The 230,609-nt window shown below is 37.7% G+C and overlaps 4 protein-coding genes, 1 non-coding gene and 1 pseudogene across 12 annotated transcripts; 2 read left to right on the top strand and 4 right to left on the bottom strand.

The window, feature by feature from the left end:
* Positions 1 to 9,988: 9,988 nt before the first annotated feature.
* LOC118617699 lies at positions 9,989 to 10,720 on the bottom strand (annotated as a pseudogene).
* Positions 10,721 to 34,105: 23,385 nt separating this feature from the next.
* On the top strand, positions 34,106 to 48,310 carry TRIM59 (tripartite motif containing 59). Its single transcript, XM_036242314.1, has 5 exons — positions 34,106 to 34,265; positions 35,098 to 35,175; positions 41,987 to 43,290; positions 47,465 to 47,558; positions 48,205 to 48,310. The coding sequence occupies exon 3, from the start codon at positions 41,990 to 41,992 to the stop codon at positions 43,193 to 43,195; it is 1,206 nt and encodes a 401-aa protein (XP_036098207.1). The 5' UTR covers positions 34,106 to 34,265; positions 35,098 to 35,175; positions 41,987 to 41,989; the 3' UTR covers positions 43,196 to 43,290; positions 47,465 to 47,558; positions 48,205 to 48,310.
* SMC4 (structural maintenance of chromosomes 4) lies at positions 46,128 to 81,131 on the bottom strand. The gene is made up of 24 exons (XM_036242313.1): positions 81,025 to 81,131; positions 79,759 to 79,902; positions 78,857 to 79,035; positions 78,205 to 78,396; positions 76,524 to 76,700; positions 69,303 to 69,467; positions 68,957 to 69,084; positions 68,354 to 68,494; positions 67,461 to 67,611; positions 65,848 to 66,012; positions 63,682 to 63,915; positions 61,706 to 61,891; positions 60,340 to 60,501; positions 57,687 to 57,912; positions 57,517 to 57,593; positions 56,425 to 56,577; positions 55,262 to 55,388; positions 51,275 to 51,464; positions 49,747 to 49,891; positions 49,287 to 49,460; positions 48,657 to 48,839; positions 48,273 to 48,505; positions 47,585 to 47,768; positions 46,128 to 47,112 (listed from the first exon to the last, which is right to left on the bottom strand). Exons 2-24 carry the CDS (start codon positions 79,895 to 79,897, stop codon positions 46,960 to 46,962), a joined length of 3,864 nt encoding a protein of 1,287 aa, XP_036098206.1. The 5' UTR covers positions 79,898 to 79,902; positions 81,025 to 81,131; the 3' UTR covers positions 46,128 to 46,959.
* Positions 81,132 to 81,538: 407 nt separating this feature from the next.
* Positions 81,539 to 206,285, top strand: IFT80 (intraflagellar transport 80). Of its 8 annotated transcripts, none has more exons than XM_036242778.1 (20): positions 81,539 to 81,652; positions 95,006 to 95,089; positions 97,941 to 98,162; positions 110,907 to 111,017; positions 112,459 to 112,527; positions 123,484 to 123,593; positions 128,746 to 128,835; positions 130,632 to 130,769; positions 159,592 to 159,771; positions 169,108 to 169,226; positions 171,118 to 171,192; positions 174,335 to 174,498; positions 178,801 to 178,865; positions 182,520 to 182,655; positions 183,069 to 183,216; positions 184,524 to 184,695; positions 185,871 to 185,960; positions 186,064 to 186,236; positions 194,603 to 194,726; positions 205,851 to 206,285. In XM_036242778.1, the coding sequence occupies exons 2-20, from the start codon at positions 95,053 to 95,055 to the stop codon at positions 205,959 to 205,961; spliced, it is 2,334 nt and encodes a 777-aa protein (XP_036098671.1). In that variant the 5' UTR covers positions 81,539 to 81,652; positions 95,006 to 95,052; the 3' UTR covers positions 205,962 to 206,285. The 8 variants fall into 8 exon arrangements, with proteins under 8 accessions (XP_036098671.1, XP_036098670.1, XP_036098673.1 ...); XM_036242777.1 differs by lacking the exon at positions 81,539 to 81,652 and adding an exon at positions 93,719 to 93,809; XM_036242780.1 differs by lacking the exons at positions 81,539 to 81,652; positions 194,603 to 194,726; positions 205,851 to 206,285 and adding exons at positions 93,719 to 93,809; positions 191,367 to 191,425.
* LOC118618060 lies at positions 180,291 to 180,406 on the bottom strand. The gene has a single exon (XR_004956982.1). It is a non-coding gene; the product is annotated as a U5 spliceosomal RNA (small nuclear RNA).
* Positions 206,286 to 220,340: 14,055 nt separating the features above from the next.
* CUNH3orf80 (chromosome unknown C3orf80 homolog) lies at positions 220,341 to 221,084 on the bottom strand. Its single transcript, XM_036242315.1, has one exon. It carries the CDS (start codon positions 221,082 to 221,084, stop codon positions 220,341 to 220,343), a length of 744 nt encoding a protein of 247 aa, XP_036098208.1.
* Positions 221,085 to 230,609: the final 9,525 nt, after the last annotated feature.

Here is a 230,609-nt window from a genome sequence, read left to right as displayed (position 1 = left end):
CTCTAAAATTAAGTTAATTTAAATTTGTGAACCAATGCAAAAGATGTCCACAGCTTTGTCTGTATTTTGAGGAATGGCTAACACTAATTGTTATAGAAATGTGTAAGAGTTTTGCTATTACAGGCATACCTCAAATATGTCAGGGTTTGGCTCCAGGCCACCGCAGTATAAAGCGAGTCACTAATTTTTTTGGTTTCCCAGTGCATATAAAAGTTTTTGTAGTTTTTTACATTTTCACCAGAGAATATTTTTCTATTTATCTTCAGATAGTGTGGGAGGGAGGGAGAGAGAAACATGGACATAAGAGGGACACATTGACAGGTTGCCTCCTGCATGACCCTAACCAGAGCCAGGGATGAACCGCAACCGAGGTACATGCCCTTGGCCAGAATTGAACCTGTGACTCTGATCAATGGGCCAACACTAACCGCTGAGCCAAACAGACCAGGGCTAAAAGTTATTTTTTACACGATACTGTAATGTGCAGTAGCATTGTCCCCCCCCCCCCCAAAAAAAATGGATGTATCTTAATTTTTAAATATTTTATTGCACCCTGGCTGGTTTGGCTCAGAAGTTAGAGCATCGGCCAGCGGACCAAAGTCGTGGGTTTGATTACTGTAAAGGGCACATACCTTGGTTGCAGTTCGATCTTCGGCCCTGGTCAGGGTTGTGCAGGAGGCAACCAATCAATGTGTCTCTCACATCAGTGTTTCCATCCCACTCTATCTGAAAATCAATGGAAAAAATATCCTCGGGTCATGATTTTTAAAAGATATAATACACACACAGGTGTGTGTGTGTGTGTGTGTGTGTCATTATAAATATATATATATGAGATATATATATATATTTATTTTTTTTTTTTACATTGCGAGGAAATGCTAAATCCTCTGAACCTTCAGTGAGTCATAATCTTTTTGCTGGTGGAGGGTCTTACCTTTCATTTGTAAAACTGCAACATCTTTAATGTGCAGTAAAGCTAAGCACAATAAATCAAGGTATGCCTGTATTTTATCTCTGAGTTTTCAAAATTGAATCTTCCATCATAATAGTAAGAAGGTGAACAATAAACAAGCCATCTTAGCTTGAATCAAAAGCAGTTACCAATTGTTAATTTCTTAGGTTTGGTGGATTATTTACCTCATAAGTATAAAAATTCAGTTAGAATCCATTGTTGACTATTTTTAAGGTCAAGGTATCTAATGTGTTACTGTATTTTCTTGATTATTTTACTCATTGGCAAAATTCATTAAATATCAGCCAATAATTTAATATAACTAGGAGAAATTTTCCCAGACACTTTTCCAAACACCGTACTAGCAAATCCATGCCTAACAACTTGATATTTTGAACATTTAAAGCAAAAGTCATTTTCTTGTTAATAAGCACAGTAATAAAGTATATGCTTTTTTAAAAACATAATAAAAATAAGTAATATAAGGTAGGCATAGATGCTTTCAAATCAAGGTGCACATTGGTATTCTTATCTAAATTTCTAAGTTAAAGGAAGATGAAAATGTGTAAAGCCTATATTCCAGTGTGATCAGAAGCAACTGTGGACTGTAGTGTCATACTGTGTTGAACTAGCATGTCAGTGATGTACAGGGAAAGTAGATTAAATATTGTTCCCTAAGACAACCTACTAGTTTCATTAATTTGGAATACTCTTTTAAATCCGGGCCCTTTAGGTGACAGAGTTGGGTCAGGATGTCCATCTCACGCTCTGCTGTTTATAAAATTGGCTGGGCAGCTGCTACTTTGTGTATAGAGCAGCTGAGTGAGAAGAATAGTCAACATCGCACTATATTCTTCTTGATCTACCTCTTACCAGAAGACTGCACTACCTTATTGCTTATATTTTGCCCCGATTTCTCCACAAATTTGCTATCTTCTATTCTTTACTCCAGGTTACTTAGCTTTTGCAGACTATCAGTTCTTCCACTTTACTTTTTGTGAAGATATTTATTTTATTTTTTTAAATCACCATTTATCCCCCGTTTACCCTCCTTTACCTGCACCCACCCTCTCCCCTGTGAAGAAAATTTTCATAACCTTTTCCACTTACATTTTTCTATTTTTCTTGAAGCATGAATCCTGCTTTCCCTGACCATATCTTACCTCTGACTTGTATTGCTGATGGGTTTCTTGCTACTTAATTTTTTTTTTTTTGAGAAGGGAGAGAAAAACATTGATCGGCTGCCTCCTGCACGCCCCCTACTGGGGATTGAGCCCAAAACTCAGGCATGTGCCCTGACGGAGAATGGAACTTGGACATCCCAGTCCATGGGACGATGCTCAATCCACTGAGCCACACCAGCCAGGCATGCATACTTTACTCTTTTAGGTACTATCAGTGCTGGTGTCCCAACTCCTGGACTTGGCTTAGGAGATCATTTCTCTTTTTTTAAAAAAAATACCTCCATATTTTGGTTAATTGTGGGGCTGGGCAGAAATGGACATAACCGTATTCTCCTGCCATATTACCATACTTTTTGTTTCTTAGGGGTTGTCTTCCTGTTCAACTCATTAGTGCAAAGTATTTCCTATTAGGGTGTTTCTTACCTCCAATCACCCTTTGAGTTTGCCAATGTACTGCCTCTGTAGTTACTTTCTGCTTCAAATGTGGTAGCTCCAATGCAGTCTTCAAGGTGCCCCACCTATGTAACTATGTAATTACTTTAAAGAAACTGGTTTTTACCTCATTGAACCCATTTAGGGTGGTTATAGGATAACTATTAAAAGTACCTAAGTACAGCCCTGGCCGGTTTTGCTCAGCGGTTAGAGCTTTGGCCTGCGGTCCAGAGAGACCTGGGTTTGGCTCGTACCTCAGTTGCAGTTTGTCCCCGGCCCTGGTTGGGTCGTGCGGGTGGCAACCACTCGATGTGTCCCTTTCACGTCGATGTTTCTCTCTCTCTCCCTCACACTCTATCTGAACAAAAAAATGAAAAAATGTCCTCAGGTGAGGATTAAAAAAAAAAAAGTACCTAAGTACAAACTGTTCCAGTGTGATGATCAGAAGTGCTAAAGAGTACTGAAAAGTTTGTTTCCCTGTTATGCTATCCCCATTCCTCGTTCTGCAATTTTCTCCAGCTGCAGAGTAAGCAGAGAGAGGCAGCAGGTAGGAAGTCTTGTTTGCATCCTGATTTTCTCAGCTGCACTCTTTCCCTGAATATTCCAGATGTCTGTCTCTTTCAGGAAGCTGAATATATCCAGTACTGTCTACTACCCTTGCCATCCCCATTAACTCGCATTTTGCAGTATATGTTTTACATTTATGGTAAATTTTCAATCTCTGGAATCTGTTCAGTCATTGCTCTATCACATCTTTATTTCTCCATCTTTCCGCTAAATTGTAAACTCCTTAAGGACAAGGTCAGCATATAAGCAAAGCTTTGTAAAACCCCGTGAAGGTGCCGCAGGTTCTATAGGCAGGCCCTCAGTAAAGGTTTGCACTAATGCAACTTCCAGATGAGCTGATTGTAGCAACTGTTTCTAAAAAGTCTTCCTTCGATTTAGGATTTTTATACAGTGATACCTCGGTTCTCGAACATAATTCGTTCCAGGAGGACGGTCGAGAACCGAAGCAATGAAACCCAATAGGAAATAATGGAAACTGGATTAATTCGTTCCAAGCCCCAGAAAATGCCTATTTACTGGCCTAATTTGTATAAAATATGTAGAAAAACATAAGTCTCAACAAGAAATAAAAGTGTACAGTATGTCTAAGGGTTAAATTCAGTGTAAAGCGTGACTCTCTCCACAAAGCGTGACTCTCTCTCTCTGCACTCACACTGTGACGCAAGCAAGGCGTGCTGGGCCGAATGAACGCCATTCGGCTCAACTCGGCTCATCTCGGAAGTTCGAGTTCCAAATATTTGTTCGGATTCCAAGACAAAAGTTCCTCGAATCTCCTGGTCGAATACCGATTTGGTCGAAATCCGAGGCGTTCGAGAACCGAGGTATCACTGTATTTGCCCCATTGGTTTAGAATGTTTTCTCTAGGAAGGAAAGACGCTTCATCCCTTGCCAGATGAATGCTCATTTCTTTATTTCCTTTTCTTCATTTTTGCTATTTTGATACCCATAAGATATTGAAATGGATCCTCGTGTGTTTTTCAGATATCAGTTTTAAACCCTATGAAGCAGAGGTAACATAATACTGTTGATGTAATTAATTTTTGAAACATCATTTTTTGAAGTAACTGCATCATAATAGTAGGTGTTTACAAAGAAAGTTTCCAACCTTTAAAAGTAAATGATTGCTGTTATAGTCAGCCTGACTATAGTATGAAATTAGAATGCTTTTTTGGTTATTAATGTTGCAGTGTTCATTAATTTACATAACTAAGCTTTCTTCTGCCTAAATAGCCATTATACAAATTCCTAGTGCTAGAAATAATTAGGAGCAAGCACAGGAACTCTCAGTTTTATCTAGTCCCAATCTGATAATCACCATGGTGTTTACTCATTCTTTTGCTTCTGTTGCAGAGGTGTTGGGTACAGATTCATACAGTGGGCACTGATAAATTATCAGGCTTCAAATTCCAGCTCTGCCTCTTAATTGCTGTGGGACCTTTTAAAGTTACCTCCGTGTTTCTGTTCACCTGGAGAGTGATCTACCTCAGTGGGTTATTTTATGGCTTAAATGAGCTAATTTATGGAAAGCACTCAGACTAATCCTAGGTAAACAATAAGTACTTGCAGCAGCTAAGGGAATTTCCCCTTACTTTTGCTAAAAATAAAGGCTTTATTCATTTAACATGTGACAAATACCTGAGAACGCATGTCGGGCGAGGCATTGAGGCGCAGGTTCTATTCTGGTCAAGGACACATACCTGGGTTGCGGTTCGTCCCCAGCCCTAGTCATGGTCGTACAGGAGGCAGCCAGTCACTGTGTCCCTCTCATGTTGATGTTTCTCCCTCCCACTCTGTCTGAAGATAAACAGGAAAATATCCTCAGGTGAGGATTAAAAATATATATATTTGGAGCTAGCAAAAGAAAGCCAGGTAAAATGTGGCACTTGCTGCCCATTTAGTTTACTGGACGAGGCACAGTCATAAATGGATAAATAAAAAGCAATAAATAAGTACAATCATAAATGTAGGTGGTACCTTTGGTAGAACCCAGGGTTTGGTCAGCATCTGACGAAGCACACAAAAATTTAGACTTTACCTCTAAATTCATTATCTCCAACTTCAGGCTTTGTTATTCAAACTTGAATTTTCCCCAACTCCCGTCTGCCCCCTCATTCATAGATTCTAATTTCAGAGGGGGGAGGTGACAGAGAAACTCACTCATGGTCTAGAAACCATTTGGCCCCGCCTGGCCAGGTGGCTAGGTTGGAGCACCATCTTGTACACCAAAAGGTCGTGGGTTCGATTCCTAGTCAGGAATAGGTTTGGGGTTCAATCTCTGGTCAGGGTGAGTATGGGAGGCAACTGATTGGTGTTTTTCACATTAATGTCTCCCTCTCTCAAATCAATAAAAATATCCTTGGGTGAGGGTTAAAAAAAATCAATTTAGATGTTATTTGTCTACTCCTTCCTGCTCAGAGGAGGTATCTTCTCTCATAACTAGGACAGTCCCATTGTCTTGAATCCTATCTTCTATTTCTCTGTTCTCTACTTTGTATTCAACTATTCCCCTTAATGTGATCCTTCCCTTTAACGTGTGAACATGCTCAGATATTTCCCATCTTAAAAACAAAAGCGCAACCCTCCTTCCCCTTCCAGCCACTGCCCCATCCTCCCCTGACCATCACAGCCAATGTTCTCATAAGAAACGTGCTTTCTCCAGTTGCTCAAATCTCACTCACTTCTCAACCATTACAGTCTCATTGCCCCATCACACGATAAAGCCCTTGAGAAATCACCTATATGTCACTAAATGGACAATTTTTGTCTTTACCCTGATTCTCAGAAACACTAGACACTTGATTCCCCCCTAGATTTTCATAACATCACATTGTCTTCTCCACACATTTCTGACCATTGATATACCTCCTTCCCACCCCCCACCACATGCACACGCACCTGCCCAACACTTTGGCTCTTTTGTAGCACATCCTTCTCCCTGGTCATAAAATACTTAAGGGGTTAATTCTCAACCAAAAGTTCTCTTCTCACACTAACTCCCTTTAGTCTATGCAGAGATTACAGTGATCACATTTCCATGATCTATGACATGCCATTGGTCCCCAATTTAGTATCAGCTTTCTCTAAAATCTTCATATTGCCTCCTTGAAATTTCCATTTAGATGTCTGAAAGGCAACCATAACCCAACTTGTCCAAGACTAAGCATTCCTCTCCTACCCCAAACATATCCTCTTGCATTGGACCCTATCTCTGTGAATGTCAGCTCTCCTCACTCTCAAGTTCTCCAAAATGGTTCTTGCATCGTTTCCAATATTTTCATTTCTGTTCCTTAGTCAAACCATCATCTCTTTTCTTGAACCATTGCAAAAGTACGAAAATGTTCTCCCTCAGCCACTCTGCCTCCCTCCAGTCAGATCTCTGCGTTGAAGCCAGAATGAGGTTTGTAAAACTCAAATCTGAGTGTGCCATCATTGTTACTCGGAACACTTCATATCTTCTCACTGGTCTTAGAATAAAAACCAACATTTAAAAAAAATCCTCACCCAAGGACATGCTTAAATAGAGGAAAGGAGGGGCGGGGGGAGAGAGAAAAACATCGATTGGTTGCTTTCCATACATGCCCCTACTGGGGATCGAATCCATAACCCAGATATGTGCCCTGACCAGGAATAAAACTGGCAACTCTTCTTCAATGCACAGGATGACACTCAACCAACTGAGCCACTCCAGGTAGGCAAAACCAACATCTTTTTTTTCTCAAGTTACTAGAAATTCCAAACATGTGCAAAATTAGAATAAAATAATGAATTCTTATGTGCTAATCACCCATTTTCAGCCATCATCAACACATGGTCAATCTTGTTTTATCTCTGGCCCACTCACCTTTCCTACTTCCTTGGGATAATTTAGAAGCAAGTCCTAGACATTTTATTATGTAGCTCTTAAAAAATGACTTTTTTTTTTTAGCATAACCAAAATTCTATTATCACCTCTTTAAAAACTTGTCAATTATCCCTGGTTAGTTTGGCTCAGCAGTTAGAGTGTGGGCCTGTGGATGGAAGGGTTCAATTCCAGGCAAGGGCATGTACCTGGGTTGTAGGTTCTATCCCCGGCCCTGGTCAGGGTCATGTGGGAGGCGACCAAGTGATGTGTCTCTCTCACATTGGTGTTTCTCTCCCCACCCCCTGCCCCCATTCTGTCTGAAAATAAATGGAAAAAAATATCCTCATGTGAAGATTTAAAAAAAAAGAAAGTGATACCCACAGCCCAGCCAGTGTTGAGCGTTGACCCATGCACCAAGAGGTCACAGGTTTGATTCCCGGTCAGGGCACATGCCCAGTTTGTGGGCCCAGGCTGGGGGCATGCAGGAGGTGGCTGATCAATGTCCTTTCTCATCGATGTTTCTAAATTGCTCTCCCTCTCCCTTCCTCTCTCTCTAAAAATCAATAAAGAAAAAAGTTGAAAAAAGAAAGTGATACCCACAACAACATGGATGAAATTCAAATGCACTGTGCCTAGTGAAAGCTAGAATCAAATACTTTATACCATCTGATTTCTATTACATGACAATCTAGAGGGGACAAAACTATGAGGATGGAGTCTCGAGTCAAAACAGTAAGCAGACCTGCTGTTGCAGCATCAAACCAATGGCTGGAGGGTATTCGAAATGGTATCACAGTGCTGTGAGATTCAATTAATGAAGTAAAAGAGGCCATAGGAAGACTTCCTGAGAACTCATTTAATGACTGTTTCAAATTAAAAGAGCACTGGACTTGTCTGTGAGGCAGCAGGTCTTGCCTAAAGAGCGGTGGCTAAAATATGGGAAGGATGAATTCTACCTTAAACTGTATCTGAAAGAGGTTATTTGGGGAAAGAAAAGAAAGAGAAGAATGAGCAAAAAAATAACCATGCACTCGAAATCTGTGGATGCGGCTATCCTCACTATTTTAATGATGTTGGTTAAACCTGAAATGTACAATTTAGAACCATCTAGGCTGCAAATATATTACTGTAAATAAATGTCTATTATAACTTAAAAAATATATAAGGATAAAACATTGATCAGTGGTTGCCCAGGACTAGGGAGGGGAGAGACTGACTATAAAGGGGCACAAGAGAAATTTTAAGAATGATGGAGAAGTGCTGTATATCATGATTGTAGTGGTGGTTACATAGGACTCTGTTCATGTGTCAAAATTCATGGAACTGTCCACTAAAAAGGATGAAACTCACTTTATGTAAAATATACCTCAACTTAAAATACAACAACAACCATGCCACTGTTGAACATATATTGAGATTTAAATTAAAAGTTATATGAATTTTTTAAATTAGATATCATAATGGTCAGTTCTCCCAAGTTAACCCTTTAATAAAAGATATAAATGAAATATGAAAATTCTAAAAAGGAGTACTAGCTCTTCCATATTTCAAAATATAAATTCTTAATTAAAGCAGTGTAGAGTAGATTCATTAACAATAGTTCACTGGAGTCAAATTTTTTGAAAATTCAGAAATAAACAAATATAGGATACAGTATATTTTAGAAACAGTATCTCAAATAACTAGGGAAAGATTTAATTATTCAATAAATAGTAATGGGAAAAGGTTTAGCTATCCAGAAAGAAAGTTGGCTTCATGCTTCATACCTCATGACAGGGAAAATCCAAACGAATACAGTAAAAACCAAGAAATCACTAATACTATAAAAGTACTAGTGGAAAACCATGGGAGAACTATAACTGAGGAATATCTTTCTGGGTACAATACAAAAACTCAGAAGCACCATAAACAAGAAATTGATTAATTTACTTACATGAAAAGTAAAAATTATCTGTGCAGAAAAATCAAAGAAAACTTAAAAAGAAAAACAACATAAAGTATTTCTAATCATCCTAGAGAAAGGAGCAATTTTTCTAACAAATGAAAAGTTCCTGCAAATCAATTTTAAGAGCTCAACAGGAAAATGCATAAAATATATGAACAGACAGGTTAAGAAAATATAAATGGCTCGGTTATGAATTGAAGTGTGTCCTCCTTTTTTTTAAATCCTCACTCAAGGACAATTTTGCATTCATCTTGAGACAGAGTGGGAGGGAGGGAGGGAGGGAGGGAGGGAGAGAGAGAGAGAGAGAAACATTGACATGAGAGAGACATATCGAGTGGTTGCCATCCACACGACCCCAACCGGGGCCTGGGACAAACTGCAACCGAGGTACATGCCCTTAGTAGGAACCGAACCCGGGTCTCTCTGGTCCGTGGGCCGACGCTCTAACCGCTGAGCCAAACTGGCCAGGGCTGAAGTGTGTCCTCTTAAAGAGTCATATGTTGAAGTCCTAGCTCTTAGTACCTCAGAATGTGACCTTATTTGGACAGAGGGTCTTTAAAGAGGTAATCAAATTAAAGTAAGATCATTAGGGTGAGCCCTACCCAATATGACTAGTGTCCTTATAAAAAGGACACAGACATGCACACTGAGAGGCTACCCCAGGAAACTAAAGATGTCAATAAGCTTCTTCAAGCTAAGGAACACCAAGGATTGCCAGCAACCCACCAGAAGCTAGGAGAGGCATGAAACAGATCCTCACAGCCCTGGGAAGGAACAAACCCTGCCAACAGCTAGATCTCAGACTTCCAGCCTCCAGATCTGGGACAATACAGTTCTGTTGTTTAAGCCACCCACTCTGTGGTACTTGGCTACAGCAAACTAATACAGGCTCCTAAACATGAAAATATACTCAGCTTCCCCCATAATAGGTGATATTAAAATTAAAACTGCAAGAAACTATTTGTCATCTAGATTGGGTTTTTGTTTGTTTTGTTTTTAACTTAAAGGCAGTCATTATTTATTAACTGACCAGATTACAAAAATAACCATGGTAGATACCTTACTTAGTTCCTCCTTCTAATAAGCCTGTTGATCTTATTCCATTTCACCAGCATCTCCTCCTACAAAATGGATGGTCTTTCTCTCCATTCCACCTCATGGAGAAGAAAAATTGAAGGGCCACAGGAAGTCGTTTGCTTCTTTGAAGCGTTTTCCGGCAGTATAGATCTCATGAATCAGATCCTCCACTCAAATGATGCCATATTTACCAAGAGATCAAGCAATCAATGTTGTCTGTCAGGGCACCTCATTTTTTGTTGATTTTGCCATAACCACGCTTACAGATCAATGCATTTACTGACTGCAGGTTTGGGTATGCCCATGCAGTATATGGTTCCACAGTCCTCAGCATGTTAATCAAAGACTTGTTGAGTTTAACAAAGGTGTTATTGAAGATCTGGCAAAGGCGAAAGAGCTGTAGCACCTTTCAGACCTTTGCGCTCACATCTTTAATACCTCTGATCCTGGTGACAAATGCCAATTTGAGGTTCGCAGGTATAGAAGTCACCAGCTTTTCCTGCCATTTGAATCTCAGCTCCATACTTCTACCTATATTTCTTGTGATGGTGCTTAACTTTTTCATGGATACGCTTTCTCCTTGCCTTTTGGAGCATCTTTTGGGTAAACTTTTTTCTCCGGCACTTTGTCTTCAGCTCTGAGAAATTCCTTCACTTTTCCTTAAGGGTTTTTGGCACAATAGAAACCTTCTTCTTTTCCTCTTTGGCACCTTCCATGGTTCTAGCCACTAAAGAGCTGTTGTCTAGATTGTTAAAGATCTGAAGAGTCTGGATAATACAATGTCATTGGTGTAGGAAAATAGTACGTTCATGTCTTGCTGTTGGAGTACAAACTCAGTGGAGAGGAATTTGATAAAATCTCTCAAAATTATAAACACAGGTACCCTTCCCAAAATGTGAGAAACAGCATACATACAGATTTATTCATTGCAGCAGCATCTGAAAAATCAAAAGACAAATTAACTATCAATAAGGGGCTGGTTAAATAAATAAATCAACATTCATATAATGGAATGTTTTACACTTACTAATAAAATTAAGAAGACTCTTGGTGTACTGATATAAGAAATCTCCAAAATATTAAAAGAATGAAAATCAAAGTATATAACTGCATACAGTATTCTATTATTTATACACACACACACACACACACACACACACACACATTTGATTCAGTATGCTTAAATATTTTTGGAAGAGTGTACACAAGAAACAACACTGGATTCTATGGAGAGAAACTGGGTTTGTGAAGTACAGGATTGGAGAGATACTTTTGTCACGTTTTTTTTAAAATGTTTAATTTTGGCCCAGCCGGTGTAGCTCCGTGGTTGAGCATTGACCCTGCACCAAGAGGTCACCTGTTCAATTCCTGGTCAGGGCACACGCCCATGTTGTGGGCCCAATCCCCAGTGGGAGGCATGTAGGAGGCAGCCAATCAATGTTCTCTCTCATCGATGTTTCTGTCTCTCTCTCCCTCTCCTTTCCTCTTGCTCAGAAAAAGAAAAAAAAATCAATACAGAAAAAAAGTTTTTAAACATTTTTTAAAAGTTTGAACTACATGAATTATATAAATAAATATATAATTTTTACATAAATAAATAAAGTTGCCTTTTTATGCCACAAGGTGGCAGTGTTAAAGGCTTTATGGCAGAATGCAGTATTTGGAAGTTGGTCTCATTTCAGAAATTTTAATTTGGCCTGTAACTGTCCAGTTGGGAATTGAAAATATGTATTTTTATACAAGATGGCATATTTTGAAAGCCATGTAAATATTTTCCCTTTCTTTTCCAATTTTATGACCACAGTCTATTTTTTTCTTTTTGCTTTAATCAAAACACTACAGGCCCATGGTAAAACAAAACCAAAGAGAGTACTAAAGCACTTTTTAAAAAAATATATGTTTTTATTGATTTTAGAGAGAGAAGAAAGGAAAGAGAGAGAGAGAGAGAAACATAGATGTGAGAGAGAAACATCAATTTGCTGCCTCCGTTATACACCCCTACTGGGAATCAAACCTGCAAATCTGCAACCCTGGCATGTGACCTGATGGGGAATCAAACATCGACATTTTGGTGCAATGCTCAGCCAACTGAGCCACTGCAGCCAGGGCCTAAAACACTTTAAAACAAACAAACAAAACAAACAAAAAAACACATTTTTTTTCTTTATTGATTTTCTAGAGAGAGATAGAAACATCGATGAGAGAGAACATCGATTGGCCACCTCCTGCATGCCCCCCACTGGGGACTGGGCCCACAACCTGGGCATGTGCCCTGACCAGGAATCAAACTGGCAACCTCTTGGTGCATGGGTTGATGCTCAACCACTGAGCCATACCAGCCAGGCAAAGCACTTTTAATGAAATATCTAGTCTTCCTCTCCAACCCACTGTCATTCCCCAGAGACAGCTACCTTTTATTATAATTGGGGTTACATCCAAAACTTTAATATGTATATATCTCTAGTTTTTATTTTACCAAATTTGGGTAGTATATGATACTTGTAATATGAAGATAGAAACTTGGCTCACACCTCCCACTTCCATCTTCTCCTCTTCCCAATTTTTAATCTGTCATGTTTAAATTCTTCTATTGGTTACCTTTTATACTTTAAATCACTCATTTAAACCTCCATCTTTTATTTTGACAGCTTTTCATCATAATCTCTTATCCACCTGATAAGTAAGATAAGGGTACTATCACTTCAAGTCTTTTCTTCACTCCCTTTCCTCTTCACCTCCCAACTTTTGTCAGTTTTACTTGAAAAAAAAAAAGCTTCACTGAGGTATAATTTACATACCATAAAGTTCACCTATTTAAAGTGTACAATCCAGAGTTTCTAGTATATTTACAGTTATGCAACCATCACCATAATACAGCTTTGGAATGTTTTTATTACCCCAAAAAGAAACCCCATTCCTATTATCAGTCACTCAACATTTCCCCACAGTTCCCCTAGCCTTACACAACCACTAATCTGCTTTCTGTCTTTATAGGTTTACCTGTTCTAGACACTTTATATGAATGGAACCATACAATATGTGGTTCTTCAGGACTAGGTTCTTTCACTTAGCATATGTTTTTGGGATTCATCTATGCTTTGGTATATATCAGTATTTCATTTCTTTTTATTGCTGAATAATATCCCAGTGTATGGATATACCACATTTTGTTTCTGCATGTCAATTGATACATATTTTGGTTGTTTTCACTTTGTTTTTGCTATTATGAATAATGTTATTATAAACTGTTAGATTTATTTTTCATTTTAGTCTGTAACTATAATGGTCCTGTCTGTGTTGACTATGGTTTGGTTCTAAAAATTGAAAGATAACTAATAGAATTACATTATTGTGTATATATTGCTCACTGCAGAGCAAAATAGTGTGCCAGGATTATATCTACTTCACAAAGAGAGAGAGGAAGGGAGAGGGAGAGAGAGAGAGAAACATCAATGAGAGGGAACATCGATTGGCCGCCTCCTACGTGCCCTCCATTGGGGATTTGGCCTACAACCTGGGCATGTGTCCTTACTGGGAATTGAACCGGCGACCTCTTGGAGAATGATATTACAATCTCCTTTTCTCCCTGAGGCATATCTTCCACAGCCTCCACTCTCTGCTCCAGTGTGGACTCATTGTAAGAGGTCATCCAGGGGGTGATACTGCTTTGTGGGTCCCATGTCTTTCTCATTCTTGTTTATTCCTTTTATTTTATAGTCATTTATCCTCAAGTAACTTTCTCAGAAATAGTTCATGAAGGTAGTACATTTTTTAATCTTTGTGTGAAAATACCTTTATTTTCCCTTCACATTAATTTAACCAGATATAGAATTCTGTGTTTGAACCTAGAATTCTCAGAGCCTTGAAGAAATGATTTCATTGTCTTCTGGCACCTAAATTACTGATGCTAATTCTTGTGACAATTGGGTCCTTATTCCTATATTGGTGGTCTGTTTATCACCCTTTCCTGCTGGTTCTGAAACGTTATGACATATCTAGACTGAATCCTGTTTAATTTATCATGTTTGGAAGACTTGTGACTTTCTTCAGATCTTGAAAATGTTTTGTAATTTTTTAAAAATAATTTCTTCCCCAGTTCCTCTTTTCTCTCCTTCTGGAACATAAATGCTGAGGCTGAGATGCTACTTTTCATCCCTTTGTCCTTTTTTTTTTTTTATCCTCACCGGAGGAGGACAATTTTTTTCATTTATCTTCAGATAGAGCGGGGGAGGGGGAGGAGAGAGAGAGAGAGAGAGAGAGAGAGAGAGAGAGAGAGAGAGAGAGAGAGAGAGAGATGGACTAGGGACAAACCGCAACAGAGGTTTGCGTCCTTATTGGTGTTGCGCCCTTAGCGGAACCGAACCGGAACTCTCTGGTCCATGGTCCCACGCTCCAACCACTGAGCCAAACTGGCCAAAGCCATTCCTTTGTCTTTTTTTTGTTTAAACTCTGGGAGGTTTTTTTCACTTTATCCACCAGTCCTTTTATTAATTTCTTTCTTTTTTTTTACTTTGCCATTTTTTTTCATATTCAAGAACTTCATTTGTATTCCTGATTGTTCCTTCTTCATTGCATTCTACCCTTGTTTTATGTGTTATTGGCTTCATAAATCTCGCTAAATATTAATTAAAAGGTTATTCTTCCTTGTATTCCCAGAATTCTATTTGTTTTTTCTGTGATCAGGTAGGTTTTGCTTATCACGATCCTTATCTTTTTCTGCCAGCAGTCTTCATATGTGCGGTGAACCCTGGTTTTCTGTTCCTGTTTAAAGGTGAAGAACTCTTGGTTATTCCGGGGAGCTAGCATAAATTCGCTGCTAGTTCGCTGCAGGGTTTTCCCTTACAGGCCTCTCCTTGCACTGACAAGATAGAAGTCTGCAGGCTTTGTGCAGTTCTTGTTGGCCGAAACTTTGCTTTAAAGTGTTTAGACAGAGATGCTGGTTGGACAGGCTGAGCACTTCACCATTTCAGAAAAGGAGGGAGGAAGCTTCGTTTGCCCTAATTTCCCCAGATAAGATCCCACTTGTTTTTCTTTTCAGTTTTTTTGTCCCGAAGTTAAAGGTCCATTGTTTTGCATACACATACAGGTAGAAAGTTTAAGGGGTCAAATGTCGATGCTTGTTTTTCTACCTCCTGATCCATCTGCCAGCCCTCTCCTGGCTTAGAGCTTCTTCAACTTTGGGTCTCTGCACTCAGTCTCCACTTGTGCTGCGGCCTCCTCCGCCCTGCTGGGCTTGCCCCTGCTGCTTCTCGTCTTGATACCTCCTCTGACTCACCCTCTTTCACTTTCTCTCCTGCTTTTAAGGGTTTCTTTCTTTTTGCTCTTCTAGAGTCATCATCATTTCAATGTTTCAGCAGGTTTTCACAGGGAATGCAGAAAGCACCTGTGTTCCAGCACCATATTGAAATGGAACCCTCTGGCAACAACTCCGAGTTCTGCTTTTTTTCCTTTTCTCTGGATGGTGTGTGTATTGTTTTTTGTTTTCCAGTTTTTGTTCAGGTAGAGTGGGAGGGAGAGAGAGGAACAGAGAGAGAGAGAAAAACATCGACGTGAAAGGGACACATCGAGTGGCTGCCACCCGCACAACCAACCAGGGCCGGGGACAAACTGCAACTGAGGTACGTGCCCTTAGCGAGAACTGAACCCAGGTCTCTCCGGACCACAGGCAGATGCTCTAACTGCTGAGCCAAACCAGCCAGGGCTGGATGGTATGTGTTTTTAACAGTTGTTTATTACTATAGTACATGTTTATCAAATAACATTTGCAAATTTCAAGGTTTTCAATATGCACATGGTATATATATATATATTGGGGGGGGGGGTACATACCCCTAGAGGGAACTGAACCCAGGACTCTCTGGTCCGCAGGCCGATGCTCCAATTGCTGAGCCAAATCGGCCAGGGCCATACGGTCTATTTTTTAAAACAAACTTGATATTATACCATGTGCATTTTTTTTTTCTGAGTGGCAAGTTATTTATTTATTTTATATTTATTGTTGTATTACTGATGTCCCCCATTTCTCCCCCATTGACTCCTTCCTCCCGGTTCCCACTCCGGCCCAGGCCTTCGCCACCTATTGTCTGTGTCCAATATACCACGTGCAATTTTATGTCCTGCTTTTTTCACTTATATCATGAATAATTTCTCAAGTCACAAAATGATCTTCTATGACATGATTTTTTAATGGCTACATAGTATTTCATTATATGAATAGACTGCAATTTACTTAATAATTCTGTTGTTGGTCATTCAGTTTGGTCCCAGTTTTGTTTGTTTCTTAATTTATTATTATAGAACATATCTGTCATCCCTGGCCCCTGGCATTTCTCGAGTGCTTATCACACCAGTCTTAATTGCAATTCAGAAATGTACTGTTTGATTTAAGCAGCAAGGAGTCCATTGAAAGAAAAGCAAAGAGGCCACAAAATCACAATAAATCGTATGAAACTTATGATTTATGGACTTGAGTGTACACAGGTTCAGGTAAGGGCTTCTCATTTCTTATTCACTGAAAAGGAGAACACACCCTCTATCACCTTCCCGAGCACCATGAGAGCTCACTTCATAACCTCTCTCCTAGAAGTCCATTCTCATTCCATAAAGTCCTTCCCTTCCACCTACCTAAAAAGTAAAAAAAAAAATAACCTATAGAAATAAAATTAATCATTAGTGTATGGGTTTAGATTACATACCAGAAGAGTTAGTGATGTATATGTACGTGTATTCATACATATGTGGTAATTATGTGATGTATATGTACGTGTATTCATACATATGTGGTAATTATGTGATGTATATGTACGTGTATTCATACATATGTGGTAATTATAGCTATTGTTTCTTTCAAACTAAAGAACAAGTATATAATATATAAATGAATAAGAATATCATATTATAAGCTTCATTTTGCCCATAATCATTACAACAACTCAATAGGTTAGCATTTGATGGCCAGCATTATTACGATCTCAGTTATTAGCAAGGCCTTTGAACTGTAAATTTACTACTTGGCAGAAACTCTGAGAGACGCAATGACTTTGGTTTGACACTTGGTTTCAGTGTTAAACAAACCAACAGAATTTCAGGATGAAAGGCCCTTAACAGCGGCTGAGTTCCTTAGGTTCTTTTTCTTGGGAGGAGTGACATTTTTCTTTCTTCTTGGTTGGGTCATTTATTGGCTTCACTTTCAATTAGAGTCGCTACCCAATGTAACATGTAGCATTAATGTAACTCATTTTCCTTATGATGACTGAAGCTTTTTGTTTGGTGACTGGTCTGGGAAGATCAGGACAACCTTGAAAGGACTTACTGAAGAGCCCGCCCTAGACCTCGTGTTACCTACACTCTCTGCTTCCTTCACTTAGACTTTATTTCTTGGTCAGCCTTGAAACAGTGTGTCTGTTGTTTCTTGGAACCAAGAGAAGGGAATGGAGGCAGGAAGGGAGGAGGCACAGGAACCATGGAACCTTTACCTCCACCATCACCTGCCTTATCTCCTCATGCCAAGCATTAAACACCAAACACTAGGGGCAGAGGAGGGGGTGAGGGCAATATCCAGGTTTGCTTGTCTTCACCAAACTGGGAGTTTTCAAGATGTGTTATTAAAAGGGTACTGTTTACATAGAGTTACTTTCTGATGTCCACTAGTACCGAAATCTATAGTAATTGTTACCAATTTAAACCTTCATTTATTTGCGAAGGTAAAGAATTGCACGGCTTTGAAGAACTACTGGGATCCAAAGAGCCCTGGGGAGCAGGGCCTTTAGAGCTGGAAGGGAATTCAGAGATCAGTCTCCTCTTTTGGTGCATGAGAAAACTGAAACTCAGGGATCTCCAGAGTGGTTTACAGGTTGGTGTTTCAGCAGGGACCCAAGTTTCTCCTCCCTGGTTTAGTGCTCTATCACAAAAGCTTACTCCTGCACTCACTCTTCAAGATATATCTGGGTTCTTACTATGGATCAGACCTAATTCTGGGCACAGTCCCTGCCCTTGGTTAATGTACTTGTGAGATGATAGTAAGTGCCAGATTTAGGGGAGGTGGGAGGGGTGAGGAAGTCTACAGGCAAGAGCTCATAGGCCTCTCTAGGTAATAAAGGCAAGTCATTTTGGTGAGACTGGAACATGAGGAAGAGGATGTGAGGAGAAGGCAAAAGGAAGTGAGGGGCTAGAGGAGGAGGGCGGGTCAGACGAAGAGCAGTGCAAGCTGCTGGGCAGCCACAGAGGGATTCCAAGCAGGACCACGGCCTGGAAAGGGCTGTGCTTTAGAAAGACCACTCTGGCTGCAGAAGGATGAAAAAATGAGCTTCTCAGCATGGCGTGAACAGCTTTGACATGAGCCAACATTACAAACGCCTTAGTCTCGGAGGCAATAGGCACAGCCTGATCGCTTCACCCCGCAGGCTTAAATGGTCACCACAGTGTGCCAGGAGCAGGCTGTGCAGGCTATGATGAGAAGCAGATTGGAAAGCACTGCCTTGGGGGAGAGCACACTCGAGCTGGGGAGTCCCATTAGATCACATATCCAAGAGGAATCATGTTGACCTGAGTCACGAAGTCAGGACCTGACTAGATTTGTAATTTACTGATTGTAGGGAGTGAAGGTGAAATAGGAGTTCCCCGGTCTTGGGCAATGAAAAGAGTAACGGTACCATTCACGGAGATGGGAACACAGGCAAAGAGCTAGTTCATGAGGAAGGACTATGACTTAGGACATGGTGATGATAAGGTACCTGGATGACATCCAAGAAGAGATGTCCAGCGAGCAGGAAATAAGTGGCTCTGGAGTGGAGAAGGAAGTCTAAGCTAAAGCTGTAACTCCGGGACTCCTCGTCCTATCTATGGTAACTGAAGCTATGACAGAGAACTTTGGCCAAGAGGAATGTGTGGAGCGGAAGGAAAATGGAGCCCGAGAAAGGAACATCAATCAACATGTGGGCTTAGGTATAAAAAAGGACGTTCAAAGGAGAAGACCTGGCCAGAGAGAAGGAGGAAGATCAAAGGATGTGCTGTCCTGAAAACCAAAAATGGGAGTCTTTCTAGAAGACAGAGGTAGCTAAGGATATAAAATGCTGCTGAAGCTTGTTGGGTGAAGCTGATAACCCCAACCACTAGGATCCATTTGTATTCTCAACATGCATGAGTAGTGTTGCCTGAAAAAGGACAAAGATAAGAAAAAGGTACCACGTGAGGTGATCTATGTGTCAACTAGCTTTTTTGTGGTAATCATTTCACAACATATACGCATATATCCAATTACCGCGCTGTAGACCTTAAATTTACACAATGTTATTTGTCAATTATATCTTAATAAAGCTGTGGGGGGGGGTGGGGAAGAAAGAGGAAAAGACATTGCTGCATGGTATGTGGAAGACATGGCGAAAGGTGAAGGAAATGGAGACCCTGAGCAGCTCAGGTAGAAGCTATAGGGACTGGACGATGAGGGCCCCTGTGAGACTTGGTGTCTGGGGGGTACAAGATTGGAGACAGGGTCTTCACTTCTATGCAATACCAATGACCCCTGTCTGGCTGGGCCCATAGAGCAGCTAGGGGAGGGGGCAGCCAGCATAAGGGCCTCTAATTGCTTGAAGAGGCTGTGATCTTAATTTAAGATCTTAGGGAGAAGAGCAAAAAGTACATGTGAGTCACCCTTCAGGGTCGCAACACATCACGTGGGAAACTTTGGGGGCTGAGGTTTTGCTGGTTGTGGGGAATGAAAGACAAACACAAACTGCGTTCTTGTCTGTGTCCACAGCTGATGAGACTGGGTCATTCATGTACCTGAGTGTGGGAGGAGGAGCAGCATTCCTGGAGGGAGCTGCAGGAGACAGGGTGCCTCGGGGAAAAACAGCTTTCAGAATTGGAGGGAACTTGGACTGAAAGTGGAATCTGTGGGGGAGTTTGTTTTCCAGGAAACAGAAGTTCCAGAGGTCTCAGTGGAAAGAAAATTCAGGAGGAAGTGGAATGGTAGAAAACTAGGCCAGGGAAAGAAAGACTAGAAAAATAAGGGGTTGACTATGCATAAGAGAGATGACCAGAGATGGCAGTGACCAAAGGTAATCAGGATTTGAGAGATGGAAAAAATAGATCGGGAGATGGGGTTGGGGAAGGAAATTCAGATCTCACAAAGAATTGGTTGTACTGGCTCTGGCAGAGTAGCACAGTTGGTTAGAGCATGTCCTGATACACAAAGATTGTGGGTTTAATCCCTGGTCAGGGTACATATAAGAAGCAACTGATGGCCCTGGCCGGTTTGCTCAGCAGTTAGAGCACCGGCCCGCAGTCCAGAGAGACTCCGGTTTGGTTCCTGCTAAGGGCATGTACCTTGGTTGCAGTTTGTCCCCAGCCCTGGCTGGGCCGTGTGGGTGGCAACCACTCGATATGTCCCTTTCAGGTCGATGTTTCTCTGTCTCTGTCTCTCACTCTCTCTCCCTCCCTCCCTCCCACTCTATCTGAACAAAAAATGGAAAAATGTCCTCAGGTGATATGCTTCTAAGAGGTCTTCTGTCCAGTGAAGTTTCAGGTCTCTTTCCATTGTTCGGAAAGAGTGTCCGTCTCTGGGGAATGGGGTATCCCCTACTTCTTGGGAGAACTGACTCACGACATGGTCTGTAAACTTCTGGGGCATGGCGGGGGTTGGGATTGGAGTTACTGTCCTGTCTCTAACCTTCCCGTATCTTCTCTATTCCTCCAAAGTAACTCAGAGCCTTTAAGTTAATTACCTGTTGCCGCAGTGGGAGTGCCCTAATTTATGTTAGCCTTTCAACCTCTGTGTTGCTAGTTAATTCCATGCACACCTATCCTCACAAGCTCTTACACTTAAGTGTCTTATCCTGAATACATTATCCATCAAATACTCACCGTCTGGACCCACCCAGGTTACTCTGGAGTGGCTTACCAACTCAGTAAATCAGACTGTGGTCAAAAGAATGGCCAGGGCCCTTGTCCCACCTCTGTGTTTTGTAACAAGGGAAGCTGTTTGATGAGAGCGGAAGAGGGAAAAAAAAGCAAAATGCAAATGTATTATAATGAAATAGAATAGAGTTTGATAGAGATATATATGTGTATTCTCTCAGTAGCTGGTGTGAGGACTCTCTTGGCAAGGTGGGGGGTGCTCCTTTGTTCACAAAATAACTTCAGAGGCTGATGTGGGGTAGAGTTTAAACCCCAGATGAGAGTGCAGAAGTTTTTTTCTTTTTTAAATCCTCCTCACCCAAGGATACTTCTTCCCATTTTTATATTCAGATAGAGTGGGGGGGGGGGAGGGAGAGAGAGAGAGAGAGAGAGAGAGAGATAGAGAGAGAGAGATTGGTTACCTCCTGCATGACCCGACCAGGGCTGGAACCTCAACCAAGGTACATGCCCTTGACTGGAATTGAACCTGGGACTCTTCCCTCCACGAACCTATGCTCTACCGCTGAGCCAAACCAGCCAGGGCGGCAGTGCAGAAGTTCTCAAACTTGAACAGCACCCTGCCCCAGGAGCTTCGGATTTGGGAGATCTAGGGCTGAGCTGAGATTTCATATTTCTGACACGTTCCTGGTGCTGCTGATGCTGCTGGTTTGGAGACTAAATTGTAGGGATTGCAGGTTTACAAGAAACAGGAAGCTGAATGAATAACTAAGCAGGAAGAATTGGGGGCTGGGGGAAGGGGGACCCAGGAGAAAAGGAGAGAAGGAGGCAGAGGACGTTTTGGAATGCTGGGTGCTATGCTGTGCAACCTTCTAAACTCTAGTCAAGACTTTTCACATATAACACGCTTGGGCTGAAGAGATTTCTTGTGGAAACTGGGAACGGGGTTGAGCTGTGTATTCTGGGATGACATACAGGTGAAATAGAGGCATCACTCATGGACTAAGGGGACTTCAAACTAAAACCATAAAAGTTTTCAGAAATCTTAGGGGAAGCCTTGAGACTTTCCTCAGGTGTTGGAGATTGAGGGTAGGCAGTGCTTTAAAGGAATTGCACTTTAAAACTCAAGGTATAAATTAATTGATTCAAGGGACAGGGTGGGGTGGGTTTTTCGTTCCCCCACCCCCCTACCCCCAGCTGACCTCCTCACTGCATGTGTTCTAGGAAGAAGCACTTGCTGGGGAGAAAGAAAGGCTCTGGGAGAAGAGAACATTATATATTTTTTAGGAAGAGATGATAAAACCTCATGTTCACAATTCATCATGTGTTTGCAAATCATTGGGAAACCTGGAGAACACAGAAGCTGCTCAACTTATGAATAGGAAACGATTCAAAAGACTTTTAATAAGGCCATGTTTTCATTAAGTCCAAGGTGACATCATTATGCCTGTATCCAGTAACTTTATTCTTTAGTGACAGGGAAAGACAGTGAGGTTTTTCTGATTTAAGTTCACAAGTCAAGGCAATTCCTATACACACCACGTTGTGAACAGTGGCTACTCGAAGGCTGGGATTGTTATAGTTTCCATTTTCTTCATTTCTTGTACCAATGATGATTAAACATTTTTTTCATTATTTTTTTGTCACCAGAAAATAGTTTTAAAAAGTAGATTTTATTTCATACTTGAGTCTTTAACTGCTTCATGAATCTAGCGTTATTTTTCTCACTTGAAAAAGGAAAAAAAGATAAAACAGCTTTATTATAAAAATGAAATTGAAATAAAGTTTAACTTCGCGGTGTTGATACTCAACAGGTATAGATGATCTTCTTGCAAGTGTGTATTTGAAAATGAACTAAACCAACCTGTCTCGTAACAAGTTTATTTTAACAAGCTTCTGGCAGAGACTGGTGACGAAGGCGCCCTGTGGGTTCACAGACTGCCCTTCTTGATGGTGGTTTCACTCCACGGCCCACGTGTGGACTTCAGCTCATTAGTGCACAGGTCAGAGCGGAATGCTAACAAAGACCAGGAGCTGTTAGTCACAGTCACCACCATGAGCTGGTTCTAACATCAGATAGCGTATACAAACCCAGTGCAAGCAGGGACTAATGCTGAATTTGCTCTTTGTATTGAGAATGCCTTCAAGTTCTCAAAGTTGTCTTATAAGTAACAAAATTGGTTTAATTATTTTGTTTCTTCTTCAGAAGTCCGGAGAGCATCTGGCTCACAGACTAAATAGCTTTCTTTCAAGAATCAGTCATTTCTGTTGCATTTGTGAGGTACATTTTATGTATATGTATATGTATTTAAAAAAAATGAAATTTGGCAGGGCATTTGGGCCCATCCCAGCCCCCTTGACATAATTCTGGCTAAAAAGACATGTATACAAGAATGCTGAGAAGTTTCTGGAAAAGCTTTTTTTCCCCTGATAAAAGGGACAGCCATGGCTGACACCTTCCCTTCTTCCTTTTCTGAACAGCACGAGGACCTTATGCTGACGCTGCGGCTCCTTCCTGCCACCTCAAGGGAGCGGCTAAAAGAACCAGAGGTGCTGAGCTGCTGAACTAGCACAGGCCACCACTTGCCTCCAGATTTCTTGTTACATGAAAAAACGGAACCCTTGCTTGTCTAACTCTACTTGTGAGCTGGTTTTATGTTACTTACAACCAAAATAATTCTGAATTTGTTGAGGGTCACCTATGGGGTCGTCATGGCAGAGAGGCAAGTAACGTGAGACTAGAAATGGGCAATAAATGCAGATCCATGCAGGCAGGGAGTTGGCACCAGGATGTCTAGTAGCAGAGTGTCGGTCACAGGATAAAAGCTCAAGGGGTGTCAGCACCCACTTCTCTGCGGAAGTATAACACTGCTGTGTTATACAGCCAGCTTTCAGTCATGATTAAAAAGCCTTTCCCCAGTCAATGTTCTCTCTCATCCATGTTTCTGTCTCTCTCTCTCCCTTCCCCCCTCTCTCTAACATCAATAAAGGAAAAACAACCAAAAAAAGCCCAGCTGGTGTGGCTCACTGGTTGAGCATCTACCCATGCACCAAGAGGTCGCCAGTTTGATTCTCAGTCAGGGCACAAATCCCCAGTGGGGAGCATGCAGGAGGTGGCCAATTGATGTTCTCTCTTATCGATGTTTCTCTCTCTCTCCCTCTCCCTTCTTCTCACTCTAAAATCAATAAAGAAAAAAAGAATAGGTTCCAAGTACACTACTTCTGGTCACATTGTCCTCGTTTGAAAGACGTTTGCTCATGACAATGAACAAACTCATCCAAGACTTCTTCAATTATTTGGTCGTCGGCTGTGATCTCTAATTCTGATACTTGGGCAGGCGTTCCTGCTCACAAGGCCGCTCATCTCCCATTCCCGTCTTCTGCCTTGGCTCCTAGTCACTTCCCACTTTTGACGTCCTTATTTAGAGAAAATCCTAGGAGTCTCCTCTTCAGCAGAGTAGTTGAAATAGCAGAAAGCTTCCTAGTTTTATGAAATCCAGACCCTTGTCCTGTTGGAAATGTCATCAACTTATTGTGGGCAGCCTGGCCACTAATCTGCCACTATCCACTTTTGTCAATCCTATGGCTGGGCTGAGTGGACTCTATGAACAGGAATTCAGAAGTTGTAAGTGAATATGAAGCTAATAACTCCCTAATAACTACTAGAACTTGGAAATATCGAACGGTAGTCAAGCAAAGTCTCACCACACATGGGAGTTTCATGATTTTTGACAGCTATGTAATTTTTACTGAAAAGGAAAAATGTTCTCTATAAATGCACAATATGAGGTATCTTATAAATGCACAGCTCTGTTGTGGTTGCTATCAAGGGAGTGCAGGATGAAACACAGCATTTCTTCAGTTGATATCAGAATTGCTATTAGAGAAGGAATGTTTTATTGTTTGTTTTAGGAAAAATAACTTGACCCTGTGAGTATGGAAGTCAGAAGCTTATATGATAAGAAATGGTTAAGCTACTCTATGTGGAAAAGTGAGTGGATTACAAAGTGTGTTTCGCTCCTAAGAGAAGGCAGCTGGAGGGCAGGTCCGGGGAAGTGTGGGAGGCCACGGCATGGGGTGCATAGTGGCCGGCTGCTGAAGCCATCACAAGCTGGGACACATTTCTGCCAACATTGTCCCACTATAACAAACATCTTTTTGTTTAAGGGTGATCAATCTCCAATTGTTCATCAACAGGTGCTGGAGACTGTGACTTTTGTTTTTCAACACAATGTAACTGGTAATGTGAACAAGAACGTATAAACTAAATAGTAACTTTAATTGTGTTCTTGAAGGTCCCTTTAAATATTTTTTTTATCCTTACCCGAGGATATTTTTTGCATTTATCTTCAGATAGAGTGGGAGGGAGAGAGGGAGGAAGAGAGAGAGAGAAACATCAATGTGAGAGAGACACATCAAGTTGTTGCCACCCACACAACCCCAGCCGGGGCTGAGGACAAACTGCAACCGAGGTACATGCCCTTAGCGGAAACCGAACCCGGGTCTCTCTGGTCCACGGGTCGACACTCTAACCACTGAGCCAGACCGGCCAGGGCTTTAAGGTCCTTTAAAATGAACATCAAATGACCTTGGATGAAAATACCAGCAGGCCCAACCTTTCTGGTCACTGGTAACACAAAGTCTTGAGGCCCCTCAAAATTGCAGAACACAGTCTCATTTCAGAAATTAGCCCCAATGTCTAAGCTTCTAATTTCATTTGAAACCATAGCTACTCCCTTTCATGCAGATACGGCCTGCTTCAGGAGGGTTGCTGACTCCTGGAGAACAGACAGGGTTGGCTTCTTTCTAAGTTAACGTCCTCTCCATCCTCCCCCACCTCCAGCTATATGCCCTTTTTATCCCTCCTGCATCGTGCAGAAGGTGGAGAACAGGAAAAGTTCTCACCCAACCAGGCTGGTTTTCTGTCTCTGGGCCTGGGTGATGTTTGAAGCAGGTTCTTTTCTTGTGAGGGGTGGGCGCTCTTTTGCAGTTCTTTGGAGACTTTCGGAGTTCTTTGATGTATTCTTCAGTCTACCCCTGGGACTTCTCACCTGCAGTGTGCTTGTTTACTCTTTCTGCAGCCGCCAGGAGTACTAGGATACTCTAAGGGTTTCTCTGCTGAGGCCTGTTTGACCCTCTAGTTGGCACACTTGGGCAACCCCACAGTGACTCATCTGCTCCTTGGGACACTCATGTTTCCTCAGTGCCCACCAACTCTGGAAAGCAGGTAAGTCCAACGCAGAAGCAATTCTCCTTCATTGTGGGTATCACGTCTTAGATTTCCTGAGGATTTGATACATGCCAGTTCACTCAATCCCTGCAATGCAGGGAAGACATAGCTGAGTCTGTCTCAGTAGGCTCAATGTGGGGGGCAGACAGTGGAGACAGGCAGGACTGAACACCCCCCAAAAAACCTTTCCAAAGGGAGTCCTCCTCATGAATCCTCTCCCCAACCCTGCACACCTATGAAGGTAAGAGGTTAAAACTCCCCTTGCCAGTTCTCAAAGCCCCCCTATTCCATCCATTCCTCAGAGTGGTCTACCTCAGAGTTCATTTCTGTATTTGATATCTTTTTTTTTTTTTTATCCTCACCCAAGGACATTTTTCCATTTTTTGTTCAGATAGAGTGGGAGGGAGAGAGAGAAACAGAGAAACATCCACGTGAAAGGGACACATCAAGTGGTTGCCACCCACACGACCCAACCAGGGCTGGGGACAAACTACAACTGAGGTACGTGCCCTTAGCGGGAACCGAACCCGGGTATCTATGGACCGCAGGTCAATGTTCCAACCACTGAGCCAAACCGGCCAGGACTGTATTTAATATCTTGTGCTTTGAAGCTGCAACTAAAATTTCTAATACAAACGGAAAGGTTATTTATTTGGCCTAGAGAGGAGAAAATCAGTCAGATTCTAAGATTCAGAATGAAGACCTTAGCAGGCAGCCACAAAAAAATATAATAATATGGCTTTTACAGCTATGTGAAGCTTAGTCTAACTGTGAAAAACTTTTTTCTTGGGCCAGAGATCTGAGAGAAATGTGTCACAGAGATGTGTTGATAATCGTTTTTATCATGATTCTTTGACAGATGAAAAACAAGGTGAGATGAAAATCATTCTTAATCACACAGTGACTCATATTAATCATTCTCAGATCAGTGACCATTACCTGCCTTTGGATGGGACACCAGGACGTTTAAGTGTAGATTTGAATCTGCTTTGAACTTGTGGTGTTACCTTGAAGGCACCTCTCCTTCGGGCCTAAGTTTATTCTGCTGAAAATGAGATGATTCTGGGATTCACTCTCTATCTAATTTTCTGATGTGGGTGGGTCAGTTAAACCCTCACCACTGTGTATGTGACAACTCCAACCCTCAGGGATCTTATTAGGGAGGTATAGTGAGTTACCATGGTGTCTCTCATGGTAGCCCTTGAACCTGCGAATGTAACCTTATTTGGAAAAAGGGTCTTTGCAGGTGTAATTAAGGATTTTGAGACAAGATTATTTTGGGTTACTGTAGGTTAGCTCTAAATCCAATGACAAGTGTCCTTATGTGAGACAGAAAAGGAGAGGATAGACACAGAGGAGAAGGCCATGTGAAGACCAAGGGCGGAGATTGGAGTTACAGAGCCACAAGCCAAGAAACGCCATGATCCACCAGCAGCTGAAAGAGGCCAGGACAGATTCTTTCCTGGAAACCTCAGAGGAAGTACAGCTCTGCTAACACCTTGATTTTGGACTTTGGCCTCCAAAGCTGTGAGAGGATAAATTCCTATTGTTTCAAGTCACCAAATTTATGGTAATTTGTTACTGCAACACTAGGAAACAGAAGGTGAGGAAAAAAATGAAGGCACACAGCCCAGCAGTGAAGAGCATCTGCTTTGGAATCGCAGAGACAGTGGGAAGTCTTGAGGGAGTTATTTGACCTTGCTAAGGGTCAGTTCCCTCTTAAAATAAGGATAAAAAGAGACATTGTTTTTCGTAGTTCATTTAAAAGTTTAAAAGATAGTAACTACTTTATAGGGTGGTTGTGTGAGATAGTGAATGTCAGCATAGTGCCTGGTTCATTGTAAGTGTTCAATAGATGTTAGCCATTTAATTAAAGTTATTATATATGTAAGATGGCAATATCGTCCTTTTTTGAATGCTGCCTCTAAAACTTATTTGGGGTTTACTCATATATTGCTAAGATAATCTCAAAAATGAGGCGGGGGACAGGACAGATCATGTTATATGCTCTGTCTCAAAATTTGCCTAAACTGCCCTGCTAGTTTGGCTCAGCGGTTGGAGCGTCAGCCTGCAGTCCATAGATACCCGGGTTCGGTTCCCTCTAAGGGCACGTGCCTCAGTTGCGGTTTGTCCCCGGCCCTGGTTGGATCGTGCGGGTGGCAACCGTTCGATGTGTCCCTTTCACGTCGATGTTTCTCTCTCTCTCTCTCTCCCTCCCACTCTATCTGAACAAAAAATGGAAAAAATGTCCTTGGATGAGGATAAAAAAAAATTTTTTTTTGCCTAAACTTACAAAAAGAAAAAAAGGTGAATTCTGGTTGTTATGAACATTAAGGGGATCCTGAAAGGGAAAAAGGGAACCATATGTTATCATCCACGTGAACTATTTCAAGGCCTTGGCACACATATGTTTGGCATTTGTCACTCTGAATGTAGAGGGTGATGTGTGCTCTGCCATGTGATGAGTAACAGGGCTTTGCAACTACAAAAGTCCTAATCCTTCTCCTTTAAAAGAGAATGGAACAATGTCTCAAAAGAGAATTTACATAACAGAGATTTTTTTCCCTGTCTCCAAATCTTAAAAGATGAATGTTTCTTGATTTTGTTGTTGTTGTGATGCTAGCCAGGGCTGGGAAGGCATTAGCCAACCCCAGACTTATCTTGCTTGCTGCAAATCCAAACATTCTGAGTAGAGAAGACAGAGACCATACCTGAAAAGGTGATGTAGTACAGCTATGACTAATAGAGATCTAACTATGAGGTAGGAAGCCACTCTGAGTTGTACCTATGTGTAATTCCAACTACCTGGTCACCAGTCACCAGCAATCTGGGGCATTCCATGCCTTCAGATCTGGGCTACTTGTTCTAGTTTTCTGTATACTCACTCTAGACTACAGTTTTTCTGATATCAGCATTAGCTATACTGTATCTCTGTGTCAACTCACTTAGATAAGAGCTTGAGCACAGGATTTATGCTTTATCTTTCATGCTGTGCATTTATTTTCATTTTTTTAATCCTCACCCGAGGATATTTTTTCATTTATCTTCAGATAGAGTGGGAGGGAAGGAGAGAGAGAGAGAGAGAGAGAGAGAGAGAGAGAGAGAGAGAGAGAGAAATACTGATGTGAGAGAGACACATCGATTGGCTGCCCCATGCATGACCCTGACCTCAGGGCTGGGGACCGAACTGCAACCGAGGTACGTGCCCTTGACCAAAATCTGACCGGAGACCGTTTTGGTCCACAGGCTGGCACTCTAACCGCTGAGCCAAACTAGCCAGGGCAGTGAATTTATTATACAAATAACGAATATTGGTTTGGTGAAATGGATTAGAGAATCATGCAAAACTGTATCAAAATTAAGTCTATGAAAGATTTAAAAGAAAAAATTATTGAAGTTCAAAATGAATAATTAAAATAAATGTGATGATGGCATAACAATTACAAACAGAATGTTCTAGAAAATTGGATAAGTGCCTAAATTAAGAGATACCCACATTTATTTATTTAAGGTTACAGCCACCCATAAAACTTAGTATTCAAAAAAATCTAGTGGCGCCCAGTTGGTGTGGCTCAGTGGTTGAGCATTGACCCATGCACCAAGAGGTTGCTGGTTTGATTCCCGGTCAGGGCACATGCCCAGGTTGTGGGCCAAATCCCCAGTGGAAGGCATGCAGGAGACAGCCAATCAATGTTCTCTCTCATCGATGTTTCTAAATTGATCTCCTCCATTCCTCTCTCTCTCTAAAAATCATAAAGAAAACATTTTTAAAAAATCTAATGGCATATGATATAGCAATTCCACTTCTGGATATTTATCCAAAGGAAATAAAAACACTAACTTGAAAAGATATCTGCACCCTCATGTTCATTGCAGCATTATTTACAATAGCTAAGACATGGAAACAGCCTAAGTGTCCATTGATGGATGAATAGAAAAAAAAGTTGTGGTATGTATGTCTCTGTGTGTGTACATGTATATTCAGCCATAAAGAATAAGGAAATCTCCCCATTTGTGACATCATGGATGGACCTTGAGGGCATTTTGCTGAGTGAAATAAGTCAGGTAGAGAAAGACAAATGCTGTATGATCTCATTTATATGTGGAATCTAAAACACACACACACACACACACACACACACTATACTGAACTCATAGATACAGAGACTAGATTGGTGGTTTCCAGAGGTGGGGGATGGGCAAAATGGGTGAAGGTGGTCAAAGGTACAAACTTCCAGTTATTAAAAAATAAGTCATGGGGATGAAATGTACAGCATGGTGACTATCACTAATAATACTGTATTGTATATTTGAAAATTGCTAAAAGTGAGATCTTAAAATTTCTCATCACAAGAAATAAAATGTATATGTGTGGTAATAAATCATGTACATCTGAAACTAATATAATGCTATATATCAATTATATTTCAATTTTTTTCAAAAAAGTTAGTGGCCAAAAAGAAATGGTAGTGGCATTTGAAATAAAATAATTCTTAATGATGGACAGTAAGTGAAAGGAAAACTAGTTAGAAGGTAAACTATTATTGAACAGAATATATCCTTTTAGTGTTCTAAGTCACATTCAGAGATACAGCTGAAAAGGGCTGTGTGCAAATAAATTTTATATAATATGTTATAGTGCTTAAAGTTTTGTAGTTTATATATTTTTAGGTACTAATGTCAAATTTGGGCTCAAATTCAGTTTAAGGCAACAGCAATATACTTAGTTGGGAGGTTTTTCTCCTCTGAAAATGAGGCTTGCCTCTAAAATTTCTTAAAGTTCTGTGATCTCTACTGCATTATATAGCTAGGTGCTTTTATTTTTTTCCAGATAAAATGATATTCTAAAAACTGTTAGGTAAATTCTCCTAGTTCATTGTCCTTGATTCACTGCCACCGTAATCATGGCTCTAGTTGTGGCTGTGTTTTCTTTGAAGTTCTAGAAATGAACCACAGACACCTTCAAACTTTGGAAATCAGGTGTGTTTATTTTTTAAAGAAATTTTCTTTTTTAAAGATTTTTTTCTTGATTTTTAGAGAAACATCCATCAGTTGCCTCCTGTGTGCCCCCTACTGGGGATCATGCCTGAAATCAGAGCATGTGCACCGACCGGAGTCAAACCAGCAACGACGCCCCCCTTGGTTCTCAGGATGATGGGAATCCCCCTTGGTTAAATGGGCCACACTGGCCAGGGAGGGAGAGAGGGAGGAAGAGAACATTAACGTGAGAGAGACACATCGACTGGTTGCCACCCACATGACCCCAACCAGGGCCAGGGACAAACTGCAACCCAGGTACGTGCCCTTAGCGGGAACAGAACCCGGGATTCTGTGCTGGCTGACGCTCTAACCGCTGAGCAAAACCGGCCAGGGCAAAGGATTTTAAACTCTTGTGGCTATTACAAGTCCAAATCAGTGTTTTAGCTTGTCTACAGGCACTTCTCTGTCACTGAGGCCTACTATTTTGGTGCTTGAGACAAAGAATGTCTAGGAAGTCTGACCTGAGCACCAGAGTTTGTCATAAAATTCATGTTTTATTGCTTCTTCATATCAATCTGTTAATAACTGCAAAAGTTTATAATCTTTTATCTTTTGCCTATAATCTATTGAAAGACGGTTGGTGCAAGTATGTAGGGAGACCCACCACCATTTTTTGGCTAGCTGAGCACCTGAGCACCTCAGATTTTTTTTTTTATCCTCACCCGAGGACATTTTTTGTTCAGATAGAGTGAGAGAGAGAGAGAAACATCGACGTGAAAGGGACACATCGAGTGGCTGCCACCCGCACGACCAACCCGGGCCGGGGACAAACTGCAACTGAGGTACGCGCCCTTAGCGGGAACCGAACCCGGGTCTCTCTGGACTGCAGGCCGATGCTCTAACCACTGAGCTACCGGCCAGGGCAGCACCTCAGATTTTTAAGCTTGCGAATTTTAAGCATGTACTTCTGCATCTGAATGTTCCTTCTGTCTAACCTTTCCAGGCCAGCATTGTCTTCAGTAGAGTGCATGGATCACAGTTCACAAACCTAAATATGTCAAGTTGACCGTCACTGTTGAGGCTGTTTTTGTAGACTCCTATAGCTAGCTCTCTGGCACTTCTGGGTCATGCTGGGTTACAGAAATCTTTGACAAAGTTGGGAACCCATGGGTCTCTAAATCAGTCTTCCTGTACGAACAGATGTAGCTCTTCCTTTTAGGTGTCATAGCTCCCTCCATTAGGACCTGAGTAGTCTCTGTTTTGGAGCTTCAGACTTCTGCTTCCCCTTAACATCCAGTCTCTTCCTTTAAATGTTATTTTCCTCAGTGTGCTGAGGCTTTTTGGAAAACAAAAGCCAGTTAAGTCCAGTGAAAGCTATTTCTGCTTTCTTGCTTACATAACTCTTTTTAAGAAAGGAAGCACAGAGGGGAAAAGCACAGGTGAGGTGGAAAAAATTAGCATTCAAAGCATTATTCAGCATTTTAATTCATTCTAGAGGGGATTACACTTAAAATTTAAAAAATTTTATTAAGAATTTATTTTTTACAGCAGCTGTAGATTCATAGCAAAATCGAGGGGAGGGTACAGAGATTTCCCATGTATTTCCTGCTCCTTCCAAATGCATAGCCTTCCTCATTATCAATATTCTCCACCAGAGTTATAGATGTTACACATGAACCTACGCTGACATCATAATCATCCCACGTGCATAGTTAACATTCACAGTTATGCTTTAAAAAAAGGGAGAGAATAATTTTATAGAGGTATACTACATTTATTGGTATGGAAAGATAGTCACAATGTATTGTTTTGACAGAAGTTAAAAAGCTGTCTCTCTAGAAGATTTTAATGTTTACATAGAAAATGTATGTGCATAATATATACCACCATGTAACAGTGACATCTCTAGATGTCACCGGAATCCACACATCATAAAGTGACCTTTTCAATAATTGAATTGGGGAAGACATCTGAGATTGACTCAGGATTCACTGATACTATCTTGTTTTATATTGCATTTAACGTTTTCTGGTAATTTACTGTACACTAACTTTAGACCTGAACGTACTGGCAGTACACAGTATACCAATACTCGTAACTTTATTTAGCGCAGTGGTAAGTGACTTTTAAGTATCGCTGAGAGACGGAAGCTGTATCTTGAGATACGGCTGAATGTTCTCAAGAAAAGAGGGAAAAGGACCACTGCCGTGCACGGCTTCTGATTCTAGGGGGTTGGGAAGTTGATAATAGTAACTTGGTGGGTAAAAATGAATTGGAAGTCACAAATTCTGTGCAACAGCCGTCACCTGCAGGCTGTCATTTCACAAAGTGGAAAAACGCGGTGGGCGGGGAGTCGGGAGACGCAGGGAGATCGTCCTCGAGTCCTCCGGTCCCACTAGCTCTCACAGGGTTAGTTCTCTTTAAGCACAAGTTAACTAAGTAGTCAGAGCCCCCTCTTCCCACGCTGCGCCCAGGGCGCGGGCAGGCCGCGGGTCCAGGTTCCGTAAACAGGAGCCCGGCTCCGGGCCCGGCCCCGGCCCGCTGGGGTGCGTATGCCCTCAGGGCGGTGGAGTCTTCTTCAGCAGGGAACCTGGGAAGTAACAATGGGAGTCCAAGGCGCCATGTGAAAAACAATCCTGTGAATCGTTCTTGTACGAATCGTTGGCAGAAGCTTAACCCCACTTCTCCCGGGGCAACTTGCGCCACCCAGGTTCCGGACCAGGCACCGAGCACACCTCCACAGCCACCGGAAGCGCCCCCCACACCCTGAAGCGCCAACAGCAGCGCGCCGCCGAAGCTCGGGAGAGCGGCCCACACCAAGTGCGCAGGTGCGGAAAGTTTTCCGCCCCCCCCCCGGGCCTCGAGCCAATCCCTGGCGACCACGCCCAGGCGCCGTCGGCCGTTTGCTTTCGAACGGCGGCCCCGCGCTCTTTCCCATTGGCCGATGCTACGCGATTGAATGTTACCGGGAGACGGCACCTGCGTCAGGAGGCTCCGCGGAGGCCCCGCCTCGTCTCGGCCTCAGAACGGAGGAGGGCGGGGAGGCTGAGCAGTCCCCTGCGTGCCCGTGGAAGCGGGCGGGCTGTGTTCTGGCCTGTGAAGTTGCCCTCCCCGCGGCGAGTCTGAGAAGCTTCTCTTCGGGTTCTAGAAAGCGGCGGCGCTGGGATCCTCTTCGCTCCCTGTAGCGGAGGCTGGCGCATTGGGTGTGTTCGGAGAAGAGTCGAGGGGCTTGATGGAGAGGTTGGGCTTGGGTCCTGCATCTGTTCCCTCGGGTCCCATCGGGGGAGCTCGGGGACCCTCGCTTACCTCTCCCCGTAAGGGGCTGCATTTTGTGAGGGAGAGGATGAGGGTGAGCGGAGCGCGGCTCCGACCGCTGAGCCGGCGCCTCGCGGGGTCGGCGCTCCCGAGCGGAGGGCGCCGCGCGGGGCCACTTGAGGAGGGAGGCCCGGGAGGATTTCTCGGAAACCTCCGGGAAAGGGAAGGGCAAGGGCACTGCTGTTAGGAGCCCTTTCTCTGTGAGAGGTTCTTTTGGAACTTAACCGGGGGTAGGTGTATTTGTGCCCATTTTACAGACGGGGGTCCCCAGGGCTGAGATGCATTGAGGGAAACTGACGCAGGGTCTCAGTGTTTTAGTGGCAGGGCTGGAAGATGACCAGACGTACGGACGGGAGTAGCCCAAGTCCGTACTTACAGTTTTCAGCTGGCAAAATCTTTTCAGTACCGTGAATGTTTGCCCCGGCATCACCATTTTTGGCTAATATTTTAAGAGCTTATAAGATACTTGGCGTTATAAAAGAGGTCTTTCGTGACAATTTATTTGGTCTCAGAATTGTTGGGACTTTCAAGGTACAAATGATACCTCGCCGGCTACTGCAACAACTATTGCCGTTGGTCACTCCTTTCCAAAAAGCACCACGAGGCATAGGGAAGGTAAACATCAGAGACGGTGAAATAGCAACCATTCGTGTGGTATTCTATTTAATATGTTTTTTTGAGACTGTAACTTCTCCAACATTAAAGTCATTTTACTTTTAGGATAAGAATAAAAGAATCTGAGCAAGTTGGAGAAGATAAAGTGTATTCAATCTTCAAACTAGAAGACCAACAAAGCAGGTAAGCTCTGGGAGATCAGTCATGTGAATACAAAAGAAATTTTCAGAAAAATTTCAGTCCCTGGTTAAATGGCACTGTTTCTTTTTTAGTTTGGGTACATAGGTTGATGCCAAAATGCAGGAAAACAGTTAAATTCAGATCTGACCATGGGATTTTTTTTTTTTTTTTAATTTGAAAGAGATACGGTGATCCTGTACTGTTTTGTGCAATTTGTATGTACAAAAGTATTTTTAAAGCTTACCCTATGTGTATAGAATGCACAGAAGTGTGCTTTTTTTTTTTTTTTTTTTTTTATCAGTTAGGGCCACAAAGATGTGAGCCCCAGTCAGGGAGGTGGCACTTGAATTTTCCCAGACTTATAGCTGACTCACACTCTTGAGTCCTAGAGCAAGTCATTTCACTTTATAATGTGGTAAATATAATTTCTCTCTAGTAGTTCTAAAATGTAAGGAATGTTCTGTAACCATTCATGTTTAGAGATGAAAGGCAATAACATATTAGTGAATTAAAACTTAAAAAATTGCCCTGGCTGGTGGGTGACTCAGTGGCATATATCTGGGTTGCAGGTTGATCCTCAGCCTTGGTCTGGGCACCTGCAGGAGGCAACCTATCGATGTGTCTCTCTCACATGGATGTTTCTCTCTCTCTCTCTTTCCCCCTTTCTCCCTCCCTTCCACTCTCTCTAAAAATCAATGGGAAAAAATATACCAGGGTGAGGATTAACAAACAAACAAAAAATTTAAAAAATTGTTTACACAGGATAATGGGCAATGCTATTTTTGGTATTGCTTAATTCTCCATCATTTGTTATCAGTGCTGACCCATCCATAATAGGCTGGTTAGACACCGTGGAGACTCAAAATGAAATCAGCCCTCTGGAGAAAGACTGCATAAAAAGTTTAGAAATTCAGAAATGTGTTTTTGATATTTAAATACAAGAAATTTGTGAAATAACTTATAAATAAATGATTTAGACTCAGGTTATTTTCTGAAAAGATTTTTTATATTCATATTTCTCAGTGACTTAAAAGATAAGCAAGAAATCTTGTACCGATTATTAATTTTTACTTGGGCTTTTAGTACTCATTGGAGGAAAATAGCATTTTGTACTGGATTAATGAACATATATGACTTTGGTAATGAAAGTTTATGGCTTCAGCTTTGCTCTCTAGAGTTTTTTTTAACCCTTTAAATTTTCCTAATAGTATTTTTTGTTGTTGTTTCACATCAGTAAATTACATCTTGGCTGGGTACAGAATTCTTAGGTCATGTTTTCCAGACTCTGGATATTGCTGCATTGTCTTTTAACATTCCTTGGAGATGTTCTGGTTATCTCCTGCTATGGAACAAACATCTGAAGACTTGGCTGGCTGCATGTCCAAGATGGCTTTTTCACTTACATGTTTGGTACCTCATTGCTTCTCCAGTTGGCCTCTCAGCAGAGTAGCCTAAACTTTTTACTTAGTGGTTTGTGACTCTAAGAGGCAGCAACCTACCAGGCTAGTTAAGTGTCATACCCAGAACTATCATAGTATCACTTGTACTGTATCCTGTTGGTCATAGCACTCACATATCCTGTCCCAGATTTGGGGGGGGGGCTTTGGAAATTTCAGCTTCCCAGAGACCATTATGTTTTTCTTTTTTTTCAGGCATCTTTTCTGCCAGGATGTTTGTACGATTTTCTTTCTTTCTTTCTTTAAAATTTTATTTTACACACACACACACACACACATATATATATATATATATATATATATATATATATATTTAAATATTTTTTCTTTATTGATTTTAGAGAGAGAGAAGAAGGGAGAGGTAGAGAGAGAACATCAATTGGCCGCCTCCTGCATGCCCCCCATGGGATTTGGCCCACAACCTGGGCATGTGCCCTGACTGGGAATAGAACTGGCAACCTCCTGGTGCATAGATTGATGCTCAGCCACTGAGCCACACTGGCCGGGCTTGCTTCTGTATTTTATGTGATTTCTTGATTTTTTTCTCTCTTTTAGGTATGTATTAACTTCTTATATGGGAAGGTTTAGTTCTTAAAAACAGTTTCCTTCCCATATTCCATGCCCCTAAAATAATTATATCATCTTCCTGGTTTGGGTTGTTACCTTAAACAACAAACATATCTCACAGTTCTGGAGGCAAGGAAGTTTAAGGTAAAAGTGTCAGTGTAGTTGGGTTCTCGTGAGAACGCTCTTCCTGGTTTGCAGATGGCCATTTTCTTTCTTTTTTTTTTTTTAAATATAGTTTTCCTTTATTGATTTTTAGAGAGAGAGGAAAGGGGAGAGAGAGAGAGATAGAAACATTGATGAGAGAGAACATCAGTTGACCGCCTCCTGCATGCCCCCACTGGGAATCGGGCCCACAACCTGGGCATGTGCCCTGACCAGGAATCGATTTGGCAACCTCCTGGTGCATGGGTCAACGCTCAATCGCCGAACCACACTGGCTGGGCCAGATGGCCATTTTCTTGCTGGGTCCTCAGATGGGGGACTGCAGAGAGGAAACTTGCATAAGCTTGGTGTCTCTTCTTTTTTTTTTAATATTCACTAGATGATATTTTTTCATTTATCTTCAGATAGAGTGCGAGGGAGGTAGGGAGAGAGAGAGAGAGAGGAAGTGAGGGAGGGAGAGAGAGAGAGAGAAGCACTGATGTGAGAGGGACACATCAACAGGTTGCCTCCCACATGATCCCAACCAGGGCCGGGGATGAACTGCAACCCAGGTACATGCCCTTGGTGGAAATCAACCCGTGACTCATTGGTTCATGGGCCGACGCTCTAACCTCTAAGCCAAACTGGCCAGGGCTTCGTGTCTTTTCTTATAAGGATGCTAATCCTTTCATGATGTAATGATCTCCCAAAGGCTCCATCATCACAAAGAGTTAGGATTTCAACATTTGAATTTTGGGGGGATTCATACATGATATTCTGTAACAGTCATGTTTTTTATTAAAATCAATATTTAATATAATGTTGTGACTAATATGACAATTGAGCCATATAATGTACTACACGTATTTCCTCTCTTTTCATGATTCTATCACTTTTCCTTAAATTTAGTTTTCTCATTACCTTTCAGTATGTTCAAACACATGAAATATTCTGTAAGTCTCATTTATTTACTTAAAGACATTCCTTCTGTATCTCTGTCTTCTTCCTCCAGACTACTTGTTCTCTAGGCTACTGCACGGTTTTTCTGGACTTCATTTCACTATTATCTTGGTGAGAATTCTTGTATTTCTTTTCACACTGCAGTTGCTTTTTTAGAAAATGGGAAGGGGGTATGTATTTATTTTTGAGAACTCTTATGTCAAACTCTCTTAGTCTACCCTGAAAAGTTATTTTTCTTTGTACAGAATTTTAGGTTGGAAACCATTTTTTTCCTGAGAATATAGGGTGGGGCAAAAGTAAGTTTACATTTGTGAGTACACAAAACACATTTATTCTTGTATTATTATTAGTTATTCATTAATCCTTTAATAATTTTTTTATTATTATTAATCTACTTTTGCCCACCCCAATGAAGCATTGCTTCATTGTCTTATAGGGTCCAGTGTTGTTACATACATACAGCATAACTAAATCTAACATATTCATCCTAGAAAATATATATAGCTAAAATATTTTGCTCCTTTTCTCTCCAAGAGTTTAGGCTGGTTATGGAAAATTTTTGGAGTATAAAATTTCATACTAGTTCCTGGAAGAACTACCTCCTAAACATGATAACCAACTATATCTTCTGTTTCTCAGGCAGCAACCAGAGTCAGAAAGTTCCTGGCCTTATAGTTATTGTCAACCAGGCTTGCTTCTAAGTATCTGAGTTCTCATGATGAATTTGTTGCCTAAAATTAGTTTTTAATAAATCAGCAAGAAGTGGGTAGTCCACGAGTACAATTTGATTTCTGTATCTTCAAGTTATTCACAAATTTCTGATGAAATTTTATTTAAAAATTTACCTACTATGGAAGTAACTTTTGAGACCATAATATTTGCTTCCATTTTTATAGGAGCTCAGGAGATATTTTCTTTACAATATTGTTGTGAATATCTTCATTTTAAAGAAAGTTGAGCTTTTGGGGTTCCTAAGTGGGTTCATAGGAAAATGTTTTGTAGATTTTGACAAATATAGGACTTTAGAAGCAAGCTTTGGAAGGAAAGGTTGGATTCTGTTTCAGGGGTGATTTTTGTACTTAAACATTAGCTCTAATATTAAATCCAAAATGAATATATGTCCACTGCTCAAATTTTATTCCTTGTTAAGTGCTATTCTTTTCCTTCATGACATTACTGAAATACTCTGAGAAACATGTTTGTTTTTCTTGGGTGGTTTTGTATTATTTCAGAGCTCAGTGTAGATACAGGGTAAAGTCATAAAGTCTTCCAACATGCATTCACTTGAATTTGTGTGCAGTGAATGTCATCTTCTGTACTGTTGTCAGTTAACGTTAGTTTTCTGGAATGTTTCACTGTTGAAGCTTAGTCTCTATGTCACGCATCCTGGCTTATTAGGGTTCTGAATATTGGTCAGTCTGAATGGAGTGTATTTTCTGATGGACTCAACTGTTATAGCTTTTCCTAAGAAAGTATGGATTTTGTTCTTTTAAAAAAACCAGAAAACTAAAATCTGATATTAACATTCCTCTTTTAAGAGGCAGTGTTTACTAGTGGTGAGTGAGTGCCTACTGTGTCACATTTTGTGTTTAGACACAATTCCTGCCCTTACTGCAGGTTTACACTTTAATGGGTAGAAAAGTGTTATAAAATTCTTCTAGATAAAATCCAGTTAAGTGCTATAAAGTGGAAGTGCAGTGTTCAGTTGAAATTAACAGGGCACCTAATCTGGGGATGAGGAAGGGTATAAGTTGAGATTTGAAGCATGAAGAAGAGTTCAGTTTTGAAAATGTTGAAGGTAAGGAGAATAGAGTTACAAAGTCTAAATAGATTTTTATGTTTATTAAAAGTATAATTTGTTTTCTCAAGCTTTTATTAATTGGTAATTACATGGATGACGAATTTTTTGTTTTGTTTTACAACAAAAACAGTGGTGTGACTTGATTTTTCTCTGTATCAGGGTTAAGTAAGACCTGAGCATTGTGGCTTGCATGATAGGTACAAAGGAATATTATAAGGAGATGATAAGGTGCAAAACTGTCAGGCTTGTTGGAAATGTCAGTAATAGCTTGCCAAGAAGTCAATTTACTTGTGTCAGAGAGGGTCTCTGAACTATTGCTGGGCTTCTTTATTAAGGAGAGATGACTAATGGTGTTCTTTACTAATCAGTAATTCTTGTACTACGATCAACTCTTTATTTTTGAAACTGCTTTTTATTGCAAAGACCAATTCAGAAATGTTTTTCCCTTCTAAATCTTCAAATTAAAATTACTTTAACATTTCTAGAGAACCAAGCCCTACCTAGGCTTTCTCCTGTTGCTATCCTAAGCCCTTCCTTGTTTCATTTTCGCCAGCTTAATAAATGTACTCTCAAAATTTAAATAAATAAAAATAAAATTACTTTTAGAGTATTACATTATACTGATCCTGGGTTTTAAGCATACTAGTAGTCCAGTTCAAGAGGCTAAGCCCTGGCCAGTTTGGCTCAGCGGTTAGAGTGTCGGCTTGTGGTCCAGAGAGACTGGGTTCGGTTCCGCTAAGGGCACGTACCTTGGTTGCAGTTTGTCCCCGGCCCTGGTTGGGTTGTGTGGGTGGCAGCCACTTGATGTGTCCCTTTCACGTCAATATTTCTCTCTCTCTCTCTTCCTCTCTCTCCCTCCTACTCTATCTGAACAAAAAATGGAAAAATGTCCTTGGGTGAGGATAAAAAAAAGAAGCTAAGAAATTTATAATAGTTACTAGAGAGATTTTAGTAACTCACTTTAGAAACTATGGTTGAGGCAACTGGGAGCATGAATTCTTCTTTGGAATTAAATAATATAATTTTGCTAAGCCTAACTTATTTTAGCATTTTAGAATGTAAAAAGTTTCACAGATAGTTATAATCATTAAGTAGACAAACAGAATACCAAATTTAAATCTTCATTACATAGGAACAAACTTAAATAAATTCAATTTGAAGCATTACAAATTAATTAGAATTGTTTTGTTTAGCACGATTTTTGTCCCAAATAAAGCTCTTAAAGATGATCAACTAATCAATATTATTTATTAAGAAGTGCATTACATTAAAAAAAAATCTTAGTAAGCCCAGACGGTGTGGCTCAGTGGTTGAGCATTGACCCATGGCACCAAGAGGTCGCGGTTTGATTACTGGTCAGGACACATGCTCAGGTTGTGGGCCGAATCCCCAGTGGGATGCGGGGGGCATGCTGGAGGTGGCCAGTTGATGTTCTCTCTCATCACTGTTTCTCTCTCTCCCTCTCCCTTCCTCTCTCACTAAAAATCAATTAAAAAAATTATTAAAAAAAAAATCTTAGGCTCGGCCGGTGTGGCTTGGTGTTTTAGCGTGGACCCATGCGCCAAGAGGTCGCCAGTTCAATTCCCAGTCAGGGCACATGCCCAGGTTGTAGTCCCGATCCTCAGTGGGGGGCTTGCAGGAAGCGGCCAATCGATGTTTTCTCTCTCTCTCTCCCTTTTTCTCTCTCCCCCTCCCTCCCTTCCTCCCTCCCTTCCTCCCTCCCTTTCTGTAAAATCAATAAAGAAAAAAAAAATCTTAGTAAATACCTCAGTTATTCTTTTAAATGACAAGTATAGTATATTACGTTTGGAGGTTAATAGCTAAACTTTACATATATGTGCAGTTATTTTGTTATATGTAGACTTAAAATACTTTTTTCTCTTGACAGAAAATGTACAATTTTGAGGACGAGTTAACATGTCCTATTTGTTACAGTATTTTTGAAGATCCTCGTGTACTACCATGCTCTCATACATTTTGTAGAAACTGCTTGGAAAATGTTCTTCAGGCATCTGGTAACTTTTATATTTGGAGACCTTTACGAATTCCACTAAAGTGCCCTAACTGTAGAAGTATTATTGAAATTGCTCCAACTGGTATTGAATCTTTACCCGTTAATTTTGCATTAAGGGCTATTATTGAAAAGTACCAGCAAGAAGATCATCCAGATATTGTCACTTGCCCTGAACATTACAGGCAGCCATTAAATGTTTACTGTTTACTAGATAAAAAATTAGTTTGTGGTCATTGCCTTACCATAGGCCAACATAATGGTCATCCTATAGATGATCTTCAAAGTGCCTATCTGAAAGAAAAAGACACGCCTCAAAAACTGCTTGAACAGTTAACTGACACACACTGGACAGATCTTACTTGTCTTATTGAAAAGCTGGAAGAACAAAAATCTCATTCGGAGAAAATGGTCCAAGGTGATAAAGAAGTTGTTCTCCAGTATTTTAAGGAGCTTAGTGATACATTAGAACAGAAAAAAAAATTTTTCCTAACTGCTCTCTGTGATGTTGGCAATCTGATTAATCAAGAATATACTCCACATATTGAAAGAATAAGAGAAATGAGAAAGCAGCAACTTGAATTAATGACATTGACAACATCTTTACAAGAAGAGTCTCCACTTAAATTTCTTGAAAAAGTTGATGATATCCGCCAGCGTGTGCAGATCTTGAAACAAAGTCCACTTCCAGAGGTCCAGTGTATTGAAATTTATCCTCGAGTAAGCCAAGTATTGAAAGAAGATTGGAGCAGAACAGAAATTGGACAAATTAAGAAACTTATTATTCCTGAAATGAAAATATCTTCAAGTATGCCATGTTCCTGGCCTGGTGATGAAAAGGAAGTTGAATTTTTTAAGATTCTAAACATTATTATAGTTACACTAATTTCAGTGATACTGATGTTGATCCTCTTTTTTAACCAACACATAATAACCTTTCTAAATGAAATCACTTCAATATGTTTTTCTGAAGTCTCTCTGTCTGTTTACCAAACTTTATCTAACAATCTGTATGATTTAAAGAATGTACTATGTCACATTTTATATTTGCTGAAGGAATTCACGTGGAAAATAGTTTTTCATTGAAAATGCAAATCTATGTTGTTTAAATAGGCTTATTCTGTACAGAAACAACCATTGCTAAATGGAGAAATATAGGGGTTGCATGGATAAATAAAATAGTAAGTTAAACTTTATTAGAGTTGCAACATATATATAGAAATATTAAAAACCTTTCATGCTTCTGTTAGAAATGTGTCAGAAACATGTCAATGTCTCTAGTTTTCAGTCTGAAAACTAGAACAAAATCTGGTAATGATTTGAATGTTATTATCCTTTTGTATGGGTTTGAGAGGTTGACTTAATATTGCTATGGCATGTAAACATTCTTATACAGTACTTTCAGCATTAATACACTGTAATGATTGGCTTTGCAGTTCTTCATACATAGTAGTGTTTAAATTAAAAGATGTTAAAATCCCAAAAGTGCCTATGCATTTATTTCTGATGTGGCTCAAAGCTTTTGAATGGGCAAATAAGGATGGTGAGGTTTTAAAATCAAGCAGTAAAGTCTAAAGTGATAAGGGATTGCTTAAAAATGGTTTTGATCAAACAAACCTGATCCACACATTGTTTTAGATAGATTTAAAAGCCTTAAAATATTTATCAACATTCACTTTTTAAAAAATCGTTATCCAAGAACATTTTTCCATATTTTGTTCAGATAGAGTGGGAGGGAGGGAGAGAGAAACATCGACGTGAAAGGGACACATCAAGTGGTTGCCACCTGCACGAGGACAAACTGCAATTGAGGTACATGCCCTTAGTGGGAACCGAACCCAGGTCTCTCCAGACTGTAGGCCGACACTCCAACTGCTGAGCCAAACTGGCCAGGGCTCAACATTCACTTCTAATAAAGCTATTGCTTTTGGAAATCTAAATATTAGGGAACAAATACCAAATTTCTAATACTTCTGTTAATTTATTTTAGAATTTAACTTTTGTGTAGTGTTTTACTTAGTTGTCAGATCAGTTCTTGGATAAAAAGTCTGAGACATGTTAGAACGGAGTATGTATTCCATTCTCATCACTTAGACGGCAACATGTTAGCTGTATCTTAAAAGTTCTTAAAATTTTTGCCAAACATCCCTTATGATAACATCAAAGTACCAATAATTTAATCTTATTTTCTTGGAAGTTTGCTTAAAAGAGAGCCTTAACATTAAGATGGCTGGCTGCATTAGGTCCTTTTATGACCAGCATAATATACCCAGCACAATTAACTATTGTGTGGGCAAAGAACATTTGAAGAGTATAATAGAAGCGGGGGAGATTTAACTTTCAAGTAGCATTTTTTTTCAGTCCTCACCAAGGATATTTTTTCCATGGACTTTTAGAGTGTAGAAGGTTGTTGGGGAGAGAAACAATGTGAGAGAGACACACTGATTGGTTGCTTCCTGCATGCAGCAGGACCTGGTCCCGGGATTGAACCTGCAACCAGGACCTGGTCCCGGGATTGAATCTGCAACCCAGGTATGAGCCTTTGACTGGGTGTGTGTGTGTGTGTGTCTTGGGCTGACGCTCTAGCCACTGAACCACACAGGCCAGGGCTAAAGTTGTATTGATTTTAAAGTATTAGTCACAACACAAAAACATGTAGTTTTAAATACATGTAAATATTAGTAAGTACTGAAATGTATGTTATGTGTCAAACACTTAATCTCACATTTCTGAAGTAGGTATGAAACTCCCACTTTGTAGATGAAAAAACATAAAAGTAATTTGTCCAAGGCCACGTAGTTAGTATATGGGAGACTCTTGCCAGTTTTTAGTAGCTAAAACTTTTTGATTAATGTGCATGAATATAGTCAAATACAGGCATACCTTGTTTTATCATGCTTTTGCAGAATGCTGTTTTTAGAAATTGGTTAGTGGCAACTGTCGAGCATGTCTGTCAAAAAAATTGTAACTCGCTGAAAGCTCATATGGTTAGCATTTTTTTTTTTTTGCAATAAAGCATTTTAAAAATTAGGTATGTACTTTTTATAATGCTGTTGCAGACAGCTATATGTGTAGCATAAAACCTAAGTGCACTAGGAAACCAAAAAATGTGTGACTTGCTTTATTGCGGTGGGTGGTCTGGAACAGAACACACAGTATCTCCAGAGTTATGCCTGTATATAATTGCTTCTTAAACATACTGTTCTCTTGTATTTTTACTGAGGATGAGATTGCAAAATTTAAAGTATATACTGAAATATTTCTAAGTTTTATGTATAACGAGTATGTATTTTAATAAACTCTTGATACTTTACATTGAATGGCTTAATAAGGCACTTAAGCTCAGGAGTGGTATCTTTGGAGTTTTCATATGGGTTCTGGGTATCATGCACTTTTAACTTTTTACTAAGCTTTATTACTCTATTAGTTATTAAAATTAAATAATTTAATTCCATTCCATTACTGGTGAGAGTAACTACTCTCACCAGTAAAAAAAAAAAGCATTTGATTATTATAGCCTTTTCTAGTTACTTTTCCTTTATATAATCATGATTGAAAACAAATTACCAGGATGTGAGGGGATCTGGCTATGACATCTGTCACCCCGTTGATTTCCAGAGTTGATTTTGCTGATCTGGCTGGCTAGGTGGCTGTCCCCATCCTCCCTCACTGCCCCATGTGCATCCCTCTTGAAGCTGTGTGTGCTTGGTCTAAAAGGACTGTTTTTGGTCAACTACTTTCCCCTCCTAGGACCTCCAAAGCAAGCTCTCAAGGTCCATTTGTAGGACATAGGGTATCAAGCTTCCAAGATTCCAGACGTCCAAATGAGGCACTGCACATGGCACAATGTAGTTAAAATTAAAAAGCCAAACGAATGACCATACTTCAGTTTCACATCTTTATTTAACTCTACACTAATGTATTTACATTTTGAATGGTGATGTTATCATACAAACCTTTCTTGGATTTTTAGTACCTATTTACTGAATAATGAGCTAATTAACTCTTATTTTTAAGCCTTCAGGATCAATATCTAGAAATTAAATAGTAAGGGCAAAGACTTTTGATTCAACACCAAAAGCTAATAAAGGTATGTCAGAAAACAAAACAAAAAAACCCTGACAATTTGGTAGACAAACCAGCCCCCCATTTTACTTTCCATTCACACTAAGGAAGTTAACCCCTATATACTTCATTCTTTTTATGAAACAACTATAGCGGGTATTTCTTCTTTTCACTGCATATAATACCCTAGTCATGTTAAGACATTCTCATTTTGCTGGCCCTCTTAAGTGTTTTAAACACCAAGTTTTTGAAAAGCATATAAACTATTTCAATTCTCATCCTTATAATCCAGAATAACTGATTAAAAAAAATGTTCCCAGTATTTGGGTAATCAATACAGTGATTGTCCAAATGAGTAAATTAAGTGAAATACCTTAGGAATTTATAAACTACTAGTGAGGTTTTTCCACTGTAGGTCAAAGGTCCACGAGAGTATGCTGAATTTTGAAAACATGAACTAGTTTAGAACTTGAATGTTAACTAACATACTTTTAACTGCTGGTAGCAATGTGGGGGAAAAAAAAGCAGTAACCAGACCCTACAGGCATCTTATTTTCTCCATAGTCTGCTGCTTACAGAGTTATCAGATTCTTACAATCTCGTAGAGGCAGGTAGAGAGAATATTTTATTAGACACTTAACAGCATAAACTAGAAGCCAGTTTACATGATCAAGTCCAGGAATATGAATTTTATAGTTTATAATCCTTTACAACTAGAAAAAGCAGTAATACAATACACTGAGTCTATGCAGATTCAAATGGACAAATCTTCAGTATAAACAAGTTTAACAAAGTCCTTTAGATGCAATTTCTTTTGGGTTTACTGCAACACTTTTTGTTATATTGTATGTCTTGTAAATTCCAATAAGTCTATCTGAAATTTCAAACATATTATTTCGAAGAGAAATTATTATGAACTGGGCATTTTTTGTTTGTTCCTAAAGAGAAAGAAATAATATGTTAGAAACATTAAGTATTGACAGGTACATCATATAATAAGCATTTAAGCTTTACTTCCCTGCAATCTATTTTATGCAATAAATTTAACATTACATTGATTATTAACATGAACAGGAATGATGGGATGGATAATTTATGAAACAGTATTTTGGTTTAAGAGGAATTTGAGTATTTCTGGAAGCATGGTTGCTTAGTGAAAAAAAAAAAATCTAGGCAGAGACAGAAGATTCTAGTTGTGTTTCTGCTACTAATATTATCAATTATATTTTACTTTCCCAAAATGGAAATATTTGGTTCAAGTAAAGGACTTTGTATCCTTTGATACACCAGGACATGGAATTAGAGAACAGTTTGGGAAAAGCTCAACAGTACGAAAGTCAAAGAATCCATGTGCAATATTTGAAGAAACCATAAAATTTTTAAGGTAAAAACTTCTAAATGATTACTTACATATATATAAAATGCAACAATGGACACATTTTTAAAATCAAGGGCTGCATCAATCTCATCCATGAAGTACAGGGGAGTGGGTTTGTAGTGATGAAGAGCAAAAACCAAAGCCAATGAACTAAGTGTTTTCTCTCCTCCAGAAAGGTTGAAGATCTTCTTCCAACTTTTCTTAGGTGGTCGAACACTGATATAAGAAAATATCATTAGTCAAATTACTTGTAAAGCTTAAATAGTTTTCCATAACCACTTTCCTCAGGAGTTTCTAACTTAATTTTCGCAATTCTAAATATTTTGGGGGCAATTTTATAAAAACATTATTGGAAGATGAACACACAGGAACATCTACCAAATTTTAAAGATTTAAACCACCAGGCTACTAAGTACTTCTTGCTATTCTTCCCCCATTTCCAATGCATTTTTTACTCTGCAATTTTTAAATCCAGATGTTAAACTGAAATGACTTTAAATTTTAAGAAAAAGACATGTAAAATTAAATATTTGCTGTTTGTCTAAAATTTATGCTCCAAACTGCCAATATGCAAATAATTCAGTATTTACCATGGAATAAAATAAGTTGTCTATCTTCTAATCTTCACATACCTCCCTTAAAAAACATCAAGAATTTGGAGAAAGTACAGAGATATGTGACATAACAGGAGGATCTAGAACTCCGTACTTAATTACAAACCTGAACATGATTCCTTCAGAGAAAGGATCCAAGCTGTCTACAAGCTCCAGTTCAGCATCACCTCCCAAAGTAAGCATCTGGTAATTTTCCTTTAATTTATTTGTTATTATATAAAAACCTGCCATGAATTCATTAAGCCTTTGTTTCCGAAGATCTTCATATGCCTGTCTAAAATTATCTCTTTCATGAGTAATTTTGTCCAATTCTGCTACCCGTTGTAAATATAATTCTTCCTATGAAAAGAATATTATCGTCAGAATAAACACCTAGTCACTTACAAATCTGAGATGACAACCACCGTTAATTATATAAAATTAAAGGCCACAGTTTAGGCTGAGGACTAAAAAAGAATTTCTGATTGATACATTAACAGTTTACGCATACCTTTTTTTTATACTCTGCAATGGCACCAAGGTTTGGTTTCATTTCATGACACTGGGCTTCCAAAAGTGCAATTTGATTTGTTATAGAATCTGGATTCTTGATTGCTTCAAGATCCTCTGGGTTTAGAACTGGAATATCTTCTACAGGATTATCTTCTATGGGATGCAGTGATATTTTTGAAATCTAAAAGTTCAATTAAATAAAGCTATTTAGGGAGGGCATGGTACAACCATTTATTATTTAAAAAGAATCAAAGAAACAATATGACAATTTACCTATCTACTGAAACAACATGTACCAAGAATTTGTGACTAATTTGTGTATCAACTACTTTTCAAAGGACTTTGTCATAGTGTTTCAAAGTGTTCATGTAGCCTTCTGTTAAATCTCCAGATCAACATGTGGATGAAAATGATGACTGCTTCTAAAAATCACCCTGATTTTTCTATATATAAACATTACATGTTGTTCCTTACGTTCCCTATAAACCTGGGAAGTGATTATATCGTGGAATTAAAAATCACAACATATCTCAAACACATATACATACAAAAACAAACAAAAAAAACCAACCATTTTTTCATAAAGGATATTTTGAAGTCACATTTAACTAAATAGTAACAATCTCACCTCTTTTTGCCAATATCTTATTTTAGAATTATGTTCTGCAATGTGACCATCTATTTGTTCAAGTTTCAATTTAATACTAAGTGCATCTTTTTGAAGAGCATGTTCATTTTCCTGAATTACTTTTAGTTCTTGAAGTAGATTACGATGTTCTTTCTGGATCTCTGGTAAGGACTCCTAAAAACCAAGAAAAATTGCTACATATATGACCTTCCCAAATGAAGAACAGGTATTTTTTTACATCACAAAGTTGAAGTTGACAGTCTCTCCCCAAACTCCTTCCATTTTAAACTAAAACTTACTCAAAAGTTACAATATAGTACTCATATTTTTATTGTACAAATAAGAGACTATACAGTTACAAGTTTTAACCCATTGAGCATTTATTATACAAGGTACTGGTGTCACATATCCAACTCCTTAAACTGCTTCACATGCCCTTCTCTCCCCTTCTGAGTCTTACCTCTGCAGCATTTGTACCATTTATGACCTCTGTCGCTTTTTCCTCAAGACTTTTCATCTCTGCTGTTAAGTCACCTACTTCTTTTGCAGTATCTTTTATTTCTTTTTCTGTGCGAAAGACAGAGTCTTGCGCCTTTTTAAGATTTCTAAACAAGTAAAATAATATTTAAAAAATGTGGTAACATGTGACTTGTTAATCTGCTTCTGAAAACCTACCAAACAATTTTTCATGACATATTAATGTGACACTTTTTCTCTTACAAATTTTAATATTTATGATTTAGAAAACCATCCTTGAACTGGTTTTTAAGTTTACACACACACACACACACACACACACACACACACACGTTGGATGTTGTACATTTTATTTAACTCTCAGTACAAATTAATGAAAGATCCTTATATAAGCTTTTAGTATCATCCAATCTTACACTATAAAGCAAAGTTAGAGTATTGTATTCTTTTGATACTTTCTTGCCAGATTGGAGATTCTTAAGTCTCTACACCCATGAACCTATACATTCAAATAAAAATTACCTCCCAGTTTGCCCTGGCCAGGTTGCTCAAATGGTAGGAGTGTCATCCTGAACATCAAAAGGTTGTGAATTCAATTCCTGGTCAGGGCACATACCAAGGTTGCAGGTTTGATCCCCATTCGGGGTGCATATGGGAAGCAACCCATTGATGTTTCTCTCTCCCTCTCTCTAAAACTAATTAAAACCCACATATCCTCGTGTGAGGATTTAAAATAAATTACCTCCCAGTTCAAGTCAAGGCAAGAATACTTCCAAAGGGTTTAGGGGTGGAGGTTGGGGGTCACACTGGGAGGAACAACAGTTTCTCCCTTAATAAAGTTATTTCTACTTTGACAAATGTGTTTAGGCAAACTTCTGCTCTTAACAAAATGATTAATGCCTTATATTTGAGTAAAGGCACTGGAATGACTTAATAACCAGATAAACAATATGCAATCAATTTTTTCTATTTTTAAGATAAGTGATAGCTGTTTACATTTCAACACTTTCATATACATACTTAGCTTTAATTTAGAAACCAGTAAGTAATCTAAAATTTAATTTTAAAACAAGACCTATGAATGGATAAACTTTCTGTGATCTGAGACAATGGAATCTAGTTAATTAAGAATTTAAGTTGCTACAGCAATTTTGCCAAGAAATCTCATTTTTATCTCTTATTCTTCTGAGACCTTGATCTAATCACCAACAGAAAAACAAAGCTTATTTCTATGTCCTCACAACATCTGGGGAGTCACAGAACTACACTTTGCCGAGGTATACCTGTTTTTCAGTGAGTATATGTGTTTAATAAACTGCTCATATGATAAATGTTTAGTATAGCTTTCCCTTTACTCAAGACCTATTAGGTAACAACATGTCAGACAGGCTAAATAAGTAATAGAAACAGTAACAGTAATAGAAACAATTAATGGATATTAAACATTAACCCCCTTTTCAATGTTGAGGTAGGGAAGAGGAAGACAGGTTAGGGTAGTATGCATACTCTACCTGTCAGCTGTCTTGATTGCTACTTGGGCTTTAGTAATAGCAGAAGCACATTCATCTAACTGCTTATTTATTTTATCAAGTTTGTCTTGTTGGGCCTTGAGTTTATGGTTATTAATCTCTACGATGATATTGTGTAACCTTTTAACCTCAGCTTCTATTTTACCAGCTCTTTCAGCCACAGTGTCATATTCTGAAATAAAAAAAACCAATAACCAGATAACACTATGTATATGTCAATGCAAACAGTGTTATATACATGGTAATTCTCTGGCTCAGCTCTGAACATAACCTATTTCTTAATGACTTCATGCTCTCAAGCTCTTTTCAAAGACCTTTTTAACTTTTCTTAGGGTACTTCCTTGCCTACTACTGGTCTCAAAATGATTTTTACCCTTAGACTATGTGCTCAAATTGTGATTATTTTATTGTGCTAACCTAACTTAGAGTTCTCCACGTTTTATAATAAGAAAGTGGGGGAGATGGATAAAATTGGTACTCTTTTATGTGGCATAGAAAGCTAACTCACATTTCCTAAATTCCTTTGTATCTAGGGTCAGACATCATTTAGGTCCATTTAAAAGAAACTGCATAATTTGGGAGGCAAAAGTGATGAATCAAACATGTTTCTGCAAGGATGCAGTCACAGAGAAGTTCTTGGTGGAGTTAGAGAGATTCTGGTGTCCAGTCCAAAGCTTTGTGAATAGAGGCAGTGGCATTAACTTTGATGTCATAGATTATAGTGTTTCTGATGTTGTAATTGTAGCATTATCTTCCTAATTTGAGATTTGACTTTCCAATTGTAGAAGAGGCTAGTATAGCTCCTTTGATGGTTCTACAGAGTAGCTTTGGAAATTATTCTTGAATATTCAACCTAGAATTTCTTTCTGTAGCCATCCTAATGGTTCTGTAAATAATCTACTACTCTCTTAAACACACACACACAGGTCTATACAAATCTTATTTACACTAGCCAGAGTGGATTTGGTTTCCCTATTTGAATCTTAATCATTATACAATATCAGAAGGATAAAAAATGACAAAAAGGTGAGGAGTTCAAGCTATCAAGAATAACTATGTCTAGAAAGGTCAACAAAAAACTGAGCTAACTTATGGAAAGAGATTCCCATAAAGCTATTATAGGAGTTGTACGTACGGGCATTTGGCATAGGTGGAGGCAGGTAGGAGTTGCTGAGATAAAAGGACTGGTTAAGGAATTAACTATTGCTTCCTTTATGTCTCTTCTCTGTTAGGTAGGTTGGAATTTCAACCTTCTCTAAATTTTATAAACTACCATTTCTTTCTTTTAGTTCTACATTACCAGAGAATTTTTTTAGCTTGATCTTTCAGCCTATATAATCAGTTAATTCAAACAAATCTGTTTTTTACATTTCTGAGATCACCACATGGCTCTTAAAAAACAAAACCAACTTGTTTTGATGTTCTTTTGGACCCCCTCCCCCCCCTTTCCCTCTAAGGATATTAAATATTCACATTTAAAAGCTCTATACTGCCAACACTAGTCATTTTGTTTTCAGGTCTAAGATGGCTGAAATTCCATCAGGTGCCTGTGTGCTCAGCTCACCCGTAGGACAGAGCACTGGCTATAGTGAGGGCTGGCACTACAACTTACACTGGGTATTCGGCCAGGTAAACAGCTGGAAAGAGTTCTAAACCTTTAGAATATTTTCCTTATTTTCAGGTATATACAATACATTTCTTTTTAAATATTATAGTAACATGTCTATTAGAAATAGGAGGAAAAACTGTGGCACAAAATCTGTTAATTTTGAAGTCACTATTCTATACCACCTTACACCCTGCCACCTTACTCTATTCTCTACATATTAGCCAGAGATATTTTTAAAACTAAACTAATATAAAATGAAATACTTAATCTTAAAGATATTCTTGCAGAAATGGGTCCTCCATATTAGGCATTAACAGTCTACTGATAATAGCCAGCATTTCCATGAGAGGAGAAATATACAGAGCTCCTAATAAAGTCAAGGTTACCTTTTCAAACAAAAATAAAATACAGATTCCTGCCATCTCTCTGTGGAAATGTTGCTATAAATGACTATACTATCAAAATGGTCACAACAAATATTGTGGATATATGTAAGGAAAAAGGAGTGTGGATGAAGTCAATGTGTCTGCAAGAGCAACACAGATCCAAAGTTAAATGCAAGGGGAAAAAAACCCTGTCAAGATTACTCACTCTCCAATGGCTTTTTATTTCACTTGGAGATATGGCGCTACATTATCTGGACTCTTCCATCCTTTACTCTAGTCACTCTGACTTCCCTGTATTCCTAGAAACTTCTAGCACAACCTGCCTCAGGGCCTTTGTACTTTTCTACATTCTTCTTGGAATGCTCTTCTCCCAAATATCCACATGGTTAGCACTCTTTTTCTTTTGGAAGAAAACTTTCTCATTTTTGGAGCATTTGCATAATTGCTCCACCTTCACTCCAATTACTTCTTTAGGATGGACAATCAGTATCTGCCTGCCTTGGCTCACGAACCAAACTGAAATGGATTATCTTGAAAATGTGATGAAGGTACACTGTGTTTTCCTGGGACCACTAGCTAAGATACTGTAAGCCAGGAAAGGACTTGTTATCATAACCCAACACTCCCCCTCCTGCAGTAAGATGCACATCTATCCATGTTTGCTTGAAGTCAGCATGGGAAGAGAAGCAGGGTTATTCTAGTGCACAATCAGGGGATTCCAATATCAAAGCCAAATCTGACCAAGCCTATGAATTCCCTTTCTTGCTTAAAGAACACTAACATGTTGTACACAAGAAAAAAAGTTCTGAAAGAAAAAAGTATTTTCTAAGTTTTCAAGCAAATATTTTTCTTCACTTGTATACCATTTATTTCCAGTGTGTTTTTAAGTGATTTAGTTTCTACAAATCCTGTTTTCTTAACCCAGCAATTTTCAACTGGTGTGCCGAAAGAATTTTGAAAAGATACAACACCTGACTATTTAGTCAGGGGCACTGATCTCTTTTCTCTTAGTCAAATAAAAAAATGACAACAGCTAATACCAACACCAACACCAGTTGTCTGGTGTTAATGAATCAAAATTATACCTATTTTTTTATTTGCCTTGGTCGGTGTGGCTCAGTTGGCTGAGTGTCATTCCATGCACCTAGTTGTAGATGGTTTAATTCTCATTCGGGGTACATACCCAGGTTGTGGGATCGATAATCAGTTGGGGGCGTGTGGGAGGCAGCTGATCGATGTTTCTCTTTTATTGACATTTCTCTCTAAAATCAATAAAAATATATTACAAAATACATATTTTTTGGTGTGCCGCAGAATTTTAGTAGTTTATGTGTGCCATGAGATAAAAAAAAAGATGGAAAATCGCTGACTTCATCTATAACTACTATTTTGAAAGGTTTCCAGGGAACAGTGGGACAAAGTATACAACATATAAAATTAAGAGCATGGGCTCTGGCCCCGCAGGTGTGGCTCAGTGGTTGAGCACTGACCCATGCACCAAGAGGTCACTGGTCTAATTCCCGGTCTGGGCACATGCCCAAGTTGTGGGCCAAATCCCCAGTGGAGGGCATGCAGGAGGTGGCCAGTCAATGTTCTTTTATTGATGTTTCCATCTCTCCCTCTCCCTTCCTCTCTCTCTAAAAATCAATAGAAAAAAAAAAAAAGAAAATTAAAAAGAGCATGGGCTCTGGAATCAGAGTGCCTTGAATTCTTGTACCATATGTTATATGACTTTGGGCAAGTTATATAAACCATTCTATGCTTTGTTTTTTTTTATCTGTCAAATAAATGCTCAATTTAATAGTACTTATGCAACCTTAATAGTACTTACTTTATAATCTTTTGAGAATGAAACAATAGAAACCATAAAACAAAGCAGTGACTGCTTTTAGCCTAAAAACTGCTCTTAAACATTCAAACATTAAAAACCATTTCTAACAATCTCAAAAAAGGGGTCTGTATCTGTAAACATACCTGTTTTGAAAGCACTAACATTTTGTTCTAGCAATTTCTGCTTTTTTTTGTCAGGGGCTGTAGAAAGTACATTAGCTTCAAGTTCCTTAACTTGGACATTCAAATATTCTTCTTGCTCTGATAAAGGCTACAGAACAGTTTTAACATTCAAGGTCAATATTTTAACTTAGTAACAACATTTCCTTTAAACATTTTTGAATTAAAAAAAAAAAGCATTTAAAATCTTTAAGGACAAATATGAATAGAAAAACAGCAGAAAAGAGGAACAATTTATATAAAAAATAAAAATGGCAACAAACAAAATGACGGGTAAACTCATTACAAAGACTAGTCAAAATGTCATTTTATTGTACATTAGAGTAGCAAATTTGCAACATACTGAAGATTACCTACTGTTTTAACACTTGGAAAAATAATTAAAACCCATCTTTTTTAGGTCACTGGCCTTAAGCAACAAGTGCCTCAAACACTGTACACATATTAAGTAGTAATTTTAATTTTAGGAATCTAACCTAAGGAAATAATTGGATGAGTATATAAAGGTATACCTAATGGGTATTTTAAACATAGAAGCATACATAAAAATATTTATTAAATTGTATAAACAAAAAGCTCCAATGAAATTGCAAACAAAGTAAATTTTATTTGGCTAGGAAAAAACCATACTTTAAGTGAAGTTAGTATGACTCATTAAAATTCTATAAGTATACTCAATATGCATATCCATAAACATGTATACTAACTAGGTATTTATATTAAAAAGTTGAAAGATATACATAAAAATTAAGGGTGTTATCTTTCCAGTATTTTCTGAAAAAACAAAACAAAACAACTTTTTTAAGCAGACATTGAGCATGCACTGCTTTTTATAATTAAGAAAACATTACACTTTCAAAAGAGAATGAAAATAAAGGGTAACAAAGTTGTTAACGAAGACACATTTCTATGAAGTACAAATGGAAACCAGGAATAGTTGTGGCTAGAGCAACACAACGACAGGGCATTTATCCATTAGTACTCAGGGAAACAAATAGTCAGGCCTTCCACCTAGAGGCCCATCCCCTTCCTCCCTTGTATTTTAAAATTGTAAGCAAACAGCAAAATGCTTCTGTTAAATTACTAGTGAATTCCAGTAGTTTCAGCCAGTACTGATAAAAAAGTACCTGGATGCTTGCAGTAAACTTTTCTAGTGTATTCCTCATTTCTCGTTGACAATGCTTTAACTTAACTACTGCTTCTTCCAGTTGTACTTTCTGTTCCTGGATTTGTACTGCTTTTTGAGAATCTCTCTGCAATTGTGATTCCATTTTATTTACCTACAAAGAAGAGTACCAGTGATGTAAGTTTTCTATAAGAGTCGTTTCAGATTAAAGGCAAAGTCAACTGAAGGCATCCTATGCAAATATTTCAGTGAAAGGATATATAAACTATTTGAAAATATGGGAGAAAAAAAAAGAGAGAGAAGGCATAATTCTTTAGATAAAGTCTGGTATCCAGGACATCCAAGTATATGTTTTTAAGGAAGAAAAAAGTACGTCTAGTGTTCTGAGGGTGATACTAGAATAGTTTTCCCCAGATACTTTGACGTTCTCATATACTTATGGGAATATAAAATATTTTGAAATAAAATTCGGAAACATGATTAGAAGTCTCTACTATACTTACACTTTAAAGAATTATTCTGAAATAGAAAAAACTTATTAGGTAATGCCATAATTATGTTTTTTGTTTTTTTTTTTTTTAAAACAAGTTAAATGCTAAACAGTAAGTGAATGGTTAAATAAATTATGAAATAGCCATATGATCTGAATGTAATAAAAAATTATATGTTGAGCATATATTTTCTAATTAACATTTTATTTTTAGATTTTTAAAGGGTTTTACATAAAAATTCCACATCTTACATATTAGTAATTTATAGAAAATCTAATCTGTTAAAATATGAGTACTAGTTAAATAGGCTGAACTTTCTGGTATGTATGTTATACATCAGTAAAGCTGTTTTTAAAAAAAGAGTGTGACTAGCCCAGCCAGTGTGGCTCAAAGGTTGAGTGTTGACCCATGCACCAAGAGGTCACCAGTTCAATTCCCAGTCAGGGCACATGCCCAGGTTGTAGGCCCGATCCCCAGTGGGGGGCATGCAGGAGGCGGCCGATTGATGTTCTCTCTCTCTCTCTTTCCTTTCCCCCATCTCTAAAATCAATCAAGAAAAAAAAAAAAAAAAAGAGTGTGACTATAATTTAAAATGTGCTGACCTCTTCTTCAGAGATTTCAACAACTGATGAACCCATTCTTCCTTTCATTACTTTGCTTCCACCACCAGTCATTGTACCTGGAGAACAGAGAACAGAGAACAGACTTAGATGTCTCCCGCAACAAGATTAAATAAAAATAAACCCAGTAACAGGAATAAAACTACTATTACCTGACTGTTCTATGATTTGTCCCTGTAATGTTACCACTCTCCATCTTCTGTCTTTCTGATATGCTACTCTTGTGGCTTGATCTAAGTTGTCAGCTACTAAGGTATCCCGTAAAGCAAAGTAAAAAGCTTGGCGAATTTCCTCATCTTTTACTTTTACTAAATCAAATAACCGAGGAGTATGTTCAGGAGTTTGAATTTTGTTCATTTTCTTTGCCCATACTGCCATCTAAAAGTAAAATAATAAAGGTATATATATTAAAATAGAGTATATAATTTTAAGTAAAACACATGTATAAAATGTAAGGACATGTACACAAGGTTGAGTATCTGTATAATTAAATACATTAGTTCCTCCTTATCTGCACAGGATATGGCCTAAGACCCCCAGTGGATGCCTGAAACTGAGGATAGTATGAACCCTATATGTACTATGTTTTTCCCTCTATATACATACCTCTGATAAAGTTTAATTTATAAATTAGGAACAGTAACAGATTAACGATTACTAATAAAATAGAAGGATTATAGTTACACAATAATAAAAGTTATGTGAATGTGATCTCTCTCTGATAACAGATCTGGCTACTAAGTGTCTAACAGGCAAGTAGCATACAGCGTGGGCACTTTGGACAAAGGGAAAAATCTATGTCTACTCAGAACAGTGTAAAATTCAAAATTTATAAAGTGTTTATTTCTGGAATTTTCCATTTAATATTTTCTGGCAGCTGAAATCACAGAAAGTGAAACTGCAGATAAGGGGGGACTACTGTATTACCTGTTATTTTTAAAATGAGTTAATAGTATTAAAAATAAAATTAGGAAAACTCCATTTATATTAAAAGAAAACCCCCAAATCTTAGGAGTAAGTTTAACAGAAGAAACACAAGACCTGTTTACTGATGGCTATGAAACATTTTTATTTATTTTTTTTATCCTCACCCGAGGACATTTCCCCATTTTTATTCAGATAGAGTGGGAAGGAGAGAGAGAGAGAGACATCGACATGAAAGGGACACATAGAGTGGCTGCCACCCACACGACCCAACCGGGGCCAGGGACAAACTGCAACCGAGGTACATGCCCTTAGCGGGAACCGACCCGGGTCTCTCTGGACCGCAGGCCAACGCTCTAACTTCTGAGCCAAACAGGCCAGGGCTATGAAACATTTCAGTATGAAATTAGACCTAACTAAATGGAAGACATTCTAGGTTCATGGATTGTAAGATTTAACATTGTTAAGATGGGAATACTATCCAAATTGATCTACAGACTCAATGCAATCTGTATCAAAATTCCAGTTGCTTATCAAGGTCTGTAAGTCATATAAATCACTCTGTGTAAGTTATATAAATGTCTTATCATTATGTTGTACACCTGAAACAAATGATACTGTATTTAAACTGTAATTTAAAAATAAAAAAATAAAAAATAATAAAATTCCAATTGCCTGTGAAATTTGGGGGGCAGGAACTGACCAGCTAATCTTAATATTAACAAAATTATAGAAATTTAGAACAGCCAAAAACAATCCCGTTATCAAAGAAACAATTAGCCCTGGATAGTGTGACTCAGTGATTAGAATGTCAGCCTACGGCATAAAAGGTCTTGGGTTCAATCCCTGGCCCTGGTCAGGGCAAGTGCAGAAGGCAACCAATTGATGTGTCTCTTTCACATCAGTGTTTCTCTTTCTCCTCCTCCCCTCCTTTCCACTCTCTCTAAACATCAATGGAAAAAATATCCTTGGGTGAGGATAAAAAAAACAAAAAAATAAATAAATTAGAACCCTTGCTGGGTAGCTCAGTTGGTTAGAGCAGTGTCCTGATATGCCAAGGTTTCGAGTTCGATCTGCAGTCGGGGCACGTATAAGAAGCAACCACTTTGTGCACAGATGAGTGGAACAACAAATCAATGTCTGTCTCTCTGTCTCTCCCTCTGTCTCAAATCAGTAAGTAAAAAGTAAACTAAACTAAAATTTTAAAAAAAGAACAAAATTAGAGAGCTCCTGATTTCAAAACTTACTACAAAGCAATAGTAATCAAGACAGTGTGGTACTAGTGGCAAGGATAGATAGATAAATGTGGAGTTCAGAAATAAACTTTTACATTTCTGATCAGCTGATTCTTAACAAAGGTGCCAGTCTTTCCAAGACACAGTGCTAGAACAATTGGATATCCACATGCAAAGCAGAGTAGAGGTGGATCCTTTCTTTTCACTATATTGTAACATTAACTGCACCTGGATTTAAAACCTAAATGTAAAATTATACTAAAGCTATAAAACTCTTAGGGAAAAAACCAGAATAAATTACCCTGGATTATGCAGTAGTTTCTTAGATTATGAACTTAAACACAACCAACCAAATTAAAAAAAAAAAAAGACTTTATTATTTTTTTAAAGTAGTTATTGATGATGGAAGTTAGAAATGCAAACTAGCAGTCACTCTGACAATTGAATGTATAATCCTTTAAGTGGGCAGGCATTACAAGATGTTTTTTTCACAACCTCATAACCTTAGAACCTAAAATAATCCTCAAAACCTGTCAGGTGCTCACTGAATAACCATGAAGAAAACGCTAGGATTCAAAATTAAAAAACAAGAAAATCACACACTACTCAGCATTTAAATCACACATAGCCTTTTATGAGTACCTACCTTATCCAAACCTATAAATGTCGCAACTCCAATATTTTGTCTTTTAAGGAAGTTGACACATTCTTGGGCTGTATCAATAGAATCAACAACAATGTAGTCTAATGCTCGACAACAGGATGAAATAGCAACATCGTATTTTTCATCAATTGCTCCTAAGTCCCCCTAACATAATAGGGGGAAGGGGGAATCAATGTATAATCAGCAAGGAATTAAGCATAGGATCATCTCATAACTATTAACAGATTTTGCAAGCTACTTTTAATTGAAAAACTATATTTACACATGGTTTTAAAAGGTACAAAAAGGATACATGATGAAAATGGTTCCTGTCATTCAATTAGTTTTTAATCTACCTTTTAAAAGGTTACGAATATGCAGTTTACATTTTTAATGAAAGCATAAAGTGAAAGTATTGCTTTCACTGCATAAAAATGAAAATGTTGAGAATTTGAAACCTAAAATTACAAGCAAAATAACTTATAAAATAATAAAACTCTTAATTATTCAAATCCATCTAAGATTATGTACATTCTAATTAAACACCTTGCCTGTTTAGCAATCTATAATAAATCAGCTATTAAGCAGCATTCACGGACTAGTATCATTTTTTGCCGAGAGCAAAGGATAGGATCAAACTGTGTATCTTTGAGAAAATAAGGTGGAAGTCACAACCTTTAGACAGGAAGCAACTATGCTGGGTAATTTTCATTTGCCCTTTTGAATCACTCTTTGCTTCCTTCCCTAGAATGCTGACTCAGGGACTGCATGGACTGGCTCCTTTGGCTCTCTAGCTTCAGCTGGTGTGAGGCACCAGCTAGAGTAATGAGCAGGGTAGGAGATGAATGGGGTTGAAGTATATACTTTCCCCATTTCCTCTTGGACGCCCTCTAGCCATGGTCATAGCTTTCTTCCCTCTTTAGACTTAGGAGTGGGAATGGTCCCCACTATTGCTAGCCTTGAGTTTCTAAATATCCCTAAATTCTAGCCACATCCTTTGGTATAATGGTATAAAACCCAGAATATAATGTTCAAATTCTTAAAAAAAAAAAAAAAAAAAAAAAAAAGTGAAGTTTGTTACCACTGAAGTTTTTTTCTTTTTTTCTTGGAATTACAATGACTATAATTATCCAGATCAAAAAACAAAATAACCTCTATTTTTAATGAGAGAATCTCCATACCACAAAGAATTTTACCATGTTTGAGTATAAGGGCAAAATGTTTAAAAATGAATGTTCTTTAAAATAGACAAGTGAATGTTATTTTATTATAGTGACACTCAATATACACTTAAGTCAAGGCAAGAAAGTCATTTACAATGTTTTTCTTGAGAAAAATGTGTAGTCATTTCCAAATAAATATACTTTACCAATCTTCCATATATCCCTGGAATCCTGCCAGATTTCTTTTCTTGAATTATTGCATCAAGGACTTTCCCCCTACTTTGATTCATTGCTAAGGAACTCTTTGCCTCTTCAACTTTTTGGAAAAGATCACGAACCAAACTTTTGCAATTTATTTCTTCTTGTATAAGTTTTTGAAGTTCTTTTTCTTTCTAAAGGTGCAAAGTTAAAAAAAAAAGAATCCCATAATTCTATGCCTAATCATAGCACAGAAGTAGTTGTAATGCCTCAAAAAAGAAAGAAAAGACCAACAATAAATACTTGAACCAGAACTAAGTGACCATACTACAATTGCTGGTTTGGTTTTAAAAAATGTGAATGAATTTTCTATTTTCAAAAGGGCATAAATTATTTGGGTAAATAATAAAGAACATAAATGCAGTATGGGTCTAGGAGGAGCAATACACTGATTGATAGAGCAAGTAGTGCTAGGGCTGTGGAAATCCCAGCATAAGTGTGTCCTAATTCTTAAATTCTGCACTAATTAAAAAACAAGACTTTGGTATAGGATCCTAGACGGGTGACCATGCAGGACTATGATTATATAGTGCTATGCTTTCTAAATAATAAACAAAATTTATTATATTATGTTTAATAAAGAAAAATAAATAAAGTCTCCTTCATCTCCTGGCTTTAAATTATCACCTCTATTACCAGTCACAATGGTATAAAGTAACAGTTATAGTTATAGTTACAACTTATCCAAAAATAACTGAATTACTAGGGAGACAGAAGTAGTCACTAGATATAACTTAAGTTTACATTTAAATTCTACATGATAAAGAAATTCCCAGATGACCAAATAATGTATGTATTAAAATGAGGGGTGGGGGAGGGGAAACAACTATTTCCAAAATTATAATTTCTCTTCAGACAGCATTTTCTATTGCCATCTTGCCTAATGAGCTGTGGGAGACTGAAGTCATGAAATTCCTTAGATATATAATTCACTCAAGGATACGAGGGGCGCCAATGAAGTAAATTAGGTATCTTGATTAGTATAAAACAGTTTGTAGTCCCAACCAAGAAACTATATCCATAAATTAAAAACAATACAATAAGCCCGGTCAGTGTGGCTCAGTGGATTGAGCACTGCCCCATGGACTGAGAGTTTCCTGTTTGATTCCTGGTCAGGGCACATCCCCAGGTTGCGAACTCCATCCCCAGTAGTGGATGTGCAGGAGGCAGCCAATCGATGTTACTATCTCTCTCTCTCCCTTTCTCTCTCTAAAAAAAATTATTTAAAAAATAAAAACAATACATTAAGATAGTTTGCATATTCAATCATAAATATATTTATGGTTTTAGTTTATTCTTGCATAAACTATCTACACTTAGATTTAGGGAAACACAAACTTTCTTTTGTTTAATTTAATTCCATGGGAAATAATGGTGGTGGCAACAGTGTTATTTGCTGTTCCATGCTGCTGGGGAGAATAACAGCTAGTTTCTTGATAATCTCAGTTCCTATCAGTTGGATTACTGAAATACTAACCCCATTCTTTTGGGGAAGATTAACGCTAAATGAAAAAAAAAAATCTATACAGATGCTCCTTGACTTAGGATAGGATTATATACCAATAACACCATTGTGAGCTGAAAATACCATTAACTCAAAAGTGCATTTAATACACCAAATGTACTGAACACCATAGCTAGTCTACTTAAATGTGCTCAGAACATTTACATTAGCCTATGGTTTGGCAAAATCATCTAACATGATGCCTATTTTATTATAGTGTTGAATACCTCATGTAACTTATGTGTTATCACTTTCACACCATTATAAAGTTCAAAAAAACCCAAGTTGGGGACCATCTGTAACCTGTCACTTTAGATGTTGAGATTAAAGAAATAATTTAAAAAGATATATATATGTATATATACACAAAACATGGGTTTATAAACAACGTTCAGATAAAATACAGAAGCAAAAATTTACCTCCTTTAATTCGCGTTCAGTCTGAGGGAGTTTTGCTTCTATATCTCCAATTGCAGCTTTCCTTTCTTTGAGAGTTTCAGAAGCTGCACTTAGAGCTTCCTTGGCCTTACTTAATTGAGACACTGCAGTGTTATGCCGACTGAGATAGATGTCAAGTTCTGATTGGGCTACATCCATCTTTGAACGTGCTTCGTTTACCAATTTGCTGAAACTCATAAGTTCTTTCTCTCGACTCTGTTAAAATATGATAGATGCCATTATATCTGAAATATTGTTTTCAAACCTAAACTGAAATAGAAATCATATATTTTGAACTCAATTTAAGAGATTCTACAAGTATAATATATAGAAGTAAATAATTCTTACAAGTGGAATGGACTAAATTTTTGCCTAGTTGCCAATGTTCACTGTATATATAGCCTTTCCCCAACTGATTTCATAAGAGCTTAATGAGGTATATTTAGTATGCTCATTTTAGAAATTAAAACAACAAAAAAGTAGTGGTTAAGAGAACAAAAATTTTGGTCTAAACTCTGAATTCCATGTTCTTTATACACTACTTTACCTTAAATGGTAAGGGTTAGGGTCTATTTAGCACAAAGTTCCCTCCAGTAGAATTGTGTTAAACATCATTATAAGTTTTAGAGGTAAAGCCAAGTAATCACCACACTAAGTCATTTATTTAATGAGTAGAAATTTTGGGCTACTATAAAGGACGGTGTAGAAAGAATCTATTTATTAGAATAATGGCTTAAGAAAGGCCCTTAAAAAAGCCTAACCCCTTCATTTCACACAAAAAGGAATAGGCCCAGGAACATGAGGTTCTGCCCAAGGTCACCAGATAATCAGCTTAAATGTTTGATGGCGAAAATCATGAACATAAACACACACAACTCACTCACTATATTCTAGACACTATTATTATGAATGCTTTGTATGTGTTAATTCCTTAACATAACAATCCCATGAGGTAAACACCATCATTATGTCCATTTTGAAGAAACTGAGATCAGAGTTTAAATAACTTGCTCAAATATATAACTCATAAGTGGCAGAGACTCTTTCTTTTAGCTGATACTTTATGCTGAGGAACAAAGACATCTGGATGTGAGTCTTGGCTTTTGCACTAACAAAGGGTGCAAAGGCACATAGGAATATTAAATATACTTTAGATGAGCAAATGTAAAAATTTATATCCATAAAGTATTCCATTAAGAAAGCTACTATATTATCCATCGCCACTTTACCATATGGGCACCCTACTTATAAGGTTTAGCAGTATAATATTAGAATACATTCATATTCCAAAACAGAATCTATTTTGTCTGTCATTAAAAACAAAAAAAACCCCACTTTATTGAGGTATAATTAATACAAAGTTTGTACATAAGCCTGTAACTTATGTACATTAAGTCAATTGAACTCAATTACTATTATTTATTAAAATATATATTTAACATACTCAGTGTTGTCAAGGCTGTGGTGAATATAAACAGACAGTTAAATTTTGCACTTATAAATATTTGTTACTTTAATCAAATACTAAAATAATGTAATAGCTAACTAACATTTATTAATTTGAAGGCACTTATATGAGTATATATACATTTTATTTACACAAAGATTCATAAGATAGGTATTATTATTATAATTTGTTTTTTTTGCTACTTTGAGAAATATGACTTGGAGACATACCTGCACAAAATCAGAGATAATAAATTACTGACCTAGGACTTGAACCAAGAACTGATACAAGGGCTGTAGTTTTAAACTGTTACTTAAGAGCTACAGAAGCAGAGAAAGATGTCACCCTGGGTTAGTGTGGTCACAGGTTTTTATAAGGTGGTTACCAATTAAGTTACCAAGAAAATAAGTTGAGAAAATGAAAAAGAAAATCTGATGATGAAATCAACAGGCTCAACAAAGAATGGAACATATAACAAAGCATTTGACGTGTTACACATTCTGCAACAACTATAAATTCTGATGCAATTAATTTTTTAAAAATGAGAAAGCAGAAAAGAGCATAGGCTATTTTTAGGAATGTTATATTAGATATTAAAAGTCTAAACTTTTTCTTCTAACAGGTCAGTTTTTACTATTACTACAACAACTGAATTAAAAAAAAGCCACCAAAATAAACACCAAGTGATGCAGAAATCTTACTTCTTTTTCTTTCTGAAGCCCTTGTGTTTCCTGTTTAAGGCTATCCATAACTTCCTTTAATTTTTCTTCTTCTTCCTCTTTTTCCTTTTCAAGGGCATTCTTTCTAGTTGTCGTCTCAGTTATGATATTCTCACTCTTGGCAGGTATACTTTCAAATTCTTCTACCTAAGATTATAAAAAAATTCAAGTTGTAGGAGCTTGTGCCTGAGGCTGCCTAACACTATCAACATTTGATTTATTTAAAAAGCATTTCTCAGGGTCTCTAGGTCTTTGTGGTTTTCTTTATAATTAGATTTGAATTACTTGGTTTCAACAAGTATATTTTTCTTTCTGTGACAGAATTTATTTGTAAAAGGATATCAGCAAGTACTTTCTTAACCATTTACTGAAATTTCTATATTCTCTCAGTCTAATGGTAAAGCTAATTCTATGAATTCCTGATTACTTATGAAGAAAACTTTCCCCACCTAAGAACTAGGTCTTTCTTCCTTTTGTTCTAATTTCAGGTGATAATTATCCTTTCACCTATTAAAATGCTCAGACTACATGAGACTTCTTAAACTATCTATCATGGTATATTACAACTTACCACTAATTACCTTTATACCCCGCAGCTTCCCTCAAAATCCTAAGATCTTGCACAACTTTACCCTTCCAGAATCACCATGTAGGAATAATATTTTATTCCATTACTGTTATTTAGTAATAACCACTTACCCACATTTGATGCCTAAAGGCCAATCCCTCTTAACAGTTACTTTTGGTTATCTGTTCAATTTAGGGGTTACTCTCAAATCCCATATGGTATTTTGTTTATTCTGATGATCTAGTACTAGAGAAGTTCAACATTTCTGTAAATGGTGTTCCTCAAACATTGATTCACATAAACTTTGTTATTGTACCAACCAGAAAGTATTTTGTGAACAAATGCATTTAAAAAATGCTAAGGTAAAGCAAAGCCAATATTGTAATTGTTCTGTAATTAAATGGTAAAAAGCTTTTTTGGGGAAGGTAGTTTAGGTATCACATCTATTAGTATCTGATAGAGTTATGAACATAGTTTGAAAGACTCCAAAATAACTGATTATCTCCCGCATGACCCTGACCAGGGCTGGGATAAACTGCAACCGAGACAGGTGCCCTTGACCAGAATTGAACCGGTGACTCAATGGTCTGTGGGCTGATGCTCTAACCACTGACCAAAAACGGCCAGGGCTCTCTTCCCCGCTTTTAAAGGAGGAACTCAATTTAATTTTTGTAGGGAGGTAGGTAATATTTTTAAGTCTGTAACACTTAACAAAAAATATCTTTTTAAACCACTATTCTAGGAAAAAGAAATTATTTGCCACCAAAATAGGATTATCATTTTGATAAATGTTTTCCCAACAATGTATATCATAGAAACATATATGCTCTAAAAATCAAAAATCAATGAATGTAAGATTTCTTTCTGGGGAAAAACATCAGGTTCAGGGATAAATCTTAACCACTTAATGTTCACAATCCCAATACATTCTCTTAGGTAATAAGGGGCAAGCACATCTATGAAAAATCAAAAACTAGATCTGACATGCAGACATTAAATTTTAAGATTTTTTTTCTCTAAAACATACCTTTTCTTTATCTTTTTGAAGTTGTTTCTCCAGTTTTTTTGCCTTACTTGAAGCATGTTTTAATTTTTCCCTAACTCGAACATCTTCCAAATCTAGCTGTGTAAATTTTTCTTTGTTTTCTTCAATATATTTTGTAATTTTATTCAGTTTCCTAGCAAAGCAAAGAAAGTATCACTATTTTTGATATTCAGGTATGTAAAGCCATATTATATACCCCTACTGGGTCATTTCCTCTGTAAATATATCCAAACTCTCAAAGGTAGAATTCTGAAATGACCTATTTTCAAGTTGATCCTACCTCCCCCCATATTTAAGAAAGCCAGTAAGTGATTATGAGTTACTCTGTCCTCCTAAGCTGGATGGGAAATATTATATTCCCCAGGGACTATATCTGGGTATAAAAATTTTTTATCCTAAAAGTAACTTATTTTAAAGAATAAAACATAAAAATCACATAGGTAAGACATTTTGGTTTCATTAAATATTGGCACAGAAATAAAGTCGTGAATAAAACTTAAAAAAGAAAAAATCTATCTAAAATAACCCCAATTCTACCTCCATTAGATAGATCTGTGGACTATTCTTAAAACAATGTCAGATTAAATACTTATTTTTATTGTGAGGTTTTGTGTTATGGAGTTCAGCCACAAGGGGGTAGCCTCCTCCATTATTTTAAGACTTCAGCATCAAGCACTCAAATCCGTAATAATGATGTACTGGATGCATGCAGGTCAATTAAAATTTTCATTTTTGTATGCATAAGACCATATTATATGCTGGCAAATGTATTATACTCGTGCTGCCAGCAAGTTTATATATAGACACACACAAACATACAGGTAATAAAATTAACTGAATTTAAATACTTCTAGTACTTTCCAAAAAATTATTACTTCTCTACATCTTTTACAGCTTTGTTCTTAGCTTTCATTTCATTTGACAGTATACTGCTCTTCTCATTAATTTCTTTGGTATCTTCATTAATTTTTTCCTTTTGAGTTTCCATTTCAGCAACTCGTTTCTGCAGATCATGACTAGAGGGAGGGGAAAAAAAAAAGATACTAAAATGCCATTTCTAAAATTATGCACCTATTTTAGTAAAGCCAGCTGTTTCTAAAATATTCTTAACTACAGTCTATTAACAATTACCTGGGGTTATTGGGGGATGTGTGTGGAGTAAATGGGGGAGCATAGTAGGGAACCAACCCAGGTTCAAAACTAGAATTAGGAACAAAATAGGTTCCATATAAACAAAATTAGATCTGCCACATGAATTAATAAGTATATGTAAAACTATTAGGTATAGTAATAAATACTTGTGAACCCACCCCCCAACTTAAAGTAGTATACTTCAAAAGTCAACTTCAGTACTATGGGAAACAACCCCAATTTAATGACTTCATCACATAAAACAATCTCTCTAATACAGGAAAAGAGAAGGGGATTTGACTTAATGTCAGAAACTAATATAAAAATTGGCAAATTAAGGTACTTACATGTAATATTGACAAACATGATTCTTTTTTCTAAATATTTCATTTTCCAAGGTAAGAAATTCAATTGCTATGTTTTTCTCTCCTTCTAAGGCATCTTTTTCCTTTTCTACCATCTTAACTCTGTTTAGCTATAAAAATTAACAGTGTATAAATAAAGTATGCCAAAATAAAATAAAATAAAACATATAAACTGCATTAATAAACAATGTTAATAAAAATATAAAATTCAATCTAAAATAGTAAACATTTTTCAATAATTATAATCTATTTTAACTTGAATATTTGTTTCAGTAAAATTTGTTAATGAAACATTCTGACTTACAACAAAAGTCTACAAAAGATTCACCTTCTCTCCTCTGTGTTCATTTAATATTTCAACTCTCCGACACAAGACTTTAATAGGTTCATTTAGCCGTCCACAACCAATTATATCTTCTAAATATTCAAGCATACCCTCATCATGTTCAGTCTGGCCTTTTGGTTTCATCATAGCAATTTGTTCAACTTCACCCTTTAAAAAAAAGTCATATTTCATACTCATTGTATATGTTTAGCTACATCAATCTTAAACTGAAAATTAGGAACATTGAACAAATCCAATAGTAATAAACAAATAAATGTTGCAAATTAATAGTTCAGAGATTTAATAAGATATAAATAAAAAATGTTCTCTCCACTGTTGTTCTTAAAAGAGTTTTAATTTTACATAACGGGGTAAAAAATGTACATTTATACTCCCTTACATAAACTCCTATAGTATATACACACAGAGGCAAAGACCCTGCCATCTACAATGTTCATTCAATATAAATAAAACTATTAACTTTTTTATTAAGCAAGATTCAGCAAGTTTATTCATATACTCTACAATTCAATTATTGTGGCAACACTACCAAATGTTAATCATAATTGCAGCTCTTGTTTTAAAACCAAAAATTTTCAAAAAGACCCTTTATGGTTATTCTGTGGTAAAAATCCTGTCTCAAGGTGGCTAGAATTATTAAACTTTCTTTATAAATCTGGTGTTATTAGTTTCTCAACAAGTGCTGGGCTTCAAAAGGATGTCTCAAACCTAATGTAACTTTCTAAGAGCAAGACTATTAATTGGAAAAGAAAATGGCCGATTTCTCATGGTAATAAGAAATCCAACTCACTGAAAACTAAAGGTCCTGATACATGACATCAAAAACTTTTTTTTTTGCAATCATTGATATAAAAAGTTGAACTGTAATTAAAATCTTAGATTAACATTATGTATTAGTATTTATGCAGTTTAATTACAAAGAGAAAAGAAGAAAGAAATCCACAACCAGTAACCTTCAAGGATGACTGCCAGGCAGCCATTTAGTTTGATGGTGGAGAAAATTTTGTCTAAACATGCTCAGACAAAACACTGCTACCTGACTTCACAGAAGTAGCCTGCTTGTACTCTATACTATTACAAAAGAATGGGCAGGCAAACAGAAAACAAAAGAAAAAAAACCTTTATTTCAGAAAAATAGCCAAAAAAAAAGTACATAAATATTCTCAATTTAATATTTAAAAATTTATTAATGAACCCTAAAAATTTGGGGTAAAGTTTGCTCATGACAAAGCATCATGTTTACCAAAAGCCTCAACATAATTACTGATCAATTTGTCTCCCTCCCTTCCATTCTATCTAAAAGTCAATGGAAAAATATCCTTGAGTGAGTAACAAAACTAAAGATAAAACACCTCATTTAAAAATCTATTCATTGAAAGGCATAATTTTTAATAGTTATACATCATCATCACATTTTCTACTTTGACAACACAGCAGATTATCAAGTACAAAGGGAAATGAGGCTCCAAAGAGCCTTTAGATTTTTCTGTAATCTTCAGTATATATGAATTAGTGTTTAAAACAAGTTAGTGTTTAAAATGTGTAGATACGTATTTATATTAAGTATTTATTTTATTCTGTTTCCAATGATCAGTTCTTTCCAAATATTTGCAGCAACAGTTTAAATTTTAGATAAGATTTAAGCCTGGAAAAATGTCCAAAGCTCTGGATTACACTAGGGTGAATTCCAGCCATTGAAGAAGCTGTCCTATTCAAAATTTTTATCTAGGCAGGGTTTATCAACAGTGACAGCACTAACAATTGTGGGGAGCTATGCTGGGCATCGTAGGATGTTCAATAGAATCTCTGACCTCAAGCCACAAGATGACAGTAGCATCTCCCCTCCTCCAGCTGTAATAACCTAAATAGTCTCCAAGCAAAACTACCTTCAGCCCTGGCCAGTTTGGCTCAGCGGTTAGAGCATCGGCCTGCGGTCTGGAGAGACCAGGGTTCGGTTCCCGCTAAGGGCATGTACCTCAGTTGCAGTTTGCCCCCGGTCCTGGTTGGGTTGTGCGGGTGGCAGTCACTCAATGTGTCCCTTTCACATCGATGTTTCTCACTCTCTCTCTCTTCCTGTCTCCCCCTCCCACTCTAGCTGAACAAAAACAAAAAAAACAAAACTACCTTCAGCTGAGAACCATGGATCTACCTGTTTAAATCTTTTGGGTTAGTTTTTTTGTTTGTTTGTTTTTTTATCCTTACCCGAGGACATTTTTCCATTTTTTGTTCCGATAGAGCGGGAGGAAGAGAGAGGAACAGAGAGAGAGAGAGAAACATCAATGTGAAGGGACACATTGAGTGGCTGCCACCCGCACGACCAACCAGGGCCGGGGACAAACTGCAACCCAAGTACGTGCCCTTAGCGGGAACTGAACCCAGGTCTCTCTGTACCGCAGGCCGACGCTCCAACCGCTGAGCCAAACCGGCCAGGGCATAAATCTTTTGGGTTAGTTTTACAAACACGGTAGCTGATGCCTGAGATAAAAAATATGGCAACAGGACTTACATATCTGAGTCAAATGGTCACATCATTTAAGCACAGTATACATTTTTCAGATGACCATAAGTTGGGATTCAGTATACTCGTTCACACTATTAACAAAAATATTCCTGAAGATATCACACTTTTCCTGGCCAAATTACTCATTGAAGAGATGGAATAATGCCCCGTGTGGGTCAGAGGTCACCAGTTTGATTCCCTGTCAGGGCACATACCCAGGTTATGGGCCCAAACTCCAGTGGGGGGCATGCAGGAGGCGGCCAATCTAGGTTCTCTCTCATCAATGTTTCTATCTCTCTCTCTTTCTCTCTCTCTCTCCCTTCCCCTCTTTCTAAAATCAACAAAGAAAAAAAAAAAAAAAGGAGATGAGGAATACCACTATTAGGAGACTGCTTGGCTTTGGGTATAGCCATTACTTGTTTATGGTTTTTTGTTCTTCCTCCCTCTACACTCAATTAAAATGAAAGATATACAGTTGTAATTTTTTTCATCCTAACAAGGTTGCTCAGTGGAAAACAAATAAAAGTGAATAACAAGGACATTTGTGAAGCAAAAGTGTTATATCTCACATCCCATATAAAATTTAGTTTCTGACTTTTATTATATGGCATTTGATTTTTTAAAAACCAGTTACTATCAGATTAACACTATTAAATGGAAAAGCTTTTAGACCATTTAGGCCTCCATATGTCACTTGACTGTTAGGACTGCTGTGCTATTCCAATGACAACCTTGGACCTTTCTTATGGCTCTATTCCTTGATGTCCTTTGCCTGCCTTTACCAACTGCTACTATCTGCTTTCTTGCTTCCTTTTCCATTTTGTGCCATTTCATATATAACCTGTGAGTTGATAGTCTGTGCCCAGAGGACCACATCTTTATTTTTCAGAAATCTTACCTATCCCATAGGAAATTATAAAATACATTTTTAATTTAGGGAAATAAGCTCAATTCATTTCAGAGATCACTTTAAAGCATCAACCTGAATTTAAAGTCATCCTTCCATATCAAGAATCACAAATAGTGGTAACATGATGACAAAAAAAAAAAAAGTTTCAGGTTGCTATAATTCTAGCATCTGAAACTGGCAAAGTTTTATAGGCCTCTACACTATTATCACTAGTTTCTAAAGCTTCTGTACACTAAAGAAGTTTTTAAACAATTTTTTTTCACTGTTATTTACTACAGACTGTTTTTAATTATACTCAAACTATATCAGAGACATTAAACAACTGTGGAAATTATCAACTATGGTTTTTAAGAGTAACACAGAAATAGCAAACATATTTCAAGAGAATATTTATAACACAAAGGCTTAAACCTTAACTTATTGAAGTGGGTGGCAAAACAGGATATTGTGATTTAGCTATACCATTCTTTGATAACATAATTTACAGGAATACAATGTAAAAATCTAAGACGAATGAGGAATAAATAGGTATGATGCTCTTTATTTTTATTCAATAAAATTCAAATTTTAGCAAAAGCATAAACCACAGGAACTCAAGTATATAGTTATAATAAAACATTTTCCCCCCTGATAAGGCCTAAAAAATTCTTAAGATAAACATGGGTGTTTGCACCAAAATTAAATGGCCCATAATTCCTGAACTTTGAATTTTTATTTTGTCTTAATCTTTTTATTTTCTCTATTTTCACTGTAAATTATTGTTCTTTAGCTTATTCTAACAAGTTTTACTCTAATTTTCTCTTTGTGTGCTACCAAAAGCTCCCCCCACCCCAATGAAAATCACCAAGGTTAATAACTAATATCTGTCAAAAATAAGTACATAAATAGAAAGGTTAATGCTTTGTGGGTAGACTGCTTGATATCTCTTCTGGTTGTTTATGGGTACCCTATTTTCCTTCACATTGAGGCTTTTAGATAACTGAGGAATTACTGATAAAGTTAAAAATTTCTTTGATTCAGCACATATTTATTTCTACAGGCTAAAAGACTAGAACCCAATAGTCTGTATGTGATGCCATACTTAGAAGAACCATCCTGGAAAGGAGATAGGTAACAACTCAGACATAAATTAATCTAATCTCCAAATTATTAAACAATAAGAAAAAAATCTTGGTTCTTGTTTTAAATTTCAGATTTTATAATATAAATACAAAAGCACATGAAGTTGAAAACTTTGACAAACTAAAATTATGCTAATTGTTGCAGCTTTTCAGGTGTTTACAAAACAACTTCTGAAATATCAAACATCAATGTAACTTTGAACTATAATAAAAGCATTAAGGGTTATCATTCTTCTAATCTTGAATGGAGCAAATGCATACAAATCAACTAAACCTAATTTTTAAGTCCCAGTCACCATGAAATGCTTTACAGAGCTAATAAAACTCCACTTGTTTGCACCAATAGTTATTAAAATGGGACAAAAGCTCCCAGATCAGGTATATATAAATGAATAAATGTATAATCACAGAAAGTACAGTGGTCAATTATAATCTAACACTTTTTGAAGGCATGTATAAGTGCCCGTAAGGACATAAACACTAAAAAAAATTTACCCATATGGACTCCTGTTGATCACAACCACTGGCCAGTCTATACATTTTATTCAAAGTAATCATTTATATCTTGGGTGGTGATGTTATGATGTATCCACAGTTCCAGCCTCCCAAACCACAGCCAGTTTTTAAGATAAATGTTATTCAGTGGACGGAAGGTAATAAAAAAACACATTCTTACTTACCTTCGAATGCTTTAAATCTCTAGTATAAGAGTCTAAGATTTTGATAAGAAACTAAATAAAAATCCAAAGAAACCACTGCAACGTTCTCTCAAACTTTTAAATGGGGCATCATTAGTTCTACCTAGTCCAATCCCCTTTTCTTCTTCTTGACAGTGAGTTCCTAAAGTTCTTATCTCTAAATTTAATCAAATGGAATTTAATCTGTTAACTTGGAAAGTTTATCTTGGTATTAAAAATGTTTAAAACAATTTAATTGTTAAGATGACATAAAAAGATTGAGATTATCACGAGGACAAATGGCTTAAGCATCTTAGGTACTTCAGAAGCACATTAATATAAAGTTGACAATTTAAAATTTATTCTTATTTACTTTTTTGGGAAGCTGTTACTTTACTTAGTTTCCTTTATTATTGAACTACGGAGAGAGAAGCTGTATCAAGAGAAAAAAAATTACCCTTACAAGGGTTAAAATGCAACCCACTTTATTTTGATGTCTGCATGTGTGTAAAACTTTGATTATACCAGGATTACAGTAAATAGCAAATTATAAACAAAAGAAAAACACAAGTATAGGTTCTTGCAAAGTGGCATCATTATCAAATTTAGTATTATAAAAGGACATAACTTTTTATCCATAATTAACCAAACCAAATCTCAGAACATAAAAGTCCATAAAACAGTTAAATTTGATATTTTTTAACCCACAAAAAATTCCAGATTTGTGTTAACTTAATCTTGTTTAAAACTGTATCTACAACTGATTTCTCAACATTCTTTTAAAAATAAGTTTAGGTTATATGAGTATTATAAATGTACTGCGCCTGGTAACAAAGGTATTAATATAAGGCATTTCAGAGTGACACTGATTTACCTTGTACATACACTATGCATTACTAAAAGTAATATTTTTCTTTAAAAAAAAAAGAACAAAAAACAGTTGAGGAACAAAGACAAAATGGAAAAAGGGGTTAACATTTTATGTTTGTTACTGGGAACACTCAGTCATCCTAACAAAACTTATAGTATCAAATAAAAATTTCCAACTTGGTGTAAAATCGGTAGGACAAGATACAAAAGAATATTAGTGACTATTTCTACATCACAATATAGTTTTGCTTTAATTATGGTATGCTCTGTGACTCTGGACAGGACACAGGAAAAGATAGCATCAAATAAAAAAGAAAATTTAATACATCTGACAAAGCTATTCTTTACACTAATAACTTAAAAGTATTCTTAATCAAATAAAGAATACAGGGTTTCTAATAAAAATCAACTTAACACCAGGTACTTAATTTTATATCCCTTTAAAAAAACTTTAAGAGTTGTGATACTTAAGAATGAAAAATCAGTTACTCTCTGATCTTCCAACAGTGGTTCAAGTAGGCCATTCTAAACCAAAAACCAACTTGAGTAAGCTTTTAGCTAACCATTCTAAATGTTAAAAAAAGAGATTAAATTAAATTAGCTAGGTGCCCAGGTAAATCCAGCAAACCCCAAGTGTACAGTCTTATCTTTTTTTGCTATATAATAGTAGTAGAAAAAGACTAAGAACAAAAGTAAAGGAACATAACTTTCAGGAAATAATGAATCTCATTAAAAATGTTATCTTGAAGGGAAAAACAAACAAAAATAAATAGTTGCTATATCCCTGTCACGCTAAAGCAGCACAATAATATTGGTGTTTAATATTTATTTCACTACGCCAATATTTACGTGCTGCTAGAGCGGAACAAGTATGTCAGTCCATCCAAACATGAGCATCTGATGATGAAAAATATAGTTTTGAATGAATTTCCTTAAATTTCTAGAGCAGCAAATAATGATTCGCATCTTGACTATAGTATGTAAACCATGATGTGCTGCTACAGTACTTTAAGGCCTCAAAAATACAGGATTCATCCAACAGGGGGAATCCCCCTAAACTTTATTGGGGGGTGGAAGGGAAGATAACAGGAATAAGAGAACCTCTGAAGTCTTTAATAAACTTACCTGCAAGATTAAAAATCTATTATGGTCCAAGTCAATTCCATGGCTTCGAAGAAGATTTCCAACATCCTTAAATGTCTTCTTCTTTCCACTTATGTGATACACAGAAGTATTATCTCTGTAGGCCGTTCTGGATACATAGAAGTTACTGTCAGGAATGACTTCATAATCATTCCCTTCCTGTTTTGAGGAAAAACAAAACCAGAAAACAATTGTTGGTATTAAGACCAATTACTGGTCTGCTCCAAATTTTACTCACTTCATATTTTAACTAATTCTATGGATTAAAAATTTCAAAGAACAAGCACCTAAACTGGCAGTAGTTCTCAGAAATAAACCTCTTAGCCAAGAATAAATACTTTTCAAAGTTGTTCGATTCCTTCCTCATAGATCACAAAAACAAAAAAGCCAAACCAAATAAAAACAAAAAGAACTCCACCTCCAAACAAGCCTAAAAACATTTGACCGAGAAAAGAGTTGATGAAGGGGGATAAGAATCTGACTATATTCAAAACAAACTCACACAAATTATTAAATCATGTTGACAGATTAAATTACTAGTGTATTAAAAAAAGCTGCAAAGGATGATTCAAGGAAAAAAGAAGGAAGGCAGTAACGAGGTGATACAGCTTTTGTTTGGAGGGGGAGGAAAAAAATATCATTAATTGAAGGTAAAAAATGGACAACTATATTCCCCACATTAAAAAAAATCAGAGTTAAAAATATAAGTGAAGTTCAAAATCTACTTTATTAAAACTCACTTCTCCTTAAAAGCTGTCATTTGGAAATCATGACTTAAAATTTACTAAAAATGATTCAAATGTAATAGGCAATGAAATAAAATTTGATTTGTTAGCAATCTATATGTTCCAATTTGAATTGTACAATAAAAACTTAAGAAACAAGATTAAAGTTAATGTCACTGTGTAGCCCCTTGTATTTAAAAAAATTTAAACAAAACCTACAAGTCAAGTCTCATCCCTTTTCATTGTATAATTACTTTTCTAAATTTTTAGGTGCCGGCAATTCATCTCTGAACCATGAATTTCCAAAGTTATTTATTAATCAGAAGAGAAAAAACCCTATACCAACAAAACCATGTAAATAATCTAAATAGACATTTTACCTATAATTGTTCTCCTTTTCTAGAAAACAAACATGTTAGCTTGACCCTTCCCTTGTTTCAAATGAAGCATAGCTCTTTCATATCAGATACACAGGACTACCAATAACATTAAATTTAATGTGAACTGAAATAACAGAGATGTTAAAATTAGCCAGCTGTTACATTTTCAAGTTTAGGTAATTTACCTGAAGGCAATAAAAATATAACTTTAAAAACAAACCAAAAATTTATAGTAAAAGAAGGCCTATTTGGCACTCAGAATACTAAAACTGCTTGATGTTTTATTCCAAAAGGTAAGTACTAACTACTATGAGCTCCTTAAAATTAATTTCCCTGACTAAAACATTTAATATTTTAAGTTTAACAGCTACCACCACCACTCCTCAAAAAGAAAATATAGTCATGGAGGTAATGAAGTCAATAATCTGTTCTGCTTTAATCATACACTAACGTTTAAAAGACAAATTTAAGCCCCCCAAAATAAATAAAATGTGCAATGTATTAAAATTCTTTGTATTCCTTAATTGAAGTTGCAAGTAACTAGTGAAAGTCCCTTACCTTATCAATTATCTTTTGAAAATGAACTTCTACAGTACAACTCTGAATATCTTTGTGTTCATCAGAATTGTGTATTAGTACCGAGAGTTTTTTAGATCTTATTTTTTGTGCTCGATAGCCAAACACAAAAAGCATAGAATCAATAACATTGGATTTCCCACTGCCATTTGGCCCAATAATACAGGAAAAGCGCTGCAAAAAACAACAGAAAAAAAATCAAAGTGAAATTTAAAAGGTCATACTACTGATTTTAAACGGCTTGATTTTTTTTTTTTAACTTGCAGCAAATCTACAAGTATTCAGAAGTTTTCATTGCTACAAGATAATACAATTTACATTCTCTTACTCCTGTCACAAGGTTCAACAACCTTTAAAAAGATCATATTCTAATTCTAACTTTTTACAAAATTAATGCTAATAGTAAACATACTCCCTTCAAATGAAAAACTCACCAATTCTATTCAGTGAGAACAACTTTATAATAGGTAAAGATGTACCAAAAATAATCAGATAAAACAAAAGCTAATTTGTTGTCAAAAGCAAAAACATACCAGGTGTGTATCAGTCAGGATAAATATAATAGTTACGAAATTGAAACATCTTGTAATAAAGACTCATTATCTTTCAACACTTATTTAAAGTAGTCAAATACCTTATGAAAAGGTCCCAGAATTTTTTCCCCAGCATAGGATTTGAAGTTCTGGTTTACAATATGAGTTATCATAAGTCGAGGAGCTCCAGCTTCATTGGTCATTGCTGGAGGCGGGGGAGGAGGGATGCTATTCAAAATCTCTTCTAAACTTCTATTATCAATTTCCTCACTTGGTGTTTCTAAGTCAGTCAAAGGAAAGGCAAGACAAGGCAAGGGGGAAAAAGCCTGCATTAGTGCAATTCATTCTGAGGACTAGGGCCTGCTAATCTCTGGAGAGAGATAACTTAAGAAACCTAACCAATCTCTATTTTCCACTTAAATTCCCTGCTCCCCGCCTAAACAGGTGGTTAAATCCTAAAGCTCTAGAATCCAACTCTCCGTGTCTTTGAGCACCTGGAAACTTAACTTTGGATACTACCGAGCTCCACCGAAACTGTCAGAGGGGTTTCATAATGTCATCCAATTACTGGACTCAGAAAAGCTATGGTGGTTTTGAGTAAGTCATTTCTTTAATCTTACTTTAAGACCACGGAAGTGAGGTTAGGGTCAAGCAACTCATACGGTCATGTTGATTCTGCCTGAAGAAAAAGTCCACTGGCTATTGGCTGACCGTGCCGATTTCCGCGGAAATAACAAGGCCACAAACAGAAATTCACAACTGCAGCCCTTTACTCGCCCCTATCCCATCCCCTCCAGTACTGGGACACCGAAACTGCAGTCTAATCTATGAAAATAGCCAAATCGATTTCTTAAACTGACCTACCCGACCCACACGCGACCTTCAGGCGTCAACCCGGCAGCCCCTCTCGCCCACGTCAAATAAAACCGGGCAGTCCGGGTTGGCCGCGGACCCATGGGGTCCCCCAGCGCGTTCTCCTGCCGAAGTCTCGGCTGGTACTCACCTGCGGTAGCAGGGGCAGGGCTGCCGGCACGGCCGGGCGGCGGCTCGGGCTCCGCGTCGCTGTTGGTGCCGTCCGGAGACTGCGGCGGCCCTTCCTCTCTGCGCCGGGCGGTGGACGGCTGGGTGCCTTTGCGGGGCATGGTCGCTGGGGCCGGGTGAGAGCCAGGAGTAAGACAGCCCACCCGCCGCAGAGCCCAGCGCGTACCTACGTTCCCCGCAGGAGCCCGCGGCGGGACCGTTCTGTCTCCCCCCGCCCCACTCCGGGAAAACACTCCGTCCACCCGTTTCCAAGAGCTTGTTTTTAAAACCCGCTCAAAGCCAGCAGGTCCTCGAGAAACAAGGCACAAAAAACCCAAGTGCTAAGGAAGCGGGATTCTTGTTAAGTCCTCAGCAAATGGGGAAACCTAGACGTGCCTGGGAATCAGACAACGACACAGCCAACAACTGCTTAGGTTCTTTATTTTTTAATGCCCAACCCCCGTCGCCCATGGCATAAGTGCACAGGCACATTTGAATGCATCTTCTAAACAAAGTAATTTCCATACGCTGCATTTACTAACATTCCCACGCTCTCGGGCTAGATGCAAGTGCACAGCCAAGTCAGAGGAGTTTGCATTAGCTTTAGGTTTGAGGGGCTATTAACTCGTCCTAAAGCAGAAGAGTAACGAGCGACTCGCCGCCCACTGTCCTCTCCCCGCCATTTAGCTGTTCGCGCCTTGACGGCTGGGGGGGCTTCGAGGTCTCCCTTCCACCGCCCGACTGCGAGGCTGGGGTCGACAACTCCCGACTTCCAAATCGGATGCCGGGGGCGCCTGCTCCCGCTCAATCATCTTGGAGTGGCTGGGGTTTGTCCCTCCGGGGCCCGCGGCGGAGTCCCGCTGGATAATAAACTACGAAAGGTCACCAGTAAGGGCCAAGACCGGTAATGAGTCCCTTGGGAGAAGAGAGAGAGGGGCAGGGGGCTGGGGGAGACGCCCTTTCCCTGTCAGACACCAGGATTTCTGCGATCTGCGAGGCTCAGAACCCCTACGTCCCACCCTGAGCGACGCTTAAGACGCTCAGAGAAGTGGCGCCCGGGAGAAGCGCGCGGAAGCCCCGGCTGCTGGGGAGCGGCCGAGGGGGGAGGGGTGACAGCGAGAGAAATCTCCCGGCAACAGCTTCAGCGCAGACTTCGCTGCTCCAGCTTAAGGCCTCGACTTTCCGGGCGCGCGCGGACGGGGTAGGAGGTGAGAGTATGACAGCCTGATCAGGAAAAGATGTACTTTACCTGCGGGACAGTCCACTCAGACCAAGGCTGGAAACGGCTGTATAAACCCCCCGCTCCTACCGGTGTTTCGGCTCCGGGTCCTTCACTCGAAAATGGCGCCTAAAATACAAACTCGAACGGAAATTCGTTACAAATGTGCGCAATGCTTTCTGGGAACCACTAATTTGAAAAAAAGTGCGGCGATTATCATCGCCATTTTCTGGTCGCTTACACACATGCGCGAACTACTAGAGGGGGGACCCAAGGCGACTTGGGACGTTTTTACTAACTGAAAAGGAAGAGCGAAACAGTGTTTTCCCTGGGACCTACGGAAACAACACTCTTATAAAAATATTACCAAAAAAACCCGACCTGGCGAGTTTTGAAAGAGGAAAAAATAAAAGTACGGTTCCACCCACAGCTAAAGGCGGGGCTCAGCCGTCCAATAACGCCCCTTAAAGAGAGGGCGGGCTCTCTGGGGGCGGGGTCTCTAGCCCGCTCGGGTGACGCGCTGCGGGGAAGTATCGCGGGAAGAGGTTGTGAGCGTAGCTCTTCGGAAGTCACTATGGTGATTGGGAGGTCGGCAAGCTTCTTGGTAACCAGTCCCCCCTCTGTGAGAGCAGCCGCTACCGCTTTCCTGGAACTTAAGGTAAATTTCTTCACTTTTGGACGTGGTGAAGAATGGGTTTGGAAATTGTGGCCCTCACTGGATCCCACTTTTCCCGCTATGAGGGTGTGTGCGGCGCGGAGCATCAGTGATTTCCCGTCTCCCTGGTGGCTGTGGTGCTGTGGACGTAGCTTCTGGGATGCAACGGAGGACGCCCTGAATTTGGAGGGAGTCGAGGGGCAACAAGAAGGGAAGATCTGGATTGGTGAATGATCGTGTAGTCCACATGTGAATAGCAAGATAATGACTTCGAGTTATTGATGTTAGGTCGTTAATGTCACTAGTGAAGGAGGGGTGTTGGTGGTGGGCTTCTGAAACTCCGTCAGGGAAGAAACGATTTGCCGATGTCATCTGGTTATCTTTAAGAGAAAATGATTGATCAGCAAATATTTCTAAAGTCGCTTTTGCATACATCGCCCTGTGCAAGTGTAATCAGGATTATTAAGCAAGTATTCCTGTTCGCAGAGAATTTAGTTATGTTAGTGAGTTTTTAAGCTGGAGTCTGTAGGTCCGGTGGTTGGTGAATGGGCTTCAGAGGGGTTCATAGCCGACCCCCACTTTCCCCCTTCCCAAATTGCATACAAAATTCTGTGTTTGTGCATTTTCCTACGGAGTTAATTTTTCCAGAATTTTGATCAGATTCTCAAATATGATCTTAATTCCCCAGTAAGTATTTATTCAGCAACTCTTACTACGCTCTTGACATTAAGAACTAAGAACCTCTTTTTTCTTTTCTTTAAATTTTGCACACTTAGGGCCTGGCGTATTAAAGCACCAATAACTCTGCTTTATGAAAGAATTTATATTGTCGTATGTCTCTTGCCCTGAGGAGCATAAAATCAGGTTCAGTAATTCTCAAAGAGGGGTGTGGACACTCACCACAAGTGTATGAATCTGATGAACTTGGGAGACTGGTGTGGTTTGAATAAGCACTGACTAGATATTATAATATATCTTTATTGCTTTTGTAAGGCAAACTACAGACAATAAAGCTGAAGGGAAAAAAATGGGCTGGTAGGCATACTAGAAGATACGAGGATTGTCTTTTAGAGTTTCTGAAGTCTTTTGGGGTTTTGAAATTTGTAAAACTGCAAAACCTGAGCTGGAGAGATATCAACCATGAAAAAGCAGAGGCTAGAACAAATTGAATGGTGTACATAGGGGGCAGCCCAGTGTAGTAGAAAGATGTAACAGATAACAGAATCCCAAATCTCATCCTTTTTTTTAGTCATGGACAGTTTACTCAATTTATCAATCCCTCTGAGAGTATGTATTCATAAAACCAGCATATAATACCTATCTCCTAGGGTTCTTTATGATTGTTCATCTGGCACACATGCTATAAGCATTTGATATTATGCTAAGGATGTATAATGGAATGTCAAGTTAGAAGAAGGTTAGTTTAATGAAGGGTCTTGAAAGCCATGTCAAGGATTTTATTTTTTTTTATTTTTTTTTATCCTCACCCGAGGACATTTTTCGATATTTTGTTCAGATAGAGTGAGAGGGAGAGAGAGAGAGAGAAACATCGACGTGAAAGTGACACATCGAGTGGCTGCCACCCACACGACCCAACCAGGGCTGGGGACAAACTGCAACCAAGGTACGTGCCCCTAGCGGGAACCGAACCCGGGTCTCTCCGGACCGCAGGCCGATGCTCTAACCGCTGAGCCAAACCGGCCAGGGCAAGGATTTTAAATATTGTATGGAGGAAGCATCTATTAGAAAAATTTTGCGCTAAGGAATGAATTGGTAAAAAAATCCCCAAACAAACTAATTATGTGGGATGTGTTGATGGCAAAAGAGACTGAGATGAGGCATGGCTTAGTTAGATTATTACTATACAGTTCTCCATGTGGAGGTAAGAAGTCTTTACATAGTAGAATGGAAAAAATCCTGATACATTTTGGAAGAAATAAAATCTATTGCTTTTATAGATTTTAATGTACAAACTTAAGAGTATAAACCCTTAAAGTCAGATACTATTCCTTATTTGAATCTTTGAATTAATAATGGAGGTACAGGAAGAAAGATAAACCACTGATAAATCCTAGCTTTACTGCCTTTGATAATTGTGAATTATGGTCTTAATGACTAATAAGAAAGAAATGCAATTTTAATAAATCAATAAAGTGACTGATGGTTTTATATTTAGCTGTACCTAACCATGCCCCACTCAGAACAAATGTTTCAAAACAGGCTTAAACCTGTTGTATAATGAAGAAAATACACTGATAACAAACAGCTACAGAGTAGACTAAATCGAGTGAAAATAAGAAACTAAGAATAAGAAGTGATTTGAGAAGAGATTAAGGCTACAAGAAATAAAGACTTGATTGATCCCTGCCAATACTTTGAGTGGTTCTCATGAAATTAACATTTTCTAATTATAAAAAGAGGCTGATCCAGTTGAAATGGGCTAGGTTATAATCATTTTGGAAAGTACAAATAAGTCTTATATTTCTGGTTCAAAATCATCTACTAATAACCATTATCTATAATTTCAGGCATACCTGGAAAAGAACCCTTACTTTTTATATTTTAAAAGTAAAATTGTATAAAGATTAAAAAAATAATTTAAAAAATAAACATAAAATTGTACCCCACAGGTACAATACGTTTAGAAATAAGTTTAGAAAAAAGAAAGTCCATATTTGCAATTCCTTAAGTGCATGTTTTTGTCATTATAATATGTTTTGTCTGCCTTCTAATGTGGTCACAGCATTTCGTAAAGTGAAATTAGATTTGTAGGTAAATGTTTAAAAATATTAATTGAGCCCTGGCCACTTTTGCTCAGCGGTTAGAGCCTCGGTCTGTGGACCAAGGAGTCCTGGGTTCGATTACGGCCAAGGGCACGTACCTCGCTTGCGGTTCATCCCTGACTGGGGATCTTGCTGGTGGCAACCAGTTGATGTGTCTCTCGCATCTATGTCTCTCTTTCTCTCCCCCCCCCCCCCACTCAGTCTGAAGATAAATGTAGAAATGTCCTCGGGTAAGGATTAAAAACAATCAAAACAAAACAAAAAATAATAATCAGTTTATAATTGTAAATATTTGAGTTAATTAGATATTAACTAATAAATCAAAATGAATAGGTAAACATGAACTTATATAAGTGATGTATAAGTACTTAGAACATATTGTTCAAGATAAATAAGTTGGATATAGACACAGGACAGATAGTAATGAATATCCCTTTTGATAATATAAGTCCCCAAGTACATTAACCTTGTTGAAAGGCTCACCTAACCTTGTTGACACTCTCACCTATTTGCAGAAAAAATAGGTAGTGAAGATGTGGAATAGTTTTGGGAAGGACCATTTTGAAAGATAAGCTTGTTTTTATTCATGTTTGTTGGAAAGGTATATCAAATGGGCAGTAGCAGTAGAGAATGTAGCTCAAGAGAGAAAATAGGATGAGGTAATGTTATAAGGATAGTTGGAACACTAAAAATAGAATAATAGGTTTTTAAGGTTGTGAGTAAAGAGGGGGGATAGCATCAGAAAATGTTCATTCTCAGAATCTAGGAAAAAGAAATAATTATAATAATGTCTCTGGTAGGACTCTAGATTACATGTGATAGAAAACCCAATCCAATTTGTCTTAAGAAAAAAAAATTGGATCCCATAACCAAAAAATCAGATGAGTATAACTGGATTCAGTGTTCAAACAAAGATAGCAGATTTGGTTTCTTTCTTTGTTCTGCTTTGCTTACCATTGTCTTGGCAGTCTTCTCAGGCTCTACATAGTGGCTTTTGGCACCTCCAGGCTTGTCTCCCTGCTGTGGTAAGATAGCTACAGTAACTTTAGCCTCAAATCTTCTAAAATTAAAGACAGGGGGTAAGGAGAGTTTTTCTTCTCCACCATTTATTTGAATAAAAATTCTGGGCCATCTGTGAAACAGTCTCTGGGCAAAGGGAATGGAATTCTCTAATTGGCTTAAGTCTGGGTCTCATGCTGGCCCCATTCAAGCCACATGAGCTAAGAGTGAGAAAGTATGTGTTTCAAGGAGAAATTTTTTGTGGTTAGGACAAGACTGAATATATGCAGGGTGACAAAGCCACCAATTTGTACTACAAATAGGTAACAATTATTTATTTTATTTATTTATATATTTTTTATCCTCACCCGAGGACATTTTTCCATTTTTTGTTCAGATAGAGTGTGAGGGAAAGAGAGGAAGAGAGAGAAACATCGACGTGAAAGGGACACATCGAGTGGCTGCCTCCGCACAACCCCAACTGGGCCGGGGACAAACCGCAACGAGGTACGTGCCCCTAGCGGGAACCGAACCCGGTACTCTCTGGACCGCCGGCCGACGCTCTAACTGTTGAGCCAAACTGGTCAGGGCTACATTTTTGTCATTTAATGTATTATGGACAACATTCTATATCCATACATACAGAGTCATCTCATTTTTTAAATAGTTGCGTAGTACTCTAGTACATCAGTTGAGTGTGATTCTTTTATGCTAGTTGATGAATTAAAAGGAATCATTAAAGCCTGGCTAGTGCAGCTCAGTTGGTTGAGCATTGTCCCATGTATCAGAAAGTCACAGTTAGATCCTTGGTCAGGGCACATCCCCAGGTTTCAGGCTTGATCCCCAGTAGTGGGCATATAGGAGGTGGCTGATTGATGCGTCTCTCTCATCTATGTTTCTCTTTCTCTTTCTCTCCCTTCCTCCCTTTGAAATCAATAAAAACATATTTTTAAAAAAGGATGCATTAAGGATGACTTTTTAAATTTGTGAATCACATGGTTTATTGGCTAGAATAGTAATGAACACCCTGCATTGTTTAGAACACCTTGCAAAAGGATTATAGATATAGCCAATAAAAAAAATATTAAAGCCTAGCTGGTGTGGCTCAATGGACTGAGCATGGTCCCATGGACTGAGGTCCAGATTCAGTTTCGGGTCAGGGCACATTGCCCAGGTTGCAGGCTCAGTTAACAGCAGGGGCCATGCAGGAGGCAGCCAATCAATGTTTCTCTCTCACATTGATGTTTCTCTCTAAAAAAAATCAATAAAAACATATTTAAAAAATAATATTAAAATATAGTTGGCAAGATCTAGCTATAATGATAGCTAAAATTGCAAGGAAATGTAAATATCATAGCATATACCTACACTTTAGCAAATTCATATGGGAAGTAGAGTAGGGTGGGGATTGGAGGGAGGTCTTTTGTAATTAAACTATACTGCCATTTGAAAACCTATTTCCTTTCCTTGTTGTGTCTTTGAATCAGTCCCTGGAAATGATGAGCCTGTCATAACAGGAGAGCTCTTGAATAGCTCTATGATGGTACCAATCTGAATAAAAGATCTGCCTCTCTTCTTTCTCTTCTGGGGAGGAGACACAAGAGTCTGACCAGACCAATCAGTTTAGAAGACTGTTGATAAAAATTGCACTTTCATGTAATTTTATTTTCTTGTTAGTCTTCACCCAAGGAAATATTTTTTATTGATTTTTTTTTTTTTTAGACAGAGTGGAAAGGAGGAAGAAAGAAGAGTGAGGGAGAGAGAGAAACATCGATGTGAGAGAAATTGATTGATTGCCTCCTGTATGCACCTCGGGGATTGAACCTTGACTGGAAATTGAACTCACAACCCTTGGGTTTGTGGGCTGATGCTCTAACCACTGAGCAACACCAGCCAGGGCTAAAAGTTGCACTTTTAAAAATGGGACCTTGGGTAATCAATCAGTCATAAGCAAACCTCAACTATTAATATCAATATCCAAGGGGTGGCCAATATGCAAGTGAACCAAAAAGAATTTGGTGTTCGGTTGCAGTTTGTCCCCGGCCCTGGTCGGTTGTGCGGGTGGCAGCCACTCGATGTGTTCCTTTCACATCGATGTTTCTCTCTCTCTCTCTGTTCCTCTCTCTCCCTCCCACTCTACGTGAACAAAAAAATGGAAAAATGTCCTCGGGTGAGGATTAAAAAAAAAAATTTGGTGTTAATGTGCTTATGATCTAATTTTTACATTTCTTTTTTCTTTTAATGTGCTTTTATTATTTTATTTTTAGAGAGATAGATAGAAACATTGATGAGAGAGAGAAACATCAATCGACTGCCTCCTGCACGTGCCCTACTTGGGATCGAACCTGCAAGTTGGGCATGTGCCCTGACTGGGAATGGAACTGGGACCTCTCAGTCCACGGGACAATGCTCAGTCCACTGAGCCACACCAGCTGGGCTACTTCTTACATTTCTTATCCTTCACATTCTTGTTCATTACTGAGGCTTTTCTGCTACTTATCTATAGGTACATTCTAGTTGACAAATCATGCCTTCCCTCTTTCCGGGCTGAAATTTTTCTGCTTTTGTTAGTGCTTCTATGCCTGTTTTATTTTTTAAATGTAATTTTTTTCTTTTTTTTTGTAAACCATCTTAATCATTTTTAAGTGTACAGTTCAGTGACATTAAGTATATTCATATTGTACTACTAATACCTCCATCCATCCATAGAACTCTTTTCATCTTGCAGAACTGACATTCTGTACCGATTAAACAATAACTTCCCAATCCTCCTTCCTCTACAACCACCATTTTAATTTCTGTTTGTATGAATTTGACTATTCTACATACTTCATACAAGTGGAATCATAGAGTAGCTGTTCTTTTGTGATTGGCTTATTTCAATTAGCATCATGTTAAGTTTAATTCTTTTTTTGGTACGTGCCCCTAGCGGGAACCGAACCCAGGACTTTCTGGTCTGCAGGCCGACGCTCCAACCACTGAGCCAAACCGGCCAGGGCAAGTTTAATTCTTAACATTAATGCCTAATTCTCTTTTCTTAGTTCTAACCCTGTTCCACATTATAAACACATATATTCACAGCATGAGCCCTAATAGGGCTCTCCAGTGAAAAACTTCATGTTGAAGTTTTGAGTTCCAAGGCTGAAAACAGGCAAAATTTTTGTTTCAGTTTGGAAGCAGAATTCTTTCTTCTTTGGGAAACCTTGATCTTTGCTCTTCATCAACACCTCACTATCTAAGAAACCAGTTCCAGGAAGAAGGCTGCAATATAAATTGACTATCCACCTTCCTTTAAGAAGGCTATTCCATCATATCTTACTCCCTGTTTACCTCAGTCTCCATGTTCAAGACTCTTTTTTTAAAAAATTTCTCACATGAGGATATTTTTCCATTGATATATATATATATTTTTAGATAGAGTGGGAGTGAGAGAGGGGAGAGAGAAAGAGAGAAACATCAATGTAAGAGAGACACATTGATTGGTTGCTTCCCACATGACCCCAACCAGGACAGGGATTGAACCTGCCAACTGAGGTATGTGCCCTTGACTGGGAATCAAACTTGAGACTCTTCGGTCTGAGGGCCGATGCTTTCACCCCTGAGCCAAACTGGTCAGGGCATTCACGTCTATGACTCTTAATTCCCTTCATTAGTTCATTGGTAGGTTTAGCTATTGATGGCAATAACTTAAACATGATAAAACTTTATTCTCTATCACTTAAAATTCTGAATAGGTGATACAGGACTGATATGACTCTCCACAAGACCAAGAGTCTTGGTTCCTTCTTTCTTTTGATTATGTTATATATACATGGTCTTGATGGTACCCATGGAGAGTGTTACTCTTATTTTCTAAATTTTTATTTGCCAATTATGCTGTGATTTATATAACTTTTATAAGAGGTAATAAAATGGCTTCCTTAAAAGTAAATGAGTTACTTCTGTGGGCCCATTACTTTTGGGCATTGTTAACTACCCCCACAGAATGTAAATTCTAGATTGGGCCACTAGGTTGATGATGTAATCCCATGTGTGTTTCACAACTGTTAATGCCCTGTGTGCCCATACCTAGTTTCTAGGGCAGCTGGGGAAAAACAGTCTTTGTTCTAGGTGGCCAGATGTGTAGCAAAAATTCAGATTCTTCCACCACATAGTAGGGATGAATGAATATTGGAGAACAATCAGCTGTTTTGACCATTTCCCACTATCCCAAACTTTTAGCTCTTTCCTATCTAAATCCTACCACTCTACCTTTTGGAACTCACAATGTGTTATTGGCCAGATCTATGTCCTCAACCTTTACTCTGAATGATTTATTTCTTTACCTTCATAGTCTAACTTAAATCTGGTTGTTTCCTCAGGAAACTGCTTTCCCCATAGACCTCTCAAGTGGAGACTGTTTTGCCTCCCAGACTCCCGTGTGTCAAAGGGCCTTGTTTCTCACTAGTGTATCTGAACAATTGCATCTCTTTCCTCTTCCTTTCTAAAATATTCTACTCTTTTTGAAATAAGTCCTACCAGGTTAAACCATTCTCTACCCTGTCTTTCTTCAGTCATTTGCATATCTCTGCTATTTTCCTTATTCATTGAATATTCTAGCACCTGGCTAACTGTCTCTATCTCCACCATCATTTCTCTCATTATTCTCAGTGATTAAATATCCACAAATCAATCCACCCCATTCCCTGGCCTCTTCCACCCTCTTTTCATAGACTTAACCTACCTATCATTGGTATCATTACCAATACCTACATTCTCCCCAAATCTGTTTTAAGCATCTGATTGTCTCCATTTGTTTTTCTCTAGTTTACTTCATGTAGAATCTTTTTTTTTTTTTAAATTTTTTTATCCTTTATTGATTTTAGAGAGAGAGGAAAAGAGAGGGAGAGAGAGATAGAAACATTGATGAGAGAGAACATCAATTGGCCGTCTCCTGCATGCTCCCCACTGGCGATTTGGCCCACAACCTAGGCATGTGTCCTGACTGGGAATCGAACCGGCGACCTCTTGGTGCATGGGCCAGTGCTCAACCACTGAGCCATACCAGCTGGACTTCATGTAGAATCTTTTTTTTTTTTCCTCACCTGAGGACATTTTTTTGCATTTATTTTCTGATAGAGCGGAAGGGAAAGAGGGATGAAGAGAGAGAGACTAACATTGATGTGAGAAACACACATCAACTGGCTGCCACCCACACGACCCCAACACAGGGGCGGGGGACAAACTGCAACTGAGGTACTGCCCTTAGCAGCAACCAAACCCGGGACTCTCTGGTCCACAGGCTGACACTCTAACCACTGAGCCAAACTAGCCAGGACTTCATGCAGACAGTAAGCAATGGTAATGGCTTTGAACATTGTCTCTGGGCTGACAATCCTCAAACTTGATATCTCCAGTTCTGTCCTATTCTTTGACTCCAGACTTGTATATCCAATTTATCCTTGAATTCTCTGTTTGGATGTCCAATAGGCACCTTAAACTTAACATATCCAAAACAATTTGGATATCATTCCCCTCCTGCAGTCTTCCTCATCTCAGTAAATGGCAACTCATTCTACCTGTTGAAGCTTTAGAGTCATGTTTTCTCCCTCCCTCCCTCCCTCCCTCCCTCCCTCCCTCCCTTCCTTCCTTCCTTCCTTCCTTCCTTCCTTCCCTCTCTTTCTTTTATCACCCAAGGACATTTTTGCATTTATCTTCAGATAGAGTGGGAGGGAGAGAGGGAGGAAGACAGAGAAACATCGATGTGAGAGAGACACTTTGAGTGGTTGCCACCCACACGACCCCAACCAGGGCAGGGACCAACTGCAACCAGGGTACGTGCCCTTAGCGGGAACCAAACCCAGGACTCTCCGGTCCGTGTGCTGACGCTCTGACTGTTGAGCCAAACTGGCCAGGGCTATTACTCTTTTTCTTAAACCCAACTCATCAACAAATCCCATGGAATCTTATTTCAAAATATATTCAGAATGTGATCACTTCATATCAGTTGTACCACTACTGCCTTCTCATCCAAGCCACTTTCATCTCTCAGATTATTGAAATCCTAACTGGCTTCCCTGCCTCCAGTCTTGTTCGTTATTCCTTTATTTAGCCTCACATCCATACTAACACTTTAAAAACATAGGTCAGATCATATCATTTCATTGCTCATAACCCTCTGTTCATTCAGAAGGAAATGTGAAGCTTTTTTTAAACTTATCTTTATTGTTGAATGTATTGCAGATGACCTCCCTAGCACCCCCATCGACTCCCTCCTCCCCTATTCTTTCCCCTCCTGCCTTCCCCAAACTATTGTTTGTGTTCATTGGTTATGCATATATGCATAGAAGTTTTTTGGTTTATCTCTTCCTGCCCTCCCTTCCCCCTTCCCTTTGAGGTTCAAAAATGTGAAGCTTTTATTGTGATTTTTCAAGTCCCTACATGATCTGCATTCCCCCTATTCTCCCCCAATGTCCTGCCACTCCCTTCACTCTGTATTAGCCATTTTGGCCCTCATGATCTGACTTAGCCTCACAAGCATTGCTGGCTGCTGTATTTAGAAGGATTTGAAGGGGGTAAGAATAGGAGCTGAAAGATCATTTCTGGGGTTACAGTAATAATCAAGGCAGGGGATGATGGTGGCATTGGACCATGCTGGACATGCTGAGAAGAGGCCAGATTTGGAGTATATGTTGGTAAATGGACTATCAGGGTTTGCTGAGCACATTTTTTTCCTCTTAAGCTCTGTGAATGTTGAGCTACACTAGACCAAAGACAACTTATAAATAATTTTTGGTAGCAAAGGTATTTTTGCTCCCATGTGCTCCCTTTACAAAGTTGTGAAATAGGTCAAGTCATCTATACTGAAGAAACTTTCTTTTTCTTTTTCAATCCTCATCTGAGGATTTTTTTCTATTTATCATCAGATAGAGTGGGACGGAGAGGGAGGGAGGGAGGGAGAGAGAGAGAGAGGGAGGGAGAGAGAGAGAGAGAGAGAGAGAGAGAGGGAGAGAGAAAGAAACATGGATGTGAGAGAGACACATCTACTGGTTGCCTCCCATTACCTGAACAGGGTGGGGGAGAACTGCATTCCGAGGCACATGTGCTTAACCTGAATCGAACTGCTACTCATTGGTCCTCGGGTGGACACTAACTGCTGAGCCAAACCGGCCAGGGCTCAAGAAACTTTCTTTTATCTCCCCCCACCCTCACCCCAACCCCAATACCACTGACTAGTCAGATCCTTGGTAACCAATGCCTTTGGACAGATAAAAACACCTCACTGCATCCCTCAGGCAGCTCTGTGCTTCCCTGAATTAGCTATGTTGTAATACTATTTTTTCGCTGTTCCTCTGTTTAGCCTCACATCAGAATGCACATACCCTTCATGCAAGTGATCTCAGCTGAATAGGATGTATGGGGCCCTGACAGGGTGGCTAGGTTGGTTGGAGCATTGTACCATGAACCAAAAGGTTGTGGGTTCAATCCTGGTCAGGGCAAATACCTGGGTTGTAGGTTCCATCCCCAGATGGGGCAAGTGCAGGAGGCATCCAGTTGGTGTTTGTCTCCCACATTTTGGTATTTCTCTCTTTCTCTAAAAAAAAATCAATAAAAACATATCCTCAGGTGAAGATTTAAAAAAAGGTGCCCAGCTGTAGTGGCTCAGTGATTGAGCATTGACCCATGCACCAAGAAGTTGCCAGTTGGATTCCAGGTCAGGGCACATGTCCAGGTTGTGGGCCTGATCCCCAGTGAGGGGCTGTGCAGGAGGTGGCCAGTTGATGTTCTCTTTCATTAATGTTTCTCTCTTTCTCCCTCTCCCTTACTCTTTCTATAAAAGTCAATAAAGAAAAAATATTTAAAAAAAAGAATATATGGGGAAGATCTCTCTGAGCAAGGGAGAATCTTCCCAGTGTCAGAATGGCACCTTCCTCTTTCTGTAATTCCTTGTCACCTTGTTTCCGAATGGTTGCTTTCTCAAAAAGATTCCTTTCTCATAAAAAACATACTGCTTTTATTATTTATATGAGATTATGATTGCTTTTGGTGAGAAATTATTCCTAATTATTATGGATTTCATGTTTGAGGTATTTTGATCTATGTTAGATCATGTCTTTGTCAAAGATCTTTTAAGTTTCTGATTGTAATTGTATATTCAGATTATATATATTTTCTTGACTTTTGTGTTGTCATTTCCAGAAGCAAAAATTATCTGCTTTTATTCTTTAAAAATCCTTATAAGCTGGGTGGATTTGACTTATTGTGAAAAAGAGAATTTTATAAATGTGTTTACTCTTTTCCCCTGTCTAATTGGAAGGGGTCTGAAGGAAGAGAAGAAGGAGTTTTGAGAAAAATGTTGTAACTTCTAAGGACCAAAAGTGAGCTTGTGAAGTGTGCGGGTGAGAGATTGTGTTCTTTCTCTGGCTGCTATACATAGTTTCATACTTTTGATGTTGAACAGAAATCTTCCCGAGTGAACTGGAAGAGAGAGAAGGCTTCTTACCCTAGTTGCATATTGGCTGACCATAAAACTTCAGATTTTTTTCTGTGGTTTTAACAACTTTTCTTCCCAGGCTAACAAATTTATGAGTAGAATAAGTGAAAAAGGTGCTTTAAAATACAGCTGTGTTTAGAACCTTGCTGATCTAAAAGTCTTCCTGAATTAGAGGGAAAGAGAAGTTATTTAAGGGAGGTCTACTGAGTTCTTATCTATACTCAGCATATCCTTTGATGTAGTTAGCAGTAATTTTCTACTTGGTGAAGAGGATTCTGTTCCTTTTATTACACTTTAATTTAATTTATTTATTTTCTTTTTAGGTTAGTGATATTACTTAGAAAGAATCCTGTAACTATAAACTGAACTCAGATAATTAAGCATTTTCTTGATTTGTATCATTTGATGACTGGTTTTTGGAGAAGTGTTACTCTTTTTTTCCCAGATTTTTATTTGTCAATTATGTTGTGATTTTTATGTAACTTTTATAAGGAATTTATTACCTCTGCCTAAATAACTCACTTACTTTTCACATTGTCACTATGGCAACCATAACTGTTGGGACAATTTATCTACCTCCAATAGAATGTAAACCTCAGATTGGACCACTAGGTTGATGGTGTCATAATACTCCCATGTGAGTTCCAGAATTAAGGTCCTTAATATCTTAGCCCTGGATCGCGTCTTGAGAACTCTAATGTGTTCAACAGGACCAGCATTGATTTGCCATTGAGGAGTTCCCAATTTACAGAATCTTTTGATTTGACTTTAGGATAGTTTTGGGAAATTATTTACCTGACTGGATTTACCTGACCAGATTTAGTGGTGTTCTGTACTTGTAGGACTGTTTCATGCAGGGTGTAGAGGACCTCTGGAGACCAACCCAAGGTTTCTAATTAATCACCCCTTGGCAGGATTAGCACACTGACTAGTTTTCTTCCTCTTTCCATCTCTTTGATACTAGCGGAATTGAAGGTGTGTTTTTGTGCCCTTGGGGTGCTGAGATGTTTTGCTTGCTTTTATTTTTGTGTGTGTGTGTGCGCACATGTGTTTGTTTTTAATGCAGATTTTATGTTTTCCCCCTAACTTTTATTTTTACAGTGAATACAATCAAGTAGCATTTTAAAAGTTTGCTGGGAAGTGGAAACATGAGACTGAAGATATCGCTTTTAAAAGAACCAAAGCATATCCTTTTAACACTTACAGACCTTATTGTGATCATCTTACTAGAGTATTGTTAAAAGTTTTGTTCTATTTTGTATTCTACTTGGATAATGGTTTTTTTTTTCATTCCTTTAATGGTAGTTTAGTTAAATTGTTTTCGAAGTATTTGATATCATGTGTTGCAGGTAATTCTCCAAAGCAAACTATTTGCTCTAAATCTTACTTTCAAATTCTTATTGACATTTTTCTTTACTTAAGTACACACACACACACACACACACACACACACACCAGTTTTTGTTTAGTCTAGTAGGATCTTAAAGAGAAACTTAAAAAGAACCCAAAACAAATAATTTTTTTGCTAGTGTGATCTAGTATGTTTTTAAATGAGTTCTGCTCTATTTTTTTCATTTTCGTGATAAAACAGAACAAGCTGGGGAAATCTGACCAGTCAGACCTTTATTATTTCGTGTAGGAAGATGGCAGTTGTAAATATTTTCTCAAATGCATGACCCTGTATTTTGTCAGCAAGAATTCCAGTTATGTGTCAGGAAGATAATGATAGGTCTCTCTACCTTCATTCTTATTATACCAGTGCTTCTCAAAGTATTATCTGTAGACTTTATTATAAGTCTATAAAGGAATAAGTACAGAGATTGAAAGTAAGAGGTAAAAAAAAAAATTTTTTTTAATCCTCACCCAAGAATATTTTTCTGTTTTCTCTTCAGATAGAGTGGGAGGGAGAGAGAGAGAGAAACATTGACGTGAGAGGGACACATCTACTGGTTGCCTCCTGCATGACCCCAACCAGGACTGGGGATGAACCACAACCAAGGTACGTGCCCTTGGCCGGAATCAAACCCAAGTCTCTGTGGTCCACAGACTGACACTTTAACTGCTGAGCCAAACTGGCTAGGGCAAGGTAAAAACATTTTTATAGCAATTTGACATTGGGAAACCACCCAAATATGAGATCATTTTTCTAGTAATTCATTTTTATTTTATCTTACAAAATGTTGATCTGTGACAGATTTGAAATCAAGAAAACTGTGTTCCTTCATCAGAGATAGAAAAGCACTGAATTAGACATTTGATCAAATGTTTGAATTTATATTATCTTGTCTGCTTGTTTTACCGTTTGAGTGAAGATATACTTCCTCTTATTTCTACTTAAATCACTTTTACTCTTTTCAAAGTGTGCCCTCAGGTGTCCATGCCATATGCAATCATACTAGATACAAGATTCATGACATTGTCAGGATTTTGACTATGTCCACTATCTGCTTTTGCCTTTCTTTTCAAGCTTGAAGAATAATAGTCTAATAGCAGTCTTTTTAGACTTTCTTAGTCTGTCAGTATTATCATTTCTCTCATAATTTTAGTTGACATTAGTTTGAAGATACTACAGCAATGTGTATATTTACAGCAATTTATATAAGGATAAGCTTAATGTTTTATGTTTTGTGTGTATGTGTTTTCTTCCTTTCTAGGTTTTACCTAATATTGTTTAGGTTATAGAAATTACATTGGAATAATTTTTTCAGTAATAGTCCTTTTGTTTAGATTATATTTTGAGTTCTGAGTATTCCAGTGCCACTTTATTACCTATTTATCTTAAGACTCTTATCATCTTTCTATAGTTTCTTTTTGCGTTTTTGGTTATTTGCTTAATCTGTCATATTTTTAAATAGTATTTAAAAAATCTTAGACCATCCCAGAGTAATTATGGCACGTTGTCTCGTCTCTTTTCTTGAAATTTATTGAATGTTCAGATAAGCCAATAAAAAGCACTGATGAGAAGAGGAGGAAGTAAAAGGATTATACAATAACAGCAAGAGAACAACCCATCTAGGAATGATCTGGTAATATAGAAGTCCAGAAATAAATAAGAGAAAACATCCCTGGTAAATGACAAACTGAAATGCCTTCTCTAGATATGCAAGTCTCCTAGGGTAAGCAGTCTGTTCTGATAGAGGAAGTGAGGACTACTTGAGCACTTCAATTTATAGAAATCCTCCTGATAAATCAGAGATTAAAAAAAAATGGGTTAAAGTAAGAATTTTAGGGTTCATATCTCATCCAGCACTATGTACTTTATGGGCACAGCAAATTGTAAGTGAACTATTTTCTGAATTTGATGTCAACAAATTTGGTAAGATTTTAGTTTCAGCTGTTAAGCTGTAGGTTTTTTCCAAGGTAAATTATTATTATTACGTGTAATTTAAGCAGATATTTTGCTGTTAGATTTCAGTCTTCTTTTAAAACTTGATTTTTAAAACTCATCAAAATAACACATGCTTATTCTAACTTCAATGATACAGATATATATATATATATATATATATATATATATATATATATAAAAGGTATACTTCCCTTTTCTCCCCACTTATCCTCCAATAGTTTAGTGTATATCCTTTCATATCTTTTGATATGTTAGTTGCTTTGTGTATCTTTTGGCCTTGTTTATGGAATGTTTTCTAACACAAAAATTTTTTGGGGTGGAATCAGGAGGGAGGGTGTCAATGGGGGAAAAAGGAGAAACATCTGTAACAAAAATAAATTAATAAAAATAAAATAAAATAATGATTAAAAGTATGGTATAGTAAAACATTTTCATGTAGTCAAATCTTACTTTTTTTCCTCTTTTGGCATCCAGATTTTTTATCTTGCTTTTCATTCTTACACCTATATTGATTAGATAGATGCTTATTTTCCTTTAAACAGAAAATATATGAAAGTCATAAAATGAAAACTGCATTTAGAAGTTTGAAATGTTTGATCCTATTTTATAGTTGTCTTATAACCTGCTTCTGAACATATTTAAAATTTAAGACTTTTATGTGTTTATGTCTCCTTAACATGGTGACACATCAAGAATTAGTAAGCTGTGTGGGCTGGACTACTGCTGAAGAACTGTATTCGTGCAGTGATGATCACCAAATAGTGAAATGGAACTTGTTAACCAGTGAAACAAGTCAAATAGTAAAGCTTCCTGATGATATTTACCCAATAGATCTTCACTGGTTTCCAAAAAGTTTAGGCACAAAGAAACAAACTCAAGCAGAAAGCTTTGTCCTCACAAGTTCTGATGGTAAGTTTTTAATGTTATATGCTCATCTATGTATATATATAAAAGACATAATATATTAATATTACTTATGCTTTGAGTTGTTTTATAAAACTGATATTTGTGGGTCTGGATGCCTCCATCTACATGTTTTGCTCATTTTCTATGTAGTCAGTTGGTTTACGTATATACGCTTTGAACTTATTGTCATGAAAGAAAGTGAATTAAACTGGTGTATAGTGAGATCGAATCTGAACCTTTGGCTTTACTTTTTCTGTCCTCTTTTACTAGTTAAGCTGTTACCAATTTTGGTTTCTAATTTTATAAATTTAACTTTATGACATAACTACACAAAAAATATGGACACAACACATATTTAGTAAGCTATCTTATTTTCTAGTACATGTTAATTTCTACTTATAGAGTTAGAGATTTATTTATTTGGCCATAGCTTTATTATTGGTGAGGAAAAAGCATGATTTGATACTTTTTAAGGGAATGTTTTAATTTTCTTAGTAATAATTTGAACTGTTTTTTCTGTATAACACTTTACCTACTATGTCAATTAAGAGTACATTCATGAGCCCTGGCCAGTTTGGCTCAGCGGTTAGAGCGTCGGCCTGCGGTCCGGAGAGACCAAGGTTCGGTTCCCGCTAAGGGCACGTACTTCGGTTGCAGTTTGTCCCCGGCCCTGGTTGGTCGTGCGGGTAGCAGCCACTCGATGTGTCCCTTCACATCGATGTTTCTCTCTCTCTCTCTCCCTTCCTCTCTCTCCCTCCCACTCTATCTGTACAAAAAATGGAAAAATATCCTTGGGTGAGGATAAAAAAAAAAAAAAGAGTACATTCATGAAAAGTAACAGAAACTTAGCTAACACTTTGCACAGATGGAATTTTTTGTTCACTTAGCTCCGGGGGTAGCTCTTTAAGCACAGCTACATCAGGCCCCTATTCTCATCATCTCTTGGATAGGTTCTCCCTGCAAGGTGAGCATGATGGCAGCCTGCAGCCTAAGTCTTATCTTACTAGAAAAGAAATATCAGCATAGAGAGTGCTTGTTTCTCAATATCTCTTGCAGGCAAGTAGCAGAGAGGGTTCTGGGACATCATGAATCATTTGCCTATCACTGAGTAAATTACTTTAGTCAAGGGAATGGGACATTGATTGAGCACAGAAGAGCTCAGGCCACTGTGGAAAGGGAAACGAAGAGGAAGAGGGCTTTGTAACCAGAATGGGGAAGGGATGTTATTGCAAATGAGCACATCAGATGCCATGACTTTTACAAACAGAACTTAGGGTAATTTATTTTTTAACCTCGTGTTTCTTGATTAAATGAGATATTGTGTGAAAGTGCTTGTTATAGTGCCTGGTGCTTAGAAGATTGATCCTGAACCACAGCTAGAATTTAGTTCATCTCAGATGATAAAATGAAGCACTGACTTAAAAAAATACAGCTTTTGCCCTGGCCAGTTTGGCTCAGCGGTTAGAGCGTTGGCCTGCGGACCCGAGGATCCCGGGTTTGTTCCTGCTAAGGGAATGTACCTCCGTTGCAGTTTGTCCCTGGCCCTGGTTGGTGTCATGTGGGTGGCAGCCACTCGGTGTGTCTCTCTCACATCGATGTTTCTCTCTCTCTCTCCCCGCTCCACTCTCCCTCTCACTCTATCTGAAGATAAATGCAAAAATGTCCTCGGGTGTGGATAAAAAAAATACAGCTTTTAATTTTGATTTAATTTCACATTTACAGAAAAGGTTCAAGAATTGTACAAGTAACTCTTGCATATCCTTTATCTCAGTTCAGTAATTGTTAACATTTTGTTCCATATTCTTTATCAATGACTTTCTCTGCTCTCTCTCTCTCCCCGTCTCCCACCAAGCACACTTTTTTCCTGAAACATTTGAGAGTGATTTACAGACATGCCCTTTAACCATAAATACTGCAATGTATTTCCTAAGAATAAGGATTTTCTGTTACATAACCACAATACATTGATCAAAATCAGAAAATTTAACATTGATGCGATACTATTGCCTAATCTACAGTTCATATTAAAATTTTAACAATTGTCTTAATGTCTTTTATAGAAATTTGTTTTCTCTGTTACTAAATAGCTCATTGCTTTTATTGTATCTCTCTAGCTTCCTTTAATCTGGAGCAACCCTTCAGTCTTTCTTTTGTAATCTTGACAGTTTTGAAGAATACAGGCCTGTTATTTTTATGGAAAGTCCCTCAATTTGTGTTTGTTTTCTCATGGTTAGATTTAGTTTACACTTTTTTTTTCTTTATTGATTTGAGAGAGAGAGGAAGGTAGAGGGGGAGAGAGATAGAAACATTGATGAGAGAAAACATCGATTGGCGCCTCCTGCATGACCCCACTGGGGATCAGGGCCCACAACCTGGGCATGTGCGCTAACTTGGAATCGAACTGGCGACCTCTCGGTACATGGGTCAACGCTCATCCACTGAGCCACACCAGCTGGGCAGTTTAAACTTTTTTAGTATAAATGCTTAGGGAATCAGATTGAGAGATTCATGATGCTGGTTTAACCCATTATTAGTGATGTTAACTATGATTAACTTAAATGTGTGTTGACTAAATTAATCTACTATAAAGTTACTACTTTATTTATTTATTTATTTATTTATTTATTTATTTATTTCCTCACTCGAGGATATTTTTCCATTTATCCTCAAATAGAGTGGAAGGGAGGGAAGAGGGAAAGAGAAAGAGAAACGTCGATGTGAAAGAAACACATCGACTGTTTGCCTCCTGCACGACCCCAACCAGGGTCAGGGATGAACCGCAACCTAGGTAGGTGCCCTTAACTGGAATCAAACCTGTGACTTTGGTCCAAGGGCCAGCACTCTAACCTCTGAGCCGAACGGGCCAGAGGACTTTTCTCTTTTAATAAATAATTTGTAAACTAATACTTTCAGACTATGTAAAAATATTTTCTTCTTCCTCAAACTTCCTCCCACTATCTTAGCATCTATTGATGATTCTTGGCTGAATCATTTATTACTAAGATGGTTGCCAAATGGTAATTTTTTAAAACTCCTTAATTCTTTCCATATTGATTAGTTGGTATTCTAATATGAGGAAGAGCCTCCTATTTTCTGCCCATTTATTTATTTGTTTGCTTATGTCAGATTCATCGATTCTTATTTTATTTCTTGAGTATCCTGTTACCATTATTTTTATTGATTTATTGATTGATTTTAGAGAGGGAGGAAGAGAGAAAGAGAAAGAGAGAGTCATCATCGATGTGAGAAAGATACATCGATCAATTGCCTCCCATATGTGGCACAACTAGGGATTGAATCTACAGTCTTTCGGTGCACAGGAGGACATGTCAACACACTGAGCCACACCAGCCAGGGCCTGTTACTATTATTTTTAAATTTTGATGTTAAAATTGTCCCAGATTTAGCCAGTGGGAGCTCCATTAAGCCAGCTCAAATGATATTTGTTTTTTGGGGGTGGGGTGGGTGGTAGTATGTGTCTTCATAATTTTTTGAGCACTTCTTTGTTGGCACAAGATGTTCTAGGCTCATCTTGTACTTTGCCCATCCCAGCCCCCAAATCAGCTATTTCTCCTGTTCTTTTTTTTTTTTTTTTTTTTTTTACGTTTAATGGTATTTAAAAACTAAGATGAGAGTGCTAGATGTGCTCGTTTCAAAGGGGTGTATGTACTTGAAGTCCCTTTCAGAGGACTGAGCTAAGAATTATGAATATAAATGTATATTTAAAAGTGTACATATCTATAGCTGTTTTTTTCTTCCTTTCTCTCTTCCTTCCTCTCTTCTTCCCTCCTTCCCTCCCTCCCTTTTATTTCTGTCTTTTCATACTAAAAATCATGAGTTAATTCTGATACCACCAGTTTTAATACAACACCACAGGGTTAATTCTAGTGTCTTTTTCTTCATACTTGAAAACAGTGAGAAAGCCTGGCTTTCATTACTTTCAATATATTTACTCATTTCTCAGTTTCTAACCCATACTACTGCAAAAAACTAATTAGAGTTCAATATTTGTTTACCGTTGTTATCTTTATACTGACGCTATAGAGTCAACGTCCTGTGTTCAAAAGTTACTTGCATTTCCCCCCTGCTTAAGTGTTGTTATGTTATTCATTTGAAATACAGTTAAACAATGAGGAATCAACTCACACCTGTCAGAATGGCCACCATCAACAAATCATCAAACAACAAGTGTTGGCGAGGGTGTGGAGAAAAGGGGACTCTAGTACACTGCTGGTGGGAATGCAGACTGGTGCAGCCACTATGGAAAACACTATGGTGTTACCTCAAAAAAATTAAAAATTGCCCGGCCGGTGTGGCTTAGTGGTTGAGCATCGATCCATGCACCAAGAGGTCACCGGTTTGATTCCCGGTCAGGGCACATGCCCAGGTTGTGGGCCCGATCACCAGTGGGGGGCATGTAGGAAGCAGCCAGTCGATATTCCCTCTCATCAATATTTCTATCTCTCCCTTCCTCTCTCTCTAAAAATCAATAAAGAAAAAAAAAAAATTAAAAATTAAATTGCCATTTGACCCAGTGATCCCACTTCTATGAATATATCCTAAGAAGCCTGAAACACCAATCAGAAAGAATAAAGAATATATGTACCTCCATTTTTATAGCAGTGCTATTTACAACAGCTAAGATCTGGAAACAACCCAAGTGTCCATCAGTAGACGAATGGATAAAAAAAGCTGTGGTACATACACACAATGGAGTATTATGCAGCTGTAAGAAAGATCTCTTAACCTTTCAGATGACATGGAGATACCTGGAAAATATTATCCTCAGTGAAACAAGCCAAGCAGAGAAAGACAAATATCATATGATCTCACTTATTTGTGGAATATAATGGACATAACAATCTGAGGAATAGGGTAGACCCAGAGACGTGGAAGTAGGATACAGATTGACAACCCTCAGAAGAGGGGGTGGTGGGGGGAGGGAAGAGATAAACCACAGAACTTATATGCATGTACGCATAACTGATGGACACAGACAGCAAAGCCGGGTATGGGGTGGGGGGGATGGGGAGGAGGGTGTCTGGGGAAAAAAAGGAGAAACATCTGTTACAAAAATAAATTAAAAAAAAAATGTTAAACATATTTATTTTGATTTTTTTTCTTGAGGCTTTAGATAATACACTTTCTGATGGAAAAAAATGTCTAAAGTAAAACAAATGAAATTTAAAAGGTACATTTGCAAGATTAAATAAGGGAAAATATATTATGACTCGAAAATAGAATGTTTAATTTTATTTTGGGATTTACTATATTAAATGTATGTGTGTGTGTGTGTGTGTGTGTGTGTGTGTATATATATATATATATAAATAACATGGCACAACTAGATGTGGGAAGAAGAGGGAACCAAAGTAGAGTAGTTGAGTATTTTCTCCTAGGCTAGGCTAAGGAATATCCAGATCTTGTGAAAGAGAGGGAACAGGATATAGATCACAGGAAAGAAGTGGAAGGGTAAGACAGAAAACAGCATCCAGAAATGAAAAAGAAATGTTTAAAAAAAGAAGAAAGTGCATGCCAGCAGGTGGTCAAGGAGTTTCCTGTCAGATAAAGTTCAGAGATCATTTTATATATTAGTGCTATATTCTTTGTTAACCCAATACTTAAAAAAACACACCATATAACATGAGATTTACCCTCTTAAACTTTTAATTGTACTGTGCAGTATAGTTAACTGTAAGCACAATGTTGTATAGCAGATCTCTAGGGCTTTTTCCTTTGGTGTGAATGTTAACCCCATACTTTAAAAAAAAAAAAACAAAAAAAAAACTTTCTTCAAATTTAATTGTTCAAAAGATTTTCTTTTCTAGTTGCCATCAACTTTTTCCTCTTAATTTTTCTCCCTCAACCCTGGTAGAAAAGATGATAGTCTTTGAGTTTGTTCATCACTCTTCCAGTGTTTCCATTGTCTGACCCCCTCCCTCTTTTGTAAAACATTATGCAGTTTTATCTCACTTTTTAGAGATATTTCTTTAACAATGTGTTAAAAGATTTACATTATAAATAGAATTGAATTAACTGCCGGTTTGGCAGTTCAGCTCAGCGGTTGGAACTTTGGTCCATGGACCAGAGAGTTCTGGGTTCAGTTCCTGCTAAGGGATCATACCTCGGTTGCAGTTTGCCCCCGACCCTGGTTGGAGTCGTATGGGTGGCAACCAGTCAATGTGTCTCTCTCACATTGATGTTTTTCTCTCTCTCTTCCTCCCTTTCTCACTCCCGCTGTATCTGAAGATAACTGCAAAAATGTCCTCAGGTGAGAATAAAAAAATAAAGAGAATTGAATTATTTAAAATGTACTAGGGACTTCCGGTCAAGATGGCAGCGTAGGTAAACGCAGTATCGCGTCCTCCCACAACCACATCCAAGTTACAACTAAACTACAGAAAAACCATCATTCAAAACCGCCTGAAATCAAGCTGAATGGAAGTCCTACAACTACGGATTAAAGAAGCTGCATCGAGATTGGTAGGAGGGGTGGAGGGGCAGAGGGGCGGAGGCAGACGGGCTGGTCCCACACCCACGTGTGGCGGATAAAAATCAGGAGGACACCTCGGCTGGGAAGGTCCTTCCTGAGGACTGAGGGGTCTCCGTCCCACCCCAGGTGCCCCGCTCACGGTTCCAGTGCCAGGAAGAGAATCCCCATAACTTCTGGCTGGAAAAACCAGCAGGAACTGAGGCTCAGGGAAGCTGAAGCGGCTGGAGCCCCAGGCAGCTCCTTAAAGGGCCCACGCACAGACTTGTCGGACTTTCTCCCTCTAAGCTTGGAGGGAAGGCAGCTGGAGGGGCACCAGAGACATACAGGGAAGAACTGAGCTGTTTGGCACTGGAGCGAGGGCTGGAGAGGGGGCTTTCTCCGGGTCAAATGTGCTGTCAGAGGCCTTTGTTCCTTTGGTGAGCCCTGCCCTGGGGCGACAGACAGAAGCCATATCTGGGACTCCAGCAACCTGGCTCACACTGGTAGCCCCGCCCTGGTGACTCCCTGAGGCCCTGCCCCACCCAACTTTTAGGCCCGCCCAAGCTGTTGCCACTTGCTTAACCATAGGATTGGCCTGTCTTGCATCCTGCTTCAGGTTTTTCCTAAATTCTTTCAAACGAGCGGCATCTGGTCTCAGCTAGCCCCATACTCCTCGCTAAGTAATACACAGAAACAAACACAGGGAGGCAGCCAAATGAGGAGGCAAAGAAACAGGTCCCAAATGAAAGAACAGAACAAAACCCCAAGGAAAGAACTAAGGGAAATGGAGATAAGTAACCTAACAGATGCTGAGTTCAAAATACTGCTTATAAGGATGCTCAGTGAACTCAGTGAGGGCCTCAAGAGCATAAAAAAGGGGCCCTGGCCGGTTTGGCTCAGCGGTTAGAGCATCGGCCTGCGGTCCTGAGAGACCTGGGTTCGGTTCCCGCTAAGGGCGCGTACCTCGGTTGCAGTTTGTCCCCGGCCCTGGTTGGTTGTGCGGGTGGCAGCCACTCGATGTGTCCCTTCACATCGATGTTTCTCTCTCTCTCTCTGTTCCTCTCTCTCCCTCCCACTCTACCTGAACAAAAAATGGAAAAATGTCCTCAGGTGAGGAGGAAAAAAAAAAAAAGAGCAGAAAAAAGGACCTGTCAGAAATGATTGAAGCACATTTAGAAACGAAGGAGGCTTTAACTGAAATAAAGAATAATTTACAAAGATTCAATAGTAGAGTATGCAAATCCAAGAAGCAAACCATCGATTTGGAATATAAGGAAGCCCAAAACGCCCAATTAGAACAGCATAAAGAAAAAAGAATCCAAAAAAATGAGGATAGTGTAAGGAGCCTCTGGGACAACTTCAAGCGTGCCAACATTCGCATCTTGGTGCCAGAAGGAGGAGAGAGAGAACAAGAAATTGAAAACTTGTTTGAAACAATAATGGCAGAAAACTTTCCTAACTTGGTGAAGGAAACAGACATACAAGTCCAGGAAGCACAGAGAGTCCCAAACAAGATGAACCCCAAGTGGCCCACACCAAGACACATCATCATCAAAATGCAAAAGGTTCAAGACAGAGAGAATCTTAAAAGCAGCAAGAGAAAGGCAGCCAGTTACCTACAAGGGAGTCCCCATAAGGCTGTCAGCTGATTTCTCAAAAGAAACTTTGCAGGCCAGAAGGGAGTGGCAAGAAATATTCAGAGTGATGAAAAGCAAGTACCTACAACCAAGATTACTCTATCCTGCAAAGCTGTCATTTAGAATCGATGGCCATATAAAGACTTTCCCAGACAAGAAAAAGTTAAAGGAGTTCATCACCACCAAACCGTTATTATATGAAATGATGAAGGGTCTTTTTGAAGAAAAAGATAAAATATATGAACAAACAAAATGGCAATGAATACATATCTATCAACAATGGAATCTACAAACCAAATGAACAGGTAGAACAGAAACATTCTCATAGGTTTAGAGAATATTTTGTTGGTTGCCAGTTGGGAAGGGGGTTGGGGGAATGTGAAAAAGGTGAAGGGATTAAGAAGTACAAATTCATTGCTAGACTGACAAACCTCAAAGGGAAAGGGGTTGGGGGGTGGGAAGAAATAAACCAAAGAACTTATATGCATCACCAATGGACACAGACAATAGTGTGGGAAAAGGCAGGAGGGGGGCGGGAGTGGGGAGGAGGGGGTCAATGGGGAAAAAATGTGGAACATCTGTAATACATTCTACATTCAACAATAAAGATGAAAAATAAATAAATAAGTAAAATGTACTAGGGAAGCTTCTATGTAAGGAATTCTGTTATAAAATCTTTTGTAAAGCCATTAAATACTCCTTAAATTATATTTAGTGAAAGTTGATAGTTTCATACATTGTATTAGATATCTTAATCACTATATTCTCTTATTAGTTAATATGTCTATTTTAAAAATCCCACTTTAAAAAGAATTGTGTGTTCATGTCTTTTTATCAGAAGTTAGCAGTTACTGATCTCTCTGTGGCTTTTTGCAACCATCTGCCAAAACATTTCTGCTATTAAGCAGTCTGCAAAAGTGCTCATGTGCCCTTTTGTCCTAACACCCTATCCAAGCCTTCTCATGTTTCCATGGACATTTCTTAAGGCATTTCTAACTTCATTTTTATTTTTTGTTTTTATCCTCACTCGAGGACATTTTTGTGTTCATCTTCAGATAGAGCGGAGGGGAGAGAGGGAGGAAGAGAGAGAGAGAGAAGCATCGATGTGAGAGGGACACATCGAGTGGTTGTCACCCACAGAACCCCAACCTGGGCCAGGGACAAACTGTAACTGAGGTATGTGCCCTTAGTGGGAACCGAACTGGGGCCTCTCTGGTCCACAGGCAGACGCTCTAACTGCTGAGCCAAACAGTCCAGGGCAGGCATTTCTAACTTTAAAAAATGTGTTTCATAAAACTTTAATCTACTTCTTCTATTCTTTTATATATGTATATATACATATATATATAATATTTTTCTCTTTTTAGTTTATCTTTAACAACAAGTGATTAATTGTATATCCCAGGATTTACATATCCATGTTTTTTATTCAAATTATACATTGTTTAAGAAATCAGTAAATGAATCTTAGTGATTATAGTCTCTTCCCAACCTCATTTCTAGCAAATAATTGGAAATAAATTAATTGCTCTCTAGTTTTGGTCCTGTACTTTATTTTTTATTTTTTTGTCCTTTTGCATTTATCTTCAGATAGAGCAGGGGGAGAAAGGGAGGAAGAGAGAGAGAGAGAGAGAAACATCAATGCAAGAGAGACACATCGACTGGTTGCCACCCACACGACCCTAACTAGGGCCGGAGACAAACTGCAACCGAGGTACATGCCTTTAATGGTAACCGAACCCAAGTCTTTCTGGTCTGTGGGCCAATGCTCTAACCACTGAGCAAACTTGCCAGGGCTAGTCATGTACTTTTAAAACGTTATAGAAAACCTGGAGAGAAGAAGAACTGAAAGAGTTAAATGAATAATTATCGGTTTTTAAATATTTGTTGTATGTAATTTTATATTTATGCTTTATTCTGGGTGTGCTATTCAAGCGATTTGTAATAATCAGCCAATATACAAAGGCCACAGATTTACTGTGTGCCAAATCTATGCAAAGAGCTGACATCAGTTGTCCCAGTATATGTCTTCTATGAGGGCATAGGAAGCAAGAATATTTTAGCACTCATTAGAAAGTCAGTATTTGTTATTTTATGATAAGAAATGTCATTGACCAAAATACATAAAATTTATAAAATATGGAACAGTTTGAAAGACACTTTTTGGATTCTTTATTTCTAGTTCAGGAGTTTGGTTCATCTCTTTGGTGTCGAATTTATTCATTGTATCCAATAATTGTTTAGTGTGTGAATATTCTGTGCTAGGTAATATGCTAACATTTAGTGAAACAGACCTGGATAAAGTAAATAATGGCCAAAGGATTAACTTTCCACTTACTATGTCATCTTTACAGTTTCCTCACTTCAGATTTCTCCCCCCTTATATTTTCCCTGTAATTTTAAGTTAGCCTCATAAAGAGAATAATAGCACAGTTGAATTGAAAGTAATTGTTACATTGAAAAATGATCCAGAGGTAATTATAAAATTAAAAGGAAGGTATGGGGAAAAGTAGATGGTGCTAGCGGTGTTGGATGAAGGAAAAGGGTAGATTATTGTTGAAGTGCTGGAAAATGAATGGGAAAGATAAGAATGTCGAAGTCCATTTTATTTATTTATTTATTCATTTATACTTACTGGGTATGGTTACTGAATTGATTAAATTTAACAAATGCTGATTATGTAAAACCATACTGCAAATAAAAATATGACAAATTTTTAAAAATGTGACTAAATACATGGCCCTCTGCCCTGAATCACAGCCCCCAAAAAAATGCTGCAACAGAGCTACAAATAATATACACTATGTGTAAAAAAGAGGGAGGGACTTTTGTTGGTAGGAATGGGTAGGTGGTCAGTGAAAGAACCGCGGGGTGGTAGGTGTTTAATGTTTTAAAGCCATGGTAAGCATCTGACTTAAATATATTTTTAATGAATTATTAATATTAGTCCAAATCTTGAAAGCCTTAAGTTAAAAGTGAATTGAAACAAAATCAATCCTCTGAGGCAAAATTTGGTTAGGCAGCCATATTATTCTTTTACAGCAAATAAAAAAAAATTATATATACACACAAATTTATATATAAATTTATTTGGAGAAAGTTCCTAATTTCACTGTACTTAATTACTTTATGACAGTCTATATATTACTAAATTTCATGATTATTCAAAACCACAGTGATCTTTTCTCAGATTCCTGTGGTATTTACTTCCTCTTTGTATGGTTGATTTGTTCCCTTGACATTGCTTTTATACTTTGTTTATGTACTTTAAAGTTGTAGTTTTTTAAAATTCTCACCTGAGGATATTTTTCCATTGATTTTCAGACAAGAGTAGGCGGGAGGGAGGGACAGAGAAAGAGAGAGGAGAGAAACATTGACGTGAGAGAGGCACATGGATTGGCTGCCTCCCGCATAACCCAGATCAGGACCTGGGACCGTACTGAAACCGAGGTACGTGCCCTTGACCAGTGATCAAACCTACGACTCTTTGGTCCTCAGGCCAATGCTCAAACTGCTGAGCCAAATTAGCCAGGGCTAAAGTTGTAGTTGTGAGTACGTGAAACACAGAGTTTATTCTTGTATTATTTATTATTGTATTATTTTCCATATGAACAACTGTAAACCTACTTTTGCCCCACCCTGTATGTGTGAACTATTTGAGGTCAGCAACTAAATAGCCTGCTTTTTTGTCTACCTGGTGCCTGGCACAGTGTAAAAACATATGAGGCAAATGTTTTAAAAGTTGGGATTATCAATTGTTACATTAACTAAACAAGGAGGCCATTAGACTGAGGTGACCGATGCCATTGGTTCATGTATGCAAACAAAAATCTAAGCCTATAAGTGCTTCAAGTTTATGTAATTGAAACCTAAGAAAAGCCAATCACAAACAGCCAACTAGGCTTTAAGCTGTAGTCAATAGTTTCCTTACTTTACTTCTGCCTTTTCTCTATAAAAGCCTCTTTCTGAGATCCGAGTGGAGTGCTCCTAACCACTTCTGGTTTGGCGCTGTCTGATTGGAATAGATTTTTGCTCAAATAAACTTTTTTCTCTCTCTTGATTTTAGAGAGAGAGAGAGGAAAGGAGAGTGAGAGGGAGATAAAAACATCAATGAGAGAGAACATCGATTGGCTGCCTCCTACATGGCCCCCACTGGGGATCGGGCCCACAACCTGGGCATTCAACCACTGAGCCGCACTATCCGGGCTCAAATAAACTCTTAAAGTTTTAAAATATGCCTCAGTTTATCTTTTAAAACCATTTCAGTATCTTGGTTCCTTTCCTCTGCACCTTTTCCATGAAAAAAATGGAAGACTATAAAACTGAATAGAAGGCTTTTTTGACATTTCATTTGGTCCCCTTTGGCCATATCCCAGCAGGATTTTATTGTTCCTCTGAATTACCATAGCATCATATTAGTATTTTCTATTGCATCTTTGTTTCAAGGTTTTGTAATTTTGTTTGTGTCTGTTTTCCAGTAGATTTGTGCGTTCCTTGAGAGTAAGAATAATTATATTATTTGCCCTTTGGTCTTCAGTGCCTAGCATTATGCTAACTAGTAGTAGGTAGTCAACAGATGTTCATTGATTGTATAAATTATTTTAATAAAAAAGATTTCTCAAGTATAATTTCTTTTAGGTAAGTTTCATCTGATTTCTAAGTTAGGAAGAGTGGAAAAAAGTGTAGAAGCTCACTGTGGAGCAGTCCTTGCAGGAAGATGGAATTATGAAGGAACAGCGTTAGTTACAGGTAAGCCGTCTGCAAAAATAATATTTTAAGTGAATTTTTTAAAGAAAACGTTCCAAAGGAACAGAATATTTTCTTAGCAATAGTCTTTCAGTATCTAATAGTAAATAATTGGCACAGTTTTGACCTAGACTACTATATAATGTTAAAATTCAAAATGTATTAATTACTAGTTTTTTATACGACCTATAGAGAATATTCTGTCAAAAAATGCTTTTGGAATGTTCAAATAGAGAGTAAGTAAAAGTTGTAATTATTTAAAATTTTAAAATTTAACATATTCTCATTTAACCGACCTTAACTCTCTTCCATCTCCTGTCCTACTGTAAGGATTCTCCTCTTTATGTATTGTATTAGTTGTCTATTGATTCATAACAAATTACCCCAAAGATAGTGACTTAAGATAATAAACATGTATTATCTCACAGTTTCTGTGGGACAGGGAACAGTTTAACTGGGTGGTTCTATCCCAGACTCAAGATGTTGGATGGGGCTGCAATCATGAAAGCTGGATTGGAGCTGAAGGATCTGCTTCCAGGATAGATTCCTTACTTGGATGTTGGCAGTGGCCTTAGTTCCTCACCACATGGCCTTTTCATAGGGTTGCTTTCATGTTCTAACATGACAGCTGGCTTTTCCCCAAGTGAGTGATCCATGAGAGAACAAGATAGAAGTCACAATGTATTTTATGACCCACCCCCAGATGTTGTACTCCATCATTTCTCCCACATTCTATTAGAAACAAGTCATTAAGTGTTTATTGCCCACACTGAAGGAGACAGAAATTAAGTTTCACCTCTTAAAAGGAAGAACAAATAATTTGTGGATATATTTTAAAACCACCACATCTATACCCTGGGCCTTCTGTAGAACTTTCCTCAGTGAGTTGTCCTTTCTCTTGCTTTTATTTTCAACTCCTTTTCCAGTGGTTTCTTTTTCAGCACTTAAAATATCATCCATCTTGAAAATTGAGAAGAAGTAAAAATGCTTCTGTTAACCAATAACTCTCTCTAGCTAGAACTTCCTCTTTCTTTTTAACCCTTTAAGGCAAACAGTTCATAAAAGTAGTCTACGGCTTTATCCATTCAGACCCCAGCTCATTGGAATTTGGCTGCAACTCTTAGTATTACACTGAAAGCAATGTTTTTTAGAATTCTAGGATGGAGATTTCAGTGAAAATGAAAGTATTATTTGAACAATATGCTCATAAGTCTAATGTTAAAGGAAAAAAATAAAAAATTTTGTCATGGAAGTTAGGCTACTTGGAGAAAGTTTTTTGCAGAATAATTTCAATTAAATCATACAGTTATGAAGCACTGTCATTTAGAGGAAATTTTGTCTAAATTTTAAATATGCATTAGTATAGATACTGCTGATTTTTATATGTAAATTTGTTTACATTTATTTTTTATAGCTAAAAATATCAATTATTTTTTCTTTACAGTTGGAGAAGATGGACAAATAAAAATCTGGTCAAAGGCTGGAATGCTAAGATCAACTTTAGCTCAGCAAGGTATCTATTATAATCAATAAAAATATCTTAACATTTTCCTTTTAAAACAGTCTAATATTGGTTAGAGCGTTGGCCTGTGGTCCAGAGAGACCTGGGTTTGGTTCCCGCTAAGCGCAGGTACCTCAGTTGCAGTTTGTCCCCTGCCCCGTAGGGTTTGTGTGGGTGGCAACCAGTCATGTGTCTCTCTCGCATTGATGTTTCTCTCTGTCTCTGTCTTCCTCCTGCTCTATCTGAAATGCAAAAATATCCTTGGGTGAGGATTAAAAAAAACAACAAAAAACAGTCTAATATAGTTTCTAAGACTGATTTTGGTCAGGTTCAAAACTTGAAATGTCTTATTCTTATTTACACTTTATCTCTTACATTCCATATTGCCTGGTGGACCATGGTTACCTGTGTTATTCAAGCCAAAAAAATATACGAAATACTCAAGGGCTTTTTCTTTATTAGTGAATCTATACAAATGCAGTTACAGGATTATGATTTTTTTTCCCAATCTTCTGATTTGGTTAATGATTCTTTTTAAATAATTCTGAAGCATTATGAACATATCTTATTGGAGTAGGATTTGGTAACTAATAGAAATAGAAAACACTGAGTATCTCCTGACTTAAAAAGTCCTAATAACTTCATAATATTAGCACCCTTCCTAAATTATGTTGTACATTTGATTTCTATACTAATGGAAGGGAGCAGACACCCTGATGATCCAAAACTTGATAAGCTACATCTATTTAGAGCAGCATCTCAGTGTTCTATATTAATTGGGAAGAAGTACCTATAAAGTCCGTCTATAAAGTGGTCATTCTTGTTGGGATTTAGATTACATAAGATTTTTTTCTGTGTAGCAGATTTATTTTCTTTTTTTTTTTTTTTTTTTTTTTTATCCTCACCCGAGGATATTTTTCCATTTTTTGTACAGGTAGAGTGGGAGGGAGAGAGAGGAACAGAGAGAGAGTGAGAAACATCGATGTGAAGGGACACATCGAGTGGCTGCCACCCACACGACCAACCAGGGCCGGGGACAAACTGCAACCGAAGTACGTGCCCTTAGCGGGAACCGAACCCGGGTCTCTCCGGACCGCAGGCCGACACTCTAACCGCTGAGCCAAACTGGCCAGGGCAGATTTATTTTCTTGATCATACTTACCTAGGAAGAATAAAGCAGTTTGAATGTTGACCTGAGAATTTATCCACTGATCTTCAGCAGAAGGTTGCCAAAGAACTGCTTGCAGAGTATTCCTCAGATTATATGATAAAGTCATATTGTGAAGCATCTCCAATAATTGACTTCCACAAATTTCCAGATTTCATTTTTTAAGTTATTTGTTCTTAGGATAGTGTTAAAATAGTTACGTTTCTTTAGCTACATATTAACCGAATGTTAGCAAAGGAATCAGAAGTATTGGTGAGCATTTATTTCCTGAGGTTAAATCTTTGCTATAGATAATCTCCAAGTAGTATATTTATCCATAAGTAGAAAATTTAGAGTTTATAGAAGCTTATGGGTGTATTTTAGTTTTAAAAAATGGTCAATTTATTGTTACTTTAGTAATAAAATTTACCGTTAGAAAATAAATTTTATTTTAATCTGCTGGTGGACCTGGGGATTTACTTTTGGCTTTATAGTTTTTGTTAGGGCTAATTATTTGACATTCTCACTCTATGATGTCTGACTTATGAGCATCTGACAGAATTCTTTTAGAGATCACTGCCTTCTTGGAGCTGGGGCTGCAGTTCTTTTTAACTGTTGCTGCTGCTGAGACATGTCCTTTTTTCCTTTCTCTTTTACTATATTTATTGTCTACAGAAGACACAGATCTTCAGAGAAATTCTGAAAGCTTATATCATTACTCACTATGTCTGAATTCTTGCCTAAGAGCCTTCATCAGTGCCCAACTAATGCTCCTACTGTTCCTTTGATTCTTCCCGACACCCATGGATCCATCATTTTGAACTTTCCAAAGTCTAAAGTTGAAAGACAGAATAAGTTGTTTAATACCAACATTGTTAATCATAAAGGGTAGTTGACAATGCTATAGTTTACCTGTATAATGGGTCTGGAAACCAAATTGCTACTTATTTTACTCTTACTGAGAAAATGCATTTAATGTTCCCAAAATTGCAAGGGCAGTTGAAAGCACAGTATGTTCATAATGACTTTATAAATCAGAGGTCACAAACAGGTAGACTTTGGGCTGAATCTTGCCCACTAGCATGGTACAGACCCACTATTAAATACCAAGACATGCCCTGGCCAGTTTGGCTCAGTGATTAGAGCGTCAGCCTGCAGTCCAGAGAGATCTGGGTTCGGTTCCCGCTAGGGGTGCGTACCTCGGTTGCAGTTTGTCCCTTGCCCTGGTTGGGTCTTGTGGGAGGCAGCCACTCGATGTGTCCCTTTCACGTCGATGTTTCTCTCTATCTCTCTATCTCTCTTCCTCTCTCTCCCTCCCATTCTTTCTGAACAAAATATGGAAAAATGTCCTTGGGTGAGGATAAAAATAAATAAATAAATACCAAGACATTTCATATACAAATATGGATTTCTGGTGTCCTGAAAATGGGAAGATCTGGATACATTAGGCCTGCTTTTCAGAATGAATGTAGTCAGCTGGAGTTCAATAGTGGCTGCTCCATTTTTAGTTGGATTTTAAACTTCTCTTCTTATTTTTCTACACTCTACTCACTTCACTCATTTATGTTACATGGGAGAAAACATAAATCTGAAAGTATTTGAGTTTGCAACATCTGCTTTCAATAATAGTGATCATAAAATTTTAATTGTTAGTATGTACTTAAATCTTTATATTTTATTTTTAAATATTATTTAAAAATAGAAAATACATTCACAGGCTTCAGAATTTAAAGCATATAAAAAGGTATGAAGTTACCTTTTATTTATTTTATTTTTATTTTTTAAAATATGTTTTTATTGATTTTTTTTTAGAGAGAGAGGAAGGGAGCCCTGGCCGGTTTGGCTCAGCGGTTAGAGCGTCAGCCTGTGGACTAGAGAGTCCTGGGTTCAGTTCCTGCTAAGGGCATGTACCTTGGTTGCAGTTTGTCCCCGACCCCAACTGGGGCCGTGTGGGTGGCAACCACTTGATGTGTCTCTCTTATGTCTATGTTTCTCTCTCTCTCTTCCTCCTTCTCTCCCTCCCACTCTAACTGAAGATAAATGCAAAAATGTCCTCGGGTAAGGAGGAAAATAAAAAAGAGAGAGAGAGAGAGGAAGGGAGAGAGAGATAGAAACATCGATGTGAGAGAAACATCCATCGGCTGCCCCCTGCATGTCCTCCACTGAGGATCGAGCCTGAAACCAGGCGTGTGCCCTGACTGGGAATTGAACCAGGACCTCTTAGTCAACTGAGCCACACCAACCAGGCTGAAGTTACCTTTTTAAATTAGATTTCTGTTTCTTATATAATCCCTGTTGTCCAGCCACCCAGCAAACATTCCCAGAAGCAATTAGTGTAACTTTTTTGTGAGTAGCAAATGTGTTTTTAAATATATTCCTTTATTTTTCTTTTATAAACAAGTGGTTGTATACTATATCTACTACAATATGTCCTGCTATTTTTACTTGAGTCATGAACTATCTTGGAGATAGTTCTATATAGTTCTATATCAGTAAATAAAAATCTTCAAGCTTTTTCCCAAGTGAATGTATTGTTTTATATTCCTGCTAGAAATATATGAATGTTCCAATTTCTCCACGTTCTCAACACTTGTTATTGGTTGTCTTTTTGATCATAATGGTCCTAGTGAGTGTAAAGTGGTATCTCATTATAGTTTTAATTTGCATTTCCCTAATAATGATGCTAAGCATCTTTTCTTTCTTTCTTTGCAATTTGTAGATCTTCAAATATCTATTGAAATCTTTTGCACACTTTTTAATTGGGTTGCCATTTTATTGTTGAGTTGTAAGAGTTCTTTATATATTCTGGTTAATAGAGTTATTGGATATATGATTTGCAACTATGTTTTTATACATTCTGTGAGTTTCCTTTTCACTGTCTTGGCATCTTTTAAAACAAAAGTTTTGATGAAGTTTGATTTATCTATTTTTTTAAAATTACTTCTGCTTTGGTGTTATATCTAAGAAACCATTGCCTAAAACAAAATCATAAAGATTTATACCTATATTTTCTTCTAAGAGTTTTATAGTTGTTGTGCTTGCATTTAGATCTATGATACATTTTGAGTTAGTGTTTGTGTATGGTGTTTATTTTAGAGAGAGATGAGTGGTTCTTTTTATTCTCTTAAAAGCTAAAATACAGATTATGTCATATAATATAGGTAATTTTATTATATATTCATATCACATAATCATATTTTCCATCAACATTCCAAATAGCTGTAATTTCCTTAACATCAAATGCTGATTATTTTTATCCTATTTGAATTCCGTTTTTTTTTTTCAACTTCACGGTTTATGTTAATTATAAGGTTAATGTGCAAAATTAAATTAGATTTTCATATTTTATTTAGCGAATTGGTATTTTAACTGAGTAATCTGATACATTTTTCTAGATTAATGATTATACTAATTTACTATAGAACTATTCATCTAATATTTTAGTTTTTGATCATTGCTATTACCCACACTTTTATAATAAGGCACAGGCTTTTCCTGTATTATTTCTGGGGAAAATTATTAGAAAAGTTAAGTTATAATGACATTAACCTCAAAGGAAAAATTTCTGGTTACTACAACATTTGTTTGATTTATTAAAAACTGCATGTTTTGAGGGTGATTATAAATCTGAATACTGCAAGCTGGATACTGAAGGCTCAAGTAAGAAGGTCAAGTTAAGTGAGGATTGGGGACTCCTACTTCCTTTGAGGAGAGAAAATATAAATTTTGGCACAAAAATGAAATAAAATAAGCCTGAATTATTGTAAAACTTGGAATTCAATTAACAATGTTGAAAATATCCTTATGATTTTTACAACATGTTTATGTTAATTGTACTTATTCCTTTATAAACAGAAATTAGTCCCTGGATTCCTTTCCTTTTTTGTTTTAATTTTTTTTCTTTATTGATTTTAGAGAGAGAGGAAAGGAGAAGGAGAGAGAGACAGAAACATCACATCGATGAGAGAGAACATTGAATGCCTCCTACATGCCCTCCCCCCTGCCACTGGGGATTTGGCCCACAACCTGGGCATGTGTCCTGACCGGGAATCGAACTGGTGACTTCTTGGAGCATGGGTCGATGTTCAACCACTGTGCCACGCTGGCTGGGCCTGAATTCATTTTTTCATGATTGGAACCAGATATACGAATAGAAAAAGTTATAGTTGTTACCTTCTCTGATGTAAAGAAGGATTAATCCCAAGTTTTGGGAAGAAAATTTGACTGAATTCAAAAATTATTCTTACTGGTACCCTTGAGGCATTTTTTTTATTAGAGAAAAATAATATATAGGCCAGGGATAATTGTAATTAAGCCCTAGCTTGTGTTAAATATTTTAATTATAGTTTAAAATTGGAATAGAATACTGCAAACCTTTTTCACACTATATTCAAATGGAAGAATAGAATGACAAAACATGGAACCTATCCATAATGAATTTAATACAGTTGGTAAACTGGAATTATAGATAACTATAATACAAGGCAGAATGTGCTCATTGCTATAAGGTGCTATGGGAGGACAAGGAAGGCAGAGATTAATACTTGTGGGGGAGGAAGTATCAGAAAACAGTCCTGACAAATATTGCAGCATCTTTTGACTAAGCTTTGAAGGATGAAGAAATTAGGTAAGGAAACAGGCTTGTTGGCAATGGATTGTTTCTGTGGAGGAAGTTAGGTGATCAGAGGCAAAGAGGTGGACAGGCATAAGACATGGAAGTTCGGTGAATAAGAGCATAAGCTTTGAGCCAAGGTATAGGCTGTGTGAGGCACTGCCAGAGGGAAAAAGACTCCGATGGTCTCAGATGCTAAATAGAGGGGTTTGGAGTTTATTTCATAAGACTTTTATTCTAAAACCTTACCAAAAATTGAGCAGGAGAGTAAGAGATAAGGAATGTCTTTTAGGAAAATTACCTTTGTGGTAATATGTAGGATAAATCAGAGGAGATAAAGGTTAAATGGGGGTGGCCAGTAAGGATGTTACTGAAATGTTCCATGCTAGTGCGAATTAAGGTTTGAACAAAGGCAGTAGTGATAGTAATTGAAAAAAATAAATAATTCTCCATGGCTGAGAGGAATGGCTACCCTATAAGGTAAAGAATTCAGAGGAAGAATAAATGAAGGGATATGTGTGGAGGGATGATAGCTTTGAATTATGTCGAGTTTGAAGTTCTGACATGCCTTTGGGCAAGTGGAAATATTGTTAGAGCTCAGAGGTAAAGGTGAGATTCAGTTACAGAAAGGTGAAAGGTGAAGCTATGGGGGAAGTTGAGGTCCTCAAGGGAGAGGTGGCTGATGGAAACTAAAGAAACAAGTACCTTCAATTTATACTTTTTCTCTGTACTGATTCAGTGACATACATAACCCAAAAGTTCCTTTTTAATGTAATAAATCTTACTTGATTACCTATTGTTAGTATATGTCCCTAAAAACAGAATTAAGGGAAATAATTCTCGGTTTTTAAATTTTTAATGTTTTGGTAACAAAAATAGTTGAGTACCTGCCACTATGAACAACACAATAAACAAATGGTTGCTTATTGCGTTACAAAGTAATTTCTAGCAGTAGTCACTAACAGTGTTTATATAGTGCCAGACTCTGCTCTAAGCACTTTGCTCATATTCATCCAATGTAGACTTATACTGCATTCAAGACAAAGATAGCCAATGCTTTATTATAATAGTGAAGCACATTTGTTTCAAAAGCATTCTTAAAAACATTCAAAATCAACATTTTTAGGGGATACCTTTTAGTATGAATGTGAAAAACATGGTGTATTTGACCATGTACTTCCTTAAAACAATTGAAATACATTTTTGTCTCCTCTTCTGTGGTTTAAAATGCCTTCAACAGGTTGAAAGAATTTAGATAATTTGTTTTACAGAGAGATAAGGGTCTGACATTTAACACAACCCCAGGTGCATGTGGTTTCTTAAAAAATGTCAAAAAGGTCACATGATCATATTGTACAAAGTCAGAAAAACAAGAACTTTTTGAGTCTTAACTGAAATGGAACATAAATAAAAATTCCCAATATAAAAAGCAATAAATTACTTATAAAACTATTTTTTTTTGGTCTATTTTCTGTTAATGGTGAAATTAAAAATCTGTTACACAATTTGCTAAACTTTTAGTTTTAAAGTTATTCATTCTGAAAGGCTAAATTTGTTATTTCCATAGTGACTTTGCACAGTGAAGTGTAGCACTAGGAATAATTCAGTGCTTTAATTAGTATGTTTTTAAAGCATTTGAAATATAGATTTGTTTTAAATGCTAATGGGATAGATTTCATCATAATAAAAATCTTCTTTTTTTTTTTTCTGAAGCTCATTCATCCACGTTCATTAATGATCTTTATCAGAATCACCAAATTGGAAATTGTATAGCAATGTGTAGTACACCTCCTTTTGGAAAAGAAAATATTTACACACACACACACACACACAGACACACACACAGTAGTTTCACATTTAACGTTTTATTATAAATACAAAGGGTGAATATACTGAAGACTGCTCTTAGTTCTTGATGTTTCATCCGTTTTGAATATTGTTGGTTAGGAAGATTGAACTAAGGAGATGTAGCTATTAATCTTATTTAAGCTTATTTATCATAAATAGCTCCATATTTGTTTTTTAATTGAAGGAATGTGGTTAAAAATCACGTTATAACAAAGGAAATTACTTAACTTTTCTCCATAAACTTATTTTGTTTTAAACCATAGTAGTTATTATACCTGCTTCTTTAACATTATTATTATTTAAAATAATTGTCTTATAAACAGGAAATGAATAATCTTTGTGTCCCAAAAGGGAAAATAAGTATTCTGAAGATCTGTAAGGTTTATAAACAAGGAAATGGTGACACTGCTGACTTAATGGGGCCACAAATTTAGTGTTAAAGAGGATAAAAGCGTCCCTAGCTCCTCATCCTATACCCCAACCGTGCCTTTTACCACAACTAAAGGACTAGAGTCACATCCTGTATAACTCAATGGGAGTTGTATTTACTGAATTATTTCCTTGGGGGTAGATGTTTGTCATTGTTTATTATACACCCCAGGAAGGTGTAATTTTATTGAACGTATTCATGAAGATTTGTTAATTTGCCCTGGCATTTGTGGCTCAGTGGATAGAGCATTGGCCTGCGGACCAAAGGGTTGTGGGTTCGATTCCCTGTTAAGGGCACGTACTTCGTTTGCAGGTTTGATCCCTGGCCCCAGTCAGGTCATGCGGGAGGCAACCAATTGATGTGTCTCTCTCACATCATTGTTTCTCTCTCTTTCTCCCCCACCCCTCCTTTCCACTCTCTCTAAAAATCAATGGAAAAAATATCCTTGGGTGAGGATTAACAACAACAAATATATGTAAATTTATTTTTTACACAATAACTACAACTATGATAAATAAAGAAGGCACCTATAATTCTATCACCTTATCAAAGAAACTTTCCTCCCATGTTCCCTTCCAGTCCTCACCCAAGAACGGCATTTGAGATATGTGAAAATTTTATTTACTTTTTGGGGGGTGTTTATTAGAGTTGAACTCTGTGCATCTGGAGATTTACTTTTGAAACTCAGGTCAGCTTCTGGCTACTCCCAGAGAATATTCTAAGAAAATGTACTTACCAAATATAGGAAAAGGAGGAGTGCCTTCAGGTTGGCCATCTCATTGGCCATCTGTAGGTTTCTTTGATACAGAACAATCTTAGATGCCATTGATTAAACAGGATATTTAGACCCAATATGATGTCTAACCTAAACCATGGAAGGCATGCTTTAGGATTTGTTTGGACTAGAATAGACTTTCTAAGTCTTGTATACCACTGAGACTTGATCACAGTTGTGTTCTGGCTGGGAAGAAAATGGCACAAAAAGAATAGGGTGCCACTTGAACATAAGCTCTTATCTTACTGAAATTCTACTCCCTGTTGATTACTGATTACTTCCTGTTGATTAGCATGAGTTCGATTTACCGTTTAAATAAATAATTAAATCATATTGGTTGACCACAATCCTCAGATTCACATTTCATTTTTACTGATAATATAAATTCTTAAAAGATTTATTCATTGATTTTCAGAAAGTCAGCTGCTGTAATAATCTGAGTTAGGTGTCCTAGACAACTTTTAAAAGCTTGGTTATATATATATCTGAGGTAATACTTCATAAATTAATTTTATAACCTGATTCACTTTTCTAATTAATAGGTAACTGAGTCAGACAGTGGAGTATAGATAGTTAATACTTCCAATAGATACGAATTTTTAAAAAAATTAGAGTCATATAAAGTATTGCCTTCCAGAAGATATTAGGTAATCTAGAAAGTAATTGAGTTATAAAATACCATCCCTAAATTCCTGTTCAGTATGAAATTTAGTATAATTTATAGTATTGTTATTGGTGGAAGTGGAGTTATTGAGGTGCCACAAGGAAAAGAATTTCCTGAGGCTCCCACAGGAGGATGGGGTTTTGTGGAAAGCTTTACTGATTATGTAAAATTAAGGGGGTTTTCCTCTGAGGTCCTATCTTCATTCATCCCATCTTGGAAAAAGTCTAATCTTGTTTTCAGCAGGGCATTGCCCAGAGTTTCTGTTCCATATTAAAGTACAGTCTAGTCCAGCATCTGGCTAACTTAGCTGCAGTCCATTGTATGTGGGGTGCACATGGCCATGGACTATGCTGCTGCTTAAGGCCACATGGATATGGAGAGAGAACAGGTGAACACATGGGTAAGTGTGGGTCACCAAGCAAGAGAGTGAGAGGAAACAAGGAGAGAGGGAACTCTGGCGATTTTAACCTTCTAAGATTTTATGTGCTTGCAGTGGCTCCACTCTCCTAGCCAATGATTTTTATCCCAAGCTAGACTAATAGGCAAGTACCTTCCCTACCTCACCCAAGTTCACTGTGCATGTCCCTATCTCCCCCTTTATTCAATCCCTTCCCCCAGTGATTTGCAGAGAGTGGACAGGTGGTCCCTTGGGGAGCATGAAGCTATAGCTTGCTGAAGAAGCTGCCCAGATGACCATGCTTATAATGTCTGGCCTCCCCTTTGCTTTCTTCCTTTATTGATATTAAGAAACCAGTTAATTATGACGATAACAATATGATAGGTAACTCAAACTTGTACTTTTCTCCTGAAAGTGGAGTTAACTTTGTCCTAGTTATAGGATATTGGAGTCTTTCTTAGCCTAGCTTTTAGGCTAAAGCCACACTTAATTGATAGCAAGACTTTTCCTAATCTGATATTTAACTTGCCATTTGTGAATTTATAGATGGGAGAGATAGGTCATTTTGGAGTTGGGCAATTTCTATTCATTAGACTACATCTTAAGCAGCAGATGAGCAGAAGTTCTGTTGCCTGTAGCAGAATCAATAATGGGAATTATCTGTAAGGTGAGTATACCATGTATATTTTTGTGTGGAAAATTTAAGTCCATTTATGCTTTGAGTCAGTTTAAACTGATGGTTATTGATGATGGGAAATGATGCCTCTTTATATACCTCTTTATATCTTTAAATAATGTAGTGTATTTAATTTATGTATTTCAATGCACAGTATCTTAAATTCTTAAAAACTTCATCTTTTCTCAGCAAGATTGAAAGTAGTTAAAGATATAGTTTGTCAGTTGTTAAAGTAGATTTTCAGTGGTCAATATTAACCCAGTCTGAATTTTAATATGAGGCTATACTCCAGTTTGAAAGGGCTTTTGAATTAGAAGGAAACTAAATGACACCCAAATTACTTTTTTGATTCTCTTAACAATCTCCCTTTTTATAAGACATGATAATTAAAGTTCATCACTTGTTTTTTCTTTTTACAGGAACACCAGTGTATTCAGTAGCATGGGGCCCTGATTCAGAAAAGGTTCTTTACACAGCAGGCAAGCAGCTGATCATTAAACCTCTTCAACCAAATGCTAAAGTTTTACAGGTACTTCTCAGGCATTTGTAAGTTGTTATCAGGATCTGCCAGACTGCTAAATGAGAGGTCACTTTTTTAGGAGTCCCTTTCTTCTGGGTGGTCTTTTTACAGTCTGAGGCTTTTGAGCGTGTGGTTTTATCAGCCTTTATTATAGAACAGGGAATATCTGGTTATGTTTCCAACAAGGTTCACTTCCTCCTCATTCCAACTCACATTATACCAGTAAATCATAAATGTGTTTTGAGTTACTAAATAGCCACATGATTTGGCACTATTGGCATCTTTGACATCAGCCTCAAATGTATAGATTTGAGACAAAACAGGATGAAATCATAAAACTTTAAAAGCTTGTTTAGACTGTGTTTTTATTATCATTACTATCATCTTTCTCCTCTCCTCATCTATTCAATACACTTGAGGTTTCTCTAAGACTCCAGCATTCTTTTAGTACTTTTGGAATGGAGGGGGAATCAATGTAGAACAATTTAGAACAAATTAGGTATATGTAATTTTACCAGTTATGTAGAAGTAGAACAATAGTGGCAGTTAAAGCAGGTCACTATAGGACAAATTAATGGAAAACCTTTAATGTCCAGGGTTTTGAGGTTTGATTCCAGTGCTAAAAAGAAGAATCATTTTCTTCATGTGTTGATAATGATATCATTTAGTATGTCATAGGCTTTGGAGTTAGTCACCTGGGTTCAAGTGCAAGTTATAAAATATCTTTGAGGGACTTCCGGTCAAGATGGCGAGTAGGTAAACGCGTCCTCCCACAACCACATCAAAGTTACATCTAAACTACAGAACAACCATCACTCAAAACCGCCTGAAATCAAGCTGAATGGAAGTCCTACAACTACGGGATTAAAGCAGCAGCCGCATCCAGACTGGTAGGAGGGGCGGAGGGGACGGGCTGGTCCCACACCCACGTGTGGCGGATAAAAATCAGGAGGCTCCCGCGGCTGAGAAGGTCCTTCCTGAGGACTGAGGGGTCCCTGTCCCACACCAGGTGCCCCGCTCAGGGTTCCAGTGCCAGGAAGAGAATCCCCATAACTTCTGGCTGGAAAAACCAGCAGGAACTGAGGCTCAGGGAAGCTGAAGCGGCTGGAGCCCCAGGGAGCTCCTTAAAGGGCCCGCACACGGACTTGTCGGACTCTCTCCCTCTAAGCTTGGAGGGGAGGCAGCTCCAGGGGCACCAGAGACATACAGGGAAGAACTGAGCTGTTTGGACTGGAGCAGGGCTGGAGAGGGGGCTTTCTCCGGGTCAAATGTGCTGTCAGAGGCCTTTGTTCCTTTGGTGAGCCCTTCCCTGGGGCGACAGACAGAAGCCATATCTGGGACTCCAGCAACCTGGTTCACACTGGAAGCCCCGCCCTGGTGGCTCCCTGAGGCCCCGCCCCGCTCTGCCCCGCCCCACCCAACTTTCAGGCCCACCCAAGCTGTTGCCACTTGCTTAACCATGGATTGGCCTGTCTTGGATCCTGCTTCAGGTTTTTCCTAAATTCATTCAAACAAGCAGCATCTGGTCTCAGCTAGCCCCATACCTCTTGTTAAGTATTACACAGAAACAAACACAGGGAGGCAGCCAAAATGAGGAGACAAAGAAACAGGTCCCAAATTAAAGAACAGAACAAAACCCCAAGAAAAGAACTAAGTGAAATGGAGATAAGCAACCTAACAGATACTGAGTTCAAAATACTGCTTATAAGGATGCTCAGTGAACTCAGTGAGGGCCTCAAGAGCATAAAAAAGGACCTGTCAGAAATGATGGATGCACAGTCAGAATTGAAGGAGGCATTAACAGAAATAAAGAATAATTCACACAGATTCAATAGTAGAGTTCGCAAATCCAAGAAGCAAACCATCGATTTGGAATATAAGGAAGCCCAAAACGCCCAATTAGAACAGCATAAAGAAAAAAGAATCCAAAAAAATGAGGATAGTGTAAGGAGCCTCTGGGACAACCAACATTCGCATCTTGGGGGTGCCGGAAGGAGAAGAGAGAGAACAAGAAATCGAAAACCTGTTTGAAACAATAATGGCAGAAAACTTTCCTAACTTGGTGAAGGAAACAGACATACAAGTCCAGGAAGCACAGAGAGTCCCAAACAAGATGAACCCCAAGAGGCCCACACCAAGACACATCATCATCAAAATGCAAAAGGTTCAAGACAGAGAGAATCTTAAAAGCAGCAAGAGAAAGGCAGCCAGTTACCTACAAGGGAGTCCCCATAAGGCTGTCAGCTGATTTCTCAAAAGAAACTTTGCAGGCCAGAAGGGAGTGGCAAGAAATATTCAGAGTGATGAAAAGCAAGTACCTACAACCAAGATTACTCTATCCTGCAAAGCTGTCATTTAGAATCGATGGCCATATAAAGACTTTCCCAGACAAGAAAAAGTTAAAGGAGTTCATCACCACCAAACTGTTATTATATGAAATGATGAAGGGTCTTTTTGAAGAAAAAGATAAAATATATGAACAAACAAAATGGCAATGAATACATATCTATCAACAATGGAATCTACAAACCAAATGAACAGGTAGAACAGAAACATTCTCATAGGTTTAGAGAATATTTTGTTGGTTGCCAGATGGGAGGGGGTTTGGGGGAATGAGTGAAAAAGGTGAAGGGATTAAGAAGTACAAATTCATTGCTAGACTGACAAACCTCAAAGGGAAAGGGGTTGGGGGGTGGGAAGAAATAAACCAAATAACTTATATGCATCACCAATGGACACAGACAATAGTGTGGGAAAAGGCAGGAGAGGGGCGGGAGGGGGTCGGGAGTGGGGAGGATGGGATCAATGGGGCAAAATGTGGAACATCTGTAATACATTTTACATTCAACAATAAAGATTAAAAAAAATATATCTTTGAGCCTCAGCTCTCTTTTCTCTTAGTTGTGATGCTCATACTTATTTGATAGGATTATTGTGAGGATTAAATGAGTTAAATTACAAAGTACATAGGACAGGACACCTAATAAGCATATTGAGTGCATGCAATAAACTTTCAATATAGAGGAGTTGTTATTGATGTTATTATATATTATTAAGTTATTTCTACCTTTTAATCGGTCTCTAATAAAATAGAGCCAAGGAGGTAAAAAAAAAAAAATGTGGAATAACAAAGTTGGGTTAAGGCATTTGGTTCTGGACAGTGATCTGCTACATCAGGTACAAAGGTGTAGTAAGAAGAAGCATCAGATGTCACAGCTGAGTAGATATAAATTTGGGGGCATAAAGAGATAGATATGAGCCCTGGCCGGTTTGGTTCAGTGGTTAGAGTATCGGCCTGAGGCCCGGAGAGTCCCGGGTTCAGTTTCCGCTAAGCCAGGGCACATACCTTGGTTGCAGTTTTGTCCCTGGCCCTGGTTGAGTCTTGTGGGTGGCAACCACTCGATGTGTCTCTCTTGCGTCGATGTTTCGCTCTCTCTCTTCCTTCCTCTTTCCCTCCCGGTCTATCTGAAGATAAATGCAAAAATGTCCTTGAGTGAGGATTTAAAAAAAAGAGAGATAGAAATGAATTTGAGGTTTCATATTAGTAACTTGTATATAGATTATGCTACATATGTCATATAGTCAGCATGCATTCACATTTTTATTGCATGCAAACACTCTGCTAAGAACTATGGGACAAAAAAGGAATAGAAGGTACAAGGTCTTGCTGTTAGGCAACTAAGGAAAAGAATTTGGGCAAAAGGAAGAAACTGGAAAACAATACTAGTTCTGACTGCCTTTAGTCAGAGTTCTTCCCTACTACTTACACTCAGAAAAGCTGCTAGGAAATTATAAAACAAAAATAAGCAGGATGAATCTTTTAGTTTATAATTATGTGATTTCTTTATATACATATAATTAGGCTTATATGAATGAAACTCAGGAAGATGCTCATCATTGATTAATTATAATTTAGTAGTTCTGTAGAAGTGACTAACATTAAGAAATAAGTGAAAACTGTGCACTATATATAAAAGTAAATATATGTAATATATAAATTGATATCCTAGAGCATAGTACTGTTAATTCTTGAACGATACAGGAGTTAGGGGCACAGACCCTCACACAGTTGAAAATTCAACTATAACTTTAGATGCCCCAAAACTTAACTACTGATAGCCTACTGTTGACCAGAAGCCTTACCAATAACATAAACAATCAACACATATTTTGTATGTTATATGTATTATATACTTTATTCTTACAATAAAATAGGTAGAATAGCATAGGAAGAGAAAATACAATTATAGTATTTATTGAAGAAAATCCACATATAAGTGGACCTATGCAGTTCAAACTTATGGGTCAACTGTATAAGGGAACTTTAAATCATATTTTGTTCCTAACTTAAATATGCATAATTAAATTTTGTAGCTTTAAGGATTTCTATGTGTATATTTAGCTATATATATATCTATGTCTATATATTGTTATTTTTGTCCTTGTAGTTTATTTTAGGACATTGGGTTAATTTGGCAGTAAATTGTGAGAATTATTGCTATTTAACATATTATCAAAATACTTGTTTTTGAGATTGTATATTTTTATATACCTTGAATAAAACAAGCTATGAATTATTCTTATTTGACACTAATTTAATATTTTATTCTGTATACATTAAAAGTAGTAAATTGAGAAGAGTCTAAAGAGAGAGCCCTTTAAATTGGTCACTCTTTGATATGAAGTTAATTGGCTCAGACATTAATATGTACCTTATAGGCTTCAAGAAAAATTAATTCTTTTTCAGTTATATTATTCTGCTTAAGTATGGTGAAAGATAGCTTTTAATTACATGTGTGGTAATTGCTAACTGTCACATGAGTTGTATTTAAGGACAAAAAGACATCCATGCTTACTTTCTGGCTTGCCAATTGCTGGGTCACTTATATATGCTCATATATATGTATAGAATATATAAGTATCTGTGGAACATATTTTTTTGTTCTATAGTAAATGCAGCAGAAGATTCTCATAGGTGCTTTCATTAGTGTAAATTAGAAATGAAATAAGCAAATGAGATTATACATAATGGCTATGAAAGGAAGATGGGAATCTCTAAGGAGAGGACAAGAGAATCATTAGAAAGAGGCAAAATGTCGTTTTCTATTAAAAAAACTTTTCAGTGCTCTTGAAGTTATAATTAACACTTTTTTTTTCACAGTGGAAAGCTCATGATGGCATTATTTTAAAAGTAGATTGGAACTCAGTCAATGATTTAATTTTATCTGCTGGTGAAGACTGTAAATATAAGGTATGTATGTTTGAATTTATATATCAGTTGGCTGCCTCCTGCATGCCCCCTACTGGGGATCTAGCCAGCAACCTGGTCATGTGCCCTGGCGGGGAATCCAACCGGGACCTGTAAGTCCATGGACAACTGAACCACACTGGGTGGGCTCAATTTAAGTTTTTAAAAATCAAGCTTAGCCCTGGCCAGTTTGGCTTAGTGGTTGGAGCGTCAGCCCATGGATTGAAGGGTGTTGTGTTTGATTCCCAGTGGAGGGCATGCACCTGGTTTTCAGGATCCATCCCAGCCCAGGTTGGGGTCCTGCAGGAGGCAACCAACTGATGTCTCTCTCTCCGGCTCCCTCTCTCCATCCCCCTACTGCCTCTCCCTCTCTCCATCCCCCTACTGCCTCTCCCTCTCTCCTCCTTCTACTCCCTTTCCCTCTCCCACTCCTTCCCCCTCTCCCTCCCCCTCTCCCTCCTCCCTTCCACTCTATCCAAAAAGCAATGGAAAAATATCCTTGGGTGAGGATTAACTTAAAAAAAACAAGCTTATTGGTTCATTAAACATTTATTAGCTTTAGACCAAAATAATTTGGGGGGAAGAATAAGATTCAACGTAACTATAATAAGAGGAAATTTAATTGAAATAAATGCTTTGAGAGGAAGTTGATAGAATACTTTTTGCACAAAAAGAATTTAAACAAAAAACGCATCATCTCAAAGTTTTTATTATTATTATTATTATTATTATTTTTAATCCTCACCCAAGGATATTTTTCCATTTATCTTCAGATAGAGTGGAAGGGAGGGAGGGAGGAGGGGGGAGAGAGAGAGAGAGAGAGCGAAAGAGAGACATAGATTTGAAAGACACATCGATTGGCTGTCTCCCTTATGACCCTGACCAGGGCCAGGGACTGAACCGCAACCGAGGTACGCGTGACCTTGACCAGAATCAAACCCTCGACTCTCTATGCTCCAACTGCTGAGCCAAACCAGCCAGGGCTCAAAGTTTTATTGTTTATTTGTTTTTTTAATTAAAATAAATTTAAAATTTTTTAATTGATTTTAGAGAGAGAGGAAGGGAGAGGGAGAAAGAAACATCACATCGATGAGAGAGAGCATCGATTGGCCGCCTCCTGCACCCCCCCCACTAGGGATCAGGCCCACAACTTGGGCATGGGGGAATTGAACTCTTGGTGTATGAGTTGATGCTCAGCCAGTGAGCCACACCAGCCGGGCTCAAAGTTTTATTACTTAAAAGGATTTAAAATGGGTAGGTTTTTTTGATTAGTCAGAGATTAAGTAACCTTTGAAAATTATCACAATGTTATCATAACATATATACATATATATATATATATTTTTTAGATATTTTGGTTTCAAGGAATACAGCTTTTCCCCTCCTTGCATGATAGTTAAAGACATTTAATTGTTAATATTGTAAAGCAGTGATTTCTGAATCTTTACTTGATATCTCACTGTAGGACAAATTTGTTTCTAATAACGTGGTGGTGACTATTATAAAAGATTTTTTAAAATTTGTTTTTGTAGCCCTGGCCAGTTTGGCTCAGCGGTTAGAGCGTCGGCTTGCGGTCCAGAGAGACCCGGGTTCGGTTCCCGCTAAGGGCATGTACTTCGGTTGCAGTTTGTCCCCGGTCCTGGTTGGTTGTGCGGGTTGCAGCCACTTGATGTGTCCCTTCACGTCGATGTTTCTCTCTCTCTCTCTCCCTTCCTCTCTCTCCCTCCCACTCTATCTGTACAAAAAATGGAAAAATGTCCTCGGGTGAGGATAAAAAAAAAAAAAATTTGTTTTTGTAGGTATGGGATAGTTATGGCCGCCTTCTGTACAATTCACAACCTCATGAGCATCCTATTACCTCAGTTGCCTGGGCTCCAGATGGAGAATTATTTGCAGTTGGATCGTTTCATACTTTACGCTTGTGTGATAAAACTGGGGTAAGTTAAGTAAGTAAATCATTTATCACAGATGTGCTATCATAAATGTAATGCACAACACACCTGGTTCTCAATCTTTAAAAAACATTTTCAATGATTGCATTTGATTGAATCTTTCTGATTTGTCCTCTTGATATACTGATTCAATCAATTCCAGATTTATGGGACCAAACTTCAAGTTTGAAGAATTGGTATGTTCTCTACTATTTGCTTTCTAGAAATACTTATTTTAAGCATGCTTGTAAAATATAGTTGAAGTAGTTAAGTATTAAAATTAATGGTCAGTCAATGTGGAGAGTTCAGTTTTAAACCTTTATAAAATAGTCAAATATGTTTCATACAAAAATTTTGGTTGCATATTTTGGTAAGAAATTGATAGTAAATTTTAAAAATGGTCATTTTAAAACCAAAGGACTTTGGTTCTTTGTCAAGAATTCCGTGTTTGAATATGTGTGAGACTTTTACCTTACAAGAGAATATACCTTCCATCACACAAATTCTGTGTAGAACTTAAGCAAACAGCCAAGCTCAGCAGCATTTACTGATTGTACTTAAAGAATAAGTTGTTTCATCAAAGTGCTCCAGAAGCAGCAGCATTATATGAGTGGGGCTATCCCATACTATTTCTAACTATGAGGAAATCACGTAATTGTTCTGTGGCTTATTTTCCTCAATTTCAAAATAAGACAGTTAATCAAGTCCTTTGCCTGGCTTTACAAGTTCTCTGAAACCTGGTACCATAAAAATCCAGTTAGACTTTTCCTCCACAACTCCCTAACTTTGATCTGTGCTCAAATCAGGTCTAACACTGACTCATGACTCTTCTCTGCTCTCACCAATGCCCTCAGTCATCTTTCATGGAGTACTCTCTTCTCTGTCTTATACTTACTGAGTTCTACTCATTCTTTAAGATCCAGCTCATGGTTGACTTCCTTTCATGGTACCTTCCATAGATGATCTAAAGTTTACCTATTTTTCTAACTTTCTCTCACTTAAGTCTCTTTTTTCTTAGTTATAATGTCAGAATAATAGAGCAGGTGATCTCATTTTCATCTGATTTTCTAACAATGATTCTAAGTCTATAGAATATGTACTCTCACTTTAACAATGTATTGTGTTCTTATACTGTCCATTTTACTTTTATGTATATTATTTTTGACTCCTTAGATAGTTTATAAGATCCCATAGTTTAAGGATTCTGTATAACACAGTAGATATGCAATAATTCACTAAGTCAATTTAAGCATAATACTCTTAATTTGCCATCTTGATGAAAATAATTAAAAAATTTTAAAAGCTTGGGTCATTGAATGATCTGAATAAGTGAATTAAGATGTACTTTATTAAACATCAAACCTATTTTTAGAATGTTAATCTAGAAAATGAAACTTTCTATAAGGATTTTCTTTTATTCAGTAGACATTAAATTATGCTACTCATCAGAGTATTTTAAAAACTGGGGATGGAAAGCTGTTAAGATTTTCATTCACACTGTTGACAGTCTAGTAGAGAATCAGATTGTAGGACTTAAAGTACAGTGTGATCAGTGCTATATAGGAGTTTGTTTCTGTGTAAGCACTGTGAAGGTATGGCAGAGCCTGACTGCTATGGAACATTGATTGGAGAGCTGAGGCTTAAAGAAACAGTAGCAGTTCTCCAAGTAGCTGCAGGTAGCAGGAACCTCTTGTGCATCAGAGTGTAAAAGAGTATGGTGCTTTTTGTGCAACATTAGTAAGATTTTGCATGGGATAGTACCAGGAGTAATACAGAAAGGACATTCTCAGACCGGATCTTGTTTACCATGTGAAAGAATTAAAAAAAAATTTAAATCTAATTATTTTCTGTAGAGCCCCCTTAACTGTTGCTGTGGGGTAGAAAACAGGTGAGGGGGTTGAGCTTTTGGTCCTACTTTCCACCTGCAACCAGAGAAACTAAACATTGATCAGCTTTACTATTAATGTCCAAAATAAGATTTCTTTTGAACAGCTAAAACAGTGAAGTTGGAAAACCAGTATGTTAGTCAGAAAAGAACAATGGATGGTGGGTAGTAACATGATAATGTTCACATATTCGAAATATTGCTTTGGTATCAAATCAGAGGTGGTGCAGGTACCAAATAGGGCCTGCTCTCAATTAAACGGTTGTAAAAAAAAAAAAAGGAAATTCACTGAATGTTATTCCCTTCTTTCAACCATTGACTCCCCTCAAGTTCCTGCCTGCTTTTTAAATTTTAATTAATTAATTTATTTTTGTTATAGATGTTTCTCCTTTTTCCCCTACTGATTCCCCCATCCCCCTCCCTCCCCACCCTGTCCCCACCTTTGTTGTCCATGTCCATTGTTCATGCATACATGCATATAAGTTCTGTGGTTTATCTCTCCCCCACCACCACCTCTTCTGGGGATTGTCAGTCTGTACCCCACTTCCACGTCTCTGGGACTACCCCATTCCTCAGACTGTTATGTTCATTATATTCCACAAATAAGTGAGATCATATGATACTTGTCTTTCTCTGTTTGGCTTGTTTTGCTTAGGATAATACTTTCCAGTTCCCTCCATGTAGTCTCAAAGGATAAGAGATCTTTTTTTCTTACAGCTGCGTAGTACTCCATTGTATATGATCCATTTGTCTACTGATGGACACTTGGGTTGTTTCCAGATCTTAGCTATTGTAAATAGTGCTGCTACGAACATGGGGGTATATATATTCTTTCTGATTGGTGTTTCAGGCTTCTTAGGGTATATTCCTAGAAGTGGGATCACTGGGTCAAATGGAAGTTCAATTTTTAATTTTTTGAGGTAACACCATATTGTTTTCCATTGTGGCTGCACCAGACTGCATTCCCACCAGCAGTGTACTAGAGTCCCCTTTTCTCCACACCCTCGCCAACACTTGTTGTTTGATGATTTGTTGATGGTGGCCATTCTGACAGGTGTGAGATGATACCTCATTGTTGTTTTAATTTGCATCTCTCTGATTATTAGTGATGTTGAGCGTTTTTTCATATGTCTCAGCCATTTGTATGTCCTTTTTGGAGAGGTGTCTATTTAGTTCCTCTGCCCATTTTTTAATTGGGCTCTCTGTCTTCCTTTTGTTGAGTTGTATGAGCACTCTATATACATTGGAAATTAACCCCTTATCTGATATATCATTGGCATTTATGCTCTCCCATACAGTGGGTTGCCTTTCCATTTTGATGATTGTATTTTTTGCTGTGCAGAAGCTTTTGAGTTTGATGTAGTCCCATGTGTTCATTTTCTCCTCTGATTCTGTTGCCTTAGGTGATGTATCAGTGAAAATTCTGCTACATATGATGTCTGAAATTTTGTTGCCTACATGTTCTAGGATTTTTAAGGATTAACAGGTCACATTTAAGTCTTTTATCCATTTTGAGTTTATTCTTCTGTATGGTGTAAGTTGATGGTCTAAGTTCATTTTTTTGCATGTAGCTGTCCAATTTTCCCAACGCCATTTATTAAAGAGACTGTATTTACTCCACTGTATGCTCTTGCCACCCTTGTCAAATATTAATTGAGTATATTGCCTTGGGTCCATTTCTGGGTTTTCTGTTCTGTTTCATTGGTTGTTTCATGCTTGTTCTTGTGCCAGTACCAGGCTGTTTTGATTATAGTGGCTTTATAGTATAACCTGAAATCTGGTAATGTGATCCCTCCAACTTTGTTCTTTTTTTTCAAGATTGCTGTGGCTATTCGAGGTCTTTTTTGGTTCCATATGAACTTTTGAAGTATTTGTTCTAATTCTGTGAAGTATGTTGTTGGTATTTTGATGGGGATTGCATTGAATCTATAGATTGCTTTGGGTAGTATGGACATTTTAATGATGTTAATTCTTCCAATTCATGAACAAGGTATGTGCTTCCACTTTTTTATATCTTCCTCTATTTCTTTTTTTCAATGTCCTGTAGTTTTCTGCGAATAGGTCCTCTATTTCTTTGGTTAAGTTTATTCCTAGGTATCTTAATTTTTTTGCCGTGATGGTAAATGGAATTTTTTTTTAGTTTCTCTTTCTGTGAGTTCATCATTGGTGTATAAGAATGTGATCGATTTCTTTTTTTTGTTCAGATAGAGTGGGAGGGAGAGAGAGGAAGAGAGAGAGAGAGAGAGAAACATCGATGTGAAAGGGACACATCGAGTGGCTGCCACCTGCACGACCAATCCAGGGCCAGGGACAAACTGCAACCGAGGTATGTGCCCTTAGCGGGAACTGAACCCGGGTCTCTCCGGACCGCAGGCCAACGCTCTAACCGCTGAGCCAAACCGGCCAGGGCTGTGATCGATTTCTTGACGTTAATTTTATACTGCTACTTTGCCAAATTCATTGATTAAGTTTAGTAAATTTTTGATGGAGTCTTAGGGGTTTTCTACGTACAGTGTCATGTCATCTACAAATAATGACAGTTTCACTTCCTCCTTTTCAATTTAGATCCCTTTTATTTTTTCTTCATGTCTGATTGCTGTGGCTAAGACTTCCAGTACTATGTTAAATAAGAGTGGCAAAAGTGGGCATCCTTGTCTTGTTCCTGTTCTTAAGGGAAATGCTTTTAATTTTTGCCCATTGAGTATGATATTGGCTGTAGGTCTTTCATATACGGCCTTTATTATGTTGAGATATGATCCCTTTATTCCCGGATTTCTGAGCGTTTTTTTATTAGAAATGGATGCTAGATTTTGTCAAATGCTTTTTCAGCATCTATTGATATGATCATATGATTTTTATCTTTTATTTTGTTTATGTGGTATATCACATTTACTGATTTGCAAATATTGTACCAGGTTTGCATCCCTGGGATGAATCCCACTTGCTCATGGTGAATAATTTTTTTGATGTATTGCTGGATCTGATTTGCTAGTATTTTGTTCAGGATTTTGGCATCTATGTTCATCAGGGATATTGGCCTGCAGTTTTCTTTCTTTGTAGTGTCCTTTTCCTGGTTTTGGAATTAGAATTATGCTGGCTTCATAAAACGAGTTTGGAAGTCTTCCTTCTTCTTGAATTTTTTGAAATAGTTTGAGGAGAATGGGTATTAGTTCTTCTTTGAATGTTTGGTAAAATTCCCCCAGGAAGCTGTCCGGGCCTGGGCTTTTGTTTGCTGGGAGATTCTTGATTACATCTTCAATTTTTTTTTTTGTTCGTGGTCTGTTCACATTTTCTATCTCTTCCCGGTTTAGTTTTATGAGACTATGTATTTCTAGAAATTTGTCCATTTCTCTTAGATTGTCGAATTTGTTGCCATATACTTGTTCATAATATTTGTTCACAATCCTTTGTATTTCTGTGGTGTCAGTTATTTCTTCTCTTTCATTTCTGATTTTGTGTATTTGGGTTCTCTCTCTTTGTTTCTTGGTGAGTCTAGCTAATGGTTCATCAATTTTGTTTATCTTTTCAAAGAACCAGCTCTTTGTTTCATTGATCCTTTGAATTGTTTTTTTGGTCTCCATGTCATTTATTTCTGCTGTGATCTTTACTATTTTCTTCCTTCTACTTGCTCTGGCGTTTTCTTTTTGTTTGCTTTCTAGTTCATTAAGTTGTTAGGTTAGATAGTCTATTAGAAATTTTTCTTGCTTCTTGAGGTAGGCCTGTCGTGCTATGAACTTCCCTCTCAGATCTGCTTTCGCTGCATCCCATAGATTTTGTGTTGTTGTGTGTTCATTTTCATTGGTTTCCAGGAAGTTTTTAATTTCTTCCTTGATCTCTATGGTAATCCATTCATTGTTCAATAACATGCTATTTAGCCTCCATGTTTTCAAATGTCTTTGCATGTTCTTATTGCAATTGATTTCTAATTTTATGCCATTGTAATCTGAGAAGATGCTTGATATAATTTCAATCTTCTTGAACTTGTAGAGACAGTTTGTGCCCTAACATGTGGTCTATCTTTGAGAATGTCCCATGTGCACTTGAGAAGAATGTGAATTCTGCAGTTTTGGGGTGTAATTCTCTGTAGATATCTATTAAATCCATTTGATCTAGCACTTCATTTAGAGTCTGTGTTTCCTTGTTAATTTTTTGTCTAGAAGTTCAATCCAATGATGTCAACGGGGTATTGAAGTTCCCTGCTATGATTGTATTGCTGTTGATTTCTACTTTGAAATTCTCCAAAAGATTTTTAATATATGTGGTGCTGCTAAATTGGGTGCATATATGTTTACCAAGGTTATATCTTCCTACTGGATAGATCCTTTCAATATTATATAGTGGCCTTCTTTGTCTCTAGTGATGGCCTTCATTTTGAAATCTACTTTACCAGATATGAGTACTGCTACCCCAACTTTTTTTCCCTTTTTTTGCTTGAAAGATTTTTTTCCATCCCTTCACTTTCAACCTATGTGAGTCTTTTATTGTGAGGTGGGTGTCTTGTAAACAACATATATGTGAGTCATGCTTTGTATTCAGTCAGGTACTCTGTGTCTTTTTATCAGAGCATTCATACCGTTCTCATTTAAAGTGATAATTGATATGTACTTATTTATTGCCATTTTTATTTAGTGTGGTTATATTTTTTCTATTAATTACAGCAGGCCTTTAACACATCTTGCAGTGCTGATTTGGTGTTAATTTATTCCCTTAGCCTTTTTTTTTTTGTCTGGGAAGCTCTTTATTTGACCTTCTATTTTGAATGATAGCCTTACTGGATATAGTAGTTTTGGATTCAGATTATTGTTTTTCATGACCCTGATTACTTCATGCCACTCTCTTCTGGCCTGTAGTGTTTCTGTTGAGAAGTCAGCTGAGAACCTATGGGTGTTCCTTTGTAGGTAACCTGTTGCTTATCTCTTGCTGCCTTTAGGATTCTCTCTTTGTCTTTAATTTTTGGCATTTTAATTACTATGTGTCTTGGTGTGCGCCTGTTTGGGTTCTTCTTACTTGGGGCTCTCTGTGCTTCTTGAACTTGAATGCCTTCTTCCTTCACCATATTAGGGATGTTTTCTATCACTATTTCTTCAAATATATTCTCTAACCCTTGCCCATTTTCTTCTTCTTCGGGGACTCCTATGATCGAATGTTATTACTTTCTCAGTTGTCCCACAGTTCTCTTAAGCTGTTTTCCTGTTTTTTAATTGTTTTTTTCCTTTTGGTTTTCTGTTTGCTTGATTTTTTTCTACCCTGTATTCTAATTCACTGATTCGGTCCTCAGCTTCCTCTACTCTGCTGGTTAGTCCTTCCAATGTGTTCTTAATTTTTGCTGTCATTCTTCATTTCCACTTGGTTGGTTTTCAGTGTTTCTATATCTTTACTCATATTGCTGATGTCCTTACTCATGCTGTTGAGCTTCCTCAAGATCATGGCTCTGAATCTACCTCTGATAATTTGCTTAGCTGCATTTCATTTATCTCATCTTCGATAGAGTTCTCTTGTTCTTTTGTTTGGGATTTGTTTCTTTGTTTTACAATTTTGGCTATATTAGTGGGTTTTGGAGCCTGCCAAATTTTCCCTGTTGGTGTTGGTGTTCTGCTGTTTGTGGCTCCCTCTACTGGGTTTTGATGAGCCTGGGTGGGCCCACGTTAAACACCACTGTCAAGTCTTACTTTCCTGGGTAGATTTGCAAGCCCAGGAAAGGTTCAGTTATCCTCTAGCTTTTTCCTGGTTGGTAGTAGTTTCAGTTACTCAGTGCCTTGGAATGTAGCCCTGGTGTTCTGCATAAGAGGATTTCCAGAGGGTGGGATAGATGCTGGTTATTAATGAGCCTCAGTTTACATTTTTTTGCCTCACCTGGGAAAGGCTGAATCTCCAAGGAGGGGCTGCTGCTTTTCCCCACAGCTCCAGGAAGGAGCACACTGGCCACCTTTGTGGCCGCAACTCAGCAAAAACTCTGAGTGTTCTCCAAATCCCGGGTGTTTCCCCAGAGTTCCAGCCCAGTCTGCCCTCCCTCTGCCATAGCCCCCAGGTGAGTGGCTGTGGCTAATTTAGCGCTCTGTCCAGGCTCTCTGCACTGTGGAGCGGGCTTTGTCTTTATTCCCCAAGGGCACTGGTCACAGCTGAGACTGTTGCTGTCCGTGAGCTCCTAGCCCACCACCTTCTCATGCCTCTGAGGATCCTACCAGTGTCCCTGGTTATATGGTCCTGTCCTGCTGCTTTTCTGTTGCTTTTTGCCGAGGATTTGTCTTTATTTTAGTTGCAGTTTCTGTTTGGTCCTGGGAGATCGTCTGTGTAGCTTCTATTCACTCCGCCTCCATTTTCACATCCTCTACGCCTATCTTGTGCGCAGCTGGGTCACACAGGCCTTTCCGGTGCCCTTGCACCCTGCAGGTCCCACGGGTAACTGGATCGCACAGTCCCTTTGGGGACCTGGTTCTATTCCTATGTTATGAGCTGCTGGGTTGCACCGGCCTCTCTGGTATTTCAGCACCCAGCAGGTCCCGCGGGTAACTGGATGGCACAGTCCCTGGTGGGTCACGAAGGCCTCTCTGGTGCTTAAGCACCCCACAGGCCCCATGGGTAACTAGAACGTGCAGTCCTTGCTGGGTGGCACAGTCCTTTCTGGTGCTTCAGCACCCCGCAGGTCCCGTGGGTAACTGGATTGCACAGTCCCTGCTGGGTTGCACAGGCCTCTCTGCCTATCTGCTTTTTTTAAAAAAAAATAAACTTTATTGAGATGTAATTCACATACTATACATTTATCCACTTAAAGTGAACAGTTTATTGTTTTTTAATGTATTCATAGGATTATGCAACCATCACCACACTCTATTTTAGAACATTTTTCTGCCCTCTAAAAGGAATCACACAGTCATTATCAATCCCTATTTCTCCCTATGTCACCCCAGCCCCTGGCAACTACTAATCTACTTTTTTTTCTTATATGGATTTGTCTATTCTGGCCATTCCATATAAATGGAATAAAACATTATGTGGCGTTTTGTGGCTGGCTTCTGTCACTTAGCATAATATTTTTAAGGTTCATCCATGTTGTAGCATATATCAGTATATCTTTCGTTTTTATGGACAAATAATATTCCATTACGTGAATATGACACATTGTGTTTATCCATTTATCAGTTGATAGATATTTGGGTTGTTTCAGTTTTTTATTATGAATAATGCTGCAATGGATGTGTATAAGTTTTTGTGTGGATATGTTTTCATTTCTCTTGAGTATGTACTTAAGAGTAGAACTACTGGGTTAAATAGTAACTCTATGTTTAACTTTTTGAGGAATGGCCAAACTGTTTTCCAGGGTGGCTGCCTGCTTTAGATTGCTCTCCAGTCTTCAAGTAGTTGTTTTTGTATTTTGTCTCAAGTGTATAAGTGTTTTCTGTGAGAAATTTGGTCTGGTAGCAGCTATTCTGCTATTATTATTTACATATCAAATTTTTATTTAAAGTAATTGATCATGAGTTTTTAAATATCAGCTCTGCACATTTGAGAGCTATGCTAACTACTATAATTATTCTCAAGGTGAAGTGGAGAGGGAGAGCTACCTGTTTGAGATTCACTATTTAAGGAATTTTCCAGAAAAATAGCCAGATGCCATGGATAGCCAGTTCACGAAACAAATGCAAATGGCCAGTATAAACATACAAGGGTATTCAGTTTAACTAATACATAAATATAAAATAAAGAAATAATTTATTGATTGAATAATAGATTGAAAAGATTAGCAATGACTTAAAAACCTTGGGTTTACTCAAGTAGAAGGAAATGAGCTCTCTTACTTGATGGAAGATGGGAATTGATCCAGTCTTTTTGAAGAGTAGTTTGCTAATGCACATCCAAGTGTCAGATGTACATATTCCTTGACCCAGGGAATCTCACTTCTAGGGATTTTCTCTAAAGAGATCATTGTACAAGAATGCAAAGATGTATGCATAACAATTTATCATAGTATGGTTATAATAATGAAAATTAGAAATTAATTAAATGTCTCCATGTAGGAGACTAATTAGGTTATTATTCTATATACCTAAAATTGACTACCCTCAACTCCTAAAAATGAGGAAGAGGGGTTATGTTTATAAACCTGGAAAGATGTTCATGATAAATTATTTAGTAAAAAAGACCAAGTTTTAGGAGAGCATTTTATTTTATGATCTCCCTGAGGTAAAATAGTATATAGCCATATCTCTTAACTACATGACCAAAGGTATACTCGTAGTTGCTGTATACTATATCTTTTCCTTGTTTATTATTTTGTATAGTGTGAACCTTTCTTAATGAAGGGTATGAATTGTACAGATACCTTAAAGATCCTTAAAAAGCTCTGCAATAAAAATGAGCAAAAAAGGAGTGATATCACAGAAAATGGTGGAGTGGGGAGCTCCAAGAATTGGTTTCTCTCTACTCAAGCAACCAATAAACTGGCAAAAAATGTCAGATTCAACTCTTTCAAGTATAATTTGGCAAAATCTATTCAGATCCTTGAAACTTTTGATATAGCTATTATACTTTCAAGGAAGTTTAAAAATGTATTGCATGCTCATTTGCTCATTTATTTTTATATCCACTAATTCCTTCATAATATTTGAGTCTGTTATATGCCAGGCACCAGCCCTAGGTGTTAAACAGCGGCAAACAAAATGAATTCCCTGTTCAGAGTTTTTAGTTTCTTTGTTTTTTATTCCAGCAGATGAAAGACTATAAGCAGACAAACAAAACAGATATGTAATATGTTAAATGCTAATAAATGCTATAAAAAAAAAAGCTGGGTATGGGAGATGGCATTTTAGGCGAGATGGTCAGGGAATATCAGACACAAACTAAATGTACATTATTGAGTGGTTAGTAGATTATGGTGTAAGTGAATTAGTTATGGAAGAAAAATTAAAAGTCACAGTACCATAGTTTTTTTTTAGATTCCACAATAAATTTTATTTTTACCTTTGATTTTTAAGAAAGGCATGATTCAAATATATAAGGTAAAATATTTCAAATTAACATAGTTATAAATAAATATGCAGAATATGAATGAATTGTATTATATTAAATGTAACAATTTAAAGAAAAGATTTGAATATATAAGGTAACTTTAAGCACAATTTAAATTAAATGACATTGTTGCTTTTATTTATCAGCAGGTGGTGCTATTGCTTGTGTAAGAGAGAATTTATTGCTATTCTTATTTTCTCTGTTCTTGAATATTGAGTTTGTCATTATAATAAAAACATTACACTCTGTTCATTTATTCTTCCATTCAATTAAAATAATTGCAATGATTATTTTATCATCTGCAGGAACTGGTCTTACTGGCATATGTAACTTTTCATTGTAAGTTATATATGTCAGGGATTTTCAACCTTTTTAATCTCATAGTACACATAAACTAATTACTAAATTCTGTGGTATACCAAAAAATATATTTTTTGCCAATCTGACAAAAAAATAGGTATAATTTTGATTCATTCACACTGATGACTATTGTTGTGTTGGCTGTAGTCATTTTTTAAAAATTTGACAATCTGCCCTGGTTGGTTTGGCTCAGCGGTTAGAGTGTTGGCCTGTGGACCGGAGAGTCCCAGGTTCGGTTCCTGCTAAGGGCATATACCCGGCGAGTTTTTCCCCGGCCCTGGTTGGGTCGTGTGAGTGGCAACCACTCGATGTGTCTCTCTCACATCGATGTCTGTCTGTTTCCCTCTCCCTCTCCCTCTCCCTCTCCCTCTCCCTCTCCCTCTCCCTCTCCCTCTCCCTCTCCCTCTCCCTCTCCCTCTCCCTCTCCCTCTCCCTCTCCCTCTCCCTCTCCCTCTCCCTCTCTCCCTCCTGCTCTATCGGAAGATAAATGCAAAAATGTCCTCGGGTGAGGATTAAAAAAAAAAAAATTGACAATCTAAGGGAAAAGAGGTCAGCGTCCCTGACTAAGTAGTCAGGTATTGCATGTTTTAAAAGTTTTTGCATACACCAGTGTGTCTGCTGCAGCACACTGGTTGAAAATTGCTAATACATATCAATACATAATTTAAGACACTACAATTTGCTAATTCCTGCTACATGAGAGAGAATATTGATCTTAAAAATCATTTAGTGTACCTTAAAGAAATGTAAGAAACTTTGCATCTGTTTTCTCTTCCACGTAAACTTAAACACACAATTTTGTGAATTGAATTCATTCAACTTAGCTAAAGATACAGGGTTTTGAGGATCCTTTTAACTGTATACATTTATGTAGGAGTAAAGAGAAGAGTGAGGTAGGCATTTGAGAGGTACTTTTAAAAGTTATAATCAAGTCATGTTTTTTTAGTTTAAATAGCTCTTATTTCCCCATTGGAAATAATCTGCATGCCTAAGCACTTTGACAGAAGACAGGAAAAAAGGTCTCTCTAAGGCATTGGTTTTCAACCTTCCTAATGCCGTGACCCTTTAATACAGTTCCTCATGTTGTGGTGACCCCCAACCATAAACTTGTTTTTGTTGCTACTTCATAACTGTAATTTTGCTACTGTTATGTCTTAGGCGACCCCTGTGAAAGGGTTGTTCAACCCCCAAAGGGGTCACGACCCACAGGTTGAGACCTGCTGCAAGGGATGTACTATCTTGAAGTAACTGGTCAGCATTTTATGGACATACTCAATTCCTGTTCTCTTTGTTGTGCTATCTAGTATGATTGCTTGTTTTATTTTGATGTAGGAGGAACATTGGCATGTTTGTAGAGCTCTGGAGTCAAGACTTCAGTGGTGAATTTACAGAGTTAATTCTCTACTGGGCCAAGTGATTGCCTTCTTTGAACAATTCTGTGATACCTTTCCCATGAGCATTGGACATACTGCTTGCTTCCTTTCATGGATAGTGTTAGTGTGTTGTTTCTTTTTTTTTTAATATAAGGCTATTGTGTAGGAAGAGGCAGCACTGCACATGGCATGCTAGAAGTGGGATAAATTCAAGCAGTGCTGGAGAAGTGTGGTTGATCCTATGACTTCAGACTTACTCTACATTTTGTTATAGTTGATTACAAGTAGTAGAAACTGTTAAGCAAAAAGAGGAATTGGTTATAAGATTACAGGGATATGTTCCAGAAACCAGGGAAGGATGTTAGTTAGGCCTAAGGAATCAGAAACTGGAGTGCTAAGAAAACAGAAAGTGTTCCCTTTGTGTCTTTTGCCTCTGCTTCTAGGCAAGGTCCTCATGCCTGGTCTAATCAGATATGCCTGGGCAGGTTGAATATTGTATAAACATGGCTGCCAGGACTCTAACACAGTAACCATAGGGGTTGCTGGTGAGGGCCAGGTCCTGAAAATGGGGGGTGGGTAGGCAGCCAACCCAGTAGGTTACCATTTGTGTTTCAAAGTCACCTTAGCCTATTTGCCAAAAGTTTTCAGTTTAATTCTCTGAGAGATTTTCTTTTCACATGAATAAATTTCTGCCTTGATAATAAAAACTACAATTGTATTTTCAGATTTAGTATAAAATCAACTTTGCTCGAAGCCACAAAGTATAAATCATAAATTAAGGGAACTGTGCTTAACAATATGAGACCCTGCTGTCTAGACTTGCAGTGAGAAACTAGGCAAGCATACAAAATTAGAGTTCTATTACAGAATTTACTTTTTTTTTTTTTTTTTTTTTTTCCTCATTCGAGGACATTTTTCCATTTTTTGTACAGACAGAGTGGAAGGGAGAGAGAGGAAGAGAGAGAGAGGGAAACATCGATGTGAAAGGGACACATCGAGTGGCTGCCACCCGCACGGCCCTACCAGGGCCGGGGACAAACTGCAACCGAGGTACATGCCCTTAGCGGGAACAGAACCCGGGTCTCTCCGGACCGCAGGCGGACGCTCTAACCGCTGAGCCAAACTGGCCAGGGCCAGAATTTACTTTTTAATCTTTGAAAAATTAACACCTGACACATAATAGGTGTTCCATAAATGTTGCATTTTAATGGATTTTGTCATTTTACTGACAAAATACTTGTTTTTGTTTGTTTTTCTAAATTCTTACCCAAGGACACTTTTCCATTGATTTTCAAATAGAGTGCAAGGGAGTGAGAGAGAGAGAAACATCTATGTGAGAGAGACACATCAATTGGTTGCCTCCTTCATGACCCCAATCAGGGCCGGCAATAGAACTGCAACTGAGGCATGTGCCCTGACCAGAGTTGAATCCGCGACCATTTGGTCCAAAGGCCAATGTTCTAACCATTGAGCAACTGGCCAGGGCTGTTTTGGTTTTTAATGACACATTAATTTAAATTTAACTAACTCAGTGACTTACATTGCAGCATTTTGACTACTGTAGTTACTTAATTCATTACTAGAATTGATCTATTTAGTCAGTTTGACTGATGTTTTTGAGAAGGCTAGTTTAAAATTTCTAAATGTTTGCTTTAAATTTCTTCCTTGGATTTTTAATTCTAAAAGTCAAGTTTGGTTAAAGTTAGGGTTGAGTTCTGGGAAGGAAGACTTGCCTGAAGAAACAGGTAAATTTATTAATTCATTATTGACTCATCCAGTCAACAAATATTTATGTCTGCTAAGTTCTATGTGATGCTCGGGCTATTCAAAGCATAACATCCATGCCTGTCCTCTAGGAGTGACTTCCCCACTGTTGAGAGTACTGATATATGAAAAAATAAGTATGTAACAGTTCTTTATTTTTAAATTTTTTTTTCTTTATTGGTTTTTAGAGAGAGAGGAAGTGAGAGGGAAAGAAAGATAGAAACATATGTGAGAGAACATCAATTGGCTGCCTCCTGCATGCCCCTCACTGGGGATCCGACCCACCATCTGGGCATGTGCACTGACTGGGAATCGAACCAGTGAGCTCTTGGTGCATGGGTCGACGCTCAACTACTGAGCCACACTGGCCGGGCAAGTAACATAGTTCTTTAATGGCACAGTTATGATTGTTGTGGGAGAATATAGAAGGAATAGAAACTGGTAAGTTTTCAGATATGTTTACATATTTTAAATGAGGCTAAACCAAGTAAACTTCCTCTTTGGTTAAATAACTTTAAGATATTTTTATAAATCCATTTTTTTTAAATGACTAGAGATCATGGTGGGTTGTTTTTTTCTGATTTTGGTACCAAAAAATCAAATTTAATTCTCTATGTGTAGAAGCAAAGATAGTTACTTCTGTTTGGGAAATGTTCTTTAGATGCACACATGCTAAAATCATGCAAAAGCTTCTGTTTCACATGGCTCCTTATATAGTGGGTCATTGTTCCCCTGCCCTCCATTTGGAGTTGAAGTGGTACAATTTCCTCTTCTAAAATCGCTCATGTTTTCTTCTACTTATAAATACCTTGTAAATCAAACTTGCAACATTCACACATTTTGATTAGTCATTGCCAGAGATATCAATCATGTAAAAAATTTTAAATTCTTTATTTTGAGTTAAGATGCTCTTTTATTTCACTGTCTTCAAATTACTTTTTCCTTTCTCACTATCTGCCTTTTTAAGAATTCTATAGATTTTTTTAGAATTAGGCCATCTCTAATTATTTGAAGTATCATCTGTTAGGGGTTATAGATTTGATTATTTAAAATTGCTCCATAAGCCCTGGCTGATGTGGCTTAGTCGGTTGGGTGGCATATTCCTGTGTACCAAAAGGTTGCTGGTTCAATTCCTGGTCAAGGGAGTATGCCTGGGTTTCGGGCTTGATCTCCTGCGGGAGCGTGCAGGCAACTGATTGATGTTGTGTTCTCACATTGATGTTTCTCTCTATATATCTTTTCCTCTCTCTCTCTCAAGCAATCAATAAACTTTTCTTAAAAAATAAAATTATTCCATAAGGACTTTTCCTTTAGTATTCTAAGATGTTCCTGTCTTTCACAAGGAAGGCTCTAGCGCAGTCTAATATTTTATACTATGCTACTCATGAAAAATGACAGCTTTCTTTTTCTTAATGTAATCTCAATGCTTTTGTACAATTCACATTACAGAATATTAAATGCATGTTTTGTTTGATGTTATAAACCTGTTTTGGTTCTTTTTTCTTTATAAAAGCAGCTTGTTCAATAATTTTTAAATGTTTTCTTTTGGATATTCTTGATAATTCAGTACCAAATGAAAAATCTAAGATTCTACTACCAATAGGTAACAACGTGGTCAAATTATTGTTTAGTGTCTTTTTCTTTTATTTTTTTAATCCTACCCGAGGACATTCTTGCATTTATTTTCAGATAGAGCAGGAGGGAGAGAGGAAGGAAGAGAGAGAGAGAAACATTGATGTGAGAAAGACACATCAAGTAGTTGCCACTCACATAACCCCAACCAGGGCTGGGGATAAAGCGTAGCTGAGGTACGTGCCCTTAGTGGGAACCAAACCCAGGTCTCTGGTCTGCAGGCCAGTGCTCTAACCACTGAGCAAAACCGGCCAGGGCTAGTTTCTTTTTAATTGTGAAAATAAGCTTTTTGAAAGCCAAAACCACGAATCTCAAACTACTTAAAAATATTGTTTCCTGGATTATCCAAGTTGGCCCAATCTAACATGTGAGGCCTTAAAAGAAGAGAATCTTATGGATGTGGGGTACAGACTGACAAACCTCAGAAGAGGGGGACAGGGGTGGGGGAAGAGATAGACGGCAGAACTTATATGCATGTATGTGTAACCAATGTGGGGGGCGGGGATCAGGAGGAGCAGTGTCAATGGGGAAAAGGAGAAACATCTGTAACAAAAATATATTAATAAAAAAAAAAGAACAGAATCTTTCCCAGCTGGATTAGACAGTGAAGAAGGAGGGGAGATTCAAAGTAAGTGCAACTCAGCCTGCCATTGCTGCCTTTATAGATGGAGGAAGGGGACTACAGCCAAGGAATGCAGGTGGCCTCTGGAAGCCATGGATGACCAGAAAGGAAATGGGGATGTTAGCAGAAACTGAATTTTGCTAACACCCAGAATGATTAAGGAAATGGATCCTTCCTCCCCCAGAGCCTCCAGAAAGGAATGCAGCCCTGCTGGCACCTTGATTTTGGCTTGGTGAAACCCATGTTGAATTTGTGGTCTATAGAACTATAAGATAATAAATTTGTGTTGTTTTGAGCCTCTAAGTTTGTTACAACAGTGATAGAAAACTGTATCTTTGTAAGTATAAGTCAGGGCCAGTCTTAGCAATGAGTTATGTAGGAGGAATGTCCTGGGAAGGTTTTCACCGCCTTCTTTTTTTTAAATCCTCACTCGAGGATATTTTTCTATTTATCTTCAGATAGAATGGGAGGGAGGGAGAGAGAGAGGGAAACACTGATGTGAGAGAGACACATCTACTGATTGTCCCACAGGACCCCGACCAGGGCCAGGGACAAACCTCAACTGAGGTACGTGCCCTTGACCAGAATCAAACCCGCAACTCATTGGTCCACGGGCTGACGCTCTAACTTCTGAGCCAAACCAGCCAGGGCACCACCTTCTTATTGATGACAAAATTTCTCCCATTAGCTTTATTGCTTGATTTAAGAAATTGTTATTTCTTAGAATATAATTGTATCATGGCGGGTAACACATTAAACTTGTTTTCATCAAGTCCTTTCTCAGTAATTTGGGTAGCCAAGAGAAGGTATTGGATGAGAAAGAGAAAAGAGTGGCATAGAATCCTATTACACAGGGAGGTGACCCTTTTTGTAGACCACAAGGTCCTAGATATTTGGGGAGATACTAGTGATATTTTCCCAAAGCCAAAACCAAAGTGATAAGCCTTACAATTTTTCAAGGCTTGCCTTTAGACAAAAATATATTCCTAAGTTTCTCAAAAGCATAACAGCAATTTGTTGTGTTCTTGTTCAGGGGCATAGTGCTTCTTAGGCAGCTCAAAATAACTTGGATGTCTATTATGACTACAGACCACATTTGTGTTGTATAAACTTTTTATAATTACTGATTTTTCTGTTGTTTTTCTTTTTCTTCTTCTTTTTTGGCTTATTCATCTTGTGTTTTAGAAATTAATTGCACTTAACCAAGCTACAAGTAATTTTTGTTTGCTTCTTCATATTATATATCTTAAGAAAACTGTTACCTACATTTTATTGTCTGGAATTAGGGGGGGGGGGGAAGAAACCTCACCAGTATTGTGTAGGCACAAATAGTAATTAATATTAAATAGTTTAGCCTGGCCAGTGTGGCTCAGTGAATTGAGTGTTGTCCTATGGACTGAGAGGTCCTAGTTCTATCCCTGGTAGGGGGCATGCAGGAGGCAGTGGATCAATGTTTCTCTCTCATATCAATGTTTCAATCTCTCTCTCTCTTTCTCAGAAATCAATTAAAAATATATTTTAAAATATTAAATAGTTAGTTAGGTATAAGGCTTATATTTTGAAGAAACGGCAAAAAGAAGTATAAGAAAAACAATGAAAACAAAAAATAGAAAATATAATGCCCATAATCATGACAAAAAAAGATTTTTGCTTTCTAGGTACATTACAAGTCTTTGAACAGATGTTTTCATGGTTATGATTACAATAAATATGTTTTTACATATCCTTTTACTTTTAGTATTGATGTTGAATACTTATTTTAACTCAACATTATATTATGGTCTAAAAATATTTTTAACTATGAAAGCATAGCATGAGTATAATTTTAATAAAAATATGTTGAAGGGGAAAGATAGTGGCAGAGGTAGCATTTTTTTAAATTGAGATATAACATGTATAGTATCTTACATGTATAGCTCAGCAAATTTTTACATATGTAAATACCCAAGAAACTACCACTCATATTGATATAGAACATTATTAACAACTCAGAAATTTCCTTTGTGCCTCCCGGTGGCCGCCCCCCCCCCCCCCATCAGTTACCCCTCCATAGTAACTGGCTTCTGTCACCATAGATGACTTTTGCCCGTTTTTAACTTTTTTTATAAATTGAATCATATAGTATTTACACTTTTGTGTCTGACTTTTTCTGTTCAACCATATATCTGTGAGATTTATCAATGTTAGTGGTATAGTTTTATGAGTCTTCTCAAATCTCCCCATAAAACAGAAAATAAGAAACCATAAATTAAAACCCACAGAAAGCAACTACAGTAAAACTAGGTGACACTGTATCCCTTCAAACTTCTAAGTACAGGTGGTTTCCCATGAACCAATGACAGGTACACATGGTATCAAAAAGGAAAGGAAGCAGAAGAAAGGCAGCCAGGCTTCTTAGACCATGAGAAAAGAAGATTGCCCAAATCACCAGAAATACCTGAAAGTGAGAACAGCAATTGAAAGTAGAAAGAATTTTCTATAGGCTGCAATTCTGAAGGACTACAAGGGGACCATTGATAGGATCTGACTGTGCTGTAGCTGTCTACACCTAATGTACTCTTGAAACTAACAAAATGAAGCTTCCTTTCAGGACAAAACTCTGCACTGAACAGAAATTGCTGGGAGTAAAATCTAGATTGATCAGAACAGAGACAGTTGAGCACAGAAAATAGAAAGTCCAGATAAAAATGGAAGAAAGAAGTAGAAGATACTGGTCTCAAAAAAAAAATGGAGCTTTTTTTTTTTTTAAATCACTATGAAAAAACAACATAAGAGAGAGCTCTAGAGCTATCCCTCTCAAAAGTATAGAAAAATCAATTTCACTTAAAAATGAGCAATAGAACAGGATCAGAGTCAAATTATATAATGCTGCCAAAGACAATGAAAGCATACCATAAACAGACAAGTACTACAAGGATAGTAAGAATATGACAAAAGCTATGAAATAACCGTATAAATCAGAACGAAGAAGAATAAGACACCAGGTGACTAGAGAAAGAGAGATTTTAAAGGTGAGGTGACAGAACTCAGGAGAGAATTATAAAAAAGGAATAATTATCACAGAAGTGAAGACCAAAATAGAAGGACGGTAAGATCAAATAAACATAATGGATAATGCCTTAAGAGAAATAGAATGTGAAATGGGAAGCAAGGAAATTGCAAAAGATATACAAGGTTTTTATAGAAAGTGGTTGATAGAGAAAGAAGATCCAAAGTACATATAATAGGAGTCTTCAAAGGAGAAGCCCAAAGCATGAATGAAACAGACACTAAAAGCTACCATTCAAGCCCGGCTGTTGTAGCCCAGTGGTTGAGTGTTGACCCATGTACCAGGAGATTGCTGGTTCAATTCCCAGTCAGGGCATATGCCCAGGCTGTGGGCCAGATTCCCAGTGGGGGGCATGCAGAAGGTGGCCAGTCGATGTTCTCTCTCATTGATGTTTCTGTCTCCCTCTCCCTCTCCCTTCCTCTCTCTAAAATCAATAAAGGAAAAAAAAAAAAAAAGCTACCATTCAAGAAAGATTTCCTCCAAAATAAGAGATTTGAAATTGTTATTGAGAAGGCATATCACACATACCTAGGAAATTGACCCAGATGGCCAACACCCAGCTATATGCTAACAAAACTAAAGGAGTTTAAAGAGAAAGAAAAACGTCCTGTGGGCATCCAAGGAAAAGACCAAGTCACTCATAAAGGGAAGAAAAATCGGGATATCATCAGACTTTGATAGCAGTAGTTTATGTGAGAAGACAATATGTTAGTGTAAGATACTCGAAGAAAGAATAGGTGAGCCAAAGGTTTTATGTCCAGTCACCCTAACCTTTAAGTATAAAGGTCATAAGCAAACTGGAATAAACTGGTATGTAAGAACTCAAGGAATGTTGGTCCCATGAGTGTTCAGAGGAGTTTACTGGAGAATTAGCTTTAGATTAACAGTATGACTAGGCACATAGTAAAATAAGGACTGATCATGAGCACTAGATACATACTTACCTTTATAACTAAGATAAAATGGTGCCTATAAAGAATACAGTATAGTATGTATTGGCTGTAGTCACCAACATTACAGAAATGGGAGGATGAGAAAGTATATAAAAAGTAGAATAAACTTACTGAATATCTTATAGGTATTAATTTGGGAATAAAAGGATATTACTTTATTTATTTATTTATTTATTTATTTATTTTTATCCTCACCCGAGGACATTTTTCCATTTTTTGTACAGACAGAGTGGAGGGAGAGAGATGAAGAGAGAGAGAGGGAAACATCGACGTGAAAGGGACACATCGAGTGGCTGCCACCCGCACGACCAACCAGGGCCGGGGACAAACTGCAACCGAGGTACATGCCCTTAGCGGGAACCGAACCCGGGTCTCTCCGGACCGCAGGCGGACGCTCTAACCGCTGAGCCAAACCGGCCAGGGCAAGGATATTACTTTAAATCAGATATGGGGAAAAGAAGAGGGGAAGGATATCTCCTCATTTTCATATTGCTTATAGTGGATACACAATAGAAAAATGCCCCAAAAGGTGGCATGGGGGTAAGGATATTTTAATAAAAATAATTATTATAAAGGTAATTGTTAGATTAAAAACACTAAGTTAAAAATTTTGAATACTAAAATATATTCAAAAAAAGAGGAAGAGCAAATAAAATAGACCACATATGAAAGGCACGAGAAAGCCACACATGTATACACAAACAAGAAGGGACATCCGTAATAAAAAATAAATTATTATTTATTTATTTTTTTATCCTCACCCGAGGACATTTTTTTCCATTTTTTCGTTCAGATAGAGTGGGAGGGAGAAAGAGGAAGAGAGAGAGAGAGAAACATCGACGTGAAAGGGACACATCGAGTGGCTGCCACCCGAACGACCAACCAGGGCCAGGCACAAACTGCAACCGAGGTACATGCCCTTAGCGGGAACCGAACCCGGGTCTCTCTGGACCGCAGGCTGACGTTCTAACCGCTGAACCAAACCGGCCAGGGCTTAATTATTAAAAACAAACAAACATACTGCCATGGCTATAAAAGAATGTGTCTATTCATATACTACAGTAGATAATATTCAGTATATTTTTGGACATATTTGTATCACTACTCCTGCCCCTTTCTTAGGCAAATGCTGGTGCCTACATACACAAACACACACACATTTATACTGAAGAAAGATGTAAGGATAAAACATAACATAAAAGATAGTTTATAGGGGAAGGAAAATGGCGGAAAGAGCCCTGACTGGTTTGGCTCAGCAGAACAGTGTGTCCCGGGTTTGATTATGGTCAAGGGCACATACCTCAGTTGTGGTTTGGTCCCCGGCCCTGGTCAGGGTCGTGTGGGAGGCAGTCAGTCGCTGTGTCTCTCTCATGTCAGTGTTTCTCTCTTTCTCTCTCTCTCTTTTTTCTCTCTCTCTCTCCCCTCCTTCCCCTCACACTCCATCTAAAGATAAATGGAAAAATATCCTTGAGTGAAGATTAAAAAAAAATGGGAGAAAGAAAAAGGATAGAAGTTAGAGTTATTTGATTATTCTTTCTTTCTATCTATCTATTTATCTATCCATCCATCCATCCATCCATCCACCCCCCCCCCCCACCCATCCATCCACACACACACATACACACACATTTAAATTTAACTTTGGACTCGTGTAAATATTTTACATAATTATAAAACAAGATTAAATATTTTGTTTTAATTCTCACTTGAGAATATGTTTATATTGATTTTAGAGATAAAGAAGTGGGAGAGAGAAATACCGATGTGAGAGAGAAACATCAATTGGTTGCCTTTTCTATGTACCCTGACTGGGGATTGAACCCACATCCTAGGTATGTTCTGTGACCGGGAATCGAGCCCATAGCCTCTTGGTGTATGGGACAATGCTCCAACTGAGCCACCTGGCCAAGGCCAAAATTAAATTTTTAGAAAACAATCCCTAAAACTCAAAAGTAAATGAAATAAATGAGCCCAATTGTATTTAGTTGTTTGTATAACTACCCAGTTATACCCAGTATAACTACCCAGGAGATATTCCCTGATTTGATTGCTCCTTGTGCTCACAGTAGAGACTCAATAAAAAATCACCCAGCCACTTTGGAAAAACAGTTTAGCAGTTCCTCAGATGTCAAACATAGAGCTACCATAGACCCTGCAATTCCACTCCTAGGTGTGGGTCCGGAGAAATGAAAACACAAAAGCCTATACACAAATGTTCATCATAGCATTATTCATAATGGCCAAAAAGCTGAAAAACCCAAATGCCCATCAGATGATGGAGAAACAAAATATGTTATATTTATACAATCCAATATTATTTGGCGATTGAAGGGATGAAGTACTGACACAAGCTACAACATGGATGAACCTTGAAAGCATTATGCTAAGTGAAAGAAGCCAGTCACAAAAGCCACATAATGAATTATTACATTTATATGAAATGGCCAAAAGAGAAAATGAAAATAGAGTGATGGTTGCCACGATTTGGGGGAGAGGGAGAATGGGAGTGAGTGATTGCTAATGGGTATGGGTTTCTTTTTGTGGTGATAAAAATGTTCTGAAATTACATAGTGGCAATGGTTGTACAACTCCGACTAAAAAACCACTGAATTCTATACTTTAAAAGGGTGAATTTTATGATATGTGAAATGTATCTCAGTGTTGTTATTTTTTTTAAAAAAGGAAATAGGCTTAAGGGCAAAAGAATTAAAAAATAAAATTTAAAACTTTTAATCGTTTGTGATATTTATGAGTATTTATATTGGTTCTCTAAACAACTGGGATTTTTGACTGGGGTGAAAGGAGATACTGAGGTAAGATTGGTGAGGGTAAATACAAATTCTATAGTTCCTGGGTTTGAATTGGCAGTGTCAGTTTGAATTCATGAAAAAATTTCCTAGTTCTGTCGTTAAAAAGGCCTAGAAAAGCAATTATCGACTCAGTAACAGTAAATACCCCTAACACTTCCGGGTTTTCTTTCAGTACCCCTTTCTACATTTCTGTTAAATGATTAGCATGCATTGAAGAAAAGCCTGATTCCAGGTGTGGGTCAGGAAATATAAAATATGAATCTGGAACATTCTGTCATACTGGAAAACAAAGGAAGTGATCAAAGACTACAAGATTCTGTCAAAAAGACTAAAGAACCCACTTGAGGGGATTCCACTGGCTAAACTTGGGCTAATTGGAGTATTATATTTATTAAAAGACATCAAATATGTTAAAATTAATGAGTTCACGGCACTGAACAATAACATTTATTGGTTACATTTGAAGGTTACAAGGGAATTAACAGGTGTAATGAATTCCCATTTACCCATTACCCATGATCAATTGTCAACCAATGGCTAATTCTTATCTCATCTGTACCACCACCTGCTTTCTCCATGGCTCAGATTATTTTGAGCAAATCCCTGAAAGCATATCATTTCATCAATAGATATTTCTACACATTACTAAAAAAAGAGAGGCTTTTAAAAATCTAACCCCCATACCATTATTAAAACTAAAAACAATTAACAATGATTCCTTAATATTCTCAAGTATCCAGTCACTGTTCAAATTTTTCCAACTGTCTTTTGTTTTTCAGTTTGTTGGAACTGAGATGCAAATAAGGCCACAATCATCATGATTAGTTGACAAATCTCTTAGATCTCTTTTGATCTATAAGTTCCCCTTCCACATCTTTTTCTCCTCTCATTTTTCTGTAGTTGAAGAAATAGGTTATATCCTGTAGTTTCCCACAGTCTGGATTTTGGATGTCTGAAATTCTAATAATAAAAAATAAACAGAAAAAAATATTAGGTTGATGAATGTAAGAAACCAAATATACACATAACTATGAGAAGCAGGTTTAAAGGCTAAGAAGGAGGTCATGTAGTTTTCTTTCTTTTTTTTCCTTTATTGATTTTAGAGAGAGAGGAAGTGAGAGGGAGAGACAGAAACATCGATGAGAAAGAACATCAATTGGCTGCCTCCTTCATGCCCTCCACTGGGGATCGGGCCCACAACCTGGGCATGTGCCCTGACTAGGAATCAAACTGGCGACCTCTTGGTGCATGAGCCACACTGGTTGGGCGGCTTTGCTATTTTTTTAAAGCCTTCCCAGATGATCCGAATGTGCAGCCAAAGTTGAAAACCGGTACTGTAACCTTATACACAGTATCTCCCAAAGAGCTCATTAAGTTTCCTGGCCTGGCCATTGTGACTCAGTGGACTTAGTGTCATCCACTGGACTGAGAAGTTTTGGTTCAATTCCCGGTCAGGGCACATGCCCAGGTTGTGGGCTCGATCCCCAGTAGGGGGGCATGCAGGAGGCAGATAATGGATGTTTCTCTTTCACATCAATGTTTCTATCTCTCTTTCTTAAAAAAAAAATAATAATAATAAAGAACATATTTTTTTTTAAAAGTTTCCTGGCCCTCATCCCCAAGGATCATATACAATACGATTGGGTAGGACTAGTTAATTTTCATTTCTAACAAGATCACCAGAGATAAAAGATGCTGCTAGCCTGAGCACACTATGAGTAATGTTATTTTACAGTAAGGGGTAGTTTGGTTAAAGAAAGATAAATGTTAAGTGAGGGGTATTTGAAGATTCATCTACAGTGTTCTTACTGCTAGAACCACTAAATTACAGCTGGGAAGCTGCCTCATTCTTTTCTAAAGGGTAGAAATGCAAACTTGAATCCAATGTTCCTTGGCATATTTCTTTAAAAGCACAAATGATAAATAGCTCTTTTTGACTTACAAATACAAATTATTAAATTTACTGATTTGACAAACTATAATCCTGTCCTCCCAAATTTAATAACTATTAAGATCTGTTCTCTGACGATTTGCTTGTGCTTATCTATTTATTTTTAATTATTACTACGGTAATCTGAAAAAGAAAGACTTCTTAGCCCTGGCTGGTGTGGCTCAGTTGGTTGGGTGTCATCCATTGCACCAAAAGCTTAACAGTTCAATTCCTGGTCAGGGCTCATGCCAGGGTTGCGGGCTCCATCCTTGGTAGAGGATGTGCAGGAAGCACCGATCGATATTTCACTCTCACATTGATGTTTCTCTCCCTTCCTCTCTTCCTAAAAATTAATTAAAAATTTTTTTTTAAACAAATGAAAGAACCTCTTACTGAAAAAGTAACAATTTAATATAACAGGTATATCATGATTTATATTCTTTGAAATTTGCTTTTTAGGGATAAGTTACATGTTGAAGAGTTTCTTTTTGTTTATGTGGACTGAAAGAAGTCAGAGGAATATAGGGTAATGGTAATCTCTAAACATTTATTTCCATTTTCCCTTCTTAGGATCAGCATCCATGAGTTCTTATATAAATATTTGTATTTTTAATTTTAGTAAGATGTTTCTTTCTGGATGATTTAATTCTTTGGGTATTCTAAAATTATACTTTAAATAGTTTAAAAATATAAATCTATGGTTTTAAAATACAACTTAAAATAAATTCTCTGTTCCATCTATACCATAAGAATAGACTAGATTTAGAACAAAAGAGAGATGTGCCATAAGCCTGGTCCAAGCCATTAAGTATTACATATTATCAAATTGAGTTTCATTTGTCTATATCAACCACTTTTTATGTAAAATAGTAATGTATTTCGTAATTTTTATTTGTCAAAACAAATGAGTTAATTTCATTTTATTGCCAGAAGCAGGTATTTTGTATGCTAGTTTTCTATTTTTTAAAGATGACCTTGCCCAGCCTGTGTGGCTCAGTTGGTTGAGTGTCGTCCTATCCACCAAGAGGTTGATTTCCGGTCAGGGCACAAACCAAAGTTACAGGCTTGATCCCTGGAATGTGGGGGGGGGGGGCACAGGGAGACAGCCAATGGGATGTTTCTCTCTCATCGATGTTTCTGTCTCTCTCCCTCTCCTTTTCTCTCTCTCTAAAATCAATAAAAACATTAAAAAAAAATATGACCTCAAGTATTATATATATTCCTTTTTTGAACTTATTCTTTATTTCAGAAAACGAAGTTTCTAATATTTCCATGCTGCTGATGCAGTAAGTCTGTGGTTTGTTCATTACCACCTCCTTATTAACTTTATTTTTCGGTCTTTTACTTAAGTAACAGAGGTTTGAAGGAAAGTGGGAGAGAGTTGCAAAAAAAGTCGGTGAGTAGTAAAAGCCATTCAGCATTTTTATTGTATATAGGAACTTTTATTAGGAATTAAAAATCTTGTTTTATAGTAGTGTGAATTAGTAAATCTTTTTCTGTATTTTTTCTATTTCCTCCAAATTTTTTGTGAGTGAGCCCATAGTTAATAATGAATATTTTTGAAAAAATAATAATATAGAACAAAATAAATAATCAACTTAATTTGACTATAGGTTTTAGTGTTGTAAGAATGTAAAGGGAATAAAGGGAATGTATATATATAAATTTAGTCAGATAAATTAATCATCCTTTTCTCCCTCTTGAGTTCTTATTACTAATAAAATTGACACAAGACCAGATTAACAGGAGAAAAAAAACAACGTGTCCATATGGGAGATCATAAATGATACTCAGGGAAGTGATCGAACCAATCATCTTTTTATACTTTAGACAAATAAAATTAATTTGTGAAGAATTAGCAGGAAAAGAAACAGGTTTGGGTGCTCATTAGTAAGGAATCTAAACAAAAAGAGAGCTTGGGTAGTAAATTAGTAAAAAATAACAAGGTGTTTTAAAGAGGCTCTTCGGCTCTGGATTCCTTAACTCTAGCAATAGGGGTGTCTCTCTCATCCCCCTTAAAGCACAATCTTCACAGGGGAGATTTAGTTCTTGATTCAAGGAGACAAAAGAGCATCTATGTACCCTTGTACTAGCTGCTTTTGGAGTAACTGTAATTCTAAATAATCAGTATGCCATTGTGGAATATTTTGAGGTAGCTTGCCTTGGGCCCTGACATGCAAATACATATTTGCATCTGAAAAATTAAAGCAAATGCATATATCTTTCAAAAATTTTTCTTACTGTCTTACACACATATACACACACCTCTTTTGTTCTAGCTAATGCTTATTAATATCTCTAGGTAACATTGTCACATGATTGGTAGGTCCTAGAAGAGGTTATACTTACTGCATTCTGAAAAAAAGAGATCAGTTTACCTATACTGTCATGATTTGAGGTGTATATCAAAGATGTTTTAGTTACAGTGTGTGTTTAGTTTCAATTTTTAATGATATTCTTAAAATATGATCAGAAATTTTTAGATATAGGGACTGTAGAGATCCTCAAGAAATAATAGTAAAATGTCTTTGTTTTTTTCTACAGAATCTTTGTATGTACTCATCCAGTATTATTACGTAAAAGTAATAGGTAAAGAGGGGATAAATGGATACAAGGAGACTAGATTATGGGTGGTGAACACACAATATAGTATACAGATGTATTATAGAATTGTACACTTAAAACCTATTTCATTAACCATTGTAACCCCAATAAACTCAATTTTAAAAACAGCAAGGAGAGGAGGAATAAGTGTCTTAGATGACCTGGATGGTGGCCATGAAAAATATCTATATTTGTTTGCTATATGTGTCTTGCCAGTTTTTAACACTTCATAAATGGAGATTTTGTATAAAAAAAGAAATCATGTGGTGTTTTACAGTTCTTGAAAGATTTCATACATGTTACATGTTTCATACATATTCCACTGTGTACTTTAAGAATTATATCATTTGCCCTGGCTGGTTTGGCTTAGCAGTTAGAGCGTCAGCCCATGGACCAAAGGGTTGAGGGTTCAATTCCGGTCAAGGGCATGTACCTGGGTTGCAGGTTCAATCCCCAGCCCTGGTTTGGATCATGCAGGTGGAAACCAACTGATTTGTCTCTCTCACATTGATGTTTCTTTCTCTCTCCCCTTCCTTCCTCCCTCACAATCTTATTTAAAAAAAAAAAAAAAATCAGTAGAAAAATATTCCTGGGTGAGGATTAAAAATAAATAAATAAAAATAAATACAAATTAAAAATCAGTGGAAAAATATCCTCAAGTGAAGATTAGCAACAACAACAAAAATTACATTGTTTGTTTTGTACACTATAATTAAAAAATTATTTCTTAATTCTAGAATGAAGACATGTTTTAAAAAATTATATTAACATATGCTCAATTTAAAACTATAAACATTTTTAAAATAAATTAATTTTTCTCTTGCTTTTTTTTTTCTCCAGTGGTCATATGCTTTAGAAAAGCCCAACACTGGCAGCATATTTAATATCGCATGGTCAGTTGATGGCACTCAGATTGCCGGAGCCTGCGGAAATGGACATGTTGTTTTCGCACACGTGGTGGAGCAACGTTGGGAGTGGAAAAATTTTCAAGTAACATTAACCAAAAGGAGGACTATGCAGGTATGATTATGGTCCATGGTTGATTAAACCTGCTTCTTTTCACATTAGTTCACTATACAGATTATGGAATTATCTTCATTAATTATATTTAAATTAAGTCTATAAAAATTCAGTCACATTAGATATTTTAACTACACTATTAGTGATTTATTTCATGATGTATGGTAAGGACCTTTCACTAATATAGAGCCTGAGTGCCCACAGCGGTTATGGGGTTGAGGAAGGGATAGCGAAACTTGAAGCATGTAGAGAATGTGTGGTTTCAGCTGAGGAAGGAGGAAGGAAGCTATGACAGGTTAGATTTAATTCCTGGATCTGACTCCAAGGCCTAACCTTGTCACAGTTGGGATTACATTATTTTATTTATTTATAGTTGTATGAGTTTATTTAACCTCATTACTTTTTTTTTTTTCCTTTTCTTTTAAGAATTATCTAAGGCAAGCCAAAATGGGAAAACAATAGGAAGTTCTTATTGGGAGGTAGGAAGGAAAACAGGTAATTCTGGAGTGAAATACTTCATAGATTAAGACAGAAAGGTTGGGATATGGAATTGGGAGGCAAAGGGAAATGTTTTACAGACAACATCAGAGGGAGGGATTCTCTATTCAATTGTAAGCCTCTTACCCAGTACTATATTTCACTTGTCTTTTTCTCCCCATACGGCCTAGCTCAGTGCCTTGCATGTAATAAACACTCAACAGATGTGTGTGTGTATTTTAATCCTCACCCGAGGATATTTTTCCATTTATCTTCAGACAGAGTATGAGGGGGAGGGAGAGAGAGAGACGGGGAGAAACATCGATGTGAGAGAGAGACATCGATTGGTTGCCTCCCACACAACCCCGACCAGGGTCAAACCACAACCAAGGTACATGCCCTTGACTAGAATCAAACCCATGACTCTTTGGTCCATGGACCGACACTAATCGCTGAGCCAAACCAGCCAGGGCTCAACCAATATTTTTAAAGTTAATTGACAGAAGGTAGGAGGAAAAGGCCAAAGAGAGTGTGCCAGTGGCAAACTCTACCTTCTTTCTCCTCCTTCTCCTGTCTGTATCAGTTGCCTCTATCTTTAGTGTTCAGAATTCACATTGTTATAAATACTGTAAAAAATTGGAAGTATATATCTCATGATTTCTTGGACAGATCTATTAAAATATTCTTTAGTCTAAATATACAGATTTTAAATTTGGATAATATGGTCAACAGATTCATAATGAGTAGGTATACACTATAATTTTTCTCTTTTATTTATTTTTAAAATGTAAACTTACTGTTATGGAGAATTTAAAACATATACAAAAGTAAACAGAATAGTATAATGAATCTGCTCCAACATGATCAAACCTGCCGCATTGATGTTCATATCTATTTTCTTCCCCCAAAAGTGACAGCTCACCACTTTTGCCATATTCTGTTCATTAGAAGCAAGCTACTACTAGGTCCAATCCACACACAAGTAGAGAGACTTACACGAGTATGTGAATACCAGGAGATGAGGGCCATTAAGAGTCACCTTACAAATTACCTAACCAGCCCTGGCCAGTTTGGCTCAGCAGTTAGAGCGTCGGCCTGCGGTCTGGAGAGACCCGGGTTCGGTTCCCGCTAAGGGCACGTACTTCGGTTGCAGTTTGTCCCCGGCCCTGGTTGGTCATGCGGGTGGCAGCCACTCAATGTGTCCCTTCATGTCGATGTTTCTCTCTCTCTCTCTCTCTCTCTCCCTTCCTCTCTCTCCCTTCCACTCTATCTGTACAAAAAAAAAAGGAAAAATGTCCTCGGGTGAGGATAAAAAAAAACAAAAAAAACAAATTACCTAACCACACATACATACCCTTGTTTATATATGTATAACTCAGAAATGCACTGCTTAATTAATGCAGCTATTCTATATGCAATGGGAGACAAACCCATCCCTCCCTAAAAGGATCTACCTCAGATTCTTCCTGTTATTCCATCCAGCTCCCAATTGCTGGTCTAGAAAATTGTAAACATTAATTTTAATTATTCTTCTCACCCTCCCCATACTCCCAATTTAAAATGATGAGGGGAAAACAGGACAGCTTCAGTGAAAACAGTTGGAAAAAGGGCAGAAGGGGAACAACACAGTGATTACCAGGCCCACAGCTAAAATGCAGCTGGCCAGTAATATCCTGAGAACCTGAGGCCCCTTTTTCTTCGCAATAGAGTTAGTTGCTTGGTTACTTTGGCAACTGTAGTTTGCCTTTCTGAGACAGTCTCCCACTTAGGAAGATTCTCCTTCTGGGGACTATTAATTTTAGTAGCCCATTTAATTTTTTTCAGCCCCTAATGGAAGCAATTGGGGATTTATTTATTTACTTATTTATAATTCAGACAACCTGCACAATGATATTCAGAGAACCCTACCAGAGCCCCATTATAGTGCAGTTTCTTCTTTTCCTCTATTCCTCCCTCTCACCTTAGGTAACCATTAGTTTGTTCTCTATATCTGTGGGTCTGTTTGCTTCCTTTTGTTCTTTCATTTGTTTTGTTTTATAGACTTCACATATAACTACATCATACAGTATTTGTCTGACTTATTTCGCTTGGCATAATACACCCTAGGTCTCTCCATGTTATCACAAATGGCAAGATTTCATTCTTTTTTCTTGTAGAGTAATATTCCATTATATAGATATAGATATAGATATAGATATAGATATAGATATAGATATAGATATAGATATAGATATAGATATAGATATAGATATAGATAGGCTGTCCCAAAAAATGTATATATAGTGTCTATATATTCTGTTACATTTTGAAAATGAAATATATTTTATTTTATTTTATTTTTTTTTATCCTCACCCGAGGATATTTTTCCATTTTTTGTACAGATAGAGAGGGAGGGAGAGAGAGGAAGGGAGAGAGAGAGAGAAACATCGACGTGAAGGGACACATCGAGTGGCTGCCACCCGCATGACCAACCAGGGCCAGGGACAAACTGCAACCGAAGTACGTGCCCTTAGCGGGAACCGAACCCGGGTCTCTCCGGACCGCAGGCCGACGCTCTAACCGCTGAGCCAAACCAGCCAGGGCGAAAATGAAATATATTTTAATGAACATTGGCTTTATAATTACCCTATTTTGTGTATACAGTTTTTTGGGACACCCTATATGTATGTATATCACATCATCTTTATCCATTCATCTACTGATAGACATGTTGCTTCCATATCTTGGCTACTGTAAATAATGCTACAGTTAACATAAAGGTGCATATATCTTTTCAAATTTTTGTTTTTGTTTTTTTCGGATAAATACCCAGAGGTAAAAGTAGCCCACTTAATTTTGTTGTGAGGTGGCGTCACGAATTGCCGTAAGGACTGAATAATCAATCACAACTTTTTGTTTGCCTGGTTTAGAGTTTTACAGCTTCCTTAGGAGCTTGGTAGACTGTTGGTTGATTTGTGTTTCATTAAGTCAGAAACCAGAGATCATGTTGAGTCATAATTCTTGAATTTAGACCTTAACTTGGCAGTAGGCTATGTTGCCCTAGCTCAATCTCTGCTCCTCAGTTTATGTGTGACCCAATAACCTGGAGAGAGGTTTCTTAATCTGCTCCTTGCCTTCAGGCTGGATCCTGGATCGTTTTTTCCAAAAGGGATAGTTGATGTCTTCGTTAGAAGTGCCTGGAAGGGAGAAGGGTACAGGTGGAGGAGATGAGGCATTTCTCAGGTCTCCAGCTGACCTCTTTCCTGCCACTCTTAATTTAGCATAGGGCACAGCTTTGGTTATTTATTTATTTATTTTTAATCCTTACCTGAGGATATTTTTCCATTGATTTTTAGATAGAGTAGGAGGGAGGGAGAGAGGGAGAGAGAGAGAAACATCAATGTGAGAGACACACATCAACTGGTTGCCTCCCGCACAACTCTGACCAGGGCTGGGGACAAACCGAAATTAAGGTACATACATGCCCTTGACCAGAATTGAACCCGCAACTCATTGGTCTGCAGGCTGATGCTCTAACCGCTGAGCCAAACCATCTAGAGCTCAAAGCTTTGGTTTTTAATAATTGCAGAAGTTCAAGATTATTTGATTCTGGCCCTGGCCGGTTTGGCTCAGCGGTTGGAGTGTTGGCCTGTGGTCCAGAGAGACCCGGGTTTGGTTCCCGCTAAGGGCGTGTACCTCGGTTGCAGTTTGTCCCCGGCCCTGGTTGGGTCGTGCAGGTGGCAACCACTCAATGTGCCCCTTTCACGTTGATCTCTCTCTCTCTCTCTCTCTCTCTCTCTCTCTCCCCTCCTCCTCCTCCTCCTCCTCCTCTCTGTCCCTCCCATTCTATCTGAACAAAAAATGGAAAAAAATGTCCTCGGGTAAGGATAAAAAAAAAAAGATTATTTGATTCTGTCACTTTATCTTCTGTAAAGGTATGAGTTAGTAATAGAGTGATTTTGAGAATTAAATGAGGTAATGTATGTAAAACAAAAGTAAATAGTAGGTATTGCTGTGACTATAGCTATCTATAAGAGTAAATGGGTATTTTGGAAATGAAGAAACAGAATTTTTGGACATATGTTAATCTGAGGAGCCTAAATATTGTGGTCAGATTCAAGTATTAGGTGATATAAGTATCAAGAGGTTAATCCTGAATCATCTCTGAATTGAACAGAGTAATGGATACAATTACAAATTTTCTCAGGACATATTTGATGTGAAATTTGCTATAGTTTTGAAATTTTAACAGCAAATATCAGTGTATTTTTAGTTTTTTTATTATGGGTAGGATATTTTGTTCCTGTTTGGTTCTGGTGCTCCAGATTCACAAAAAAGATAATTCCTCCATGTGAAGCATTAGGCAAATATGAATTTTAAGAAATCTGTGATAGCCCTGGCCAGTTTGTCTCAGCAGTTAGAGTGACCGCCTAGAGACCAAAGAGTCTCATCTCACATTGATGTTTCTCTTTCTCTCTCCCCCTCCCTCCCTCCCTCCCACTCTATTTGAAATCAATGGAAAAATATCCTTGGGTGAGGAGTAAAAAAAGAAAAAAAGAAAAGAAATCTGTGTATAATTTGAATAATGGCAGAGGGCTATACAACCAGGTTTTTAAATATTGAATGTTCCTAAGTCTGTATTAAGAGCCAGTTTGTTTCATATTGGGTATCATATTGCTATAAAGAAAGTACCACATAACTTCCTTTAAAAACTTTTATTTCATTCCATTAGCTTTAAAATGTTTCTAGGAAGGGATGGCATTTTGGACCTTTTAAAAAGTTTCTGGGAGCTCAGACTTCTGGTGAAGATGGTGTCATAAGTTTTCACTTGGAAGGAATAGCTATACCTTTGGCTCCAAAGACATCAATAATATATGAAAAAATATTTTTTAAAAAGACTTATCTGGACTCAGAAACAAGATAAACATCTCTGTGGACCAGAAATGGAACAAAAATGCCACGTGCAAAGTGAAGTCTCTGACCTGCTTGGCTCCAGGTGCAGAAGCAGGCAGGCAAAGCTCCTGGTGGCTAATGGAACGGAAAGTACTTGAAGTGAGATAAGAGGCCTGATCCAGGCCTCTGTTTGAAATCAGAGTGTGGGGGTCTGTGGGGTAGCACTCTTCTCCCCATTATGAAAGAAAGATTTTAAAATCCTAGGATTTGAAGAGAGACTCACAGGGTTGCCACCTATAGTCATGACTTACTCAGTGCTAGGGGGCCCATTCACGTAGACCCAGAATTGTGCAGTATACACCTGTAGCACTCATCTGTGGCCTTCAGACAAAGCTCAGCTTTTTCTCTGAAAGCACTCTTCACATTTTTGTTCTAAGTAAAAACCAGCTGATCCCTGGGGCCAATGTTTCTCCTACAACCTCCTCAAGTAGAGGTGTTTTTCTTCTTTATGCCAAGCATTACTGGGTCCAGAGATCAGGGTAGGTGTCATCTTTACCCCTCATTGCTGATTCCAGACCACAATAACTTCTTCCTCTCTGAAGAACTCCAGGTCCTTTGAACACCTGCCATCAGACTGCTCCCCTTTTTGCAGTCATTTCCCTCTACTCATTGAAGAGGGAAGCAAACATAGTCTATAGTCATTTTCTTTATCACTAGTCCTGGCATCATTCTTTTTTATTAAGAATTTTTAAAACATCTAAAAATAAGAGCAATTTTTATTTTAACATAACCATAATAATATTTCATATTTCTCCAGTTGTCTCCTAAATGTCTTTATGCAGTAACAAGTTTTGTTTCTCTAATTATTTTATTTATTTATTTTTATTGTTTGTTTGTATCAGGAAACGAAGTCCCACATTGCATTTTGTTAACTTGTCTCATCAGTCTTTTAAAATCTGAAACTTCCCCTTCCTTCTTAATTATCTGTTTAAGAAATCAGGAAAATTCTGCTGCATTTCCTACATTTTCCTGTTTGCTTCACTGTGGTATGATTACATTTAACATGTTCACCTAATCCCAGTATTTCCTGTAAAGTGGTTATTAGATTTACAGCCTTGATAATATAAAGACTACTTTGTATGTGATGCTGAGCACTTTCTACTGCATCACATCAGGAGACACTTATGTCTACTTATTTCTCTGTTAGTGAAGCTAAGATTAATCAATTTGTTCAGGTGTTATCAGTCTGATTTCATCTATTATACAATTCTCCATTAGACTTTTTTTCCCCGTCACCATTTATCCCCTCTATGCCCTCTTCCACCTCCATCCCCCGCCCCAATCACCACACTGTTGTCCATGTCTGTAAGTTCCCTCTTTCTTTTTTGCTCAATCCCTCCACCTTCACACCCCCCACCCCCCGAGTTGTCTGCCTGCTCTCTATGAATCTCTCTATTATGCTTAGTAGTTCAATTTGTTCATTACCATTAGACTTTTAATTTACTATTTCTATTAGCTGTTGATGATACTTGTCTAGAACCATGTTTCATGGGGGGGGGTGTTATAAAATGTTAATATTGTAATTCTATCATTTCTTCTGCATTTATTATCTAAAATTATTTTATCAGAGACTTCACCTCATCAACCATTTTATTACCTGGGGTCATGAATTTTTAATTATTTTCTTTTATTTACCAGTTTTCACATAATGAGTTGATTTTCTAGCATGCCCAATGAATTTCTTCTTTGTTGCTGTTGATAATGTTATCATTATAAATTTGCAAATTTTAACATTTTTTATGTGTTTTAATCCATTGCAGTCATTATTCTCTTTACTGTTCAAGTGGCTTTGGCCAATTGGCTCCTCTGTTCTTTTGAGATGATCTATGATCTCAGTAGCTTGCTTGCATTTCTGACAAGATGTTCTAGGTTTCTCTTATATATTTCCTGTTTCAGAATTAGAATCAGCCATTTTTTCAAGAAGACCTTGTTCCTTTTGGAGGGAAATGTTATTTAGAGACTGTGATCCTGGTGGTAGGTGTGCTACTTGTTTGTTACTTGTTTGATCATTGCTTCCAGATGAAATATATTTGTTTTTGACATAAAAATATGTCATGAGTGTATACTGAGGTTTTAAGTTCAAATTTAAAATTACAGAGTTTACTCTTGGTTTTTTATTTGAAGCTTTTTTTCTTTTACAAGAAAATTTTGGCTCCTGAAGACATTAATGGTGAGAAATATGTATATATAAATATATATATATATATTTTCTAAAATAGTTTCAAGTAATAAATCAATATTATTCTAATATGTTTCTGAATATCATTTTAGATTTCTTTTTTAATATGAACAAATCCATATATCTTTGTATTCTTCCATTTATTAGCTAAAAAGTGTCATACTATACAGACTATTTCGCATCTTGCATTTTTTACTTTATAATATATCCTGCAGATTACTCCATAGACCTTCCCTATTCCTTTTACAGTTGTATAGTATTCCACTTTATGAATGTACCATAGTTTATTCAGTCTATCCAGTATTGGTAGATAGTTGGGTTGTTTCTAATTTTTTGCTATTAGTGCTGTGTGTAGTAATTGCCTTGTATATATTATTTAATAGTTTTGCTTGTTTATCTTTGAGATAAAATTCTAGAAGTAAAATTGCTGGGGCAAAGAATATACATATATATAATTTTGCCATCTCTTGGCACAGTGATAATAGTTTGGTGGGGATGAGAGTTGAGGAGCAGACAATAAGAATATAATATGCCTTTTAGATAGAAATACTTCAAAGAAATACTTATAAGATGTTTGACTTTATCTTCCTATCTTTTTTTTTTTCATACTCTTTCATTCTTCATTAATACTGTAATTGTCACATTATACTGTATTTAGAAAGATGATATCGCCCTGGCCGGTTTGGCTCAGTGGTTGGAGTGTTGGCCTGTGGACCAGAGAGTCCCAGGTCCGGTTCCTGCTAGGGGCACGTACCAAAGAAAAAAGAAAAAAAAGAAAAAAGAAAGATGATATCATTTTGAGGGGAATTTAAAGAAATAAAAATGATAATTAATCTCTTTTTCTCTATTTTTCAGCTCTTACTATAATATCTTACCATTCTGGTATTGGCTAGGGATTAGATAAGTTTAACTTGCCCAACATTTTTCCTAATTTTTTGCAGATTGTTCATCAACTTCAGGATTTTTGGCCAATATTTCCAACTGTTAAAATCCTTGTAAACTTTATTCTGTTACAAACATTTATAACAATTTTGAGTTTCAAAGGCAAATCTCGTTTTGTTAGTTGGTGCTTAACTTTCTTATATATTATTTCTGTGTTTTTACATATGGAAATACTTTCTTCCCTTCTGTGCAGCTTGGTTTTTTCACTAGGTAATTGGTTTCTGTACTAATACCTCCTACTATACTTTTGATTTTTGAAGTTATGTCTCTTTTTTTTAAGAACTTTTAAAGTAATAAACCAACACTAAAATATATATATTCTTACTTTTCTGGGCAGAAATTATACAGGGTGGGGCAAAAGTAGGTTTACAGTGTGAGTACATGAAACACAAGTTTATTCTATTTATTAATTATTGTATTATTTTCCATATGAACTATAAACCTACTTTTGCCCTACCCAGTATAGTAGTCGCTTTCCAACTCTTATCTGCCACAATCCTTTGACTATATCCCAGTGTTAAGGATTTTTCACCTTATAGCTCCATTGCTACATCATTCAGATTGGCTTGCCAGTTAGAACTCTCTATTCTATTTATTTCTAAGAAGTTTTCTGTAATTTTGTTGGTTGAGTTTTATACCCCAATATGTCATCTTATGCCTAGTTTCTACTGAATTCTTTTTTTATGTGATTAGGCAGTCATGAGAGAGAGCATAGAATTTTTTGTTTTTCAAAATCTTGCTAATTTATCTAATAAAAATTTGGTGTATTTTAATGTTTGTTGGCATTTCATTTTTCCTTGTTTAGGTTCGTAATGTTCTTAATGATGCAGTGGATTTACTGGAATTCCGGGACAGAGTCATTAAAGCATCTTTGAACTATGCCCACTTAGTTGTTTCAACATCTCTTCAATGTTATGTGTTCTCGTAAGCATCTTGCATTTCTTAAAAATCCAGAATTTTGTTTGTGATGAGGAATTTATTTTTAATCTTATAGTATTTTTTATGTTCATGATCTGATTTACTGTGTGTTAGGTATTATTATTTTAAAAATATGTTGTTATTGATTTTTTAGAGAGAGAGAAAGGAGAGAGAGAAAAAACATCGATGTGAGAGAGATACACTGATTACTGCCTCCTGCATGTGTCCTACTGGGGATTGAGCTCACAACCCAGGCATGTGCCCTGACTGTGAATTGAACTGGGACCTCTCCGTTCATGAGATGATGCTCAATCCACTGAGCCACACCAGCCAGGTGGTATTATTATTATTATTCCTATTTTATGAAATGAAGAAACTAACGGACACAGAGAGTAATTAAATAACTGGCCCTAGATCCAATTACTTAACTTTTTTTTAGTAAAGGAAGATCTGGGATTTGAATCCAAGTTTTTAATAACTGTTGCCCCTTTTTTAGTAATAAAAATATAATTTTAAAAACAAACTTGCAAGCAATATACTAGTTTATATGAAAAGTTCTAGAAAAGAAAAAAAGTTCTATAAAAAGAAAATAATATATAGGCACCTCTGTTAGATTTTCATCTAATTTCACCAATCATTGTATATAAAATACTCTTGATTATTCAACATTTTGGTTTGGGGAGTTTATATTTCCATGACATGTTTATATCTCAGTTTTCAGAAATCTCAGGTATTTTGTGAGGGGACATTAAATAAAACCTCACTTAATCACTATTCTTATTAGCTTTTTTGACAAAGAATAAAGGTTAATTCTAATAACTTTATAAATGAAGCATGCCATATTTTTTCTGAGATACAGAAGCACATCTTTATTATACCTGCAACCCCCAGGTTTAATAATTATTAATTTGTTGTTTTGCTTTATACATGCATTTACTTACTGAAATGTGTATCAGACTCTGCATGAGCCAAGATTAAATCCCCACCAGTGTGTTGGCTCACTTCATCCTTTTCTTTCCTCCATCTTCTGGATCTGGATATGAAATTTAAAGCATTGCTTCTATGAAAATAGTTGAAAGAGATTCCGAATATATAGGAGTAAGAAAACATTTTAAACTGAAGCAACTGATTATTTGGAGATAGGTTTTTCAGGTTGTAAATGTTCTCTCCGTTCGTCCCTAACTTTGAATCATATTACACTATAAAAACCAAAGGAGTTATTTGTTAATTTATTCACCCATTTATTTAATAAGTATTTATATGATATTTTAAAGTTTACAGAATGCTTCACAAACATCTGTTTGGGAGACCTGTGGGAGAAATAAACATGTTAATCATGTTATTGTTATTATAGTTTCTATTTGTTTAGTATCTGCTATATAAAAGGCAGTTAGCTAAATACTTGGGTAGTTGTCATTGTCTTCATTTTACAAATAAGGAAACTGATGCTTAGGGAATTAAGTTTGTTAAAATCATATGGCCAACAGGTGGTGAAACCAGATTTCTAATCCTGATCTGTTTAGCCAAAAACCTATCCTCTTTCACTATGCCATGCTGCTACTCTTTTTCAGATGAGAAACATTAGATGAGTTGCCAAATCAGTGACCAAGCTTGGACTTATATTTAGGATTCCTGAATTAATTTATTGTGATTCCTACAATAATCTTTTATTGAATGCTACCTGTGTGCTAGGTGCTAGGAGCACAGAGCCTCTGCATTCTGGTGAGGGATACAGAAATTAAGTGAATAATTTCAGAACAATGTGTCAACTGCAGTAATAGAAATATATACAAAGTTACTGTGAAACTAAAAACACTTATAATGAGTACCTATCTCCTTATTAAAAAGTATGGAGTATTTTAAATGTTAATAAATGTGCATTTTATATTTCTTTCAGTACGAAGAACTGGAATACACCACTTATATTTGATCTCAAAGAGGGAACTGTTAGTTTAATTCTGCAGGCAGAAAGGTAATTTGTATATCATGTTTGACTATTAAATGTGGGGTTAAAATATTTCATGTCATAGCACACCACTCTTTAAAGCATGATATTTACAGAATGGTACATTAGTCATTAGATATCAGTCTGTTTCTACTATTTATTTTAAAAGAAAAAGTAAGAGAATAAGCTCTTAGATCAATAGTTCTGAAACTCTTTGGTCTCAGAATTTGCTTACATTTGTAAGAAAATATTGTGGGTTATAGGTATCAGCATTTACAATAGTATTGGAAATTAAAACAGAGATTTAAAAGTTATTAATTTATTTAAAATGATGAGAATAAACTCATTAGAAGTAAACATTAGAGTAATGACATGGGAAAATGAGAGTGAAACAGGCAAACTACTATGACATAGTTTTGACCACGTGATCCATTTTCTATTCTGTTCTGTTTTTGTTTTTATTTTTATTTTTTTTTATCCTCACCCGAGGACGTTTTTCCATTTTTTGTTCAGGTAGAGTAGGAGGGAGAGAGAGGAACAGAGAGAGAGAGAGAAACATCGACGTGAAAGGAACACATCGAGTGGCTGCCACCCGCACAACCGACCAGGGCCGGGGACAAACTGCAACCGAGGTACATGCCCTTAGCGGGAACCGAACCCGGGTCTCTCCGGACCGCAGGCCGATGCTCTAACCGCTGAGCCAAACCGGCCAGGGCTGTTTTTGTTTTTAAATATTGGTTGAAACTTACTGATTTTATAAGCCGCTACTTGGCTGTGACCTGAAGTTTGAAAAATAATATTCTGTGCCAAGACTTTCATATGTACAGGACTAAGAAACTCCAGACCAATTAACTGGAGTAAGAATGGAATAGTTATTACTCAGTAATCCACACTTCTCCATTAGTGAATCACAGATCAAATTTAGAAAGCTACAACCCAATAAGACCTGGAATAAAGTATCAAAATACAATAGACAATTGCCTAAAATAGCCACCTATGATAATATTTGTACAAAACTATGTATTTTATTCCTTATTCCTTTACTCACCACCTAGGCAGCTCTTACCAGTGTTTATTATCAGGTTTTCTAGCCCACAGCATTTTTTTTTATAAATAGCAAACCAAAAGAGGATTGGTGCTGGTGGGCTGTTAGAGGCTGGCACAATGACAGGAAGAAAAGTGGCTGTCTGGCAAGAGAACATAGAGAAAACTTAAAGCGCAGAACTGTGTAGCCGAGTGGCATAATTATTTTGATGCACTAACAGATTCTCATGAGTCAAAGCTATCAGTTAACTAGTTACTGAAAAGTATGATCATCATATTGATGACCTTGATTGATCAAGAAAAGAATTGTATCAAATTTTGTATTATCTGTTTAATGAAATTGAAAATATGCTTTATTTATCATTATATCATAAAATTTTAAAATAAAAAGACATTTTTGCCACTTAAAAGGTAAGATGTTAGCTGTCCAAAAAGACCATATTTCTGAAATTCTTTTTACTGAACAACTCCAAATAAGTTTACTTATTTAAACATTCTTTATAAAAGTATTTATGAATATGCTCTTAGTAAAGGCATATGTCAATGGAATAAATTATTAAGTTATTAAAGAATATGCGTGGCCGTTGTGGCTCAGTGGCTTGAGTGTCGTCCCATGGAATGAGAGGTCCCGGTTCAATTTTCAATCAGGGCACATGCCCAGGTTGCCAGCTCCATCCCCAGTGTGGGGGGTGTGCAGGAGGCAGCTGATCAGTATCTCTTTCTTACATCGATGTTTCCATCTCTCTCTTCCTTCCTCTCTCTCTAAAAAATCAATAAAAACACATTAAAAAAAAAAAGAATATTTTACTCACTGCCTATTACTAGTCCTATTTGTACATTTAGATATGTTTGCTCCTCGAAACACTGTTTATTCACAAGGAGATTAAAAGCTATAGTGTCTTGTTCAGAAGAGAAAATGCTTTTATTTTTAATTAATTTATTTTAATCCTCACCCAAGGATATTTTTGTTTGTTTTTTTGTTTGATTTTTTAGAGAGAGGGGAAGAGAGAGAGAGAGAAACATATTTGAGAGAGAAACATCAATCGGTTGCCACCTGTATGTACCCCCACCTACTGGGGATTGACCCTGCAACCTGGGTATGTGTCCTGACCAGGAATTAAACCTGAAACCTTTTGATGTATGGGAGGATGCCCCAACCATCTGAGCCACCCGGCCAGGGTGAGAAAATGCTTTTAGTACTGAGACTAAGAAAATATTCACTAATACTATGTGTCACTTTGTCAACATACACTAATGTGTAAGGGCAAAACCCTTTAATTAAATAAACTACACACTGATACTCAAATATTAATTTAAATAAAGTGTATATATTTTGGATTCATCATATACTAACTTTTTATTGGTTTTGGTGTTTATTCTCTCTTTTTTTCATAGCAAGAAAGAACAATTAGCAATCTCTGAGTCAAGAAATAGTTCTGAAACAAGGATATTAAAACCTTGAACATAAGATTTTAAAAAGTAATAATATGTTCAGTATTGAAGAAACAGGTATTCCAATATAGCAGTAATAGGATTGTAAATTAATACAACCTTTCAAAGGGCAGAGCATCTTTTTTTCTTCTTCTTCTTTATTGATTTTAGAGAGAGAGGAAGGGAGAGGGAAAGAGAGATAGAAACATTGATGAGAGAGAACATTGATTGGCCGCCTCCTGCATTTTCCCTACTGGGGATTTGGCCTACAACCTGGGCATGTGCTCTGACTGGGAATAGAACTGGCGACCTCTTGGACCATGGGTCGGCACTCAACCACTGAGCCACACACGGCCAGGTAGAGATTTTCTTATTGCTTTTGTATAGAGATGCTTCTTTAGGAAAGGAAATGAGTTTTAAGTATAATGTAAAAGAGTCAACATTTTAATATATAGGATGGTGATTATGGACATTTTCATTTTACTTCTTCCACCTCATTAAAAAACAAGATTCTAGAATCAAACCAAAACAACCTGTGTTAACTTTTTAGGTTGTTGGTATATTTTATTTTGTATATATCTATGTACTTATTTTAATTGTAAGATTTAGATTTTTCCAAAGGATAAACTACTGTCTAATATAAAAATATGGTAAATTACTATTTGAGAATATATTTTTATTCTTTATTTTTTAGACATTTTCTTCTTGTAGATGGTAGTGGTATCTATTTATATTCTTATGAAGGGCGCTTCATTTCTTCTCCAAAATTTCCTGGAATGAGAACAGATATTCTAAATGTACAGACTGTATCTCTAAGTAATGACACCATAGCAATAAAAGACAAAGCTGATGAAAAAAGTAAGTACATGTTTATAATCTTCTATGTCAAATTTCCATGAAATTTGTTAACACTGTAAAATTTCCATACCTTAACTTTCATTTTCTCATCTATTAGTATGTAACTTTATATGAAATAAAGTATAAACTTCCTAATTTGTCCTAATCATGAATTAATGAAAGAACTGAACTATATATAAAGTTGTCTACTGGATTTAAGAAATAAATATTGTCACAACAGTAACAAAGTTTAGTAGTAAAGAATAAGTCTTGACATACTCCGTAGCTCTTGGTAGAGAGTTTGAATTCAAGATTGTAAGTCTGAAAAAGGTTTGTTAATTTTTAAGTTTATTGATATTTTAAAATATTTTATTTTTCTCCATTTGGTAACATAGTAAACATATTGCTTCATTGTATTATTTATTTTGCTTATATGTTTTTTAAATCCATATTTTAAAATAATGAAGTAGAAAAAAGTTATGAATAATTTTATACTTTCATATAAAATCTAGACCATATTAGTATTTATAAACATGTCAGGTGTTTTGCAATTTCATAGTACTGTAAAACCATTTTATTAAGTCATTGCTATTTTCATTTACCCATTAAATATTATTGAGCACTTACTGTGTGCCAGGTACTTTTCTAGAAGTTGAGGATACAATAGTGAACAAGACAAATAAATACATAAAAGTAGCTAATGATACATGCTGTGAGGAAAACAAGTACAGGGTGAGGGAATAGAGAACTCTAGAGGTGGGGAATAGGAATGACTGTAAGATAAGCAAGTGCAAGGGTTTTGAGAGGGGAATAATTGACATGTAAAAGGAACTGCCAGAAGGCCATGTGACTAGGTCTACATGAGTCAAGCAGAGTTGTAGGAGGAGGACATAGATAGTTAAGCAGGAGCCAGATCATGTCAAGACTTGACCATAGTAAATTGTGGGCATGAGGGAACGAGAGGAGGCAAGCATATTGTCTTAGGTTTTCATCTTGGATGAATGAGATGGCAAACAGGGAAGGAGGAAGTTTAGAGGATGTCCACAAACAAGAGTTCTATTTTGGTATGGTAAGTTTAAATGCTTCTTAGACATCTACGCATGGATGGAGAGTAAACAACAGGATAAAGAAGTCTAGGGCTTAGGAGCGAAGTGGGGATGAGAGACATAAATTTGGGAGCCACTGATGTACTGATGGTGTCATGGCACTGAATGAAATCACCTAGGAAATAAGTATAGAGAAATAAGAAGACCAAGGATTGAGCATATCAATATTTAGAGATGGTAAGAGGAAGAGGAGAGCCACTCAGGTTAAGAGTGACAGTGAGTTATCCCTAAAGCCTAGTAGAAAATATTAAATTATTTTTCTGTTTTTAATACATATTGCTAAACATTGTTCATTACTGTGATGTGTTACTAAAAAAATCTGACCTGAATTTTATTACTTCACACCATGGAGGACTTAATTCAGGAGCAAGAGAATCATCTCATTTTAAAATTTTCAATACTTTGAAATAGCATCATCTCTCATACAGGAAGGAAATATAATTCTCCCACATAAAGATCTTTTATTTCTTCATGCCTTAGATTTTCTCTGAAAGAAGACATTTGGTAATTGTTTTGTTTTTAAGGACTTCTTTTCTAGCTAAAAATGAAGAAAAGAGAACTAAATAAAATAGTCTTTAGATAGCAGACAAATTTAAGATGATTGTCAAATTTAAGATGGTTGTGTAACTGTTAATAATTAGGAAGTCAGATTTTGGTCTTCAATAAACTTAAATTTGAAAATCTCAGTCATCACTATGAATTGTTTTTATTTTTCTTACTAACACATACTTTAGGTAGAAGCTTTCATAAATATGTGTTTCCATCTGAATATACCTTATTCTGAATTTTCTATAGCTAATTTATATCTGAAATATATTTCATTATTATTATTATTATTGTTATTATTTTAATCCTAACCCAAGGATTTTTTTTATTGATTTGAGAAAGAGAGAGAGAGAGAAACATCTATCAGTTGCCTCCCACACATGCCCCTACTGGAGATTGAACCCATAACCTTTTGGTATATGGGATGAGGATCCAACCAAATGAGCCACACTGGCCAGGGCTATTTCATTATTCTTTAATCTTTTAATAATTCATAGAACTTTTCATTTAGAATTATGAACTTTTTCAGAAATATGGACTTATATGCCAGTAAATTGTTTTATTTACATAACTTTTGATTGTTGAATAAGATGATCATGTGATTTCATTTTGCTGTAAATAGAAAATCAAAAAGACTAAAATTATTGTAGAATTTATATAAAATGAGAAGGAAAATATTTCCCTTATGTTCCCTTTTAAAGAAACTAATACTCATTAATGGCTAAATAGAGGTATATGCTAATAATAGAAAACACAATTGAAGTACCTAAGTCTACCTGGAATTTTAAAAATTTCATTTCAAGGGGGCCATTCACAAGTAAAATCAGTGGTTCAACCCTTCCTCATTTGGGTGCTCCTTTATAGGCAGGATTCTTGAACCAAGCACAGTACTCTATGTTATGATAGGTGCTTAGTAAATACATGGTAAATGGATTTGAACATACACCTTTGGGTGATGGATTTAGTAGAGAGGTACGGCTTTTGACTTCCTTCTTCTCCCCCAGCCACCTTGCACAATACAGTGTGATATTAGTGTGGGTGATAATTTGAAACAAATGTCTGGGTCTGAGGGGCATGGAAGTTAGGAGAGCAATTACTTATGTTTAGAAGCACCTCTTTGAGCTCCCAGCTCCTTGGCTGTTCTTTCTGCCATTCTGCCAGTTTCTGTTACATGTTATCATCACTAAAACACGGGTCCAACTTCCCACAGATCAGGGCCACTTACAGCTGTGGAAAAATAGATGAGTTCATCCTTATACCTCCAGCTCTTTATAAATGAGCAGTCAGCATAAAGATAGAAGGTTTAAAAAAATAGTTTGTATGGCTATGAAAATAACTGGGTTTAGCTAAGCTCAAAGCATTTTTTAAAATGGAAGCCAAAATTTTCTAACTCTACTTCTATACTTAATTAAAAATTCTGTTACATATTTTTCTTTTTCATCTTTCTTAGCATAATTGGCAGTCTTAGAACATGACTTATTGTTACGATGTGATTTCCTCTGTGAATATAACCAGTGACCTCAAACTTAATATCCTAAGGTTTACTAAAAGCTAATAAGCAATATACTAAAAGTGTGATCCTCTGAAATTTAACTGTCACATTATACATATTTTAGCATTTTTATGATCTTTATAAACTGTCCAATTTTTTTTGTTGCCATTTTTGTCTTTTCATTTCTGGAATCCTATGTGTATATTCAGTTATATAAAATTACTCCATTTGGGATGAATCTTTGGCCGAAGTAATTCTGGAATTATTTAAAGAAAATCACAAAAACACTCCAACAGTCTTTTTTTTTTTTTTTTTTATCCTCACCCGAGGACAGTTTTTGACATTTTGTTCAGATAGAGTAGGAGGGAGAGAGAGAGAGAGAAACATCGACGTGAAAGGGACACATAGAGTGGTTGCCACCCACACGATCCAACCAGGGCTGGGGACAAACTGCAACCGAGGTACGCGCCCCTAGCGGGAACCGAACCCGCGTCTCTCCAGACCGCAGGCCAGTGCTCCAACCGCTGATCCAAACCGGCCAGGGCTCCAACAGTCTTTTTACAAGAGAAAAGAACAGCTACCAATACGACTATTATGTTTGAAACCTTGGGTGAATCAGAGACGGGCACAAAGGCAATATCTGTCCCACAAAGAGTACCCCTCTTAGCAAACAAAGATCCCAAGGGTCCATGTTCTCTGTCAGGAGTCCAGGACAAACACCAGATGAATTAGACCATAGTAGTGTACTGACCACAAGGAACTGAACAGTACATGACACATTGCCTGGTATTACAATAGGCACTTGACACATTTTCCCTTTGTGAAATAATGATTGTGATGGTATACTGGTCTATATCAGTTTTCAAAATTAGTGATTACATCCAGATTTAGACTTGCCATTGTTGATCCTATGCAGCATTAAAGCCATACCATTACACAATTCTAATTAGGGAATGTGTTTTAGGAAGAAGTATCCAGTTCCAGTGTTTTCATACGAAATATGATCTCATTAATAAATAGGAATTTGATACCACTGCTGTTTTGTGCTGATAGATACTGTGTGGGCCACCGAGTTAAATAATTTCTCATGAGGACTATGATGATTCTATTGTAGTTTACCAATAAAAATTCTAATATAATACATTAACTAATGTTCTTTTGTTTTTGTTTTTTTTCAAGTAATCTTTCTCTTTGAGGCATCAACTGGTAAACCATTAGGTGATGGCAAGCTTCTTTGTCATGAGGTAATGGGCATTAGCTATTTCTAATGTAAATAGCTACTGTTTACTTCCTTTTTAAAATTAATGTTTTCATTTTAAGGAGGAATACATAGCTATATATAGAAATTGCATAAAAAGTATCTGACTTATATGTCTACTGTCCAGGCTCTTTTTTGCTTTTCAATAAAATGTTATTTTTTTATTAAACTGTTAATACCTATCAGTAAATTAAAATGTGTATATTTCAAAATACCTTGCTGCTTTCCTATTGACCTGCCCTTAGCCAACATTTTCTTTAGGTTTTAAGACTGTAGTTAAACTGAAAACATCTATATAGAAGTACAGAAAGACAATGAATTGTGAATTGTTTATTGGTTTCTGATTTTTAGCCTTAAGACAAAGGAGCACATTTTATTGAGTTATCTTTCTAATAAGTGATATATTAAGGTCTAAAGATGCTTTTAACTATATTGTTCAATGCTGCTAGTGAGGTGTTACTTCATATATTTTCTTCCTTTTGTAATTATTTGTTTTAAATTTGAATAACACATTCATATGGTTCAGAAATCAAATCATAAAAAAGCATAGTGAAAATGTCTTCCTAGTACACCCGTTCCTCATCAATAGTTTCTTTCTACCAAATAAATAACCACTCTATTAATCTCCTACATGTCCTTCCTGAGATTTTTAGTACATATACAAACAAAACTGATATGTCCTTTTTTCCCTCTTATATAAAACTGTAAAATACAACTTTGCACCTTGCTTTTCTAATACAACACAATTTCTGGAGAACTTTCCATATCATCACATAAAGTACTTTCCCCAAACCTTCTTCTCATCCCACTATACATATAACATTTTATGGATGTATTCAAATTTCTTTAACCTGTACTCACGTGATGGACATTTGTTTTCAGTCTTTTGCTGTTCCAGTATTGCCAAGATGACTTACCTTGAGAATATCTTCTTGTACAAGTATTAGTGTATCTGTGGGATACATTCTTCAAATGATGGGGGAGGGTCAAAGGATATGAGCATTTGTAATTTTAATAGGTATTGTCAAATTATCTTGCAAAGAGATTGTATCAATTTATGTTCTCACTAGTAATAAATAAGAGGCCTGTCTCCCCACAACCTCTTCATTATAATCATTTAAAATTAAGACTATGTAAGCAGAATATTTCCTTTTCAGTAAGATTAAGCATATAAAAAGGGAGTAAATTTCTCAGCTTTTCAAGATACACTTATTATTTTTATTAGGTTGAAAAGAGAATCATTTAGTAAGGTTTAATAAATATTTCTTTTAGTGTGATAATTATTTTTCTAGAATACTTTTCCTAAGTGTAAGAAAGTTATAATTTTATTATTGTAAGAATGGAGGTGACTTTATCTCACACTTCACTCAGTTGCACGGGACATTTTTTTTTAATTAATTAATTTTTTTTTAGCCTCGTATAAAAGAGACCTCAAAAAATTGAATATAAACTCATAACTGTTCCTCTCCATGGAAATCTTTAGTAAAAGGCAAAAGATTTATTCGATCTGAAGAGAAACCAGAGTATACAGGAAATTTTTTTTTAATCTTTCTGTCTTGTATATAATACAAAGGAATTTTAAAATTTGGCATTCTATGGGAAAAGTCACTCAATGTTTTTATTTCATAGTATATGAAGAAACTAAAACTCAAGATCTACCCAAATAAATAACAGAGCCAAAATGAGAACTCAAGTCTGTCTTATTAAATGAATATTAGCATAGGGCAAGACAGAAGGTTCAAGGGAACAAGAAGCTGCTTTCTTGTCCTGCTGCAAAGAGTGACTCAGGAGGAACGGAACAAAAGTGGACATAGTAGGACAGGGCAAGAGGGAAACGGGGATGCCCTGCTGAATGAAGAGAGGAGGAGGAGGAAGAGGAGGAAACACTGCTCATCCCACTATGTACAAAGGCATTACTATTGTCAGTCTTTGATTTTGAATTTCTTAGAGAGGAGAATCATATCTGTTCAACAATGTTTAAAAAATACAGGGTGAGGCACAAGTAGGTTTACAGTTGCTCATATGGAAAATAATACAATAATTAATAAATAATAATACAGTTGGCCCTCATTTATTGCAGTTAATCAGTTCCAGACTCTACGTGATAAATGAATTTCTGCGAAGTAGGATACTTTATTTAGGCACAGCCATCCCTCGCCACTTCGCGCTTGGACTTTTGCGGCTGCACTCTAGTAGGGTATTTGAAAAAACCACGATACAGTGAAGCCATGGAAGTTGACTCGAAGTGGCGAGGGACAGCTGTACACGAATAAATTGTATTTCACATATTTACAACCATAAATACTTTTGCCCCACTCCGTATACTAGGTACTTGATGGGGATGACAAGTAATTCTTTTTTTTTAATCCTCACCCGAGGACATTTTTGCATGTATCTTCAGATAGAGTGGGAGGGATGGGGGGCGGGGAGGAACATCAATGTGAGAAAGACACATTGGTTGCCACCCACATGACCCCAACCGGGGCGGGGACAATCTGCCACTGAGGTACATGCCCTAGCGGGAACTGAACTTTGGACTCTCTGGACACTCCAACTGCTGAGCCAAACCGGCCAGGGCAACAAGTCATTCTTTATTGTAAAGATCAGTTTCTATGAACCGTTTCCATTTTGAAAATATTTCATGCATACCTTAACATACATGGTACAAAATTCTTTTCTTCCTTAAGATATAATTGGTGGTATTTCCAAAGAGGAGATTTTAAAAAATGTGTTATGAACTGGTATATGGCTTATCCTGGTCCATCAACTTGGATAAGGGTTAAATGTGTGTTTAGTTTTGTTTTTTAAAGATGTCATGATAGGATACGTAGACACAATTACTTGGTGTGATAATGATTCTTGCTGTTCACAGATCCTAGCAAGTCTTTAGACGTTGTAAGCAGCAAATACCTCTTGAATTGAATTGAAACAAACCCATAAGGAATCATTTTCAAATTATGAAGAAATTCATTTCACTAGTTAGTATAATAATGTAATAGATTAATGCAATGTTCCAGAAATACTTTGCTATTGTCGACAGATCACTGATTGTGCAGTCAGAAGTCTGGGTTGGAAATTCTAGATATGCTGTAACCAGCTTTTTCTGAGCAAAATCACTTAATGGCCACAGATTTCAGTCTTCTCATCTGCAATATAAGTATAATAGTACCTACATCAGAAGATTGTTTCCTTTTTCACACGAAATGAATATAAAAAAAAATCTATAAAATTTAAGGCTCTAAAAACCAACTCTTACAAATCTTTAAAATACAGGCAATTTACTTAGAGTAAATTTTGGTGTGAGGAGCTGATCAAAGTAGACCTCTCATGTAATACCCAGACTTGACTCAACTTTTTTCCCTGACTGCTAAGATAGAAGTATTTTTCAGCTTACAGAGGTTCAATATATACATTATTTTAGTGTTTTAAGGAGCATCTTTCCCTGGCCAAAAAAAAGTACATGTTACCATAGCTTTTGAAGTATTAGCAGTTTAATATTATTTAACAGGGACAGTTTATCACTATAAATAGGAGAGTGATATTTAATTGATCTTTAAGTAAACAAATGTTTGTTAAATAATTAAAGTGATCTGATGGTTAAGCACTAAAACTAATCCAGTATTTTTTTCTTTAATTTTAGAGTGAAATTTTGGAAATTGCTCTGGATCAGAAAGGACTTACCAATGATAGGAAAATTGCTTTTATTGATAAAAATAGAGATCTCTATATCACCTCAGTGAAACGATTTGGGAAAGAAGAACAAATTATCAAACTCGGTAAAATAATTATAATACATTTAGAATTTTAATTTCAATTTTCTTAGATCAACTATCTGTCATATATTATAATAAATAGCTTACTTGCTTGAATAAATCTATGAATGCTTTGATCTCATAACATTTATTAGCTACTTAACTCCATTTTAATAGCAAGTCTTTAACTGCCACAGTTGGCATTGAAGAAGGACTTGCAAATTAAAATATAATGGTTCTGGATAGGATATTCAAATATTTCCATCAATTCTAATGTGAATTTTTGTATAGGTTTTTACCATTGTACAATCAGAAAATAGAGTCCCACCTACCAGAAATTAGATGGGATCTTGTATGTTAGCTGATTTTAAAGATATATTTTTAACACTTATTATATGGTAGAACTAATAGTACATTAACATTCTTTTTAAAATAAGGAACAATGGTGCATACTTTGGCGTGGAGTGATACATGCAATATCCTTTGTGGACTTCAAGATACCCGATTTACAGTGTGGTATTACCCCAATACAGTTTATGTGGACAGAGACATTTTGCCTAAAACATTATATGAAAGGGATGCCAGGTAACATTTTACTGCATAGAATTATTTATTATGGTAAATAGAACTAACAGAGTCATGTCTTTGCCTCTAATTTTAATGCTGCAAATATCTTTCACTGTACTCAATAAAATAATTTGTTCAGCTAAGGCTAGCTCAGTGAGACTTAAGTGATGGAACCAAGTTGAAAGTGTTGTATAATACTATTAGGTTTATTTGCTCGTTTCTTAAATGAATATAATTTTCAAGCGTAATGTTGTTTAATGGTATCTCAGGTAGTTTTTTTTTCTATGTGGTTTAGTGATTTTTAAAAAAATATGTTTTTATTTATTTTTTTAGGGAGAGATAGAAACATTGATGTGAGAGAAAGGCTGCCTCCTGCACACTCCCTACTGGGGATCAAGCCCACAACCAGGGCATGTGCCCTGACTGGGAATCTAACGGAGACCTCTTAGTCCATGGGACAACGCTCAACCCACTGAGCCACACTGTCCAGGCTGGTGTAGTGATTTTAATATAGACACTCTTAAGATTTTTTAGTGATATACAACCTTGTGACAACCTGTACTCTGTCCTGGATTATCACTGACTTTAAGACTTTCAGGAATGTATGTGTTCTAAAATGGAATTCAATCTAGAATTAAATTTTGAAATTAATATTAAAGATTAAAAAATATAAAATTACTGTAAAGTTTTTAAAATGTTATATGCTTCAGAAAATCAAATACATTTATAATTCTAAATTCTCTAAGAAATAGTAAGGGGATCTCTTACTCTTGACAGAATAGGAATACAAAGGCTTTTCAACTCTAAACCTTAGCTTAACTTGTAAATTTATTTTGAGTTTACCTTTAATATTTATGGCAAAACCAGACAGGCATCATTTAAAAAGTTTTTAAACTAATGAAGAGATGTTAGTCTCTTAAAGTTCACCTCTTTTTATGGTGAGGAAATAATCTTGAAATCAGCTTGATTTTTAATGGTTTACACTTTAATATTTTAAAAGCTCAAGCTAAGTGATTTAATCATTTGTGTGATTTACCTTAGGACTGAGGGGAAAAATGTCATTTGAAGTGCTTTTAGGAATAGCTCTCACATATGTAATAGTTTTGCCACACGAAATAATATGTTTTTTCTCTAACTGTATATAAAAAGTTAGATTCAAATATTTATTTGAATATATTCATTCTCCATGGAATTAACTTTTTTGGAGGTGCATTTTGGAAGTTGGATACTTCATTAATATGTCAGGGGTCAACTCCCCAAATTGAATATATATGAAAAATTTACTCAGAATATAAATTGCACTTTGCCTTTTTTTCCCCCTACAGTGAATTTAGTAAAAATCCCCATATTGTGAGTTTTGTTGGAAATCAGGTAACTATAAGAAGAGCTGATGGCTCACTGGTTCACATCAGCATATCACCGTATCCTGCTATTCTCCATGAATATGTAAGCAGTTCAAAATGGGAAGATGCTGTAAGACTTTGTCGCTTTGTTAAGGTACTTACATTTTAGATCCATAATTGTGTATATACTGTGTATTGATTTACACGATACGTTTGTGCAAGATGAGAAATGATAATAGTTAAGGGAAATTGGGATCATGTCTCTTTTTATAAGTGAAGATATGAGTGACACAGGGGGATAAATGCTTTGTGATTTATTCTCCGAAGAAGCTATAATTTAAATGGGCATGTTCCCCATCCACAAGTGGAACCTGGACCTTTCAGTCCCAGTTCACTAGCCACACCAGCCGGGCCTGTGGAACTTCTTTAAAAGTCAGGTTCCCAACTTCTACCCCCACAGATATTTTAATTTCTTAAATCTGGGGAGAGGCCTGGGCATAGCTTTTAAGTTCCTCAGATGATTTGTGCAGCTAAGGTTAAACATCTGCTTTAGGTCAGCATTTCCCAGCTTGGTTGAATCTAGGATTTTCTAAATGTGTTTGACCACAGAACAGTTTTGTTGAACACCAGTTAATGTTCCTTAGAATACACTCTTGTGGAATGACTTTTCGGTGTTTTTTCTTACAATGGGATGTTGGTGGCAATCTGCTCTAATAGCATTATCCAAGAACCTTACTATTCCTGAAGTTCCCTGTATGTATTCTTTGACATCTCATCAAAAAGACTGAAGGGTTTAAACCTTAAGCTATCTTAAAAGTATATTGTGATTTCAAAAATAAATCTTTGATACTTAGAAAATTTAAAAAATTTCATTCACATACTTGTTCTGTATGTGTTATTTATACATTTTAACAAAAAGTAGTCACAGTGAAATTTCTACATCATTAATTTATTGAATTATTCATTCTTTCAGTGCCATGCGCAGTAATTTTTTATTTTTATTCATTTATTTATTTAAATCCTTACCTGATGATATTTTTCTATTTATTCTCAAAATGGGAGGGAGGGGAAGAAAGAGAGAAACACTGATGTGAGAGAGACACATCGATTGGTTGCTTCCCACATGAACCCAACCAGAGCTAGGGCCCAAACCACAACCAAGGTACATGCCCTTGATCAGAATCGAACTCGTGACTCTTTGGTCCAAGGGCCGACACTCCAAACCAGCCAGGACACTTTTTTATTTTTAATTAAAATATAATTTTACTTTATCACTGTTTATTTTAAAACTTCAGCCATATAGTTAAGTATGCTCATATTTCATTTTAGGAACAAACCATGTGGGCTTGCCTAGCTGCTATGGCAGTCGCTAATCGAGATATGACTACTGCAGAAATAGCCTACGCAGCAATTGGTGAAGTAAGTAATATTTACTAATGTGTATAGGTGTGTGTGTGTGTGTGTTTTGCTATAATTTGTGATATTTGTCACTATGTACTTCAAATATTTTTTCTTTTATTAGATTGATAAGGTTCAGTACATCAATTCTATAAAAGATCTTCCATCTAAAGAATCAAAAATGGCCCACATATTAATGTTTAGTGGGAACATACAGGAGGCTGAAATAGTACTTCTTCAGGCTGGCCTTGTTTACCAAGCGATCCAGATCAATATTGATCTCTACAACTGGGAAAGGTAATAAAAATAGTTTTTATCAATTCCAAAACTAGATTAGTCTCATTTTTTTACCTACCACTTTAGTACATTACATTTTTCACTGTATTTAATAGTTTCCTAACACCACAAAAGAATTTATTCATGTTTATATTTGTGAGTAGTTTGTCATTAAAGATTTATGCCTTCTCTGAACTTGTGATTGATTAGAAGTTGGGGTGTGAAGAAGAAAAGAGAGTCTAGAATGTTTTCCAAATTTCTGATTTTAGTAACCGAATAGGTGAAAATAGTAATTTTAGCAGAAAGGGAAAAGACAGAAGTTCAGATTTAGGCATATTGAATTTGAAATATTTGTGAAGAAATATATGATAATAGTTGATTAAAAGGACCAGGAGCTCATGGGAAAGGTCTGAACTAGAGTTGTAGATTTTAGAGTCATAAGGAAGTAGATGGTAATTGAAGCCAAAAGAATGGATGGAATAGACTGGGGAATGTGTGAAGTGAGAAGACATCAACAACATTTAGAGGATGAGTGAAAGAAGAGAAATCCACTGGAAGATTGGGATAAAGCAGTCAGACAGACAGAAGAGCCGAGAGATTTGTGATGTTAAGGAAGAAAGATGAAAGGGTTTGTAGTAAGGAGTGAGCGGTAGTAACCTTCCTCCCACAATTAGGCTTTGGGACAGATTGAGTTCTAAGACAGAGTGGCATGCTGCTTCTTCCCTGTGACATATTAGGTTCCACCACTCATTCTTAGGTACGTGTCTCAGTGAACAGGGTTGTAGTGCTTATATATATACATCTTGACCTTACTGTTATAAAAATGGCATGCCTACTTTTCTAGGTTAGAAATGTCTTTCATCATCTTTGTTTCTCTCTGGGCTCAAGTATAACCCATAAATATTTCAATTACAGGCCCCTTGATTGGAACTTTTATAGATATCCTATCTCTACCTTTCCCTTGACTAGAAGTAACAAGAATAGTAGATAGTGAATTTTGTCATTGACATACTATAGTGTCTTTATTTAATGTAGGCACTAATCTATATACTATTCATACAATTCAGTCATTCTGTTCTTTTATTTGAACAACTTTGTTGTCATTGTTTAACTGTACAAAGGATCATGAAAAATGTTTTTGGTTCCACAACATGAGTAAGTCATTGCCCTCTTTAATTTATTCTTAATTCATAAATTTTAGAGTAACTAGTTTAGAAAGAGACAATATGAATAATATGTTTTAACTTCTATATTAAATAACTAATAAAAATTGTGTATACCATTACCAAGCTATGACTTACATGAGAAATAGGGAAGAATAATGTTTAAAGTCTTTTTTCAACCAATATTTTAAAGAAAATATTTATGTTGGTAAGTGTTTGACACTCTGAACACTATACAATATGTAAAGAAAACTTTTAAAGATCTTTAGCTCAAAAAGCTTACAATCTAGTTAGGAATTCTATTTTATTATCATTAATACTAGGAATTTGAATGAAACTAGACTACTATCTTATACAATACACAAAAATGAACTCAAAATAGATTAAAGACTTGAATATAAGACGTGAAACAATAAAATACAAAGAAGAAACACAGGCACTAAGCTCATGGATATTGGTTGGTCTGAGGTGTGACCTTGACCCCCAAGGCAAGGGGAAACAAAAGCAAAAGTAAACTAATGAGCCAGGCCAGTGTGCCTCAGTGGTTGAACGTCGACTCATGCATCAAGAGGTCGCCGGTTTGCCCTGGCCGGTTTGGCTCACAGTTGGAGCATCAGCCTGCAGACCGGAGAATCTTGGGTTCGGTTGCCACTAAGAGGATGTACCTTGGTTGCAGTTTGTCCCCGGCCCTGGTTGGGGTTGTGTGGGTGGCAACCACTGGATGTGTCTCTCTCACATGGATGTTTCTCTCTCTCTCTTCCCCCCTCTCTCCCTCCTGCTCTGTCTGAAGATAAAATACAAAAATGTCTTTGGGTGAGGATTAAAACAAACAAACAAACATCACTAGTTATTAGGGAAATGCAAATCATTATTACAATGAGGTATTATCTTATTTAATTAAATTAAGGGATTTAATTAAAAAATAAAATAAAATGACAAGACAGTAAAAATAAATAGTGAAGCTCTATTTATTGAGTACTTATGATATGTCAGGAATTGTGTTAAACACTTTCCATATTTTATCTTATTGGTTATCACAGCATTTTACAAATGATGAAACTGAGGCTTACTCAACTTGGTGGCAGATCTAGGATTTGAACTTAATCTTTTAATATCTAAGAGGACCTGAATTATCTTAGTACCATCAAGCAATTAGATATGTACTGTTGGTACCACTACATATACTGTAGTGGTACCAACAAATTATATATGTGTGTTGTTGTTAATCCTCACTGGAGGATATTTTTCTTTCCATTGATTTTTAGATAGAATGGAAGGGAGGGAGGGGGAGAGAGAGAGAGAGAGAGAGAGAAGCCTCGATGTGAGAGGGACACATCAATTAGTTGCCTCCCACACAACCCCCACCAAGGCTGGGGATCGAACCTACAACCCACACACATGCCCCTGACCAGGAATCAAACCAGCGACCCTTCAGTCCGAGGGCCAAGATTATAACCACTGAGTTATAAACTGTCTGGAGCCGCTTCTTAAATTTTTTAAATTGGATTGATGTTTATCTTTTTATATTTGCAGATTTTTACATCATCTTCTCCCTTTCAAATTATAATTATACACTTATTTAAAGACAGAAACAGCCCTGGCCAGTTTGGCTCAGCGGTTAGAACGTCGGCCTGCGGTCCAGAGAGACCCGGGTTCGGTTCCCGCTAAGGGCATGTACTTCGGTTGCAGTTTGTCCCCGGCCCTGGTTGGGTTGTGCGGGTGGCAGCCACTTGATGTGTCTCTTTCACGTCAATGTTTCTCTCTCTCTCTCTTCCTCTTCCTCCCACTCTATCTGAACAAAAAATGGAAAGGTGTCCTCGGATGAGGATAAAAAAAAAAAAATTTTTTTTAAAGACAGAAACATTTTATATTACATATACATAGTAGGTCTTAATATTCATGCTCTTATTCTCTATGCATTGCCGTTAATCATTTTGCAGTGCTCCTCTGTAAACATTAAGGGTAGATTCATAGCAATGTGTCAGTGTCCTAACAGGAAGATGAGGATATTTGCCTCAGATGGCTTCTATTGATAACCTTTAATATTTATAAATAACATATTATATGCTATATATAATATATATGATGCCCTCTGAAAATTTCTTGTACCTCCTTGACCTAAATGAAATGTATCTTCCCAGAGGACACTGCTTCTTCTACCTATCCTCAAATGGAGTCAGTTATTTCTGACTCCACATTTCTTAGGATCTGGATGCGAATGGAGTTGGTGTCCTTTTTGCTTCCTTCATTTTTATTTTCCTGTCTTATAAAATCTGATCCTTTGGATTATGTCTTGTGACTATGCTTATTTTCTGCTGTAAATTCAAGTCTTCCCTATCATTTCTGTATCCTGCTCCCTGTCCCTCCCCTCTCCCTCACCTCCAATTTTCAGCAAATGACCCTACCTTAAGATGTAAGATCTCAGGGAGAGGGAAAACAAGAAGGGCAAAGAGGATTTAATGGGGAAGGAATGAACGCTGGGTGCTCTTTCATTCCTCCTGTTTACCTGACATCTCCCTTTCCTGTACTTCTGGCTTTTACATTAACTATAAACCAGTGGGTTGGTCAAGTGCTGGTAGACCTTTGTGTCTACCTGATAAAGATCCAGGAGTATTGTCCCAGGATTCTGATTACTATTATACACTTAAAATTCCCAAATATGCATCTCTCATCTAGCCCTCTGACCTGTCTATATTTGCTTCTAGCATCTGGCTATCCAACTGTCTACTCAACATTTCCATTGGATGCCTCATATGTTTGAGTTCAAATTTATATTTTTTCCCTCAGAAACTTGGTCCTCTTCCAATAATTTATATTATCTTTTCAGTCTATGTATGCAAAGCTGGAAATCTAGGAGTTACATTAGACATTTTTCTTAGGCTTCACCCCCCGCACCCCAAATTACTAACTACTTTCCCTCCCATATACCTCTGACTCTCACTCACTTTACTACCAGTACTCTTGTATAAGCTGATCCAAGTTTTTCTCAGTATAACATTATCACTGATCTCTCTGCATCTGCTCTTCCTACCCATTCTTCACACCGTAGTCATACTGATCTTGTCCCAATGTGAATCTGATCATGTCTCTCTTGACCTCTAGCTCATTTAAATGAAACCCATAGTTTCCCATCTCTTTTAGCATAATTATCAAGGACTGAGTAAAAAATGACTTCAAAAACCAACAGAAATTATTATAGCTACTAAGAAACTTTTATGTATTGTCTTCATTTACAAATTCTACAGATACTTCTGTAGAATAAAACACTTGGAATATTTGTTCCTATTTCATATTTATTCATTTAACAGATATTTACTGAGTGCCTGACATGTCAGGCATATTTAGACATTACATGGAGATCTGCTTTTTTAAAAACAAGTCTTTTGGTGAAGTATCTGGTCATTTTAAGTGTACTTGTTCGAAAAGTCTGTTACATAGGAAGAGGGCAAAAGTGGAGGTTAAGAATGGGGGCTTTGGAATCAGACCTGGGTTTGACTTCTGGTTCTGCATGTATAGCTCTGTGATCTTGGACAGGTTACTGAGTCTCTGTAAATCTCAGTTTCCTTATGTTGAAAGTGGTGATAATAAACCTCATGTTTATTGTAAGGATTAAAATTGTAAAAATTTCTTAGCATGCCTCTTGACATGTAGTAAGCCTACAATAAATGGTAGCTATTATTCATTTTAAAATATTTATTGAATGTCTCTCATGTGCAGAATTTTAAGCTCTTGGAATACAGCAATAAACAAAATCAAGTTCTGGGACGACAGTTCTTTTATTCTAAATGTTATGGCTAAGATAAAAAGGTAGGAGTAGGAGTAAGAGGGATATATATTTGGATCCAGTATAAGGATGAGTTTGTAACAGCATAATCCAAAGAATGGATTGGATGATAAATATATTAGATTGCTTTTAAGATCCCTGAACTACTATATTTTAATATGTGTTATTAAACACATTTTAATATGTGTTATTCCATTTGAGAAGCACAATCTTGCTGGTTTGTGCTTCTGTCATTCCTACTTGAACTTGAAAATTGCCTGCAACCTAATAAAATGCAGTCCTTGAAGATTGTAGGTAAGTAAGTTATCCACTTGACATTCACTTTGGACATTTGGTGGTGGTCTGTTCTGAAAAACTTAAGTTAAGACAGGTTGAAACTAAAAACTCCAGGTATACATATTGATTCTTTATGTAAGTATTAATAAAAATAACTTCTCTAGTTCTACTTGCTTCATTCAAGTTATACTAACATATCATATTTTGGAGTTATCTTTTTATATAACTTCTTTATATTTAAAGTCAGAGAAGATACATGGATTTATTCCAGCCCCATAATCTAATGTCACATTTGTTTGGTTGCCAAATAACCATTTGCTAGAGACCTGCTGTTCCCATAACCCTTATATAATTTGGAGTGAATTCCCTCCTAAATGTGGTAAGGAAACATTTTTCACCCAGTGTGTACTTTTAGAGAACATTTAAAATAGCATATATCATTTGAATGTTTATCTTTAGTCTTTGCTTTTAATTAGATAATACATATTTTATAAAAATAATGACTATAGTGATAAATACTTAGTAACTAGTATCTAAAAGCAGGATTAGACATCATATTCTATCCTTTCTACAAATGTATTGATGTTCTATAAAAAAGTATCTCATTGGAATTTTTGAAAAACCCTACCCAGAATGGATGCTTATGTATATTCCCACTTAGAACACTTCTAGTTGTGTGCAATCCAGAACTCTCCCTCATTGTGTACAATCATACAGACAGAATGGGAAATAGAACTTCTAAAGTGCCAAAGGTATGGTTTACCAGAGTTTCCACTTTCACACACACCATTGAAATCAGAGCCTTAGGGATAACAGGGGGATGATATGGGAGAAGGTTAGAAGATTAAGGCAGATAATCTTATCTTTTGATCCTCTATGGATTGTTTTTTGCCATTCCTTATCTTGCACTTTTGTTCCTCTATATTATAATAACTCTCCATTATTTTCCATGTATCCTCTTTTTCTCTGAAAGACTTAAAATCACAGAGAAATAAATGAACTTTGTGAGGAGTTTGTGATGGATAGCAAATACCCTTGAATTTAGCAATATGGTTTATGCCAATATATTTTTTACAAGAAATTGTTGGGCTGAATTTTGGCATTATCATTTGTATTAATGTGACTTACATTCATAATTTTTTCATATTAAGTCTTTAATTTCTCAATTGTCTAGTAACTGTCAGTTAATACACACAGCATATCTAAAATCTTAAAGTGATTATTGAGTTTAGGTCAAACCAAGTCATGCTAAGAATGAAACAGAATAGATTTTCCTATTAAAGAGTCACATGTTGCCAAAAAATCTAGTCAGTATCAGTCTTGTTAAAACAACAGATCTATAATAGTTGGCTCTGCTAAATCATGACTGGTCTATTCAAAAGCTATAAGTCATATTAGAAAGCAAGAAAATTTGATAAACAACTTACTTTTGACTATTGTGATAGTTGTTTCCGATACTTTATTTTTTATTTTATTTTTTAAAGGTATTTATTTATTTATTTATTTATTTATTACGTGCCCCTAGTGGGAACCAACCCGGGACTCTCTGGTCCACAGGCCGATGCTCCAACCGCTGAGCCAAACCGGCCAGGGTTGTTTCTGATAATTTAAAACAAAATGATGGGGAACAGTGTTAGGAGAGCTATACTCTACTGGATTGTTTCTGACTCAACTAATGTGAGTTATATATAGGGTCATAGGATGAGATGCTGTCCAAAACCTGCATACCAAAATCAGCTCTGAACTGAGGATTAATCTTTTCATTCCCACCATATTATCAATATATAAATTTTATGTCTTTGGTGTTGGACTACTGATTTTAGCAATTCATTTACTTCTTGTCTCCTATTTAAATATTACCTTTAAAATAACATATAGATATTAACTAAATTATATAATTTAAATAGCTATTAACTTTTTCTAAGAATCAAATGGCAAAGGTGTTTGTCAAACTTATCCTCAAATTTTATTTTCATAAATTTTTTTTTCCTTTTTTTTTTTTTGTGGTATGTACCCCTAGCGGGAACCGAACCCAGGACTCTCTGGTCTTCAGGCCGACGCTCAACCACTGAGCCAAACTGGCCAGGGCTCATAATTTTTTTTTAATCCTTACCCAAGGATATTTTTCCATTGATTTTCAGATAGAGTGGAAGGAAGTGGGGGGGAGGGGGCGAGAAACAACCCTCACCAGAGCTGGGGATCAAACCTGCAATTCAGGTACCCACCCTTGAGTGGGAATCGAACCTGTGACCTGTTGGTCCATGGGCCGATGCTCTAACTGCTGAGCCAAACCTGCCAGGGTTATTCTCATAATATTTTATTTATTTATTTATTTATTTTTTTATCCTCACCCCAGGACATTTTTCCATTTTTTGTTCAGATAGAGCGGGAGGGAGAGAGAGAGGAAGAGAGAGAGAGAGAAACATCGACGTGAAGGGACACATCGAGTGGCTGCCACCCACACGACCAACCAGGGCCGGGGACAAACTGCAACCGAGGTACATGCCCTTAGCGGGAACCGAACCCGCGCCTCTCTGTATCGCAGGCCTACTCTCCAACCGCTGAGCCAAACCGGCCAGGGCATAATATTTTGAATTTGCTGTATTAATAACATAAATATATCAGTATTTAATTGAGTATTAAACAGAAAAAATTCACTATAAACTTACAAAAATGCTCAAGATAGTTGAACCACTTCCATTGGGGGGAACGTTCATTTACTTGCATTTTACTATGATTTCCATGTATTTTTCAATGAATATTTACCACATATATACTCTAGTACTCACCAAAAAATAAATGAAAGCCAAATCTTCCTTCAGTAAATGTGTAGGTTAGTCAAGGAAACAGATTTATAATAATTATAATACACTGTACGTAGTGCTGTAATAACAGTATGCATAAAATGTTATGGAGCACACGTAAGATAATGGTAATTTATTTCTACAAGGGGAGCTTGTCCAGGAGAAGAGATCATGCTTAATCTGGACATTGAGGTATAAATAGAAATTTGCACGATGGATGAGGTAGGGAATGAGGCTCCATCTGAGGGATGAGTGGAGGGAACAACATAGACCCTTTGTCCCACCCTCTAACCCCAAAACTCTACTGCCCATAGAGGTCAATACAAGCAATGCTGATAATCTGTTTTATTCTCATTATAGGGCACTTGAATTGGCTGTTAAATACAAAACACATGTTGATACAGTTCTTGCTTACCGTCAAAAGTTTTTGGAGACATTTGGTAAACAGGAAACTAATAAACGATACTTGCAGTATGCAGAAGGTGTAAGTATTATATAGTATTTTATAATAATGTATATGTTTTATAATTATATATAATATTCATCCGAATGAGACAGAATTTGAAAAATCCATACCTTAATCTAAAAAAAGTACTTTTTGCCTTATGATGTTATAGTCTTATTTTGACTATATAATTATATTACTAATTTATTTGTTTGTTTTGTTTTTGTTTTTTAAAAAAAAATCTTTATTGTTGAATATATTACAGATGCTCCTCATTTTTTCCCCATTGACCCTCCCCTTCCTCCCACCCCCCTCCCACCTTTTCCCACACTATTGTCTGTGTCCATTGGTTATGCATATAAGTTCTTTGGTTTATTTCTTCCCACCCCCCAACCCCTTTCCCTTTGAGGTTTGTCAGTCTAGCAATGAATTTGTACTTCTTAATCCCTTCACCTATTTCACCCATTTCCCCAACTTCACTCCCATCTGGCAACCAACAAAATATTCTCTAAACCTATGAGAATGTTTCTGTTTTGTCTGTTTATTTTGTTTGTAGATTCCATTGTCGATAGATATGTATTCATTGCCATTTTGTTTGTTCATATATTTTATCTTTTTCTTCAAAAAGACCCTTTATCATTTCATATAATAACGGTTTGGGCCCTGGCCAGTTTGGCTCAGCGGTTAGAGCGTCGGCCTGCGGTACAGAGAGACCCGGGTTCGTTCCCGCTAAGGGCGCGTACTTCGGTTGCAGTTTGTCCCCGGCCCTGGTTGGTTGTGCGGGTGGCAACCACTCGATGTGTCCCTTCACATCGATGTTTCTCTCTCTCTCTCTTACTCTCTCTCCCTCCCGCTCTGTCTGAACAAAAAAATGCAAAATTGTCCTCTGGTGAGGATAAAAAAAAGAAAAGAAAAAATAAAAAAATAAAAAAAATAACGGTTTGGTGGTGATGAACTCCTTTAACTTTTTCTTGTCTGGGAAAGTCTTTATATGGCCATCGATTCTAAATGACAGCTTTGCAGGATAGAATAATCTTGGTTGTAGGTTCTTGGTTTTCATCACTCTGAATATTTCTTGCTACTCCCTTCTGGCCTGCAAAGTTTCTTTTGAGAAATCAGCTGACAGCCTTATGGGAACTCCCTTGTAGGCAACTAACTGCTTTTCTCTTGTTGCTTTTAAGATTCTCTCTTTGTCTTAAACCTTTTGCATTTTGATGATGTGTCTTGGTGTGGGCTCTTGGGGTTCATCTTGTTTGGGACTCTCTGTGCTTCCTGGACTTGTATGTCTGCTTCCTTCACCAAGTTAGGAAAGTTTTCTGCCATTATTGTTTCAAACAGGTTTTCGATTTCTTGTTCTCTCTCTTCTCCTTCTGGCACCCCCAAGAAGTGAATGTTGGCACGCTTGAGGTTGTCCCAGAGGCTCCTTACAGTATCCTCATTTTTTTGGATTCTTTTTTCTTTTTGCTGTTTGGGCGTTTTTTGCTTCCTTATATTCCAAATCAATGGTTTGCTCCTTGGATTTACGTATTCTACTATTGAATCTGTGTAAATTATTCTTTATTTCAGTTAATGCCTCCTTCATTTCTGACTGGTCCTTTTATATGCTCTTGAGGCCCTTACTAAGTTCACTGAGGTTCTCACTAAGTTCATTGAGTATCCTTATAAGCAGTATTTTGAACTCAGCATCTGTTTGGTTGCTTATCTCCATTTCGCTTAGTTCTTTTCCTGGGGTTTTGTTCTGTTCTTTCATTTGGGACCTGTTTCTTTGTCTCCTCACTTTGGCTGCCTCCCTGTGTTTCTGTGTATTACTTAACAAGAGGTATGGTGCTATCTGAGACCAGATGCTGCTTGTTTGAAAGAATTTAGGAAAACCTGAAGCAGGATCCAAGACAGCCAATCCTATGATTAAGCAAGTGGCAACAGCTTGGGTGGGCCTGAAGTTGGGTGGGGCAGAGCCTTAGGGAATCACCAGGGCAGGGCTACCAGTGTGAGCCAGGTTGCTGGAGTCCCAGACAAGGTGACTGTCTGTCGCCCCAGGGTAGGACTCACCAAAGGAACAAAGGCCTCTGACAGCACGTTTGTCTAGTAGAAAGCCCCCTCTCCAGTCCTCGCTCCAGCCCTCGCTCTTGTGCCAAACAGCTCAGTTCTTCCCTGTATGTCTCTGGTGCCCCTCGAGCTGCCTCCCCTCCAAGCTTAGAGGGAGAGAGTCCTATAAGTCCGTGCGCGGGCCCTTTAAGGAGCTGCCTGGGGCTCCAGCCGCTTCAGCTTCCCTGAGCCTCAGTTCCTGCTGGTTTTTCCAACCAGAAGTTATGGGGACTTCCCTTCCTGGCACTGGAACCCTGAGCGGGGCACCTGGTGTGGGACGGGGACCCCTCAGTCCTCAGGGAGGACCTTCCCAGCCGAGGTGTCCTCCTGATTTTTATCCGCCACACGTGGATGTGGGACCAGCCTGTCCCCTCCGCCCCTCCTACCAGTCTCAATGCGGCTGCTGCTTTAATTCCGTAGTTGTAGGACTTCCATTCAGCTTGATTTCAGGCGGTTTTGAATGATGGTTGTTCTGTAGTTTAGTTGTAACTTTGATGTGGTTGTGGGAGGACGCGATACCGCGTTTACCTACCCGCCATCTTGACCGGAAGTCTATATTACTAATTTTAAAAAATCTTACAGCCATGTTTTGATTAACTCAGATCTGTTTTCATAATATCCAGTTTGTGTTAAGGTTGGGTGCTAATTAATATTTTAGATAAACCATATAAATGTCTGGGATAAAAGTTTTGAACTTCTGAATTTTTTCTTGCACCAGCTGCCCTTTCTGCTCCGGGGGAATTATATAAGCACAGAGGGCACTTGCCGTAAAATGGATACATTATTCTAGGGAGCTATGTTGCACCTCCTAAGTTGCCTAGCCCAAGTGAACTTTACTGCCTAGGACAAAGAAGGGTAAACCTTTGCCTTTGAAATTCCAGAACCTCAGATTTTATAACTCCATTTAGAAGAGAATCATTCCAATACATATTAACCCACAAGAAGAGCCAGAACAAGAGTTTGCCCCAGTGCCTAAGGCAGAGGTGATTGTGGCCACCTGGTCACATCCTTCTAAGGCTCAGGCTGCAGAAATAGAGTTTACCTCTAGCCATACAGACAAGAGATTTGTAATCCCAAGACAGGGCCAACTTTTCTCCTAACTCTGTGAACCCATTGATTTCTTAAACCTTTATTCATCTATTTATTTAAAAAATGTATATGAGTACTCCCTCTGGGCCAGGTCCCATGCTAGATGTTGAATCAGATGTGGCTTCTGTATGGTGGAGCTCATAGACTATGTGGGAAGGTTCCTCCTTGTGGGTAGAATAAAATGGAGTGTTCTGATCCATCCTAGGGCAGAGTATATTAAAGGAATCTTGGGAAGAGGAACAATGGTAGGGAGAATGTCCCTCTAGTTCCTACTAAAGCCAATACTGTCAATTTAGCATATTTAGAATAGTGAATGCCATAATTTTTGGACTTCACAACAGTGTTCAGGGTAGTGAACCCAAGAGATCTGTAATGCATCTAGATCCAGGATAGACACAAGTTGAGGGTTTCTTGGTGGAAAATGATGTATTTTATAGGAAGTCCACAAACTTCTTTGTTTTATTCAGAAGTTGTCTTACTGAAGTGAATCCTCTGAGAGTTTGGGCTGTAAGACCTTATTCTAAGATAAACTCAGGTTCCCTGGGTCCTCCAAGGGCTACACTCCCACAGAACATGACAGCAGCCGCCACTACTACAGTGCTAAGCAGACCAAATCACCAGGTCAGCTGATAGTTTTGTCATAGTTTTGAAAATATGACAGTATGTTAAAACTGAGCACCCACCTTAAATTTACTTTATTGTATAACTTTAAAGCAGATTAATACTACTGTTTCTTCATGATCATCACCTGTTGTTTTTTTCAGTATTTTCACATTTGATGCTTTTGAGGACATAGAAAATATAGTTCATACCTTCAAGAAATTCTATTTTAGACAGCAAAAACTTGACATTTTAATCTTTTTTTCTCATTATATATGTATTCAGCTGTTATCAAAAGTATAATATTTCAGCCACAATGGTAGTGGAAATGTTCAAAATGGGATAATCAGAACAACATGTCTTTCTTAGGTAGTTTGTTTTCTTTTCATCCTGAAACTATATAGATTACTTTGACTCCCTATGGCACTATGTTCCAGTTTCCTGTTTTTCTTCTTCATAAATGTAATTTGGAACTTAACTAGAAATCATAAAGCAGTTATTTTAAGATGAAAATTATCTTTGCCTTAAAAAAAATCTCCATTATTTGTCTATTGTAGCCAAAATTGTGATTACGTAAATGCCTTATTTCAGAACTAAGAGTTGAATAGAAAAATATATATTTTTTTAATTTGAGAAATTTATTCTAGATACTCTGAATTCTAGTGGATTCACAGTGCATAATGTTAAAGTTTAGATATATTTAGATACATTTAGAAATGAAAACTTTGATATATATTCATATTTATGAGGCCTGAAATATTTTTTGGCATATCTAGTTTAAAATGTTGAAATTTGGGATTCATATAAGGTGTACTATCTTTGTAGAACCCCATTAGAGTCATTGTACCTGGTTTACAATGGTGTTCAGTAGTTTTTGTAAAATAATTTAAAGTTTGGCCCTGGCCGGTTTGGCTCAGCAGTTAGAGAATCAGCCTGCAGACCAAAGAGTCACGGGTTCAATTCTGGTCAAGGGCACGTACCCCGGTTGTGGTTTGGTCCCTGGCCCTGGTCGGGGTTGTGCAAGAGGCAACAAGTCAATGTGTCTCTCTCACATTGATGTTTCTCTCTCTCTCCCTTCCTCCTACTCTGTCTGAAGATAAATGGAAAAATATCCTCAGGTGAGGATTAAAAATAAATTAATTAATTTAATTTAATTAAACGAAACATTACGCTGGGAGAAATAAAAAAGCAATAAACCAACCAACCAGCACTTCATGAGCAGCATTTCAGAAAGTATAGAGGTTTGAGGAAAAGCTGAAGAGTCAGTGCTCTAGATTTCAGACAAACCACTTTAGTCTTGCAGCTTTTAAGGCCTTATAGTCTGCTTACAAGGACCTGAGATATGAAACCCAGGAGAGAAAATAGTGAGGAATTATTTAGTGATATCTCATTTGCTGGGTAATTAGTTATCACTTGTTTATTCAATATTTATTGAGTGCCTCCTGCAGACAATGTACTCTCCTTGGTGCTTGGGATAGAATAGTAAACATGGCAGACACTGACCCTGGCCTCCTGAAGCTTATATTCAAATGGAGGTGATAGTTAATTATACAGTTGATTGTTAATTTCAATTGTAATAATTACTTTGAAGGCTGTAAGACTTTATGAATGGGGAACCTGACCTAGGGTAGAGGGATCAGCAAAGACTTTTCTTTTTTCTAACTCATCTTTATTGTTGAATGTATTACAGATGCCCCCCCTTTTGTTCCTCATTGACGCCCTCCTTTCCAATCCCGCGCCCCTCCTGCCTTTCCCACCCTATTATCCATGTCCATTGGTTATGCATATATGCATAATTCTTTGGTTTATCTCATTTCACCTTCCCTCCCCCCATCCCTTTGAGGTTCCTCAGTCTAACAACCAATTTGTACTTCTTAATTCCTTCATCTTTTTCACTCATCCCTCCAGTCCCCATCCATCTGGCAAGCAACAAAAAGTTCTCTGTATCTACGAGTCTGTTTCTGTTCTGCTTGCCCATTTTGTTTGTAGATTCAGTTGTTGATAGACATGTATTAATTGTCATTTTATTGTTCATATTTTTGTTGTTCTTCTCCTTCAAGAAGCCCCTTCAACATTTCATATAATACTGGATTGGTGGTGATGAACTCCTTTACCTTTTTCTTGTCTGGGAAACTATATGTCCATCAATTCTAAATGATAACTTTGTAGGATAGAGTAATCTTGGTTGTAGGTTCTTGCTTTTCATCACTCTGAATATTTCTTGCCACTCCTTTCTGGCCTGCAAAGTTTCTTTTGAGAAATCAGCTGACAGTCTTATGGGAGCTCCCTTGTAGGTAACTAACTGCTTTTCTCTTGCTGCTTTTAAGATTCTTTGTCTTTAATCTTTGGCATTTTGATGATTGTGTGTCTTGGTGTAGTCCTCTTTGGGTTCATCTTGTTTGGGACTCTCTGTGCTTCTGGATTTGTCTGTCTGTTTCCTTCACCAAGTTAGGGAAATTTTCTGTCATTGTTTCAAATAGGTTTTCAATTTCTTGCTCTCTCCCTTTTCCTTCAGGCACCCCTATGATGCGAATGTTGGCACGCTTCAAGTTGTCCCAGAGGTTTCTTACACTATCCTCATTTTTTTTGGAATCTTTTTTCTTTTTGCTGTTCTGATTGGGTGTTTTCTGCTTCTTTATATTCTAAATCAATGGTTTGCATCTTGGATTTACCTACTCTACTATTGATACCCTGTAAATTATTCTTTATTTCAGTTAGTGCATCCTTCATTTCTGACTGGTCCTTTTTTATGTTGTTGATGTTCTCACTAAGTTTCTTGGAGGTTTCCTTAAGTTCTTTGAAGGTCTCACTAAGTTCCCTGAATGTCTCACCCAGTTCCTTGAGCAACCTTGTAACCTGTGTCTTGAACTCTGCATCTGACTGATTGCTTATCTCCCTTTTGTTTAATTCTTTTCCTGGAGTTTTGTTCTTTTCTTTTATTTGGGACAAATTTCTTTGTCTTCTTATTTTGGCTGCTTCCCTGTGATTGTTTCTTTGTATTAGGTAGAGTTGCTATGTCTCCTAGACTTCATAGGATGGCCTATTGTTGTAGGTGTCCTGTAGGGTCCAGTGGTATAGCCTCCCTGATCACCCCAGCTGGGCCCTCGAGGTGCACCCCTAGTGTGGACTGTACACGCTTCTGTTATAATTGAGTCTTGATTGCTGTTGGTACGTCAATGGGAGGGATTTACTCAGGCTGATCAGCTGCAAGGACTAGCTGTGCCCACTGACCTCTGGCCTCTGACTACCTTGGAGGAACAACTGTGTAGGGGCCAACCACACAGAGCAAGATTTACTTCATCAGGGCTGTGGTACCCACTGAGTCTGCTCATTGAGTGTGTCACTTGTGGAGGTGTTTGGGTGGTGGTGCTTCGATGTGGTCTGAAGCTGTCCACTGGGTGTGCTGGCTCTGGGGCAAGGTCAGCCACTACCTTTGTTCCATCCAGGGCCACCCAGCATAAGCTACAAAGCGATCTGCAAATGACTGCTTCTTGTGCTGGTCTTGGAGGCTCAGGAAAAGCCAAGTTGTGAACCAAGGCTGGCTGCTTCTAGTGCCAGGTCTGAAGCCAGTTAATGAGAGGTATGGGGCTTGCTGTGACCAGATGCTGCTTTTTTCAGACAATTTAGGAAACTCTGAAGCAGGATCCAAGACAGGCCAATCCTATGGTAAAGCCTTTGGGAACAGCTTGGGTGGGCCTGAAAGTTGGGTGTGGCAGGGTCTCAGGGAATCACCAGGGTGGGGCAAACAGTGTGAGCCAGGTTGTTGGCACCACAGATATGGCGACTGTCTGCCGCCCCAGGGAAGGGCTCACCAAAGGGACAAAGGCCTCCACCAGCACCTCTGGGTCCTGGGTAGTTGGAATATTGGCTGGGTGAGACATTGCTGGGTCTTAATACTGTGTTAGTAGACTTCATAGTGAAGGCAATGTGAAGACTTGGAGGTTTAAATTATTTTTTCTTTTTTATATGTTTTTAAATTGATTTTTAGAGAGAGAGGAAGGGAGAGAAGAAGGGAGAGGGAGAGAGAGTGAAACATCGATGAGACAGAAACATCGGTTGACTGTATAAAGAACATGGAAATATATAAGTTTTGGATCTTTTGAATTTGAATATAAGAAAAAAATATATATTTTTTTCAGTTTGTGGTATATTCAGGTGGAGATAGCTAATGGGCAATTAGAAATATAAATGAACATTGAAGGATATTGACAAATTTATAGGTAAATTTATGGTCATGGCCATCTAGGCATAGTTGAACCTATGTGAGTTGATGAGGGAAAGTATAAAAAAGATGTGGTTGGAACCCTGGTGAATACTAATCCTTAAGAGGTTATCTAGGGGAAAAATACAGAAGAAAAAGAAAAAAAAAAGATTACAAAGGACATTTAGAAAGGAGAGCAGAAACCAGAAGGGAGGGGTATTATACAGTCTAAGATGAGACAGTTTAAAAAAAAACAGCTGTCAGCAGTGTCCAGGGAATGCTCCTACATCAGGGCCTTGTTTCCTCTGTCAGTATGCTCTTTCCCAGACACACACATGGATTCACTCACTCATCTCTTTCCGGTCTTCATGTCAACTTCTCAAGGAGGCCTTCTCTGATCACTCTGTCTGAAATACAACACCACGACCCCCAACCTCACCCTTGGCACTATCTCCCTTCCAAGAGTTTCCAAAACTCTTACCACTTCTGACATAATATATATATGTGTCCCTTTCACTATTATTTGTGTTTCCTTGTTAATCTCTCTATTAAGACTGATTTTCATCTTTTTGTTCACTGCTGATTCCTTGCACTTAGAATAATCCTTGGCATATAGCCAGATAGTCAGCACTAAATATTTGTGGAATGAGTAATTGAATCATACAGAGAAAGTATATAGAATGAGGAATAAAAACACTTGATGGTGCTGTTAGTGAAAAGTTTCTGAAGTGTAGCAAGAACATACTCATATTACAGTGATCTGGAAAGAGAATGAGAGTCGGGAATGGGAAGGACCAGGATGGTAACTTTCAGGAAAACAGAATAGAGAGGGACAGATGATAGGAGCAGCCAATAAAGAGAAGGAAATTGAATATGTAAGTAATAGTTGAAGGAAGATGTCCTAAAAGAATCTATGAAGACAGAATCAGGGACTTACATGAAGAGGTTGACCAGAGAAGAAGGGAAAGGGATAAGGTTGGATACAGATATAGGTAAGTTAGTGAGTGCAAGGAAGGAAGTTAAGTGAATTCATGCCGGATGGCCACTATATTCTCTGTATAGTAGGAAGCTGATTTTCCGCAGAGAGTAAGAGAGATGGGATAGAGGATGGAGAGCCATCTGGTATGATTTTAAAATTACTTCTAGGTGAATAAGAAGAATTGAGTAGGAATGAGAATTAGAAGTGTCAAATAGTGTTGGCACTCTCTATAACAGAAAAGAATGTTTTAGTATAGAAGTCATTAGACAGTTATCATGAGTACATCCTTATATAAAACTCAACTATTAAAAATACTCTATTCCAAGGACTAAAATATCAGAACACTGTTCCAAAACTGGATAAATGCCAAAGTGAGATTGAAACATTTGTTTTCAGCAGGGCACCTATCATCTAACACCTCATTTGTATTATAACAAGTAACTAATATAGATGTCATCAATTTACTTGATGGACTTCTGTGTAACAGAACAACAGTCATTTAGAGCACCCTCAATATATGGTTTTATTGTGATTGATTTGAGAAACATATATACATCAATTTAAGGCTGGAAAAAGGCCAAAGCATACATCAAGTTTGTCTTTCTCTTTGCAAATGTTTTGTTAGACACAGAAATGAGTGTTTTGCCATGTAAAAAATATCAAATTCCAGCCTGATTGAAAAATGAGTCTTTCAAATAATCTAACATTTGCTCTGCTTTTTGATGGAGCTGTTCCTTGTGTCTTAGCACAGATATTCATCTTCTATTAATAAGAAGGATTTTTTTAATTCATGTAGTTGATATAGTAAAAGTGTACAGAATTATTATCTTTTTTAAAGGTTGACCAAAAGTATCCACAAATTAATTCACAGAAATTTGGATAAAGATATTGAAATAAAAAAGAACCAATACTTAATTTCATCAACTTCCAGCACAAAATAAAGGAGGCATGCATTCCTGTTAAGGTTAAATTAATCTTTTAGTTAAGATAAATCTGTTCAAGCAGCAAACAGAACTTCAGTGTGGTGTAATATTACTTATTCCACCCACCTCCCCTACATGAAGGTGAAAACCTATTCACTTTTGGCTCAGTCTTAGCAGTTTGGATTTATTTCATAGTAAATCAGAGTTAATTTAGCCTAGGACCCAATTTTTCCATGTCTTGCCTGAGAGGACTCACATTCCTTAATTAGTGATCTCCAAACTTTTTAAAACAGAATAATGCTTTTTCTTAAATAAATTGTTCCTAGAACTCAGGGTGGAGTCCATTCCCAATACCAAATGTAATGAGGGCAGAAGGTGCAGCATCGTGGGTCAAAGAGAAGGAAACAAATAAAAATTTTACCGTTTTTCAACGATTCTTTTTATATACGTCCCAGCTGTGCTTTCCCACTCCTTCCTCTGATACCTTTACATCATTGTTTTAACCACCACTATGGCTTTATATTACTTTAAGAATTGTGGCAAAGGAGCTATTTTTGCAGAGTATGCTCAGGGGAAGCAAATGCTGCCCTATCTTTCCTCGTAGCTAGGCATGAATGGAAGCCTCAGTATATAAGTGGTGAAGAGCTGACCCATTTGCAACAGGCTTGGAGGAGAGCAGTCCACATTCACCCATGTCCCGAGGCACCTGTGCAGAATCCTAAGGATCCACTGTTTAGATGTACCTTTTATAGATAGCTATAATAACTTTGGTCTTTTGAGTAACAATGAGAGTATTTGCTTTTTATTGTGGTTATCGTTATGTTTGGTCCTATTCTTTTCTTTTTTTTATCCTCACCCGAGGACATTTTTCCATTTTTGTTCAGATAGAGTGGGAGGGAGAGAGAGGAAGAGAGAGAGAGAGAGAGAGGAAGAGAGAGAGGAAGAGAGAGAGAGAAACATTGACATAAAAGGGACACATTGAGTGGTTGCCTCCCACACAATCCCAACTGGGCTGGGGACAAACTGCAACCGAGGTACATGCCCTTGGTGGGAACCGGACCCGAGTCTCTCTGGACCGTGGGCCGATGCTCTAACCGCTGAGCCAAACCAGCCAGGGCTGGTCTTATTCTTTCAAGCTATTTCTTTTTTTTTAGCATTATTTTTTCTTTCATTCCCTTTTACTCTGTCTTAGAAGTCATGTATTATATATTTATTATTGGTTTCTTTGGATTAAACAAAAAATGTCTTTACTATTTAAGCATGATTCTTCTTTTCTTCTACTGCAGCTCCAAGTAGATTGGGAGAAAATCAAAGCCAAAATTGAGGAAGAAATTACTAAAGAACGAGAGCGATCATCAAGCAGCCAGTCCAGCAAGAATATAGGTCTAATGCATTAAATGCCATGCTTACCTTTAAGAAGTTTAACCTTGTGAAACAAATTCTGATTAACCAAGGGTATGCATGTGTTCTTTGCTAAAGAGAAAGGCAGACTCTTTAAGTGTAAGCACTTAGTGTGTATTTAATACTAAAAGTATATTCATAAAGACTAAGCACAATAATTTATGTAATTTCATCTTACACTTTTTAGTCAAATAATTTGCAGAACATTCTTATATCTTTATATACCTGCATTGTGTTGCTTACATTCCAGTTTTTTGTCCAGTATTTTATATCTGGATCTTCAGCATGAACACATATTAATGCTGGTAATAAAATATTGGATTCTAAAATGTATGTTATCATTAATTTCTATGTGACCTCTAAATCATAAAGCACTCTAAAAGTTTATTTATACAACAAAAATGCATAAGGATGGATTTATGAAAATGTACAACAACACATATACTTGTACACCAGTGTTCATGGCAGCGTGATTCACAGTAGTTAAAAGGTGGTCAAAAGATGAATGGATAACAGATGAATGGATAAACAAATGTATGTACATATAGTGGAATATTATTTGGCCTTAAAAAGGAATGACATTCTGGCATATGTACAACATGGATGAACCTTGAAAATATTATGCTAAGTAAAATAAACCAGACACGAACTGTCAGAAGTTTATGATCCCACTTATTGGAGGTGCCTAAAATAGGCAACTTCACTGAGACAGAAATGAGAATAGAGGCTGGGAGAGGGGAAAATGGGGGAGTTATTGTTTGTTTAGTGAGCACAGAATTCCTGTTTGGGATGAACAAGTTCTGGAAATGATAGTGGCAATAGCTGCACAACATTGTGAATGTTCTTAATGCCACTGAACTGTACACTTGAAAATAGCTAAAATGGTAACTTGTATTATGTACATTTTACTATAATTTTAGAAATATACCTAGAATGAACAAGAAATATTTTTCTCTTTCCTCTCCTGATTTGAGAATGTTCAGGTTCTAGACTCTAGCAGGGGTGGGGAACGTCCGGCCTGCCGGCCATAGAAGGCCCTTGAAATCAATACCAGCTAACATCACAGCCTCACCAAATTAGCCCAACCAAATATAGTAGGCTAGTTTTTAAGTTGATAATTTTGTATGGCCCTCGGATGATGTTATAAATATCCAAATGGCCCTTGGCAGAAAAAAGGTTCCCCACTTCTGCTGAGTTTGTGAAAATCTTCTTAAAGGATAAACCTGTTTGACTAGCCTGAATTTAGTATGTCCCAAAAATATTACTGCTAACACTTTTAAACATTAACACAAGTACTTCTTAGAAAGTCTTTCATGAAGTCATATTTAGAAATGGTATAATACAGAGTAGGAATATGCAAATGTATGAAAAAGTGGTTACCTCTCTCACCCCCATTTTAATAATATAGATTTCTTTATGGAAATGTTTCTGTCTTTTCAGCATTTTTTTTTTTTTTTCTGGAGTGTTGGAATATCCTGTTCTGCATCCAGAAGCTGGGTACAAGGGTATATTTAGTTTGTGAAATATGATTGAGCAGTTTACTTAGAAGTTGTACTTATAAGTTTATAGTAGTTTTGCACCCAAGGCTTTTGTTTCTATGTAATTTTATCACATGCATAGCTTTATTGATTTTTTTTTTTATCCTCACTCGAGGACATCTTTCCATTTTTTTGCTCAGACAGAAGGGAGAGAGAGGAAGAGAGAGCAAGAGAAACATCGATGGGAAAGGTACACATCGAGTGGCTGCCACCCGCACGACCAACCAGGGCCGGGGACAAACTGCAACCGAGGTACGCGCCCTTAGCGGGAACCGAACCCGGGTCTCTCTAGACCGCAGGCCGACGCTCTAACCGCTCAGCCAAACTGGCCAGGGCTCACATGCATAGCTTTACATAACCACTATAATCAAGATACAGAACTGTCCAATCACCACAGGCTTCCTCCTGCCACCCTGCATAGCCTCATAGCCACATCTACCCTCTCCCTCTCCCTCTCACTAGTGCCTAACCCTGGGCAACTGCTCTCCATCTCTATATTTTATTTCAAGAATTTAATCCTCTAGCACACAGTAAATATTAATCTCCATGAGATTGCATTCTAGCACTTAATGCTACACACGTGGTGTCTTGGCTTGCAAACTTTTGTTTATTATTTTCATGTAGAAGTGAACATTATTTGTCACTAGCTAAATGAATGAGCTCTCTGGTGTAGTCCCAGTTGACCTGAGAATAAGAAAATATACTTTAAGTAGAGGTTTTATTGCTTCTGGCGTGAGTCATCTTAAACTCTATTTTAGTGATAATATTCCCCAAACAGAGATAAGCTTACAGCCACTTGCTTTACTTCTATACTGTTTGGGGTGATGTCAGAGAAATGCCCTAATACCAGGGCAATGCCCACAAAAGCTGCACAGTGAAATATATTTACTGTGGATACATCTCTAGAAGGACACCACACAGTGGTTAACTCTCAGTTTGGAGGAGTAGACAGAGATTGAGGTTCAGGTGGTAGAGGGGACTTTTGCTGTAATGTTTTCTTTGTTAAAAAGGAAGATGTATGTTATTATCTGAGGAAATGGACATTTAAGCATAAAAAGATGAGAAGGTTCTATACATTTATTGGAATATTATAGTATAGTGGCATAAAATATGGATTTTAAAAGTTTCATCTGTGTATGTTTATATTGTAATATGGTTTTATTACCGGTTCTTTTCACTTAATGACACATTAAATCATAACCATATATCCATACTAATAGATGGTTTAAAATTTTTTCCCTTTATTGATTTTAGAGAGAGAGGGAGAGAGAGAGAGAGAGAAACATCGATTAGAGAGAACATCGATTGGCTGCCTCCTGCATGCCCTCCACTGGGGATCGGGCCCACAACCTGGCATGTGCCCTGACCAGGAATTGAACCGGCGATCTCTTGGTGCATGGGTCGATGTTCAACCACTGAGCCACACCATACTAATAGATGTTTTATCGTATTTTAAAGGCTGCAGAATCCCTCTCTGTATGGATAGAGCAGAATTTATTTAATCAGTGTTCTATGGGATAATTTAGTTTGTAGCACCCCACCATTATAGCAGTGCTTCAACAGGTTTCTTTGTAATCAAATCTTTGCATAGGACCTGATTATTTCCATGGGATAGAGTTCCAGTTAGGAATCTAACTGCTGAATCAAGGCTATGTACATTTAAGGCTTTTGATAACTATTAAAGGTCTGCTTCTGACACATTCTGGAACTTAAGGGCTCCTCAAAGCTCAATGCAGAAAACTTTTTCATGGCCTCAAAGTATATATGTATATAAGTATATACTTTAAAGTATATAATAAGCTCTTTGGTTTATCTTTTGTCATCCCTGCCCCACTCTGAGATATGTCAGTCTGTTCCATGCCTCCGGACTTAATTTGTTGGTCAGTTTATTTTGTTCATTAGATTTCACAAATAAGTTAGATCATGTGATATTTGTCTTTCTCTGATTGGTTTATTTAACTTGGCTTAATAATCTCCAGGTCTATCCATGCTGTCTCAAAGGATGAGAGATCCTTCTTTTTTACAGCTGCATATAATAGTGTATTAGTGTAATAATTTGGTGTACAACATAAGTATTTGATATTTGTATATATTGTGCAATGATCACCACAGTAACTCCAGTTAATGTCCATAACCACACATAGTTAACAAAGAAAACTTTTTTTTTTCTTGTGATGAGAACTTTTAAGATTGACTCTCTCAGCAGCTTTCAAAGGTACAGGTCTTCCATTTCTTTGGTTAAATTTATTCCTACATATTTTATTATTTTTGATGCAATTGTGAGTGGGCTTGTTTTCTTTCTTTCTGATAGTATTAGTGAATAGAAATGCAATTGTTGTATACTGATTTTGTGTTCTGAAACTTGAGTGCATCCATTTATTGTTTCTTTTGTATGAATCTTAGGGTCAGTGTGTGTGTGTTTAAATATACTTTTGTAATTTACAAAAGCAAAAAAAAAAAAAAAGGCTTTTTAAAGGTCTGAGAGAAATAACATTTTAGGAGAATAATTTAAGTTACGTAGTCATTCATTCCTCTAGAATATAATGTGTTTTGGGATTGGACCAAAGCATCAGGAGTTGAGTTCCTATGTACAGTATTTAGACCCCTTGAAAAATTGTAGTTAGCTACTCTTTCATGCCATCGGCCTATACTGAGGATCTCATTTTTAGAAGCTCCATGGAATATATTTAGTGTAAAGATGGTCGAATATGTTATGCTTGACATGACAGTATCTTCTTTATGAGAACTCATAAGACAAGCTTCTGCTAGATCTCAGTGCCAGACAGATGTGTGCTTCTCTCAAGCAGCTGGTCTGATTTATTTACAAACACTGAATCTTTTAACTGAGCTGCTTCTTTCTTTCTGTTTCCTGCTAAAAAGCTCAGAACTAAGGCATAAGCTTATTTTTTCAACTCTTCTTTCCCTCTTTGCCTTGGTTTCTTCATTTACTTTTGGGGGTTCTTTTGTGTGTCCTTTTTGTAAACGACCTTGAATACATTTTGGTATAAGCTACAGAATGGCTGGATGGCTGGATGAATAGGTGCATGGGTAAGTGGATGGGAAGATGGGATAATTCATATATTTGTGAGGTTTTTTTAACCTTTAAGTTTTATCTTCTGGAGCCCTATAAAGTAAAATGAATTTCTATAAGTTTGCTTTTTAAATGTTTTTTATCCTCACCCGAGGATATTTTTCCATTTTTTGTACAGATAGAATGGGAGGGAGAGAGAGGAAGGGAGAGAGAGAGAGAAACATTGATGTGAAGGGACACATCGAGTGGCTGCCACCCGCACGACCAACCAGGGCCGGGGACAAACTGCAACCAAAGTACGTGCCCTTAGCGGGAACCGAACCCGGGTCTCTCTGGACCACAGGCCGACGCTCTAACCGCTGAGCCAAACTGGCCAGGGCACTTTTTAAATGTTTAATCACAGTTATTTTATTTTAGCTGTCTCTTCTTCAGGTTAAAACTCAGAAATGTTTATATAAAAGCCTTTATATTAAACTCTGTTCCACCGTACCTGAGGTGGATTTCAATGTCCATTGGGCCAATACATTTGCCTTCATTGCTCAACTTGCCCTCCTGAACCTCCTTAACTTTATTACCCCAGGAACCTGTACCCTCCTCTGTTCCCCCAGACCTGATGTCCATACCCTAGGAACCACTTCTGAGGGTACTGCTTCACCCTTGTCCTCATCCACACCTTCTCTATATGTGAAGTTTCAAGATCTAGTATCTCAATCTCCTACTCCATTGGCCTATCTTTCTAGATCTTCTTACCTTTCTCCTGCTAGCCTTGCCCCTCAAGATATCTACACTTTAACCATTTCCATCTGACTTAGTCTGCCACTATTAGCCCTTCCTTGCCTGCCCAAACCCAATTTTTTTCTTTTTACACAGGCTTTCACCCACAGTGTAGCACCTTAACCAGCCATTAAGACCAGTTGACAGGTTTTAAAAAAATTAATCTTTGTTTTTCCTAAAAGTGTTTTCTATTTTTAATTCAAATCATTAATGCCCATAATTAACTGGAAAAGTTTTTGAATTCCCACAAGTTTATTTTAATTTCACACTAAGAACCCAGTGTCAACCATTATGTGTATACTGGCACTTGAAATACATTTCCATGACCCAGGCACAGTGTTAAGTGCTTTCTATACATGACCATTATATTCATTGAAATGAGTATTTCATTTGAGGTAGGTAATCTCCCCATTTTATAGATGAGAAAAATAGGCTTAGAGAAGTTAAACAACTTGCTTATGATCACATAACTAGAAAATCTAGATTCCAGAGATTCACCCAGGCAGTCCAACTCTAAGTCAGTATGTCATACTGTATGAAGTCTTAACAATCATACTCTACCACAAGAATACAAACAGAATCTTAATTTAGGAAGCTATTTTTGTCCTTGCTTCAGTATTGGCTGGCACTGGGTTTTTAGTTCTAATGTTGGACTCTATGGTTCTCAATTTTATGCTGAGCACACAAAAACTAATCTATTTCTTTTTAAATATTGGACAAGATTTACCAGCTATTTTAAATAAATGCTTTTTCAGTTTTTAAAATTAATAGTCAGACTAGGAAGTAGGCACATTTGTTGCTTAAGGAATTGGCTGAATGAAAAAAAAAAAATCTGAGTTGTTTTTGTTAACCATCTCAAGTTTTAGCCATAAAACATTTCTGCATTCCCACAGATAATTTTTTGAGTTATTAAAGATTCCTGGCTCATATTCTATAGTATTTTTTTTTTTTTTTATCCTCACCTGAGGATATTTTTCCATTTTTTGTACAGATCGAGTGGGAGGGAGAGAGAGGAAGGGAGAGAGAGAGAGAAACATCGATGTGAAGGGACACATCGAGTGGCTGCCACCCGCATGACCAACCAGGGCCGGGGACAAACTGCAACCGAAGTACGTGCCCTTAGCGGGAACCGAACCCAGGTCTCTCCGGACCGCAGGCCAACGCTCTAACCGCTGAGCCAAACTGGCCAGGGCTATTCTATAGTATTTTTAATAATATTTTCTTAAAACAGCAAATAACAAATAATAACTACCTTATCTTCCTGTGAAAACACAGAAAGTGATGCTCTGATGATGCTATATAGCTAATGCAGCTACAGCTACAGCCCTGATGGTATTCTGCGAGGTGAAACTGCATGTTGAGAAATTTGGTGGTTAAGAGAACCAGCTTTGGAATCAGACAGTCTGTATTTACCTCCTGGACCTTCTGCTTATTGGCCAAGTAATTTTGGGCACACGACTCAACCTCTCCAGGCTGCACTTTTCTCATCTCTAAAATGGGATTGATGATCCTTAGCTCCTCTTGTTGTGAAATTTAAATGAGAATATATGTAAAACACCTAGCACAGTGCCTGGTATATGTAGTATAACTATTATAATCATCATGATAACAAATGAAAAGTGTCACCCCCCCACAGCAACTATCAAGAATATATCTAAAGTTGTGCACATATTTATATTTTGTTCTTTGGAAGAAAAGCTAAAATGTAAATTACTACCAAATTTTCAGAGCATGCTAGATACAATGATATTTAACATAACATGCTAGAAATAATGAAAATAATAAAGAATTGCAAGAAATCAAATGCAGTATTATAAATTTCAGGAATTAACATGATATTGTTAATATCAGATTACAGATATTTACTAAAATAAAACTAGGTGTCTACAAAAAGCTTAGGAGCACTGCAAAGCAGAACTCTAATACTCCTCAAGAGACTGCTGAAAAAACTGGAAGGAAGGGCAGAACTGTGGAAGACTTGGCAGATATCAGAGTTCCCACACATACACAAAGAAACAGGAGCAAATAAACAGTGGCAATTTCCACAGAAAGCTTAGAAGCATGCAAATCACAAACCGGAGCCAACGAAAATGCTTAAGAATCCTCACAGGAATGCTGAAGACATCTAAAATAAAACCAGGACCCATGGAAAACCTGGCAGCTATCAGGGAGCTCTTGGAAGCACGAAAAGTACCAGAGGGGCAAGTAAATGATGATAATGTCCACAGAGAGCTTAGGAACATTTGAAAATAGAATCCAGAACCAGTAGAAAATCTAAGAACACTCAGGAGACTGGGGTAACTGAGGACAATGCAGACTCCAGAAAAAGATCTGATCAGCAGCAAAAGGCTTATAAAGACACCGAAGCAAGCTGTGCAACTAGAGTGAGTGCAACCAGACTCCTTATCTCCCAGGTGGAAATGTAGAAAAGATCACAACCTCACAAGTATCAAGAGATTGTTTAGGACATAGAAAAAAGGCAGAACCAGTGTAAGACCCAACAGCAATTTGTGGACCCAGAAGACAAGACAACAAGAAATTCGGGACAGGTCCCAAGGAGAGTAGTGAATCAGTCAAATTGATAGTTTATCTCAAAACTTCTGAGAAGTTGGGCCCTGGCCGGTTTGGCTCAGCGGTTAGAGCGTCCGCTTGCGGTCCGGAGAGACCCGGGTTCGGTTCCCGCTAAGGGCATGTACCTCGGTTGCAGTTTGTCCCCGGCCCTGGTTGGTCGTGTGGGTGGCAGCCACTCGATGTGTCCCTTTCACATCGATGTTTCCCTCTCTCTCTCTCTTCCTCTCTCTCCCTCCCACTCTGTCTGTACAAAATGTCCTCTGGGGAGGATAAAAAAAAAAAAATTCTGAGAAGTTGGGAAGGTCATAAGAGGCCTGACAGGCACCAACAGACAAAACACCTAAAGAAAAGGGAAATCAAATAGAAGACTTGACAGGTGTCAAGAACCTCATGACAACCCCAAATCAGAGATGCGATAAACAGAAAATCCTACAGGTATGATGAATCTTAAGAAAATTCCTAAGGTACATCCAGTAGAAGATCTGAAAGACATTACAATTACTTATGGCATTTCCAAATTCTGAAAACGTATTCACAGAAAACCCTTTGTAAGGATTCAGAAATATCAGAGAAATTACAAGAAAAACCTAAAATATCTGTAACAAAAGATGTGAAAAAGACAATTCTAGAAAACTAACAAAAATACTAGAACACACAGAGTGCACACATTTTTCAATTAAAAAAAATATAGAAGGCTGTATAAAACTTTGAGAAAAAACAAAAAACAAAAACCTGAAGCCAATTGTTACTAATACTTTATTGAAATCACCAAGAAAAACAAACTGCAGTCAAAGACTTCTTGGAACCCAAGCACAATGGCAGAATCCAAACAAAAGACACGATGTTTGGAAGTTGACTGTAGTGGACTTGAAGAAATGTTTGATTTGATGAACAAAAATAAGGATGGATCAGATCTCAGTCAAGGAAATTCCTCTTGTAATCATTGTGAATATGAATCAAAAACAAATTCCTCTGAAGCTGAAGACATGGCCAAAGAACATGCAAGACAGGCAGTCAAAGAATAAGATTTACTCTAAAAACAAATAAAAATTCAAGAATCTAAACATTTACCTAGTTAAACAGATACTGTGCAAACAGAGATGCATGTAAAGAAATATGAGTTTAATTTTCTAGAAAAGCTGAGTCAAAGAATGTCCTTACATCCCAGACACAGATACAGAACTGATAAAGAACCAGAGTTTCAGTTGCTTACATTAACAGAAAAGATTCATATAAAGAAAGATGAGCCCGGCTGGTATGCCTCAGTGGTTGAGCATTTTAGTGGTTGGCACTAAAAGAGGTCGCCAGATCGATTCCCGGTCAGGGCACATGCCTGGTTTGTGGGCAAAATCCCCAGTGGGGGGCATGCAGGAGATAGTAGATGTTCTCTCTCATTGCTGTTTCTATCTCTCTCCCTCTCCCTTCCTCTCTAAAAATCAATTTAAAAATTATATATATATATATATATATATATATATATATATATATATGGAGAGAGAGAGAGAGAGAGAGAGATGAGAGAGAGAGATGAGAGATATGAAGAAATTACTGTGAAGAGCTTCCAAGAAAAAAACTGAGAAGTTAGAGCTGTGGAACAAAAGACAGAAATTGTTACCACAGGGGAATAAGTAAAACTGGTATAAATCTATAGGCATCTGATAGCTTGGCTGGTTCAACAGAGATCAGGGGTCATGCACATGGAGAAAGATGACAGACTAATGAAGAATTTGCAAGAAAAAAGTTAAATCTACAACTGAAGAGAAGATACTTTCAAGACCCAGGAAAATAATCAAAATAAATTTTGATCTGGTAAAATTCTTGGTCAATACAGAAGAGGAAAAAAAAAAAAACAATATAAAATAAAAATAAACCCAGAGTTTCTAATTTTTTTTTGGTCTGATGAAACAAATATAGTCAACAAAGAAGCAGAAGATAAAACTATTGGCAGTTTCTCAGATAAAAATCTTAAACACCATGGTGGGGATTCTTCATTATCTAGAAGCAGGAATAAAAGTAATGTAAAGTTAGAGATATCTTCTAGTCTACCTAGTAAAACAGATAATCACATACAGAAGAAGCCGAAGAGGAACCTATGTAAAAAATCTGTAAGACTGCAAAACCGGAAACTACAGAAGTCAGATGCAAATAAAAAACAAAGAAAACACCTTGGAAAATACTGTTTTATCAAAAGAGAAACTTTGTGCAAAAAGCCAGGGCAAAATCAGAGTGATATTAAATTTACAGCAAAGAGTAACTTGGAATTCTAAGAGATGTGTTTCAGAGGAGTTAAAGAGGAAAAAAGTGATAATCTTCCGTTTGATGGCAAGCATAAATATCCTCTACAGTATAATTTTTGCCATAAAATTAAAAGTGAATTCTGTAAATAATAGAAAATAAAAATTAGGTTCTATTACTATTTAAAGTATATTCAAATTATTGGTTTCATTTGACATTTGATTATTTTATAGGCAAACTAAAAAACAAGAATTAAGACATTCTTTCCAGCCCTGTGGAAGAAAGGATGTCTTTTTTTTTTTTTTTTTTGCAGTTATCTGGTTGCCGATTCATTTTTTGGTTAATAAAATATCTTCCCTTTGCCTACCACTTATTAGCCTTTTCATGAATGGATGAAAGGAGAATGAAAAAGTAAACTAAACCAGTGAGGTCAGCTATAAACTTGCCAATACTCTATACTGATTGGTTGCCTGCAACTTAACACTTTTGGAGAAATGGTTAGTGCTGGGTTGCTCAAAATAAAACAACTCATCACTGATCTCTCAATCTGGAAATCCAAATTTATTATGATTCATGAGATTTTTATAGACGTCAATGTAGAATGTTGTATAAATCTGAACACCATACTCATGTTTATAGCATTATCGGTTTTAGCTCTGAATTGTTTCCTTTATTAATTCCACTCTAGAGAAACTGTATACATTTATAGGACATTAAGGTACTCAGCACATTGCCTTTTAAATTATTGAGGCCATTTCCTTAATATTCCCTTTGGCGTTTACAATTGAATCTTGTTTTCCTTACATAGTACACCTCATCCCCTTTGGCATAATTGCCAATGAATGCCATTTCCCATGGTTGAGGCACACTCACATTTGGAGAATGTAGCAATTAATGGCTTCTTAAAACTGTCATTCTATCTCAAGACAACATTTTCCCCTTGGTTATGATATTGAATGCCAATAACAGATTGCTTTTAAGCAACTGGTGATATATATATGATTTAGAAAATCAATCATGTTTTCTCACATTCCAAATGGATTCTTACCATACCCAGGACCATTATTTCCCTTCTCATGAGAAGTCAGTGAAGATAAAATATGCTTGAAATATTTTAGTCTAAGAATTACTTTTATAATTGAAAACCAGGAGCAAAGGCTTAGTAAGTACTGGAGAACTTGGCACTGTCAGATGGGTTTGGTTAAGATGTGTGCATATGTAGCAAGCAGCCTTGCAAAAATGATCAGTCACAGAATATCTATAGTATATGTGTGTATAGAAACACACACATATACAGGTGAGAGAACAACAATTTCTACATTTCTATTTTCTACTAGTTCTATGTAATAAATAACTTTCAGATGAAATCTGTAAAACTGAACACCCAGGGACTGGCCTCAGGGCTTTAAAAATGTTTCTTTCCAGGTATTCTAGCACTGTGAACACATACATTCTGTATGTATTATTAACATGTTATATGTGTGTATTACTATGAGGCATGTTGTAATACACTAACAAAAATAGTTTTGAGATTTTTTTACCTACAAAATTATGCCTGAACAAATTGTGTCTGGTAAATCAATGAACTGCAAGAAAGAAAAAAAAAAATGAAGTCAAACTCACTTTTATTCAACTAAGGGATGTGAATAAAAGCTTGTGTGATATATAGGGAAAAAACAAATGTAAAACTTGTAATTTTAAAAATCAGGAGAACCTCATTACATGATTGGTGTCACATTATAGACATTCTGAATTTTTTAGGGAAACGTTCTGTAGTTCATACAGGGAAACATACTTGATCCATATTATAAGGATATTTTTACAAGATCTTATTGTAAAGTTCAAGATATTTGTAGCAACAACATACAGGATATACTTTATATACTGGTACTTGAATATGTTGATGTTTAAGATATGGGTGAATTCTAAGAATTGTCTGAAACTGTACTCTCAAAGGATAAATCATTTAAAAGAATATGGCAACTTTGAATGGTGGATAGTATTGATAGTCACATGTAACTAAAATTTACATTGTTTGAGAAACATAAATATATGCGATTCTTCAATGTAATATGACTTCATTAAATCATGTACCATTCTCAATTGATACTGTCTCAACTCTTGATGCTTTTGCCAATTCATAGCTTAAAATTTCTTTTAAATGACAAAGATACACATTTCATATTTTAATATACTATCATATAGTCACACATCTGATACAGTTTTCACAGAGAAAGGTCTTAATGTTTTTCTGTTTTAACACTTCAAATGATATAAAGGACATTAGCTTTTAAAAGTATAGAGTAAACCATCCTCTGTTACAATGGAGGCATTTTAAGATTTCTTAGAACTATCAGACTTTTTCAACCAGCTTAAAAAGTTTAATCAAATCATTTTCTTCTAAAACAATTCAGATTTTTAAAGATTTCTCAGGACTGTCAGACTTTTTCAATCCTAAAAACAATGTTTTTGTGTACATGTGTGAGGTCCATGTACGTAATCTTTTTGTTGTTCTTGTTAATCCTTACCGAAGGATATTTTTTCCATTGATTTTTAGAGAGAGTGGAAGAGAGGGGGGAGAGGGAGAGAGAAATATTGCACGTGCCGGACCAACCGAGGATTGAACCTGCAGAACTTGCAACCGAGGTACGCACCCTCAATGGAGATAGAACCTGGGACCCTTTGGTGCACTGGGCAATGCTCTAACCACTGAGAACACCTGCCAGGGCTGTAATCTTCATGTTGATACTCAAGCAGAGAAACCTCTTTTGTTTTCCTTCTTTTCCTTTTATGATAATCATAAATTGTAATAATTTTATGGTATACCAGGTATATATTGTACATAGACAATCTGTATATGTACATTAACATAATGCATTTTAATATATTACCATTTGCTTAAAGACCATTTCATAGAATGGTAGAACTGATACAATAATACTTTTTTTTTCTTCAGACAGGTTGACTGAATCCTTCTGTAGTACATTACTGCACAGTTATGGCTTTACACAAAAGTTACAAATCACAACAAGTTCTTATATTTTATATCATGTTGTGGAGTGTATTCCAAATGAAAAACGGAGGGGAAAGTGCATGGCATGATGCTTCCTGGTATGGCATATATGTCTCTATCACTTTTACATATAACTGGTAAATGATACAACGCAGACTTAGACTACATAATGTATAGTTATTATAAAAAGTTATATATTATGCCATAGTACTAAAAATAAAATTTATTCTCCTCAAATAGTGAAAATAAGATCTCCTTCATGTTTTTGTCACATATGTTTTCTCATTCGATCATGCCTCTTTTTTCCCCATTGTAAGTGAAATGATGTCCAACATTTTATTAAACAATAATGAGAGTCTGGGCAATTTCTAAGCCATTAAGGCCTGAAAAGGGTGATAAGACAATTACCTTGTCATTAATTGCAGAAATACCCCCTGATACGTTCAATACATGGTACAAAATATAAAAATAAAAGACAAATATAAATATCTTCTCAGTTATTGAAAAATCAAAAGTCCAACTGTACCTTTTTACGAATACGGTCTTGGATATACCTAATTCTTTATCTTGAATAGGTACAGCCACTAACAGAATATCACAGGTATCCCCCACCAAACTGCGAGCCCTCAGCTGTGACTATGCTTGGCCAGGAAGACGGGAGGGTTTCTGGGGTTCTTCTCTAGGGAGGAATTTGATCATACCTACGTGCTGCTTTCCCAGACCCGAGCGCAGTCTAGGCTCGCCCCCTACCACTTCTTCGCCCTCCACCCATCCTGGGAGACCGTGACCAGTCCTGGAGAGAGGGAAATGAGTGGAACTGCATCCCTTCCCCCTCATCCCTAATGGATACTGCCCTTCTCCCGGCGCACTAAAGGGCTCACGTGTTCTCTCTGATTCGGGAAGCAGGCACTTACAAGTGTACACAATCTGAGAGCGGGGACCGTCCTTCGAAGTTGCGCCCTGGGCTCGTCCGCTGCTGTCACCCCACCGCGCGTGCCTAATGTTTCCTTGAACCGAATGAAACGTAGGGAAACTTAAGATCGAGGGGGAGAGCGTAACCCCAATCCAGTCTCCGGGCTAATGGGCGATTTGCCTGGGATGTTAGGTGAGGTCTGAGCCAGTTGTTGGTGGCCAAGGCCATCCCAGCCGTTGTGTCCCACCCGCAGCCCCCAGCCCAGTTCTGTTCTCGTGGTCCTCGAGCGGTCCCCGGCGCTCAAATAAGCGGGAAGCGGCCCTCGCCGCCGTCGTGCTCCCCGGTGCTGCCGCTTCGAGGGCGGCCAAGCATCGACACGGGCAGCACGACCTCCCCGGGGCTGAGCTGCTGCAGCCTCATGGACTCCTCGTAGGTTGGCAGGTACTTGACCTCCTCGTAGCTGGGCAGCTGCAGGAAGGCCGGCGAGACTAACCGCAGTTCGTGCTCCGAGGCGCAGGAAGGGACCGAGAACCCGCCGCCTCCCCGCCCTCGACCACCGCTGCCACTGTCCAGCAGCGAGTCCTGAGAGCCGGCGGCAGCCTCGTCCCGCAGTAGAGCGGGCGAGTCGTCGTCGTCGGGCGGCTCCGCGGCTCCCGGCAGCCCGCCGCCCCCCGGCTGCCCCGACCGTGCCTGCCCGGGCCGCGCTTGCCCGCGCTGGTACCTGCGGGGGCTGGGGCAGATGATGCGCTGCAGAAAGTAGCCGATGGCGAAGAGTACGAGCAGGATGAGCAGCCCGGAGAGCTTGCGCACGAACCAGCCCACGTTGTCGAGGAAGGCATGCAGGGGCAGCTTGCAGCAGCGCACTGCCGTGGCGTTGGCCGCGTCGCAGCAGCGCTCCCGCTCGCCGCACGCCAGCTCCGCGCAGCCCCCGCCGCCCCGCGAGGGCGCCACCAGCGCCAGCGCCAGCAGCAGCAACAGCGGCAGCAGTGGTGGCGGCGCCGGCGCCACCGACAGGCCCTCGGCCGTGACCCCAGTTCCCCACATGGCCCGCTCAGACCGTCACTAATGTCCGGGGCGGGGGACTGGGGAATCCGTCCGTCCGCGGATCCGTCGGCCCCTCCCTGGGCGCTCCGCTCGGGTCCCGCGCCTCCGCTACCTGCGGCCGGAGCAGTCCTCACTTGGCCACGTTTGGGCGGGAGGAGGAGCCCGAGGCTCGCCGAGTCTGCGGGAGGGGGCCGCTCGTCGCAGCCGGAGCAGCTTCCTGAGCTTCTGACCTTAAGCCCGCGCTCCCAGCCGCCCGGGCAGGGCGCAGGGCGTCCGGAGCCGCCCAAGATGGCAGAGGCAGGCTGCGTCGGGCTGCCCCAGGCATCTCAGCTCCGGCCGGCTGCGCTCTTCCAGGCGCTCCTGGCCACCCTCCGGCGCTGGAAGGGTTAACGCCCGCTCAGCGCGGGAGCACCCAGCTCTTGATTAATTCAGCCGTCGCGCTCTTCCGCTCCAGACGGGCGGGGGCGCCTGCTCGCGTAGGTGTCTCAGTTTTAAGTGATTGGATTTCCCCAGGAATGTTATTTAAATTGACTTGCGACTGGGATTCGCTTACCCATCCTTTTTTTGATCTTTCTGATTAAAAATGGATGGTGGCCATTAATGACTGGCGCAGCCCCGCAGCCGTCCCAGAGCTGGTGGGGCGGGGGGTGGGGGACCTCTGGGTGGTTCTGCTTTCAGGCAGAGCCAACCGGCTGGGAAGTCGTGGCACCCCCAGGAGACCTCCTGAACAGATAAAAGAATTCCCGGGAGAGGCTCAGGTCACAGGTATCACGGAAGTATCCCCAGAGACTCAGGGGAGCCTTCTGCCAAGGTGACCTGAGTTGACCAAGGAGAAGAGAGTGGGCGCATATTTCTCCAGCTGCTCATCCGACACCCCCCCCCCCCCCCCCCCCCCGGGCACAGAACAGGGATTTGGTTTGGGGTAGAAGGAGGCCTGTCTTTTCGCGTAAATAACACCTCTGTGAAATGTCAAAGGGGAGTTGTAAGTGGTTGGCAACGTTTCTGAGCATTGATCTGCGTCTAAAGGGCCTTTTTCAAGTTTATTCTTATTTGCAGTTTGCCTTTAAAGGGAGCCTGTGCTTCCACTGAGCAAGTGGGGTAGAGTATCTTTCCTTGAAGTCCCCAGTCCCTGGGTTAGCCCCTTAGTGTCCAAGGGATGAATAACAGTTACTACGGTCCCTGACCCACAGGCACATCTGCTGGGTGGTGGCCTTAAGCAGCCCCTAAGAGCCACGCCATGGAGAAGCCAGGAGCTTGCACTGTTACTAAGGCAGACTGAAACAATCATCTTTTTAGGATTAGAATTTATTCATTCCCCAATTCCCCTTAAATACTAGGACCCCTATGGAGAAACCAAACGGGAAATTTCACAATCACTGACAGAAGAAAGTTAAAAAGCAAAGGAAAAATATAGACACAAGATCCAACTGTAGGTCAGATAAAAGCAAAGATTTCTCTTAGAGTAAGTCACACCGTATCTTCCTAATAGTGTTATGGACCATGGGTGATTGTTTATTTAGACAAGGCAATGCCTGGTCTAAATGAAAACATTTAAAACATTTCTGCTGCTGAGAACCTTACTTTGCCACACGCTCCAAAAACAATCCGTTCTCCTCATGGAGAATCTCCTAAGTGTTTCAGACAAGATACTGCATGTGAAGCTCAAGCAATGAGCACAGGCCCTTCTTTCTAAACTCCCCAAAGCCAAAGCATTTCTCTGTGCCTTGATCTATTTCTCTGTGGGGAGGCTTTAGGCTTATTGTGTAATGTCCAATTAACAAGGGGTTTCAAACTGTAGTAAGATAATGGAATGGAAATAATTCTTTTTAAAACAATGAAAATGGTGTCATTCTTTCATTCACCTATCATTTTGCCAAATTTACACTAAACATTTTCTGTTCAAAGAACTCTGCTAGATGCTTACCATTCTAGAAAACAATGACTTTTCTCTCCCCAACATGAGGTAAACCCAGGCTTGCACTCCCAGCTGCTACTAAATGGAGTCAAGGAGAGATTCCACAGAGGGAAACAAATGTACTTTCCTTTTTGATCCTGACTTGTTCTTACTTTCCCAAAGGAAAAATAAAGTTAATGAATTTCAAACAATCCAAGGATGAAAGCAGTTTCACAGCCTGAGATAGGCTTTAAGTATAAAGTTGAAACTATATAAAAAAAACCTCTTTGGGCCCTCGCCGGTTTTGCTCAGCGGTTGGAGCGATGGCCTGCGGACTGGAGAGTCCCAGGTTCGGTTTCCGCTAAGGACACATACCCAAAAAAAAATTAAACAGAAGATGCTTTAAATCTCTTTAAAAAAACAAAACAAAAAAAAACCTCTTTGGGTTTTTATCTGACCTTTAGTATTTCTGCTAGAGCAGTAGGAAAATGGCAAAATAAAGGGGGCTGGGGGTTGCATGGTTAATGATACATAGGAGAAAGTACCCTACTTATTGTTATATTTAAATTACTAACCAGCATTTACATTGTTTAAGTTTTGTCTGCTTCATGGATTAGAATTTGTTTGTAGACTATTGGGACACAGAAGAACATAGATCTTATATAAAATAAAACTTTGGCAGAGTTATATGAAAACAGAAAAGGATGAGGGCTTCAGAATAAGTATGGAATGGATTTTTATTTGATTTTTTTCTTTCCAAATTGATAGCCCCAAAGCATCATCCATTAAAGACTTGCTACAGAAACTGGCGCCTCTTTATTTCTTCTCTGATCTCTCAGTCTCACTTAATTCGTTTTTATTTGCCATGTAACTTATTGTGTACAATCTTTTGAAGGATGGAAAATAAACCTTGTAGCTTTAAAAGCCCCAGAAAAGACATGATCTTAATTACTCAGCATTCTTATTCTTTATATTTGTTTAATGCACGAATGGGGTACACTTAGCTCCCAGAAAGTTATAAATTCAAGCTACTTTCTGAGGGAGATGGAATTTAAGTATATGTTCCATAGAAGAATTGAAAGATAAGAAAAATCACAATGTAAAAATAAAAATAAACCTATTTTTTTTTAATTGGCACCAAATAATGCTTAAATATGTTGTGCAAGAGAAAAACAGATGGAAGATGGGGATTGACTTGTCTCCAAAAAGCATGGTGTCTTTGAGTGTAGCTCAATAAAAATTAGAAATGTTAACTACTTTATCTCGTGGTAGCGTTCGAATATTTTTTGAAAATGTTATGTTCCTCACTTACATTCATATGAATGAATGCCCAATTAGCCATACTTTTCAATTCTTTAGAACAGAGAAAGCAAATAGAATGTAACAAAACCAGGTGCTGCTTTACCTGTGCTTCCAGGAGCTGTCTGATCGCTTGAGAAAGACCGGCTGGCCCCAGGATGCAACTTTCTGTTCTATCACATGACACTTGGTCCAGAGAGAATTTCTATCTGAAGTCCCCAGACTGTAAACTTGTGCCTTCAAGCCTGGGAAGCAATAACTTTGCCCTTTCATGTCCCTTCTTCAAAATGTCTAAACGTGGGCATGTGTATATTTGCATAAATGTGCCTACCTAATAATGATTTGTGATCTGAAATCTTCTTTTTAAAGTTCTTTTCAGATCGTATTTCTTTCTTCACTCATTTAATAAATATTTAACGAAGGCCCACTCTGAGCATTCTGCTCTCTTCTGGGCATACTATGAAATCAAACTGTTCCCTGTCTTCAGGGGCTTATTGGAGGAGGGGAGAACAATGGACATTAATCAATCATATTAATGACTCACTAATCCCAGACAATGATCAACCCTTATAAAGGAGAGGTGCAGGGTCCTCCCTAAGAAAGTGCTCCTTAAGAAAGGACAAGGTGAAAAGGAAGGTTTCAGGCAGAAGACACTTCAGGGACACAAGTCCCTGAGGTGGGAAGACCCTTCACATGACATCGCTTATGTTTGGGGCAAAACCTGTGTAATTTCTATCTCAACAGTTGAGACTCTCCCTAGGTTAGCTTTGAGTGGAGCCAAGACCACCCCCCACCCCTCACCTCCCTCCACCCTCTGCCGATGCTCTATTTTAAACCAAACCTGGTTTTCTTGCAGGGGATCTTTCACAGTTTATATGTTATTGTTATCATTACCTCTGTAGTCTTGCTGAATTTCCCCTTGTAGACCAGGAACATTGCAGAAAGTTCCCTATTCTTTCCATCTCCACACCCTGACTTAGAGTGGAGTTTGGATTTCGTTTCAACTTTATGAGTTGGCAGCTTGCTGACCAAAGGCTTCTTCAAGCCAAATGCTTGAACTAGAGAAAAGTCCAAGTGAGATGGTTTATGTCTTTTGTTCAAATTAGGTGCAAAAGGAAATAGAACTCTTCCTCCCATGCTTCAAATTAGAAACAAAGGGTTGAGTACTTTCAGGCTCTTCTGAAAATAATATCTACACGTGGATCGGACTTCCAGCTTTTCACAACACTCCCGCATGGGTTGTTTTGTTTTCTCCTTACTACATTCCTGTGAGATGAGTTGAAATTATTATCCCTTTCTCCAGCTGAAAGGGTTTAAAACACGCGAATCACGGAGCAGATTAGCAGCAGAGCTGAAACTGAAATCCAACCAAGGCCTGTGGATCGGAGCCTAGCTAAGAAGGGTGGGCACACACCTCACTTGCTCACTGACTGGGGCTGGGCCCGAGGGACCCCTGTGGAGGAGGCACTTGTCTTCCTTCTGACAATTTCTGATGCATTAAGAGGCCAATTACAAGCAAAATGTCTGAGGCTTGAGCTGGACTCTATCCTAGACCATGAATATGAGATTTTTCTGAGGAAATAAAGCTCCTATTTCTGTCACTTTGTGGCCACTTTCAGTAACCCATTCATAATGGTTTAGGTAATAATAATGTGTCAGGCCAACTATTTTTGTATGCATTTCTGCAAACAAAAAATACATTTTCCTCCGTTATATTACATTCTTTATACATGAACTAAGCCATCTAATCTAATGCTCGTCAATATTCTAAAGGTATATGCTTGGGCCCGACTGGTGTGGCTCAGTGGTTAAGTGTTGACCCATGCACCAAGAGGTCGCTGGTTCAATTCTGAGTCAGGGCACATACCCAGGTTGTGGGCCAAATCCCCAGTGGGGAGCATGTAGGAGGCGGCCAGTCGATATTCTCTCTAATCAATGTTTCTACCTCTCTCCTTCTCCCTTCCTCTCTCTCTAAAATCAATAAAGAAAGAAAAAAAAAATAAAGGTATTTGCTTGGGGAAATAAGGATATATTAGATTGTGAAACACAAAGTGAATATACAGTATTATTTTTCAATGATTTAATCTTCTATATTTGTGTTGCTTTATAACAATTTATCAGTTTATTTCTCATGACAAACTTTCTCTTTATTTCTGCAGATATGAAAACCAAACCATATACATTATGAGACATATTTAGTGGGGCCAAGAAGATCTAAAATTAGTTACAGTTATATCAGTTGAATGAATTTTTTCTCACTCTTGCTTTTTGTTTTATTAGTAGTATTAATTTTATTTATTTTTATTGTTGAAATTATTACCGATGTCCCCCCTTTTATTCCCCATTGACCCTATCCTTCCCGCTCCCACCTCCTCTTGCTTTCCCCAAATGATCGGCTGTGTCCAATGGTTGTGCATATATGCATATACATTCTTTTGGTTTATCTCTTCCCAATGCCCCCACCCCACTCGTGCTTTTAAAAATGTTTTCAGGATTCTGGCAAGGTTCAACAATGGGATATTGGAGGTCTGCCTTGTGTAACCCCAGCCACCAGGCTCCCATTTAATTCAAAATGTTGGTTAGAATGTATTTGTCAGTAGGCTAATGTACCAGCCAAATGCTCACATTGCCAGAAAAATCACATAGCATTTATGCTTCATTATTTAAACCTGAAACTAGTAACGTACTCTTTTCCTCCCCTTCATTACAAGGAAAAATTGATTGTTAAACCTTCTTCCGAATGCTCTCTGAACCCGGAAGGAGCGTGAGGCGCCTGTTCTTGCTCAGCATCTTGCCAGAGACTTTACAGTTACAGGTAGCAGTGACTGAGCTGGCCACCAGTCCTGGGCAGGGCTGTGCTCCGTCTGCCCAGCATCCTGCTTTTAACATTAAATGACATGGAATAACTGTCTTCCAGGACACTTGCCTTAAAAGGCTGTGAATATATACATAACCCATAGAACAGACAACAGTGCGATGGCCAGAGGGAAGGGGGGTGGCGGCTGGGGGGGGGGGGAGGGAGATGGGGACATTTGTAATAGTGTCAACAATAAAAATAAAGTTAAAAAAAATTATTTCCAGTTAAAGTTTAAAGAAAAGATTGTAACTATAGCCCAAATGTCCAAAATTACCCTTAACAATTTTTATTGTAGATTTACCTAACTATGAATTTTAAAAGGGCCTTTGGGTTTAATCTTAATCTTTCTTTTCATCTTTATTTCCCACTCCTTTCATTCCTGCACCCTTTGCTTTGGTAAAGGACTACCTAATACAGCTACTAACCCCCTGCTTTAGAGATATTGTCCCTTCCCTGCCCACATAGGTCAAATCTACATAAGACACAACTTCAATGTTTCCTCCTTTCCAAAATCATATATTATGCATCTCCAAGTCCACCTTCCCCAGGTAGAAGTCCTCTCTTTCTCTCTTCTTAACCTTCCCTGAATACCACCTCCCACTTGAAGCAATACTCATTTTCTTTTATTTATTTATTTATTTATTTATTTAAATCTTTATTGTTGGATGTAAAATGTACTACAGATGTTCCACATTTTTCCCCCATTGACCCCCTCCGCCCCCCTCCCCCCCCCACCTTTTCCCACACTATTGTCTGTGTCCATTGGTTATGCATATAAGTTCTTTGGTTTATTTCTCCCCCCGCCAACCCCTTTCCCTTTGAGGTTTGTCAGTCTAGCAATGAATTTGTACTTCTTAATCCCTTCACCTTTTTCACCCATTCCCCCAACCCCCCTCCTATCTGGCAACCAAAAAAATGTTCTCTGTATCTATGAAAATGTTTCTGTTCTACCTGTTCATTTTGTTTGTAGATTCCATTGTTGATAGATATATATTCATTGCCATTTTGTTTGTTCATATATTTTATCTTTTTCTTCAAAAAGACCCTTCATCATTTCATATAATAATGGTTTGGTAGTGATGAACTCCTTTAACTTTTTCTTGTCTGGGAAAGTTTTTATATGTCCATCGATTCTAAATGACAGCTTTGCAGGATAGAGTAATCTTGGTTGTAGGCTCTTGGTTTTCATCACTCTGAATATTTCTTGCCACTCCCTTCTGGCCTGCAAAGTTTCTTTTGAAAAATCAGCTGACAGCCTAATGGGAACTCCCTTGTAGGTAACTAGCTGCCTTTCTCTTGCTGCTTTTAAGATTCTCTCTTTGTCTTGAACCTTTTGCATTTTGATGATGATGTGTCTTGGTGTGGGCCTCTTGGGGTTCATCTTGTTTGGGACTCTCTGTGCTTCCTGGACTTGTATGTCTGTTTCCTTCACCAAGTTAGGAAAGTTTTCTGCCATTATTGTTTCAAACAGGTTTTCGATTTCTTGTTCTCTCTCTTCTCCTTCCGGCACCCCCAAGATGCGAATGTTGGTACGCTTGAAGTTGTCCCAGAGGCTCCTTACACTATCCTCATTTTTTTGGATTCTTTTTTCTTTTTGCTGTTCTGATTGGGCATTTTTTGCTTCCTTATATTCCAAATCGATGGTTTGCTCCTTTACGTACTCTATTATTGAAGCTGTGTAAATTATTCTTTATTTCAGTTCATGCCTCCTTCAATTCTAACTGTGTATCCATGATTTCTGACTGGTCCTTTTTTATGCTCTTGAGGCCCTCCCTAAGTTCACTGAGGTTCTCACTAAGTTCATTGAGCATCCTTATAAGCAGTATTTTGAACTCAGCATCTGTTAGGTTGCTTATCTCCCTTTCGCTTAGTTGTTTTCTTGGGGTTTTGTTCTGTTCTTTCATTTGGGACCTGTTTATTTGTCTCCTCATTTTGGTTGCCTTCCTGTGTTTGTTTGTGTATTACTTAATGAGAGGTATGGGGCTCGCTGAGACCCAATGGTGCTCGTTTGAAAGAATTTAGGAAAAACCTGAAGCAGGATCCAAGACAGGTCAATCCTATGGTTAAGCAAGTGGCAACAGCTTGGGTGGACCTGAAAGTTGGGTGGGGCGGGGCCTCAGGGAATCACCAGGGCGGGGCTACCAGTGTGAGCCAGGTTGCTGGAGTCCCAGATATGGCTTCTGTCTGCCGCCCCTGGGAAGGGCTCACCAAAGGAACAAAGGCCTCTGACAGTATGTTTGTCCCGGAGAAAGCCCCCTCTCCAGCCCTCGCTCCAGTGCCAAACAGCTCAGTTCTTCCCTGTATGTCTCTGGTGCCCCTTGAGCTGCCTCCCCTCCAAGCTTAGAGGGAGAGAGTCCTATAAGTCCGTGGGCGGGCCCTTTAGGGAGCTGCCTGGGGCTCCAGCCACCTCAGCTTCCCTGAACCTCAGTTCCTGCTGGTTTTTCCAGCCAGAAGTTATGGGGATTCTCTTCCTAGCACTGGAACCCTGAGCGGGGCACCTGGTGTGGGAGGGGACCCCTCAGTTCTCAGGAAGGACCTTCCCAGCCGAGGTGTCCTCCTGATTTTTATCCGCTACACGTGGGTGTGGGACCAGCCCCACCGCCTCCGCCCCTCCTACTAGTCTGGATGTGGATGCTGCTTTAATTCCGTAGTTGTAGGACTTCCATTCAGCTTGATTTCAGGTGGTTTTGAATGATGGTTGTTCTGTAGTTTAGTGGTAACTTGGATGTGGTTGTGGGAGGATGCGATACCGCATTTACCTACGCCGCTATCTTGACCAGAAGTCCCGCAATTCTCATTTTCTACCTCACATTTCAGGTGGGTATGTGTATGTCTTAATGTATGTATGTGTCTTAATCTTGGGGTTTCCAGCAATCAGCTCACTGCCTTGGGCTCTGCGTCTGCGCGTCTGCAGAATAGTCTTCTCCGGCATTCTGTGTGCTGGCACCTTCTGACTACTTCGGGAGGATCCCTGAAGGGTTCCCCTGGACGCATGTTATGTCCCCACCCACTGCTGGGTCTTTGTTTGAATGCAGCTCCTCCCTGCCTGCTGAGCTGTGCTGGAAATTCATGAGGTAATGTCCTCCCATGCTCCTGTCAGCGTGTTCTGTCGTCCTGATTCGCTGTTGGTCACTCTTACCTCCTGCCGCACGTGGGCCACAGGGCCCTCTCTGTTCATCGTTCCACGGGACAGTCCTCACTGAACACGTGTGGGGCCCAGCGGGGACACAATGAGCTGATCAGGGTTGGGAGCGTACCATGAAGAGCCCACAGGGCTCCAGAAGGCCTTGTCCTCCGGACCACGCAGGAGCCTCTGCCTCCGCAGCTTGGACGTGATAAGGGCTGTGTGCATTTGTATGGAATTAACTTACCTAAGTTTATGAATCTGTTTATATTTTTAACATGTGCTCCTCTTTTGAGTAAAAATTCCATGGTTTTGCTACCTGCAGAATGAGGCATTTTATCTATGTATTCT

This window comes from Molossus molossus, unplaced genomic scaffold (assembly GCF_014108415.1).
Source record: "Molossus molossus isolate mMolMol1 unplaced genomic scaffold, mMolMol1.p scaffold_m16_p_5, whole genome shotgun sequence".
NCBI classification, from domain to species: domain Eukaryota; kingdom Metazoa; phylum Chordata; class Mammalia; order Chiroptera; family Molossidae; genus Molossus; species Molossus molossus.
The sequence above is the reverse complement of the archived record's forward strand: the minus strand, read 5'-3'. Positions and strand labels throughout refer to the sequence as shown.

What these genes read in the sequence shown, in the direction of transcription:
- TRIM59 (XM_036242314.1), top strand. Translation starts at nt 41,990, where the DNA reads ATGTACAATTTTGAGGACGAGTTAACATGTCCTATTTGTTACAGTATT.
- SMC4 (XM_036242313.1), bottom strand. Translation starts at nt 79,897, where the DNA reads ATGCCCCGCAAAGGCACCCAGCCGTCCACCGCCCGGCGCAGAGAGGAA. An exon ending in TTCAAAAGATAATTGATAAG is followed by an intron (nt 76,701 to 78,204) that starts GTAAGGGACTTT and finishes TCCTCAAAACAG; the next exon opens with GAAGGGAATGATTATGAAGT. An exon ending in ATAGATTTTTAATCTTGCAG is followed by an intron (nt 69,468 to 76,523) that starts GTAAGTTTATTA and finishes TTTTTTTTAAAG; the next exon opens with GGTGAAGTTGAACAAATTGC.
- IFT80 (XM_036242778.1), top strand. Translation starts at nt 95,053, where the DNA reads ATGAGACTGAAGATATCGCTTTTAAAAGAACCAAAGC. An exon ending in GCTTTTAAAAGAACCAAAGC is followed by an intron (nt 95,090 to 97,940) that starts ATATCCTTTTAA and finishes ACATGGTGACAC; the next exon opens with ATCAAGAATTAGTAAGCTGT. An exon ending in ATCAACTTTAGCTCAGCAAG is followed by an intron (nt 112,528 to 123,483) that starts GTATCTATTATA and finishes TTCTTTTTACAG; the next exon opens with GAACACCAGTGTATTCAGTA.
- CUNH3orf80 (XM_036242315.1), bottom strand. Translation starts at nt 221,084, where the DNA reads ATGTGGGGAACTGGGGTCACGGCCGAGGGCCTGTCGGTGGCGCCGGCG.